At 38.0% G+C, this 288,358-nt stretch overlaps 1 protein-coding gene and 1 long non-coding RNA gene across 4 annotated transcripts; one reads left to right on the plus strand and one right to left on the minus strand.

Moving 5' to 3' along the window:
• Positions 1-8,331: 8,331 nt before the first annotated feature.
• LOC128588283 (uncharacterized) lies at positions 8,332-66,526 on the minus strand. Its single transcript, XR_008380744.1, has 5 exons — positions 66,465-66,526; positions 41,630-41,747; positions 21,336-21,483; positions 9,615-9,820; positions 8,332-8,747 (listed from the first exon to the last, which is right to left on the minus strand). It is a non-coding gene; the product is annotated as an uncharacterized LOC128588283 (long non-coding RNA).
• A 5,235-nt stretch (positions 66,527-71,761) lies between these two features.
• Positions 71,762-229,998, plus strand: SPRED1 (sprouty related EVH1 domain containing 1). 3 transcript variants are annotated; one of them, XM_053594525.1, is made up of 7 exons: positions 71,762-71,780; positions 169,715-169,889; positions 191,724-191,892; positions 193,352-193,398; positions 206,514-206,672; positions 222,329-222,430; positions 225,181-229,998. In XM_053594525.1, the coding sequence occupies exons 2-7, from the start codon at positions 169,746-169,748 to the stop codon at positions 225,829-225,831; spliced, it is 1,272 nt and encodes a 423-aa protein (XP_053450500.1). In that variant the 5' UTR covers positions 71,762-71,780; positions 169,715-169,745; the 3' UTR covers positions 225,832-229,998. The 3 variants fall into 3 exon arrangements, with proteins under 3 accessions (XP_053450500.1, XP_053450499.1, XP_053450501.1); XM_053594524.1 differs by lacking the exon at positions 71,762-71,780 and adding an exon at positions 101,899-102,615; XM_053594526.1 differs by lacking the exon at positions 71,762-71,780 and adding an exon at positions 150,535-150,553.
• The last annotated feature ends 58,360 nt before the right edge of the window (positions 229,999-288,358 follow it).

Here is a 288,358-nt window from a genome sequence, read left to right on the forward strand (position 1 = left end):
CTGAGAGCAGGAGGATCGCTTGAACCCAAGAAGTTGAGGTTGCTGTGAGCTAAGCTGAGGCCATGGCACTCTAGCCTGGGCAACAGAGTAAGACCCTAACAAAAACAAACAATAAAATCTCAGATGCCAAATTCTCTGATCCTAATTAGTAAAATTAAATCTGCCAGATATCTGTTGTAATTCTTTATGAACAGACATTTGTTTGCAAAGTTGGTTTATAGAATATTGAGGAAACCCCAGGAATCTTCCAGTAGTTTCCCAACCGAATCTTTTTGACATATTCTATTTTGATCCAAACCAAAATGGTGTTCTTCCCTATGTTGATCAGAAGTAGGATTCTGAAGGCTGGTGGCCCACGCACAAAAGGGAAACGCGGTGTGGGACGGATGGCACGCCAATGCCTACATGTGCAGAAGGCCCAGCTGCTGTCTCAACGGTTCCTCCAGCCCCATTTGCTCCTCGCCTCTTCCATGGTGGTTCTCAAGGGCCCAGAATTATTCACCAGCGCGTCTAAGTAATTCAGAAAAGCAGCCTTTAGACAGCCATGCACCCAAAGCTGCTGATTTGTGTGGGAGTCATGTTTTTCCAAGAGACCCCATCTGCCTTGCCATCTTCACAACTCTCCTACCGGTTTCTTTTTCCTCTGAGATATTTGTACCTTGTGCCTGTGTTCTTTTTTAAATTCCCCTAATTGCAGTGACTCAGTTTGTTTTTCTAATGCCCACATCCTTTCCTCACAAATGCAGAGCGTTGAAAACAAGTATAGTGGAAAGGAAACTGAGCTTCTACTCCCGGCTCTGCCATTCAGCGTCCTGTGTGTCCTTGGGGAACTCATGTCATTCTTCCAGACCTCGCTTTTCTCATCTTAAAATTAGAGGGTTACATTAGTTTTTTCCAAAATGTATAGACTTACCATTGGTGGGATAGCAGACAATTTTAGATTGTTCATAATATATGCATATATATGTCTATGTTTATTGTAATGGATATTAGAAAAAATCAAACCAGCTTAAAATTGGTATTTATAGTTTTTAAGTAAATTTATTTAAAGTAAAATGTTAATGAAATTGAGGGAGTGACTGGATATGGCAAAAATTGAAGAGCTAGTACATAGCAGTGCTTCAGACCATATTATATATCACCTTCCTGATCTTTCGCCTCAGTGTTTCAGAGAAAATTGCATTTCTCAGATCCCTTCATATTGTGTTAGAGCTGTTATGCCCAGAGTTCGAGGTACCCATTGACTACTCGAGAGAGCCAGGATCTGATGCAACAACACGAGGGCATTTATTCAAGCTCAAGCCTGGGTTGTGGGCACCCCAGACACAGCTGGGACTGAAAGCCCTGTGCTCACAGTGCACAGGGTTTTTATAGGATAGGGGAGGAGGAGGGAGGCAGGATGCAGCTGCCGGACTGGTTGCCTCTAGTAGCTATGGAGGTGCTTAAAGTTGATTGGGCCCTACCACCTGGCCATCAGTTGGGAGCAGTTTACCTGCCATCTGGCTGACAGTTGGAGCGGTTTATTCCTGGGAGTGGGGTGTGGAGGGGTTTTACCAGAAATGAAGCAGGGGACCTTCCAAATACCTGGTCTCCAAATGGAGGCAAGGTGCCTAAAATGGCATTGCTTTGGTCCTTCAGAGCGATGTGCCCAACCTCTGGCCAGTGAATGTGAACACAAGTCACACGTTGCCCCTGGAGGAAGACATCAAGGGCCCCCCATCTGTCTCTCTTCTCTTGCTGTGGCTGATGGGAGGCTGTGGCATGATCATTATATATGGAGAGACTTGGAACCTTGAATCATCGGATGGATAAAAGCATCCACTATCCCAAATTGGACATGTATGACTAAGAAACTTTTGTCATGTTAAGCCACAGAGATTTCTTAGTTTATTATTACGGCATAGCTTATCTTACCCTGACTCCTACACAGCATGATGAGCTAATCAGCTCTATCTACCTCTAAAATTGTATATTCTGTTCTTCCGTCTGTTCTCGTCCAATTCAGTTTTAACCTATGCTTTCTTCTGCGCCTCTAACTTCAAAGGAGTCCCTTCATATTTGGGTATGTTTCACCCTCCCGACCGCCTCTCTTTTTAGAAGTGGCATTTATCTTAATGATGGCTGTCGTGCTGGATAACCACAGAGAACCCTCCTCACATCCAAAGAGGACATGGCAATTAGTGCTGCTGCCTGTTTGTGGTGCCTTTCTGAATAGCTTGGGGACCATCGGGTCTTTCAACCCACTCCTGCATAAAGATAACACTTTCTCAGAGCTTCATGGCGCTGTTGGCACAGTGAAACTTCCAGCGGTTTATGAACCTGTTCCCTTGGCTTGAGAAAGCCACACTGACTGCCCTGGGCTAGTCTACCCAGCCTCTCTCTGTCGGCTCCCAAAGTCTACAAGCCAGATACAATGTTTGAAGTTGTGCTAGAGGAAGCTCATCTATCAGCTCTTGTTTGTAATCTGAGCCCCTTTTACGCCCCAAGCCGCTAGAGGAGCCTGCCTTCTTCTACCCTTCCCATATGCCAGAAGAGTCAAGCTGGGTAATGAAAGTTATCATTTTACTAGTTGGAAACTGGTAACATTTCGAAACTTTATGTTGGCTTGTATTGTCTGATTTTATCATTTAATAACCATAGAATTTTTTAAAAACTGATTTTTTTTATTAGAACTTGGAGTGAGTTGTGGTCAAGTCCTAGCCTCTCGGTTCTAATGATGAGCATTGTTGTATAAATCTTCGATTTATTCAGATGGCCTGCAGGCTCTTGTCTGCCTCTTCCCCAGAGGATTCAATGTGTTTCTCCAGTGCTTGCCTGGTATATTAAATGTGCTGCTCACACAGTGGAAACAAGAGAGAGTTTTTAACAATATTTCTTATCTGAGGGAAAGCTTTTGATTATACATAGTGTTTTCTTTACTCAAGATAGTGTAGAAACCTAGTTCTCTTAAGGCAGTGCTTCTTACCTTCCTAATGCTGCAGCCCTTTAATACAGTTCCTGTGGGTCGCAACCCACTGAACCACTGTCTTAAGGCTTCATTGATACACCAGTGGTAACTTTAACTCTTCGCAAGGTCCAGGAAACAATTGCTTTGACTCTGTTGTCTTATAAAGGGAATGATTATTATGTTATTTATACTCTAGACACTCCAAAATAATTTAAGAATTATCTTACAACTATTAAAAATCATCAGCCATTAAAAACAACATGTGTGTGACAATATTGAAGTCTACCAAGAACCACAAAAAATATGGAATTATAGAATAGTGGAAATGGAAGAAAACTAACCATACAACTCAACTCCTTTTTTAGCAGATAATGATGAGAAAACTGGGACCCAAAGGGTAATATGCAATTTTATTTTTTAATAACAACTTTATTAAGATATGACTTAGATATCCTACAATTCACTAATGTTAAGTATACAAGTCAATGGTTTGAAGGGTATTTAAAAAGGTGTATAGTCATTACAATATGTTTTGAAACATCTACATCACTCCAAAAAGAAACCCATCCACATTAGCAATCACTCCTCATTTTCCCCCAGCTGCCCTACCCCTGGGCAACCACTGATCTAGCAGCTGTGTCTCATGATTTGCCCACTCTGAACATTTCAGTAAATGCAATCATACAATATACAATCTTTTGTGACTGATTTATTTCACTTAGCAAGTGTTTGGGGGTTCACCCACGTTGTACCATGTATAAATACTTCATTCCTTTTTACTTGTTGACTAATACTCCATCGCGTTGCTATATCACATTTTGTTCATCCATTTATTTATCAGTGGACATGTGGACTGTTTTTATCTTTTGCTATCATGAGCAATGCTGCTATGGACATGAATATGTAAGTTTTTGTGTGAGTGTAAGTTTTTATTTCTCTTGAGCAGATACCTGGAAATGGAACTTCTGATCATGTGGTGACTCCACCTTATGAGGAACTGCTAGGCTGATTTCCAAAGCAGCGACACCATTTTACATTCCCACCAGCAGTAAGAGGGTTCCAATTTCTCCATATTTTCACCAATATATTTTATTATCTACTTTTTTGATTATAGCCATTTTAGGGGGAGTAAAGTGGTATTTCACTATGGCTTTTATCTTTTCATGATTAATGACGTTGAGCACATTTTATGTGTTGCTTGACCATTTGTGTATCTTCTTCAAAGAAATATCTGTTCAGATCCTTTGTCATTTTTAAATTGGATTTTTCTTCTTTTTATTAATGAGTTGAAGGTGTTATGTATTTCAGATAAATAACCCTTATCATATATGATTTACAGATAGTACCTCCCATTCAGTGAGTTATCTTTTGATTTTCTTGATGATGTCCTGTGAAGTACAAAGATTTTTAATTTTGCTAAAGTCTCACTTTTTTTTTTTTTATGGCTTATACTTTTGGTTTCAGATCTAAGAAACCATTACCTAACCCAAGGTCATGTTGATTTATGCCTATGTTTTCTTCTAGGCATTTTATACTTTAATTTTTACATGTAGGTCTTTGTTTTATTTCTTACATTTAATCTTTGATCTATGTGGAGTTGACTTTTATACATTGCATGAAGTAAAAGCCAACATCATTCTTCTGCATGTGATATCTGGTTGTCCCATCATTATTTGTTGAATGTGTGACACAAGCATGGGACAGTGATTTGCAGAAACCCTTGGTCCACTTTATAATGAAAGAGAGCAGCTGTGGGAAGGGCTGATAATTTTTCCTAGGAGGCCAAAAGAGGTGCAAGTACACATGAAGGGGGTTATTTGAACTAACTGCAGCCTCGCCTTGACTAAAAGTAATGGCTGTAGAGATTTTAGACACAAACAAGCTATTTGTCCCAGAACTTCAAACATCTTTGTAATCATTTTGTGTTATGTATGTCTTCCCACAAATATTTGTGAGGCATATTGTTTACATTTCATAAGTTCAGAGCCCTTTCATTCCACCACGATACTGGGTTTCACTAGATTGATACACCTGTTTCTCCAAAACTCATGTTCTGTACCCACCATTCCAACATAACCTCAGCATTCAGTAAACAGAAGCTTTTGGGCCATTAGATTCTTCTGTGACTCAGACCTAATTTTCTTGCTGACTTTACAGTGTAATTCAGTAGCTATAACATTTTCAGCCTACATCATATTCTCTACATACCAATTAGATTTTTACAAAAAAGAGGTGACTCTAAACTTACAGTTAAAGCAACCCATAAGGCCTCTAAACAAGTCTTGCATGGAAGAAAAACATTTTTAAAATTATAACAAAGTGGGAAAAAAAGGAAATTTCCTAAAATTCACAAAGAACATCTACCCCGTTTCCCCAAAAATAAGACAGTGTCTTATTTTAAGGTGTGCTCCCAAAGATGTGCCAGGTCTTATTTTCAGGGGACATCTTATCTTTCCTGTAAGTAGGTCTTATTTTTGGAGGATGTCTTATTTCCGGGGAAACAGGATATTTAGAAGACAAGAAAGTTAATCATTAATGGCAAAACAATAGAAATTTCTTATCTACTCAGAAACAAGATGAGGATGCCTGCTATTCCTGGCTTTGGTCAACATTTTACTTGACTACTTGTACAGTACAATGAAATAAGAAAATAAAGTAGAAATGAAAGGATATGAAAGGAAAAAAAATCATCGTAATTAACAAAGCAGGTTTCTAATGAATACATAATCTAAAAAATAAGCAACGTCTCCATATACTAGTAGCAATGATCTATTAGAAAACATAAGGTCTCTATTTCCAAAGATCTCATCCACCATAGGAACAAAGATCCCAAGTATACATCTGATCAAATATCTTCAAAACATATATATGGAAATTTTTAGTAATATTACGAAGGTAAAAAGAGAAGGCCCAAATAAATGAAAAAATGCATCGTATTTGTGTATAAAATTCAGTATCATAAAAGTGGCTATTCTCCCCATGTTAACCTACAACCTCAATGCAATTCCAATCAAAATTTCAATAGCATCATTGTAAAGTTGATTTAAAATTCATATAGAAAAATAAAAGGTTAAGACAACTAAGATAATTTTGAGTGAAAGAAGAGAGGGAGGAGTACTAGATGTCCCATCAGTTATCAACTTATTACAAATCTATAGTGAACAAAGTGTGTGGTATTTGTAGGAATAAATAAACAGACTAATGGAATGGAATAGAGCCTAGGAAAATATCCAAGTCTATGGGGTACTATGGTGTGGTTCACCAAAGTTCATGTATTGAAACTTAATCCCCAGTGCAACAGTGATGAGAGGTGGGGACTTCTAAGACGTAATCAGATATGTAGTCTCTGCCCTCATGAATGGATTCATGTCATTATCATGGGAGAGGATTCTTTATTGTGGGAGTGAGTTTGCTAGAAAAGTGAGACAGTTTTTCTCTCTTCTACCTTTCATCTTCCACCATGAAATGGCTCAGCCAGAAAGCCCTCACCACATGCCACCCCTACAACCTTGGACATATCAGTGTCCAGAACTATAAGAAATAAATCTCCATTATAAGTCGCCGAGCCTCAGGTATTCTGTTATAGCAGCACAAAACAGACTAAGATGTCAGGAAACTTGGTAATTGCCAGATGGATGGAAATGATAGACTGTTAAATAACACAGTATAAGGACAATTATTTATCCATATGGAAAAATGTAAAACATGCTCGGAATTACGTTCCAGATGGATTAAAGACTTAAATAAGAAAAGCAAAGTTCTAACTCTTTTAAAAGAAAATATTGGAGAATATAAGAAAGGCGTTTGTAAATAAAACAAAATAAGAACAAGCCTTTAAAAAAGGACATAAATCTGACTTCATTAAAATTTTAAATTTGTATTTCCAGAAAATATCATAACAACAAAAAAACCCCACAAATGATACACTCCGAAAAGACACTGTAACATACATGACAGATAAAGAATAGGTGCCCAGAATGTATAAAACTGTTAACAAATCAAGTAAGAATATTTAAATCTCAGTAGAAAACCAAGCAAGGCTATGACCTGGTGATTCAGAGAGAAGCAAAATGTGATTAAATGTCATCTACAACAGTGACAAAAGAAATGCAAGTTAAAACCATGAGATACCATTACAACCCCATAAAACTAATATCTTAACATGTGATAATTTTTATTTATTTTTTTTTTGCAGTTTTTGGCCAGGCCTGGGTTTGAACCCACCACCTCCAGCATATGGGGCTGGCGCCCTACTCCTTTGAGCCACAGGCACCACCCTTAACATGTGATAATTTGAAGGATATATATGGATAAGGGAGGCAGGAGCTCTTGTATGTGCCAGTGGGAGGAAATATTGATGTGACTATCATGAAAGGCAATATCTGGTAAAACTGTAGAAACAATTTGGAGCTAACTCTTCCACTTCTAGTTACATATTCTAGAAAAACTTCCCGTGAGTATACTCAGAACGGCATGCAAATAGGGTAATTACATACTGCTTCCCAAAGCAAAAACAAATTAGAAAAAGATCTATGCATTATCTTTTGGGAATAGAAAAGTAATTTAAACAATTGAACACTACATAGTACTTTTTTAAAAAAATGAACCTAATTTTCATGTATTAGTATGGATAAAACTAAAAGCTGTAAGTTTGAATGAAATACTGTATTTAATGTAGCAATGGGAACATAAACCTTTACCGGATTTTTTTTGTTGTTGCCTGTTTGTTTGTTTGTTTGTTTAAGACAAATTCTCACTATGTCACCCTTGGTAGAGCGCTATGGTGTCACAGCTCACAGTCCAACTCTTGAGCTTACACAATTTTCTTGCCTTACCCTCCCAAGTAGCTGGAACTCCAGGCGCCCTCCACAACGCTTGAGTATTTTGTTGTTGTTGTTGTAGTTGTCATTGTTGTTTAGCAGGCCTGGCTGGGTTTGAACCCACCAGCCTCGGTGTATGTGGCTGGTGTGTGCTACGAGTATCGAGCCAACATTTACTAGATTTTTATCTAACCTTTTCATGTGCATGAAATGTTCTTTAATTTAAAAATAACCACAAATGCCTAAAACAGTGGCTCACGCCTGTAATTCCAGCACTCTGGGAGGCCAAGGCAGGTGGATCACTTGAAGTAAGGAGTTCAAGATCAGCCTGAGCAAGAGGGAGTCTCCTTCTTTACTATAAATAGAAAAACTAGCTGGGCATCACGGCAGTTGCCTGTAGTCCCAGCTACTCAGGAGGCTGAGTCAAGGGAATCTCTGGAGCCCAAGAGTTTGAGGTTGCTGTGAGCTGTGATACCACAGAACTCTATCAAGTGTGACACAGTAAGACTGTCTCAAAAAAGAAAAAAAAAAATAGGTCTATTCTTCTTAAAGTTAGCATAGTGAAAATAAAATAAAAATAACAAATTAATATTTTATACAACATTAATCAGAACAAGCTAAATCTGAAAATTTCCTAAATGAGTTTCCTCTTGTGAATTAGCCAGCAGACAGGAGCCACAACATTTAACAATAAACCGGTCAATAAATTGCTCCACTGAATTTCTACTAATACTTTTTTTGTTTTAACATTTGGAAGTGTCACCTGTGAAAGAGTCACCTTCCTTTGTACATCTTATAGTGAACTCTAAATGAAGACAGCCCACAAATTTTCTGGGTTTCAGGCCAAACCTCTTTGCCACTAATGAGTCCTGAGAATTTGGAAAAATTCCATTTCCTCTTTAACCCTCAGCATCATCTTCCATGTAATGGAGGTTTGAACTTGGGAATTTTAAGAATACCAATGCTGATAACTTAGTGACCTGCAATTTGACCAGAGGGGGAAAAAGTTAACTGAAGCTTTTCCCCTTGCAAGCTCAAGGGGAAAAAATAAAGCAAAACTGACGTACCAAAAAAAGCTACTAATTAAATCAACAAAATGAAGAATTAGATTGGGAATTTAAACCTCATCACCAACACAAGGCATAATCAATTGATTGCTTGCATTTTGAAGGTCTAAGTAGCTATTTAGCAACTGAATTTAGAATATTTACAAACATACAGCTTTCAAGAATCTAGGCTCTTTTTGAAGTCAGATTCTGCTACAGGCAAACTAAACATAGCTTCAACCTAACTTCAAGATGTGTTTGTAACAATTGATTAACCCAAATCCTTCCTTTTTTCTTTCCCAATGGCAAAATGCAAAAGTTTTAAACACCTCTATAATTATGGTAAACACAGACAAAGATTACTAGAACTGCAGCATTCTGTGCTCTCAACCCATGGGCTGACTATAGAGAGATAGATTAAAGGAGTCCAGCTGGGAAATGGAATCAAATTCCAGATCCCATGTGTCTGAAAGGCAGGGCAAAGGTTTTTTATTTCCTCTTTTTAGTAGTAAATGAAAATATCTTTTAGATAAGCTTTTTTAGCTTATATATGGAAATCTTGGAAATCGCTCTTTGACTACATTATAAATAATACTAAAGGAAGAAAGTTTCAAATTTGAAAAATTGGATAGGAGAGTAAACCAGCGTTCATAGTCCTGGTGTCCTGAATGGTTTCTACCCCTTTGCTGCCCTTTCCCACCCTCCAAAGAAGAGAACATCTAGAATAATCCAAAGCCCATAACATACAACTATGCTTTAAATTATGTTCAGCAATCATTATTCCGTTGCATTTAGACTTACTTCATCCATCTTTTTTGTTTTTCTTTAGTGGTTCTCTCTTTTTTTTTCCCCACGTCCTTCCCTGTCTTGGGTTAGATGACATGGTTTTCTGTGTTGGTGTGGAAGGTAGCAGTCTTATTCGATTCTTCTAGTGGTTTCCTTGAACGTATGTACTTAAGCCATCTGTTGCCCCAACAAATTCTAAATTGCTCAGCGTATCTCTTCTCCTAAAAATACGACAATAACTCAGAATGTTTTCTCCTCCTGTAAAGTTGTTGCCATCTCACTTTTGTTTCTTATTTTTAAACACAAGATGGTATTATTATTAAAGTCAAATGGCTTTTGTGTGTGTGTGTGTGGTTTTTTTTTTGTTTTTTTGTCCGGGGCTGGGTTTGAACCCGCCACCTCCGGCATATGGGACTGGCGCCCTACTCACTGAGCCACAGGCGCCGCCCTCAAATGGCTCTTTTAAATTGACCAACACCTTTTAACCTCTGTCTTGTGTTGTAGTATCCCGCCCCTCCCTCCCCCCTGGGGAGATTTACCTCCCTGGCATAGCTGCTCCTTTGGAATGGGTTTCTATTTAGAATGTATGCCTTAGAACATCTTTGGTTTACCCTCATCTTTGAATAACCATTTACCAGAGAATAGCATAATAGGTTGGCAGTTGTTTTCCCCTTAAGATTTTCATTGTCTTCTAGAATCCATGATTAAATGAGAAGTCTACGGGCTTTCTAATTTTCTCAGTAGATAATCTTTCTTTGGAACCAGGTAGCCTTTGAGATTTTCTTTTTATTCTTGACATTCTGCACCTCAAGGTAGATTTATGTAAAAGATCCATAGCAAGGTATGTCATAGTAAAATTATGAAGCAATGGAGATAAAGAGAAGTCTCAAAAAAATGTCTTTATAGTAAAACTGGAAACATAGGAACCAAAAAATGTTTAATTTAAAGGAAACACCATTTTTCAAAAGTAAAGGTGAGACCCAGAGAAATTAAGGATAATTTTACTTCAAGCTGTTTGTCAGATTAAGGGACTAAACCCACAATTTCTTGAATTTCAGTCTAGTATTCTTAATGCTATTTCATATTGCCCTCCAGAAACATTGCAAATACCTTAACCATAGCACTGAAAACCATGCTCAAATCATTTTCTGATCGAAGAATGGAGGGTCTTGAATAACAGAGGGCTGTGGGGACCTATGGAATACCACTGGAAGGATGAACTGATTCACCCAGCAATGTGGAGGAATTAGCACTCCAACATGGAGCTGTGCCCAAGTGGCCAAACAAGAGCAATCACTAAAAAAAAGAAAAAACCCTACAGGAAATATTGTAAAATTGTGAGGCCTATTCAGTTGAGGAACTGAGTGTTGCTCACTACATAAGCAAACCATACTGATTTTCTGTGGATGGCTACAAAAATGAAATTTCCACCAGCCGTAGTGACTCGCATCTGCATTCATAGCCATCTGGGAGGCTGAGGCAGCAGAAGCTCTAGAGCTCAGAAGTTTGAGAACAGCCTAAGCAATAATAAGACCCCTATCTAAAAATAAAAAATTATCCAGGAACAGTGGCTCATGCCTATAGTCCCAGCTACTCAGGAGGCTAAGGCAGGAGGATCACTTGAGCCCAGGAGTTTGAGGTTGCTATGAGCTACAATGATGCCACTGCTCTCTAGCAGGGTGACAAAGGGAAGGGGGTGTGTGTGACAAAGTTTCTACCAATTGCTTGAGAACTGCATTTAAGAGCTAATTGGTGGAAACTGATTTAACCAGAAGAGCCCTTCTGTGTGATAAAGGGTTTCTAGTCCTAAGTACCAGAGTAAAACTAATGACTGATCAGGAAGAAAAAAGAAAAATGGTAAAATAGGAATGGAGGTAATGAACCAGACCAGATGAACTATGCAAAGAAAATGGTTGTTCTTTGAAAGGAAGAGACAAACAGCTGAACAAGAGCCATATGCTACTTTAATCTGTCAACGGATAGCTAATTTCAGTATTCCAGTTTATACTATATGCCCCGTCCTAGACTAGTGGTATCATGGGGAAAGAGGTTTAAAAAATTTTAGCAGCTAAGCTAATAAATATGGTAAATGTGTTTTCTTTCTTCCTTCTCAGCAAAATGAAAAGGAGGGTTTACATAAAAGAAAAGATCCCATCTTGTCAGCTCTAGGTGAGGCAAAGCAGAATGTAGCTGGACTTTGCCCACAATTATATAAAGAAGTGATTCTAAGTCAAACAAATACCAATCTTCAACCTGGTTAGGGAGCCCAGCAAGAACAATTCATAAGCAAGAGAAGAAAAGGGGGCATTTCTTAGCTGGGCCTAGAAGGAGGAATTAAATGTAGACCAAGAAACCTGGATATGTTTAGATGCAGTGGAAAAATAGCCTTAGTCTTGCTAAAGGAGAGATTGTTGGTGTTTCTGCAGTGCTAAAGAAAGCTTGGGGGTTTAGAGAGAAAGGAGTATATTTGAAACACCATTAGGGGATGGAATTAAGCCGATAATAGAGGAAGAAAAAGTAACTGAGTGGATGTACAGTAACCAAGGAGGAAACATAAGCTGTTTGTGGGCCATTTGGGTTTAATTATGAGTTTTTCTTTAGCAGCTTTCTGCAGTTAGGCGCAGTAGACAAAAGAGGTGCCTCTGAGAACTGGAGGATCTGATTAACAGGACCAGAAAAGCCAAGCAGGCTAAAAAGATCATCTTGAACTTAGTGAACATTAACTCCTCGCCAGGGCAGGAGTCGAATGTGTGTGGGCCCAGGGGAAACGAACTGTCAAGACTGACAATTGTAACTGACAATTGTCAAGAAAATGGTAAGAGGTCAGAAGTGATGGTTCGGGGGCAAGAGAAATTAGGCAAAAAGTTGAGCTAACACCAAAGGAAGGTGGCCAGTGCTGCCAATTATATTATCTCAAGAGATCTGGAAAAAAATCACAAACCTGAGGCAGCGTCAAAATGCATGGATCTATTTGGGGTCACAGAACCCCAGTAGGAGTCATTAGGCAGCGGTGACACAGAGTCAAACAGGTTGTATAGTCTGAGGCTCCAGGAGGCAGGTACCTCTGGATTCAAATAGCAACTTGGGCAACAACGCCTTCACATCACTGTCAGATGCTAAGTAGAGTGCAACCCACAGGGAAAAAGCTGGCAAGGGATCTGCTCCTCAGGGAAAGGATTGGGGATTCAATGCTTGAATCCACCAATCAGAAACAGGAGCCAGCCATGAAGCCGGGATACCCACAGTGAGGCCTGGGAGAAAATGCTGAACTAGGAAGGGTACTCAGAGTCATTTGAGGCACTTTAAACACAGACCATTCCTCAACTCCATCATGAATCCCAGGGAATGTTCTTCTCACTCTTACTATATATTCAGGTTTGGTCTTCATCAGCTCAAGTTGAATGAATAGAGCTGGTGTCAAGTTGCAGGGCTCCATTTCCTATAGCTCAGTAGTTCTCAAAACAGGGACAATTTTGTCCCCCAGATGACATTTGGGAATAACTGGAGACATTTTTGGTCATCACGGCAGGTGTAGAATGTAAGGGAGCAGAGTGGCTACTACCGGCACTTAGTGAGTAGGAGGCCAGAGACCCTGCTACAGGTCCTACAATGCACAGGACAGCCCCCACAACAAAGAATGATCCAGGGCAAAATGCAAATAGCGTGGCAGTTGAGAAACGCCTCTTTCTGTGCAGGGATGGGTCTGGCAAGGGCAGGCACCAACAATCCAGTGAGAAAATTGCTACTACATCGTGAGTGTTCATTCATTCACTCAGTCTCCCCTTCAGCCAACATTTAGCATTTATTTTCTGCCAGAGGTTGTAGTGGGCACTAGGATGAAATGATGGTTAAGAAATGGTGCCTGACCTCAACAAGCTATAAATCTAAAAGGAAACCCTCAACGTCACAGCCTTCATTCACTTTTATCAAAAAATGCCAGAAACCAGCTCGGTTTAAAAGATCTTAAATATGGAGGTAATACACACTTTGTGGCCACATGAATTTACAAAAACTCTTGACCTGGGGCATTTACACTATCTTTCCCAGAATTATCTCCTTCACCTTTCCCACAGTTAACTAGTGCCTACTTGGCCTAATCAGCTAGTAGTAGGTGGAGCGCCCTGGCCTTCTACTGGGCCCCACGGAGCACCAGAACCTTCTGGCGTCTACTTATTGAGCTTTGCTAGAGAACAAATAGACAGCAGAAGGAGGCTGCAGGCAGCCAGGGCTGTGGCCAGTCTCACCTAACCAGGACCTACCTTCCTTCCCCCATGAGATCTTTTAAGATGTGCAGCTGCTGGCAGGGCTCCTGACACATGGGTTATGTATCAGGAGTTCCTAGTACGGATTCGGTCAGCTCTCGAGAGCTCCTGTCTTCCCTTTAGACGCTCTTTCATCCACCCTTCAATCCTTCACTCAGTACACACTGACACCTGGCACCCTCTATTACAGCGGACTGCTACTTACTCTGCCGTGAGGGAGGAAAGAAATTGCTGATAATGCTGAGAAAAGGAAAGAGAAATGTTCTTCAATGGCTCTTTCTCCTAAGAATCATTTTGTTTATATTCTGTAGTTTCTAAATCAGTAAAGCTGGAGAGAACTTAAGAAATAATATCTCAGCTTGGCGTCTATAGCTCAGCAGCTAGGGCACCAGCCATATACACGGGAGCTGGCAGGTTCGAACCCAGCCCAGGCCCGCCAAACAACAATGACAACTACAATCAAAAAATAGCTGGGCGTTGTGGCAGGCACCTGTGGTCCCAGCTAGTTGGGAGGCTGAGGCAACAGAATCGCTTAAGCCCAAGAGTTTGAGGTTGCTGTGAGCTGTGATGTCACAGCACTCTACCGAGGGTGACATAGTGAGACTCTGTCTCAAAAAAAAAAGCCAGACACCAAAAATAAATTGTTGTTTTTATCTGTTCTATCATTTTACAGAATAATTTAAATTATTCCCAAAGGCAAACTTGGTTTGGGCTTAAAATCATTGCAGAATGCCTTCAAAAGATGTGGAATATGTCTAACATATACATATTAGAGCTCTAGCTTCAGTGTGCTCTGGGAAGAAAAGGCCAAGAGGGAGAAAATGGGTAGGAGAAGAGACACACGGGGCCAGCTTCATAAATAAGCCTCTTGAATAGCCTCCCCAGTTGGTCACCAACTAGAAAGAGTCATTTTTTTTAAATGCAGCTGAGGAGTATTTTGGAAAGAATGCACTGCTTGTTATAACTCGCTTAACATACATCAAACTGTAATACAGATTGAGCTGCACATGAAAAGAAAATACTTGCATAGAAATGTGAAAAGTAAGAATAGAGCAATATTAATGGTGCAGACTATCTAGTAGGTTCACTACAAAAATCGTTTCTTTTTTTGTGCTTGAAAATTTTTGTAATGAAATGTTGAAGAAACACAGCTTACCTCCCAGCTTCTTGTTTAACAATAATAACAAAATTTGAGATTAAACCATTCGTACCTAAATAGACTATAAACATGTTTCTGGCAAAGCTTGGTTACCTTTTGCTTCACGTCCACAACTGTAGTAGGGAGCTTAAGATGAGGTCCACGGACCTGACTTGTTGATATCAACTAAGATATTTACAAAAACACTGTATCTCAGAACCAAAGACATTCTCAATCAAAATTGGCATTTTAAAAATCTCCAGGTGATCTGTATGCACATTAAAATTTGAGAAGCATGGGAGTAATAAAAAAATCAATGACTTAGAGACCCACATTCTATTTCTGTCTGGCATCGTGGCAGATACCTGTAGTCTTAGCTACCCAGGAGGCTGAAGCAAGAGGATTGTTTGAGCCCATGAGTTTGAGGTTGCTGTGAGCTGTGATGCCACTGCACCCCAGCCTGAGCAATAGAGTGAGATTCAGTCTCAAAGGAAAAGAAAAGGAAAGAATCCTTGTTTAAATTCTAGTGAAAGAGACAGTCACTAAACAAGAAAATAAAATATTTTAGAAAATATATGTAGAAAGCAGAAAATAAAAACAGGTAAGGTAATTAAAAGAATTTGTTCAGAAGCTATCTCAGAATTGAATAATTATTGAGTAAAGTTCTTAATGATGGCGTGACAAGCGAAGCAAAGGTGGAGAGAATATTCCTGACAGAGGGAACGGCAGGTGTAAGAGCTCTGCGGCTGCAAACCAGATGCACCCCCTCACATTTCTTCATCTGTAAAATAAAAGTATTGGACCAAATAATGTCTAACATTCTTTTCAGTTCTCTGATTTCATGGCTGCTTTTAAGATGATCATTTGTTAACACTCTCTAGAAGAATACCAAACTATATTTTCAATGAAAACAAGCACATAGTTGTATTTTTAAGGTGGTAAGTATTAAAATAGCCTCACCTCCAGTGATTCTGATGATCATTTGCGTTAACTCATCACTTGTGGATCTATTCTTCTGGTATTTTCTTGCCTTCTCATGTCTTTGACGTATGAAGACAAGTCAAAGGTAATTGATAGTTACGCTCAATGGCTAAGTACTCAGGAAGCCCTTGTACCTAGGACCCACTCCCTCATAATCTCCTTCATCTTCCATTTATTAGTTAATACATCAAATAGTGGATTTCACCTGCCAATATCCCTGTTGTTAAACTTGAAATGAGATTGTGATGTTAAGTGGCCAAGGAACATCTAAATCTAGTTTCATCAAACATCTCTTGAGTTTCCTTTGGAAGCTATTCACACATGAAACAAAAGCAAATTGGGAAATGGAGAACCACGTTACACATCTCTCTGGCAAGATTCCATTTGCACACATGGCTTGGGCCCAAAATTTACAAGGAGCCTCTACCTCCCCCTCAATCTTAAATCCACATTTTACTAACACCAAACTGCTGAAAGGAAGATAATGGGTATCTTGTCATTCTCATCTCCAGCCATTCCACTGGTTAAATTTGTAATCCAGACGTAATAATGTGAGTTTAGTTCCTCAAATACACTGCACTCTTATTTCTAAGCCTTAAGATATATTGTTCCTTCTGCCTAGAACACTCTCCACCCACAACTGTGCATCTGGCTAAATTCTGCTCATCCTTTGGGTCTCTGAGTCCTCTTTATACAACCTTGGAGGTTCACCATCAGGGCCTTTAATACATTGTATTGGAAGGACATGTTTACTTGTCTGCAACTCTCCCCCAGACACCTTCGTTTACCCAGAATTATACCTAGAGACTCTGCTACAAAATAGGTGCCTAACTATTAATTGAACAAAGTAACGTAATTGCCCTTTGTCACTTTATTAATTTGTTTAACTTGCTTACCTCAACCATTTTTAGATCTATATTCTTCTCAACAAACCTTTGTGATCTTTTTGAACAAGGAATGTTTTCAGAATTGAGACTAGCTCCCCTGTTAATATAATATTTAAAACCAAATTTCTTTTCAGGAGTACCTAGGAAGAAAACCGCAGTATTTTCAAAAATATAGAAGGAGAATTTTTTTAAAAATCCAGGAATTCATGATTCCTGTGACAGCTGAATTAAATATACTGACTGTCTTAGTCATCACTATTCTCTTAAACCAGTTTTAGGAAACATGTTTTGCTTTTTGTTTTAAACAGGAACAGATTGCTCAGGGTTTGGGGAGCCAGACACGAATCAGAAAGCTCTTCCTCTTTCATCTTACAAGTCCTTGCTCTCTGCCCAGCCCTGAGATATTTACTGCCTCGCAGATTAAACCACCTTCATTCTCTTCTCCAGGAGGCCTTGTGTGGAGAGAAGTCGTGAGGTTCCTCCCAGCAGCAGCCTCGGGCGGTTAGCACAGAAGGAGGAGGGCAGCAAATTCTGCTCACCTTGAACACAGAAAGCTCTGCACTCAAGTAGCCTGATTCTAAACTGGGAGAGAATTGAGGTTGAAAATTAACAATTCAGTTCCTTCGGACAAGCTCAGCAAGTTGTGGAATGATACTGTGATAGTGCTCTCCAGATCAAAGGAGCAAGCTGCTGATATCTACTCCAAAATTCCTTCTGGCATTTTCTCTCTGGCCTTGGGCCAACCTGTTCTTCTTCTTCTTTTTTTTTTTTTTTAATTTTTGGAGGTGTGTAGTACCAAAATGTACTGAGTCCTTTTTATGTGCCAAGCACTGTGCCAAATGCTGTACGTGCATTATCTAATTTAATCACCCCTACAACCACATGAGTTATCTATTTTTGATCCTCACTTGACAAAGAAATTAAAACTCAGAGGGAGGCACCTGTGGCTTAGTGAGTAGGGCGCCGGCCCCATATGCCGAGGGTGGTGGGTTCAAACCCAGCCCCAGCCAAACCCGGCCAAACTGCAACAACAACAACAGAAAAATAGCCGGGCGTTGTGGCTGGTGCCTGTAGTCCCAGCTGCTCAGGAGGCTGAGGCAAGAGAATCGCGTAAGCCCAAGAGTTAGAGGTTGCTGTGAGCCGTGTGATGTCACAGCACTCTACCTGAGGGCCGTACAGTGAGACTCTGTCTCTACAAAAAAAAAAAAAAAGAAAAGAAATTAAAACTCAGAGAAAGCAAGTAACTTTGCCACTGAATTAATAAATAATAGAGACTAAGTTTCAACCTAAGTCTAATGGACTCAAAACCTATTTTTTTTCCCTCTACACCTTGAAATTTGTGCTTTGAAATAATCACTGGAATGTGTAGTCTTTTATAAATAACACAAAATTGAAAAGGGTTTTGCATAGCTTATAATATAACAAGAATCACCATTCTCTAAGAAGCCAAGAGTTAACCTTAGCCAGAATATTATCTCCAACTGCATTAATATATTAAGAAAGTATTTTGCGGAAGGTTAGCTGTTTGCCCAAATAGTCCAGCTTCCTGTAACAATTGAGGATGATTCCAGCATCCAGGAATTAAGTTTGTCCATCTTAAACAACAGCCTTTTCTTTCCACACAGTATTTCCCTGAAAAGTGTCATGAATTTCCCCGCTTCAGTTACCTTTGCATATGCTATCCCCCAGCCTAGATACTCTTCCTGTAATTCTTCAACTATGGAATTTATTTTTTTAAGTTTAAAAAATACTCTGTCACCCAGGATGGATGGGGTACAATGGCATGACCTCACCTTCTAGGCTCAAGCAATTCTCCCACCTCAGCCTCCTAAGGAGCCGGGCCCACAGGCACCATGCCCAGATCATTTTTTTATTTGTTGTAGAGACGGGGTCTTGCTATGTTGCCTAAGCTGGTCTCAAACTCCTGGCCTCAAGCCCCTCAGCCTCCCAAAGTGCTGAGATTACAGAGGAGAGCCACTCCACTTGGCCCCAACTATGGAATTCAAAACTCTTTTCAAATTTTTCATCTGTTCAGTCCTAATTTTATGAAGCCTTCTGTAATACAACTACGTACTTAGAATTTCCCCTAGCACTTTATATTTTGCAACATCTTTCCAGGGATAATGTAATGATTTGTTTATCTTCCCCACTACAATGTGAGCTCCTAGAGGGCAAAGAAAATATGATTCATTTTTATGTTGCTTAGCCCAAGGCCTGGCACTTGTGGCCACTCATTACATGTTTGTCGAATAGACCTGTGCAGAATTTTGAAAGCAACAGTTCACAAGTTGGAGACTACAGCTGTGAAAATAGCTACCTACCATGCAATTTGACAAAAGATGCCATTACAACGGGTTCAAGATGCTGTGTAAGCATCTTGTAAAAACAATCCATTCATTCTATTTAGAGGAAGGGCTGTTGGAGAGAGCTACACAACAAGATGATAGAGGATCTAAATTTTAAGAATGAGTAAAACTTTACCAAGTAGAAAGGGAAAGAGAAGAAAAGTGTTTCCAAGATGGGAAAGAAGGCAGGAACCAATTTATCATCTTAAGCTTTTGAGGAAAGCGGAGGAAACAGAGCAAGAGTTAAGAATTTTTATCAACAATATCAAAGTGCACCTACTTATTTCCTTACATTGTGTGCTTCGGGTGTTACTTTACAGGGGAGATATAGTCCAGAGGCCACAAGCCTGGAGTGCACTGAGGAGCAGGCCGTCCTCTAAGACAGGTCACTCTCGATGGCACTTGTAGGACCTCAGTGAGACGTGAGGTTGAGTGAACCCTGAAGGCAAAGATTTTCAATATTGGGGAAAACTTTCTGGAGAACAGACTCATGTCTCCTCCTGCTAAGAGTGAGAAATGAAGTATTTCCCACAGTATTTGTGCATTAACTGCAGTAGAACCTCTGTAAAGTGACCACCCTAAGGGACTGTAACAAACTGATCAACATATGGAGGTGGTCAACATAAGGAACTACGCCTACTATACTGATACATTCATGTGGTGCACATCTGGTCTATGAAAATTAGGTCAACTTAAGGAGGTGGTCAGTGTAGGGTAGTGGCCAACACTGAAAGTTCAGCTGTATTTCTTTCAGGGAGCCCCAGGACTTAAGATAAGGCGGGGAAGTTGACATTGAAATAATCAGACTTTCCTTCTAAAGTTGAAGGAGTCCCAGAGCAGTGGTTCTTAACGCTGTATACATATTAGGATCACTTAGGGAGCCTTCAAATACCCTGGCCACATCACAGACCAGTCTACCCAGACTCTCTGGAGATGGATCCAGGTATGATTACATTTTCAAGTTCTTTAGGTGATTCCAAGGTGCTGTCAAGTTAGAGAATTGCTGCCCCCAAAAGTAGAGAAACTGGCAGGTAGCTGTGACAGTGAGATTGTGTTTCAGGAAATCTAGAGTGAAGTCTATAAATCTGTTTTTAAAAGTCTCTTTTTAAAGATAATGTCTCTGTCACCCCAGAGGGAGTACAATGTTGCCTGATCATAGCTCACTGCAGCCTCGAACCCCTGGAGTCAAATGATCCTCCTGCCCTAGCTTCCTGAGTAGCTGAGTTTACAGGTGCATGCCACCACACCTAGCTAATTTTTTATTATTATTTTCTATAGAGATGGGGTCTCACTTTGTTACATGGCTGGTCTTGAACACTTGGTCTCAAGTGTTCCTCCTGCCTTGGGCTCCCAAATCACTACAGGCTTGACCCACCACATTCAGTTCAAGTTTGCACCCAAAGCGATTCTCAGACAGGCTGGCCATGGATCATAGTGGAGAAAACCTTGGTGTAACAAATTGGCTTCTGTGGCTACACAGTAAGACACGCTGAGAGAAAGTCCACTTGGAGCCTGATAATCACCCATGAAAGCCACTATCTAATAACAGATCATTGTCACATAACAGGAAATTCTACCCTATTCTTATTCCCAAGGATAGTAGTGAAAATTTACTTCCAAGAAGAATAATAGCATTATGTGAGACCCTAGAGCATGAAATGTGTCATAATATACAACTGCAATGTCACAGATTCCTTGTCCATTAAACTGTATTCTGTCTCCATTATCATCCACTCTACTGAGGTTTTAATGAACAACAGCACATTTTGGCCAAAATAAAAATAAGGCTGGGGGAGACCTCATTGATTTAAAAAAAAAAAAAGTACCCCTAGGGCAAAAGGCAAATGCTTTTAAATAAATAGGTGTGGGCAAGTATGCTTACAACAGCCAAATATAAAATACAAGGAGTTTCTTTTCTCCCAATCAGAAGAGGAAAAACTTTTTCCAGGGCAGAATCAAAATGTTTCTTTAGTAGTGCTTATACAATAAAGAATCGTCTAGGATATTTACAGAATTCTACAGATCTATCACTTAGAAAAGCAGCATTAGGTTTTAACTAATTAAAAGAAACATGTTTGTCATTTTTAATAAATAATAAAGATGTTGTTCTTCTATATATTTACCTTCTTGAAGGGCAGTGGGCTTTGTGAATATATTCATGAACTGGTAAGTATTTTGTACTTGAGCCACAAATCTTCATTGAAGATAATTGTCTCAAGAACTTCCGTCTGGGATCAAAAGTGGTATGTGAACCCTTCAGGTGTCTTCTCCCTGAGTAAAGAAAAAGAAGTCCAGAATGACAAAAAGGAAATTTGTCAGCAGTGCATAGTGTGACCTAGAAGCACTTTACCCTACACACAAAAGTATTGAGCTATGTTAGGCCTTCAATATTCTCTTTTTATCATGCAACTGCTCCCAGGAGGAGCCACACCAGATGTCACCAGTTCCCTCCTTCCCCTCATAACTCACTGAGCTACAGCACAGATAACTCCCTCTGAAGACAGCAAGTGCCTATCACTGCAGGGCCTCTGTTAGTCATCACACTCTTCTGCCAAGACCCTTGGTGGGTTTGAGGAAGAAACTTAGGAACTATAGATAGTTGGATAGAATCTAATTTGTGCAACTGGGTAGACCCAGCGGGCATCTCTCTTACAAAGCTATTACTATGCTTTAAAAAAATAATTTTGTAACCCTTAAGTTTCTTGAAATACAAAAACGTAAGAAACTGTGTTCTCTTCAATGTGAAATGTATTTGTTAAGGAAAAAAAGTGGGCCACAACTACAAAAATGCAAACCTTATAACCTAATTGTTTATATCCTCACATTAATCTGAAATTAAAAAAAAAAAAAGAAAGAAAGCAAAAAATAAAGGAATGTTAGAAGAAAAGCCATGAACAAATGAGGTAAATGACTCATGAGCATTTTTTTGATGCTCTGAATGTGACTGATGTAAGCACTCACTACTCAGCCCCAGCTAGTCACTCCCGGCTTCTGACCACCCCTTCTTGCCAGCTGGCTCCGCCTGGAGCTACCGCTGCCCTCATCTGTTTCTTCTCCTTCTACTCCCAGCCCAGTAAGTTACTTCCCTTAAAGCTCTCTGTCCAGACGAAGGCAAAACCTTTTCCTACCTATGCTCTGCATACACAGACTCCTTGGTTTTAGGTCTTCCCAGTCACCAGATCCTCATGTCAGGGTCCCTGAGCTCCAGCCACTGAGTTACACTGCAGCTGGTCATGGGCTGTGCTCCTTCCACCTCCATCATTTAAGCCTCTGAATTCTAATGATTTTCTCTTGGACTAATTATGCTAACTGCTCCTATCACCTTCAGATCATCAGAGGTTCCTGTCCCGAAATTTTTTATGTTTTCCTCTATATTTTATTCAAAGCCTTTTTATAATTAAATTAATTTTTATTTTAGGGTTTCCAAGGAAAAGAAACTCACGAACACTTGTCAAACATAAAAGAGATTTTTTTATTGGAAAGATCTAGTAGAATGGGATCCAATCGGTAGACGGGGATCAGGACTATGAAATGGAGAGAAGTAGAAATCTTTTCTCTCGGGGGCTATTTAAGACCTTTTTACCTCTGTTTTGCTTCTTTCCTCTTGTCTTTTCACAAATGTCAAAAGGCAGCCAGGCCACAGCTTCCTAGTACATAACAATCCATTTCAAATTCCGGAATCTAGGACCTAAGAACTCAAATTCAAAATAGCCAAACTTCACCAAACAATGGCCTGATCAAGCCTTAGTCCTGTGGGTGTAGGTGAAAGAGGATCAGTTTTCAAAGAAAGAGAGATCATATAGTTATCTCACACTATAAGAGCCTCTTACCTTTTTCTGGAAACTTCGTTGATTCTGCCAGAATTTAACTTTTTTAATTTTTATTTATTTATTTATTTGATATAGAGCCTCATTTTGTCACCCTCAGTAGAGTGCCACAGCTCTATGGCATCACAGCTCACAGCAACCTCAAACTCTTGGACTCAAACAACCCTCTTGCCTCAGCCTCCCAAGTAGCTGGGACTATAGGTGCCTGCCACAACGCTCTGCTAGTTTTTCTATTTTTAGTAGAGACAGGGTCTCAAACTCCTGAGCTCAGGCTATCCTCCTGACTCCACCTCTCAGAGTGCTAGGATTATGGGCATGAGCCACTTCACTGGGGCTAAGAATTTAAATTTTTAATCCAGATCATGTTAACAGATTCATCTTGCCCTAGGATAATAGTTTCCAAACATTGTAAAGCAATGTAATATTTTTTTCCAGCAAAATGTTTCACTATAACTCAAGATGTAAAACATATAAAAAGCACAGTGGCTCTGGTTGGAGGGGAGAAGGGAAGGAGCAGAGCCTACCTCCTCAGAGCCTTTTGCTCCACAGTGCCCTAAAGCACCTGCCTCAGCTCTCCAGGGAAGCCACTGTTATTAAGTTTATAAGCAAAGATAGTCACTCCCAACTATCAAAAACACACTCTGTTTCTTGTCTTGTCAAGTTTACACAGTATCTTCTGACTGCCCACCACAAAATATAAAGCACTTCCATTCAATTCTGCTTCCTCTTCCTGCCTTCCTAATTTTGAAAATTAACTTATTTTTTAGTTCTTTTCTTCCCTACTGTGAGAACCTTAAATATTATGCTTAAGACTATTTTATTGCCCTTTTGATTTTAAAAACATCTGTTTCCATCAACTAAAACGGCTCCCTTGTCCTGCCATCCACTCCACCCCCTTTCCAATATATATAAATACGTCACTTTCAATGTCTGAACACGGAAAATTAACGCGTTTTCTAGCCATCCTTTCCATTTCTCAATCCACTCTTTTACATCATGATGTAGTTTGGATATTTGTCTTCTCCAAATCTCGTGTAAAAATTTGACCCCCAGTGCTGGAGGTGGAGCCTGGTGGGAGGTGTTTGGGTCATGGGGGCAGAGTCCTCATGAATGGCTCGGTGCTGTCCTCATGGTAATGAGTGGGTTCTTGCAAGATTAGTTCCCTCAAGAACTGACTGTTGAGAGGGCCTGCCACCTCTTCCTCTCTCTTTCTCACTCTTCTTTTTCATGGCATGTGAGATATCAGCTTTGCTTTCTTCTCTTTCTGCCGTAAGTGAAGCAGCCTGAAGTCCTCAAGGGAAGGTGATGCTGATTTCATGCTTCTGGTACAGACTGCAGAACCATGAGCCAAATCAACCTCTTTCCTTTATAAACCAGCCAGCCCCAGGCATTCCACGCAAAAAGGGCCAAGACACATCTTGTACTTACTCTCTCGGTGGTCCATGAATGCCAAGTTCCTGGCAGAGCATAAGCTTGTGTGAAACCATGAGATAGGCAGTTTATATTCTTTTAAATGGCACCACTCACAGGTGATAAAGCAGACAGCTCTGGTGTGGAAGTACATGTGATAGAAACCATTGTCACTGATTTCAAGAAGCTTATGATCTAAACTTAAGTTTTGAATGAGGAAAGAGGGATGGCTTCAAGCAGTCCCTAGATTTGGGGGTCCATTTTCCTTCACAAGTCCCTGTGTTGTTCATCTATACCGTATGACAGAACATTGCCTCATTGGAGCACCGCTAGAACCATTATTGGAGGCAGTCTACTTTCCCAGGACTTTGTCAGGTCGGTCCCACACCGTAACCACACGCGTTGTTGGTGAGATGTTGTCTGTGAGACGGTCATATTATACTCCTTGTTGTTGACCAAATAAAAACTTGTCCTCCAGGCTCCCATGCTTTCTTCTGCATTCTCAGCCCTTCTATCAGACAAATAAAGACACCTTTTCAATCAACCTTCTCTATCAATGTTACTTCTTCCTGTAAATGATCTTCTTAATAATTGGCTGACTCTCTTGGGTTCATTTCAGTGTCGAGGCAACTGGCCAGTCATTCAACATGCACGATGGAGAAGGTACTGAAAAAATGATGCCAAGAAGAAAACTTTCATGAGTGCTAAGTTGTCAGTGGCTTTCCTAAGTGGTGATAAAGCATTTAGAATACTCAGGCAGAAGCATCTCTAATTTATAATTGAGAGTATCCAAGTACCTGCAATAATCAGAAATTCAAACCTGATTTAAAATAAAAGCATCACCCTCTCCTTCCCCTAGGACTTTTGATAGGTAGGTGGGAAGGTAACACCCTTTCTCCATTTCACTAATCTGGTCCTAGTATTTTCCTTACAGTTCAAAGGGTGTTGACAGGAGAGAGGTGAGCTGGGGTAGTACACCAAAGATCTCACCCAGATAGTACCACCTTAAAATGGTCCTCCTATCTCTTACAACACTGACTCTCAGGGGCTGCTTTATGGATTCTTAGAAAAGCTGCAGCTGAGATTCCCTTGACATGAGTCATGCAGACTCTTCTAGCTCATCCATCTAAAGTGAACCAGCCTGTCTCGTGCCTTTAGATTTCTTGAAGAGGAGGCAAACACTGGTGTGCACTGTGTCCTAATTTCATACCAAGTCCAGGGAGGGCTCCTAAGGTTGGATGGGGAAAGGTGCCTCATTCTTCCCTTTTGGGGAAATTTAGAAACCCAGCAAAGCTACCTCCAATAAATCTCCTTAAAATCCTTCCCCCATCCTATGTTCTCAGAGCCTGCATATAAGTAAGATGTGTAAGACTCATGTAATTGGTTTTGAAACTTAACTTTTGAGACTTCACATTTTGGTCTTTAACCTTTCCAGGAAATGTACCTCTTAACTCTAAGTGCCTCGGTCAAAATGTTCGATGTTACATCGCTTGAGTAGAAAACATGATCCCTACTCCTTAAGTTTCCTTTCTCACTGGGAAGGCAACCAACATATGAAACTACATCAGGATAAAAACAGCGCTGACTGCAGGTGCTGCTGATGCTCAGGAAGGAGAGAATCACTGTGGACTAGAATCGCACATCCCATCTGCCTTACACAAAGCAAGTGAAAAACTAGAACCAGGGGGCCACTCTACAGACGAGAATTACCATGGGGAAAAAGCAGAAGATAAAATGATTATATTTTATTTATTTTTGTGCATTTAATAAAAGTTTATTTTTGTATATTTTAAAAATAGCAATTTTCAGGAATATAAAAATATTTTTCTAATACTGAAATATGCACCTCTTTGGTATAGAAATGACAACATATGTGTGATCTTTAAAAAAAAATTAATTAAGAACTATGATCTAGAAGGCTGAACAAAACTATTCTTTACCCATCCATCTGTCCCCTTCCATAGCCCCATTGTGAGGCTTAAGAATCTAGTTCTGTACACATCTCTGTATTTACGCATACACTGAGGAAAAGAATCCCAAGATGCATATCAAAGATGTTCAAAAGTTCTATACAGTAGAGAATTAGTTAGCTTACAAGTTGACACATGACACAAAACAAACCACCAAAAAGCAACGTAAGATACCAGACAAACAAAAATAGAACGTTGTCACGAAGATCAAATAATATGAAAACAAGCATTTAAATTTGATACATTGAATAGTAAATTCTTTAGAATTACTATATAAAACAGCTCACAAAGTTCCAAAAGTAATAGCACAAAGCCATACATTTGATAAGACACTTTAAAGATGGCAATCAAAGATATAAAAAATAAGATACAAAAAAAAAATATTAACGGGCGGCGCCTGTGGCTCAGTGAGTAGGGCGCCGGCCCCATATGCCGAGGGTGGCGGGTTCAAACCCAGCCCCGGCCAAACTGCAACAAAAAAATAGCTGGGCATTGTGGTGGGCGCCTGTAGTCCCAGCTGCTCGGGAGGCTGAGGCAAGAGAATCGCTTAAGCCCAAGAGTTGGAGGTTGCTGTGAGTTGTGATGCCATAGCACTCTACCGACGGCGGTACAGTGAGACTGTCTCCACAAAAAAAAAAAAAAAAAAAATTAACTATCAAAACAGTTAACCACAGGAATAAACAGGGAAAAATGTGCATTCTTTCCTCACAGTCTTTCATTTTCTGCACTTCAGCATACAGTGTCCAGTTTCATGGGAATTGGGTGACAGAGTTTTGGCAGCAGCAGCTTCCTGATCCCAGTTTCCCAACCTTTGGATCCCAATTACAGCACCATGATTTTGACGTTAACAGGTGCAGTGAGCCTCTTGCTACCCATTCCTGCATATGACAAGATAGTGACTCCCACAATAGGCGGCATTCTGTGACTCATTCCTTAATGCTCAGGCTGGGGCCCATTCTTCTAGCCCTTCCAAAAATTGTATAAGCACATAAATCCACATATTTAATCCCTTTCTGCTTAAAATACTTAGAATGCCCTCATTTTCCAAATATGTGTTTGGTTTGCCTGTCTAATGCCAAGTCATTGTAAAGGCCCCAATTCAAATGCCCGTTCATCTAGGAAATCTGAGTCATCCACAAAATAACCAAAAACAAGCAGGAGAATATTCTAGGTGGAAGTTTAAATTTTCTCCTACCTACTTTCAAAGTCCCTGTACATATTGCTGTCACGGTATATATCAAAGGATATAAGATTTTCCTAATTATCTTTCTTTTTCACTCAGCTTCTCTACTTCTCTTCCAGAAGGACAGACTTTCTCAGACTCATTTTTGTATCCTCAGCTTCTATTCCATGATAAAACTCCAGTCTATGTTAAATGAATAAATGACTAGACAGAAGAATGAATGAAGAGAGTGTGACTAGACTCTCAAACGGAAGCAAATGATGACAATCTTTAATGAACCACTTCTTTTCTATTTATATATAATTTATAACTGAGAGTTTTCTTTTGTTGTTGTTCTTCATGCTATGAAAGTTTTGAGATTATCTCCTATAATTCATGAAGTCAGATACAGGAACTTTCCCAATTTTCTTCTCTAAGACAATGTTACAGAGAAGGAAGTATACAATTGCATGAATATTTTCTCCAGATTTAGTTATATAACGGGGGACCAGAAACACAAACAAAAGTAGAGAGGTGTTTTTCCCTTTTATTATATACACTTACCATATAATAAGGACCACACTGCAATGTTATTTAATTGAAATAAAGGTGAAAAAAGTAAAATTGTATATTAAAAAATAGGTTGCACATCTATTACATAACAATAATTAATAACAGTTACTTTGTAGTGTGTGTATGTATACATTAAATGATATACATATAGTATAATTATATATAGCATATGTATAATTGCCTCCCTTTTGCAGTCAAGAAAATTGAGCGTTAGCTAATAAGAGGTAGAAGAACTGGGATTCATATGTGACTCTGACAAAAGACATACCTTAAATATGAAGACAAAGAAAGGTTGACGGTAAAACGATGGGGAAAGATTCCAACTTCACCCGGAAGAAAATTGGTATAACTACAACAATGTCAGATTAAGAGGACCGTAAGGCAAAAAGCATGACTGTAGATAAAGAGGGATATTTTATAATAATAAAAGAGTTGATTCAACAGAAAACAGCATAAGTTTCTACATATTGGACAACAGAGCTTCAAAACATATAAAACAAAATAGTCAAATTTACAATAACTATATTTCACATATCTCTCAGTAATTGATAGATAAGCAACAGAAAATTGTGAGGATACAAAAGATTTTAATAATAAGATGACAGTTTGACATAATCGATACATATAAAACACTACATCTAACGATTTTGGAATATACATTCTTCATAATGCACATAGATCATTTACTAAAATTCTTCTACTAGGCCATAAAGAAAGTCTCAACAAATTTCAAAGGATGTCGTCACACTGAGAAAATTCCTCGACCACTATGGCATTAACCTAAAAAATCAATAAGGAAAAGGTAACTAGACTATCTCAAAATATTTATAAAATAAGCAATATATATATTTATTTTTATTTTGGCCATACACCTCCGGTATAGGGGGCTGGTGCCCCACTCCTTTGAGCCACAGGTGCCACCCAGGAATATATTTTTAAATAACCTATGGATTGAAGAAGAAATCACAACAGGAATTAGAAAATATTTTGAAATGAATGATAAAAATATGACCTATGCTATGACAATGACCTCAAAGGCACAGCAACAAAAGCTAAAATAGACAAATGGGATGATGTCAAATTTAAAAAGCTTCTGCAGAGCAAAGGCAACAATCATCAGCATAAAGAGACGGTCTGTGGAATGGGAGAAAGTATTTTCAACCAAGACATCTGATAAGGGGTTAATATACAAAATGTATTAAAACAACTCAAAAGCAAGAAAACAAATAACCTGATTTTAAAATGGGAAAAGCACCAGAATAGACTTTAAAAATAAAAAAGATTTACAAAAGGCCAACAGACATATAAATATGTATGTATAGATCTCTAATCATCAGAGAAATGCAAATGAAAACCACAAAGAGAGAGCACCTCACGCTTGTAGGAATGGCTTTCATCAAAAGAGAAAAAAGAATAATTGTTAGTGAGGATATATGGAGAAAAGGGAACCCTCATGCACTCTTGGTGAGAATGTAAATTAGCACAGACATTATGGAAAACAGTATTGAAAATAGAACTACCATATGATCCAGCAATTTCATTTCTGGGTATATATCCAAAGGAAATGAAATCAGTATGTTGAAGAGGTATCTACACTCCTGGGTTCACTGCAGCCTTATTCACAATAGCCAAGATATGGAATCAACGTAAGTGTCCAACAACGCATGAGTAGATAAAGTGTGGTATACGTATATAATGAAATACTATTCAACCTCCAAAACAGAAACCCTGTCACTGACAGCAACATAAGTGAACCTAGATGACATTACAGTAAGTAAAATAAGTCAGGCACAGAAATAAAAATACTGTAAGCTCTCACTTACATGTGAAATCCTAAAACACCAAACTCACAGAAGCAGAAAGTAGATTAGTGGCCGCCAGGGGCTGGGGAGTGGAAAGGAGAAGAACCGAGGAATGGTGAGATGTCGGTTAAAAGGTACAAAGTTTCAGTTAAATAGGAAGAATACGTTCCAGAGATCTATTGTACCACATGGTGACTAGAGTAAAAAAAATTTTAATAAGGCACATGACTTGTACTATGCAGCTAATGCAGTGCTTAGAGGAAAATATGTACCTTTAATATCTTTTTTAGAAAGAAAGGAAGATTAAATATCAAAGATATAACTTCCATCTCTAGAGAAGAGGGTGGGGGGAGAGGGAACTCAATAAATTAAACACAGAAGAAAAGGAGAAAATAAAGACAAGGGTAGAAATCAATAAATAGAAAGCAAAAATATACAAGAGAAAATTAACAAAGACAAAAATGGTTCTTTGAAAACGTGTGAAAATTGTTAAACCTTGAGAAAGATTAATCAAATAAAAAAGAAAAAATGAGAATTTTTAATATTATATGTAGAAAAGGGGACTTTACTACACATTCCACAGACATTAGAAAGATGATGAACAGGTAATAAATGCACTTGATTTTAGATGAAATAGACACATGCCTGGAAAACCACAACTTACCAAAAATGACTAAAAAATAATTGATGAAATTGTTGTACATGTTTATGTTGTAAAACATAATGTTTTGAAATAGATATACATAATGAAATGGATAATTGAGCTAAATAACATATGTGTAACCTCATATACTTATCGCTTTGTGGTAAGAACACTTAAACTCTGTAATCTACTTTGTTAGTGATTTTCAAGGGTGCAACATACTATTATTAACTACAGTCACCATGGTGTGTTATAGATCTCTTGAACTATTCTATCTAACCAAAATTTTGTATCCTTTGACCAACATCTCTCCCCTACTCCAATAGAAAATCTTAATCATACATTACCCATTAAAGAAATGGAATCCACAATTAAAACAATAAAAACTCCACGCCTAAATAGGTTTACCAGTAAATTCTTCTAAGTAGTTAAAGAAATAAAAACAATCCTAAGCAAAGTCTTTCTGATAATGGAAAAAGAAAACTTGCTTTTGAAATCATATTATAGAGCCAGCATAACCTTGATACCAACTTGACACTAACATTACTACAAGAAAGGAAAATTAAAGACCAATAGTTCTCATGAACCTAATACAAAAATTTCCAACAAAATATTAGCAAATTGAATCCACTGCTACACAAAAGAAAGATGATACACTCCAATCAAGTAAGGTTTATTACAAGAATACAAGCGTGGTTGAGATTTGAAAATCAATAATAGCTAATAGAATAAAGGAGAAAAATCCACTTGATTATTTCAAGAGAAAAGTAAATCTGAGCCAGTCTCATTTAAAATTACAGGCTTTAGACAAGTAATTGAACAGCATTGTGTGAATAAAAAATGCATTCAGCTTAAAAATAACAGAAAATATTAAAACAACTTAGTAAAAGTAGCTGAAGAGAAAGAAGCTTGTGATGTCCAGAAGTGGGCAGTGAAAGCTGTCGCAGTGTTTAAGGATGCCATCCGGGATTCGGATTCTTTCTATCCTTCTGTTCTGCTGATTTTTACAGAATCCTTAATAGTGCCTGGCACAATAGCAGGTATTTGATAAACATTTGTCGAATGAAAGAATCAATGTGTTGCTCTTGACACTGAAGATCATTATCTAGTGGCCATAAGACTGGACTTGGCTCTATGTTCCAGGCACAAAGAACAAAGCAGAAAGGAGCATGGCGCCTATATCTAGAAAGTCAGAAACCCTCAGCTTTCTTCGCCTTGTATAGAACTGACTCATTTGGCCACCTGACTACAAGGGAGCTTGGAGAGTAAGTATTTTTAGCTGGGCACATTATCATTTTGAAAAAAACAGGAGTTCTGTTACTAAAGACAAAGAGAGAATGGATACTGGGTCCCTTTATATAGAAGACACCACAACAAAGACGGTTAAATCTGCAATATGAGTGAGAAGAGGCACCATCTCTAAGGAGACTGAAATTGAACAAGTGGATGAGAGAAATATAAAATGACCATTATACAGGGAAGAATAAGATAATAACCATGCAAGGAATTCAAACAAAGTACTCCCGGAAATCAAAGAAGGAAAACCAACATCTAGTTAGAGAGACCCGAACTGACTGATGGAATAAAACCTTTGAGAATTTTAAAAATGGCTAGCATTTCAACAAGTAGCCATGGGCACATTCTATATTCCATGGAATAAAACGTTCTAGCCGTAAAAATACAAGCCAAAGCAATTAGGCAATATATCTGGCATCTGGGGAACAGTACACGTGTGCTGTCGTGTATCAGATACTCGTAGGAGTCTACTTGGAGACAGAATTGGAAACACAAATGTGGACATATTGCAGAGGCACTGGATGAGGGGTAAAGAACTGAGACTTAATCCAATTGACAAAGAAGAAACAGTGAAGGATACGGGATGGGAGGAAACAAAAGGTAGACGTGGTACTTTTGAAAGCTTATATAAGTGTGTATAAAACTAGTTTGCAACAGGGAGACGGGTTTTTTGGATACTGTCATTATTTAGGGGAGAAATCCATGTTCCAGGCATGAAGAAAAACAAAAACTATAAAGGTTAGGGGGTGTCCAACCTTTTTTCTTCTCGGCTGCACATTGGAAGAAGAAGAATCACCTGGGCCCTACATTAAATACGTAAACACCAATGAAAGCTGACAAGAAGGGGGGGGAAGGCCCTTGCATAATTTTTGCAATATGTGACACCCCAGATAAGCAAAACAGTCCTCACATCATCTACATGGTGCCCTTTGGGCCACAGTTTGGACACCCCTGGAAGAAAGAGAAAGGCTGAGTAAGAGAAACCCTGGAGAGGAAGAACCATTTGGAAAATGCAGTTGAGTTGAGCGGGGGGCTGGTCTTGAGCATGACTGAAGGAGAACGGTGCTGTTAACGGAGGTGACATGAGAAGAGGACGTCCAGCTGAAGGTTTTCAGCCAGCCATCATAAACATCAGTCTGCAGATGGATCTAGACACTGGGGCCAGAGATGCAAGGACGCTGTTCATCCACGCAGACCTGACAAACTTCTCTGGGGGAAGAGACCTAGGACAAAGTCATGGCCAGAGCCTCGTGGATGGAAAATTCACCAGAAGCCAGGGAACAAAAGAGAGAAAAGAGAGGGAGGAGGGATTAGAACATCAACAAGAACGGGGTCAGGGCCTTTGTGACACCAAAACCAGAAGAAACCAGTTTCTGGGAAGTACTTATTTTTTCACTTGGTTCTGTGCCTCACCCAAACCTCCCTTCCTTAAAAATAGGAGGCGTGTCATTCATTCTTGTTTCTCCAATGCGCAGGCTGTCTCTGAATAACCAAATAATATGGAAGGAAAGGTGGAGGTTGGAAGGGAAAAAAGGAAGTCGGGGGGGAAGAGGAAGAAACCAGAAACAGTTAAGCTAGAGATTAGGAGAGAGTGTTCTCGATAGAATGGTGGAATCAAAAGCCAGATTACCTGTGGTTAAAGAGTTGTCTAAAACAGAATGAAGGCAATGGATAGTGATTACTTTTTCAGAAGGGTTGATGGTGAAGAGAATTGGGGCAAGCATAAAAAAATTAGGGACTGTTTTTGTTTGCTTGCTTTTGTTGTGTTTACTGTGATGGGAATTCATTTGAGATATTATTCTGAGTCTTTCATGCTGGTATCAAAAGCATTCATTCGGTCAGCTTTGTCCTTGCTCAGAGGACTTTTTGGCTTTTTCTCATGTTCCCTAGACTTTGAAGCACTAGGAAGCAATGAGGGCAAGAACCCTATTCAGAGTTTGACTAATTCAGCCAAAGAACTGGTTTCTCAAAGTAAAATGAAGGGAGGCAGATTCCCCCCAGACTAGAGATTTCCGTAGCCTAAGAAGGAAGAAGTAGAAAGAAGCCAAGAGCAGAGAAGGGGAACTCTGCTTCTCCCCAGCCCCGTGGAAGGAGGTGAGACCTGAGAGGCACAGGGCTGTGTGGTCTCTCCGGGGATCCAGGACCTGCGGGAAGGCTCAGGAAAGATGCCTGCATGCTAAGGCTAAGAAGTGCTGAACAGACTTCTCAGGGCTAAGCTGTGCAGACCAACCACCAAGAGAACAAGTGTGGCCCTTCCTCATTCTCTCCCCATTCTCAGTCCTTCCTACTACATAATGTCCATTGATGGGGGGGGAATGAAAACCCTAAGAAGGATAGAAGTTCATTTTTTTAATCAGGTCAACAGAATACGACTTTTGAGTCAGAACCTGTTACATTATAGAAAAGGAAGAGAGGTAAGCTGTTGGCTGAGTCAATGGCTGAGATTCACTGGAAGGGTTTGTAGGCAGAAAAGGAACAAAAAGACCGCACTCAGTACAGAGCAGGAGGCCCCATGCTCACCCACCATGTCATGTGCAGGACCCACCTGGAAACAAATGGCTCTGAAAGAGGAGAGGTAAAAAAGAAGTTAAGGGAAATTTCCTCAGATGGCCCCTATTTTTAAAAGAAGTTTGAGGCCAAGTCGCTGCAAGAGAGAACAGAAAATGTTTAGAACAGCAACCTTGGGAGTTGCATAATGAGACAAACCAGCGTATACACAGGTGAGCAGCAAAGAGCACTCAGCAGCCTTTTGAGAGCAGGGAGCCTGTAACAATAGAAATCAGCGTGTGTTTATACCCTGATGCACTGATGTACGTATGTGTTTGTATTCTGCCTTGTTCAACAAAAGATAGAGGTTGCTTACAAGGCATACCTAAGAACAGTAAAATTAAAAAAAAAAAATAAGAGGCAGAGAAAATATTTAAGTATATGTTAGAATAGAGTTCACGAGCAGGACAATCCAGGCAACACAATTCTGTTTCTCCAGCTAACAATTCTCCACCTATACAAAGGATCAGAAAATGTTAACAGCTGGGGTATTCTATGGGAAGAGAGCAAAGCAAAAGGGAGAGTGTGGTGGTGAAGCTATTAGCTGCTCATGGCACTGAGCTTTGTTAGATGAGTGAAATCAAAGCGGGATGGATAGATTGAAAGAATGTGGGGGTGGGGGCCAAAGAACACATTACCGCAAAGAACGAGAAGCAGTAGAAGAAAGCACATGAGTTTGTGGTCAGGGATCGCATAGGACAGACCACACGTTTAGATGCCGGCTAAGGGCAACGTCAGCAACCACTGTGGATTAGTGACCTATGGCACAAGCCTGAAATCCAAATATTCTGAGCTGGATAATGTCAGAATACCCATTTGGTCCTTCAGCCAGTCAATAAATATTTATTGATCATCAGCTATGTAATAAGCTAAGAACCGAGGACAAAATAAGACAAGGTTCTTGAGGTACTTTAACTTGGCGGGGACCACAAGGTAGGCAGATAACTGCAGTGCTAAACTGATCAGTGGTGTAGCATGCTGGTGGGCAAGGTGCTGGGGGCACGGAGCTCAGTGCTGGGCACAGCTGCCCCACTCAGAGGAGTCAGGGAAGATCCCCAGAGGGGACCTCTGCCCTGTGTGTGGGATGAACTGGAAGTCCAGGGAGGAAACATGACGGAGAGGAAGCATGTGAAGGCCTGAGGGTATGTATGGGAGATGTATGTTTCATAAAAAAAGAAGATATTCTGTGCAGGTTAGTCCAAGTCCTGAGGGGTGAGTGGCCAACCAGGCTGAAAACAGAGGCGGGGCCCTGGGTGCTGCATGCAACACGTGGGGACTGAGGAGCCCTCCGAGGCTTCCACCAGAGAAGTCATGAGGTCAGTGGTGTGGACCCCTACCTGGGCACAGCACGGAGAGTATCCCAGTGTCAGGAAAGACAGCAGTCCAGGGAGCCCTTGGGAGGCTAACAGAATAATTCATTTGAGAACCAACCTGAAGTAATCACAGGGAAAGTGTACAACAGGTGCTAGACAGATTGATGGAATTCTCAACGGGGCAGCACAATAGATGACCTTGTTCCCATCCGGGAGACTACCACGTAAGCATGATCTGTCAGCAAAGCAGCTGCAACATGTACATGCGACTTTAAGGAAGGTTTATACCTTATCACCCCATAATTGCATTTCTAGGAATCTACTGTAAGAAAATAATCACCCTAGTATTTTTTCAGATGTAAAAACATCCTAAGTGTACAATAATGAGAAAATTGCTAACTACAGTACTTCATACAGTAGACTACTTTATAGGCATTAAAAATTAAATTTTTAGGGCGGTGCCTGTGGCTCAGTGAGTAGGGTGCCAGCCCCGTATACCAAGGGTGGCAGGTTTGAACCTGGCCCCGGCCAAAACTGCACTGAGTGTTAAGGTAGGTGCTTGGAGTCCCTGCTACTCAGGAGGCTGAGGCAGGACAATTGCCTAAACCCAAGAGCTGGAGGTTGCTCTGAGCTGTGATGCCACCGCACTCTACTGAGGGCGACAAAGTAACACTCTGTCTCTAAAAAAAAAATTTACATTTTCAAAGAATACGTAACGGGCCAAGTGCAGTGGCTCACACCTCAATCCTAGCACTCTGGGAGGCTGAGGCAGGTGGATTGCTTGAGCTCAGGAGTTCAAGAGCAGCCTGAGCAAGAGTGAGACTCCGTCTCTACTTAAAAAAATATAAAAACTAGCTGAGCATCATGGCAGACACTTACAGTACCAGTTACTCAGGAGGCTGAGGATCACTTGCCTCATCAAGTGATCACTTGAGCCCAAGAGTTTGAGGTTGCTATGAGCTAAAAACATATGAGCACTCTAACCAGGGCAATAGAGTAAGACTTTGTCTCAAAAAAAAAAAAAAAAAGAATATGTAATGATAGGTGGATGCGATGGGGCACACTTGTAGTTAAAGCAAGAGGATGATTTGAGACCAGGAATTCATGTGCACACTGGGTAATCTTTTTGTAAGAGACTTCTCTATAGTATGCATATGTAAGAATTAAAATATTAGATTGAAATCCCCCCAAACGTAAATTGTGTTCATCTTTGTGTGATGAGATTATAACTTTTATTTTCTTCTCTCTACCTTTCCATGTTTTCCAGATTATATTCAGTGAACATGTATTGCTTATATAATCAGTTATTTTTAAAAATAAATGAATAATGCAAAGCAGATTCGCAAGTATAAAAAGTACTACAAGACTCACGCAGCAGAGAGAGAAAGAAGTCTGTCTTGTGGCAATCAAAGATGGAGCAAGTCTAGATAATCACACCCTCACTGACCTGGGCAGTGGCAATGGCATTGTCAAAGATGAAGAGCCTGCAACATGTACATGCGACTTTAAAGAAGGTTTATACCATATCACCCCATAATTGCATTTCTAGGAATCTACTGTAAGAAAATAATCACCCTAGTATTATTGCTACTTCACGATCCAGTATGAAGGCAGCTGAGAGGGGAAAATCTGTTTCTCCAGTGCTTCAAAGGCACAACCAAGACACAATACATGAGTTTCTACAAAGATATTTTTCATACGTTTAGTGACATCCATTTTTAATTGTATATCTTTTGAAAAATTCTCCATACATTCAGATTCAAAACTGTCATAATATTCAAATATGCCAGATTTTCCCCTGGTATGTATAGTGATCATTACTTTTCGTAACAATGGCACTGGGGCAATATCAGGTATTTAGATATTGTTATCCCAAAACTCTCATAGGACGTTCAGAGTAGTTTTTTGTCATCTAATTCTATTAAGAATATTAGTTCATGTATGATATAATGGACTTAATTATCTAAAATATTCAATTAGCCAGAAACTTCCCCATTACCCCCACAATGATAAATGAAGTCAATTTTATCACAGACTCATCATTTCTTAATGATTTTCACTGCTGGTTGTTAGAAGTGAGCAAGCAACTCTATTAATCCCACTTTGCAGAAATGTTACTTTTTAACCTAAACCCAGGCAGCAAAATGGAGCTAGAAGAAGCAGCTATTCATCCGTGGTGGCCAGTCTCCCTTTAAATTCACCACATTTGTGAGTTTTAACTTCAAGTGTGCTCTTCCTGCTGCCAGCACTCAATGCATTTCCCGAGTTCATGTACTATTCTCCTCTCCTAGACAACAGCTCCCTATTTTCTCCTCTCTCCTAAAACTTGCAGCACTTCCTCCCCCATCCTCATGCTCTGCTCCTGACCTTGGTTGCTATTTCCCCGAGAAAATAGAAACAATCAGAAGAGAACTTCCACAAGTTCCCACCAACACCTCCACCCGCCCACAAGCATCTGGGCTCAGATACGCTGCCTTCTCCCCATTGCCAGGGATGAACTTTCCATGTTCCTACCTAAGGCTGAACTCTTTTCTTGCTCACTGGTTCCCAGTCCTTTTAAATAATCAGGAACATTGCTCCAGAAATTCCTCCCCGTTCTCTCTACTGCATCATTCCATCGGCATGCACACACGCTGTTATTTCTCTCGTCCTTGTTGCCCTCCAGCAAGAAGTTCATATTTCCACTCTTCTTCACAGCAATTCCCCTGAAGAGTTATCTACACTCATATCTCTAAAACCTGTTCTCCCAGGCTCTCCAGAACCCTCTTTAATCAAGCTTTTGCCTCTCCCGCATACCAAAACTGCTCTCTACCGAAGGCGTCCACGTGGCTAAATGCAATGGTCAAGTCCCTCATTTGACTCCTCAGCAGTGTTTAACAGCATGGTTCACTCTCTCCTTCTGGAAATACTTTATTAACTGGTCTTCCAGGAAGCCACACTCTTGGTTTCCCCCCTACTTCCCAACCTCTTAACACCAGCACCCTAGGACTTGATATTCCCTCCTATTTTTCACAGCTGTTTCCGTGACTCACTCCCTTGCCTCCTTCAGACCTTTGCACAGATGTCACCTGCTCAGTGAGGCCTTTCCTGACCATTCTTAGATTGCAATCCAGTCCCTCCTCCAGAACCCCATTCATTTTCTTCTCAGCACTTACCACAACCTACCATATTACATATTTTGTTATCTGGCTAAGGGTTAGGCTGTGTTCACTGATGCAGCCATAGGTAAAGAAACTAAACTTTCCACTGGGGTCCCTGTTTTTGTCCCCCCAGTTGCCTCTGGGTCTCCCTAGGGATTTATTACAAATCTGAGATGCACAGTTCTTTTCTGTTCTTATTAGACAGGAGCCCCATCCATGTGGTGGTGAGGTATGTGGGGAGGAGCAGCCTTATATAGTTGGAGGATTTGACCTCAGCTTTAGTGAGCCTGTGCCCCCGCCTGAGACCTTCAGGGACATTTACAGTTTGGCTTGGCTTTGCCTTGTTTTGGCTTGTTTGGGTTGGGTTGGTTATTTTCCCCCTTTAGAAGAGACAGGAAAACTAGTGGAGACTACAGTGAGTATTCCCCCTCTCCAGATCAGTTGGTCTTTTCTAAGACCCCTATCTCTGGCTCTGGTAAAATAGTTTTTCTTGAGGGCACTCTTATTAAGAAAAACAAAATGCTCTGGGCACATTTCAAAGTGGTTAATTGTCCTCCCCCCTGCCAAAAGAACAAGTGAATTTTTTTTTCCTAATCTTCACTGTGAGAACCTCATAGGTCTTTTGGTAGTAAAATTCATGGAAGTGTAGGGACCTCCCCTGAGACTGGGCCCGTCTGAAGTTTTTAACTCTCAAAATTGTCCATGTTGAACCTCCAGCAATTTGTCATTTACAGATTAGGTTTTCCTACCCTGATACTGGTTCCCAGGAATTTTTTTGCTGCTAGGTTTCTTCTCTGGTACGTTGTGATTCTCTGTATCTGCCTGTGTGCCTTGCCAATTTGAGGAGCAAAGTTCATTCTGTAACATCTTATCTCTGATGGATCTTAAAAAAGTTGATTAGCTGGGCGTGGTGGCACATGCCTGTAGTCCCAGCTACTGTGGAGGCTAAAGCAAGAGGATCCCTCGAGTCCAGGAGTTTGAGGCTTCAGTGAGCTATGATGATGCTACTGCACTCCAACTCAGGCAACAGAACAAGACCCTGTCTCCAAAAACAAAAATAAAAATAAAATTTATTTTTTTTTTATTTTTTCATTTGTTCAGCTTTTTTCTTGTATGGACAAGAGAGATATCTTCCAAGGTCCTTGCATGCTGAACTAGAGACCAGACGTTCACTCTAGAAATTTTATTCATTTATTTTTGTTCATTGTCCTTATAACACATTAAAACACAAATTCTAGAAGAGCAGGCATTTTTTTTTTTCTGTTTTATTTGGCAGCATTCTCCCCAGTGCCTCAAACACTGCCTGACACATAGTAGACACTCAGATACTGTCTCTTTGAAGAAATTGAGTGAATGAATAAACCATCCCTCAGTAGATTCTAGTAGAGAGATTTCTTAGCTGGGGCCACTGAACAAAGGCCTTCGTGTCTACTGACCCTCTCTCTGGAAACCTCTTCCCTGATCCCTACCTTCCTCTTTCAATATTCAGGGAAACCTTTCCTGACCTGTGGACTGAGGATTGTAAGCACCCATAACCCGATGACCTCTCACACCTACTGCAATTAACTAATTATCCAATCATGTATTTAATGTGCATATCCATCATAAGATTGAAAGTTCTTTAAAGGCAAGGACTGTGTTTCCTCTGTGCATTTTAGTAGACCCACACCTAACAGACTGCTTGACACACTTCAGTCACCTCTTCAAAGTTTCATTCTCAAGTCACCACTTCAAATTTTTCTTCATCCCCTTAACTATTATTTGTTAATCAGTTATGGATATACTCATTTTAATGGTTTTAATATATGTCCATAAATTCTTTGACAAGAATCCTTTTGAAGGTGGGATCTAATTCCCTGCCACTCGGATGTGTGTTAGATAGAGGGACTGACTTTTCACACATAGAATCGCCCTCTTTGGGGGAGGCCAGCTGCCATATTGTGAGAATACAACAGCCTGGGGGATACCCACATGGCTAGTAGCTGAGACAGCCTGTGTGTGACAGATTCACCATTGAAGTGCATCCTCCAGCTCTACTCAAACCTTCAGGTGTCTGGGCCCCTTGCTGGTACCTTGACGGTAACCTCACAAGAGGTCCCAGCCAGAACCACCGAGCTGTACCACTTCTAAATTCCTGGCTCATAGAATCCACAAGAGATAATGTGTGATTATGGTTGTTTTAAGGCACTAAGTTTTGGGGGACTGCGGTAAGTGGCAATAACAGAGTTATCTTGTCAAGATAAGGTGTTGCTTTTGTTCACACAACAAATATTTACTGAGCATCTACTATGTGGTAAAAAGTCTGCTAGGTACTGGGTATACTAAAATGAACAGAGGAAATATAGTCCTTGCCTTTAACAAACTTATAATCTTGAGATGGATATGAGCATATCCATAATTGTTTAACTAATGAATGGTTAAGGGGGTGAGGAAAAATTGGAAGTCGTGACTCAAAATCAATTTTCTCAATTTTAGAAAAGAGAATAGAAAATAACTCTGCAATAGTTTATGAGTAATTACAAAATAGATTAACATCTGGAGTTACGTCTTTACTTTAATACCAACGTGGTTGCAGAAGGATAGTGTTCGTAAATACTTCTATACCTAAGACTATTCTAGGGAAAGAAATACCAAATCCTGAGAGGTCAAAGTGTAATAACAAGCACAATTCTGCAAAAAACATCATCAGAGAGCAAGGTAAGCAATGAAACATTTGCAAAATCATAGCACCTACTGTTTTTGCAGGTACGACAGTTTGTCCATTTCTTGAGGAGTTTGGAGGAGCATACAGAGTCTCCTTCCATGACGACTCATGTCAGCTACACATCTGACCTTAGGACTGGAGAACTGAGCTGATGAAGTACAAGGAAAAAATTTGGAAAAGGTGTAAATGACATAAGCTGTTATACCATACTACCATGTATGCATATTGCCAGGCAGAAATTCAGCATAAGCCAAGATGCCTAAACCACTTTTTGTGAAGAAGAGGTTAGTGTCAGTGCTTTGGCCGTCTTCCAATTAGGGTATATAATATCTGCCTGCTAAAAATATCTCTGTAGTTTTAATTGACTGCTGCTGTCTCCTTCCCTTCCTTTCCTGGGCATTTTTGAGCACGGAAGAATGGTCTGTAGACCACTTAAATAATAAATAGCCCACACCACACAACATTCACATAAGAAATGGTGATGACTCACACAGGAAAAAAGTCCAGTTTGCAAAATGTGTCTCTCTGTGTGTATATATCTATTCCTTTGTCATCTGAATTCCTACTATGTGAAGATTTTTCATATGTAATTTTTTTCTAAAACAAAAACTTAATCCTTCGGGTAATCAAATATTGTTATTTGGGGCTGGGCATAGTGGTTCATGCCTATAGTCCTAGCACTCAAGAGGCCAAAGTGAATGGATTGCTTGAGCTCAGGAATTCAAAACCAGCCTGAGCAAGAAAGGAGACCCCATTTCTACTAAAAATAGAAAAGCTAGCCAGGTGCAGCTGAGTAACCTCAGCTACTCAGGGGGCTAAAGCAAGAGAATTGCTCAAGCCCAAAAGTTTGAGGTTGCTGTGAGCTATGATGCCACAGCACTCTACCAGGGCAACAGAGTGAGACTCTTTCTCAAAAAAAAAAAAAAAAATTGATTAATTTAACCACTATTGATGGAAATAATTGTAAAAATGCAATAGATTATTCTACATTTTTAAACTTACTCTGCTAAACGTTAAACCTTTCTTGATGATTCCAAATTACCCTTATGATTATCAAAATTGTTCTGTGTTACAAGGCAACATAGTATAACAGATTACTAAATTAGAAATCAGAATGACTTCATTAAGTTCTTTAACCATCCCGATACAGTATCCTTATCTGTAAAATGGGAATATTATATGCTTTATATTTCTCATGGTTTATGTTAAAATACTAAATTGTATTGTATGTGTAAATGTACTCAGTTAACCGTTGAATATAAGAATGTAGATACTAAAACAAAGGACCATTTTAGACCAAGAAGGGTTGTACAGCTACATTCAGGTGTTCTTGTGTTTATTGTGTGTGCCTCATGACTTCCCAGAGCAGGTAGATTATGTTTAAAGTTACACTAAATAGGTTCTGAGTAAATGGATTCTCTTTGGGAGGAAAAAAAAGTTCACTTTTAATTACATGGGTTTTATGACATATATGGAGCTCTTTTTTTATTTTGAATTTTTTGGCCTTTCTTTGCTGTATTTGACTTACTGAGCTTGTTAGATGAGAAATTTCTGAGTAATTGAAATTTTATGATCTATGTATCCTTCCTTACTATATTGTTAATATATTTCCTGTGTTGACTGTCTCTGAAAATAGATATAGGTGTATAAAAATAACGACCAACACGGACCATATTTTTGTCAATGTCAGGACAGCCACTAAGATCAGGATGGCCACACACCATGGCCAACATAGTTAAGTTTTTCAAGCACTTGGGGAAAGTAATATGTTAACATATTTCTAATATTGTCATCAGACTTTACAACACTGATATCTAAGAACCAAAGACTCAGCCAGCTACATTACTGTACAGGATGGATGGTATTTAAAGCATTATCCCTCCAGAGTTGTATAAATCTACATTTCTCCTCCAGAGAAAATCTTCTATGTCACCTTCACAGTCTCGTTACAGGACAAAACAAATAACCTTCCCACAGAGGTTACAAACTCTCCATTTGGCAGTGCTTCTGAAAGTCATTTCAGACAATGTCCAAAGCCATAGTCAATAAACACCTGTGAGTGAGAACATCAGAACAGCTAGCACTGACCTCACACTGCTGAATCCAAGTCTTTTGGGAATGAAGGGTAGGTATTTATATGTTCAACAAAACATCTAAGCTATGACCAGGAGCAGGTCGTATTTGAGACTTAGTGGTCAAATCAGATAAGCAAGGCTGTTCTCACTATTAAATCTCACAGGATTCTGCCTTTCTCCACCCCAATAGATATACACCAAAAACTAGTACTCTGATTTCCATTCCTTCACTGACTATTTACTAAGCTCCTACCATAGGCCAGGTTTATATCAGTGAATAAAGCAGATATGAGCTCATCTATCACTGAGCCCAAAATCCAGTGCTTGGAAGAAGAGCAGGATGTATATTAATCAAATAATCACTCAAATTTGTAGATTTCATGGTGCTATAAAGATAACAGTAGGCTTGGTGTCTGTAGCTCAAGCAGCTAAAGCGCCAGCCACATACACCACAGCTGGCAGGTTCAAATCTAGCCCAGGCCCACCAAACAACAATGACAACTACAACCAAAAAATAGCTGGGCGTTATGGCAGGCGCCTGTAGTCCCAGCTACTTAGGAGGGTGAGGCAAGAGAATCACTTAAGACCAAGAGTTGGAGGTTGCTGTGAGCTGTGATGCCATGGCACTCAACCCAGGGTGACAGCTTGAGACTCTGTCTAAAAAAAAAAAAGAAAAAGAAAACAGTAAAGTGTTTAAGAAAATATAACTAGTGCTTCAAATATTGACAGAATATGGAAGTTGTTCTGACTCCTGTCAAGAAATAATATCCAATTTGAGATTTGAATATTGGGTACAGGAAATCTAAGAGTAACAGTGGGTACCCGAATTCTACAGGAGGAAGGAATTTCTCTTCTTGCACATGCTTGCTCTCAAACTGTAGTTTGCAGTCTTAAAGCAGCTTAGGAAAAGAGCAGTCAGAATCAGAAGGGAGTCCATAGGTTTCCCCACCATTAAGAGGCCTGGATATTTGTTTATTGTGTTTCCAAGCTAGGGTTATCTTGATCAGATTTTATGTAGTTTGATCTAAAACAGTGCTTCTTAATCTTGGCTGTACATTGCAATCTCCTAGGAAGCTTCAAAAAAATACTGATGCCTTGGCGCCACTCCTAGAAATTCTGATTTAATTGGCCTATGGTGTAATCTGGTCGTGAGGATTTTCTAAAGCTCCCTAGATGATTTCAACATGTATATGATTTTGAGAACCACTACTTAAAATAGGGAAAATTATATCTGAATGGATCAACAAGGAAAGTTAACGGAGTGCTAACATAATCTGCATGTTTTGTATGTCTCTGTTGGAAAGTAAAGATTAGCTGGTAAAATTGAACCTTAAATCACTACCACACCAGCCACTAAAGATGGCCTCACTAGCTCTCTCCCTCATGTGTAGATGGCTTTCTTTGGCACGCTATCTGCTTAGACGAGGCAATTCTTGATGCCTAGGGCTCTGTGTGCTGTGCCGAGGAAAAAGATGTACATGCAGGTTAGGAAAATATATTTTCCCTCGGAAAATTTGAAGTACATTTGGAAAGACAGAACTAATATCCAAAAAATAATAAAGTTAATATAATTTAAAGTATTAGCTAAAATGACTACAGTTCAAGAGATGGGGGAAAAAAGCTTCACTGACAATTGGGTTGATCAAAAGAAAAAAGAGGGTATGGGATTTAAGCGATGTGAGAACAGAAGAAAAACCCAAGTAAAGTAACAGGAATCACCATGGTGGGAAAAAAGACCAGAGACGAGATCTGCCAATCACCACAGTGGGAGCTAAGAACAAGAAAAGATCAGCAGTCTTCCTGCCCAAGCGGCTCAACAACCAGCAGCCCTTATCACGGCTTGTTATTCTTTTTTGAGACGTATAGTCTCACTTTGTCACCCTGGGTAGAGCACCATGGCGCCATAACTCACAGCAACCTCAAACTCTTGGGCTCAAGTGATGCTCTTGCCTCAGCCTCCCAAGTAGCTGGGACTACAGGTGCCCAGCATGACGCCCAGCTATTTTTAAAGAAAAGGTCTTGCTCTGGCTCAGTCTGGTCTCCAATCTGTGAGCTCAGTCAGTCCACCCGCCTGGGCCTCCAGAGTGCTGGGATTACAGGCGTGAGCCACTGCACCTGACTGCCACATCTTATTTCTCAAAGAGCCCTTCTTCTTAGGCATCTCCCTTCACAGTGAAGAAGGCCAGTACCATTTCTCTATTTCCTTCTGTCAGAGAAATGACCATTGATCTGCAGGCAATTTGACATCAACAGCCAGGTTTTACAATTTTTACTTTCTTGTAGATCCTCCTGTCCTGGCATAGATAGCTCTATCTAACACAGGTAGATAGAATAGTCTCTCCTATTTAATCTCTCAAGTACATACCTATAGAGAGGCACTGTGGGAACATCAGATAACATATATTGTCTCAATCTTAACAGCATTCCATGATAGAACTATGATCCTCATTTTTCAGATGAAAACTGTGAGGCTCACAAAAGGTAAGAGATTTGTCCAAGTTCATTCAATAAGTAGTAGAGGCCAGGTTTTCACCTTACCCCAAACAGATACTTAAGATCTCAATGATCACTGTGCAGAAGAACCATCTATAACAGTCTTTTAAACTATAGAAGCTAGGACTCCCCTCAGAAATACTGACAGAGAATCTCCAGGACAGGGCCTAGAAATCTGTAATACTTTTTAAATCCCACAGGTGATTATAATGTGCACCCTGGATGGAGAACAAGGAGAACAACGGTCCTATTCAGTGGCAAAGGCTGGGAAACACTTGTATAGCTTAAATGGCACTTCTTGTGCTTTTATGCAAGTCTGCATAAGGCTCCTCATTTTGAAATATGCATAGTATTTTTATATTTAAACTGCTGGAAACGACCATAATAAAGAAAACATGAGGCAGGAGGATTGCTGAAGTCCAGGAGTTTTAGGCTGCAGTGAGCTATGATGCCACTGCAACAGAGCGAGAGACTCTGTCTCAAACAAAGGAAATAAATAAGAAAGGAAAACAGTAATGATGATAACTAATAGAAGCAAGTTTGAAAAGACACTCAACCTTGGAGAAACTCAATAAATCCCAAGTGCAGGAAACTTGTAAAATGTCACCATTTCTTGACGGTAATGGCCTACAGGATTGTTGCACTTTCCAGGAAGTATTAAAACATAATACACAGGCTCCATACCTGTAGCTCAAGTGGCTAAGGTGCCAGCCACATACAACCAGAGCTGGCAGGTTCAAATCCAGCCTGGGCCTGCCAAACAACAATGACAACTACAACCAAAAAATAGCCAGGCATTGTGGTGGGTGCCTGTAGTCCCAGCTACTTGGGACTACAAGAGGCAAGAGGCAAGAGAATCGCTTAAGCCCAAGAGTTGGAAGTTGCTGTGAGCTGTGACACCACAGCACTCTGCCCAGGGTGACAGCTTGGGTAGACTCTGTCTCAAAAAAAAAAACCCAAAAAACATAATACACCAACCTTGTTGTTTCTTGTTTGCAAATGTGCTTCTGGAGCTGAAGCCTGCTTACGATTAACCCAGTTGTAGGCTTCAAGCTTTTCAGCATATGTACTGCACTCTTAACAATTATTTTCTTTAAGTAAGTACTAATATAGGTCACATGCTCACCACTATGACAGAAAATGTGCTTTGAGGCAGATTTGGGCATCATCAAATAAGGATATTTGAATGGTTTTACAACTAGCCTGTGATTGTTGTAGTTTAAGGGGTTTGGGTAATCATCATGGGCTGGGGGAACCAAAAGTGGACCTTTAGAATATTTGGAAATAAAGTGAAATAGGTAAATTTGGGCCAATCCTTTATTTCTGAGAAGATCATCCTGAAACGACTGTACTTAAAGCTAAATTTTCTTTCATTTGGGGCAAAGGACTATGACCAAGGGCCATCTGTGTGCAATGAGACCTATAAAGGTAACTCAGCATTCTATTTTTCTTAAAGACTGAACCAATAAGTAGAAGACAAAAATGAAATAAAGTTTCATAAGCATTATGAAGCATCTATCAGTCTTTTGTTCAACATGTCTTACTTAAAGCTTTGTGTTAATACATTGTTCCATAAGAAATTGAAAATTCCCAGGAAATAGATTGGTGGCAAGTTGTTTGATATTCCCTAAGTTTTAATGCAAGAGAACATAAACATTGTCAACTTCTAGAGATAAGAGTTTAGCTGTCATTAAATCTTATGTAACAGCTTATAACTGCCCAAGCTTTCAGCAACAGACAAGGACACAGTAATTAAAGAACAGTTTTGGAACACATCAATCCAAGCAATAAAATTAAGCCTATAAATTTATTTGCCTACCAGCTCCTGCATATTCATTTGTTAGAAATGGTTTAATATAGACAAGGAGGGCAATCTACCTAACATCTCCATATTCTGTGGCTCCCTGGGAAGTGGCAATTATCGGTGGCAATTAACACAGAGAGAAAGTGGAAGAGAACAATTAATGTCTCTTTATGTAAGTCCAAGATGCCACAGATTGTTTAGTGGTTAGGTCTATACAATTAGAACCTTCTGCCATTTGATGAGAACAAATCATTGGAACTTATTCTCAGAGTAATCTTACTTACCTAGTAGAAACAGCCCAGCAGCATCTGCCAAGCAATGGGTATGTACTTAGCAGAGGAAAATTTAGGACAGTAAAAAATTTAGGATAGTAACACGTAGAGCAGTGTGTTACATAAATAAATTTGAAATTGTAGGCTTATAGTGATCTATCAAATATGGGTGGTGAAAACACCATCACTAGGTAGTAAATCTAGTAGACAGTGGTGCTTCAGAGAATCACACTAAGCCCCACTCTTCTGGGTGATGACCCTTTGCTCAGAGCAATTGGGCACAGATTCACTTGTAAAGGTGAAGAAGACAAAAGGCTGAAGGATGCAAAAAAAATTTTTTTGAAGTTACTTCTCCATTTTACATCTTAGTTCTAGATTTATAGAATCATAAAACATTACATCTGGAAGGGACTTCGAAGATCATCCAGCAATACTTTCATTTTACCGGTGAGGAAATGCAAACCCAGAGCACTTTAAGTGGCTAGTTCAAGGTCATATTCTTAGTTTGTTGCTAAATTATTAAGTATAGCAACAGTGCTGCAGAATATTAGAGAGAGGATTTCTCTCTCACATTCCATCAACTGGAAATCCTTTGATGTTAACAACTAATTTGGGGGGGGGTGGGAATTTTTGTTTGTTTAGTCCTACTTTGTTGCCCTCAGTAGAGTGCTGTGTCATCATAGCTCACAGCAACCTCAAACTCTTGGCCTCAGCGATTCTTTTGTCTCAGTCTCCCAAGTAGCTGGGACTACAGGCACCCACCACAGCACTGGCTATTTTTAGAGACGAGGTCTCACTCTGGTTTAGGCTAGTCTCAAACCAGTAAGCTCAGGCAATCCACCTGCCTTGGCCTCCCAAGTGCTAGGATTACAGGTGTGAGCCACCTTGCCTGGCCTTTTTTTTTTCTGAAGGTGCTAAACCTGTTGGCCATTCCCATATTAATGCCTTGAATGCTTTAGACAGGCAACATCAAGATGTTGCTGTGAAAGTGTGAAAAGAGGTTTGTTTGAATCTATGTGGAGGGGAGCAGAGCTATTCTATCCAACAGGATTGCAGGCACACTGGATTTGGTATCACATCTGAAAACATGGTCCTATCTTACTATTTGTATCACATGGTCCTATCTTACTATTTGTATCACCTTCCACAAGTTATTGGATATCTCTGAGCCTCAATTTCCTCATGTTTATAATTAAGATAATAACAAATATTTCCAGGGTTGTTGTAAAATTAAATTTCAGGTTGTTAAATAAATTATGAAAATACTAGAGCAAAATACCTGGCATTTGGTGAGTGCTCAGGAAATATCAGTTCTTTTTGTTTGCCTTTTCATTCATCACTCCCCTACCAGAAACTTCTACTAAAACCACCATGGTTTTTAGACCAGTGGGCCTAAATTTCTTCATCTTTAAACAGAGATGAGATAACTTATTTTATAGCATCATTGTGAAGATGAAATGTCCAGTGTCTGTGGAAGTTCATGCCATTATGCACAAAAGGGGTGAATACATACTGTTATTGTTATTAACCACATCCCAATATTTCTGACCCAACATTTTGCAGATTAGGTTTGAAGTATCTTCATCTTTCTTTTCCAAGTAGCTGACACTCTCCAATCAACAACTTGTACTTTTTCTCCAGCAAAATTAAGAAACAATTCCCAAGTATTTTCTGTTCCCTGAGATGCTGCATTGCCACATAATCAAGCCCCGTCTCTCTGTGCCACCCAGGTGATCTCCTCCTCCATCCAATTCCTTTACACCATGTGTTTATTATCTCATTTGCTAAGCATCGTCTTGCACTTACATGTTTGGTTTCCTCTAATAGGTACACATGTACTTCATTACTGGACTCTTCAGGGACAAACAATATATTTTTTGTTTTGTTTTGTTCTTGTAAACCCCACAAATCTAGCAGAGTACTTTGACCAGAGTGGGCTCGCAATACCTATCTTTTGAATAATCAACTGAATATAGTATTGAATTTGGCTAATAATTTTATTTTAGTTTCTCTGCTTACATTAAAAATAACCAGAAAACTTAGTAGCGTAAAATAACCATTTACTGTGCTCACAGATGTGTAGGTCAGGAAATTGGACAGAGCACAGAGGAAGTGGCTTATATCTGTTCCAAGATGTCTGATGCTGGAAGAATTGAAGGCTGGAGGCTGTAATCATCTGAAGACTCCCTCACACACAGTCTATGCTAGTTGTCTCCTGGGAACTTAACAGGAGCTATTGGCCAGAACATCTATAGGTGGCCTTTCTATGTGACCTGGGCTTCTTCACAATATTGTGGTTGCTTCCAGGAGGAAGCTGCATCCTTTTTATGACCTGTCCTCAGAAGTCACACAGCATCACTTCTATTATACTCTACTGGTTGGAGAAGTCACAAGTCCAGCTAGATACAGAAAGGGGGGGGTGGGGAAATAAACTCCATCTCTTGATGCAAAGTAGCCTGGTTGGGAAAGAGCATGTAAGAGTCCAAATACTGTTTTGGCCATTTTTGGAAAATATGATTTGCCACAAGATTTTATTGTTCTAATGAGATAACACCAACTTCTTCTGTATTTTAAATATAGGGAAATATCTTACTCTTAAGTCTCTAAATAGATGACCAGAAATCTAAAGGTCATCTGTTTCAAAGGCTGAGAAAGAGAGGCATGAAAAAGACCTGGGCATAGTAAGCATGGGTCTAAGCTCCCCTCTCCAGAGTGGTCAACTGGATATTTGGGATGACTGAGCTATACGCTTCTATTACTGATAAACCATCAGTTACCACATAAGTAATACATGATTAGTTCCATATTCAGTATTTAGCAGGAGCTTCTTTTGCTCCCCCAAAGTGCCTTATCCTTCTTAACACTATTCCTTGCCTAAAAGTTGGCCTTTTCCTTAGCTCAAATAACATCTATTTAAGATCCTGTCATATGCAACAACTTACTGATGATTACTCAGGTTAAGGCTAAGGGCGTATATTAGTCTGAATTCTCCAGTGAAACAGAAACAATAGGATATATACCTGTATCTATACAGAGAGAAAGATTGACTGTAAGGATTTGGCTCATGTGATCATGGAAGATAAGAAATCCCAGATCTATAGTCAGGAAGTGGGAAACCCAGGAGAGCCAATGGTATAGTTCCAACCTAGGTCCAAAGGCCTAAAAATCAAGAAAGGCCAGGCGCAGGGGCTCACGCCTATACTCCCAGCACTTGGAAGGACAAGGCAGGTGGATTGCCTGAGCTCACAGGTTCAAGACCAGCCTGAGCAAGAACGAGTCCCTGTCTCTAAAAAATAGCCAGGAGTTGTGGCAGGCACCTTTAGTCCCAGCTACTTGGGAGGCTGAGGCAAGAGAACTGCTTGAGCCCAAGAGTTTGAGGTTGCTGTGAGCTATGATGCCGGGACACTTTACCAGGGGTGACAAAGTGAGACTCTTTCTCAAACAAACAAACAAACAAAACAATAGTAAATCTAAGTAAAGTGTTTATCGACATTCTCTGTTATAGTCTTGCTCCTTCAACTTTTCTGTAAGCTGGAAATTATTTCCAAATAAAAAGTGGAAAAAAGAAGGAAGGAAGGAAGGAAGGAAGGAAGGAAGGAAGGAAGGAAGAAAAGAAAAGAAAAAAGTCTAGAGAGGGGGAAAGCAACCACTGGGTTAAATAAGTGAAATAGTTTTCCTCACTAAAGACTTCTTGGAGCCTTTCTATGGAGTTTATATACTGTTTGCCAATATGTGTCTGAACACAAAAAGCATCTTTGTGTGGTAACTCTTGAGGGTCAAGAGTCCCAAAGAACCCCCTAGAACAAGGGTCAGTGAGCCAAACTGAGGTATGAGGTGAAGAATTCAAATCCCACTCTTATAACAACACCAGCACTGCTGTTTTCCAAAGGAAAGTAGTATTTCCTTCTGTATTACCTTCCCATTTGCAGTAATAGTGTGAAATACAAGAAAAGAATTTGTGATTATAGCACATTTTCAAGGGTTCAACAACAGACAAGGACACAGCTCTGTAACTAGGAACAACATAATTTGTTGTTACATTATCAACAAATAACAAGTTACAAGGCCATAACTTCATAACAAAAGAGGTAACTTTACATAGTCAACAACACTGTCTAACTCTGAAAAAGAAGGGAAAACACTGGGGAATAAAACCTGCCTTCTCCAGGTTCTTCTTGCTCCAGAAAGCCAATTTTTTCCTCATTGTCTAATCAAATTGTTTATTTGTCAAGAGCTATAGTCCTCTCTTTTACAATAGAATGTTATTTGAAATATTATGCCGTTTGGAAGATCATGGATTCTAATAATATGTAAAATTAACAAAGGAATAGCTTACTAGTTATTAGTAAATTAAAAACTTCACCTTACCTAGAAAAGCGTCACTATACGTAAACGTAAGGATAAATATAACAGACTCCCCTTCTTGTTAGTTTTTAAAATCATCATTTAAGCAAAAAGTATAATACCATCTGATGTGGTACTCAATGTATGCAGAGGAAATATTCCAGATAATTGTATATTTAAGTGAAGAAAACAGAGGACCTAAATGGAAACAATGGTTTCCATACTTCCCTAGAAGTTGTAGAACATCAATACTAGTGGACTGGTAAGTTACACATGCGTATTGCAATACCTAGAACAAACACTGAGAAAACTACATGAAGCAATAAACCTTAGAACTCTATAAATAAATCAGGTTGGTTTATTTAAAAAACTACATGAAGCAATATCCTTATAATACTATAAATAAATAAGGTTGGAATCCTTTAATCATTCAAGTGATGTGCAGGAAGGCAAGAAAAAAATAGAAAAGTAAGAAACAAAGGAAGGAAACAGAAAGGTTGAAATAGCAAAAACTCAGAAACATGAACGTCCTTCAGTGGAGGTGTGATTAAACTAACTGGTTCATCCGTACCGTGGAAGACTACTCAGCTCTAAAAAGGACCAAACCAACAAAGCATACAGCTTGGATGGCTTTCAAAGGAATTATGCTGAGTGAAAAAAGGCAATCTCAGATGGTTCCATACTGTTGATTCCATGTCTATAACATTCTTCAAATGACAAAATTATAGAAACAGAGAACAGATTAGTGAGACTTGTGATGAGTTTTGCATCTCACATATTCTGTTATCTTCACTATGGTGGGGGCTGTACCTATCTACTCATGTGATAAGATTGCACAGAACTAAATACACACACACACACACACACACAGAAGTACATGTAAAACTGGGGACATGAGATAAGTTCTATAGACTGTATCAATGTCAACTTCGTGGCTGTGATACTGTACTATGGTTGTGCAAGATGAGGAAACAAGGTGAAAGGTATATAGGATCTCTCTGCATTATTTCTTCTAATTGCACATGAATCTACAATTATTTCAAAATTAAAAGTTCACACACACACACACACTTTAACCTTTTTAATACATTAACATTTGCCTTTCCTAAGGAATAGGTATGCATTTTAATGGCACCAAATGGAGAAAAATGTCTTTATCCCGAAGAACAGTGCTAATGGCTGGCTGCCATTCAGGATCTACGAAAGACCCAGGGGAAAGATATTTCTGTGCAGGCAAATCTTTTGGTAATGCTCAAATCTCACGACATCGGCAGCTGCCTACTCCACCTACTCCCTTCAGTGGATTGAAAATAAAAGTTTGTTCTTATTCATGAAGAACTGTGCATAGCCTGGTCTAATCTGGTAACTGACTTTTGTACTTCCCTGTGTTACAGGGAAATGCACAGAACCGACTGCGTTACTGTTTTATTCTAATTTTTCTATTTGGAAGAGAAACAGAAAGGTTGATTCTTAAAATACACGTCCAAGGCCTCAAAGCATGAGAAATGAAAAAGCTAAATTAAATGGGTATGTAAAATCACCCTTCCTCCCCTCCTCCCAGCCATGGTGGAGGAATAAAAGCCTTTTTCTCTGTTGACAATCAATCAGCAAATGTTTACAACCTTTTCAACAAGCTTTTTCTACCATTACTAGACCATTAGAGAGGACTCTGAACTCCCTGGCCCTATAAAGGCATTAGGAATTTAGCTGCAGAAAGATGAAACCACACGCAGTTAATAAAATTCCCACTTGGCTCCCGGACTACAACCACAGGTGGCTTTTAAGAATCAATTTGTGGTTCTGGAAAAATGGTCTAGACTAGAATGGAAACCCAGAACAAAAGCAACTAGACAAGGAGATAGGCAACTAGAAAATTCTACTTATTTGTAGAATACTACTCAATTATAGTAGACTTCTTTTATAATTTAAAAAAAGGATGTTAATTGAGGTACTCAGATTAAAAAAATTCAAAAAATAAGAATAAAAAATAAAACTGTAAAATAAAGTCTTCACTGTTTGTGCTTCCTTTCTGAATGATAAAAAACTGCTTTGTAATTAGAACATCTATTAATTGGCTTTACAAATTACTTGGGAGCCAAGATGACAAACAATTTACTGAGAACGCTGATTTTGTTAATTTCCCCGATCTTCTCGGTGGTTCTGCAGGTTAGAAATATTGAGTTTATTTGCGAGATTGCATTTATTTTTCCAGCAGCTCATGAATCTCAAACCTGAGTACTTTAAGAGGAGAGGATGTGCACAGGTACTATCTGTACTGTCAACTCAATTTTCTATAAATCTAAAACTTTTCTTAAAAATAAAGCCTATTAACGTAAAAACAAACCAAACAAAAAAGCTTGTAGGGAGCTGGAGCTAAGGCTACAAATAGATTTGAATAACTTTCTTATTTTACGTGCTGATATATTATCCTCTCACCACTCAAGCAAGTGTAACAAAAGCCATCCCCAACCTCCCACCCCACTCCTTCACCCCCTCACCAAAAAAAAAAAACAACACAGAAAAAACCCTGCTGGTTCTATTTTGGAAGTAATCTACTGATGGAAGTGGGAAAAAATTGCTGGAGGAGGAGATCCAGAGACCGTCAGGAAGGAAAGAAAAGAAGATAAACCAGACTGATTCTTAGGGACCTAGCTCCTTCAAGAAGAGAAAAAGGTGGGACTGGCCGCCTCAGGCTGCTTCAAGAAGAGAATCATCTGAGAGGGATCCTTGGGTGTAGGGCAATCATCCTCCTTGCCTTCTGTAGTAGACAAAGGCCACATGCCCTGGAAATAAAGGAAGAATAAAAGCATTCTGCACGGTCACGTGTAATATTTGGGCATCAGAGACAGGGCAGGCAAGACTGGAAGATGTTTCTGTGGCCTGTGGCTGGGTCAGGAAACACTGGCGTTGCCAGACACAGAGATGAAATGTGTGGGAAAGACTGCAGTTCCTAAGATGCCCACCACCCCCTCAGGGATTCCCCTCCCCTGTCTGAGCAGAGGAAAGGACTGGATTGAGATAGAAGTTCCCACAAGTCATGGGCAAGGGGAGCAGAAAAATCAATTTGCTCCAGTAGGATATCCCAGCTCTGTCCCATGACTAGCATGGCCTGAGGGAAATACCTGTTATGTAAGTGATCAGTGAAGTGATTCACCAAATCATGCAGTGTTGCTAAAACGCTGCATCCTTTTTAATAAAAATCCCCACTCTTTTTTTTTTTTTTTTAAATAAACTTACTTTCAGAGAGTCAGATGATGCAACCCATTTCAGAGGGTCGAAAGAGGAAGACTGCTGCATTCCAGCTTCCTCACTTTCCAATTCTGAAAAGACCTTTCAGGGACATCAAACCAATTGTACCTAAAATCCCATGACTTCTGTTTCTGCTATATACTTATTTCATGGCCTTGGGCAAGAAGCTTCATTTCAAGGTCTTCTTTTTAACTGTCTGTAAATAAGGATAATGTCTCCACAGGAACAGCCACCGCATCTGTGTGCCACTGGCGACACAGTATCGGCTGTATCAATACACATAGAGAGCTCTAAACTGTGCTTATGACATGAAACGCCAATATCTAATCTGAAATCTCAGACTTTTAGAGTGATTCACGTGGACTTCTCAGAAATGTCAGATAATTCCATTTCCTCAGGCCTAAAAATCCTAGAAGCATATAGCCAGGGTAACTTCCTATCACGGATCAGCATGGGGGAAGCAATATCTGGGGGTTTCCACAGTTCTTCACAGTTCAAGGGTGTGTGTGGAGGTAATAACTGGCATTGCCGGAAACAATTTTAGCAGTAGTGTTCCAGGATTATATATGTTGTGTGTGCATGATTGCCAGTGAAACTTCAGTGTGCAAGAAATGATTCTGCAGATCAAGTCATAATGGCTGATCACTGGTCTCTACTCTGCTTTCCCAGGTAAAATTAAGATAACTAATGTCGAAGTCCTAGACAAAACTACACAGCCTAGTCTTCTCCAGATGCTGTACCCAAGAGATGCCTTACGGCTTTCATTCAGTCCCTTCTATGGCCTTTAAATGAACCTAGCTTGCCTACGCAAATGCTGGGGACACATGAAACCCCTGCCAGGCATAGCCATTCACCTCTGGAATTCGTCTAGACTATTTCCCTTAGAGAGATTGAGAAATCTGCCCAAGGTCACACAGCCAGGAACTGGCAAAACTGGGATTCAAATCTCAGTGTGCCTGACTGCAGAGCCTGCGCGAGGTTGATGTAAAGAGAAAACAATGCTGCCAATTTGATTTGGCAAGTTCCCTGGTCCAGGCAAAGGGCGTCAGTGTTCAAGAGGCTAATAATAAAACACCCCACGATCATACTCATGTACACAGCTATGGTTTAATAAAAATAAATAAATATAAAAAAAATAGAACTAGAGAAAAAAAAAAAAAAACACCAAGACTCTCAGACCCAGGTGGCTCTCAAAATTTCAAGAGTTGTCATGATTTTGTCGGCCAGAACATACTTCCGCCACCTCTCTTCCATACAGTAGAATCTCTGGTTACTAAATAGTATTGAAGTTAGTTAATGGGATAATGCATTTGCTCTGTTCATTTCACTTTCCTGAGTACTATCCGAGATTAAAAGAATAATAAAACATATTTTCTGTCCTCTGGCAAGTCAAGTGTAAGGAGCTGGGTGGGCGGGGGGAGTGCAGATACAGAAAGTAGAACGAAAAGGCAAAGTCTGCTATTCAGCCCAGGGGAAGATCAATGTGGTTTGGAAAAAAAAAAAATCCTATGGAAGAGTAGATACTACCAGAATAGTTTTTCCTAAATTGCCTTTAGCTTTTTGCCATGAAGTTAACCCTAGGTTCATCTAATAATAACTTGTATATCAGTTGCTTTACCTCAGTAGAAGTTGCCTGGAAAAAGTCTTGACTTGCTGTTCCCATAAGCCCCTCTTTCTTCTATTTTTATAACAGAGAAGCAAAATTCTCCACTGTTGGGTTTTTTTCCCCTGAGCATTCTTAACATGTTAAGACTTAGTTCAGATCTTTTCGAGAACAACATAATTGGTAGGAATGTGATCAAGGGCCCTATTTGTAAGGAATGTACACACGATTTACAGGGCCCACGTACATTGGTTTCAGTGGCATAGTCTCAAGTCACGTAGAAGCAGCTTGAAGATTAACACACACACAAAAAAAATTTTTTTTTCATTTTTTTCTCGGATTGTTACAGCAATATAGTGAGACCATTCTGTCCGCTGGGCTTGTGTCAGCACTTCCAGTCTAACCCTGTTTTGTCAAGTCTTTCAGACTTAGCTGTGAAACTGCCCTGTGGGTCTAATATTCAGGAGACAGCCCTGTAAGACCATTTTGATTCGATTTTTTGCAAGCTTTTCTGTCTCTAAGCTGCCTGCTTATTACGTGATACTTGACAAAGGTTGCACAATTCTTAAGCTGTTGTGTTTCTAAAATGAAGTGAAATTATCTACTTGACAACTCGGACGGGTTTTAGTATTACTATTTAGGAATCAATTAAAAATCAATTAGAATGTTCTCTAAAATTGTATCTAAAATATCTTCAAGTTACATAAAAGTAGAAGACTAGAGATTTAAATCTCTATTTATGATAAAATTTGAAAGTGGTGAATGGTTTTGTCTGATTCTCCCCTTCATGCCATCAGGCATTGAAATACCCTCTAAAATCTGAGGCTAAAGAAAATTCTGTACACACTATTGTCACCCTCAAGTGATACACTTTACTCTGATGCTCAATTATTTGCAAGCAACAGGTACCATGGTTTCTAGACAATTGCTGTAAGATTTGTTCCAATCTAAAGTATGGAGATAGCTATCTCTTTTCTCTTATTAATGTCAAGATTGGATGTGCTTTATGGATGAGGCAATAAGAGAAGTCCACAGACAGAAGTGTTGCCTTTGGTGTCAGCAGACTGCAGAGAAAGGCAGATTTCTGCAGTGAAAACTGCACAGGCTCTGAGTCAACAGACTTAGGGTTGAATATCAGTTTTGCAGCTATGTGACCAGGAGCATACTATATCAACCTTGCTTTCCTCAACTATCAACCAGTGAAAATAACACTTCATTTATAAAGGGTGTAGGTATTTAGAATTCATCCATTTATTTACTCAATAATTATTTAGGGAGCATTCACAATGTGCCAAGCACACAGGCATTGGAATCATAGATACAAGCCCTGCCCTGGTAGAGTTCACGTCAGTCAGGGAGACAAACTTGAATCAAATAATATAACCCAAACAAAAATAAAAAGGTAGGCTCACAACATGGAAAGTGTTACAAAGGAAAGGTGTATGCTCTTTTGAGAGCATATCAGCCCCACTCAGGAAACCAAGGAGACTTTCTTAAGCAAGTGATATTTAAGCTAAATCTAAAAATGAAGAAAGATAAGCCAGGTAGAGTTGTGGGTGGTTCCCAGTGGGGGTGTTAGGGGATATTCCAGGCAGAGATCAGCATGTTCAAAGGCCCAGCAGCAGGGGGAGGCATGGCACCCAAGCAAGGTGAGGAGAGAGGAATATGGAGCTAGAAGGTGAGGTGTCAAGGTGTCCCATTTGGATAATTGTGTGTATTTGTTGTTGTTGTTGTTGTTTTTGGAGACAGGGTCTTATTTTGATCACAGCATGTGATCATAGCTCACTTCAACCTCAAACTCCTAGGCGCAAGCAACTCTTCCACCTCAGCCTCCTAAGTAACTGAGACTACAGGCATGTACCACCATGCCTGGATAATTTTTTCTATCTTTTGCTTAGGCTGGTCTCAAACTCCTGGCCTCAAGTCATTCTCCCGCCTCAGCCTCCCAGAGTGCTAGGTTTATAGACGTGAGCCACTGTACCTGGCTTTTGAAATCTTTGACCCCTTTTTTGAAACCAGTAAAGAATTTTAAGCACAGAAATAATAAGATCATGGATTGTAGAAAGCCAAGGTGTTGGGAGGCACTTGTGGCCCAGTGAGTAGGGCACCGGCCCCATATACCAAGGGTGGTGAGTTCAAACACGGCCCCAGCCAAACTGCAACAACAACAACGACAAAAATAGATGGGTATTGTGGTGGGCGCCTGTAGTCCCAGCTACTCGGGAGTCTAAGGCAAGAAAATTGCCTAAGCCCAAGAGCTGGAAGTTGCTGTGAGCTGTGACACCATGGCACTCTACCTAGGGTGACAAAGTGAGTCTCTGTCTCTGAAAAATAAAAAAAAGAAAGAAATCCAAGGTGTAGAGAAGAAATCATTACACCTGAGTTTTCTCCTATGACTGTGTATTTCTTATCAGTTTCATGTGGAATAGCCTGAAAAGCACAATCCTGTCAATATATCCAGTATAATGCAAATGACTACCTCCCATGAGTAGGCTTCTAAATAAGTTTTAAGAACCAGTTTTAAGGCTTGTTCAATGCTTTTTTAGCCAAGGTTCTCCAGGGAAACAGATGCCATTGGATGCATGTATAAACAGAGGGTGTGGGGGACAGAAGAGGGAAGAAAGATTGATTGATTTTAAGGAATTGGCTCCCATGATCGTGAAGTTGAGGAGGCTGGCAAATCCAAACTCTGTAGGCTACCTAGAGAGTTTTGGTTTGGTCTGAAGGGGTCTGCTGAGGTCTGCTGGCAGAATTCTCTTGTTGAGAGAGATCAGTCTTTTTTCTAAGAGCTTCCGCTGATCGAATGAGACCCACTCACATCATGGACGGGAGGTAATCTGCTTTACTCAATCTCCACAGACTTAAATGTTGATCTTATCTAAAAAATAGCTTCACAGAAACATCTGGAATAATGTTTAACCAAATATCCAAGTACCATGGCTTAGCCAAGTTTACACATAAAATTGACCATTACAGGTGCAGGTGAATGAATGAGGTTTTGACCCTTCCAGTTGGGAGAGAGCACTTTGCCTAACACCAAGGATAGAGAGAACAGCTGCTTCCATAGCTTCTCATGGCATCTCTATGCTGGGGCACAGCTCAATCGTAACAGCTTCTGAACAGACAACACAAAGCTTTAGAAAAGGCACAGCTGGGCTTTGAGTTCCTCAGGAGTCCCACTTCCCACAGACCACCTTAGGGCCCACATTCTAGAGTAGATGTTCTAGGAAGAGGTATGAGAGACCTCCCTCCCTGAATGTTTCCCACCTTGGAAGAATAAGGCAAGAACTCTTTGCTTGTCAAGGAAATTCCCTGAAGCAAACATTAACTTTGAAACCTCACAATTTCAATAAGGAAGTTATGAAGGCCAACATCCAAAAGCTGAAACTCTTTCCCACAATCACTAAAAAGAAAGAGAGAGAGAGACAGAAAAAAAAAGACTTCTCACATAAGTAACTTCCCTATGATACTTCTGTGCTGGTGTGAAGAGACAGGAGTTATGTATTATATCAAATGTGGTAGAGTAGGCTGTACAAAGGCCGAATGCATTTGTGATGCCACGTCATAATTGCTCCAGGGCATTAATCATTGGCGTTTCTAATTCACACAACCCCTCCTTTCTGCTCATGAAGAAAAAAAAAATGAGAGATTATTGTCTATATATCTGAAAAAAGGTAAGCAGGAGGGAAAAATCAGGGAATCCAGAGGGTATAAAGTAACTTTCTAAAGGCATTTGATCTAATGTCTCACCCTTTTTGTTGTTTTATATTTTTCCTTTTATAACTCAAACAAGGGCAGAATTTTTGGTAAAAAGAAAGAAAGTTTTCAAGGACAAAAATCATTATGCAGACTAGCTGCCTTTTAGCTTTACCATAGAGACAATGGGTTTAGACTTAGCCTAAGTGATTGGAGTTAATTGTAGAAAATTAGCTGATATGAAAGATCTGTAAACTATAAGAGTTCCTGAGAGAGGCCATGGGCTTTGCTTCTTGAAAAGGTAACAGTAATAACAGAGGCGGATTTTCTACACCACAAGCATTAAGACATATTGGAGTACTAAACCTTCCATCAGTGTGTCTCAACAAGGTGTTCCATCTCACGCATCCCAGAAGCCTGTAACTTGCCCCACACCTAGAACTGTCCAGAGACCTCATATGTTTTCTTTCTTTCTAGTAGTGTCTCAGACGAAACACAAAACCAAGACTTTGAAGAGACATGAATGGCTTGGACTGATTCTCCGAGGTACATCTCCACCCCAACAGCCCGTACCACTAATTCTGGCAGATTCCCTTTCTATAGTGTACACTGTAACAAAACAACACACACCATATCACCAGACACAATGGCAAATCATTCCAAATAACGTTCTCTAGCTTTTTCTCTATGTGTATAAAAGTACTAATTTTCCTTTTTCCAAATGAAGTGTTGCTCTTCTGGAAAACTATGGTACTTCCACCAGATTAGCCAGATATTTAGAAGTTGAGACAACATGAAATTTGAAGATTCTTTATTATCAAGGGCTAACTTCTTCAGGAGCTAGCTAACTCCAATCAAGTCCAAAGTGGATAGCAAATCTATCTTCTTCTCTAGAGGTAAGACTGAGCTGAAACAGATAAACTGATTAGATTTAAGGGAATGGAAAAAGAATGGAGTTAAGAAAAGGGAGATAAACTGCTTATGTGACCACCTTTTTTATCCTATCATCTATCAAAGAAAATATGTTTATCAATGGACAAAACATTTCATCCATCCCATCTCTCTACCCTCATAGCTTTCCTCTTTCTTTCCTTTAATTAAGTACTTCTGATCATTTTTTTATCCCTAACTGGTAGCTCTCCTCTCCATGCTGTTCTCATGCTGTAGAAATAAACCCTGACCCCTTCAGAAATGTACAAGTTCAACACAGAATGTTAACTATAACATAGACCATATCTTCCTAGGATGATGATGCTATGTTGTTTTGCCTGAAGTAAGGATAGGATGCTTTAAATATTTGACCAAGGTCCTCATGTGTGTATAGTGTAAACTGAATGTAAGTGATATTTCCCAATGCTGGAATTGCTTTTTAAGATTTTAAACTCATTTATAAGCATTTGGGGAGATTCCTTGTAGGTATAAGGAAGAGAGGATTTTTTTTTTCATGTCATAAAGGATCTGATTTTTGTTTTTGACCATGATGGATCGGGAATCAAAGTTAAATCCAGATTCCTAAAGAGAGAGTTTGTTACGGTTTGCACTGTGTTCTCTTGATGTTCATGTGTTGAAGTTCTAACCCCCAATGTGTCTGTGTTTGGAGATAGGGCTTACAAGTAGGTAATAAAGGTTAAGTGAGATCACAGAGGTAGGGCCCTAATCTGATAGAGAACTGGTATCCAGAAGAGAAACAGATTAAGGGAATGGAAAGAGCCTCTTATGTGCACAAAAAGAGGTCATGTGTACACACAGAGAGATGGCGGCTACTTACAAGCCAAGAGAAAAGGCCTCAAAATAAAACCTACCTTGCCAGGACCTTGGTCGTGGACTTTTAGCCTCCACAACTGTGAGCAATAAATTCCATTGTTTAAACCAGGCGTCCTCAAACTTTTTAAACAGGGGGCCAATTCACTGTCCCTTAGACCGTTGGAAACTATGAACAAATTTCTATGCACACTGCACATATCTTATTTTGAAGTAAAAAACAAAACGGGAACAAATACAATTCACACCACTACATGTGGCCCGCAGGCCTCAGTTTGAGGACACCTGGTTTAAACCATCCAGGGAGCCTTTTGTTATGGCAGTTCTAGCAAATTAAGACAGAAATCACCTGACTGAGGTAGTTCACACCTGTAATCTAGCCCTCTGGGAGGCCAAGGCAGGAGGATCACTTGTAATCAGAAGCTGAGACCAGCCTGAGCAAAAGCAAGACCGTGTCTCTACTAAAAATAGCAAAACTAGCTAGGCATGGTGGCAGGTACCCGATAGTCCCAGCTACTCAGGACGTTGAAGCAGGAGAATCGCTTGAGCCTAGGAGTTCGAGGTTGCAGTCAGCTATGATGACACCACTGTACTGTAGTCTGGGTGACAGAGTGAGACTCTGTCTCAAAATAAAATAAAATAAAACCAAACTCGAGACAGGGCGGAGTGGGAGATGGGCCAGGACCAGAGGCCCAGTGAGTAGTTTGAAAAGCTAAGATGCCCTTGGGTTTAGAAAACACAAAAAAAGCCCCAATGTCTAGAGAAATGTGGCACACAATTATAGTTAGTTCTGAGATCTAAGCCAGAGGATCAGCTACTTCAGAGCTTAGTGGTTTAGAGCAGAACAGGATTTGAATCCCTGCTCTCCCCAGCTGTGTAACTGTCAGCAACTATTCGGAGAGTCTTTTTCACCTTTGTGAAATACGGATAAAGATAGTAACTATTTACTGTGAAGATTTAATAATATATATAGGCAAAAAGCTCAGCATCATACCTGACTCACAGAAAGCACTTACTTAAATTATCAAAAGCAAAGGTCAGACCAGAGAGGCCAAATTCACCACTTAACAGCTAACATAGCCAGAGGACAGAGGTAAAACCCAGCACAAAGTGCCAGTTTATAATGAAGACCTGGGAACAACATCTCTAAAGGTAAAAGAACTACAAGAAACCCAGAACGCTCTACAGTATGCCTGTTGGATCCAGGCAGCCTTGCTGACATGGATAGAGGTACCTGTCATTATTGTAGCAGAAAACGATGGCTCACTTGAAGAGTGTCAAAGATAGAGTAAGAGTGGTTAAGGAAAGCCAAGGAGACACGGTGAAGCATCCCTGGGATGGCAAAAGAAGGAAGTCGCCAGTGATCCTAGTCCTGAATGGCAGGGGAAGGGTGCGGTTGCTGGATGCTGGTGAGACCTGCGGTGCTGGCAAGGGCTCCAACAGGAGCTGTGGCCTTTTCTAGAGGAACACAGCCACTAACAACCTGAAGCCTGGCAGCAAGGGCAACAAGGAAAAAGCTGATCCACCTCCCTTTCCTGCTGCCGTCGGACTTCTCGCCAATCCCCAACATTAGCCAAACCCAAAAAGAAGCCAGAGGCAAGGCAGCCCATTGATTCAGTCCATAGACATCAGCCACATGGGGTCAGAGTAGAGAAGGGTGGGGTATAGAGCTGCAGAAGTGCCCAGAATAGACGGCACATCTTACAAAGGTTAGCAGCCGTGTACTGCCACAGATTAGGAGGGGTCTGGGATGTTGATTTCTGAATTGAGGCTAGGTCTTCCTTGGAGCCCTGGAGCCCTCCTCAATCTACCTACAGACCCATTAAAGGCAGAAACAAGCCAAGAATTCTCTCTGTTTCTTCAGGACATGAAGGCCCCTCCTTAGCTCCTTTGTCCAACACCCACCTCCTCTTCAGAATATACCCTCTCCTGTGTGTTTCAGAATCTTTAGCACCTGATTCCTGCTTCCATGGCTGCTGCTCTTTTCCCTTTTAGCTTTCTGGAAATTTAAATTACTTTTTAGAAATTCCAAGTGCACACCAATAACCCTACTCTACTATACCTAGGGACAAGTTTGACGTAAAATGTTTTAGGATCTGCGTATATGAACATAGTTTAGGAAAAAAATGAAACTTTCTATTTCATTTGTAACCTGTGTCCTAAATGCCCTACTTTGTTTTCTGCTGGAGTCATTGAAGAGTAATGGGACTTTTCATCTTGGAATGTATTGCAAAGATGTTGACTTTGGGATCTAGTCCCCTTGCCTCCACCCCACCGGATATGCACTCATAAGTCTTGTTGACATTCATGAGTAGTTGCGTGTGCACAGCATGAGGATAAAGGAGACAATCAAGGGGTCAGAGCAGCAATTTCTTTGCTAGAAGCAAAAGCAATAAACTTTGTCCAACAAAGGAACCAGTGGAGTAGCAATGCAGGCTGTTATTTTTTTCTTCATTCTATAGAGAGACATTGTAACGTCTCTTAATTAATAGAATCTTTTGTGCATCACATTCAGAAGAGTTTTTTCCTTTCAAGAAGAAATCTAACAGCACAGCAAACATGCATTTTTGGCTGCATTTCAAGCCATATTTATTGACTAAGTACTAGGGTGGAGGATGGTTTTCTTGCCAACAGGATTCATAGGACACAGCACTTGAAAGCACATCAAGGAATGAGCCATTTCTATGACAAGCACAATCACTGCCTGTAACTCCAACTTAGCTGGTGCTGTCAGCCCTAACCGCATAAACCACAGACTAACTGAAGAACTTCAGGCACCTAAGATTAAACACAATCTCCCAGTATGACGAGGTGCTGGGGCCAATCCCAGAACCACTTGAGTTTAGAGAAAATAGCATCTGGTCAGACAGAGATCGTTTCCGACTTCTCCCCACCATTTTGGGCACAGGTATCCTCCTGGAGCTGAACTCGCCCATATCCTGTTGTTAGGACGCAGTATCCTATTCACCAGCAGGCCAGCTTTACTCCACACATCCTTTGCAAAACAACATTTCTGGAAGAAATCCAATAACCTATGAAACCCAAGCAGGGAATAAGCCAAGTAATTAAGATACAGGCAGGTTTTCTTTGTTGCCTCCCCATCCTCTGCCCACACTCCCTCCCATTTCTCCTTGCTTCCAAAGTCAGAAATCCTCTTCCCTGGGAGGCAGCAGCCCCCACCCCTATCCCCTGCACCCCACTGCTCTTGGTAGCCTGTGAAGATGAAGTTGGAATAAAAGGTAGTTACAGAGTTCATGTAAGGTGACAAAGCTGGCACACACTAAACACTTAGCATTATACAGCCACCCCTTAAGAGTGCTCCATATCCATCAGTCATCATGGAGAAATTAGAAGCTTTACTGGATTCCTGCCTCTCCAAACAGATCTTCTGAACTCCTTAATGGACTCCATAATTTAGCATTTGAGAGCAGAGCCTCAGACCAGCAAGACTGTCTCTGTAATACACTGTCAGGCAACTTGGAACAGGCAGAGAGGAACAAGTCAAAACAATCAGCAATTTCATTAAGAGGATAAGATTAATCTTGACTGATGCCCAAGTCTGACTCACATTGTCAATTATTATATATGATCTCCATGAGTAGGCCATTTTCCCAATTTGCTGAAACAGCTGCACATTTCAACGGACTAAGCTTTACCCTGTCCACTGCCCTCTGGCTGTTTTTGTTGTGGATTATGTAATTTAGTGAGTGATGCAATAAGAAGAATGCTCTCTACCTGTGTATGAGATATTATCCAATGATTAGTGCAACAGGCCAGATGGCTCCGAACTTTGGATTTCAACACCCTAATTTGCTCTGTGACCTTGGGCCTATTACTTCCTCTCTTCTGGCACCTACTATAAAGATGGGGAGGAGCAAATATTCTTGCCTATTTCATCACCTGATCTGAAAAAGCATCGCAATTGCCATGAAAATAACCACTGGTCCAATACACCAATGACCAGAAAATTCAGGCTAAAATTCCTGGAAAGTGGGCAGTGGGCATTATTTAACACATGTACACAATTTGCCTTTGTTGTTTGCTTTTGCCTCTAACTATGTAGAAATCTGTGGTTAAAGAGGGACGTCGATTTTCATCCAGTGTATGAAGAAGATAAAGAGGAGTTGGAGAAATCCAGAAGGTATAAAGTCCGCTTCGTTAGATGAAAATGAGTTCATGTTTTACCATAAAATATATTCCACAAGGATCAGTAACTTAGATGTAAAAAATTTATGTCATAAAAACATTAGAAAAATGGGTGAATATTTTCATAATCTAAGAATGTCATAAAATCTAGATCTCAGAAAGGAAAAACTGATGAACTTACCACATAAAAATGTAAAACTTCTTTTTTTTTTTTTTTTTTGTAGAGACAGAGTCTCACTTTATGGCCCTCGGTAGAGTGCCGTGGCCTCACACAGCTCACAGCAACCTCCAACTCCTGGGCTTAAGCAATTCTCTTGCCTCAGCCTCCCGAGCAACTGGGACTACAGGCGCCCGCCACAACGCCCGGCTATTTTTTTTTGGTTGCAGTTTGGCCGGGGCTGGGTTTGAACCTGCCACCCTCGGCATATGGGGCCGGCGCCCTGCTCACTGAGCCACAGGCACCGTCCCAAAATGTAAAACTTCTTTATGTGAAAAAAATAAAAGATACACAGAAGGCCAACCTACAAAGAAGAACTGGACACGATGTCTTGTATTTGCATTGCCTTGAAAAAGGCAAAAGTCTTTAACATATGACATACTCTTTAAAAATCAATATGAAAGTCGTGAATACAAAAATGAGCGGAGAATATAAACCGGCAACTCAGAGAAAAAAAAAGATGTAAAAGGCTAGTCAACATTTGGAAAGAAGTTCAGCCGTGTTCATTGTTGAATACAAACTAAAATAACATAAATATACCAGTTTTTTACCTGTCAGATTGACAAACATTTAAATGCTTCTTCAACTAGTGATTGGCAGAGGTGTGGAGAATGGACACTCCACATCCTAAGGGTTAGAACGCATACTGATAAAAAAAAAATCGACAAATTGGCAAGATAAGCTAAAATCCTACTTATGAATTCAGAATGACTCTCTTTCTAGAAATATAGCCTGCAAATGTACTTCCAGATGTGTACACAGACTATTTATTTTAGCACTGCTTTGCAATAACAGAAATCTGGTGATGGCTGTACAGTACATTCCTCTAAACCTGCTATCCCCAACACCCACAGACTGGGTCGCACAGCAGGAATTGAACAGCAGGCAAGCAAGCAACGCTTCGTCTGTATTTACCCCCGTTCCCTGTCCCTGGCATCCCCCCCTGCTCCCCGTCCCTGGCATCACCACTGGAGCTCCACCTCCTGTCAGATCAGGGGCAACATTAGGTTTTCATGAGAGCACAAACCCTACTGTAAACGGCATGTTCTAGGGATCTAGGTCCTGCGCTCCTTATGAAAATCGAATGCCTAATTATCCAAGGTGAAGCTGTAATGTGCTTGAATCATCCCAAACCATCTCCACCCCACACTCCCAATCTATGTAAAAATTGTCTTCCATGAAACCAGTCCCTGGTGCCAAAAAGTTTGGGGACCGCTGCTCTAAACCATTAAAAAGATATAATAATCCATATGTACTGACAACGCAATGTGTCCGATCTGTGTTCTTAAGTGAACAAGTTCCAAAGCAATAAGCATAGTATAGTCCCATCTGAGGTTAAGAAAAGGATTTATGACATTCAGAAGTGTGTGTGTCTAGTGTGTTGCTAAATGCACTTGCCCCGTTGTCTCAGATCTGGGCTGAGGTTTCAACATTGATAACCATAACATGTTCCAAATAGAGGTGCTATCTTACCCATTCAGGACTAGCTGAAAGGTTAACAAAACTTCACATTATGACTTTTACCATCACCCACCTTCCGACTCTCTGAGAGGACTTTAGAGGTTGTTCAGAGTGAGGAAGGAGAGCTTGAATAGGCGTTGCTGGGCTGACAGTGTTAGAGCTCCAGGGATTTGCCCTCCTTGTGAGAGAGACTGCACAGGGTGCCAAATGAGAGAGGAAGAAGGAGAAAAACCTCAGAGAGAATGTGGGATTCAGTGGAGGGGTAAAAGCATTCCACCTCCTGCTCAAAACTTGCTAGTCTTTAAAACCTCAGAAAGCTCGCTCCAGGCTGCTCTTGGAACAGTGTGGTGAGAAAGCGTTAGGACAAGCTTGACCTGTGTTCTCTAGAACCAGGGGACACAGAATGAGGTGCCCATTTCTTGCTGGAAAACGCAGAAGGGTGGCTAGAATAACTTGTTAGGATGGAGCAAAAAAAAACACAACCGTGGTGGACATAGGCTATTTTTCCAGGCTTCCCCAGGGGCAACAATGACATTCACTCCCATGGGCTAAGTCAGTGGTTCTCAACCTTCCTAATGCCACGGCCCTTTAATACAGTTCCTGTGGGTCACGACCCACAGGTTGAGAACCACTGCACTAAGTGATCACTCTGGGAGGCAGCCAGCCAAGGGCCATCTTTATAGGACCTTGCCCAGAGTGGCAACTGCCTGGCAATAACATTCGGGAAGAGGAGAGGTGTTTCTCTGTTAGGCTGAGAGAGCATCTGCCACAATAAACAGTTCAGGGGACAGAGAGCAGAAGTCCTGAACTAGGCAGAGGGAATCTGGAGAACCTACAGAGCCATCCTCCACAAGAAGAAGCCAACAGGTGGTAAGCACCATCCACAGGGTATGGATACCTGATCACACCTGCTCCTGAGCAAGACCTTGTCCTATTACTGCTTCCTGCCCCTCAGCCCAGTCCTTGTGGACCAGGGTTCAGTGGGGCAAAGTGGAGGAGAGGGAAAAGCCAAATCCCATCCCATACCCCTGTTACCCGTTCCTTTTTTTTTTTGACGCAGCCTCCTGAGTAGCTGGGATTACAGGCGCCTGCCACAATGCCCAGCTAAGTTTGTGTGTGTGTGTGTGTGTGTGCGTTTTCTTTCTATTTTTAGTAGAGACAGGGTCTCACTCTTGCTTGGGCTATCTCCGCCTCTTGAGCTCAAGCAATCTACCTGCCTCGGCCTCCCAGAGTAGTAGGAGTACAGGCATGAGCCCTGTATCCGGCCTTCACCCCCATTCTTACTGCAGGTTTCTGACCAGGACTAGGCCTAAGTCGAGGGAGAGAAGCTTTATTTTTTTTTTCTTTTTAATTAATTTATTTTTTGAGACAGAGTCCCACTTTGTCGCCCTCGGTAGAGTGCTGGGGGCATCATAGCTCACAGTAACCTCAAATTCTTGGGCTTAAGTGATTCTCTTGCCTCAGCCTCCCAAGTAGCTGGGATTACAGGTGCCCATCACAATGTCCAGCTATTTTTAGAGCCGAGGGATCTCAGGCTGGTCTCAAACTCGTGAGCTCAGGCAACCCTCCTGTCTCAGCCTCCCAGAGTGCTGGGATTACAAGTGTGAGCCACCACACCCAGCTGGGAGAGAAGCTTTAAATGAGATGTGAGAAGGAAATTTTGATTTTGATCAGCCTGACCTTTTAAATACATTTTAAAATAAAAGTGTGTTACATCCAGGCACATTTGGAAATGCTGCAGAATCTACCCGAAACACCTTCTAAGGTCTATGCAAAAAGACAAGCAGAGTGGGTTGGCAGGGGTTGGTTTAGAGAAAAATTGAGGCTACTTTTCTGATTTCACCCTCCCCATTTTAACCCATTTCTTATACCAGTTACATATGCATTAAACACTCCTAATAAGGTAAACAAAGAACTGTTAGCTGTGCTTACACAAGGTGAGGGATTAGGGTGACACAACGGTAGGGAATTTTTTACTTTATATTCAAACATTTTTTTTACAATAAACATAGTTACTCTTCAAAATTAAAACATCTTAAATATGGAGGTAATACACACTTTGTGGCCCAACGAATTTACAAAAACTCTTGACCTGGGGCATTTACACTATCTTTCCCAGAATTATCTCCTTCACCTTTCCCACAGTTATCTAGTGCCTACTTGGCCTAATCAGCTAGTAGTAGGTGGAGCGCCCTGGCCTTCTACTGCGCCCCACGGAGCACCAGAACCTTCTGGCGTCTATTTATTGAGCTTTGCTAGAGAACAAATAGACAGCAGAAGGAGGCTGCAGGCAGCCAGGGCTGTGGCCAGTCTCACCTAACCAGGACCTACCTTCCTTCCCCCATGAGATCTTTTAAGATGTGCAGCTGCTGGCCGGGCTCCTGACACATGGGTTATGTATCAGGAGTTCCTGGTACGGATTCGGTCAGCTCTCAGAGCTCCTTGTCTTCCCTTTAGACGCTCTTTCATCCACCCTTCAATCCTTCACTCAGTACACACTGACACCTGGCACCCTGTATTACAGCGGACTGCTACTTACTCTGCCGTGAGGGAGGAAAGAAATTGCTGATAATGCTGAGAAAAGGAAAGAGAAATGTTCTTCAATGGCTCTTTCTCCTAAGAATTATTTTGTTTATATTCTGTAGTCCTTTCATGTCAAGCCAATGGCACATGTGGTCTATGTCCTTGTAAACACCTATGGCTGTGGCAAGGTACTTTCTTCCCTTCAGAGTAAATGGCCTGAGAGCGAGCTGCTCACCTGATGGCTCTGTCAAAGCGATAAAAGAAATCCAGGAAAGGCCCAGCTCTAGGACCTCATGCCTTTGAGTGACAGTAGCCAAAAAGCCCACCTCAGTTTGCAAATCTCTGTCCTTCCTTTCCACAGAGAGAAAGTTGACATAGTTTACTGTATTTACTCTTCCAAAAAGCCGTGTTTAGCGAGCTATATACTCCAGGCTCAGGGAGAAATAACCGAGGACGACCTATCTCCGCTCCATGGAATGCTGAGGAGACTTGTGAACATAAGAAGCAGAAGTAAACGCCTTGCCCAGGCCCCAGCAGGTGGGACAGACATCTTTTCGGGTCTGGCCTCAGAGGTTGCCTGGGTCTCCTTACGTGCAAGCACTGCTCTGGGTTGGCACTTCTCAGCAGCTGTTATCTAGTTCTGTAAGTTGCAGGGTAAGAACCTCAGAAATCCAAGACAGGGTGAGAACCAAGGACAAGAAGGGCCAGACAGAGGGAACTCTTGGAGGGGAGAAGTGTAGGGAGAGAAAAGCAAAAGACAGGCAGCAATTTCTGTGCCTGAATTCAGAAGTCAGGAGACAGGATAGTTCTCCGAGGCCCGGGCAAGGCAGCAGAGATAAAGGGTAAGAAGGGGGAATATAGGGGAAGGTATAGAAAAGAGTAGGTCAAGAATTCGATTTTTTTTAAGTAGAGGCAAAAAAGAAACTTGAAGCAGAGGCAACTTCCATTTAGGCCTGGAAGCTTTCTTCCTCTTTCAGTAGAGGCCCCATACTTAAGGAACATGACCTGTGGGTCATGACACTGGCCATCCCTCCCCACTACTGGAGGTAGCTATGCTAGAGAAACGACTAATAGGATAATTGACCTGGATTTTGGAATGTGCATATGATGATAAAGGTAGATCCTAACATTGCTCTCTCTGGTTAGTTAAGACTCACCACAAAACTGCTGGGAAGGGAAGTTGCGCAAGGCTGAAATGTAACAATTAATTAACAAGGCACAAGAACATACTCTGGGCTCAGTGCGTGTAGCTCAAGCAGCTAAGGCGCCAGCCACATACAACCAGAGCTGGCAGTTCGAATGCAGCCCAGGCCTGCCAAACAACAATGACAACTACAACCAAAAAATAGCCGGATGTTTTGTGGCGAGTGCCTGTGGTCCCAGCTACCTGGGAGGCTGAAACAAGAGAATCACTTAAGCCCAGGAGTTGGAGATTGCTGTGAGCTGTGATGCGATGGCACTCTACCCAAGGCGACAGCTTGAGGTTCTGTCTCAAAAAAAAAAGAAAAGAACAGACTCTGAATGACAAGAACAGGAAGCACTCCATAATCCTATAAATTATTCCTGCTTAGTGAGTGCTAAAAGCACAAGTTCCAGACATATATAAATAATGTATTTGTATAAATAATTGAAAACACAAGGAAAATTACATAAGCAGGAACCAAATCTAAATTTAGCAAGGCCCCTGGCTTTTAGAACCCCTACGTATTATGCTTCTTACCACGCCCCAACCAGCTTATCCAGGAGAAAATCAAGATGAGAAATATTTCACTGTACTACACACACAGGTCACAGCATTTCCTTTCTCTGGTCTTCAGTTTCTACACCTGAAAAAAAAAAGGAGTTCTAAAATAAATGAGTTCTAAAATCCCTTCTAGCTTTCTCTGACCTATTATCTTAAAAATGACTAGAATATTCATTACTTAGGATTATGTTTAAACTTTATTCTTTAGGATAATAACTGGTAGGCCTGATTTCCTATTTTTTTTTTTGCAAAATTCCCCTATGTAAATCTCTGAATGTTTATGATTATCCCAGATGTCTCTGAATTTCAACTTTGTAATTTCTGGCTTGACCTGTCCATATGCAGCACTCCTTTTAGTGACATTGGTAATAAGTGATTTAATATTATTTAAGCTAACAAATGATTACCTTTGGCCAAAAGAGTACGCTGTAACTATAACCTTAGTTCATGAATTAGCTAATTGTTTCTCTCTCCCTGGGAAATTAGCTTGTTGCCTGTTTCCTCCAGCGGAAGACTTTACACAGTGCCAAAAGCTCTGGTGCAAATTAAATAAATGTGCTTCGTTTTCTAAGTTGTGCAAGATACAGGAGTGTGCAGGCCATGGTCTTCTTTCCTGCAGCAAGGGTTATCTTTGATTCTAGGGACAAATTATCAAGGAGCCACCAGTAGCCCTGGTTAATTAGAAAAGGAAAAGTTAGGAGCACTCAAAAGTTGACATTGCTGCTTTTCTCTATAACTGTTTAGACTCAGAGATAACAGTTAAATCACAATTAGCACTTTGAATATGGATCGTGTGGCAGGCACATATATTATCTCTAATCTTATGACAATTTGGCAAAGTAGATATTATCAGAAATCTGAGTCTCAAAGGTTAAAGTTAAGTAACTTGCCTGTGACCACATTAAAAAAACAAGATTTAATCTGGATTTCATCGACTCCAAACCTAATACTTTTTCTTGTATTCTCAGACTAATACTGAGACTGCCCATCCTTCTCAAAAAATATACTGCAGTGTTTAAGCCCACAGGCCCTACAGACAATAGACTGGCGTTCCTATCCTTAATCTAGAGTTTTCTAGATCTGAGGTCTGGCATAAGTTCCTTACCTTTTGAACCTTTGTTTTGTTGTTGTTGATAGTAACAGTCCTTACTACATAAGGTTAAATGATGCAATGTTGTAACAATACAATAATGCAAGTACATGCGCTTGGCACACAATAAGCCCTCGGTGCATGATGATTATCATCGCTATTGTTTTTTTATTGTGCTCCCCCTAAAAGAAGAATTTATTCAAGTTCTGCAATGGAACACAGGCCCTTGCCATGGTACGTACCAACAGTAGGTGCCTAATAGATGTTTATTAATGATCTTTATCATTTGCCCACTAACGCATTCTCTGTCTGGCAAAGTGTATGTGTACTTTTTACTTTGGGGGCATTTGCTAGATTGCAATGAATCCATTTTTCCCTCTTATACTTATGTGTGTACATGTACGCATATGCATGTATATTCAAATATATATAGTCACAATTTCTCATTATTCATTCATATCAGTGATGCCACAGGCCACATACATGCTTTATTTGAGATTAATGGCATTTCTATATCTGAAATTGCTTATTAAGCACTTGGTATCATACATGTATTCTGAAGAAATTAATGTATATATTTTGGAGAAAAATGTCACGTAGAAAAAAATGAGAATATCCATCTTATAGTTAATAAACACGTAAGGTAAACAAACCATGATTATCCCTTCCCCTTCCCAAACTGTTTAGTCTAGCAAAAAAAAAAAAAAATCAATATCACATAATCAGGTTGGTTCTCTATGCTATGTATGTTCAAGGAGGCAAGCTGAATCCATAAAATATGGCCAGGGATGGGCACAGTCACTTTCAGAGGCATATAAATCAAGGATGTTTGGGGTATTGGGAGTTACAAAGTCTGAGCAGAAAGTTGGGAAGAGATGTATCTCTCTCTAAATCCCATCAAGTGGAATACAGTAACTTCCCCACGAGTAGCATGCCATAATGTTTGGATGAAGAAGGCAGTGAGCCATGTGGAAATAATGACTAGAGGACCTTTGCATTGCCTGTTTTCTCTTTCAAGGAATGCTCTTCCGGCTCAGCGCTTATAGCTCAGTGACTAGGGCATCAGCCACATACACCAGAGCTGGCGGGTTCGAATCTAGCCCAGGCCTGCCAAACAACAATGACAACGACAACAAAAAAATAGCCAGGTGTTGTGGTGGACACCTGTAGTCTCAGCTTCTTGGGAGGCTGAGGCAAGAGAATCATTTAAGCCTAAGAGTTTGAGGTTGCTGTGAGCTGTGACACCATGACACTCTACCGAGGGTAACATAGTGAAACTCTGTCTCAAAAAAAAAAAAGGAAAGGAAAAAAAGAAATGCTCTTCCTATAGATAGCCACATGGCTAACTCTCTTACTTCAAGTTTTTGTTCTTATGTTGCCTTCTCAATGAGGCCTACTTTAATCACTCTAAAATTGCAACACTTTCCCCTCAACCTTCCCTTTCCCCTGTTCTGTTTTATTTTCCTTTACTAATTAATTTGCTCATTTATTACCTTTAGTTTTTATTTTCCATCACTCCACATGGAAATAAAAATTCTATGAGGGCAATCATCCTCGTTTACTTTATTCACCACGGTCTCCCAAGACCCTGGGAAATAACTGAAAGTATAAGAGGTGTTCAATAAATACTTGTTGAATGATGCTCCTGCACATGGTATGGATAACAACTATGACCGCAAAGAAGAAATGTTGCTCAATGCACTCAAGTACATCCTGATAAAATACAAAATTTTCAGCTCCAAGCAATTAACTATTAAAAACAAAAAATTCCTGTGGGAGGAAGAGAGTATGAAAACTAAAATCTATTATTGGATACATTCCTTGAGGTAGGAGATCCTGGCATAGTGATCCAATTATACAAGTCTTTTCATTGAAATACCTAGCCAACCAAATGACATGCCATGGTTACTCCAACTCTTTCCCCAAGCGATATCTCTTCACTTTGGGGTGATGTGGTGTGATCCTCACAATTACTCTTTCTCAAATTGCATCACAATTCTCCATCACATTTTCAATAGTATTTGCAATATGCTTCATATAATACCTCAGGATTCTGTAATAAAGAACATTTCTCAAATACAAAAGTAAGAGCATTTCCCAAGTACAGTGTGAAATAGTTGCTCCCCACCCCTAGTATTTAATGTTAGGATACTATTTCAGAATCTAGTGCCTTTCTCTGTTATTGTCTCAAGATTATACTCATCCTTACTCAGTGCTGTAGCTTGAATGTTTATGTCCTTCCAAAATTTATGCTGAAGCTTAGTCTCCAGTGCAACAATATGAAGAGGTAAGTCCTTCAGGATATGATTAGCTTATGAGGGCTCCTTCCTCCTGACTGGGTTGAAGGCTCTTATAAAAGAGGCCTAGTGTTCAGTCCTTTCTGCCCTCTGCCTTCTGCCATGAGAGAATGGAGTTCAAGGTGCCATCTTGGAATTACAGACGAGGCTCTCACTAGACACTGAGCCTATGACACCTTGATCTTGAATCTTCTATAGCCTCCAAAACTGTGAAAAATAAATTTCCATTATTTATAAATCACCCAGGCTTTCATATTTTGTTATAGCAACATAAATGGACTAAGACACCTGATAGTGTAGCAGTTCTATTCAACCACAGTTAAGGATGATCCCTTTTAGTGTTACCAAAGTATTGCTACCTTGTATGACTACATAGCTAACATCATCAAAAGAGAAGACATAAATTGAATCGTAACTACCACAATTTCACACCCTTATTTGTCTTTCACTAATTTTTTACATATACCTTCCCCTCAAAGTTGATCAATAGTTACAAATCAATATAAGCATGTATTATCATTTGCCATGTGCATTTCAATTATTGATAACTAGATTGATGAGTACAAAAATTAAGTGTGTTTTTTTTTAAACAAAATACACTTATCGTGAACTTCATAACAATTGAAAACTTCTGCTTTAAGATTTCTCTTCAAATCAATTCTGTTATCTTAACTAGAAAGTATCGAATCTAGCCTGGGGGTTGTGGAGTATGTTAACATCAAAGTAATTTCAAAAAATGGATTTAATTCAAGTGAGAGTAGGTACATATGCCCTAAACTTAGCAAGCATGCACGGTTCTAAAATCACAGGAAATGCTGAATGGTGGTTATAATATGTGGAGCTTGCCCTTAGTACAGAATTACTTATGGTGTTGAACAGAGTATTACTTAAGACAAAAAACTATTTAAACCTCATACAAAAGTTCACAGGCTTAAATGTGTCTTTGATGAATGATATTTAAAGAAAAAAAAATCTTAAAAAAAAAAATCCCACTCATAAAAAGCCATCCAATCCCAATTGGCCGTCGTCACTGTGATTTCCTGATCTATGACTTCTTTGTCTCCAGTTCCATGCTCTGATTGCAACTGTCACTGAGTCACACAGCCTGCTCTAGGCAGGAAGCCAATTTGATTACAACAACTGCTTGTGTGACAGAGAAAGGTAGTTTTCAGGGCCTTAGCAAATGGCTCACCCAAGCTTTTGACACTGGGGCAAAAAATTTTAACTGTCATTCACGAGATGGAAAATATCCAGCTAACCTAATAAACCAATAACTTGGAAAATACATATGAACATAGAGTTCTTTAACGAGGACACAGAAGAAATGATGAGAGTGATCACAGCCCAGACTTACACCAAGCAAACCAGGAAGGAGCAAAATCACATTCCTCAAAAGCACGATTTTCATGTTCTCAGCACATGGGCAATATTATTTTTATTTTCCAGGTTTAAAATTTTGGCTGGATCATTTTTGAATCCCTGGTGTCTAGTACATGGTATATACATAAAAATATGTATTTAACCGAGGTGAAATGAAAACAACTAAGTCACCTAGAGGCAGAAAGGTACCTGCTAGAGAGTGTCTTCCACCTCCCAAAGCTACTAATGCCAGGGTGCAGTGGTGATAAAAGAGGAATATAGCTAATCTTTCCATCTTTAAAATCCAACTGAATTCTTCAGTTTTTGATTAGTTATTTTACTTTTAAGGAAACTGAACCCTGTTTTTTTTTTTTTTATTTGTAAAATAATATGAAGCCAGGCATGGTGGCTCACACTGGTAATTCTTTGGGAGGCCAACGTGGGAGGATTGCTTGGGCCCAGGAATTTAAGACTGGCCTGGGCAACATAGTGAGACCCTATCTCTACAAAAAATAGGAAAATTAGTTGGGCGTGGTGATGCATGCCTATAGTCTCAGCTTCTTGGGAGGCTGAAATAGGTGTATCATTGAGCCCAGGAGTTTGAGTTTGCAGGGAGCTATGATCATGTCATTGCACTTTATCCCAAGCAACAGACAGAGACTCTGTCTCCAAATAATAATAATAATATAATATTCTAGCAAATAATTAAGATAATCAAAAAAGATGCATGTAAATAGGATGCCCTAATCACTATGACAACTGTTCAGGCTATCATGCTGTATTTATTTTCATGTTTGTATATTGAGCTATATGGTTTGATCTAAAATATAACCTAGAACATTACTAAAATTATTAAAACCCCCAGAATAAGTAAACCTTTTACTATAACTGTTTCCCTGTCTGGAAGTATACCTTTGTTTCATTCCTGTAGTTTGTCCAACAAACCTGTATCAAACTGAGTAAACAGCCACCTACGGGAGAGAAAAAAAATAGACTGAAAAACAATAATAGTAGCTACCATATAGTGCTTTTAAGTCTCCACTTCCACGCTAGTGTTTTGCTTGCATTATCTCATTTAATGGTCACAGTAAACCTATGCGTGTGTTACTGGCCTCACTTCCCCTTCACACAAGAGGAAAGTTAAAGAGGTTAAGTAATTTGCCTAAGGCCACCTGTCTAATCAATTGCACAGCTAATGCTCAAACCTGGACTCCAAAGCCCACTTTTTTCCTGTTTGCACACAGAGATAGGACCAAAGGAGATGGACTGTCTATTCTAGCCAGCAATTTGGCTGGCCAATGAGACACCTGCCTGAAACAACTTGAATGATTCTAAGGGAACATAAAAGAAAGCATAAAATGGCCCAGGGACAAAGGGTCACTCTCTCGTAAAGTAAATCAACTATATAAGCAAAGTAGAACTTTGTAAATCCCAGGCCAAAAGGAATTTGCAATTTTTAGTCATCCCTACACTTCCGGGCTCAGCCAGCTTTCTTGTGTTTTTGTTTTGCAGCTGGGTTGTCCCCGAGGGCATTCAGCTTTCCATAGATTTCTTGGCCTCAATAGAAACTTAGTCTTCCTTCTTAGCTGAATCTAAACTGGAATTTTTCAAAAAATATCCTGCCTAAGAGATGAAGGGGAAAACGGACGAAGAGGAGGAAAAAAAGTTAAGAAAGCTGCAAGAAAGAACATTCGAAGTTGTGGAAATGGATGTTTACAAATGCCAGCGTTTTTTAGGTTTTGGTTTTTGTTTTGTTACTTTGTTCTTGTTTGTTTTCTAGTCCTAACAACAGCTAACTCAGAGATCTGCCCATTCAATTTAGTAAATTCAAAGATTTCAAACTTTTTCTCTGCCTTTGTTGGGAGTGAACGTGAGTAATAGCTAAGACTTATGCATACCTATTGTGCATACATTATTTAATTATGATGACATAATGAAAGAGGTATTATCACCAGCTTTTTATGGACTAGGAAACAGGTTTGGAAAAAATGAAATACCTTTACTATGGCCGCTTAGCTTATCAGAGGCAGAGATGAGCAGAGTCTCCGCCTGGTTCAGGCTTCTTTTCTCATAGTTTCACTTTGCAACCTTTAGAACCCTCCCTCTTTTCTGTCCTAAGGTACTTCCTTCTACCATTAAGTTTTCTGCATTCTTTTCTGTACCCATACCTTCTCTAGCAATTGAAGTGAAAGTCTCTGCCCTAAGGCAGTATTCCTAAAATTGAGGCTTAGACGTGAAGACGTGAAGACTCAGAATTCTTGGGTTCAAATCCTCATGGATTGTGCACGTATGTAATTGTGTGACCTTGAGCATATGCATTCACCATTGTGGGAAGAGGTCTCCTCATCTGCAAAATGGGGATGAATAATGGTATTACCACCTTACAGGGTGAGATCCAAATATTGAGGTGAAGTGATTAGAGCAGGGCCTGCCGCAGATTAGCATTATATAATTGTAAATTGCTGTTATTAGGGAAGTTGTGTGAGAACGAACAAGAAATTAGCATTCTTTCTAAAACACACTATGTAAGTATTCACTTAGTAACTCTGCTGCTGATGGGTCAACTCCATGGCTTGAGATAATGATGGTGAACCCCAAGCAATGCCCAAAAAAAAGGAATATCTTAGAATTTCCAATGTCAATATCGCCTAGTATATTGCTCTTTGAAGTAATGTGTCATCTGAAAGAAAGCAAATACTGCGTTGACCATTCTCTGGATGTGTATATTTCTTTGAGCAAAACAAGAACTATAGATAAATTGTCATGTCTCTTAGGGCTACAACAACCCGCAGAGAGTAGATAAGTAAATGCTTTTATTATATATAACTATAGCCTTTCAAGTACATTTTTTTTTTCTTTTTTTGAGACTCTTTGGTTGCCTGGCTAGAGTACAGTGGCATCATCATACCTCACTGCAAGCTTAAACTCCTGGGCTCGAGTGATCCTCCTACCTCAGCTTCCCAAGTAGCTGGAACTATAAGTGCATGCCATCACGCCTAGCTAACTTTTCTGTTTATCATAAATACAGGGTCTCACTCTTGCTCAGACTGGCCTCAAGCAATCCCCACAAGAGTGTAGTATTACAGGCATGAGCCATCACCCCTGGTCCCAACTACCTTTCAATCCAATACAAATGTTATAAGAATACTACCAGAGAAGGCAGATTGAAAAATAGCTCCAAATGTGAATTTTTACCTTAAATGAACTCTCCCTCTTAGAAGAAAATGTTCTTTTATTAAAGAGATATCTGTAGAGTGATAATACATAGATAAACGACAGACAGATAATAAAACTATATGTGTATGTATGTATGAATGGGTGTGTATATATGTATACACACACATATATCTATGTGTAATATACACACATATATATCTATACACACACACCCATTCATACATACACACACATATACACATATATTATGTGTGGTGAGAGAGAGAAAAGGAGAGAGAGATTCATTTGTCTATCTTTCCAAAGAAAAAGAGGCTGACCTTAGAGGGTGGGGTAGAAGACTCTTTAAGAACAAAGCAAAACAAACCTCATCATGTGAGATACAGTTTCATGTTAGGCCTATTTTCAATGACCTGAAGAATTTAAATGTTTTTTTGTTTGTTTGTTTGTTTTTCATACATAGACTGATTATTTGGGACATAGGTTGGTTAAGAAAAGTCAGCAAGTCTTTGACTTAAATAATATTTTAAGCATAATTCATATTCTTGCTATACTAAACACTGAGTTCACATAAAGCCTGACTTCTTACCTACAGAACATTCCAGTAATTCTTAGAATATTTTAGATGGGGCCTGAGCAATTTCATTCTTAAATTCCTCAGTCAACATTTGAAATCCAGAAACTATTGATATCGTTTTTAGTGGCTGCCTAGAAATATATTCTATAGACATAATACTATTTATTTAATCATCTCCTGTTCCTGGACATTGAGGCTTAGTCTAAATTTTCATTATTACAAATCCTGCTGTAATGATCATCTTTCCTCTGTGTCAAGCACGATGCCACATATTTATTTCCTCAGAACAAATTCTTCAAAGGTGGAATTACTGAGATAAATGTTGTGGTTTTTTGAGGTTTTTGATGCCCATTATCAAGTTGCCATGCCAGGTTTGCTGTGGGCCATTTTTGAGATATTGAGATAGTTCCACACTTATGTGATGGGAAAACTTAGTACAACTTATATGTACATGAAGACTAGCCTTCAGCTATCAGCGCAGTAGGCACCGCAGACAGTGGCTCATTCAGGAGACTTAGAAAAGACACAACACAATGCCCTGCCTCCTGCCTCATATCTTAGCTGCTGTTGTTGCTAAAAGTAGCACTCCTGAGTGGCTGCTTCCAGGAATGTCCGTCCAGAATCAACCCACAAGGACTGAATGCTGCTTCTGGGAACTGACACATTTCATATACTGTCCCCTCTAGGGCCCACCAAAGTATAGCTGTGTCCAGTAGTCAAGGGCAGTGTGGAAATGCTTGGTCCAAGATAATTTTTATAGAATTCAATATGAAAATGTTCTGGTATCAGGCAAAAAAAAAAAAAAGTACTGACCTATGTGCCTGCCCTAAATTAAAGCAGCCCTAAAAAAAAAAAAAAATTAGGGTGGCGCCTGTGGCTCAAAGAGTAGGGCGCCCGCCCCATATACTGGGGTGGCGGGTTCAAACCCAGCCCTGGCCAAAACCGCAAAAAAAAAAAAAAAAAATCACAGGAGCATACTGGAGTCATCTAGTGAGCAAAAAAGAAATGCCTTTTCTTCTCTCCCTGTTTGCTGGGATATCCATGGAACAAAATATGTAGAGAACTCTGAATAATAGGCATTACACATTCATAATATATGGTAGGGACAGAAGAAATGGTTTGGAAGGGCGGGATTTTTGCATGTAAGACCAGTGTGAGATGCTTTTTGGTTACCTAAATATTTCTTATAAAAACCCCCTTGTTTTCAAAGAAATCAGGTAGGCTTAGAGAACATCACTAGATCATCTAGGACAGTGGTTCTCAACCTTCCTAATGCCGCGATCCTTTAATACAATTCCTCATGTTGTGGCGACCCCCAACCATAAAATTATTTTCATTGCTACTTTATAACTGTAATTTTACTACTGTTATGAATTGTAATGTAAATATCTGATATGCAAGAGACCCCCAAAGGGGTTGTGACCCACAGGTTGAGAACCGCTGATCTAGGATCTGTATAACAGATAGCAAAGTGCAGGGTTGTTGCCTGTGAATAAAGCAGAACAAAACCACTTGTTATCATGAACGTGTAGAATTTTGAAATTGGGATGGATTTTATATTTAATTGGCTTCCCCAATCCTTTTAAGAACATAGTAATAAAGGGGATAATAAATATATTCAATAGAGATTTAGTTTCTGCTCTTATTTTATGAATAAGAAAACTAAGTCACAGAGAAGTTAAGACTTTCTGGAAGTCACTAGCTAACTAATGGAAAATGTGATGTCTGACTATAAAATAAAACTAAATGTAGTGTTTATCCTTTTATTTTCTTTCCCTCTTGGCCTTCCCAATCAACTCCAAGGTATTTGCAATTTCTACATATAAATGTTCTTCTCTTGTACACAGCAAATGGTTATAATTAGCAGTAAATTATTAAAGTATAATTAATAAAGATTTTTTTTTCCTATCTACTTACAGTGTGCCTCTCATATGGTGCAAATATCCTTGTCCCTTCAAAAGCCTTGAGTATGTTAAATGTGTGTCTCATGACTGTCTAACAAATCAATCACTCTTCATTTGGATTTCAGAAAAGCTGATGTCAAAATCAATTGGCAGGTTGAGAAAGTAAAGAAGAGGTAGAAGGAACCAGAACTTTCCTGAAGTTTTCGACAACTTAGACTAGTGGCTGGGCGCAGTGGCCCACGCCTATAAATCCTAGCGCTCTGGGTGGCTGAGGTCGATGGATTGTTTGAGCTTAGGAGTTCAAGACCAGCCTGAGCAAGAGCAAGACTCCAACTCTAAAAATAGCCATATTTTGTGGCAGGCACCTATAGTCTTACCTACTTGAGAGGCTGAGGCAAGAGAATCAATTGAAGCCCACGATTTTTAGGTTGCTGTGAACTATGACGCCTCAGCACTCTACAAGGGAGACAAAGAAAGACTCAGTGATAGAAAAGGAAGCTCTTTAGTAGAAGAGAAATCAGAAAACAGTCTCTTTGATCTGAGAAGCAGAATAATCATATAGACAGGATAAGAACTTCTACTTCTGATAGTTTACCGTGGTAACTGACCTGAGCACCTGAAACTGAGTTTGGCACAAACTGAGAGCCTAGTTACTGTCTGGGAATAAAAGTGCACTGTCTGGAATTCCGATGACCTTGGGATATAGTTCCGAATTTCTCACTAGTCTTGGTCAATCTACTTTTCTGAGCCTCAGTTCCATCATTTATTACATGAAAGGCTCAAACTCAATTATTTCTGTGATAGAGATATTTTTTTTCTACCAGACTCTAGCTTAATGGGGGACCTGCCCCGACCAACTCTTCCCTCTGCATAGTTACAATAGTACCATAATAACCACCAAACTGGTAAAATCTGACCCTGCCCATGGTCAGTGTTGATGGGGCCAAACATAGGCTTTCCCAAATTGGGTGAATTTGAGTCTTTTCCAAGCAATTTCAGAACTGGAGCTTAAGAAAATATCAGCTTCTTTCTAGTGGCTGCAACTGAGGATATACAAACCTGTAACTGGTTGGTGACCACCTTCCCCCAATTCTATCTGTGGGGTAGAAACAACCAGTAGACAGTGAGAGAGAAGAGAGAAGCAGACATCGGAGCAGAACAGACAGACACAAACATCTTAATTCCATCATCCTGGTTGGATCTGAGCCCAGTGTATGCCTGTTCTTTAAGTATACGACACTTAACATGAAAGTCCCCACTTAAAAAATCCAATTAGCCACACCTGCGGAGCATCTTACAAGGATACATATGAAACTTAGTAAATGTAGAATATAAACGTCTTAACACAATAACTAAGAAAATGCCAGGAAGGCTATGTTAACCAGTGTGATGAAAATGTGTCAAATGGTCTATAAAACCAGTGTATGGTGCCCCATGATTGTATTAATGTACACAGCTATGATTTAATAATAAAACAATAAAAAAGTCCAATTAGCCACTTGGCCAACAAATTATTTATTGAGATGAAAATAGTTACATGTAGTATATTTTCATATCTCTTTAATTTATAAAAGTTGACTATTTCAAGGATTGTGAAGACTGAGGGGTAGCCAGATAGGAACATTGTAATTTCATAGGAAGCAATTTTATTGGAACAGGCTTGAAATCAGAAGATGTTCTGCTAAAGAGAGATTTCCTACAGTGGGGATCAAAGGCATATTTTCACCCAGAACATCAGGGAATTAAACAAAATATCATCTTATCTAAAGATGAAGGTGAGTTATGGAGAATCTAGATAGAATAGATACTATTTCCACAATCCCAAGAAAACTAAAGACAGACAAATTCCCATTGAAAGAATAATTCCCGTTATTATTTAAAATTTTGGCATTTTGCTCATCACAGATTTTTACACATTACTTTGATTTATAGAAACATGACGTTAAAATATTATTTATCCCCATTATCAAGTTTTCTGTTATCCTTTGTAATTTTGAGCTTGAGGTAAATACTTCACCTCATCTTAGTCCTAGGCCTGAGACAGAGGATTCCATCTGCACAAAGGGTCAAAGCAAAGTTGGCAAAAAGTGAAACAGAAAATTATAGACACTTTAGTAAAATGTTAAGCAAATTAATGAAATGGTATAGCCGAGCGTTGTGGCGGGCGCCTGTAGTCCCAGCTACTTGGGAGGCTGAGGCAAGAGAATCGCTTAAGCCCAGGAGTTGGAGGTTGCTGTGAGCTGTGTGAGGCCACGGCACTCTACGGAGGGCCATAAAGTGAGACTCTGTCTCTACCAAAAAAAAAAAAAAAGTAATGAAATGGTATATTTATAGGTCTGCTGCAGTGGCTCAAATCTATAATCCCAACAACTTTGGGAGGTTGAAGGGGGAGGATCACTTAAGCCCAGGGGTTTTCGAGACTAGCCCGGGCAACATAATGAGACCCATCTCTACAAAAAATTTTTAAAAATTAGGTGGGTATGGTGGTATGCTCCTGTAATCGCATCTGCTTGGGAGTTGGAGTTGGGAGGATAACTTGAGCCCAGGAGTTTGTGCTTACAGTAAGCTATAATCATACCATTGCACTCCAGCCTGGACTACAGAGTGAGACCCTGTCTCTAATTTTTTTTAAGTTATATTTATAATTTGCCTTCTTGTACAAGATTCATGTCCCCAAGATTTCTTCACTCTGTGGTAGAGTAGTTTTGCATTCTCAGTGAGTGACCTCAGTATGTATTTTGATGATTACTATGAAAGAAGTACTGGAAAGGAATTAGAAGAATATCCTTAGGACTCTGAGATAAAGGCTTTTCTGATGAAATGCTGGAAAACTTTCAGTCTTGTGCTGTGGATCTGCCTTGTCATGCAATTATTTTTACCCTAATGGATAAGAATGGGGCAGAAGATCCCTCCTGCCATATTGCACTTACCATGAATGAGAGTAACTTTTTCCTATTACTATTGTGTCATTTGGTTTTACATGTGGGTCTGAATTGGGATTGACACCTAATACTGATCTGACAAGAAGCCATTTCTAATGGAGTCTCTGAGGAAGTACAGATAGGCCAGGTCTCCTAGCTAGATGCATACAGCAAAAGAGAACTGACCCCATGACTCCAGAAGTCCCTGAAGGGGGTGGAAGAACCTCAGGAGGTAAGCAAGATGGAGAGCCACTGAAGCATAGAGAGATAATATTAGAACTTTTTTTTTTTGAGACAGTCTCACTTTGTCACCCTCAGTAGAGTGATGTCACTTCACAGCTCACAGCAACCTCAAACTCTTGGGCTCAAGCAATTCTCATGCCTCAGCTTCCCAAATAGCTGGGACTACAGGCGCCCACCACAACACCCAGCTGACTTTCTGTTGGCGTTGTCATTGTTGTTTACCTGGCCCTGGCCAGGTTCGAACCCACCACCCCTGGTGCATGTGGCTGGTGCCCTAACCACTGAGCTACGGACGCCGAACAAATATTAGGACTTTTATTTTCACTTGTTCTTTATTGCATATTGAAATTTTATTTTGGACTGTTTTATAATTAACATAATGCATTAATAATATAGTAATATTTTATATAATTTAACTTTGATTTTATTTAGAGGTTCATTAAAAAAATTACCAGTAGGGATATATTTCATTCTTTAAACGCACTTAGGAAAGGATAATGAGATTGACAGAATTATATTGTATAAATAATGCCAGATTTGCTTGGCGTTAGAAAACATGAATTTTTATTATAGTCTGACTCTTACTAGTTATGTAAACTTGGACAAGTAACTTGAAACTTAACCCTCTGCTAAATGGGTATATGATGCTTAAAGGAAATATGTACACAGGATTTAGCAAAGTATATGGTACATAAAATTTCAAATAGCATATCAATTTCAGATATTAACATTAAATACTTTTATTTTCTTAGAATCTCTATATACCACATATTATTACTAATAGACCACAAAAAGGCAATATTCCAATCTTTAAATTCAGTTTTCTTAAAATAAAAATATATTTCCCAGCTGCTCGGGAGGCTGAGGCAAGAGAATCGCTTAAGCCCAGGAGTTGGAGGTTGCTGTGAGCTGTGTGAGGCCACGGTACTCTACAGAGGGCCATAAAGTGAGACTCTGTCTCTACAAAAAAAAATAAATAAAAAAAAATAAAAATATATTCATCCAACTATCCTAGTCTAATTATTAGACAATAATTATTCCGGAAGCAGTTTCAACAGAATAACGGTTTTCCTTTCTTTTTCTATTATTATGCCACCTGCTCAGTTTCATTTTAATCCATAGCTTTACAAAGAGACATTCCAATAATATCATTCACAAAATCCATCTGCAAAATATGTCAATGACCAGAGGTAGAAAACTCTTGCAAGAAATTGAAACCAAATCTTGGCTTCACTTAGACCATTATACTACTTAAAAAAAAAAAAATGAGTGGCTTGGCCTTAGGACAGACAGAAAGAAGTTAGAAAGAAAAGTAGAATTTGGCTGAAGAGAAAAGTTGTACTTATCCTTGTGTTTTTGTTAGGGAGCAAATTCCCATGCCACAGAAATGAATGTAACTGGAGCCTTGGCAGCACTGCCTGGTGGAACAGGGGTTCTCAGCCTTAGAGCTATCAATATTTTGACCAGGTGATTTGTTGTGAAGAGCTGTCTTTAGTGTATCCCTGGTTTTTATCCACTAGTTGCTAATGGCATTTCCTCCCATACCCACCTGTGACAACTAAAAATGTTTGCAGACAGCCCCAAATACCTTCTGGGGTAAAATAGCCCCCGAGAACCACTGTCATGAACCCATCTTCATTATGTGCTCAGGAGGGAGTGAACAAATGAATTAGGAAGAACTTGAAAACCAAATGCAAATTTTACAATATTTCTGCCATAACTTTTTAAGGGTACACTTTGTGAATATTTGGCAACTACCTTGTATTATATCTAAAAGCACAAATCAGAGGGTGAGTATGGAGTTGATCCATCTTTCTTTATAAGAATTCACATCTTTTATAATTTTTGTGGCAAGGGCTGATACCAAGACAATGTTCCCAAATTGGAAGAAGTATGTGGGTGTGAAGGAATTGGCTAGGCCAAAGACGAAGGAGGATGAGGAAGATGAAGTTCAAAATTCAGTGCTAATACGAGCAAGCTCACTTTGGTTGGCCTTGTTTTGGTGGCACAAGAAAGTAGGAGGGTAATTTTCCCATTTCTCTTTGTATCTCCTTCCTTTTCTTTTCCATCTTTTTGTTTTCTTCACTTCTTCTTTTCTCCCCTTTTCTGTGTCCTTCTTCCAGTTCCTTTCCCTTCTCTTACTATTTTCATCAAGCACTGGTCACGAAACCCAGCGCTGTGGCTGTGAGTGGGCATTGGAACCACGTGGTTTAAATCAGAGCTCTGCTATCTTCTTGCTGTTAGCCCTACCCAACCATGTGTTTTCATTTCCTTCCCACTGTCACCTATCTCCTGATGAGAATAGCATCAATCTAAGTAAAGCAACAAGGAAGGGAGCCTGGGGCATGCAGTAAGCACTTAATAAATGTTAGACATCATGATTATCTTCACATCTTCCTCCAGGGAAGAATGCCTATTACCTTTTTATATCAAAGAGTCTAGCAACATTGCCCATTTATATTTATGGGGAGAGTCAGTCTACATTACTGGTGTGGCAGAGGCAAAAGTTAGGTATCTGTTTAATAACAGTTTTAGGAATAAGGCTGGCTAGATACTTTTGTGTAGGGGAAGCTCTGCTGAGGGAATACTGTGGACAAATGTATCCTTTGTGGTAATAAAACAGAAGTAGTTCTATCGAATTTCTCCCTGAAGTAATATCTATTGTTATTGCTAGTCTTAATACAATGTCATGCTATTTCTGTGTGACTGAAGAAAAAGCAAATTTTAAAATTACATAAATAAAAATAGAATACTAAACATAAGAAAGAAAATGTTGAAAAGCCTTCCTAAACAATACTTCTAATTTTACCTACGTAAAATTAAAAATTTACATGATCCACTGATAATAGTGTTTAATAAATGAATATTTTCATTACAGTTACTTTACATCAACAGCTAAGGGTACAGCTAAGGAAAATGAGGCAAAGAAAACTTAATGAGAAACAGGAAAACTATGGAACAATTGAAAAAGGAATGTGAATGAAATTAAACCTAGTGATTAGAGAAATAAAAAATAAGACAACAATAAGATACCACATTGGTGGGGCATCACACTGGCAAAAATTAAGAGATTGTTAATATCCACTTTGGGTATAGGTATAAAGAAAAAGGTAGTCATATACTACTGGTAAAAAAAAAAAAAAAAAAACCAAAAAGACCAAAAAAAGAAGCAATGTCTTCGAAGGATGATTTGGCATTATCTTTCATTATTTAAAATTCTCATTCTTTTTTTGATCAAGCATTTCATTTTTATAAATCTTCCTGAGAAACATCTTTGCCTTTAAGCCCAAAGGTAAGTGTACAAGGATGTTCATTGAAGTGCTATTTCTAATGGAAAAAACAAAACCTAGAAACAAAAAAAGACTGATGCCCATTTATAGACAGAAATAAATAGCAACATAATTAACTTATACAATTTTATAATAACATACTATGCAACCACTTAAAACAATGAATGCTAATATAAAAATGTGCCTGGCATGTTAAAAAGTAGCAGAATAATGCATAAATATTGTGTTTATTATGTGTGTATGATAAAAATTAACATGGAGAAAATGATCTGAAATTGTTACTTATATTCTAAACTGCTAATAGTGGTCACCTTTGAGAAAAGTGGGATTGGAGTTCTCATTTTTTCTCTGTACTACTCTCTTTTTAGAGTCCTAAGTTTTTATAAGAAGCACTTGGTTTAATTTAAAAATGAACAAAGCAGGTAGTTGAACATTTTTCCCTTTGCACTTGGGGATTACTAAGATGATGTGTGGAACTTTCAACTCCATTTCAACTCTAATTTGAGGTAGCTGATTAACTCTTAGGATTTCTTCATTTTGAATTAATTACTTGGGGCCTTTTAGAATTATCATTTTGAATTTCACATGATAATATAGGTACATATGAGCTTTTTTCCAATTTCTGGGAGACAACAGGCATTTCTATCTATCAGTATTATTGAGGGTACAACACTAGACATTTGGAGAAGATAGAAAATATCTTAGAAATTAAGGCTACTGTTTTCTTAATCTGATCTTCAGAACATTCATTAAGAACCTAAGGACATTTTTTGGAATAAAATAAACACAACAAAAATACGTTCAAAATAGATTTTTACGTGAATTCGGAAAAGGCAAGAGAGACAACAGATCTAATGAGAAGTACTTTGGGACGGATGAGAATCAGGACAGGTGGCCTTGGGTATTTAGAATTAATACAAAAGGCAACCACCGCCAGTTCTTGAGCTGAGAATCAAAATAAAGTGCATTATATAAAAGGTTATTTTCTCAGAGTACTTAGGCACCAAATTAGGAGATTGCGGAAATAAACCAAAAAAGGACCCATATAATAAATAACTGCCAGAAAATACAATTGAAAACAAACAAGTCAGCTACACAAACATCTACTAGGTCACTGTGTAGTACCAAACAGTTATTTTCCCAGGGAAAATGAAGATAGGTGCTGCCGAAAGAGGAAAGACATTTAAATAGCCTGAAGGTTGGGGAATGAGAGTTTCATCCTGATGAGGTTTCATCTTCAGCATTCTGGTTTTGTTGTTATATAAAAGTGTATCCAAAAATTCAAGCGTTTACCAAAAATTTCTTAGCTCCAATTGGCCCTTTGGAAGTTGAAATTATACCGATAAACAACCATTAGAATTTTTTTTCTATTCACATTCTCCTTGACTACTTAGGTGAAGTCAATTTCAAGCATGATTTTTTCACTTCATTGTCTTTGTTTATGATTCACAATAATGCTTTATGGGAACTTACCTACTATGAATCCTCCATTTTATTTGAGGCAGAATTTGTTGCTCCCAAAGCACTTTATTCATAACTCTTATAGAATTTAACATAGTAATTTACCAGTTCATACTTTCACTAGATGATAAGCTTCTTGAAGTCAAGGACAACTTTTATTTCATCTCTAGTACTGAGCCTGGCAAATAAAATACTCAATAAACTAATTTTCCTGTTATAGATAGATTCTATGAGTTTATCAAAGATAAAAATCAGACCTAAACACTATTTTCTACTGAATTATGGATGTATTTGATAGTTTTCTAAAGGTTCCCTTTATCGTTTATTGATTGAGTACTGTTGGCTTTATAAAATACTATAAATATCAGAAGTGAAGATGATGAAGAGTAAAACCAAGAAATAATAATTGTTACGATTAAACAAGTCACATTTCAAGTGATTTTCAAAAAGAGTTGATATTTTAGGTATGTAAAAAGTAAAAAGAAACCAGAATCATACACAAATATAGTTTATACATTTGGATAAAAGCAAATCAAAATTTCAAAAGTCATTTATACATTTCAATGGATAGGAGCTCTAGACATATAAATTCAAAATACAAACTAAAAGTCATACTGGATTAATAAATTACTATTACTATAATAAAATAACATTTAAAACCCCTGACATCTCACTTTACAAGTCATTACACAAAATTAATTCGATAATACGAATATTGAGATTTTATAAACATTTAGAATGGATGGTTAACAAAATATAAACATTAAACAAATACATAGTGAAGAATAATGTCATGGAACAAACCAAGAATAACTACATTTCTAAGATGTAGTCTGGACCACATAACTTAAAATTGCAGGAAGTCATTATCTAACATGTTTTACGAAAAATGCCGGGAGATACAGAGTCACACATCACTTAAAGATAAGGAAGTGTTCTGAGAAAACCATCATTAGGCAATTTTGTTGTTGTGTGACCATGAACCTAGATGGTAACAGCCTACTACTACTCACCAAAGCTGCATGGTCTAGCCTAAGGCTCCCGGGCTATAAGCCAATGTTGTATGGAAAAGCAGGGTCTTTTATGCTTTGCTCGCTCTCTTTTTTTTTTTTTTTAACTTATTTTATTTAATTATTACTTTTTTATTGTTCAAAAGCTTTGTGCGAAGCAATTAAAGAAGAAAAAGAAAATACAGGCATACAAATTGGAAAGGAGGTAAAATTATAATTGTAAACAGATTTTGCTTTTATCTCTCTAGAATCAAAGAAAATCTGACTAGAATATGTTACATGTTTTGCTTTGCTCTTTAAATAGTAGACTATACCAAATTGGCAACAAAATGCAGAGTTTAATCCATATTACTAGATTGAGTATCGTAGTGTGGGCCATCATAACGCAAGGGTGTTTGTGTATCTGAACATGTCTAAGCAAAGGAGAGGTTAGTAAAAACACAGTATTATAATCTTATGGGACCACCATCGTGTATGTGGTCTGTTGTTGACTGAAATGTCATTCTGTGGCACATGACTGTACTTGAACAGTCAAGAACAATACAAAAGGTAAAGAGAGATTGTTCAAAATGCATGGCAGCTTGGCAGGGACCCAGAAGGAAGTCTGGGATGATCCAACAAAGGAAGGAAACTTGAATAAATAAAGACTGGCTAAAACCCAAGAGGCAACAGGGGTGTGAAGGGTTTTAGGGCCTTCTGATAAAGAGCTTTAGAGTTGAAGGTGCAGTCTCTTGGATGAAAGCAAGCCAATGTCTTCTTAGGATTCTAAATTTTAGGGAGAGTGAAGGCATCTCTTTCTAGTGAGGCCAGGACTGGCCAGGGTCACTGGAACTGAAATTTTTACCATTTTTAAGCACAGAATTTTTCTTTTGGTATTTTTTTTTTTTTTAATTGAGACAGAGTGTCACTTTGTTGCTCTCTGTAGAGTGCTGCAGCGTCATAGCTCACAGCAACCTCAAACTCTTGGGATCCAGCGATTCTCTTGCTTCAGTCTCCCTAGTAGTTGGGACTACAGGAGCCTGCCACAATACTCAGCTTTTTGTTGTTGTTGTTATTGAGCAGACCCAGGCCAGGTTCGAACCCACCAGCCCTGGATCACATGGCAGGTGTCCTAACCACTGAGCTACAGGAGTCCAGCCTGGTATATATATTTTTATACAAAAGTATTAAAGATAATACCATAGGATTCCAAAATGGACACATTCGGGGATGCTGATAAGACTGGTGTCATCAGAGGAAAACAAAAGCAGTTAATTGTATTACTTGTTATGGCGTTTAGGCATATTATGCCTAATATTATCTAAATGTTACCTTTTGGTACCATGTCTCCCTGGCTTGACTGTACGTTTCTGGAAAGCAGGCCTCTTCCCTGTATCTAAAGTAGTCTGTGGACTCTCCCACCTGCATATATTTGTAGTTATCTTCTTCTCGCTAGCCCATGAGTAATGCCCTTTTTTTCCTCTTATATAGATTATTATAACAACCTTTTTACTGGTCTCTAAAATCTTACAATATAGCTAGAGAGACATGGAAAACTAAATGTAAACATTTAAATAATGCACAATGTTACACAAAACATAAAGATATATAAAAATAACTGCTATCTTTTCCTATGAATTTTCCCATGACATTTCCTTCATAGCTCTCCTCCCACTTCTACCACCTATGTTCTGACTTTGAATTATAACTATTAAACCACACACACAGCTAATAAAGAGGACTGGAGAGGCCACTGTTGTATGGAAATAAAGGGTCTTTTTTGTTTTGCTTTGCTCTGTAAAGTTGTAGTAGACTACACCAAATTTACAACAAAATGCAGTGTTTTAAGAAGGCCTGAGTGGGTTGTGTCCCTGCGCCAGGCTTTACACATGCCTAATGAAGTGTGATAAAATCCTATCAAAGTGTGATATTGTAGTGGGAAGAGGGAAACTTCAGATAAGCCAGGAAGAGAAAGCTAGGAAAAAAGAAGAAACATTTGTTAGAAAAGTAGAAAGATTTGAAAGAAAAGAGGCAAGGGGTGGGGAGACAGCCCTTAGGGGGCCAGTCCCCCACCAGAGTCCCAGGACTGCAGGAACGAAGGGTGGTCAGTAAGCATAATCGAGGGATAGGCAGAGACAAGGTGCTGAGTGGTCTAAGTTATAGGTCAGAGAAAAAGAGGCTAAAAGGAATCAGATACAAAAATCCCGTTGTGGGGTGATGTCAAAAAATGCTGGAAATGGTAAGGGGAATACCTTACTTTTATATACTTGGAGGCTGAACAAGCTTGAAGAACAATAATCCCAATCAAGGTTTATTTACAACAGACATCTTAAGCTTTAATGCTCAGAGGAATCACATGGGGATGTGTTGTCAAAATACAGATTCTAGTTCAGTGAGGCTGGGATGGAGTCCCAGAGCTTGCATTTCTAACAAGCTTCCAGGTAAAACTTTGCAACTTTGAGTAGCAAGGATTAACAATATGAAACATGAACACTTAAAGCATTTTTTATAAAATAAATCAATGAATTTGTACTTCCCAATATAGATACCTTCTGTGGGGTTACCCAAGACTTTAATTATGAAATTATTCTCCCTTTTACCCTCAGTTGATGGTAATGAAGAAATAATCCAAGATCAAATTAGGAAATACAGTGCCCCAGTTCTGACCAATAATAACATACATATTCAAAAGCATAATCACTCTGACATGTCTATATTAAAAAGATAACTACCCATGTTATTTATAGCAACACTTTTGCACATTAAACTTTCCCAGAGAACTTCCTGTGGCTACACAAATGTTTTTTATCTGGACTGCCCAATATGGTAGGCACCTAACCACTTGTGATGATTGAGCCCTTGAGATCTGGCTAGTACAACTGAGGAATACATAGCCACACATGGCTGGTGGCTACCATGACCATCAGTATCTGTTAGCATAGCCCAAAGATAACCAGCTGTTATTTGCCTCCTTGTTGGAGTTTTTTCCCAGGAAAGCTCTAGATTTGGGTACCAATTTACAAAAAGAGACTCCAGGTGTCTTCTCCAGCCCCTACTCTGAGAACTGATGGCATAAGGGAACTTACATGCTTGAGGCCCCAGAAGGTAACTGACAATAACCAAGGTATGTGATTTTCCCTTTATCTAAAAAGTGGGGGTCTCCTATCAGATTATTATCCAAAGTAATGATGTCTTAGTGGCAGCACCTGTGGCTCAGTGGGTAGGGCGCAGACCCCATATACCGAGGGTGGAAGATTCGAATCTGGCCCTAGCCAAAATGCAAACAAAAAAATAGCCGGGTGTTCTGGCAGGTGCCTGTAGTCCCAGCTACTGGGGAGGCTAAGGCAAGAGAATCGCCTAAGCCCAGGTGTGGGAGGTTGCTGTGAGCTGTGACGTAACAGCACTCTACTGAGGGTGATAAAGTGAGACTCTGTCTCTAAAAAACAAAACAAAAAACATAAAACAAAGTAAAGGGGTGGCGCCTATAGCTCAAAGGAGTAGGGCAGGTTCAAACCCGCCCCGGCCAAAAACTGCAAAAAAAAAAAAAAAAACCCCAAAACAAACCAACAAACCCAAAGTAATGATGTCTTGAAATAGTGTATACCACCAAAGATTCCATATTTGAGAAATTATACCTAATACTGAAACACACACACGGGACTTTGAAGATGATTTGAGTATGAACTCTAACCATGTCCTTACTACTGTGTAACTTCTGGCAAGCACCTAATCTCTCTAATCTTCAGTCCTCAAGTCTCTTTGTAAATTGGTGTTGATAATAATACCTACTGGACAAGGGTTTGGGGAAATTCCTGAAAAACATCATACATTTTAAAGTCCTATGTAATGGTTTTTAAATCCTCACTAAAAGGGAAGTCAAGGCCATATTTAAAGCAGAATCCAAGGAACTGCCTGGAATCTTTTGTTGTACTAAATTTGTGTTGCACATGGCCTTGGATTCCTTTGTAGATATTTCAGTCCTTCGTATTTTTTGGAGTGGGACATAACCTTCAAAGAATGAGCATGCGAAAGCCATTTGGGAGAATGATGGTAAAGGAAGAGAGCTTTATTTAGTAGTGCAGGGTCTGGTAAGCATCCTCCCTGCTAAGATTATACAGAAAATAAAGGAAATCACAGACTGCTCATTTCCCTTGTACTGCTCCTAATCTTGTGGAAACTTCCTGTAAAAGGCAGTTATAGCATTAAAAGTAAACTGATTTCACACTCACCGGATACTACCAGACCAACAATTGCAGTCCTTGGGGAGAAAAAGCAAACAGCATACTTATCCTTTATACTTTGTATTAGTTTGGAAGAACATGGAAACTCTAATGATGGAGAAACAGATTCCTGCCAGAGGGGAGGAAACTATTTAGAAACATGGTTACCATTTAGTAATTCCACTAAGAGGCAGAATTCATTAGCCAAGAGACTGGTTACACTAAAAAGAAAAAAAAATTCATTAAACAGGTACAACCTGAAAACAGAGTTTCTGTTGATGTAGGCACACTTTAACTGTAGTTTTAAAATACAACATTTTAATAACATCTGCTAAGGACTAATATTAAGGGTAATTTTTAAAATGAAAATGTGCACTGGTGTTTTCTGTGCTATTAGAACATCAAATGTTAGCACGGCTGTTTCCTCTTTTGGCTTCTCAAGTGTATAAATATCGGCTGAGAGCTTACAGTATAAAGGACAGTATACATGAAATGCTGAGCTGTAGTCATGTTCAAATCATAATAGGAAGCCAGAGGGGCCTCCTGATTACCACGGCAGTATCCGTGAATACAGCTTCATTTTTATACAGTAGACAAAGCTTTGGCATCTACTACTTACAAGTACCTGCTACTTAACCTGAAAAGCATCTACCACTTAAAACCACTGCTAAAGAGAACACCAAAAATTGTAAAGTGCAGCCTCTACCTGCATGCCACTTAAAATTTAATTGGGAAAACCAAACACAAACTCATAAAAAGTTAAAAAAAATTATCAACCCAAGTGTAAACTACAAAGGCAAAAATGAAAGAATCTGAGAAGACCAATTCTGAGTTCACATGGAAGGTGTTCACTTATAGGTTGAGTAGTCTAGAAAAAGGGAAGAAGCTTTGATTTGGAGAAGTATATGCCATTTGCCAGTGTCTTGGTGAGGATAGTGAGGATAGCCCACCTTTTGCTAAGGTTGTGAACCTGGTCTGAACTCAAGAATTCACTTGTACCTTCTTAACTTAGGTGATATCTTGTACTGGCAAATTCTCTGCAATTGAATTGTGCTGTTGGTCTTCCCTTTCTGGACCCATGGATGCTATTGATAATTAATCACCTCTAACAGTGGCTGTGGCTAATTCATGAAACTGAGGACAACAGGAAAGCAACCTGTGGGAACCAGCTATTGTGATCAGCTTTCTTCCCATAGGCCTACCTAAGAAAACACAACTAAGCAAATACAAGTATCCCTTTTCTTGCTGTACCCTGACATACCATAGAATCCTTCTTGATTAGTATCAACTGGATGCAGTGGATACTCAAGGTGACATTGTGATTTATATTTAGCTTCTCACATAGATTTTTAAGACTGGCTGGATCCACCTTCCCTAGCTGACCTGTCCCTCTGGCCTTGAACCGTAGCTACCTAAGCATATGATATATTTTGGGCCATCTTTGCTGTGTTTGGCTGGAATACAGGTTTCAATTAGGGATACACTGGAAGAGAGAATGACAGGAGTAGCTGAGAGGAAAGAAGATAGTGAGGGACTAAAACAGCTAAGTATCTAGCATATTTCTGAAAAGGCAGACTTCTTAGCTCCATTAGAAACCGACTGATTACCTTTTCTAGGCTGCGGTATAGGAATCATGCATTTTTAAAGAAGTACTTGCAGTGTACTGAAAAAAACTTTATTATGGCCCAGTGCCCAGTGGTTAGGGCACCAGCCACATGCACTGGGGCTAGTGGGTTCGAACCTGGCCAGGGCCTGCTAAACAGCAATGATAACAATAACGAAAGAATAGCCGGGCGTTGTGGTGGGCGCCTGTAGTCCCAGCACTAGGGAGGCTGAGGCAGGAGCATCACTTGAACCCAAGAGTTTGAGGCTGCTGTGAGCTGTGATACTATGGCACTCTACTGAGGGTGACATAGTGAGACTGTCTCAAAAAACAAAACAAAACAAAACAAAATAAAACTTTATTATGGAAAATTTATAATATGTAAAATAGTAAAGAGAGTGTGCTCATCATCAATAAACCAATCTTGGCTTATCCATATCCCTACTGACTTCTTCCTATTTCTTAACCCCACTGGATTATTTTGAAAGCAAATCTCAAAGATCATGTAACTTCATCTGTAAATATTTCAGTATGTATCTTTAAAGGGTAAAGACTTAAAAAAAAATCACCACGAACTAATACTTCAAAAAAAAAAAAATCTTGTTCAACCTCCAGTGAGTGCTCTCTCACTTTGGGTAGAGTTTGGTGGCATCAGAGCTCACAGCAACCTCAAACTCCTGAGCACAAGAGAGCCTCTTGCCTCAGCTTCCCAAGTAGTTGGGACTATAGGTGCCCACCACTACACCTGGCTAGTTTTTTCTATTTTTTAGTAGAGACAGGGTCTCACTCTTGCTCAGGCTGGTCTTGAACTCCTATGCTCAATTAATCCACCAGTGTCAGATTGCCAGAGTGCTAGGATTATAGGCATGAGCCATCACACCCACCACCCTTGTACCTCTTAAGGTCCAGACACCAGGATAGAACAGGGGAGCCTTCTGAGTTTAGGATAGCTGCTGACTGAACATCAGAGTTTAAGACCCCTGGGCTCTACCCCTCACTGTAGTATCATTTCTGACTGTTTCAGAGTAGAAGACTCAGAGTCCTGCTCTGACCAAAGCAATTTTTTTATGAAGTTGGTAAGATTCCCAAAAACTGGGTGAGAGGAGAGAACTACAAATGCACTGTTAAAAAAACATCCTATAAGTGGCCTGGAACCACCAAAGGCAATGTACAGTTTGGTGATTGCATCTTGGTCATGGGGTTAGGACGGATCTGAAAAGCATTAATTTGAGTTTCTGATCACATCTTGCTCTTTTAGGTAAGTCATGTGTGTGAAAGTGGCAAGCACATGGCCTGGCACATGATAACCAAGACAGTTTTCCTATCTTCTCACAAAGTCTGTACTGACAATTTCCCTGCCACACCAAACAGATGCTAATCTTTAAAAGAGAAAGAGGCCTTTGCAAGTGACCAACTTACCTCATACTTAATCATAATAACTGTGATATTATTTTATATCAAGGACTTACTAAGAACAAGGCCACCTGTCTAGCATGGGTGGTATACAGAAGATAACTGATAGTTATTTGTTGAACAAGAATATTGAATGTTTCATACTTAATCTTCAGGGCAACTGGCACCAGTATGGCATGGGGTTATTATCCGTTTTACAAACAGTAAGAGCTAGGACTTACTGAGCTTACACTATGAATCCTCAATCTGTTCTAAGTACCTTATTTATATCACTACCTCATTATTCAGTACAACAGCTCTATGAGGTTGGTACTATTATCACCATTTTATGCAGGCACAGAGTTTCAGTAACTTGCCTAGGAGCATAGATTATAACTGATGGTACTTGATTCAAACCTGAGTAGCCAAAGTGGTTAGCAGTACTACTGGAAGGAGAAAAGGCAAGTACCAACCACCAACAGGTTCTGCCCAAGTACAAGTTCAAAAAGGTAGGTTTAGAGGTTAGGCCTGACTATCACAGACCACTTACTGTTTTCCATCACTAACAATGCCCCTTCCTGCTCCAGGTAAGGACAATGCTGCCACTGAAGCAAGAAATAAGTTACAAAAAGAAACCTCAGACAAAAACGGAATGGTTTTTTGGGTGCACTCACTGGTTTATCTCCTTCCTGCATTTATCAAACATTTATTAAGCACCTACTATATGCAAAACACTGTTAGCAGGCTAGTGCACACTCGTTTTCAGAACAGCAATCCTAAAGCTTGCTGGAGACAGACGGTAGAAAAGGACAGCTGGCTTATTTGGTAGTTCTCCCACTTTTTCCTTCCTCAGGAACTGTTCTCCTCAATGTGCAAGAGCAGCAACCTTCATTCTCAGGTCGCACAAATCTGAGAATGAAAAGAAGAGCTTTGCGCGCAGGGCCAGACTGATACTTGGGGAGATGCGTCAGGAACTTGGGAGCACTTGGGATTCGGTCTCCCGGGCCAGATCATGTAGAGGATGGCTTTCTAGGTAGAGAAGAAATAATAAAATCTGCAAAGCCAGGAGCTGAGTCTTCTGGTTAGGCAGACCCTAAGCTCCAGCCCGCAACTCTAGCAGATTTCCATGCAAAAAATCTTTTGAGATAAATTACATACATTGTCCTCTAACAATGCAAACGTGACAGCTGTCTAACCGATAATCCTCCCGCCTCCGTTTGGAGGTTCTTGCCACAGAGGCATCTCCTGCGCTATAGTTATGCAACCTCACTCGCAGCGGGAGTTATTTCCTCTGCTTTTGGCTGCGCCAGATTCATGTAACACGCCTATCCCGGGCTTCAATGGAAGTCATTCTCCATTAACAATACTCCAGCATTCGGAGACGAATGCTCGGCACAGCACACATCTTGCGCAGTAAGAATCTAGACAGCGAGGTATTAAAACTATCTCTCTCTCTCTCTCTCTCACACACACACACTTACGCTCCTGTGCATGCAGCTAGGGGACTGCAGCAATGCAACCAGAGGGACAGCAGGCGGAGCTCTCTTTGCACAGTCCCTGCCTCTAACCCCCACTAACTAAAGATGAACTCATGCCAGTTCCATTCTTTGCTCTTCAAGGAAAACACACACAGACACAGCAGAACACAGAAGCCTCCAGATTTCCCGTCCGAGCACACAGTCTCTCTAGCTTCTTAGTTCCTGCAACTCGGATATTCCAATCCGAGTAACGGGGAGTAACACGCCACAACAATGCAACCTCCCAAGCAGCTCCCCTAGCAGCTCCCACTCCCGCCGCCTTTCGCAGCGTGCCAAGAGTTTGGAGCGCGCGCACGCACACCGAGCACCGTGCAGTGTGCATATCCCTCCGCCTCCCTCCTCCTTTCCCTGCTCAAGTGGCTCCACAACGATTTGGGAAATGAAGGGAGGGGGGAACTACTTTCCCGAAACTTGCTATGCTGCACACGACTTCCAGTGGCAGTGATTCGCCCGGAGGCCGCAGCTTTCAGTCCTGCCCACACACCCTCACGGCCCGGGCACCCGGCTCGGCAGCCCCACCCCGCGCCTGTTCTGGCCTCGGGGGAAAGCAAGCGGCCGGGCGAAGTCGCGAGGGACTACTTCGCCTCCTCTCGCGGGCGCCCCCGGTTCGGGCAGCGGCAGCGGCAGCGGCGGAAGGAGCGGGCGGCGTGAGCGCTTCCGCCGCCCCCCTCGCGGTTCCCCTCTCTCGGGCGTGAGGAGCTGGCCCGCCGAGCTGCTTGTGGGCGCGGGCCGGCGGGGCACCTGCGGACGCTCTCGTCTTCTCGGCGCGCTTCTGGGGACCCTGCCCACCCCCCGCTCTTCTCCGGCCCTGAGGGGAGCTGTCGGCTCGGCGTCCCTTCCCCTCACACGCTCCCCGCCGCCCCCTCCTCCCCGTTCAGGAGTCGTCCCGGCTGGAGCGTGTCTGGAGGAATCCGCCGCCGCGGGGCCCCTCGCCCGGTTCTGCTGGTCCTGAGGACCGACCCGGGCGCCGCCGGGCGTTGAGCAGGGAGCCGGCGGCGAGGCGGGAGATGGTGGGGTGGGCTCCGGCAGGACCGCGCCGCCGCTGCCCGGAGCCTGGGCTCGGCACCCCCCCGCCGGCCCCCACCGAGCGCAGCCCTGCTTCCTCCTCGCCGCATCCCTGAGGGAAGCGCCGCCTCTGCTCCCGGTTCTCCGCCCGCCGGCTCCTTCCTGGCCGGACCCCGCCGCGCTCCACCCCAGTGTCCAGAGGAGCCGCTCTCCGCTCAGCCTTTGCAGCCCCCTTCTTTTTCTCCCTTTTCCACCCGCCGCCTCGGAGGATCCCTCGGCCGGGCGCTGAGGTGGGGGAAGAGGCTGGGGTCGCCACGGCGGAGGTTGCTGCCGCCACCCCCCTGCGGGGGTGGCCGGGGTTCCCGGCTGGGGGGGCACCGTTCAGGGTGAGGCGTCCACCATGGTGAGGCCCCTGAGCCGCTGCCCCCGCGCCCCCCCGGCCGCCGCTGCCTCCTGCCCCTCGGTGCTGCTGCTGCTGCTCCCCCGCCTGCTGTTGCTCCTCCATCTCCAGATCGGATCACGGTGAGGGAAAGATGAGCGAGGAGACGGCGACTTCTGACAACGAGTAAGCGCCTCATTGATCTTGATTACCACCCCCCTCCCCCAGTCCTTCCCAGCACTCCCCTAGACCCCTCCGAGACTCGGGTGCCGGGAAGCTTGCAACCCTGGGAGAGTTCGGGGTATCTTGTTCTGGAGATAACTGATTTCTTGAGCCATTTTTAGTGGCAGCCCCCCTCCCAAGCCTCCCGCATTTAGTTGCTTTCTGTTGAGGAAGGGTATATGTTGGGATGGGATGGCGATTTTTTGTCCAGAAGGTGGAGTTTTATGGATGGGTGGAAGTGGAGTAGAAAGTACCCCTTTACCTGGAAGACCCCTGGCTTGTCCATTTTCACTAGCATACCCCCCAGCACACCTTGAATATCCATCCTGCTTCCTTTATAGCTGTTTCACTTGGAAACTGATGTGTGGGAGCACCTCCTGCAGAAAACTGCCCTTGAATTTTATTTAATTCGATGAGTCAGTGACTCTTAAATACTGATTAAGCCTTCACCCTTTCTTCTCCTGCCCCCCCCCTTTTAAACTTATGACCTATAAGATTCTTGTGAAAAATAGGGTTAGGGAAACATTTTTAGAATGCAATAGGATTACGGACACCTGGAGTGTGGGAGATACCGAGCTAGCGTTTATTTTTGCGAGAATTGGCCGGTATTTTCCTCGGGAACCTAGAATAATTTTGAATGCTACTTTTTACCCTTTGGTTGTATTACAAGACATCATTTACGTTAATTTAACCGAATTTACATTGCTGAAATGTTAGTGGCTTCATCGACTTCTAGAGCATTCTGGTTTAAGTTTTTGCTTATTTGGGCTGTCCTGTGATTTCCAAATAAAATATTTGACCTTTTAAATATTTTGTTTTAACCTAACAGCTTCCTGCGGGAATAATTGTGCGGTAACAGTTTTCTGTTGAGAAAGGATTTAATTCACGCGGAATATTAGCATCCGTTTTCTTGTAATTCAAGTTTTGTTTCTCATTGGAGGGTTAGAAAGAGTTAAGTGAGTTAAGAGAAGTCCCTAGGATGCATTCCTTTAAATACAGTGCATTCCTCAAGTCACATCTTTTTGGGAAAACTTTAAAGTCTAAAGCGAAGGCTGTTAACATAAAATAGCTTGAGAAAGGCCAAGCTATGTTTCCTCCCCCCCACCCAACCCCCTTCCCCCCAGCACCCGCTTCTGTTGAGCGGGTGTAGAAGGAGGTAGATTGCTGCAGTGTCAGTGCAGCCTGAAGCAGAAGTGGCCGCCATGTTCTCCTTCTTTTTGTGAATCGCCCTCATTTGCATAGCACACCCTTCATTCATAAAAAAAATAATTAAACATTCATCACCTTGGACATCTTGAAAGGATTTCCCAGGAAAAAATTCGAAGCTTGTTTGTCTGTCTTCACGTGGGTTTTTGAGTTCAGGAAGTAAGAAGAATTTGACATTTTGGGTTAAATTTAAAAACCTACGCACACACAAACAACTACCCCTGTTCTCAGACTGTTGACACAGTTATGTGGGAAATATCAGTTCGGGGAGGTGCTGGGATCACGTGATCGCCTCCATTCATAAAATACCTGGCTGTCCATTCACAGTGCTGTACAGTGTCCGCTGCTTTCCGCAGATTAGACCTACTTTCAGGGAAATCAGGCAGTAACTCAGATAGTGGTTGGTTAGCAGAAAAACTGCTAAAAGTGCTAAACGGAGTGACGATAACTTTTATTGATATCTTTCAAGCAAGTAGCTTGAATTAAAGATACTAAGTTTTGTTTTAGAGATGGGAAAAGACTTAGCAGTTTAATGTTTTTAAAGTAGTGAATATCTCCTTGTAGCTGCAGCTAACAGAAAAGCAAATGAAGGAATGTCAATTGACATAAATGTAATATATATTGTTTCTAAATGGGCCTTTCTTTGTTCTTGCAAGGGACAAATAGAGAAGGGTATGTGTCCGTGTGTGTGAAACAGAGAGGGATGATACCAGCTGATGATACTGCTATTACACTAAAGTGGGAAAATATTCCCAGTGGTTTAATCCCCAAGATCCTGAACTGAAACACTGAACGTCAGTCTTTACTGGGAGTATTGCTTTTTTTAATTTTTGAAAATCTAAATACTTACCATAGACAGCTTGGAAATTACCTCATCATTCAGACTTTTAAAATTATGTTTTCACAAATTTACTGTTACATTAATAAAAGTTATTCCCTAGGAGGTTTGTCATACTGTTAATTTTGGTAGAACATTAGGTTATTATAATATGTTTTAGCATGTAATATTTTGATATGAGATGTTAACTTTTCATCTGAACAAATATAAGGGGTGTTTTACTTTTAAAAACTATATTAAAAAGTAATGTGTTCATCTGGTAATCAATTTTGATAGAGCTGACTTTGTCCATTAGCTAAACCATAAAAAGTAGAATGTAGCTTTTAATATGATAATTTATGTCTCATCTTTAATATACAAGGTAATGTTTTGAAATGGAAATTTCTTATTTGTAATCATATATTAGGAAGAAACAAAGATACTTTATGGCAAAAGCCATTGAGGCCCTTGTAATGTGGATTTTATTTGTGCCTCACATATACATTTTTTTTTCCTTTTTCTCTTCTCTTTTTTAAGCCAAAGTTCATAGGATTTAATTACAGTAAAACTGTTGACACTCTTTAGTTTCTTTTTCATCTGATTCCACCCTTTAAAAAAAAAAATGAAACCAGTTTCCTGGGAAACCATTAAGCTTTTCTAGGGTAGCCATTGTGGTAAAATCTAGTTAGGCCTTTAGAGGCCTCATTCTGAAATCCCCTAGTACATGCTCTGTTATTATATTTGACATGAGAGTTCTATGTGGAGAAAAGGATAATCCTAGAGGTTGTCAGTATATATTTAATAAATAATCTGTGGAGGATCACCGAATGAGGAGGAAAGGAATTAGAATAGTATAAAACATTTGTCTTATATTATTTCAAGTTCATGTTTAAGAATCTTACTTTTCAAAACATGATAAATAAATGTACTCTAGAGCAAAGTGCTTTGTATCATAAGTAATAGAGAAACTACACATTTTTTGTAGATAATTTTTCATTTCACAGAAATTGTTTAGTACTCTAGTCAAATGTGTCCGGGAGATGCAACCATCCCTCTTTATACATGTTGAATTAGCTTTTTTAATAGAGTCTAAAGCATTTAAAGGCATAATATGTAATTCTTAGGGGTTTTTGTCCTTTGATATTAAGCACATATAGCACTACACGTCTTTGTGCCAATTTGTCCAAAGCACATGGAGACACGTAATGGCTGAAATGTAAGCATTTTGCTTATTAGGCTTACATTAGCCAGAAACACTTGCCATGTTAGTACTAGGCTTTCTGATAGTAAATTGGGATTATATTAGATTTGGGAATTAGATTAACTAGAATTAGGTCACTTAAGATAAAGTTAGTATGTTGTAATCTGGGTTTGAGCCATTTTTGCATAATTAACAAATTTTTGTGGCTATATCATTGCCTCATAAAAAGTGTACCTAGTGGTGAGTTATTCTGAGGGTGTGTTTAAATAAGTATATATTCACTCCATACATCTTACATTTGTATATGTTTGTGTGCTTATGTTATACCTATGTATAATTGGAAAACATTTTAGAAATAAATAGAATCATTGAGAAGTTATGTAATATTAACATATTACATATATTACATAATACATATTACAATATTATGTAATATTATGTAATATTAAGTCAGCTAATGTTTATATAGATGTGGTATATACCTAATATAAACCTATGCTTGAAATTCAGTTATATAACTATGAGCTAAATGACCACCCGCTTGCTTCAACTTCATTTCCCTCTGCTTTCCCACTTAAAACTATGTGATACTAAATTGCATTTTTAATTTTATTTTTATTTATTTTTTGAGACAGTGTCTCACTCAATTGCTCCAGGCTAAAGTGCCTTGGGGTGTTGTAGTTCTTGGCAACCTCAAACTCCTGGGCTTAAGCGATCCTCTTATCTCTGTCTCTGAGTAGTTGCAACTACAGGTGCCTGCCACAGTGCCCCAGGTGTGTGTGTGTGTGTGTGTGTGTATGTGTGTTTTAAAGTAGTAGAGTGGAGTCTCTCTCTCTCTACACTCAGGCTGGTCTTGAACTCCTAAGCTCAAACAATCCATCTACCTCGGCCACCCAGAGTACTAGGATTACAGGCATGACCTACCTTCCTTGGCTGGAATTACATTTTTTTAACACAGTATGTTACACTGCTCACAATAATCTCCCCTCACAAAACTTTCATAAATCCTTCATATTCCCCCAAAAGACCGTCTCACTTTACTCCTCCCCCAGCATTCTCTTTCTCTACATTGCCTCTGTACTTGTTACATGTTTATGTTAATTTAAAAAACATACTGTGATTATTTACTTTTCTATGTTCTCTGTGTTACAGTCCTCACGTAGCATTTTTATTCCTAGCATGATGGTTGGTGATAGATGTTCTGTAAATATAGTTATATTAATGAAGTCATATTACCTCATGTTTGTATTTTCTGTGAATTTATGCACTTGAGATCATTAGACAAATAAAAAAGTATGGGAAAAGTAAATTATTATGTTTACCCTTTTAAGGGCTTACCTTATTTTTTTTAAATGGGCCAAAATTGGCTTCATTTTTGACATGTTTTGTTTTTGCAAATTTGGGAAGTAACTTAGTTCAGGCTTAAAACTGTTCTACATGCTGTGGCAATATTTGGATGTGCTTTGGCTTCTGAGCTGCGTGGTATAGCTGAAGATCCATGTCATCAACAAGGATGTAGACATTTTGTCTCTTTGTCTTTTTTTGGCATAGGAACCTCAAAATTTAGGAATTTATAGTTCTGGACATTTATCATTTTTCCACCCCTCACACCGGTTCCTCCACAGTATAAACTCTGAGGAACCAACTAGGGGATAAAGAAGGTAAAATTCATCAGGAAAGGATAAAAGGCAACAGATTCTATAATTTTATGCTGCAGCTATTGGTGACTGAGAAGCACCTAAAGGGAAAGGGTAACAATCCAGCCTCTTCTATGGGATTGTTTAATTTGAGCTTGATTAGTTGTTTCCAAGTTTGGAGGAACAGTTGGTAAAGAAAAGTTTTCTTTTCTTCTTCAACCTTTAGTAGGAACCAGAACTGCATTAAAAGTGCCAGTTTAGAACATACTTCACCCATTCAAGAGTAGTAGTTTATTTCAGATAATTTACAAAATGATCTCCAAAATGAATAATAATTTGCAATTCTACCATTAGATAACAGGTGTTAAATTTTGGTGTATGTGCAAATCTTTCTTTTCGTATATTGTAATGATGAGTTGTTTTCTTTTATTGGTTTTTTTACTATGTGTAAAGCACTGTGATAAATGCTTTGTACATTTATGGAATTACACTATTAGTGTAATAGTGTAACTATGGATACTATTATAGTTTAATATATTGTGAGTATCTTTATGTCATTAAATATTCTAGAGCATAACTTTTAGTGGCTACATTATTTTCAGTGTATGATATACATTAGTTTCAGTCTGCCATTTTTGGATATTTTTCTTCTTGAACATTGCTCCATTTGATCCTGAGTTGTCTTCATCCACATAAAGAATAGTCTTGAGATAGTCTAGGGAAGGAGTAAAAAAGAGATACAAATATTTAATTTCATTCTTTCTCCTAAATTGTCCTGTAGAAAAGAATTCAGTAGATGAGAGTACTTACACGTTGAAATGTCTAATTCCCTGAAAAATATTTTTTTAATTTTGAAGGTAGAAAATGGAGTCTTGCCCCTATTTTTAAAACATGCTAGCTGGTAAAATGAAATTGATTTATTTTGTTTTATTTTCAAATTTATTAGGTTGTTTTGGAGTTACTAGAATGTTTTTTCTATTATTTATACTCCATTTACATTATAAGTGTAATTAAAGTGATCATGTAAAAACTGCAGATCATTTATTTAACTGTTAACCATCTTTTATGCAGTATAGTATAATGTAAAGAACACTGGACTTGAAATTGGGAGATGCATTTCTTTTCTAGCTGTTCTTAATTTATTCTGTGATCCTGAGCAAATGGCAGTCTCTACAGGCCTCAGCTGGCCCATTTCTTTTCCTCATAAGCTAAGGAATTTGGACCAAATGTCATTATGGGCTCTTCTTGCACTAATGGTATAAGATCTATCCTATAGTAATACAGTAATGGACACATTATAATCACTAGACTTTGTTAATTTTATTATATTATTACTGCTGACATATTTAAGCAAATGAAAGTTTCTTTTCAAGTGGGATGGTAGAATGATGAAACAAAAATTGGAGTTTTGAACAACCAAGACACAAAATTTGGAAACAATTGGTACATTCATAATCCTTTGAAAATGTCTTAATGTTGGACTTCATAACCATGTGTCTTTGATGTTACATTATATATCACAGATGAAGAATTTTGTACTGTTCTTTTTTATTCCTAAGTATGACCTCCATTTGTGGGTGACTAAGTGAACTAAAGGCTTTGGACTTAAGCACCAACTTGGGAGTAGTTCTATGAGGAACATACTAACAAGATACAGTCTTCTTTGACTAAGTAGTACCAAAAATAAGTCTTGTTAACTTGGTCATCCATACAAATTGTATTCATCTAACACTAAGGGATAATTGCATATTTAGTTTTAGCAGCTAACCTAGGTAATGAATTTTGTTCCTTAATATTTAGATTTTTGCTATTTGTGACAAGTTTTGTGTCATAGCTGCATCTGGGAGTCCAGAACCAAAATCATTACAAATCTGTGAGATTTTTGTTTTTATGACAGTAATAATGAAAAAAAAAAGTGTTGGATTTTTGTTAAAAGAGTTTATTAATAATAGACTTAGGCCAAGGTGTTACATTGTTATAGATAAAAGGTTCTTAAAATTCAGAGTGATTATGGGCTTGAATGAGAGAAAAGGTTATTTACTATCCTCTAAAGTGAAATTTGTTTATATTCATAAGTGAAAAAATGCTAATAGCATATTAGAGATACTTGTGACAAAAACTAGTTTTTCAGGGCTGTTATAACAAAGTACCACAAATTAGGTGGCTTGAAACAACAGTAATTGTCTTATAATTCTGGAGACTAGAAGTAAAAAAAATCAAGCTGTTAGCAGGACCACACTCTACACTCCTTTTGAAACCAGTAAGGGAAAACCCTCCTTGCCTCTTCCTAGCTTCTGGTGATTTCCTGGGAATTTCTGACATCCCTGCATTTGTAACTACAGAACTCCAGTCTTTCCCTTCATCATTATATGTAGTTCTCTCTGTATCTTTGTTTGACCTTCTTAAATGGACCCCAGTCATTGGGTTAGGATCCCACTCTACTCCTGTATGACCTCATCTTAACAAATTATATCTGCAGCAGACCTATCTCCAAATAAGGTAGCATTCTGAGTTACTGAGGGTTAGGACTTCAACATATATTTTGGGAGGACACAGTTCAACCCCATAAGACCAGTAGTAATTATAGATTTTTTTCCTTGTACCTCAATTGCTGTTATAGTTGTCTTAAAATATTTGTGGTCATCACTAGTTTGAAATTATAGAATTAAACCCATTGCTAGAAGTTATATTTTAATGTGTTAATAAAGAACTACATGTAGTTTAGTTAGTATAACTAATTTCTTTTGTAATCTTGTCTATTTTATTTTAGGCCTTTAATATTGTTCTGAGAAAGGGGGCCATAGCCTTTAAAAAGGTCCATGGTACAAAAGGTTAAAATCTCCAGACTGAAGCCCAGAGGCTGAACTCAGAGACATAAAATGGGAGGAATAAGAAACATGAAGCATAAGATGAGTAACTTCAACATACAGCTAATGGTTCCAAAATAATAGAATGGAGATAATGGAGGAGAGGAAATATTAAGTAGCAAATCAAACCCAATTCAGTGGGCTGAAAACAAAGCCTCACAGTCAGTGGGGTTTATCTCGAGAATGCAAGACTGGATCAACATGAGCAAATCAATGTAGTTTATAGCATTTGAAGATTAAGAGGGAGAAATGATACAGTCTCAATAAATGCCAGAAATATAAATTTCTGCTCACAATAATGAAAGTAAATATTCATAAATATAGACATGATATTTTTTCCTGCTCCCTAGATTTTTAGATTTTAATTCTCTGATTAAAAATGAGAGTATTGGATTTGATTAACTTTGGAGTTTACTTTATTTCAAGAGTTCTAGAATCCTAAGTGATTTTCTTTGTACTTCAGAAATTCACATTTAACATTTCTATTACTTGTGGAAATTGTCTTCTATCTGAAATGTCTAAAGTATCTTTTTTTTTTTTTTTGTAGAGACAGAGTCGTGCTTTATGGCCCTCGGTAGAGTGCCATGGCCTCACACAGCTCACAGCAACCTCCAACTCCTGGGCTTAAGCGATTCTCTTGCCTCAGCCTCCTGAGTAGCTGGGACTACAGGCGCCCGCCACAACGCCCGGCTATTTTTTTTTTTTGGTTGCAGTTTGGCTGGGGCCGGGTTTGAACCCGCCACCCTCGGTATATGGGGCCGGCGCCCCACCTACTGAGCCACAGGCGCTGCCCTTGTCTAAAGTATCTTATAAGGCATTTCTTTCTGCATTTAGAGAGCAAAGACTAAGCTTTAGTAAATTCTAGAGTAATTGGGAAGTAAATTTTAATCTAATTTCAGTTGAATAATTTTATTTCTACATTTTATCTGTATACAGAACTACAGTTTTTGACTTGGGATGGGGGATGTGGTTGTTTTCCTAGTAGTATTTAGATAACAGCTTCATTGTATTGGCATCCTGTAGTAGGATTACCAAAAATTTAGATGAAATTTAGTGACTTTTCTGATAAGTTGTCGCAACTTTTACAGTAACTTTAGGATGTTTTATTAACCTGAGCACAAGATCAACAAATGTTTTTGTTGTTGTTGTTATCATACTGTGAGATTGGAATTAGAATTCTGTGGTTTCCTCCTTACCTTGTAAAAAGCATTATTAAACATTTCAGAATTGTAGTTGCTGGATTATATGTATGTATCTATTACACTTTTAGGACAGATTAGAACAGGCACCATTAGATACTTTCTCCTGAAGGATTTTGTTTCACTGACATTTGAGTGGGTGCCTACTAGGCAGTTTTTCCTTAGTGCTGAGATAAAAAGATAAGCAAAACTTGATAGCTACTTTCACAGTCCAACAAGGGAAATAGATTCTTCTGAATGAAATGTGATGAGTGCCCTGCTTATGAAGTTCTTCAAAGTGCAGTGAGAAAGTGATTCCACTTGGGGATGGATTGTGTGTGAAGGAAGGCTTGAGAAAAGGCGTGGCATTTTAGGAGTCAGCCATGGATAAGGGTATGGAAAGGGGAAAAGGCATTCTAAGAGGATGGGGGAGGGGGTGGGGCAGAAAAGAAACATAGGAGAAAAGGAAAAACTTGTAATAAAGAAATAACTTTTTACATACACTTACTTGGAGGAATAGTGAGGGAATAAGAAAAGTGTTGGGCAACCGGGTTCTGATTAGTCTAGATTTGTGTTTACCAACCTCAGGGCAAAGGGTGGTGGCTAAGCCTAGAATATGAGACCCAAGATGAACACAGCAGAAGCTCCTGGAAATCAGTTTTTCTTGAAAAGTTGAGGAAAATCTAACTAGTCAGTAATGACATCAATTTAGAACAGAGTTCCCATTAATTTTATAGATGAAACACTCAAGAATTAAAAAAAAATTTGTTTTTATGAGCTACCCTCCCTCTTCACCACAACTCTCTTCAATGACCGAGGATACTTGTCGAGAAGCACCAGATGAAGCCTTTATTATGTAGGCCATGGTTAACCAGTAATTTTGTTTTAGGGTTTTTTTTTTTTTTTTTTTTTTTTGCGGTTTTTGGCCGGGGCTGGGTTTGAACCCGCCACCTCCAGCATATGGGGCTGGTGCCCTACTCCTTTGAGCCCCAGGCGCCACCGTTTTAGTTTTTTAATTCAACTGGAGTTTTTATTTGTGGTGTATTTCCCCCAGTTATTAGAAAATATTTACTAAATGGGAACCAGTATTTTTAAGCGGAGGAGGAGTGATGTCCAACTTTTGTAGAAAGCAGACCATTAGGGCTCATTAGGACAGTTGATTGCCGAAGAAAATGACCTTCAGTTGAGGCAAGAAGGCATAATAAGCCAAAAAGTAAAAATAAAAAACAGCTGAAAGAGCATTTGGAAATATTGAGTATATGTTTAAGAGGGAATTCGCATGTCTAAGAGGTAACTGAGAACAAAGGAATAGGAAGTGTGTAGGATGATTTGAACATTTTATAATATATTCGGGCTGCTGTGATCTTTTAAAACAAGTGGGAATAGAGGCAGAGCAGATTGTTGATGGAAAAATAACCCAGTTTTGACTTTTTTTTTGAGTCTAGTGTTTACTAGGTATCAGGTAGACCATATCCCATAAGATGTTTTAAACAGGCTTAGTTCCTAAAGGGAAAGATGAGAGGGTAGGGTTATAACATATATATTAGCATATATGATATTTGAAGCCAGTGGAAAATTGCCTGTGGAGAATATTATTAATGGAGAGATGAATAGTGAAAACAGCATGTTTTGACAGGAATGTAGAAGAAAGATACCAAAAGACAGAAGAGTCTTGAGAGGAAAGAGTTTTAGTACTTAGGGGGAAAGGAGTGTAAAGAAAGGAGGTGCGTGCAGCACCTGTAGCTCAGTGGGTAGGGTGCCAGCCACATACATGGAGCCTGGTGATTTCGAACCCGGCCCAGGCTTGCTAAACAACAATGACAACTGCAACAAAAAAGTAGCTGGGTGTTGTGGCAGGCGCCTGTAGTCCCAGCTACTTGAGAGGCTGAGGCAAGAGGATCACTTGGGCTCAGGAGTTTGAAGTTGCTGTGAGCTGTGACACCACGGCAGTCCACCAAAGGTGACATAGTGAGACTGTCTCAAAAATAAATAAAAAAAAATTTTTAAATTAATAAAAAAGAAAAGAAAAGAGGTGCCTATCAGTGCTAGATATCTCAGAAAGGTGACATTGGTAAGATCTAAGAAAAGGATTTAACTTATGAGGCCATCAACTTTAGTGGGAGCAGTATTGGACAGAAATTAGATTTTACTGTAGATTAAAGAGGAAATAAGAAAAGAAGTGATGAAGTGAAGTCAAAGAGTAGATGCTAGTTATTTTAGGGGAAATTAGAATTGAGATTATTTGTTGGCTGTTCAGTAGTGGAAAGGAGGAGCAAAAAATACATTTAAGGAAAGGTGGATATTGATGGCGCAAGACCCAAGAGAAGCAGACACAGCTTTCGTGGCCAGGTGCCCACACCTGACTGAAATTCCAGCACTTCAGGAGGTTAAGGCAGGAGGATCATGTGAGCCCAGGAGTTAAAGGTTGTAGTGAGATATACTGACGCCGGTGTCTCGGTGTGCACTCTATTGAGCTTGGGCAATAGAGTAAGACCCTATCTCAAAACAAACAAGGAAACTGCTTTACTGTTTTATGCTGCTAGATTTAATTATTTCAAGGATGACAGAAGCTAAATATTATCTATAGTGTACAGGTGAGAATAAGTGGTAGAGCTGAGATCCAAATTGTGCACTATTTTATACCACATTGTACCTCCTTCACTTAATGGACAGACTAGATTTTAAAGACAGCTGTTTTGAGGAATTGAAATTTCTGGTAAAGTTAAAGAACATGGAGTGTAACTGGGAGAAATTGAAAGACAAAAAGATTTTGGCGGAAAACAAGAGCTCCAGGATGATGACATGTGAAAGAAGATTAAAGTAAAAACTGAAATGAAGGTTGCTGGCCTAGAGAAGCCAGGATCTGCAAAGATGTTTTTTTAAAAAGTCAACAATATGGATGTTCAAATTGCTACGATAGTATCTGGAGTTGAGGGGAGGAATCCTGAGCCAGTGCCAGCATATTTAATGTGAAGGTGGGATGAATGGCTTAGAGTAGGAGTATGAACATTGCCACCTGCCTCTACAATTTAAAGGGCAGGAGTAAGGATTTTGGAATTGGTGGTTGAAGAGAAGGGTGTTAGGGGCAGAGGATAACAAAAAAAAAGAACTTAACCTGTGAAGGATTTCAAAGCATTGAAAATAATAGGATCCTATCTAATAGTGATTCTAATAAGAATGAGAAATGCTGAGAATTAGAAACTAGAGAGGAAGTTACACATATAGATAAATTATCCATATTTTGGTTTTATTAAGAATTTTTAAGAGTTTATTAGAAGCAAACCAAGATGTTGGCTGATGTTGCAGGGTTTTATCCAAGTAAATTATATTGTTGACAAAGGATTTTGTAGTCTTTGGGTACTTCGTTCTTAATGTGGTCAGAGAGGGCCTTTCAAAACAAAATTTACTAATTAAATTTCTACATTTAACCTGGTATTCCACAATTAACATCCTGGAGTTACTGCTGACTGTAGCATTAAGACTTGTGCAAATAACGTAATCTGTCTTTGTGCTTGATTCTCCATCTGTGAAACCAGGATAATATGTCCCTACTTCAGAGGATGTTAAAATAACCTCTCTCCCCACAATAACATTTTTTGATTAGAGGTAAGAAAATATTAAAAAGAACTTTTAGTTCTTCAAAAGAAAGGTACTATGTTCATGAAATAATCAGTTCTCAATTTCATTTAGCCTGAAGGTGGGGTTACTTTTCTAAAAAAGAATTATTAACCTGCTAGAAAGATTGTATTTCAGTTTAAATGTTAGAAGCTTTTCAGAAAAACTTAAAACCCAACAACCAGAAAAAATTCTAATAAGCAGGAAAATAATGTAAATTTATATTGTGTTTTTTTCCCCCCAGTTCTGGACAAAGACAGTGAAGAGGTAGAAATAACTGCGTTGAGCAGGACAGTAGGACAGAGAACTAGCTCTGCCTTGTTTTCTTTTTGATTTTTTTTTTCCAGTTTTTTTTTTTTTTTTTTTTTATTAAATCATAGCTGTGTACATTGATATCATCATGGGGCATCATTCACTAGCTTCACAGACCGTTTGACACACTTTCATCACACTGGTTAACATAGCCTTCCTGGCATTCTCTCAGTTACTGTGCCAACATTCCACATTTACCAAGTTTCACATATACCCTTGTACCCTCAATGAATCCCCAACAATAAAAAAAAAAAAGATGTACCGCTGGTGTAATCTCACCAATCCCCTTCCCTCTACCCACCTCCCCTCTCCTTCCCCAAAGTTACAACTAGTTATAAAAGTTCTAGCACTTGTTCTTAGAAAATTTTTAATACTTGAGCCCATTTTGGAATTATAAGTAGATTTGACATCATTTTTTATAGAAAAGCATCTTTCTTACAGTTAAATGCAGAAACTTTCAAATATCATTATGTGGAGAGCAGAAATCTACTTCCATGGAGAGAAGGGGAAAGGGAGATTTTTAGTTTAGGGAAATTAAATTTTTTTCTTTTTTCTTTTTCAGACAGTTTACTCTGTCCACTTTGCCAGGCTAGAATGCAGTGGTGGCATCATGACAGCTCACTGCAACCTCGGACTTCCTAGGCTCAAGTCAGTCTCCTGTCTCAGCTACTTGAGTAGCTGGGACTACAGGCAAGTAGCTAGTACCATAGGCATGCACCATCACACCCACCTAATCTTTCTAATTTTTTTAATTTTTGTTGAGATAGGGTCTTTCTCTTTCTTAGGATAGACTCCAACTCCTGACCTTGAGTGATCCTCCTACCTCTCAGCCTCCCAGATTACTAGGATTACAGGCATGAGCCACCAGGCTGGGCCAGAAGTTTAAATTATTAAATATTTAGACATTTACTTTTTTTCTACTACTAATCAAACTAAGATCCTTATTAGATGGTTAGGCTTTAGTCTTGACCCTTTGGACAGGGTCTGTAAGCTCATGTTGAGTTCATTTTATGATCATTAACAACTGAAGCAAAAAACTGTTTACATTTTGATTTAGCTTGAGGTTTAGTCCTACTATTCAGAAAAAGTATATAATTTGTTAATTCAAAAATAATTGCCTCAGATACATAATCACAGACTTGATTTAGGAATGAATTGAAGTTATCTGTGAATCATGATTTTGAATGAGCATAAATCAGGAATGTAAAAATATTAACGGTGAGAAATGTACATATTTTTTCTCTTGAGGGTTATTTTAACTAAAAATACAAACTTAGTAAAATTAAAAATCTTTAATATATCAAATTAGGATGTTCTTCAACTTTGTATTACTATTTTTAAAAGAAGTGGAGTGATGAGAGATGAATGAATGTGACAAGCTAGCCTCCAACGACATTAGTTTCCCTAGCAATTTTTCTCATTTTGATGCTTTGGGAGGGGAACAAATTCATGAGCCAAAGAGAAAAGGAATATATCTAATGTTAAATATACCCTTTTTCTTTTGTGTGTGAACTTGTGTAATGTATACTAGGTCCTAGTACACATTAAATAAAGAATAAATTGACTTAAAATCACTGTTTAACATATTAATCATCCAATTTTGCATTTACCCCATCTCAAATTTAGCTAGGTAGTATAGGGAATACAATGACACTAATCTGAGTTCTTTTAACTGACTTTGGGGGAGGACAAAGAGCAATAATGACAAAAAAATGAAAGAAATCAACTAAAAACCCAACACAACTACCTTTGCATTTAGTTTCTTTCTTTTTTCATTTTGTAGAGACGTCTCAACTATCTTTGCATTTAGTTTCTTTCTTTTTTTTTTTTGTAAAGACAACTATCTTTGCATTTAGTTTGTTTATTTTATTTTTTTTTTTTGTAGAGATGTCTCACTTTATTGTTCTTGGTAAAGTACTGTGGCTCACACAAGCTCACAGCAACCTCCAACTCCTGGGCTTAGGAGATTCTCTTGCCTCAGCCTCCCAAGTAGCTGGGACTATAGGAGCCCACCACAACACCTGGCTATTTTTTGTTGCAGTTGTCAGTTGTTTAGCTGGCCCAGGCTACGTTCGAACCTGCCAGCCTGGGTGTATGTGGCCGGTGCCCTACCTACTGTGCTACAGGTGCTGAGCCCATACGTCTGTATTTTTTGCTCTTTTCGTAGTGTACATACAAATAATTTATTATTTATTTTCATCTGATATACTTAATGTACTTAACATAAAGGCTTCATACAGTTGTAAAAATAATTTTAATACCTATGATATTTCATTAACTTGTACCAAAAGTTTACATAGCCATTAATTCTTAAATGGACACTAGTTTTCTAGCTCTTTGCTATTATACATAACGTAGTGAGCATCTTTTTTGCATACAGCTTTTGGTTTCTCATATTCAATTAAAGTGTGTGTGTGTGTGTGTGTGTGTGTGTGTGTGTGTGTGTGTGAGAGAGAGAGAGAGAGAGAGAGAGAGAGAGAGAGAGACAGACAGACAGAATCTCACTGTTTCCCAGGCTAGAGTGCCCTGGCATTAGCCTAGCTCACAGCAACCTCAAACTCCTGGGTTCAAGTGTGTGTGTGTGTGTGTGTGTGTGTGAGAGAGAGAGACAGACAGACAGACAGAATCTCACTGTTTCCCAGGCTAGAGTGCCCTGGCATTAGCCTAGCTCACAGCAACCTCAAACTCCTGGGTTCAAGTGATTCTCCTGACTTAGCCTCTCAGTAGCTGGGACTATAGGTGGTAGCCATAGTGCCTGGCTAAATTTTTTTTTTTTCCTTTAATTACCAGGATTACAGGCATGAGGTAAAAAGAAGCTTTCCATTTTTACTAATACAAATAATTAACAATTATTTTGTGGAAACAATTGTATTACTGATTAGAATTCAGTGCTCACATAATCTTTAAGATAGTTTACTGGATTTTAAAATAATTACATTCCTTTTCAAGATTACTTTGGGATACATTCTCTTATCATTTGGGGGCACTTCAGTAAACAAATATGAGAAAAGCAATGATGTAACATTTGTTATCTGTAGTTTAGCCACAGAAATTCATATATGACTTCTCCAACAGTCCTTCACAACTTGACTTTGAAATCTATTCCTGTAAGGATTCTGTAACTTTTAGTATATTTTCTCTTATTTTTTTGAAATAATAAGTTGAACATAGATGCACAAGTAAATCTTCAGTACCAAGAAGGAGATACAGCTTTAGAGAAGAAAAATATTCCAAATACTGCATGACAGTTTAAAGCAGAGGATTTTCAACTACAATAAGTGACCAGCTTTATATTCTTGTATGGAATAGAACAGAATATAAAAGTTAACCTGTGCATCATCACAGTAAGTCTTTAAGTTGTTTTATGAAAGGTTGTGTAGGTATGTGTAACACAGTTTCCCTACTAACTTCCAGTCATCTCCAGACAGATTCACAAGGATGTGTAGATCATGCAGGAGGAGAAAGCAGATCTCAACATTTTAAAGTGGTGCGGGTATAGTAAATGAGAAATCATTAGACAGGACCCATTATTAAAAAAAGATAAAAATACGTGTGTGTGTGTGTGTGTATATATATATATATATATATGTACTGTATATATATATATATATATACAGTTGATACTCAGTTCATTATTTGAGGATGCCTTCCTTCTTTAACAAAGGTAAAGTAATTAACAGTTTTTGTAGATTGTTAAAAGTGTTTATAAGCAACAATTAAATGTTAGTCATTACACATTCAGATACAGCCTCAATCTTTTAACCTTTTTATTTTCTTATTTTTAACAATCTGCTCTTCATTTACAGTAGTAACCATGTCATCTTAGTTCAGGGGTCCTCAAACTTTTTTTTTGTTTTTGCATGTTTTTTTTTGTTTTTTGTTTTGTTTTTATTAAATAATAATTGTGTACATTAATGCGATCATGGGGCATCATACACTGGTTTTATAGACCATTTGACACATTTTCATCACCCTGGTTAAAATAGCCTTCCTGGCATTTTCTTACTACATTTACTAAATTTCACATATACCCTTGTAAGGTGCACCACAGGTGTAATCCCACCAATCACCCTCCCTCCGCCCACCTCCCCCCTCCCGCCCTTCCCTTTCCCCCACCCCCTATTCTTGGGTTATAACTGGGTTATACCTTTCATGTGAAAGCCATAAATTAGTTTCATAGTAAGGCTGAGTACATTGAATACTTTTTCTTCCATTCTTGACATACCTTACTAAGAAGAATATGTTCCAGCTCCATCCATGTAAACATGAAAGAGGTAAAGTCTCCATCTTTCTTTAAGACTGCATAGTATTCCATGGTATACATGTACCACAATTTGCTAGTCCATTCGTGGGTCAATGGGCACTTGGGCTTCTTCCATGACTTAGCAATTGTGAATTGGGCTGCAATAAACATTTTGGTACAAATATCTTTGTTATAATGTTATTTTTGGTCTTTTGGGTATATTCCTTGTAGAGGAATTATAGGATTGAATGCCAGATCTATTTTTAGATCTCTAAGTGTTCTCCAAACATCTTTCCAAAAGGAATGTATTAATTTGCATTCCCACCAGCAGTGTAAGAAGTGTTCCCTTTTCTCCACATCCACACCAACATCTGTAGTCGTGGGATTTTGTGATATGGGCTAATCTTACTGGAGTTAGATGATATCTCAAAGTAGTTTTGATTTCCATTTCTCTGATGATTGAGAAGATGATGAGCATTTTTTCATATGTCTGTAGCATTTTTTCATATGTCTGTGCGCTTGTCTTCTTCAGAGAAGTTTCTCTTCAAGTCCCTTGCCCAGCCTGCGATGGGATCACTTGTTCTTTTCTTGCTTATACGTTGAGTTCTCTGTGGATTCTGGTTATTAAACCTTTGTCAGAGACATAACCTGCAAATATCTTCTCCCATTCTGAGTGCTGTCTGCTTGCTTTACTTACTGTGTTCTTGGCTGTGCAGAAGCTTTTTAGTTTGCTCAGGTCCCAGTAATGCATTTTTGGTGTTGCTTCAATTGCCCAGGGGTGGTCCTCATAAAATACTTGCCCAGGCCTATTTCCTCAAGTGGTTTCCCTGCACTCTCTTCTAGTATTTTTATAGTTTCATGCCTTAAATCTTTAATCTAGTGAGAGTCTATCTTAGTTAATGGTGAAAGGTGTGGGTCCAGTTTCAGTCTTCTACAGGTCGCCAGCCAGCTCACTCAGCACCATTTGTTAAATAGGGAATCTTTTCTCCACTGAGTGTTTTTAATTGGCTTGTCAAAGATCAAGTAACAGTAAGTAGCTGGATTCATCTCTTGGTTCTCTATTCTGTTCCAGACATTGACTTCTCTGTTTTTGTGCCAGTACCATGCTGTTTTGATCACTGTCAATTTGTAGTATAGTCTGAGGTCTGGTAGCATGATTCCTCCTGCTTTGTTTTTATTTCTGAGTCTTGGCTATTCGAGGTTTTTTCTGATTCCATATAAACTGAAGTATTGTTTTTTCAAGATCTTTAAAGTATGATAGTGGAGCTTTAATAGGGATTGCATTAAAATGCTTTGGGTAGTATGGACATTTTAACAATGTTGATTCTTCCCAGCCATGAGCATGGTATGTTTTTCCATTTGTTAACAATTTCAGCTATTTCTTTTCTTAGAGTTTCATAGTTCTCTTTATAGAGATCTTGCACATCCTTTGTTAGATAAACTCCCAGATATTTCATCTTCTTTGGCACTACTGTGAATGGAATAGAGTCCTTAACTGTTTTTTCAGCTTGACTATTGTTGGTATATATAAAGGCTACCGATTTATAAATGTTGGTGTTGTAACCTGAGACACTGCTGTATTCCTTGATCACTTCTACGAGTTTTGTAGTGGAATCCCTGGTGTTTTCCAGATACACAATCCTGTCATCTGTGAAGAGTGAAAGTTTGATCTCTTCTGACTATATATAGATACCCTTGATCACCTTTTCTTCCCTAATTGCAGTGGCTAAAACTTCCATTACAATGTTAAAGAGCAGTGGAGACAATGGGCAGCCTTGTCTGGTTCCTGATCTGAGTGGAAGTGATTTCAATTTAACTCCATTCAATACGATATTGGCTGTGGGTTTGCTGTAGATGGCCTCTATCAGTTTAAGAAGTGTCCCTTCTATACCAATTTTCTTAAGCGTTCTGATCATGAAATGATGCTGTATATTATCAAAAGCTTTTTCTGCATCAACTGAGAGAATCGTATGGTTTTTGTTTTTTAATTTGTTTATGTGCTGAATTATAGATTTATGGATATTGAACCAGCCTTGAGACCCTGGGATAAAACTGACTTGGTCATGATTTATAATTTGTTTGCTGTGTTGCTGGATTCTGTTTGTTAGGATCTTGTTGAATATTTTTGCACCTATATTCAATAGTGATACTAGTCTATAATTTTCTTTTCTTGTAGGGTCTTTTCCTGGTTTTGGGATCAGGGTGATGTTTGCTTCATAGAATGTGTTGGGTAGTTAGTCTTCCTTCTTTTTCTACATTTTGGAACAGGTTGAGTAATACAGGTACTAATTCCTCTTTAAAGGTTTGGTAGAACTCTAACATGAAGCCATCTGGTCCCAGGCTTTTCTTTTTAGGGAGGTTTTGTATGGTCGATGCTATTTCAGAACTTGATATGGGCCTGTTCAACATTTCCACTTGATTCTGGCTGAGTCTTGGAAGGTGACATGCTTCCGAGTATTGGTCAATTTCCTTCAGATTTTCATATTTCTGAGAATAAAGTTTCTTGTAATATTCATTAAGGATTTTTTGAATTTCCGAGGAGTCTGTTGTTATTTTGTCTTTGTCATTTCTGATTGATGAGATTAGAGATTTTACTCTTTTTTTTTTCCTGATTAGGTTAGCCAAAGTTTTATCTATTGACCTTTTCTAAAAACCAACTTTTTGATTTATTGATCTGTTGTATAATTCTTTTGTTTTCAGTTTCATTTAATTCTGCTCTAATTCGGTTATTTCTTTTCTTCTACTGGGTTTGGGGTTGGAACGGTCTTCCTTTTCCAGTTGCTTGAGATGTCCCATTGAGTTATTAACTTCCTCTCTTTCCATTCTCTTGAGGAAGGCTTGCAGTGCTATAAATTTCCCTCTTAGGACTGCCTTTACGGTATCCCAGAGGTTCTGATAATTCATGTCTTCATTGTCATTTTGTTCCAAAAATTTGGCAATTTCCTTCTTAATCTCATCTCTGATCCACCTATCATTCAGCATAAGGTTATTTAACTTGCAGGTTTTTGTATGAGTATGCAGATTCCTGTTGTTACTGAGCTCAACTTTTATTCCATGGTGATTTGAGAAGATGCAAGGAATAATTTCTATTCCTTTAAATTTACTGAGGTTAGACTTGTGACCTAAGATGTGATCAGTTTTGGAATATGTTCCGTGGGCTGATGAGAAGTATGTGTGTTCAGTTTTGTTGGGATGAAATGTTCTGTAGATGTCTGCTAAATCCAAATGTTGGATGGTTAGGTTTAAATCTAAAATTTCTTTGCTCAGCTTCTTATTGGAGGATCTATCCAACACTGCCAAAGGAGTGTTGAAATCTCCAACTATTATGGAGCTGGAGGAAATCAAGTTGCTCATGTCTGTTAGAGTTTCTTTTATGAATTGAGGTGCATTCTGGTTGGGTGCATAGATATTAATAATTGAAATCTCATCATATTGAGTATTACCCTTAACAAATATGAAGTGACCATTCTTATCCTTCCTTATTTTATTGGTTTAAAGCCTGTTGTATCTGGAAATAAAATTGCAACACCTGCTTTTTTCTGATTACCATTTGTCTGAAATATGGAAGACCATCCTTTCACCCTGAGTCTATATGTGTCTTTTTAAGGTAAGATGTGACTCTTGTATGCAGCAAATATCTGGCCTGAGTTTTTCTATCCAGTCAGCTAACCTATGCCTCTTTAGAGGACAGTTTAAGCCGTTCACATTAATGGACAATATTGGTAAGTCTGGTAAAATTTTGGGTATCGAGTTTTTCGAAAGTCCGGTGGACATTTTTAATCCTTTTGCCACTGTGGAAGTTTGAGTTTGATCAAAAGTTTCTGAGTGAATTTGCTTTTGTGGTATAGGATTGGGCTGGTCATTATGGAGGATAGGTCTGAGAATATCCTGAAGAGCTGGTTTGGTTATGGCAAATTTCTTCAACATATGAATGTCATTAAAGTATTAATTTCTCCATCATAAATGAAACTCAGTTTAACTGGATACAGGATCCGGGGTTGAAAGTTATTTTGCTTTAGGAGATTAGAAGTCGATGACCACCCTCTCCTGGCTTGAAAAGTTTCAGCAGAGAGATCTACAGTCATTCTAATATTCTTCCCTTTGTAGGTAATGGATTTCTTATGTCTGGCTGCTTTCAGAATTTTCTGGGGGATGTCTTACTGGGATTGAGTCATGCTGGGGTTCTGCAACTGTCTGCTGTCTGAATTTCTGAATCTCTTGGCATGTCTGGAAAATTCTCTTTGATAATTTCATGGAGAAGGGCTTCTGTGCCCAACGAGGCCACTTCATCGCTTTCAGGGATTCCTGTGAGGCAGATATTAGCCTTTTTCGAATTATCCCAGAGCGCTCTGAGTGAATGATTCGTTTTTGCTCTCCATTTCTATTCCTCTTTGAGAGTTTGGGAGCATTCAAAGGCTTTGTCTTCAGTGTTAGAAATCCTTTCTTCTGCTTGGTCCACTCTGTTACCGAGGGATTCTACTGTATTTTTCAGATCTTTGAGAGCTGCAAATTCTTGCTTCAGTGTGTCAGAATCTTTGGTGGTTTTGTCTTTAAATTCGTTAAATTCTTGAGACAACTTTTGAATTTTTCCTTGAATTTCTAATTCTGATTTTTGAATTGCTTCTCGAGTTTCTAATTCCAAATGTTCGTCCATTTTATTAATCTGGTTTGCAATCCAAATTCTGAATTCAATTTCTGACATCTCGGCCAGCTGTTTATGAGTGGGATCTTCAGTTACATCTGCCATATCTTTCCTTGGGGGCATTGATCTATTCTGGTTATTCATGTTACCAGAGTTTTTCCACCGATTCCGCCCCATGATTGTTTTACACCGTTTGATTTTTTTCCCTGGAGCTTTGCCAAGGACCCGTACAGTGCTATGGCCTGAGAAACTGGGACCCTGTTTGGCATGGTGGGGCTAAGTGGTTCAGTCTTGTTTTCAGCTGGTTTCTGTTTGACCCTAGTGAAACAGGTACTCTGGGTTGAAGTCTCAGCTGTGGAGAAATACCAGCAATTAAGTCACCCCACTTCCCACAGGCAACAATTGGAAAAGAAAAATCAAACCTTCCTACAACCACACACCTAGGGCACTGCCTGAATAGTTCTCGGTCGATTGGCTCAGTTCAAAAGGTCCAAATCAAGAGTTTAAAAGGTCTCTGGCAACTGGATCACAGGGGTCTGGTGACTACTCTGATATAGCTTGCTCCAGTGCTCCGTGGAGTCAGGAGGAGCCACCCAGCAAATAGATCAGTCTGGGAAGGTTGATGCCTCCTTCCCCACCTTGCACCTCTGTCACACCCAGTCACTGATTGACCCGCAGTTTGCTGACCCAGTTGCCTGTAGTGAACAGATATTCCAGGGGTTTGCACCTGCCTGAATCACAAGGAAATCTGTTTCTGCTCAGCCAGGCGGCTGTGCTCTGCCTCTATCTAGCAGGGGGAGGTGAGGCCTGACAACCTCAGGTGCTTGATGGAGCCTGGGGTGTGTTCACTGAGTTCCAGCCCCGCCCCGATTGATGTTACTGACAAAACAGAACAACTTTGCTGGAATTTGTTTTTGTCCCTGCTAAATTCCCCCTGCAGAAGAGAAGCTCTGAGTTCCCAGAGCCTGCGCCTCAGGCCCTGTCTTTGCTCTTGCAGGTTTGTATTCGGTTACCTGTCAGTTCTAGCCTCCTGTGTTCCTTTGTCTATATGCTGACGATCCCCTGAGGGCCAGGTGCGTCTTAGGCTCAGTAAAGTTGTCCTCTGGGTCAACCCCGCCCTGGGAACTTCCTGGGTCTTTGAGTGCATTTCTAGTACCTGCGCTCCACCTACATTGGTACCACCTCAGGCAAATCCTTTACTCATGGGTCCTGCGTTTCTGTCCCAGATCTGTTCCGTGGTGGTTGCCACCTGAGTAGATGCCCAGCCTCCTCTGGTTGCCTAGGGAGACGGGGTGTGGCTTCAGAATATCCGGGAGTGAACCCTGTGGTTCCTAAAAGAGGCTGCTGCTCTGCGCCTCAGGGCACTGCTGCTCCGGCGTGGTTCCCTCTCAGCCGACTGTCCTCTCCTCACTCCTTGCCCCAGAGTCAGCACCAACCAGCTGCAGTTCAGGCACTGTCCACACCCCTCGAGAAATCACCCAAGAATCTGGACTCCTGGGGGACAGGCCTTCAGACCTCAGAGTGAGAGTGGAGGGGAGTGCTAGGAGCTCAGAGTTGCATGTAGAGAATATATACAGTTTTATACAGTTTTATGCCTGTCAGGAGAATGGCGTGGTACCCTAGTAGAAGAGGTAGGACCAGTTTTTAGAGGGTCTCTCCTATGGAGTGTGGTGGGAGGACCTTTGAACTCTGCTCATTTGTTTGTGGGGCACTCTTAGGCATTCTCATGGGGGAGGGTCTCCTATCCGCTTGGTGATGGATTTTATACCTTTTGTTTGTATCCTTGGGGTCGCAGCTCACCTCAGCGGGGTTGATGTGTGTTCTTCAACCTTCTCTCTTGGTGCAGCTCAAATCCACCAGGTTACTTGCTAAATTTCTGTCCTTTAACTGTCCTTCTGGATGGGAGCCTCTGTGGAAAGCTGGCTTCAGTCAGCCATCTTGTCTCCCTACAATCCTCAAACATTTTAAACAGGGGGCCAGTTCATTGTCCCTCAGACCATTGGAGGGCCTGACTATAGTTTAAAAAAAAAAAAACAAACAACTATGAACAGATTTCTATGCACATTGCACATATCTTATTTTGAATAAAAAAAAAGGGAACAAATACAATATTTAAAATGAAGAACAACTAAAGTTAAATCAACAAACTTACTAGTATTTCAATGGGAACTATGGGCCTGCTTTTGGCTAATGAGATGGTCAATGTCTGGTTTCATATTTGTCACTGCTAGTCTTAACAAGTGATGCAAGTGTGCATCAGTTAGTCCCGAGACTGAAAGGAGGAGTCGAGACAGAGTGGAGGGGAGTTGGAGAGTGCCGCACACATTCCACACATGCACACTGGAGCAGGACAGGCCATGGTGGCAAAAACACCCTGAGGGCCGGATCAGTGTCCTCAGCTAGTTTGAGGACCCCTGTCTTAGTTGAAAAGGGGATCTGTCTACCTTAGTGTACTCCAACTTTTGACATCATCTGATTATAAAGGAATTAGAGAAAAAGAAAATTATTTTTACTACTAACTTTTAGTTCATTATTTCTCAGTTCTTTATGTATTTCTCAATTCTTTACGAATGTTTCTTATTACTTCACTAAAGGATATACTACCCTTTTTCCTGCTAAAATTTTCCTTAGTTTCATTTGTTTGCCCATTGATTCTTATTAGACTAGCCTTTGAGAATCTAAAAGCATTGAGTCCAAGAACTTTCTGTGATGATGGAAATGTTCTATTTGTGATATCTAATATGGTAGTTACTGTTTGGCTATTTAGTACTTGAAGTGTGCTTTGGTTGAGGAACTAAATTTTTATTTTATTTATTAATAATTTAAATAGTCACAATTGGCTGACTATTGTATTTGATGGCATAAATCTAAAGCATTTCTATTCCTTCAATCCCAACACATTTTTTGAAAACTTATGTAACATTTCTCTCTTCGATCTGTTGACGAAAGTTAATTTTTTTAGTACAGAGATAGCTTGAGGTAGTAAGTCTTTTTCCAAAATGTGGAATTTGCCACTGGTATGTTAAGATAATTTTAGTTGTTTCGTTGACATGGCATTAAATTAAATTGAGAAGTTTTTTTTTTTTTCTCAGTACTTTTTGAAGTATTGAATATATATATATGTGTGTGTATTTTAAAGGAAAAGTATGAACTTCAATCTCTGGTACTCAATACTATTTCACTTTTACGGTATTAAATTTTTTGTTATCTATTTGTAGTTTGTGATAGTTTTTGTTTATTGTTTAGTGATTAAAACATGTTTCTTTTAAAGAACAACATGTTTTGTATAATATAGGTGGTACCTACAAGATGAAAACTTTATGAACATAGTAAAAGTCAGACATATGGACTAGTGGAAAGAGATTTAGGTTGGTAGAGAATCTGGAGCCTAGCGGTGACACTTGTTTGCCTGGGGCAGTCTTTTTATGAAATATGGTTTCTGCTTTGGAAATATGGGAAAACGATTGGTGTTTAGCATGAGAAGAGATTTTAATTTTTAACGTGTGTTTTATTCTGTAATAATTTTTAGTACATCATACCATTTTGGGTAGTAACTGGTCTGTATTATAAGCATTTTATTCTATCAGATATACATTATTTCATTTAATCCTGCATACTAAAGCAGATTACACTTTAATACTTTTTCAGGTGTGCAAAATTGGATTACTCATTTCTTGTTTCACGTTGTCATTGTTCTGTGTATGGATATCTATAGTTTTATTATTTTAATTCAAATTTTTTTTTTTTTTTTTTTTGTAGAGACAGAGTCTCGTTTTATGGCCCTCGGTAGAGTGCCGTGGCATCACACAGCTCACAACAACCTCCAGCTCCTGGGCTCAAGTGATTCTCTTGCCTCAGCCTCCCGAGTAGCTGGGACTACAGGCGCCCGCCACAGTACCCAGCTATTTTTTTGTTGTTGTTGCAGTTTGGCCGGGGCTGGGTTTGAACCCGCCACCCTTGGCATATGGGGCCGGTGCCCTACTCACTGAGCCACATTATTTACTTGGCAAGTAATCACCTAGGGTAATCCAAGAATTAAAGACATTAGTGATAAATAACATCCAACTGATGTGCTTCTGTCTTACTCCCTTGTCTTTTTTCAGAAGTAATTCCATCCTGAATTATTTGTTTACTATTGCCTTCCTTTAGAAATAGAATTTTATCATATATACAGGATCGGACAATTAAGTTCACTAACACATTCTAGAAAAAGTGCTACATACCTCATTGCTGAATATCACTTCGCTCACTCATGAAATATCCCTGTTGGCCACCTGGTGACCACAGTGATATCCAACAATGAGGTATGTAGCACTTTTTCTAGGATGAGTTTGTGAACTTAATTGTCCAATCTCATGTATGCGCAAAGCGTGTTACATTGTTTTTGAACTTTATAATATGAATATATTCACTTGTTGATTCTTAGAACTTGATTTTTTTTTTTACTCAGTAATACAATTTTCTATTCATCTATACAAGCACAACATTCAAATTGTGCCAGATTATCACAATTCAGATTTATTCACTTGTCTAAGTGTGTTTGAGTTATTTCCAAGTATTTGCTGTCATGAACATGATTGCCATGAACAGTTTGCTTACATTCCTGTTACGTGCTGAATATTCTCTTGAGTATATATTTAGGAGTAAAATAGTTAGGTTACAATATATGTTCTGAATTTTCAAGTCTGCAAGGCCCCAGTTGTGTCCTACAATAACTTCCAATTTTTACTTCCCCTTGGTAACAGGGGAATCAGTGTAAACTTATACCTTATGTAATAGCCTCCATTTGTAAGTGCAAGTTGTATGTAAGTCAAATGTTTGTTAACTCTGGGTCTGTCAGTATTGTGGTCTTCACTTACATTTTTTATAGCACACACAGTGATTTTTGTGAATTTTTTTAAACTTTCATATGTGTCATTTATTAGTGAATTAGTTAATTTGTATTAACTAATAAAGTCATTTAATCTCACAACAACCCTACTGAGTAGATATAGTTATACCTGTTTTATAGATGAGGAAATTGAGGCCTGGTGAGCTAGTAAATGACAGAGTTGGGATTCACACTTGGTCAAGTTAGGCTGAAGAATCCAGCTTCTTACTGGATATGATATTTTACTTCTCTCTAAATACTCAGATTTATGCATTTATGGTTTTTCTTTTCTTCTGCCCCATCAGTCTCTTGGCTTTTATATGCTTGTGATTGTGAGTTGAGTGTTGGTTATTCAGAATGTTATTGTGTGTTAAGCATTGCTCAGTGTGTAATCTTTCTTTAAAAAATAATTACTTGAAAAACCTTAGTCTCCTCATTGCTAGAATGAGTAAGATGGCTCAGATGATTTCCAGCACTTTGTAATTTGACTTAGTCTCCTATACAGCTTTGTATTATCTTTTTTAGTATTAAAATGTGAGGCAGTTTTAATACTGATAAACATTTTATGTGATAAATATTTATATAACTATAAATACATAAATGTAATGAATAATTAAAATAAAGTTTAAATTTATTGTTAGAAGTTAATTTTTTTTTTTTTTGAGACAGAGTCTCACTGTACCGCCCTCCAGTAGAGAGCTGTGGCGTCAAGAAGTTAATTATTTTTAATAGAATAGTTTAATGGATTAAGTAGTTGAAATTCTGGAGTGGCAGGAAGCTAAGGTAGGGAGGATTAGCTCAGCCAAGGAGTTTGAGGCTGCGGTGAACTATGATCATGTGAAGCTGTACTGTGTAGCCTCAGTGAAAGAACCAGACTCTCTTAAAATTCTTTTTTTTTTTTTTTGGAGTAGACTTGAAGGTGTAGTGATTTTCATATAACTTTTGGACATATATTTCTTTTCATTGAGTGAAATATTTCCTTTAACATTTCTTGGTGATACATGTATCTTTGAGGTACCCTGTTTCCCCGAAAAAAGTGTGCTCCCAAAGATGAGCTAGGTCTTATTTTCAGGGGACATCTTATCTTTCCTGTAAGTAGGTCTTATTTTCAGAGGATGTCTTCTTTTCGGGAAAACAGGGTGGTTCCTTATTAAGCCAATCATTTTTATGATCTGCTAGATGATCAAAAGGTGTTTTAGTTTTACCTTTCAGGTATTGAATTTTGAAAGATAAATATTATTTTTAAATGATAATTCTACTGATATGAGAATTTACTTAGTAATTACTGAGTGACAAAATATTGGACCTGATAATAAACACCTAATTATATAGCATGCCAAAGTAGGGTAATATCTAAACATAGGTATTAAAAGTGTTTAGATCCTATAAAAGGAGTGTTTAAGGCTGTTTCCATAAGGAAATACTTTTTAAATTCAAAGTCATTATGTGTATGCTACATATTTGAGTTGTATTAAATGTTTCAGTGCAGCAGACCCAAAAGGATCAGTCACACATGTGTGTTGGAATTGTAGGCAGTGAGAAGCAGCCAAACAGATGGAGATAAGGATGTTGCAGCATTTCTTATTACTCAAATTTACTCCATCTCTTGAATTTTACATTGGTGTTAGATTTGGCACAGCCATTAATTAATGTTAATAATGAATGAAATAGCTACAACAAACATTTAATGAACATTTATTATAAACCAAAGAAAGTACTATATACAGGGACTAACATTTTTGAGGTTTACTGTGTTCAGGTGGTAGGGCTGTTGTAAGCTTTGGGGACATAGAATAATAAAATCTGGATCTTTCCCTTAAGCAATTCTCAGACTGTTACTAGACATAAATGATTGGTTCCTTAGTAATAAAGGACTTGGAGATACTGAATCACTGCTAGGGGAAATACAGTTCTACCGTAAGAGTGAGAAAACCTGTTGAAAGTAAAAATGACTTCCCATTTTGCTGAGGCATCTTTATGTCTTATGCTTAACTTTATAGTTCAGTAGTCTTGTAAGCTAAATAGTTAAAGTCTTTAGCTTTAACTATTTTTGATTCACTGTGAAGTTTGTATGGCCTGACAGATTGTATAATAAGAGTTAAAGATTTAATGACTGTTCATGACAGAGCTAAGGATGGACTGAAATTGTGAACTTAAGTATTTTATAACTTTAGCTTTAATTTATATTTTAGAAATTAGAAATAAAATTTTATTTATATATGAAGATTACTTTATGAGATATGTAGGGCTTTAATCTTTTTCAAAAATTATTTTCATCACTTGCAAAAGCTTGGGAACAGGTACTTTATAACTATGATATTTAGCCCAACTGGGTCATGCTTTACTGTAAATGCATGTGGTGTGTTACTCTAAGTCATATAAATGTTCAGCCACCATTTGTCTTATGCATATGTCTTATGCTTAACCTGATAGTTCACTAGTCTTGTGAGCTACTTTTTTTTTTTCTCTGCTGCACATTGGAAAAATAAGAGTTGTCTTGGGGCACACATTAAAAAGACAAACCTTAAGGAAAGCTAATTAAAAAAAAAATCTGTGCATACTTTTCATGATATTGGACACCACAGATAAGCAAAGAAAAATCCTCCCCAAGTCAGCATGCTACCTCAGTTTGGATACCCCTAGAAACAGTGAAAATTTCTGATTGGAAGACTGAGGGGTATTACAGATGAAGAACATGGTCGTTGTTCCAGATTACTCAAATAACTTGTCATAAACCTACCAAACTATCCTTCTCCCTTTCCATTCAATTGTTTATACTAAAGCTGAAGGTTTTATGGTGAGAGATAAAGGTAGGAGAAGTTGGGAAGGGATTATGTAAACATGCTTGTCTGTCATTGCCTCTCTTGGTAACCTAGGTAATCTTGAGAATACTTACACTATTATATGCTAAAGAGTTATTCAAAGATGTGGCAGTTATTGGTAATTACAAGCTAGTCATATTGCTAGCAATATGCACCCTTATATTGCTGTGTTGCTTCAGATTTTTTTTTTTTTTTCGAGACAGACTAACTCTGTTGCTTTGGACTGAGCGCTGTGGCATCATCAACAACCTCAAACTCCTGGGCTGGAGAAACCTTCAGCCTCCTGTGTAGCTGGGACTATAGGTGCCTGCCATGATGCCTAGCTAACCTTCAGAAAATTCTTAGCTTTCAAGTCTACTTTAAGGTCTACAATGACAGGGAGAGGAGAGTCAGTTTTAAATGGTGAGACTGCATTTTTAGAATTTTTTCCCTTTAGAGTGAAAGTTTAAGCACCGTAGTCAGGACCAAAATTCTGCATGTAGTTTCAGTTAACCATTCCGGTTCTTTCCATAGATTTAAAAGGATCTTTGGGGACCTCAAAGAGGAAGCAAGTGTCAGGTTAGAAATGATAATGAAGGGCGGCGCCTGTGGCTCAAGGAGTAGGGCGCTGGTCCCATATGCCGGAGGTGGCGGGTTCAAACCCAGCCCTGGCAAAAAAAAAAAAAAAAAATGATAATGAAAGCTGCTAACATTTGTGTATTGCTTTAGAATTTACAGAGCATGTTTACATGCATTTTCTCAATTGATTTTCAAAGCAGTTCTGTGAGGTTGGTAGAGCTACATACACACACACACACACACACACATATATGTATCCATTCTTGCTATGAAATAATTTTAGACCTACATAAAATACTAAGAATATGTATATCTCCTTTAGGCGACTTTCTAAAATGTTAACATCTTACATAGCCAAATCAGAAAATTAACATCTGTACAATATTATTACCAACTGATAATATCTGGTGATATTCAAGTTTGTTATTCCACAGATGTCCTTTTTTCCAGTTTAGGATACACCCATGATCACATCACATTAAGTTGTCAGATCTCCTTAATCTCCTTAATTCTGAAGCAGCTCTTGAGGTTTTCTTTTATAACTTTGACAGGTATTTTATAGACTGTTCCTAAATTCCACTTAGGCATTTTTGGCAGAAGTACATAGAGTAATGGTGTCCTCATGCATCAACTCAGGCGGTCAGTGATATTGATGACTGGTTAACTTTGGTAGGTTAACTTGGTGTTTGCCAGGTTTCTCAACTGTTAAGTTCTCTTGATAATACACATCTTCTGGGGAGATTACTTTGGGACAAAGTAAACATCCAATGTGTATTTTATACTTCTTTACTCTTTTTAACATTTAGTGCTGATTCTTGCCTACACGATTGTGATGCTTGCCAAATGGTGCTTTTTTCTTCTTTTTTTGACCATACCATCATTCTTTCTACATTTCTACAGAAGAGCTTTCACTTCTCACATTTATTTAAGTTCTTCTGTTAATATTGTATAACTAAAGTATGACTCATTGCTGTCATAATTTTTAAGCTCTGCTGTCTCAATTTGGCCACTGGGAAAACCACTAAGTTGCTTGTTATGTCTTTACGAAGTGCTGTTTCTATTGCATATGTATTTTGTTTAGGCTTTCTGAATATCCCTTAATTCAAATGCTGAGGATTTGCATTCCCTTCATTTTTTTGCGTACTTCTTTTCTGGCATCACAAGATGTTCCAATTTCATATCTTTCTTTCCTGTCCCAGGTTTGAAATCATCTTGTTTCTTAAAGGAGCTCTGTTTCCATTTTTTTTGAGATTTGTATTTAGAAACTATTACATGGGTGCTAGTTGTGCTCATTGGCCTTGGGATGAGGTTGGTGGTATTACTAACCACATTTACAGTTGGATAACATTAAGCTGAAGTCAAAAGTCTTGTTTGTAACACCCAGATAAAGTGATAGAATTTGGATGTAGACTCGGGCCTTCTCATTCCACAGTCTGGGTTCTTTTTACTCACTCTACTATGTTACCATAGCATTCTTTCCTTATATTTGCTTTTCCTTTAATTGTGTTATGCCTTTCCTGACAAAGATAGAGTACAGTCTACTTAAAATATATTCAGAATTATTTTCTAATAATAAGTACAGCTGTTTCAAAACAGAAAATGGTCATTGCAATGCCAAAAATATTTATTATGTACTTGCAATGTGTAAGACATTGTGCCAGACATTGCTGGTATTTGAGTATATGCATACGTATTGGGGGACATTGTCCAAGAATGTTTGTTTGCTCACTGTGGCTTTTTCCCCCTCTACATATTAAAGGACTAGAGGCAGGTAGTATGATGCTTGTAAACTATTTTTATTATCCATTAATTAAAAAGACTAATAATAAGTCTAATATTTAGTTAATAATTGTAATTATGCACACATTAAATTATATTTTATAATTGTAATATTATAGGCTCATTACATTATACCTATTAGCTAAATACATTAAGTACTTTATGATTTTTGTTACATTTAATTCTCATGATAGTTTCATGAGTTGGTATTATTTTTCCCATGTTTCAGGTGGGCAAACAGACCTGACTTGCTTAAGGTCAAGGCTTAATAAATATTATAAGGTGGATTTAAATCCAGTTTTTATAGTGCCTACTATGTGAAGTGCTAGTTCTATTGCATATGTGTTTTGTTTAGGCTTTCAGAATATCTCTTAGTTCTAATACTGAAGATTTGCTAAGTTGATTCCATTTAAACATTTTTTTTTTTTTTTTTTTTTTTGTAGAGACAGAGTCTCACTTTATGGCCCTTGGTAGAGTGCCATGGCCTCACACAGCTCACAGCAACCTCCAACTCCTGGGCTTAAGCGATTCTCTTGCCTCAGCCTCCCAAGCAGCTGGGACTACAGGCGCCCGCCACAACGCCCAGCTATTTTTTGGTTGCAGTTTGGCCGGGGCCGGGTTTGAACCCGCCACCCTCGGTATATGGGGCCGGCGCCTTACCGACTGAGCCATAGGCGCCACCTGCATTTAAACATTTTTTAACTCGCATGTTTTGATCTTGTCCTTCATCAGCTTGCTTGCTTATTTATTTATTTATTTTTGAGACAGTCTTACTATGTTCCCCTCGGTAGAGTGCTGTGGCGTTACAGCTCACAGCAACCTCACACTGTTGGACTTAAGCGATTCTCTTGCCTCAGCCTCCCAGTAGTTACAGGAATCTACCACAACACCAGACTGTTTTTTTGTTATTGTTATTGTTATTGTTGTGTAGCAGGCCTGGCCAGTTAGAACCACCAGCCCTGGTGCATGTGGCCAGCACCCTAACTTCTGAGCTATGGGCACCAAGCCTGTTCATCAGCTTATAATTAACAATAAAACATAATGTAGTTTTTTCTTAAATAATCTTATCTCAGAATCATTTAACTCTTATGGAATATTCTTCTGATTTATAAAGTTTTGTTGGAATAGTTATCAGTATCCACAGTACATAGAGGTATAATTGTGCTAGTTCTTAGTATCAGGCTAATACTTGTTTCCTGGGCATTTCTTTTCTGGGTTGCTATTGCAACTTACATAGAGTGGTAATATTCATAAAGCTCATCTTTGTGCTTCTACATTAAGAGAAAGAAACATGTTCATAGTTTCTGGTGCTGGTATAAGGAAATGTCAACAACAGTGGCAAATAATATAGAATTATACCTTAGATGTTTCATAGTAAATTTAAAAAATGAAAACAGGTATGAAATAGAAAATAAAACTCTGTGTGTTTATTCCCTAGTAGTAAAAATAGAAAAATTTCAAGATAAAAATTCATGTCATCTGTAGTCCCAGCTACTCAGGAGGCTGAGTCAAGAGAATCACCTAAGCCCAAGGTTGCTGTGAGCTGTGATGTCACAGCACTCTACCGAGGGCGACAAAGTTAGACTCTGTCTCTAAAAAAAAAATACATAAAATAAAAATTCATGTCATTATTACTCCTTGTATATAACAAAGTTAAATTAACGTATAAATGTACAGTGCAGTCTTCCTTAGTATCCATACAACATTGTTTCCAGGACTCCTGCCCAAGTACCAGAATCTTTAGATGCTCGAGTCCCTTGTATGAAATGGCATATTCACATACAACTTATGCACATCCTCTACATTACTTACCATATGCAATAAATGCTATGTAAATAGTAGTTGTACTGTATTTTAAAAAAGCATAGCAATAAGAAAAAAGTCTGTACATGTTCAATATATTGTAAATCATTATAGTCTAACTACATTACTAATCCAAGTTTGGTTGAATCTCTTGATGTGGAACCTACAAATATGACACCCATAGATGTGACTATAGTATATCATGATGCAGTTCTTTGAGTGTTTGCTAGTGATCTACAAGAATTCTACCACTTTTTCTTTTTTCTTTTTTTTTTCCTACCACTTTTTCTTGTTCTTGTATTTTAAATATGGATTGATTTCTATTGGCTGTAACTCTGTAATTCAGATTAGGTTAAGTAGAATTTAGTCTTAAGAGTAGATGCAGAATATTGTTTCTTGTTTTCTTAATCTTACTAGATTTTAATTTAGCATCTTGTTCAAAAGAGTGTATATGTGGGGCGGCACCTATGGCTCAAAGGGATAGGGCTCCAGCCCCATATGCCAGAGGTGGCGGATTCAAACCCAGCCTTGGCCAAAAACTGCAAAAAAAAAGAAAAAGAGTGTATATGTGGTTTTATGTCAAACAGTGCTACTTTATTCTAACACAGCCTCTGAAGTACATTTTCATTGGTACTTTTGAGTTCCTTCTGCCTAGGTCATGGTGCAGCTCTTTCAATTACCAGTCATGTAGTGTTGGACTTATATAAGCCTTAGTTTCCTTATGTGTAAAATGAGTGTAATCATCATCATACCTGTTTTGAAAGGTTACTGTGAGGATTAAATATAATCCATGTAAAGCGTTGAACTGTGTCTGCATAGAGCAAATATTAAAGCGTTGAATGCCTATTATTATTTTAAAATTAATTTGTTGCAGAGAAACATTAAAAGTTCTTACTGTAGGCTGGGCTCCTATGCTCAGTGGTTAGGGTGCTGGCCTGATGCTCCAGGGCTGATGGTTGCATCCCGACCTGGACTTGCTAAACAAACAAACAAAAAAAAATAGTCGGGTGTTGTGGCCAGTGTCTGAAGTCCCGCTACTCTGGAGGCTGAGGCAAGAGAATTGTTTGAGCCCAAGAGTTTGAGGTTGCTGTGAGCTGTGATGCTACAGTACTCTACTGAGGGTGACAAAGTGAAACTCTGCCTTAATAAAAAAAAAAGTTCTTACTGTAGAATAATCACTAAGTAATATATGACAAATTTTGGGGAGACTAGGATAATTTTACAAGTCTTAGGTATTTCTTGGAACCAAAGAAATTTGAAATGGGAAAGAATTTTGATTAAATGCCATCTTTTGTTTCTTATTTTTATAGATGAGTGTACTAAATCCTAGGATGATGACATAATTTGCCCCATATCTTACAGTTGCCTTGTGTTAGTGAAAACTTCGTCTTCATTTGCCAGTTAAGTATTGTTTCCACTAAACAGTGTTGCCTCTGTTGATACATTTCTTGTAATATGTACCTTGCAACTGTAATCTCTCTCTCTCTATTAAGGGAGGTAATTTTATTATTTTTTAAGTTTTAGGAAGCACTGATACCAATAATTAGCACTGATTCTTAAAGTATAGGCAGTATCAGTTGGAAGCAAAATACCTAATTTATCTCTTTAAAGGAATGTCACAAGACATAGTAATGGTTTTATAAAAATCTCTTCATTAATATCTGCAGCAAGTTAATGAAGAAGACTTCCCCCAAAGCACTGTTCTGATTCTCATGGTCTGGTGAAAAATAGGTTAATTGTTTAGGGTTTAGGGTGAGTTGTTTATTTTTTAGAAATTAAAAAAAAAACAAAACACGGAAATGTAGAAAGAAGGTCATCTATATCCCTATCAAAAATCAGCCATGTCGCAGGTTTTTTTTAAAACCATTATTGTTGTGGATGTGATTACAATTGAGTTAGGGTAAATCTGTCTTCTTTAAAGACAGAGATGAAAAGAATATGATTTTAGTCTGGGGCTATTTAGGACATTTGGTTAGGCAGTGTACTAAATGAAGTTAGTGAGTCTGTATGTGGACCAGTGAACTACATTTTCTTTCATAATCAAATTTGTTTGCAACACCAAATGATTTAGAATGTATCAGTACAGATTTAGTATCTTTTAGAACTTAAAAAAACTTAGGTTGTGAACTCCGTTGATTTTCATTCAGGAGTATAATAATTCTGAAAGGTAAGACACCATGAAAGGGAAAGCGGTGAATCACTTTGCTGATGAATGAGCCTACCTTGTCACCTAGTATAAGTACCTCAAAGGTTATTTTTTTCCCACTATACATGTAATCACTGTGATAAATTCATAATCCACCAGTATGATGAAGTATTTAGAAACTAGATTAGATGGGGACAAATTGTAGGACTGGTCAGGTTGCACTGGTAAAAGAGTTGATCAATGAAAAATATCTTCAAATAATAGAAAACCTTATTAAATAATGGTAGTCAACTTCCTAATGATGTGATTTGTCTGATAATGGAATGAATGGTCTGTCCTATGCAAAAAGGATTGAGCATCTTTCCAAAAAGATTGCTGTGTTGTGTGTTACGTTAATTTAGATCTTTAAGATTCCAGCTGCTTAAGTTCCAAGCTTTTAATTTTTATATACTTAATATACTATGTTTCTTATATTTCTACCCCCTAAAAAATGTTTTTGTATAAAGTAAATAAAATGCATAGCTTTAGAGAAATACTCTATGAGATGTATGATAAATTTTCAACCCCCATTAATCTTTGTTTTGTTTTAGTTTAGAGTTTTTTTAGAGATGAGGGTCTCACTCCTGTCACCCAGGCTAGAGTGCAGGGGCCTGATCATAGTAATCTCAGATTCCTTGGCTCAACAATCCTCCTGCCTCAGCCACTGAGTAGATAGGACTATAGGCATGTACCAACCCACTGAGCTAATTCGTTATTATTATTGTTGTTTCTGCTGGAAGGGTTTCACTATGTTGTCTAGGCTCATCTCGGCTTCCTCTAGCTTTGGCCTTCCAAAGTGATGAAATTACAGGCATGAGCCACCACACCTGGCCCCCATTAGTCTTTTCTTTTAAAGGAAAGCACACATAGTTCACGTTCACTTAGAGAAGTTCCTGAAAATTCTAAACGTAAAGTTGGTATTTAGTTCAGTATGAGCTCTTACAGGGTTAAGCTCGTTTTATTACTATTGAAAGTATGTTTTTGTGGCTCTTTGTGGAGTGAAAAAGTTCTTATTTTAAGAGATTAGCTTGATGTTTTCTGAATTGTCATAGTTAATATATGATCCTATTCCATTCACATTGCATAAATACATCTTTTAAGGAATTGGTATTGTTTTACATCAATTAAGCATTTCTTATGCTTTTTAGGAAGCTATGAATAGTAAGTTTGATTCACTTCATTTGTGTCTGATATAAAAGCTCCTGACCTAGAGGGATGAGTGGTATTAGGATGGTTTGAATTTTGGGATCTAGGAAGCACTTGGAAATTATCCCTATTTCCTAATGTCAATGGAAAATGTATTATGGCCATGCCAGTGGCTCATACCTGTAATTGTAGCACTCTGGGAGGCTGAAGCGGGTAGATTGTCTGAGCTCACAGGTTCAAGACCAGCCCGAGCAAGAGTGAGACCCCATATTCTTCTTAGCAAAGTATCTCAAGAATGGAAGAAAAAGTATCCAATTTACTGAGCCCTACTATGAAACTAATTTATGGCTTTCATGTGAAAGCTATAGCCCAGTTATAACCTAAAAATATGGGGAAGGGGGGGAGGATGGGCAGAGGGAGGGTAATTGGTGGGATTATACCTACGGTACGTCTTACAAGGCTACATGTGAAACTTAGTAAATGTAGAATATAAATGTCTTAATAACTAAGAAAATGCCAGGAAGGCTACGTTAACCAATGTGATGAAAATATGTCAAATGGTATATAAAACCAGTGAATGGTGCCCCCTGATCACATTAATGTACACAGCTATGATTTATAAAAAAAAAAAAAGAAAGAAAGAAAGAAAAAAAAAAGTAGCCAGGCATTGTGGCGAGTGCCTGCAGTTCCAGCTACTTGGGAGGCTAAGGCAAGAGCCCCAAAGTTTGAGGTTGCTGTGAGCTATGACATTATAGTACTCTACCAAGAGTGACAAAGTGAGACTGTCTCAAAAAAAAAAAAAAAAAAATTGAACATGTATTATGTATGCTTTTACTTTAGTCTTTTACTCATTATAACTTTAAAATGAAAAGTTTACAGTTATCTGATAATGGCTCTTTTTATTTTGATATTGCCTTTTTTCCCTCCATGTAAGGACTGTAGTTTATAGGTTTGCAAATGCCTCAGTGTTATGCTGTTTTTGTTTTAAACTGTTCTTGTGCTGCTTCATACAAGGACCATGGTACTAATTTAATCTAATATCGCTCATAGTTTAAAATCTTCTCATAAGTTCTAGCGTATTTCCATTAGGTACCAGATTCCTGAACATTTGGGGGTATGAGGGCTATGGGACATAATGTGAAAAGATATGTAGACAGGGTAGATATGTTTACTTTGTGAAATAGGATTACAGTTTTTGAGATTTGTTTTTTTTTGTGTGTGTGAGGGGGGAAGGGAGATGATTATAGAATCTTCTAAGAAAATTAAAAATGTAATTGGAGAGTATTTACCCCAAATAATATTTGTACTTTTGCATAAGTGAAGCTGAGGGTAAACAGCAACTGTTCTTCCTTTCTGTCTATAGCTATTAAAGTTGCAGAGTAGGACTTGAATAACAGGAATCTAAATCCTTCCTCAGTCACTTACTACTTACGTGATCCTTATGCCGATATTTACCTTCTTGAAGCTTTAGTTTCCTTATATGTAATATGTAAATAATACTCCTCTCCAGGGTTTTTGTCAGAATTAAAAATAATGTCTTTAGCCAAATATGCAAAATAGATTGAGCAGATACTAAGAGCTGGTTGAATGTTTGCCATTGGGTGTACTATTAAACTTTTCTTCTAGAGCTCAGATTGCTTTGTTTTGTTTTAAAGTAGTTTTATTGATTGAGTTTTATGTTTATAAAAGAGGAAATAAAAAAGGTAATCTCCACTTCTGTTAAGGGATAATCATGAATTATGTTTTACATTTTTTTCAGATTTTTCTTAAAGGCATATTTCATATAATTTTTTAAAATTTCTCTGAAATTGATGTCTTTTAAGGTTTATCTCTTTTGAAGTTTATACTTTTTTCTTTGTCTTTGCTTTTGAAGTTTATACTCTTTTTCCTTTTTCTTTGCTTTTTTCTTTTTTCTTCTTTGTGTCAGCCTATAAAAATTTACATCTTAATGACTAAAAATTTACTTTTAGTCTTTTACTGAGGGATCCTTAGCCACTGTCAAGTTTTTTTACTATGATATATAATACAGTTTGTGCATACATTCCTGAGTACACTTCTCGTTTATTTAGAATAATTTTCTAAATGTAAAATTCCTGAGTCTAAAGGTATGTACATTTTAAAAAAACATTTTAGCAATTTACAGTCCCATAGCAGTATGGAAGACCAGATTGTATTAATACTGACTATTAATAAACTTTACCAGTCTTTACCTGTTTGGTAGGTGAAAAATGTTATCTCACTATTATTGTAATCTGCATTTTATTGATTACCAGTAAGGTTGAACAACCTGTATTTCTTATTCTATAAATTGCCTTTTCATGTTTTCTTGTTTATTTTTCCATTGTTTTTCAAATTAATTTATAAGATGTTTTTTAATAATATGATGCTAATCCTTGCCATACATGATACATGTTTTTCCCCAGTTCATCGTCTAATTTTAAACCATATAGAGATTGTCCTCTTTTATGTGGTTGGATTTAGCAGTCTTTTTTCTCTTATAACTTCTGACTTTGGTAGAAGTTCAGAAAGGTATTGTCTACTCTAAAATTATAAGACTTATTGAAATATTTTATAATTACATAGTTTTAATTTTAGTATATATGGAAATTCAAGTTTTAAAATTTTTTCAGATGGCTAGACTTTGACTCTAATATTATTCATTGAATAAGCAGTTTTCTACTGATTTGCTGTGCCTTATTGTTATCATATACTAAATGTTAGTATGTATTTGGGTGTTTTTTAGACTTTTCCTGTGGTTTTCAAACTGTATATTGTACACAAGTGTCACATCATCTGGGTGGGTTTTTTTGTTTGTTTGGGGTTTGGGGGGAGCACATTTGTGAGCCTTGCCACCAGAAATTTTGATGCAAGCTTAGGTGAAATGAAAGAATCAATTCTGTAATAAACACATTATTATGATCCATGTGTTTTAGGAACCACAACATTGAGAAACTTACTGTCTTTCATCTGTACCACACTATTTTAAGTACTTTTTGTTTTGTTTTGTTTTGTAATTTTTTACTCGTAGCTACTCCTGCTGCCTGTTTGACAGGATTGGCCATCCCTCCTGCATGTTTCCCTTTTTTCCCTTATTATATTTTTATAATATATTCTGATAATGACTAGGAAAAGCACCTCCTCTCAATTAAAATGTTTATTTATTAATAGATATTTTCAATGCGTTTTCTGTGCTGGGCACCCTTCTAGTTTAAGAATGTATTTAGACAATAAAACAAAGATCTTTGATTTACAAGTGATCACAAAAAATAACAAAGAAATATACTAAGACTACATGGGATAGGGAATAGAGTAGAGGTGGTGACAGCAGGAGCACCTCACTGAGAAAGTGACATTTGAGCAAAGTAGGGAGGTAAGGCAATTGGGCATATATATAGATTATCTTTGAAGAGCTTTTGGTAGAAAGCACAGTCAAAATAAAGGCTCTAAAGCTACATGTTCTGGTATGTTTGAGGAAGAGAAAGAACATTATGGCTAGAACAGCGAGTGAGGGGGGAGAATGGTTAGAGATAAGGTCACAAAGATGATAAGAACAATTAGGGTGTTTAAAGTTTGAACTCTTTCATGAGTGAAAAATGTGGCTCTTGCAGGTTCATAAACAGGATTCAGATGACCTTACTCATATTTAAAAGATCACTCAAATGTTCTTGGCTTCAATTTATGCTTAAGACTCATTTTTTTCGAAGTTACTACCTTCTTTTGAAAAAAATCCATTGGTATTTCTAACTGGATTTCTGATAAATCAGGATGTCCAACCCATGGTCTGTGGACTGCATGTGGCCCAGGATGGCTATGAATGCAGCCCAACACAAAATTGTAAACTTACTTAAAACATTATGAGATTCTCCTGTATTTTTTCGGTGGATCTTGATTGCGAGTTTCTCAAGTGCAAACTTTGTAGACAATGTCATGTTGCAATGTCACATAAAATAAATATATGTACATGCTTGCTATTTGTTAACTATATGTGGTTTTGGTATTACAGTGGTGTGTAGCTTCCAATACGTTGTCTTCTAAATGCGGACAGTTGAATTGACACCATCAGACATTACATGTGCTCACGATGACTTGGCAGCAATTTTCAAAACTATTTCAACCTTTCAATGCAGTGTTAGTCATTTAATGTTATTTAGAAGTTAGGTAAGCATTTTTATTTGATTTTTAAGGGTACTTCCACACCTCCTCGGTGCTTCACACATCGCGTTTTACGGTTGGTCCTCTGCCTTGCTCTGCATTGGCAGCCAAGATGTGAAAGGGCTCAAACCTTGCTTTCTATTTCCCTGTCTACTAATTTTCATAGTAAGTATTATCCCTGAGCTATTATTTTTTAATCCCAGCATGGTTTCTACAACGTCTCAAAAGAAAACAGAACCCCCAGAAAGAAAAATTATAGGAAAACTGAAGGAAGATTGTTCAGTAGAAAGTAGATAGATGACTGTGTTTTATCGAGGCAAATAGTAAGGCATGCTGCTTAATTTGTAGGGAATTTGTGCAAGTTTTCAAACACTATAATTTGGAAATACATTGCATGTAAAAATATGCTGCCAATTTCAATCCATATGAAGGATTGTGTCACAAGGACAAAAGAACTGATAAAAAGTCTGTCATCTCAAAAAAATTTTTTTTAGAAAGTTACAGTGCAGGGCGGCGCCTGTGGCTCAAGGAGTAGGGTGCCGGTCCCATATGCCGGAGGTGGTGGGTTCAAACCTAGCCCCGGCCAAAAACCACAAAATAAATAAATAAATAAATAAAAGAAAGTTACAGTGCAGATATATTTTCATTGTAATGTAAAAGCTCCTTATGTGGTAGCATATAATAGCAAAAGTATCAAAACCATTTACTAATGGTGGGTTTATTAAGCAATATATGGAAAGTATAGAAGATATAATTTGCCTTGAAATAAAAGGAGGATATTTGTAAAATCAGTTTATCTCACCAGACTGTAGCCAGTCAAATTGAAGAAACTGGAAAATTTATAGAAATTTGGAGAGTAAAGCTGCTAATTTTAAATTTTATGCTTTGGCAATGGATGACAACAGTGATCCTACAAATACAGCTTAATTTGCCATTTTTATTTGAGGTATTGGTGATGAATATAAAGTCACTAAAGAAATAGCGTTTTAGTGCCATTAAAAGATACAGTTAGGCCAGGCACAATGGCTTATGCTTATAATCCTAGCACTTTGGAAGGCCAAGGCGGGTGGATTGCTTGAGCTTTAACTTTGAGACCAGCCTGAGCACAAGTGAGACCCCATGTCTACTAAAAAGAGAAAAATAAAATTAGTGCTTATTGTCTCAGCTATGTGGGAGGATGAGGCAAGAGGATCACTTGAACTCAAGAGTTTCAGGTTACTGTGAGCTAGGCTGATGCCACTGCATTCTCAACAGAGTAAGACTCTGTCTCAAGAAAAAAAAGACAATTAAATGAAGAGATTTAGACAAAGTCATAAAAAATATATTAAAATGAATTTTTTTATTCTTTATCAACATATCTGGTATAGTTACCGATGTCATCTGGTGATGGTAGGTAAAAGAGAGGGACTTGTAAAATTAATAGAAGACGATGGAATTGCTGCCCAAAACTCACATTTGATGAAGTATCATTGCATAGTACAGTGGTTTTCAACCTTCCTAATGCCGCAGTGTACTTTCATTGTTAGAAAGGGGTAGCGACCCACAGATTAAGAACTGCTGGCATTGTACATCAAGAAAATTTATGCACAAAAGCCTTACAAATGGGATAATGTTATGCAAATTGTCATCAAGACTGAATTTCATAAGAGCCAAGGGATTGAATCATTGCTAATTCCAGGAATTATGAAAATGTATTGATACTCCAGAAGACCAAAAATCAATAACAACAAAGATATTTGTACCATAACGTTTAGTGCAGCCCAATTCATAATTGCTAAATCATGGAAGAAGTTCAAGTGCCCATTGGCCCACGAATGGGTTGATAAATTGTGGTATATGTACACCATGGAATATTATGCAGCCTTAAAGAAAGATGGCGACTTTACCTCTTTCATGTTTACATGGATGGAGCTGGAACATATTCTTCTTAGCAGAGTATCTCAAGAATGGAAGAAAAAGTATCCAATGTACTCAGCCCTACTATGAAACCAATTTATAGCTTTCATATGAAAGCTATAACCTAATTATAGCCCAAGAATATGGGGAAAGGGGAGGAGGGAGGATCAGCGGAGGAAGGGTAATTGGTGGGACCACATCTATGGTGCATCTTACAAGGGTACATGTGAAATTTACTAAATGTAGAATATAAATGTCTTAACACAATAAGAAAATGCTGTGAAGGCTGTGTCAACCAGTGTGATGAAAATATTTCAAATTGTATATAAAAGCACATTGTACCCCTTGATTGCATGAATGTACACAGTTATGATTTAGTAAAAACGAGAAAAAAAAAGAATGCAGGCTCAATATTAAGGGAATAGTTTTATAATTTTTTTTAGAAAAGCTAGAAATTCTACCTATGTGAAACCTGATTTCTTTAATGTCAACTTATTTAAATGTGGACTGATTTCATCTCTAGTTTCCATTGCCTGTCTTAACTAATAAATAATGACTCTTTGCAGAAATATAAATTTTTTTCATTGTACCAGTGCATTTATTTTTTTACATTAGAAAACTATGCAATAAAAATCATACAAATAAACATGTTTGGTCATTCACTAAATAATGCAAACAACAAGAAAACAACTAGTATTCTATCCTTAAATGTCATTTTAATATATTTTTATTCAAAGTATTGAATACACTTTGCTCTTAAACATGAAGTATAAAACTTGTAAAACTTCAATAAATTCATTTAATAATGACCACACTGATAAACAGGAGTCATGGCAAAACTTGTTCTAATGAAAAACTTCATTTGTTCAGAGGTTCCTAAACTTGTGTCTAACGATCTAGAAAGACACATACTCCCAAGATCCACTGTCCAATTCCTAAGAGAAACTGTATCTTAAATTTCTGAAGCTGTTATGATGCGATATTTGCAAATAACAATTTATTCTGAGTATTAGTAAATTAGAAATTAGTAAAACTAATTTTATTTTGAATAAGCTAACTGAAAATTTGTCACTATAATATATATATATTTTTTAATATTTACTACATTTTTTTTTCTTTTTTGCAGTTTCTGGCTAGAGCTGGGTTAGAACCTGCCACCTCTGGCATATGGGGCTGGCGCCCTACTCCTTTGAGCCACAGGCGCCACTCCTGTCACTGTAATATTTTACTAACAATAATTTATTTCCTATTACTTCCAGTAACATAGCCGACACTTATTCTAGTCCTAGGCTTTAGATAACCTTAAAAATTAAGTTCCAAAGGAAAGCACAAATACAAGGACTCAATATTCAAAGCAAAAATACTGATTTAACACAGCCAGGCAATCTAAAATCTTTTACTAGCTCCTTACCATAATTTACAAGGCTACACCTCTCTGACCACGTATCTTACTCCTCACTCACTCACTGTATCATAACAATAGTAATTCTTTTCTTTTCTTTTCTTTTTTATTGTTGGGGATTCATTGAGGGTACAATAAGCCAGGTTACACTGATTACAATTGTTAGGTAAAGTCCCTCTTGCAATCATGTCTTGCCCCCATAAAGTGTGACACACACCAAGGCCCCACCCCCCATCCCTCTTTCTGCTTTCCCCCCCATAACCTTAATTGTCATTAATTGTCCTCATATCAAAATTGACTACATAGGATTCATGCTTCTCCATTCTTGTGATGCTTTACTAAGAATAATGTCTTCCACTTCCATCCAAGTTAATACGAAGAATGTAAAGTCTCCATTTTTTTAAATGGCTGAATAGTATTCCATGGTATACATATACCACAGCTTGTTAATCCATTCCTGGGTTGGTGGGCAATAGTGTTCTTTTCTATTCCTTAAAGAGTTATATTTCCGGCTCAGAATGGTGGCTCACGCCTATAATCCCAGCACTTGGGAGGCCGAGGCAGGTAGCCCATGGGGTTTGAGACCAGCCTGAGCCACTGAAAGACCCTGTCTCTAAAAAATAGCTGGACGTTGTGACAGGCACCTGCAGTCCCAGCCTTTTGGGAGGCTGAGACAAGAGGATCACTTGAACCTAAGAGTTTGAGGTTGCTGTGAGCGGAAGACACCATGACACTCTACCAAGGGTGACCAAGTGGCACTCTGTCTCACAAAGATAAAGTTATCTTTCCTTTACTTAGATACTCCTAAAATATTCTATTGACTACCCACCTCAAGTATCTGCTAACACAAATCCTCCATAAACCAGCACCAGCTTATTCCATTATACTTTTTCTTCTTCTGCTTTTATTTTCCTCATAATACTTACGACTACCTGAAGTTATTTTATTTACTTATGTAAGCTTGTATTGTCGGTCTCTTATTAACAAGTTTTATATTCCATGTGAGCAGGGACCTTGTTTTCCTTGCTCACCAATGTATCTAACAATGCTATTTGGACTATATATTAATAGTATTAAATATGTAATTATTTGTTAAGTAGAGGAATGGAAAAGCTTACAAACTTCCAGCCTTTCTCTGAACTTACTAACATGCCATATCCATGAATCTCTGAAGGCAATAAAATATTTTATGACATTTTAGTCATAAGCAAGACTGGAGTAGAAAATTTTTGGTATGGCAGTCTCCTCTATCTTCCTCTGCTAAGTTCCCTTTTTCTAGCAACAGTTACTCACTTTTTCCCCTTTTAGTCAGGTAATTTTAACTTTGGGTAGGTAAACGTGATTCCAGGAGCAACATAGAAGGGTACATTCTTATAATCCATGCACAAACCATAAAACATAGAGTTTTTCTCAATTATGCATCATTCAGAGAAGACTATCTCAGATGACAAAGTGATTCATGATTCACATCTTTCCAGACACCAAATGCCTCTGCATCCTGAGAGTGGAAGGATGAGTAGAGGTGAATTACAAAGAAGAAAAAGTAAAGGAAGGAGGAGAAAGGGCTTTTCTGACAAAAGACTGCAGCCATCTCTTGGCATCCTTAAGGGATTGGTTGTAGGACCTCCCTAGCACATGAAAAACCTCTGATACTAAAGTTCCTAATATAAAATGGTGTCACATTTACATATGCACGTCCTCCTGTATACTTTAAATCAGGGGTGTCCAAGCTTTATTTTTCTCTGCTGCACAATATAAGAGTTGTCTTGGGCCACATATTAATACAAAAACATTAAGGAAAGCTGATTAGAGAAAAAAAGTCCTTGCATACTTTTCTTGATATCCAATACCACAGATAAGCAAAAAAGTCCTCACAAAACCAGCATGTGGCAGGTTGCATGTTAGACATCTTATTTTAAATCATCTTTGGATTACTTACAATACCACATAAATGTAAGCACTATGTTAACTAGTTGCTATGCTGTATTGTTTAGGGAATAATGACAAAATGTCTGCATGTTCAGAACAGATGCAGAGTTTTTAAAAATATTTTCCATGACCAGCACTTAGTTGAATCTATAAATGCAGAACCATGGAGGGCCAATTGTATTTTATGCAAAGGCAACAAGGGAAGAAGAACATAAGAGAAAATGATATGCTATGAGAGTCAGATAGACATTTCTTTGGCAGGGGGAAGGAATAGTAATAGGATATATGACCAGCTCATGCAGAACCAATTAAAGATTCTGTTCTTGATCTTAGGAAAAAATACATTTTGAGCACAGAAATAATGTAAGATTTGTATTTTGTAAATAAAAATCGCACTGCCTTACAGATTAATAAAAAAAAAAAAATGTGTACAGGTAGAGGGAAACAATTCACAGAGAAGAAATTTTAGTAATCCAGGTGAGAAACACAGACTAGGATGATAACTAGACAAATGGATGAGATAACTGAATGAACTAATAAGATATCCTCTGGAGATAAAACAGTACTATCCAGCGTGGTTCTAAAGCTCTGACTTATCTGTTGTTCTTTTGAGTCGTTTCAATTGTTTCCAACCTCTAAAATAAAGGCTTTATTATATATTTAAACCAAGTACTAGAGGGATAATGCAATTCAACTTAATAGTGATGGCAACTGTATTATTACATAAAACGTGACAGAATACAAATCCAAAAGGCCCCATCCATCTAAATAAAATTATAGACATAATACAAGTATCCATATAAGAATGTGCAGTACAAATAAAAATGTATAGAAACAAGCAAAATCTCAAACATGAATTTGATAAAATGGGATAACAGTGTTGCCTTGAATATTGCTAAAAAAGTAAAAAATTTCAATATTCTTTAAAATATTCATGATAAAGTATTTCCTTAACAATGTAAATGCTCACTCAAAAAATGCAAATTACAATATAATAAAAACTCAATTAAGTGAAATACCTTGAAGAATTTCTATTAAAGTCAGAAATAGGACAACATGCAAAAGAAGTTTTTAAAAAAGTAAAGGAGTAAGTAACGATTAGAAGAGTGATAAGGAGGAAAAGATAAATGAAATATAAATATTGATTTTAAAATTATCCTTATTTGCAGATTACATTTTGCTTAGCTAGAAAATGTATGCAAATTTCCTATTAGGAGAATGTAGTATAGTGGTTGGATGCAAGAAACAGAATTAATTGGCTGTTGTACTTACCAATGAATTCAAATTTGCAACACATACAAAGAGTCAGTTCACAATAAATATAAAATTGGTAGGACAATGAAGTATAGGACCAATATGAAGAAATCTGCAAAATTTTAATAAATGCTTAAAGGGCTTGAATAAATAAAAAGTTACTGTATGTCTTCAGGAAGCAAAGTTCAGTATTTTAAGGATGACAATTATGTCTTCAATTTTCTGTTCATATACTTCAGGGGTGTCTACCCTTTTGGCTTCTCCAGGCCACGATAGAAGAAAAGCTATCTTGGGCCACCGTTAAACACATAAACACTTAACGAAAGCTGATGAGGAACCAAAAAAAAGGCAATTCAGTGCATAGTTTTTGTGATATCTGCCACCACAGGTAAGCAAAACAGTCTTCACACAACACCTCTAATTATGCAAGGGCCTGTTCAGAGACTTTTTTAAAATCATCAAGCAGGTCCCAAGTTTGTAATCCCTAATATAAAAAATGTGCATAGCTAAGTAATAAAATATCTTTGTCTTTCATTTTTTTTTATTATTAAAGAAAAAGAAATGTGGATAACAGAAAGCTAGTGGAATGGTTGACAATGTATTTGAGAAACTAAAGCATCAATATTTGGTTTGATGGAGATACTTTGGTTACTTTTAATGTGCTTCATTATGGAAAACACTTGCTGGCAAATGTAAGTGCTGCCAAAAAGTGATGACATGAGGAAGGCTTGACTGTGGAGTGAGGGATATTTGTTTCTGGGAAGACAGGACCTATAAAAGTCCAGTAAAGAGATATGATCACATTTTTAAGTTGAATGTCAGATTGCAGCTCTATTTATTCCATTTGAAAATTGTCAGGTAACAAATTTATGTAGACTGAACATAAATGGAGTCACAAATGCACCAAAATGTTATTTTCCCAGAAATTTTAAAATCTATTTTCAAAATTTTTTGACAAACGAAAAGCAGGGCTGCATATCTTCTACTGTTTTCACAGGACTGTCTTTAGCCAATGTGTCAACGTGTGTAAAATTATTTGACTTTTTAATTTTATTAAAAAATTAATACAAATAAAATTAATTTGAGGTTGCCATAATTTCAGTTTCATTTGCACAACTGTTACAGCTTGAAACATTGTATTAATAGTTTGGTTTTTACCTTGAAGACCCATGTTTAACTCATTTAAAAATGAGTGGTCATGGGCGGCGCCTGTGGCTCAGTGAGTAGGGCGCCAGCCCCATATGCCGAGGATGGTGGGTTCAAACCCAGCCCCGGCCAAACTGCAACCAAAAAATAGCCGGGCGTTGTGGCGGGCGCCTGTAGTCCCAGCTGCTCGGGAGGCTGAGGCAAGAGAATCGCGTAAGCCCAAGAGTTAAGAGGTTGCTGTGAGCCGTGTGACGCCACGGCACTCTACCCGAGGGCGGTACAGTGAGACTCTGTCTCTACAAAAAAAAAAATGAGTGGTCATAACCACTAAAAATGTTAAATCTGTAAAGCCAGTTTTCATTGTTCAGTTCTGGCAGAAATTTGGTTTTTGATACCATAAATGACATAATAATTATGTTCTAAATAATAAAATATTTTCAACACTGGCCTCTACTTAGCCATTTTACTTCCAAAAAAGTAAATGATCATTATAGTCAGCATCAATACTTTTTTTTTTATTATTAAATCATAGCTGTGTACATTAATGCAATCATGGGGTACAATGTGCTGGTCTTATGTACAGTTTGAAATATTTTCATCAAACTGGTTAACATAGCCTTCACAGCATTTTCTTAGTTATTGTGTTAAGACATTTATGTTACACTTAGTAAATTTCACGTGTACCCTTGTAAGATGCACCTTGGGTGTGGTCCCACCGATCACCCTCCCTCTACTGATCCAACCCCCTCCCCTCTTCTCCTGCTCCTCTTTCCCCATATACTTGGGCTATAATTAGGTTATAGCTTTCACATGAAAGCTATAAATTGGTTTCATAGTAGGGCTGAGTACATTGAATACTTTTTCTTCCATTCTTGAGATACTCTGCTATGAAGAATATGTTCCAGCTCCGTCCATGTAAACATGAAAGAGGTAAAGTCACCATCTTTCTTTAAGGCTGCATAATATTCCAGGGTGTACATATACCACAATTTATTAATCCATTCGTGGGCCAATGGGCACTTGAACTTCTTCCATGACTTAGCAATTACGAATTGGGCTGCAATAAACATTCTGGTACAAATATCTTTGTTGTTCTGTGATTTTTGGTCTTCTGAATATATACTTAGTAGAGCAATTGTAGGATTGAATGGCAGGTCCATTTCTAGATCCTTAAGTGTTCTCCAAACATCTTTCCGAGAGGAATATATTAGTTTGCATTCCCTTCAGCAGTGTAGAAGTGTTCCCTTTTCTCCACATCCATGCTAACATTTCTGGTTTTGGGATTTTGTGATGTGGGCCAGTCTTACTGGAGTTAGATGGTATCTCAAAGTAGTTTTGATTGCATTTCTCTGATGATTAAGGATGATGAACATTTTTTCATGTGTCTGTAAGGCCGTGCGCCTGTCTTCTTCAGAGAAGTTTCTCTTAAAGTCCCTTGCCCACCCTGAGATGGGATTACTTGTTCTTTTCTTGCTAATACGTTTGAGTTCTCTGTGGATTCTGGTTATTAAACCTTTGTCGGAGACATAACCTGCAAATATCTTCTCCCATTCTGAATGCTGTCTGCTTGCTTTACTTACTGTGTTCTTGGCTGTGCAGAAGCTTTTTAGTTTGCTCAGGTCCCAGTAATGCATTTTTGGTGTTGCTTCAATTGCCCAGGGGTGGTCCTCATAAAATACTTGCCCAGGCCTATTTCCTCAAGTGGTTTCCCTGCACTCTCTTCTAGTATTTTTATAGTTTCATGCCTTAAGTTTAAATCTTTAATCTAGTGAGAGTCTATCTTAGTTAATGGTGAAAGGTGTGGGTCCAGTTTCAGTCTTCTACAGGTTGCCAGCCAGTTCATTCAGCACTATTTGTTAAATAGGGAATCTTTTCTCCACTGAATGTTTTTAATTGGCTTGTCAAAGATCAAATAACAGTAAGTATCAGGGTTAATCTCTTGGTTCTCTATTCTGTTCCATAAATCTACCTTTCTGTTTTTGTGCCAGTACCATGCTGTTTTGATCACTATCGATTTGTAGTATAGTCTGAGGTCTGGTAGTGTGATTCCTCCTGCTTTGTTTTTATTTCTGAGTAATGTCTTGGCTATTTGAGGTTTTTTCTGATTCCATATAAAATGAAGTTTTATTTTTTTGAGATCTTCAAAGCATGACAGTGGAGCTTTAATAGGGATTGCATTAAAATTGTGTAGAGCCTGCATTATTATAAAGCAGCTGCTGGAGTGGAGTGTGGTCAAGTGTTTCCTTTAGATGTTCATAATCCCAACACAAGTATTATAAGCACTTAAGATAGATGGTTTTGCTAATTTATGTTTGTTTTTGACCTCTGCTTAAAAAAACCTGTGATGGAGGGCGGAGCAAGATGGCAGCCGAGTAACAGCTTCCTTGCATCTGGGCACCGTGAGTCTGGGGAGATAGGACTCCAGGCATCTCCGGCTGGTGGGAACTGCCTAGCATCACTCCTATGAGGATACAGGGAGTCAGCGAGAGACTTCTGGACCCCAAGAGAAGGACTAAAACAGTGGAAAACTGGCAAGTGGTCGCATGTGTTCAATCCGTCTAAACCCGCCCACAACTTCCACAGACACAAGAACTTAAAGAGCAAGAGGAAGTGAAAGGAAAATAAGGGCAAGGAAACAGATAAAAGAAATCACCCATGAGGAAGAATCAGCAGAAAACTCCAGGCAACATGAAGAACCAGTCCAAAACAACCCCGCCAAGGGACCATGAGGTAGCTACTGCAGAGGATTCCACCTATACAGAAATGTTAGGAATGACAGAAAGGGAATTTAGAATACACATGTTGAAAACAATGAAAGAAATGATGGAAACAATGAAGGAAACTGCTAATAAAGTGGAAAATAACTAAAAGGAAATCCAAAAACAGAATCAAATCAGAGATGAACGATATGAAGAATATAAAAAGGATATAGCAGAGCTGAAGGAAATGAAACAGTCAATCAGGGAACTTAAAGATGCAATGGAAAGTATCAGCAACAGGTTAGACCATGCAGAAGAAGGAATTTCAGAGGTAGAAGACAAAGTTCTTGAGATAACTCAGATAGTAAAAGAGGCAGAAAAGAAGAGAAAGAAAGCAGAACGTTCACTGTCAGAATTATGGGACTTTATGAAACGTTCCAACATACGAGTTATAGGAATTCCAGAAGGGGAAGAAGAATGCCCCAGAGGAATGGAAGCCGTACTAGAGAATATTATAAAAGAAAATTTCCCAAACATTACCAAAGATTCTGACACACTGCTTTCAGAGGGATATCGGACACCAGGTCGCCTCAACTCTAACCGAGCTTCTCCAAGACACATTGTGATGAACCTGTCCAAAATCAAGACAAAAGAAAAGATTCTGCAAGCTGCCAGGAGTAAGCGCCAGTTGACCTACAGGGGCAAATCCATCAGAGTGACCGCAGACTTCTCTAATGAAACTTTCCAAGCAAGAAGACAATGGTCATCTACCTTTAATCTACTTAAACAGAACAATTTCCAGCCCAGAATTCTGTACCCTGCTAAGCTAAGCTTCAAAATTGACGGAGAAATCAAATCATTTACAGATATACAAACATTGAGGAAATTCGCCACAACAAGACCATCTCTACAGGAAATACTTCAACCTGTTCTGCACACTGACCACCACAATGGATCAGCAGCAAAGTAAGAACTCAGAAATCAAAGGACAGAACCTAACCTCCACACTGATGCAAAAGATAAAACTAAGCAATGGACTCTCACCAAATAAGACGAATAGAATACTACCACACTTATCAATTATCTCAATAAATGTTAATGGCTTGAATTCCCCACTGAAGAGACATAGATTGGCTGACTGGATTAAAAAACACAAGCCATCCATTTGCTGTCTGCAAGAAACACACCTGGCTTCAAAAGACAAATTAAAGCTCCGAGTCAAGGGTTGGAAGACAATTTTTCAGGCAAATGGAATTCAGAAGAAAAGAGGAGTTGCAATCTTATTTTCAGATACATGTGGATTTAAAGCAACTAAAGTCAAAAAAGACAAAGATGGTCACTTTATATTGGTCAAGGGAAAACTACAACAAGAAGACATTTCAATTCTCAATATTTATGCACCCAATTTAAATGCTCCCAGATTCTTGAAGCAGACCTTACTCAGTCTGAGCAATATGATATCTGATAATACCATCATAACAGGGGACTTTAACACACCTCTTACAGAGCTGGACAGATCCTCTAAACAGAAATTAAACAAAGATATAAGAGATTTAAATGAGACCTTAGACCAACTATGCTTGATAGACGCATATAGAACACTCCACCCCAAAGACAAAGAATATACATTCTTCTCATCACCCCATGGAACATTCTCCAAAATTGATCATATCCTGGGACACAAAAGAAATATGAACAGAATCAAAAGAATTGAAATTTTACCTTGTATCTTTTCAGACCATAAGGCACTAAAGGTGGAACTCAACTCTAACAAAAATGCTCGACCCCACCCAAAGGCATGGAAATTAAACAATCTTCTGTTGAATAACAAATGGGTGCAGGAAGAAATAAAACAGGAAATCATTAACTTCCTTGAGCATATAACAATAATGAAGACACAAGCTACCAAAACCTGTGGGATACTGCAAAAGCAGTTTTGAGAGGAAAATTCATCGCTTTAGATGCCTACATTCGAAAAACAGAAAGAGAGCACATCAACAATCTCACAAGAGATCTTATGGAATTGGAAAAAGAAGAACAATCTAAGCCTAAACTCAGTAGAAGAAAAGAAATATCCAAAATCAAATCAGAGATCAATGAAATTGAAAACAAAAGAATCATTCAGAAAATTAATGAAACAAGGAGTTGGTTTTTTGAAAAAATAAATAAAATAGATAAACCATTGGCCAGACTAACTAGAAATAGAAAAGTAAAATCTCTAGTAACCTCAATCAGAAACGATAAAGGGGAAATAACAACTGATCCCACAGAGATACAAGAGATCATCTCTGAATACTACCAGAAACTGTATGCCCAGAAATTTGACAATGTGAAGGAAATGGATTAATATTTGGAATCACACCCTCTCCCTAGACTTAGCCAGGAAGAAATAGACCTCCTGAACAGACCAATTTCAAGCACTGAGATCAAAGAAACAATAAAAAAGCTTCCAACCAAAAAATGCCCTGGTCCAGATGGCTTCACTCCAGAATTCTATCAAACCTTCAAGGAAGAGCTTATTCCTGTACTGCAGAAACTATTCCACAAAACTGAGGAAGAAGGAATCTTCCCCAACACATTCTATGAAGCAAACATCACCCTGATACCAAAACCAGGAAAAGACCCAAACAAAAAGGAGAATTTCAGACCAATCTCACTCATGAATATAGATGGAAAAATTCTCAACAAAATCCTAGCCAATAGATTACAGCTTATCATCAAAAAAGTCATTCATCATGATCAAGTAGGCTTCATCCCAGGGATGCAAGGCTGGTTTAACATACGCAAGTCCATAAACGTTATCCACCATATTAACAGAGGCAAAAATAAAGATCACATGATCCTCTCAATAGATGCAGAAAAAGCATTTGATAAAATCCAGCATCCTTTTCTAATTAGAACACTGAAGAGTATAGGCATAGGTGGCACATTTCTAAAACTGATTGAAGCTATCTATGACAAACCCACAGCCAATATTTTACTGAATGGAGTAAAACTGAAAGCTTTTCCTCTTAGAACTGGAACCAGACAAGGTTGTCCTCTGTCACCTTTACTATTCAACATAGTGCTGGAAGTTCTAGCCAATACAATTAGGCAAGACAAGGAAATCAAGGGAATCCAAATGGGAGCAGAGGAGGTCAAACTCTCCCTCTTTGCTGACGACATGATCTTATACTTAGAGAACCCCAAAGACTCAACCACAAGACTCCTAGAAGTCATCAAAAAATACAGTAATGTTTCAGGATATAAAATCAATGTCCACAAGTCAGTAGCTTTTGTGTACACCAATAACAGTCAAGATGAGAAGCTAATTAAGGACACAACTCCCTTCACCATAGTCTCAAAGAAAATGAAATACCTAGGAATATACCTAACGAAGGAGGTGAAGGACCTCTATAAAGAAAACTATGAAATCCTCAGAAAGGAAATAGCAGAGGATATTTTTTTTTTTTTTTATTGTTGGGGATTCATTGAGGGTACAATAAGCCAGTTACACTGATTGCAATTGTTAGGTAAAGTCCCTCTTGAATAGCAGAGGATATTAACAAATGGAAGAACATACCATGCTCATGGATGGGAAGAATCAACATTGTTAAAATGTCTATACTTCCCAAAGCAATCTACCTATTCAATGCCATTCCTATCAAAGTACCTACATCGTACTTTCAAGATTTGGAAAAAATGATTCTGCGTTTTGTATGGAACCGGAAAAAACCCCGTATAGCTAAGGCAGTTCTTAGTAACAAAAATAAAGCTGGGGGCATCAGCATACCAGATTTTAGTCTGTACTACAAAGCCATAGTGCTCAAGACAGCATGGTACTGGCACAAAAACAGAGACATAGACACTTGGAATCGAATTGAACACCAAGAAATGAAACTAACATCTTACAACCACCTAATCTTCGATAAACCAAACAAGAACTTACCTTGGGGGAAAGACTCCCTATTCAATAAATGGTGTTGGGAGAACTGGATGTCTACATGTAAAAGACTGAAACTGGACCCACACCTTTCCCCACTCACAAAAATTGACTCAAGATGGATAAAGGACTTAAATTTAAGGCATGAAACAATAAAAATCCTCCAAGAAAGCATATTAAAAACACTGGAAGATATTGGCCTGGGGGAAGACTTCATGAAGAAGACTGCCATGGCAATTGCAACAACAACAAAAATCAACAAATGGGACTTCATTAAACTGAAAAGCTTCTGTACAGCTAAGGAGACAATAACCAAAGCAAAGAGACAACCCACACAGTGGGAAAGGATATTTGCATATTTCCAATCAGAGAAAAGCTTGATAACCAGGATCTATAGGGAACTCAAATTAATCCACATGAAAAAAGCCAACAATCCCTTATATCAATGGGCAAGAGACATGAATAGAACTTTCTCTAAAGACGACAGACGAATGGCTAACAAACACATGAAAAAATGTTCATCATCTCTATATATTAGAGAAATGCAAATCAAAACATCCCTGAGATATCATCTAACCCCAGTGAGAATGGCCCACATCACAAAATCTCAAAACTGCAGATGCTGGCGTGGATGTGGAGAGAAGGGAACACTTTTACACTGCTGGTGAGACTGCAAACTAGTACAACCCTTCTGGAAGGAAGTATGGAGGAACCTCAAAGCACTCAAGCTAGACCTCCCATTCGATCCTGCAATCCCATTACTGGGCATCTACCCAGAAGGAAAGAAATCCTTTTATCATAAGGACACTTGTACTAGACTGTTTATTGCAGCTCAATTTACAATCGCCAAAATGTGGAAAGAACCTAAATGCCCACCAACCCAGGAATGGATTAACAAGCTGTGGTATATGTATACCATGGAATACTATTCAGCTATTAAAAGAAATAGAGACTTTACATCCTTCGTATTAACCTGGATGGAAGTGGAAGACATTATTCTTAGTAAAGCATCACAAGAATGGAGAAGCATGAATCCTATGTACTCAATCTTGATATGAGGACAATTAATGACAATTAAGGTTATTGGGGGGGGGAGCTGAAAGAGGGATGGAGGGAGGGGGGTGGGTGGGGCCTTAGTGTGTGTCACACTTTATGGGGGCAAGACATGATTGCAAGAGGGACTTTACCTAACAGTTTTAATCAGTGTGACTGGCTTATTGTACCCTCAATGAATCCCCAACAATAAAAAAAACAAACAAACAAAAAAAAAACCTGTGATGCTATAATATTGTAGGTATCACTATAGACCAATTTGAGCTTTTTGTGAAATGAGAAGAAATAAATCCCAAATCTTTATTTCTAGCTGATAATTCTTTTTTATAAAACAGACTATATTAAAATGATTTGGCTTAACAAAAGGCTATTATTAGAACCTGAATTTTGTAACTGTATTAATTATTCTCTATTACCAGAGAAATCAGTAGTTTACATTTATCGTACCAATTCATAAATACTTTTGCATTCAAATTACACTCCCAGTAAATGTTTGCATAAGACAAAGCCATCAGCTTGGCTTTCCTTCCTCAGATTTTTCCACCTATCTAAAATACGCTGTCACTGATTTCACTCTTCCTTAAAACAAGGAATATTTGTCCTAAAACTCAATCTTCTATATTTATGTTCTATTTTTCTTTTACACAGACTTTTGATTTACTTTCATATCTATAGTTTACATTGCCAAAGTAATCATTTGTTCCTCTGAATTGCAATGGCAGTTTATACAAATTTTTACCCTTAATGTATTTTTTATTTAAGTTAGTTGTACTGTGAAAACTTTGAGAAAAGGAGTTGTGTCTTGTCTTTGTTATTGTTGTTGTTTGAGACAGAATCTTACTTTGTCCCCCTCAGTAGAGTGCTGTAGCTTTACAGCTCACAGCAACCTCAAACTCCTGGGCTCAAGCAATTCTCTTGCCTCAGCCTCCCCAGTAGCTGGGACTATAGGGATCTGCCACAACGCCCAGCTATTTTTACAGATGAGGTCTCATTCTGGCTGAGGCTGGTCTTGAATCCCAGTGAGCACAGGCCATCCACTCACCTCGGCCTCTCAAGTGCTAGGATTATAAGTGTATAATCATACACTGTGCCTGGTCCTTACTTATCTTCGGATACTTTCTGTTTAGTGCATTGCTTGGTTTGTAAAAGACGTCTAATAAATTCATTTATCTATTTTATTTTTTATCAAACATTTATTATATGCTAGGTGTAATTTAATTTAGGCTCTTCATGGCTTTTTAGTTCATTTGAATGTTCTTATGATATTTAATAATTGAACTCTTATTCTAGATTGAAAACTTTTTTCCTTTATCCTTTACACTATATGCAGTCCCACTGGTCTGAATCTGGTGGTTATCTTTGCCTCCTGTATTTTTTGCACTCCATTTTCCTTGTTCTTGTAATACTCTGTGTTAAGAGGAATAGATTAAGGATTCTACCTTCTATAGCTATATGTAAATACGCAGCTATATTCCTTTGCTGCATTATTCAAATTGCATCTCGATACATAAAATATCTTTCTAGCTGTGTTTCTTTCCCTGCTGGCTATTTTAGGCTTTCCTGATGTTATTTTTCAATATAATTACTTTTTAGATACCAATTTAATCATACCCTCCCCTCTTGCACAGAAGCCTAGAATAATTACCTTTTTAATATATGCAAGGCCTTCCACCAGTAGAATTCCTATTAAACTCATTTTTGTTGTTATTGAACTTGAGCAAATATGACATGTTATATCCTCTTGTGATCTTTCATGATTTGCCACCTACTTTGGTTTTTTTTTTTTGCCTTCTCATAAAAACATGCACATGTTACTTCCTTCATGTATTGTAACGGCCATTTATTGTTTAAGTCTATCAATCATACCTCAACTCTTTTGTTAAGACCTTCCTAGTTTTCTTTAGGGAATTATCCCTCCTTTACTTTCAGGCTTTTTTTGTGAGTGGGCTAGCCTTCCATGTGTGTAATATTAATAAAGTGATAATTCAGGGATTAGAAAAAAAATTTTAAACATTTTTTTTGCCTTCCAAATAAAACATAAATTGACTCAATTTTCACTGAAAATTTAATACTCTACAGCACTGCTGTCCGATAGAAATAAAATGCAAGTCACATTTATAATTTTAAATTTGGGGATAGTTTCGTTAAAACATTAAAACGAAAATGGCAATGAAAATACCTCCGAAGGCCTTTCTCTTAACAGAAACACTGAAAGGCTAAGTAAAATCTGTCAGAATTAAATTACCAGAACTCTAGAAAATGGTCAAAGATTTAAGGGACGAGCAAAGCCTGAAGGCAACTTGCCATCCTCCTAACTGCTCTCATCTCTCCTTAGCATTGAGCTTGAAATTGGTAGTCCACATATTCAACGTAGGTTCCTAGTCACTGGTTCTAATGGGAATGGAAGAAACCTTAGTCTCAAAGAATTGTATTCTGTCTGTTCTAACTAGTTGGGGAGGTATGATAAGGACTGTATTTGCCTTCCTCAAACACATTTTAAGAAAAATAAACAACCAGATGCCATGCAGAGAAGACAAGCTATTATACATACAGCCAACAACAGGTGCCCTAAAGAGTCTGGGCAAAAAGTTTTCTTAATGCAGCAGTTCTCAACCTGTGGGTTGCGATCCCTTTGTGACAATGAAAATACATCCTGCATATTAGATATTTACATTATGATTCATAACGGTAGCACCCATAGCACAGTGGTTATGGCGCCAGCCACATACACCAAGGGTGGCTGGTTCGAACCCGGCCTGGGACAGCTAAACAACTACAACAACAACAACAACAACAAAAATGGCTGGGCATTGTGGCAGGCTCCTGTAGACTCAGCTACTTGGGAGGCTGAGGCAGGTGAATTGCTTAAGCACGAGAGTTTGAAGTTGCTGTGAGCTGTGACACCATGGCAATCTACCCAGGATGACAGCTTGAGACCCTGTCTCAAAAATAAATAAATAAAATAAAATGAAGAAATTTTATATAGAGAGATTATCCTGGATTATCTGGATGGACCCAGTCCAGCCACATGAGTTCTTAAAAGTAGAGAACCTTTCCCAACTGTAGGACTGTGGTCAGAGAAGGATATGACTACAGAAGGCTGCTCAGAAGCAAAGTACCTTGTTTTGAAGGTAGAGAAAGAGGGTAGTGAGTCTAGGAATGTTCATAGCCTCTAGGAATTGGAAGGCAAGGAAACTTTTTCTCCTCTAGATCTCTTGAAAGGAATGCAGTGCTGCCAACATCTTGATTTTAGCCCAGTGAAAGAAACACTTAGGCTTTCAACTCAAAAGAAGTGTGTAAATTTCCATAGTTTTAAGCCATAACGTGTGGCAATTTGTTAAGACAGCAATACAAAATTAACACATATGTTATAAATTTTTTCATCTCAATTTGTTGCTTTTATCATTTGTCTTTATTGTCTGTGATGTTTTTCTATGTAGAGGATGTGTTCAATGTAGTTGAATTTATCCTTCTACGTTTTAATGGCCTCTGAATCTTGGGTCTTTCCCACTATAACATTATTTTTAAACTTCCCATATTTTATTCTAATGCTTTAATCTCGTCATGAACTCTAGTGTTAATATCGACTCCCTCTCATCTGTGTTTTGATCTCTTGTTGTGGTGAATACTTTTTATAGTTCAGTTCTTCTGACAGAGAACTAGAAAGCCTCAAAGTGAAATCACAGTTTCGTTGCTGCTATTTAGGGAGTAATGGAGAATGGACTGTAGTGGTGCCAGAAGTCAGGAAACATACAAAGTAGTTAGAGTTTGAACTACTTTGGTAGGTTGATAATACTGTCTAGCAGAACCTAGAATGGATGATGATTGGTTCTAAAGAGGTAGTATATGAAAACTTCTATTCAACACTCGTATTTTTTTTTTTATTTATTTCTCCTTGTGGACAGTTTACCTAAGAGTTGACTAGGTGTATGTGCTTCTGTCATCCAGCACTTTGTGGAAGTATTAGATAACTGATATTTGATATTTCACTGTGGTTAATAATCTCGTTTGATAGAGGACCATCTTCTTGGGTTATATATAAAACCATCATAAATACAGAGTGGGACAAACTTAAGACAATTTCAAAATTCAGGTACTGTAACATGAAGCTGACTTAGTATATCAAGTCATTCCCATAATTTTTATTGTATACCTATGAGCCAGGCACAATGCTAAGTTAGCACTTCATTCATATCCTCATTTACTGCTCATAACATTGCAATAAATACAATTATTATATCCATTTTATATACCAGGAAAATAGGGGTACAGAGAGTTAAGTACTTTGCCCAAGAATATAACTTCTAAGTGGTAACACTGCCTTTGAACCTGAGAGATCTAACTTGTTATTTAACAGAATGCCTTGCACTGCTTTGGATTGATGATTATTACACAGAAAATAATATTTGCTGCAGTTTTTAAAGTTGTCAGTGCTTAAAGAATAATCCAGACCTTCATCTTTGTAGTCAAACTCAGTTCTTTATTTCTTTAAGATGGAGAAAAGCCTATCTCATTAGGTCTAATGAAGTACTATTTTCTTTATGCTCTTGCTCTTAAATCTTTTAAAGTACAAATGAGAATATTTTATTCTCTTATTGTCATTCTGTGGTCTCTTTATTAAGAAAGTACTAACCTCGAGTTTAGTTTCGTCCTCTGTTTATGCCTACCATTGCCTTTTGAACTTAACATTGGTTCTTAAATATAGCATAGTTGTGTCATACTCCCTCCATGGGATATCATTTACCTTTTTTCGACCTGATATGCTATTATTCAAAACCCACATCAAATATGAATATCAACAATCTCCTATATTCCCACTTTGTAGTAATATATCTTTGCCTACTAGATTATGAGCTTCTATGGGGAAGGTACCATAAATTTGCATTTTTGTTTATGTAGCTTATAAATTCTCACTGGTTAAGTGAATAGACATGAATAGATCGTAAGTGGTTATCTTCTGATTGTCTACATTCTACATAGTTTAAAAAGTAAGTCCTTAAACTGTGAAGTGTTGTATCAGGCTAAGCTACTTCTATTAAATGCTTCACCTTTTCTTCTCTACTCAGTCTTTACAATAACGTTTAATAATTGGATGGTAAATGTTTACTTAAAATATACTGTGGAGAGCAGAAGGATGTTTTATTATTAACAACCCTCACTGGAAAAATGATTCTTGTGCTGTACAAATCTTAAAGAGAGCCTGAGAATTTTCTTTGTTAAAGGGTGCGTTTTATTTTGGTACTATTGTGGTCAGAAATGGAAAACATTTTATCTTTGTCTTCTGTGTACAGATTGCTTTTGTATCCTCAAGTTTCTCTTCACTTTTATATTAGATTCCTATTGCTTCTATAACAAATGACCATAAATTTAGCACCTTAAAATAGTGTATTATAGTCTGGAGTTGAGACACCCAGATGGATCTCAACTAGGCTAAAGTCAATGTGTTGATTGGGTATGTAACAGAAAAGAGAGAGGTATAGAGAGAAGAGAAAGGTAAAAGATAGAATTTGTTTTAGACATGTTAAGCTTGGGAACAGTCAGCCAAAATATTATAAGTGACCAACAGTCAATTAGAAATGCATTAAGAAACAGATCTGATCAAGAGCCAGAAGTGTACAAGTCATTTTGTTTGGTGTACCAATGATTTTTAAGTTGGCAGGCCTTGGGTAATCATTGATAGATTTGAAATTGTGGTTAAGCCGGGCGCGGTGGCTCATGCCTATAATCCCAGCACTGTGGGAGGCTGAGGAGGGAGAATCGCTTGAGCTCAGGAGTTCGAGACTCACCTGAGCGACAGTGAGACCCCAACTCGTGAAAAAAATGGAAAAACCCAGCCGGGCGCCGTGGCGAGCGCCTGTAATCCCAGCGGCTTCTGGAGGCTGAGGCAGCGGGGTGCCCGCAGCCCGAGTCTGAGGTTGTGGTGAGCTACCACGCCCACTGCACTCTGCTCAGGGGCATAGGGTGGGACCCTGTCTCAACAACAAAAAAAAAAAGTAAAGAAATAAAAAATAAGCAACGAAATAAAATAAAAAAGCCAAAAAAAAAGAAATTGTGGTTAAAGCTGGGTACTGTCTATCACCCATGAAGAAAATACTCATGGCTACAATTTTAGGGATTCACAGTCCCTTCCAAGAGGTCCATAAACTTAAGGTTAAGCATTTTTGGTCTAAAGGGTGAAGATCCTCTACTGTACATGTTTACGTCCTATGGTTTATAGATTAATTAAGGTACCATGTTGCAAATTAGTTACTTGAGTGCTAGTTTAGTGGAGTTATATAGCATCTTCTCTCAAGTGAACCATAAAATTATTACACTTAGAAGGGAACAAAAACACGTCAAGTAATACAGTCATGTGTTGCTTAACTATGGGTATATGTTTTGAAAAATACATTGGGTGATTTTATTGTTGTGTGTACATGTAGTGTGTATTTATACAAACCTAGATGCTATAGCCTACTACATGCCTGTTGCTTCATTTAACAAATGAAGCTAAAAAAAAATGAAGCTGTACAGGACATTATTGTACTGTAGGCACATGTAACACAGTGCAGCACAAGTGTAAGTGTATATCTAAACATCTAAACACACAATGTATGATAAAAATATAGTATTATAATCTTATGGAAACTCCATCATATTTGGGATCTATCGTTGACCTGAACGCAATGATGCAACGCGTGACTGTATTTTGGAAATAAAACCAGTATAAGAACAGCTAGAATTCCATAGTAGTAAATACTGTGCTACAGTGCCTAAGTCACTTTTTTTCCATTTACTTAGTTGAATGAAATACATGTTATGCTTAACATATGAATTAACAAATAGAATTTTGATTTAAAAACATCATGAACAAATATTATTTTACTTCATACTAACAAAATGAAACTAGTTAACATAAGTGCTGTAGGTTTGTGAAAATATTCAGTGTACTATAATGCGCATGTAAGTCTACAGTATCAAGAAATTATCTGGCTTCTTGGTATATTCTGGTCTCTCCCTAGAGTCTGTATGTTCTGTAAGGAGCATAACAATCAAATATCTTAAGTGTATTAAACCTGATTTTTCCTTATAATGGACACATAAAATAAGGAGAAAACATTTGATAAAATCTCCATACTGTTTTCCAGCCGTTCAGAGGGTATATGGTGGGCTTGGTAGTCACCAAAGCAAGACAGTTCTGCAAGAGAGAAAAGAAACTAAGAAATAAGGCTAAGAACACTTTGCATTTTAGATGAATAAAACTATTAGGACTTGTAAAATTTTTTATAAGTAGATCCTTAATTTGATAACTTTTACCAATATGCAAATTTTTACGCTACCTTAATATATATTTGTTGACAAAATGCAGTAAAGTATAACTTTAGAGTTATTTTGGTTCATGTATAATGCAGTACTGCTATTTCAAAGGAAACTACATGGATTAGTACAACTGAAGCAAAATTTGTTTTCATGTTTGTTTATATTCTTTTGCCTTTAAGTTTATTGAAATACCAGTTGAAAAATTAAAAAAAAAATGAAGGTAAAGATAGATATTATGTTTGTTTATCATAGAGGTATTTACTCTAGCCTATCCTGGAAGAAGAATTCCAGTTGTGATTTACAGTGACCCAGTCTTGCATACCCATTCCTCCTCTGAACAGATTTTTGAGTCAAAGATAGGCAAGAATTGGGCCCATGTAAGAATGAGCCTCTGGCTAACTAAATAATGAAAAACTGAGACAGAATAGTCATCTTTAAGTTAAAACCTTTTAGAGTTTCTATATAAAAGTTATTGTGACCCCAGTAATAAAGAATTATGGTTTACCATGTTGATTTTATTATTTTCCAGGACTGCCTGGCTTTGAATTACCAGGTTGGCACCTTCTTCAATTTCCAGTGCTTTGTTGTCATAATAATACTTATGTGGTATATATTGTGTGTCAAGCATTGTTCACATTTTTTAAATGTGAGTGCTGCCGTTTCACTGATGAGACTGAGACATAGAGGTTTAGTAACTTGCTCAAGGTCACATAGTAAGTTACTGAGTCAAGATTCAACTTATGAAGGTTTGACTCTAGAATACTCACTTTTAACTACAACAAACATAGTGCAGCTTTAAAAGCATAGTGTTCTCTGATAAAAGACTTGTATCAGAACGTATAATTTGTAAAAATCAATAAAAAGACAATGTAATATGGTCAAAAGACTGAAAAAATAAATAAATAAGTGGCCAGTAAGCACATGTAAAGATATTCAGTATCATGAATCATCAGGGAAATAACATTTAAACCACAACAGGATACCACTATATGTTGACTGCCATAAGTAAAATTTAAAAAAACTGAAACACCACTTTATTAGAAGGGATGTGGAAAACTGAAACTATTATATTATTGATGAGAATGTGTAACAGTACAACCACTTTGAAAAAAGAGTTTGAGTTCTTATATAGTTACACATGCATCTATCCTGTGACCTGTTAATTCCATTACAAGATAATTATAATATCTCAGAGAAATGAAAACATGTCTACAAAAAAACTTATCAAAGAAAGTTTTAACAGCTTTGTTCATAATAGCCAACAACTAGAAACAATACAAATGTCCATCAATGTGAGAAAGAATAAATAATGTTATATTTATTCCATTAGAGTAAAAAAAAAAACACCAAAAAACAAAAAGAATGAACTTCTGGTATAAGAAATAATAATAGAAAAGTCAGACAAAAAGGGGTACAAGTGTTTGATTCCATTTATATGAAGACCCCAAACAGGCAAAACTTATCTATATGTTCAGCATAAAGGAAATTTTCTGGAGTGAGGAAAAGGTTCTGTGTTTTGATTATCACATTGGTTATACATGTGTCTTTGTTCAATTTGGCTTCTATAGCAATATACCATAAACTGGTTAGTTTATAAACAACAAAAATGTATAAGTTGAAAAATTCAAGATTAAGGTGGCAGAATATTCAGTGTTTAGTGAGGGCCTATTTCCTGGCTCTTACATGGTGCCTTCTAGCTGTGTCTTCACATGGTAGAAAGGGTGAACTGGGTTTCTAGGGTGTTTTTATTTTATTTTTTTTTCTATGGATTCATCTGTTTAATATAGGGGAAATAATATTTTGTCAATACTAGGCACCATAAAATGTAAACACAATTACTGTCATAAACCTGGATATACCTTCAAGGATTCAAATTGGCCTTGTTTTAGTTACCCTGTGCGCATATAGTGCAGAAAAAGGTCTTTTCACATTAGCCCTACGTACATAAGAGGAGATCCAAATTAGGAGAGGCAGATAAAATTTGAATTACTCAAACATTCATTAAACTAAGTTTCGTTGTAACATCCAGGTTTATCTTCCTTTCACTAACCATGTTCCCTGTTAAGCACATCGTAACAGCACAGTGCCGTGAATGTTGAAATAAAAGAATTTTGATACACTAAAAAACAGTGCTCAGTGATACATTTACATTCTATTTATATGATTAAACATTTGATCATTCAGTATCTTCTTACAGGATTACTGGCTAATTTGGGGCGGGGTTTATACTGTTAGTTTAGGATGTTTTTATAAGACCACTAAGAATGACCTAATCGTTACCTAAAAATCCTGTCTTCTAATACCATCACCTTGAGGATTAGGATTTCGACTATGAGGTTTGGGTGGGGAGGTGGAGACAAACATTTGGACCATAGCAATAAGAGTATATGTTTGTCAGAGTTTGTTCAGTTCTGTATGTTTAAAATCAACGCATTATTTTATATAAAATTACAATGTATATAAAGTATACCTGAATAAACAGGTAAGCACAATGACAACAGAAATGGCAATGGGCAACCTAAAACATGCGTGCACACACACTAAGAAGCACAGAACTGTTACATAGAGAACCTCAGTTGTTATTCATAATAACCAAGACAAGGTTAAGTTATATATTCAGTATGATTTTCTAACAAGTTAGCAGGGTATACTAGTTTTAGAAAAGTGTTCATTAATACTTATTATATTAAATGTGTCAGAACTAAAATGCTTATAGGACAGTTGTATATAACATTTAGTACTTTAATCATATTTTACAGATTTTATGTAAAGAGTTGGTTATCTTTGAAAATGATCCAAAAATTGAACTGGAATATAATCTCTTACAGGAATAGGGTCTGTTAGAAAGAAGGTATGACAGACCAATTTGGCTTTCAATTAATTTAAACAGAACATTTGTCGAAGTGGTTTACATTCCTAGTTGGTAGAAAAAATAAAAAATGTGGTGTATAAACCAAGCATAGTTGTCTCGGCATGTTATCTTTAATATATTTCAGAACTATTAGAAACTTTGAGATGCCTCAATTAAATGTACTAAAATGTAGTAGTAATTTGTCCTGGGTATAACATTGCAGCAAAAGGACATACATAGACAAGTCTGATGGTAACCTATGTAGTTTGACATTATTTATCCTTCACAACTTGTTCCTAGTAGTCAAATGTTCTTGAACTACTGAAACAATGAGTTTAAATAAGAGGTCTGTAGTTTTTTATTTTGATGTTACCCTTCAAAATAAAGGATAATCTATAAAGATGGTAGTTTGTGGTTTTTTAACTCTTTCAAGTATGTTACTTTCTGTGGACTGTCATGGAAGTAGTAAATACTTCAGTCACCACACTGAAGTTACTAATGTTATCTTTGGTTTCTAGAATAAGACTGACAATTTTTGTTTATGAAAAAGCTAATTCCTGATCTTTGCATCTATTTTAGTAATAGTTATGCACGAGTGCGAGCTGTGGTGATGACCCGAGATGACTCAAGTGGTGGATGGTTACCACTTGGAGGGAGTGGACTAAGCAGCGTCACTGTCTTCAAAGTCCCTCATCAGGAAGAGAATGGCTGTGCTGACTTTTTTATCCGTGGAGAGCGACTCAGGGACAAAATGGTAATGAATAATGTATTCCTATAACATTAGGATATTTTGTACAAAATGAATTATCTATTTAAAATCATGATTAGTGTACTGTTATTTATGAGAATTATTTCTGCCTATGAATCAATGATTAAGTTTTTAGAGTTGTTTTTGTATTGAAGACACTGAAATATGGCAGTTTCCTATAAGCTGAGACTGACATTAAGGTACACTTGTTGGAGGTGAAGTGTTGCTTTTTCATGTAGGTTGAATGCAGGAGAATTCATAAATAGTCCGTTTGGTTATTAAACCAATTACATTCTGCCTTCCTTTCTCCCACATTCCCTAGTCTAGAGATTGGCAGATTTTAATCCGTAAGACAAATTCAGGCCTGCCATCTGTTTTTATATGGCCTGTGAACTAAGAAGGTTATCATATTCTTAAATGGTTGGAAAAGTTAAAGAATAATAATTATTTTGTGAAACAATAAGAATTATGTGAAGTTAACATTTCAGTCCTATAACTTCAGTTTTATTGGAACATAGCAAAGTCATCCTATCAATTTACTTATTGTAGGCTCATAAAACTACTTGGTGCCCAGCCTAATTTTTAATATCATCTTCTGTTCAGATGACTGTTTTCTTCCATGTATATATTTTAAAATTTCAGTCCAACCTTGAAAATGTTAGTTATTTGATCTTTTTAAATTAATATAGAAGGTTCTTTAACCTTGGTTTCATTTGTGAGTCAGAAATCATATCAGAAAAGGCTGAGTTATGTTAGTGTCATTTCTGTATCAATGAAAAAGAAAACATACACTTTGAAGCAAAATGAAAATAAAGTGCCAGAAATTTCTAAGACCCTTTAAAATGCCTAGAATTCCCTCTAAATATGTATTTGTGGAGCACTTTATCTTGCACCAGTGTGATTTCTTTTGGAAATGTGTTTTAAGTTTCAAATAATTCTTTCATACATGAACATTTTGAATATACCCTACCTTTACCTTGGAATCTTGGCTTGGTATTTTTTTACTACTACATTTCAGTAATTTAGAAAATTGCTTAACCTGACGGTACCCCAATTTCTTCCCCAGTTAAAGGGAGCAATCCTAAATCATCTTGAAAGCCTTTCAACTCTACTATTTTATGAGGTTATGATTATATTCGTGTTACACATTGTATAATGTATCTCAGTTATCCACAGTGTGTTTTGAGTATTGTAGAAACCCCGGTTGAAGTCAGAGTGAATATAATAAATTTGTCTCTATAAAAAAGTTTAAGTATTTAAAGGTGGTTCTGGCCTTGGGTAGAATGTGTCTGGCATATGCTAATGCTTTTTTTTTTGGTTTGAGACATGTAAGAAAGTGCCTGTGGTGGCCTATCCCAGAGTATAATGTTTCCAGTCTGAACTAAGGATAACTGGGAAATGTTGTTAGATAAGAAGTTGTAAAGTTTAGAAACTGAGTAAAAGAGTGAGAATCTAAGTTTTGTTGTCTTGTAGTGGAACTTGTTTTAAATAAGAATGGAAAAGTTGAAGAAAGGAGTTAAAGTATAGAGTAAGAGTTGGAGCGGAAAGCTTGCTAAAAGTATAACAAGGAGCAGATGGCCTAGATAGGAAATAACAACAACAAAAAAAATCGGTGAAACAGAATATTCGATGTAATGAAGACAGACAGTTTACTTTAGGATAATAAGGGACCAAATAATGTATAACTAGGAGTGAGGCTGATCAGAAATAGCTCAGTTTGATGGATTAGGTGATTGTTCAGAGCGTGACTTTAACATAAAGCCAGAGGAAATAAATGTGGAACTCAAACACAACACAAATTCATTACTTATAATAGGGCTTAAACTAGGCCTAGGGTGGAGAGTGATGGTAAACTAACAAGAAAGAAAATAGATTGTTCTGGTGGAAATACTGACCAGGAATCAGAACACCTGTTGTTTCACCTAACTCTTTCTCCTTGAGGAAGCTTGTTATCTGTGCAACAGGGATCATGCCTTAGGGTAGGCATGATGAAAAAAATCCTTTCAGTTGGAGAGTTGCCATCTTTTTTAGAGGAGTTAGCTATAGTAAAGCATTCTAGGTTATGGGGACTTGTATGATCAAAGGCAGAGGCAATTATTCATGGCTACAGATTAAAATAGCCAAGTCTTATGGAGTCCCAAAACAAATGTGACATCGAAATAAGCAAGTTAATTAGCCCCTTCTGTCTGAGACTGGTTCTGAAGAGCTCAGTAGTAGAATTGAAGTATACATCCTTTCTTTTTTCATTATTACTGCATTTGGAGGATTATTAATGTTCATTTCTATACGTGTATTTATTGATTGGTTTTATATTAATCAATTTTTTCTGGGTTCTAGTTACTTGATTTTTTTTTTTTAAAGAAGTACTCTCTGATGACTGAGTTTGTGAATCTATAAGGTCCCTGCTGAATTAATGATAGCTTACTTTTAAAAGCCTTCTCGTTGAATAAACAGTGAATTTTAATGGTTGTTTCTATGTAATGATTGTGTAAAAGATAATGAGCTAAAAACTGTTTTGTACTTGTTTTGCCTATCAGTCATGACTTTGAATCCACTACCCTACATGAATTCTAGAATTAAGATTCTTAACCCTCATACTCCATGAATAAAACCTGTACCCTTTAAGAATAAATACTAATAAGGATAGCATATGGCCACTTGTGGGGTAAATAAAGAAATATTAGATAATGTCCTGAAAAACGTTTAAAGTTAGAATACTGGTAACTATTGAAGAAGGACCATGTCTTTTTTCAATAATAATCTTCTTTGGCAGAAGATTTTCCAGTCTTTGATTTGTAATTACTTATACTTAAACTAGGTCTTGTTATACTTCCCAAAGGTTATAATAATTACCCTTATAGGAAAGAGGGCACAAATAAAAAGAAGACTGCCAGGGCCTTTTCAAGAAGACATCATTTTGTGTAATTGAATCAGTACTCATTCATTTCATTCATTCATTCACTCAAAGTGATTAAATAAGATTATTTCCTGTGATGCTTACTTATAACTTATTTTCCTTTATGTAATGCTTTAAAAAGCAGATTTTATTTTCTGTGTTGTTATTTTGATACTCAAGAGTTTTTCAACCTATGTACACAAATGGTTAAAGTAGCTGTAACCTCCAGACCTGCTGCCTTATAAATATTACTTTTCTTTGAGTGCCTAAGGAAAAAAGAGTTGGAAAGCACTGCTCTACCTAATTAGTTTTTGTGCTTTTTGATGATAGAAAAGAATTTGAAAGAAACAACCAGCTTTGATGTTATAGCCTAAGAAAATGAAAGTACTACCTTACTTGTAGACCTTTGGGGATGAAATTATCTTTATCAAGAACAGATTCTTCGAGCATCTTTATTGATATATATGAGCTGTAGTCTCCATTTTATTGTAAATTTTCATAGCCTTGATTCAGCAATTGATTTATGTAGGTAATTTTTACATAGAGCTCCACATTTCCCATAGTACAGTAACTTTCTCTTCTAAATGAGTTTTTATTAGATACAGTAGTTCTTCTCTGTATAAAGGACACTAATATTTTACAGCTGTTTTATCAAAATAGATTGTTATTTGACCAACTTTAGCTGAATTGTGTTACGTAAATTCAAAACACTGAATTATACACCTTTAGATTCTTCAGAAGTACCTGAACTGTTCTTACTCCCCTTAGAAGTTATTATTCTGTCACCACATATATAAGTCCCATTATTGATTCTGTGTCAGTAGAAACAAAATTTTTGCTGAAATATCTAACCACAATTTTAATTGCCATGGAGATCTAAAATTGCTCATTAAAAAGTTTATATAGCGGTGGCGCCCAAATCTCAGTGGGTGGGGTGCTGGCCATATACAGCCGGGGCCAGCTAAACAGCAATGATCACTGAAACAAAAAAATAGCTGGGCATTGTGGTGAGCACCGGTAGTCCCAGCTACTGGGGAGGCTGAGGCAAGAGAATCGCTTAAGCCCAAGAGTTTGAGGTTGCTGTGAGCTGTGATGGCACAGCACTCTACTGAGGGCAACATGTGAGACGGTGTTTCAAAAAAAAAAAAAAGTTTATATAGTGGACAAAAAATAGTGTAAATTTGCTAAAGTTATTATGCTTTTTAAAGCACATTATGTGCTAAGATGATAAAAGATGGAATAGGTTAAGTATTACATTTGAAAGATTTCTAAACACCTGAATTATTGAAGATGCTTGGTGGAAACAAGAAAATGCAAGGTCAAAAAAAACTACCTTTATAAACTTAAGAGCAACAAAGGTAATATTGAAATGGAGTAATTAAAAGCAGGAAGTAGTTCTAGGTTAGGAAGTTGCCAAAGAGATTAAGGAAGTATTTTTAGGATTAATAAGTCATTAGGTTATGGATAAAATTTTTCTATAGAAATTAAAGTGCCTTTAAGATAAGGAGTCTATTGTTTAAAAAGAACACATTCCTTTCCATGCCTTTCCAGTTGTTGGAGCCTAAACCAAAACTGGAATATTTGTTTTCTAGTAAGACAATAAAGTAGTTATAATGTTTCAGTAGCTTTATTTAAAATGAGACTTTTCTCCTTTCTATCAAGGGGAAATCTTAAAAGACCAAGGAAACATCTTTCTGTTATGGGTTCAACTTTATAAAAGTACAGAACAAGAATTTCCTGCTAAGCTTTTCTCTGTGACACTGTGAATTATTCCATTGTGAAACCTCAGTCTTTCTATAGAAATGCTCCTCCACTAAAAACTAAGTGCCTTAACTAGTTTTTACTTAGGAGCCAGCCTTCACAGCAGTTTTGTCTCTTGAAAGATACAAATTTCTTTAAAAGTACGTTTATTATGTTCTATCTACTATCATACCACAGAGTTAAGAGTAGAGATGATACAGCATTTTTATTGTTACTTACTGCCCTTACAAGTTATTACTCTGTCACCCATATATGTAAGTCCCATTGTTGATTCTATGTCCCATTCAGATCACCATCCTCTAGCTTTTATTTTCATCTGCTGACCTTAGCGTTCTACCTTCCCATAGCCAGCTTTTCAACATATGAGCCTCATCATCATTTTTGGCCACTTTTCTTTGCAGTCTTGACCTTGTGTTCTTCATTTCAGCAAGCTCCTTTCCTGGATCTGGTTGTTACCCAGAACTGTTCTATTTGAGGAATTTTACATTTCCTGTCATTTCTTTTTTATTCTCCTTGTACTGCTCTACAATTTCATGTCTTTACTTTGTGCCTCCAGTTTTTTCCTCATTTCTCTAGATTCCTCTGGCTTCAGTATCTTTATCATTTTCTTTTTTAATTCAATCTAAATTTTTCCCGTCAGTCTCTTAAAGCACTTTCATCCATATTTCAGTAGACAGGATGTCTACTGAACTTCGTTGAATCCTACATTCTCTTTTAGCACTTCCTTTTTAAAAATGAGGCTTACATTTGTTCATGCAACAAATATTGTTGAGCAGCTACTGTGTGCTAGAGACTGTTCTAGGCACTGGGATATATGAACAAAGAAATCTCAGTTCTTAAGGGAATGTATGTTGTAGCAAGGGATAAATAAATTAAGTAAAATAAATAATATACTAGATAGGGCTAAGAGTAAAAAACAAATCAGGGAAGAGGAGTAAAGGGAATTTTTTTTGGTGGGGGGGGAAGAGTTTGGTTGAAATATATATAGGGTGGCCCAGGCAGACCTTACCAAGAAGCACAGGTTACATTTATATAAAAATGCTTTATGTTATAAATAAGGCATTGTATTTTAGTTTATATATTCAGATCTTCACATCTGAGTATTCTTAAAGTAGAATGAATTTTTCTTCCTAGTTCAGTTCTTAATGCTACATTATGTAAGATCTTGGCCTTTTTGATTTGGTGAATTGTATCAAAATGTGCATTAATGATAGTCATAACCTCCAAATTATCAATGATTCCTTCATTTATTCAAAAAGGTCTTTATTTTCACTCGTCCCCAAAACCAAGTCCAGCTTTGACTTTACAGACCTTTGTTTTTTGTTTTGTTTTGTTTTGTTTCTGCAGTTTTTTTTTTTTTTTTTGGCTGGGTTCTTCACTGTCCTATATCTCTGGCCCTTATGTCCTCTGTATTTATCATTTTCTCAAGGACAGTCAGCTCTATCTGTTGACTTATTGAGTTCTTCCTGGTTCATCAGAAGCAACATGCATTGAACTTCACTAAATTCCCTCTTCTCTTCTACATTAATAAATATGGTACTGTAAAGAATTGTATATTAGGAGTTTATGTTGAGTAGAGAATTTTAGATAGACATCTCGTTAATTCTCAGGAAACAATGGCAGGAAGAATTTTATTGTCATAGGTCACAGAAAAATAGGAAAATTAGGTTAGAGAAAGTACTTTAGGCAAAGCATTTTAGAAAGAATTGGAATTAGGAGAAATGCCATTAATAACATCCACCATTTTGAAAATTACCTGGTTGTTCCAGAGTCAATCCATTGAGTAGGATTAATAACTTTATGTACAACGGTGAATTTTGTGGCTTTCACTCAATAGTTGGTTGCTTTGCAACAGTTAATTTTTTAACATTTCCATTATTTCTTGAAGAGGAAAATAAATCTGCCTGTTCGCATTTATTTCCCCTTGAGTCTTATGATAACTTGATTCTTTTTCTTGTCTTTTTTTTGAGACATAGTCTCACTTTGCTGCCCTTCATAGCGTGTCATGGCGTCACAGCTCACAGCAACCTCCAACTGTTGGGCTCAGGCAATTCTCTTGCCTCAGCCTTCCGAGTAACTAGGACTACACGCGCCAGCCACAACGCCCAGCTATTTTTAGAGATAGGGTCTCGCTCTTTCTTGCTCAGGCTGGTCTCGAACCTGTGAGCTGAGGCAATCCACTCATCTCCGCCTCCCAGCATGCTAGGATTATAGGCATGAGCCACTGCACCCAGCTGATAACTGATTCTTAAAAATTAAGATTTAGAATGTGTTCCAAATTACCCTCTTGGTTGCCTTTATTTTCTCTTTTCAGACTTCATTTTAACGCTTTCACCTATGCTTTTCTTCACACTCTTTATTGACTATTACATTTCTTCTTTTCTATGAAATTTTTTATTTTAAACTTCATTCCATTATTTAGTTATATATTTATTGATATATATTGGTTGATTTTGTCTGTCGGGCTCATCAGGATTATCTTGTCCTCATTTTTCTCTTTTGAAAAAAAATTTAAATTTTAAATTAGGGGTGGGTAATAGTTGCACATATTTATTATCTTTCTCTTTTCTACCCAATTGTGATAATATACCTCATATTTCACATCCTTTCTAGTCATAATTCAAATTGCCATTAAATTGTAATAGCCTCCCTAACGCTAACCTCAAATTATTGATTTTATTAGCTTTCCCAATGTTCTCTCACTACTTTTGTTTTATTAGACTCTAAATTATAATTTGTGCCATGCTCTTTAATTGATTGGTTAATTGTATTTCTTTATTTAATCAATCACTGAGTTCTTTGAATGTACTAATCTTTCTGTATTAGTCTGCTTAGAATGCCATAACAAAATATCATAGATTTTTTTGGTATAAACAACAGAAATTTATTTTTTTCACAGTTCTGGATGCTAGAAAGTCCAAGATCAAGTTGTTGCCAAGTTATTGTTTCTGGTGTGGATAGTCCCTGGCTCATGTGCTCTGATCTTCTCAAGGTGCCTTCACCCTCACAAGGCCAGAGAGGAAGAGCGCTCTGTTGTCTCTTCCTCTGATAAGGGCACCAGGCCTATCAGTTTAGGTACCTGTCTTTATGACCTCACAGTCCTTGTCTCCAAATATAGTCATGGTGGGTGTTAATACTTGTACACAGTTTGTTTAACCATTGACTCATTGAAGGACATAAAGGTTGTTTCCACTTTGGGGCTATTACAGATAATGTTGCTACAGACATTCATGTATAAGTGTTTCTGTGATTTTAAGTTTTCTCTGGAGTAAATCATGGAGTGCACAGTCGCTTAGCTGTATGGTAGTACATGTTTAGTTTTATGAGAAACTGCCAAACTTTTTTCCACAGTGGCCGTATCATGTTACTTTGTGACCAACAATGTGTGAGCAGTTCATTTCTGAAGCATCCTCACCAGCATTTCATGTAGTCACTATTTTTTGTTTTAGTCTTTCTGATAGGTATAAAGTGATAATAATTCATTGTAGTTTTAATTTGCATTTTTCTAATGGCCAATGATGTTGAATATCTTTTTTTTATTGTTGAGGATTCATTAAGGGTACAAAGAACTAGGTTATATTGATTGCATTTGTTAGATAGGGACTCTCTGAATATCTTTTCATGTTATTATTTATATCTTTTATGAAATGTTGTCTTCTATCCATTTTCTACTTGAATTGTTTTCTTTTTTACTGTTGAGTTTTGAGAAATTTTTATATATTGTAGCTGTTATTCCTTTTTTGGAATATGCAGTTTGAAAATGTTTTCTCTGTCTATAGCTTGTCTTTTCATCCTATTAAAATGGTCTTCTGCAGAGGAAAATCTAAAATTTTGATAAGGTTTATTTTATCAGATTTTTCTTTTCATGTTTCATGTTTTTGGTATCAAGTCCAAGAACTCTCTGCCTAGTCATAGGTCCTAAAGATTAATCTTACGTTTTTTTCCTAATACTTTCCATAAGTATTATAGTTATATATTTTATATTTAAGCCCATGGTCCATTTTAAGTTAATGTTTGTAAAAGGTGTAATATTTAGATCAGGGGCTTTTTGTTTTGGTGATTGTTTTCTTTTTGGGGTGGGGTTTGCCTATAAAAGTTCAATTTTTCCAGGTCCATTGTTGAATTACTATTGTACTATTAAAAAACAAGTTGAGCATATTTTTGTAGGTTCTGTGTTTCAGTCCACTGGTCTATTTGTCTGTTTACCAATACCACATATTATTAATGTAGCTATAGTGTAAGCCCTGAAAATAGGTACAGAGATTTCTCCCATTTCACTCTACCTTCTCAAGATTGTGTTATTCTAGGGTCTGTGCCTTTCTATCAAAAGGTTGGAATAAACTTGCCTGTCAATAAATAAAAACTTTACTGAGAATTTGGAATTTTTTTAAACCTGTGGATAAAGTTAGGAAGAATTACATCTTTACTTTGATGAGTTTTCTAATCCATAAACGTTGTATGTCACTGTGGACATGCTGTGTTTCTATTAGGTCTTTGAATTTTTCATTAGCATTTTATGATTCTTCAGCACAGATTTTTATGTTTTGTTAATTGTATACCGAAGAGTTATTTTCTTTAGAGCAATTGGAAATGCTATTGTGTTTTTAATTTTGGTTATTGCATATCTACTTTATGTATATGTATTTTCATGTGTTGATCTTGTATCTGTTATTTGGCTGAACTGTGAAGGTATTATGTTTTTGTAAATTACATGGGATTTTTAAATATTAGACAGCCATATCATCTGCAAATAGAAAGTTTTATTTCTTCCTTTTTGATAGGTATGCCTTGTCTTTGTCTTTCCTTATTACTGTGATTAGAACTTTCAGTTCTCTGTTAAATACAGCAGTAGTAATGATCATCCTTTCCTTGTTCGAGATCACATTGTTGACTGGCAATTTTATGCAGACATTATCCCATGTTACCAGCCATTTTTCTGGTGACACAATCAAGAAGGCTTTTACAATATTTTACGTTTCCCAGTGTTTTAAAAATTGCGATTACTGCAAGTGCAAACACAAGTTAACTTGTGACCAGTCAGCAATGTTTGAGCATGAAAACACAAGTTAGTTCATGACTCATCAACAGTGTGTTAACAGACACACATTCACTCTTTTATCCTTTAGTATATTATGTTAAGCTAGAGTGGTTTTGCAGAGATTCTTAATAAATTGAGACCATTCCCTTCTTTCCCTAACTTGCTGATAATTTTTATCATGACTGGGTGTTGGAGTTTATTAAATATTTTATTTATTCCTTTTTTGAGACACAGTCATATTATGTCACCCTTGGTAGAGTGCTGTGTCATCACAGCCCATAGCAATTTCCATGGAAATTCTCTTGCCTCAGCCTCCCAAGTAGCTGGGACTACAGGCACCCACCACAATGCCCAGCTATTTTTTGGTTGTAGTCGTCATTGTTGTTTGGCAGGCCTGGCCTGGGTTCGAACTCTCCAGCTCCAGTGTATGCCACTTGAGCTGCAGTTGCTGAGCCTATGAAATATTTTTGTGTCGAATGATATGACTGCATCTTCAGCCCATGATAGATTACATTGATTTTTTTGAACCAGCCTTGTATATCTGCAATAAATCCCAATTGGTTATGGTGTATAATTTTTTGTATATTATTGGATTTTGATTTGCTGATTGTTTTGTTGAATTTTGCATTTAAATTCATGAGAGATCCTGGTCTGTAGATTTTTATCTTTTTGTGCCATCTTTGTCTAATACTGGTATCAAGGTTATACTGGCTTCATTAAAATAAGTTGGGAAGTGTTTCTATTCTGTTTTCTGTAAGACATTTTGTAAAATTGGTGCAAGTTTCTCTTTATATGGTACAATTTTCCAGTGAAACTATTTCAGTGTGGAGATCTTTTCAGAAGATTTAAAATTACAAATTCAGTTTCTTTGTTATAGGACTGTTCAGGTTATTGATTTCATCTTGGTTCAGTTTTGATAATTTGTGATTTTGGATCCTTTTTTCCCCAAGTTGTCTAATTTATGAGCCTAAAGTTGTTCTTTAGTAACCCAGTTATTTTTAAAAGCTACAGGATCTTTAGAAATATTTTGTTTCCTTCCTGTAATTGGTGATTTATGTCTTTATACATTGAATTTGTCTTGGTAGAGATATGTTAATTATATATATATTTTTTAACAGATTTTTGTTTCACTAATTTTTCTCATTTCCTATTTTCATTGATTGCTGTTATTTGTTATTTTCTTTCTGCTCGCTTTGGGCTTATTTTTTCCTCTTTTTCTTGTTCCTTAAGGTAGGAACTTCACTTACTGATTTGAGACCTTATGTTGTCATTTCTAATGTCCAAAGACTTTTGAAAAGGTTTCATTTCACTGCAGTATAAAGTTTTGGCTTCATAAAGTTTAATCTTATTTACTGAATTATTCGTATCTTACATTTCTTTCTTTCTTTTTTTTTTTTTTTTTAACTTCAACTCTCAAGAGCTGAAGATCTCCAACTATCATGTTTTCGGATATTTTTGTGTTTCTAAATCAGTGGTTCTCAACCTTCCTAATGCTGCAACGACGTATTTTCGTTGTTACAAAGGGGTCACACCCACAGGTTGAGAACCGCTGTTCTAAACGTTTTTATGTTATTTAGGCATAGCAGTATAAATTGGTTTATAAAGATACGTGGCTGTTAAATCCTTACATTATTGAGATTGATTCATCAAAATTATGTGGGCCTCTCCAAATTATGGAGACGAGAGGGAGAAGAGAGTTGTTTTAAGGGTATTTGGTTTTATTCTGGAAGTTCACAGATCTAGCAGTCTGTGGGGACTTGGGAAAGAGCTGATTTGAGAAGCAGGGATTATTACTTTTGCCCAATTAAAAATTGTTCTTTAGTGTGCCTGCCAGCAGTTAGAACTGCGTCCTAAGAGGAGTTCCCTCCTCTTATTGCTGGTAGAAATCCCCTTCAGTCTCTCAAGAGGTGGTGACATGGTTGCTCTTTGGTCACTATTACTTAATGTATTTCCCAGAGGGAATGGTAGAATCCCAGGGTATCTTACCTCCCATTACTTCATCCCTTTCATTTCTTGCTTTTTACTTCTTAAATTTCTTTAATGTTATAGGTCTCTAGTGGTTTTCTTTTTTACTTCTCAGTTAGTTTTGATAAGTTTTAGTTTTTAAGGAAATTAGCTATTTGACATGTATTTGGGGTCATAAAACTTTTTGTTGCACTCGTTATTACTTTTTATATCTTTGCTATGCCTTCAGTTTTGTCCCCTTTTCATTCTTAACATAGTTTATTTGTACTTCTGCGTTTTTGTTATTGGTCTTTCCAAAGAATTTACTTTTGACAGATAGTCCCAAAAACTTTTGTGCACCTTTTACCCAATTTTTTAAAGTTTGTCTCATTGATTTTCTCCCTCCCCCAGTGGACACAGACTCTCCCACTCACACTGTGTTACTTTTTCAGAACTCTTAATACATCAGTATATTTTTCCACTGAACAAGGAAGGATATTCTTGTGAAATCACAGAGTTGTTACATTTAGGAAACAACATAAATACAATATTTTAACATATAGTCCATATGCCAGTCTTGACAACTGGCCTAATAAAGTATTAAAAGAATACTGGCCAGTAATTTTATGGAATGTTTCTCAATGTGGATTTGTCTAATGTGTCCCTGTGATTAGATTTATGTTACACATCCTTGCCCAGAACATACATAATATCGTGTGCCCAGGAAGTAAAAGAGTACTCAAATAAAAGGTAGAATCATGTTGAAAGTTCTAGGAGTCAGCATGAAGGAGATCCCTCTGGTTAATTAAATTAGGATAATTCTAATGAATTGACTAAAACAATAATCCATGTTATCCATATTCTAACCAACAAATAAAGGTAATTCATACAAATTATAGTAATTCATATGCTTTTATTTCTTAATCCTTTCTTTTGGTTTATTATACTCACTTTTAATTTTTTTTTTTTTTTTTTTTTTGAGACAGAATCTCACTTTATCACCCTCAGTAGAGTGCTATGGCATCATAGCTCACAGCAATCTCAAACACTTGGGCTCAAGCCATCCTCCTGCCTCGGCTTTGCCCACCACAATACCTGGCTGTTTTTTAGAGATGGGTCTCGCTGTTGCTCAGGCTGGTCTTGAACTCCTGAGATCAGGCAATCCACCCACCTCAGCCTCCCAGAGTGCTAGAATTACAGGCATGAGCTACCATGCCCAGCACACTTTTCATTTTTCAAGGTGGGCATTGAGTTTATTTTCAGAACTTTATTTCTACTCTAAGCATTTTAGACTATAGATTTCCTTTTTGAATTCTGGCTTGGTTATACCACATAAATTTTTATATGTAGCATTTCATTATCTTTTGATTCTCAGGGTTTTCTAATTCACATGTTGATTTTTTGATTCATTAGTCATTAGTCATTGAGCAGTTAAGTATAATTTTTTTCAATGAATAAATATTTAAAGCAGTTAAATTTTTATTTTATTGTATTTTTATTTAGGCTTATTAGAGAATATAGTATGCGTGTTAACAATTCTTATATATTTGTCAAGATATATTTTATGTTGTGGGTAAATGAATAATTTACTTAAATGTTCCGTGTATTTTTCAGGTATTTCATGCAGTTTTCTATATATGTATGTCCCATAGGTCAAACTTTTTAATACTGGTATATAAACCTGCTTATCCTTTACTAATTTTGTATCTATTTCATCTATCAATTATTAAGATTATAAATGTCTTATTGTGATGGTATATTTGTCACCTTTTTCTTGTGATTCTTTTATTTTTGCTTAATGAGAATCTGGATGTATTAAGTGAACTTTATTTTTTAGATGTTGTTGCTTAGAGTCTACTTTATCACTCTCAGCATCCTCTGCCTTTTAGTAATTTCAGGTTAATTTCTAGGTGCATACTTTTTCCTTTTCATGTAGTCATGTATCTTGGATTCCAGTTCAGTTTATCAATTTTTATTATTCTAAAAATTATTCTAATTTTTTATTATTTGCATATGTATATTTATACTTTCAACTCATATCTATTCATGTACTTATTTCAGGAGGAACAAAGTAGGAGTGGGGACTTACTAGAATTTGGAAACTGTAGATACTGGTATCCCAGTTACTGACCTATTATGAGTGAAAATAAAAGTGTGTGTGTTTGTACACATCTATCAAATATGTGATGCCTTTTGTAATAACTATTTAGTAACACAAAAATCACGTGTGTTAAAATAATGTGCTATAAATGGGGAAAAGTGATATGTTTTTCTCCTTTTCTTCCTCCTTTTCCCCTTTCCCTCTTCATTCTTGTGGTAGCTGGCTGAACTACTCTTCTGCAAGAATCACTGCCATTTTTACTACTGTTACTTTTATTAATTTCTAACGTCCCACTCAGCTCAGAACACCGCCAGACAAATTTTTAATAGACAATTATAAAAATGTGTATTTCATAACTATGTAATTCCTTATTTATAGAATGTCATAGTATCTTTCATAAAGGGTACTGGCTTTTATATCAACCAGAAAAAGGAAGTTCATAATATAAGGCAACTATTTGAGATGCCAGTTATTGACTTTGGTTATTAGCAAGTAATTTAATTTGAATTTAGAGTTTTTATTTTAAAAGCAAAATGATTTTTTAGTGGATGCAAAGGTATTTTAAGAAGTTAATTAGTAAAAATTTTATGTCTAGTTACCATCCGTAGTAGTTAGATAACACTATTTATAAACATAATTATCTACTTGTAAGGTAGCAACTATAATAAAATGCATAGCAGTTTAAAAGTATATATTTACTTTTGCTTTCCTCTTCCAAATTATTAACTGTTATTAGTGAAACAAAAATGTACTTATACCCATTTTTGGCCTAGTCTATTTTAAATGTTTCTGGCAAACAGTACAGTAATTTTATCATGGGAGTTTAGCTGTATATTTCCCAAAATAACTTAGAATATATCTTCAGAAGTTGTACTTATTTAGTAACCACAGCCCCTCCACCCCTTTTTTTCCTCTATAAATTGTTGCCCTAGAACTTTTTCAGATGATTTAAAAATGTTGGGAGATTGAAGCATTTGTACTGCTTTTAGAATCCATTAACTTATACAATACACTCTTAAGAATCTATTCACATAAGCTCTTTGAAGTGTTGAATACCTGTAATTGTAATTCAGACTTCTCCATCTCCCATGCTCCAAAAGGGTTTCCCCTCATAAATGACTTAGCCTTTTATAGCAGCTTACCTATGATAGGCCAATGGCATCACTTTGTGACCAATATTACCATCACTACTAATATTTACTGAAGGTTTGTGATGTGTCAGACACTATTTTGAGTACTTTATGTATTACCTCATTTAATTCTCAAAAGTCATCTGGGTAGTAAGTAGTGGAGATTGGATGAAACCCAGCTGATCTTGGCTATAAAGCCCACAAGCTTATCTAATGACTATAGTAAATTTCTCTTACATAGTAGTAAGATTTTTCTTCTTCCTAGGAAAGTGTATGTATCATGTCTCTGCCCCTTTTATTTTTTTATAGTTCAATCATTTATTTTGGGCAGTTTTCACTCGCGCAAAAGTCCATTAACCATTTTTCTTCTTTTGCTCCAATTCTTAGCCTGGTAGTGTGAAGAAACCACTTGTCTTCCATCCCTCTCTTCATCTATATCAGATTTGAATAAATTGATGCCAAGAGTATTTTTATTTTTTTAAACTTCAGAATTTACTTGTTCATCTGTTTTTTGTTTATAATTAACATCTATTTAACCTTAACAGAAGAAAGAATAAAAACAATTTTTTTTAAATTTGTTCTTTTTATCACTAGATTGGAAGACTTAAAGATCTTCTTAAAATATTCTTGGCTCTAAAAGTATTTATCTAGCTAGAAAAGAATTTAAATGTGTGTGTCTTAATTAACAGATCTATTTACATCTGTGTTGGAATGTAAGGCTGTTCTATTAAATATACCTACATAATTATGTTTTCCTCTTTTGTTGTTATAGTGACTTTCCTAAAGCTGGCTCCAGCCAGTCTGTTTGCAACGATTATATTCTATTCAACTCTGGTTAGATCTATTGGTATATCAAAGTGTGATTTTTTTTTTTTAATATAGTCAATATAAACATTTACGTGTTTTGAATTTGTTGTAGATTTTACTAATTTGAATTTTTTCATTATTCTCTTTTTCTTAGTTGATAATCTTCATTTCTAATCCCAACATATTTGTAGATGATCAGAAGTTTCTCTAATTTGTTCTATTAATTAGCCACATTCTTAATGAATCAACTAAAAGTTATAGATGTCAGTCAAATTACTTTAACAGCAAGCATTGTATTCTTGTTGATAACAGCAAGCATTGTATTCTTGTTGATTCAGTCTTATACTTAATATTTCCTTTATACTAGCTGTTTATACTCTTGAAATCTTTTCTGTTTATTAATTTGATATGAACTATCCTTCAGGTAAAACTCAGCATAGGCCACTGATCTGCTTTTAAATTCTCTATACTCTTTAATATATAAATGGTATTCAAGATTACCATGGAGCCTAATGAAATTCAAGTATTTCCAGAATTGCTTAATCCCAGCAAGAAGTTTATTCACCCATTAATTAGAATTAGGGATGTATTTCTAGTTTAAAAACTATAGACTGGCTCCGGGCCCTTAGCACAGTGGTTACGGCACCTGCCACATACACCAAGGCTGGCGGGTTCAAACTTGGCCTGGGCCAGCTAAACAACAATGACAACTGCAACAAAAAATAGCCCTGCATTGTGGCGGGTGCCTGTAGTCCCAGTAAGTGGGGAGGCTGAGGCAAGGGAATGGCTTAAGCCCGAGAGTTGGAGGTTGCTGTGAGCTATGATGTCACAGCACTCTACCAAGGGTGACCTAGTGAGACTCTGTCTAAATAAATAAAAACTATAGACTGGGCGGCGCCTGTGGCTCAGTTGGTAGGATGCCGGCCCCATGTACCGAGGGTGGCGGGTTCAGGCCCGGCCCCGGCTGAACTGCAACCAAGAAATGGCCGGGCGTTGTGGCGGGCGCCTGTGGTCCCAGCTGCTCGGGAGGCTGAGGCAAGAGAATCGCTTAAGCCCAGGAGTTGGAGGTTGCTGTGAGCTGTGTGAGGCCACGGCACTCTACCGAGGACCATAGGGTGAGACTCTGTCTCTACAAAAAAAAAAAAAAAAACTAGAGACTGAATATTTGTAAGATAATATTGATAGCTTCTAGAAGTTGCCTTTAGGATAGCCTTAAGAATTCAGAGTTATTTATTTCTTTATTTCACAGCTTCTCTTACAAAAAAGCTCTGAGAGTAAGAGTTGTATTCTGGGAGAATGCAATAACCATTTTAAGCCTATAGGGTGTGAGTACCTTTTAGTTTACCTTTTAGTAATAAACAGGTACAAATCCCTGTTAGCTGTAAACAATTTATCCCTTTAATTCTCCTACAGAGTGAATATTCACTTGGTAATATTGATTGGGTTGGTTGCTTGTAACTTCTTGGCAAAGATGTAATTGCTATTTTCTACAATTTTTTGGTTAATTATGCCAAACAAGATATGGTAAGCATTGAATTCTGCTGCTTATATTAACATTACTGTTACCTTAAGATACAGAATTAATGTAGTGAAAACTGTGATGGATTAAAGTCAGAACACATTATTCTGACACAGTCGAAGAATGGCAGTGAAAAGAATGCAGCAGAACTCAGTAGTTTTTAAGAATCCTTCTAGTCATTAAAATTATTTTTGCTTCTCTGGCCTGTATATTTAGTATTGACTGCATGATTGGTAAAAGTCTTTTGAGACTTTCTTCCTGCTTTTTTTGTGGTACAACTTTCAATTCCATTGATTATTATTATTTTTTAATTTGACAATTTATTTCTTGCTTAATTAGGTATGTTATATATTGTCTTAATGTATGAATGTGCATCTTTTTAATGCTGTTTAAAGTCAAAAGCAGAAGACCTTTCTAATACATTATGTGTCTTAAATGGATAAGAAATTGTTATACTTTGGACATAGAGGCTGTGAGAATTGCATGAATGCTGAGTGATACAGAGTCTTCTAGGAGGCTGATTCTAAAAATTATCTACAAAGATGTTGAGTGATTATGCCAACAAATTAACTGCCTTTCTTCTGTTCTACTATCTGTTCCTAAATCCATGATAACTACTGCCATAGAAGCCTTTTCTTAAAGGATAGGTTAATGTTACATTAAATGTATAATATCAACAGCAAAATATTTTGTTTTCTTTCTTTCTCTTTTTTTGAGAGTGCAGCGGGAGGAGAGCCTTACTCTCTCACCCTGTCTAAAGTACAATGGTTTCATTGTAGCTCATTACAATCTCAAACTCTTGGGCTCAAGTGATCCTTCTTCCTTAGCACCCCCAAGAAGCGGGGTACAGGCATACACCGCCATGCCTGGCTGATTTTTTTCCATTTTTTTGTAGAGATGGGTTTTCACTCTTTCTCAGGCTGGTCTTGAACTTCTGACCTCAAGTGATCCTCCTGCCACAGCCTTCCAGAATGCTAAGGTTATAGGCATGTACCATCACATTTGGCCTATATTCTGATACTTTGTAAATAAAAGTAAATAACAAAAAGTTGGTGTGAGATTTAAACTCAGTATTTTTAAGACTTTGGGGTGGAACATAGATAATTGTAAGAATCAGAGATGTAGTTCATCATCTTTTCCATTTCCTTTCAGGGGTCCTCAAACTACGGCCCGCGGGCCACATGAGGTGGTGTGATTGTATTTGTTCCCGTTTTGTTTTTTTACTTCAAAATAAGATATGTGCAGTGTGCATAGGAATTTGTTCATAGTTTTTTTTTGTTTTTTTAACTATAGTCCGACCCTCCAACAGTCTGAGGGACAGTGAACTGGCCCCCGGTTTAAAAAGTTGGAGGACCCCTGCATGCATTTGAAAGCTAATTTTTAAAACTTTTTTTTTGTTTTGTTTTTTTGAGACTGAGTCTAACTCTGTCATCCTGGGTAGAGTGCTGAGGCATGACAGCTCACAGTAGCCTCACACTCTTGGGCTTGAGCAATCCTCTTGCCTCACAATCTCCTAAGTAACTGGGACTACAGGCCTGTGACACTGCCCGGCTAGATTTTCTATTTTTAGTGGAGATGGCGGTCTCATTCTTGCTCAGGCTGGTCTCAAACTCCTGTGTTCAAGAAATCTACATACCTCAGCGTCTCAGAGTGCTGAGATTACAGCTGTAAGCCCCTGGCTTTATAAAACAGATAACATTTGAAAAGAAGAGGTGGAAATGAGTGTAGATTATGTTGAAATTTTGTTTATCTAAGAGTAAACAATCCCAGTATTAATTTTGGAAAATTGAAGAGAAGGGCTAATTCAGTAATATTTGCATGTATTAAAAATTAAGTCATCAAATTATAGGAAGCAAAACGCTGACAATTTTATTACATTGCCTACAAACAGGCAAGACTGAATCTTAGTTTCTTGGTTATTTATTCATGAATTAAAGTCTTAACTACTAAGAATTATTGTATTCAGTGTATAATGGCAAATTTTCAACAGTTGGCTTTCAATAGGGGACAGAAGGCAGTGATTTGTAGTGTTTGCACACTCCTATCTTGGCTGCTTTCATTCCTTGTGATGTCATTACATATGGCCCTGGGAAGAAATGAGCAGTAGTATATAGCCTTGTATAGTATTTTCACCATACAGATATGGTAGACATAAACTTCCCCAAGAACACAGGTAATTGTAAAATACGGTAAAATAATTAGTATGTGGCAAGTTTTGAGAGTTTATTACTTTGTTTTGAATGTAATTAATTTCATTGTAACGTTATATAATTTCACTTTTAATAATGACTTGTAAAATATTTGAAAATTTAATACTGGCTATTAGGGGCCAGTACTAACAGGCTCTAGCAAACCAGTGCTTGTGGTGAAACTGAATCACTCTTAAAGTATAAATCAGATGCCCAATCCATGATCTCTGGGTGAGTTTCTAGAGGTGTGCTGCATAAAGTCTATAAGTTTGTACAAAAAATGTATACTTGATGAATTTTTCAGAGAAATATTTGTTGAGTACCTAATATATATCTGCTACTGTACTTAAAAGTTTGGGCATACAATGATGGTCAAATGTGGCATAGTCTCTGCCCTCATGCAGTTTATGTATTAATGGGGGAGATAGGCATTAATCAAACAATGACTCAAATTTAAAATTACAGATACATTTAATAATGTGTATTAGAGACCTTATCCAGTCTAAGAGTCAAGAAGGGCCTTCCTCAGGAAGTTATATATGTATGAGCTGAAAGCTTTTTTGTTGTTGTTCTTATATTCTTGAGTTGAGATCTTAAAGATAAGTAGGAGGTATTAATAAGGTAAAGATGAAGGAAGGGACTCTACAATACTGCAAAAGCACTGAAGGGTGTGAAGAAAGATCAGTGCAATTTGAGCATAGAGAGTCGGGAACAATGGGAAGTGAGAATGGAACTAAGGTATACAAAGACCAACTCATGCAGGGCCTCATAGGTTTTGAAAACATTGAGAATACCTTGAAGATATTGAAGAAAGGGAATGGTCTAATAAGATTTATATTTTTTATAAAGAGTACCACTCTACCTTTAGAGTAGTGAAATTATATGAGGTGATTATGAACATCTTATAAGGAGATGAATTATCATCCAAGCAATAATGGCGATTGGAATAGGGTGGAAGTTGTGTAAAGATATTTAATCTTTCACTAATTTTAGTTTTTGATCAATTAGATTAATTACAAGAATATTTAATAGATCCATTTTCTTTTATAAGTAATAACAATTAATATTTATTTAAAATATACCATGAACGTTACAAAAGACAAAGGCTGAGGAGCTGTTGAAAGAGACTTCATAGCTAAATATAATGCATGATCCTGTGATGGATCCTCACTGGAAATTTTTTAGAATGTTAATAGAAGATGTTACTAGCACAATGGAGAAAATTGGAATATGGACTGTAGGTTAGATAAGTGTTTTAGTTTTAAATTTCTGAATTACTGCACTGTGATTACATAAGAATAGCATTGCTTCTAGGAAATATACTCAAGTATATATTAACAAGGAATGAGCATAATATATGCAACCTTTGAGGGTTCAGAATAAAATGTATGGATATAAACAGAATGTTAAAATTTAGTGTGGCAAATGTGGTTATAGGACACAGGAATTTTCTATATTATTCTTGTTACTTTCGTATAAATTTGAAGTGATTTCAAAATAAAAATAAAAAATAAACAAGGGAATATTGTCTCTTACGTGACACGGAACTTTTTATATGAATGCATATACAGCCATAAACAATGAGATATTCAGTATTGCTATTCCTGTTTTAGAGATGAGGAAGCATTAAAATGTTAGGTAACTCACTTAAAATGCACAGTCTGAGAGGAGGGGAAAGTGAGTATTTTATCTCCTGCTACTGTGTATAACCATTAACTCTTCAAATAAAGTATTAATAATCTTTTAAGAAATATGTAATATAAGAAAATGACTTTAAAAAGTTAATTTCTACTATCATCACCTTCTTGCCTCTTTTCCAGAAGTAATTCCTGATATATTCTTCTGGAAATTTTGTATGAATAAGAGTGAATGAGTGTGTGTATTCTTTAAAATGGGAGTATAATAAACATACTATTTAAAATATACATGGCTCTTCTTTTTTTTTTTTTTTTTTTTTTTTTTTTAGGGGAAAGGGTCTTGCTCAGTTGTTGTCCAGACTAGAGTGTGGTGGCTTGTTCATAGCTACCTGCAACCTTGAACTCCTGGTCTGATGTGATCCTTCTGCCTCAGCCTCCAGGAGCTAGGACTACAGATACCCACCACCACATCCACCTCGTTTTTTGTAGAGGTGTGGTCTCACTATGTTGCCCAGACTGATCTTGTCTCCTGACCTCAAGTGATCCTCTGCTTCAGCCTCCCAAAGTATTGGGATTACAGGCGTGAACCACTATGCCTGGCCTACATGACCTTTTAAAATCTCATCTTAATCTCTTTATCGAGCGATGTTATGAAATTGATTAAGTAGCAAAGTGTTTTTATTAATTTACTAAAAATATTTATTAAATTATTTGATAATGTGTTAAAAACAGCTTTTCTCACTTCAGTTTGTATCTTAGAACTACATTAGATGAATTTGATGCATGTATATTAATTTTTGGCATTTGGCTATTGGCAGGTGGTTTTGGAATGTATGCTTAAAAAAGACCTCATTTATAATAAGGTCACTCCAACATTTCACCACTGGAAGATTGATGACAAGAAGTTTGGCCTTACCTTTCAAAGTCCTGCTGATGCTAGGGCTTTTGATAGAGGCATTCGAAGAGCTATAGAGGATATTTCTCAAGGTAGGTATTCTTGACTATTTTCTTAACTTATTTATTAGTTATATATAGTAGAGGTTATTGATCTTATAGTTGACCCAAAGTAGCTCTTGAACTTTAAGCAAATCATCTTTTGTGATACATGAGCAAGATTTGAGAGTTTACAATAGGTGAAGATAAAAATAGTCTCTGTAGCCTGATTTATATTTGTCATATCACAGTCTATCATTGTATGCATTCTCTTGAGCCTGTCAACGGGCTCAAGAGAACTAGCCTTCAGATAATTCAAATGTTGTAAAGTAAGAGCTTGGAGAAGAGGGGAACTGTAAGGTAGAGTGTCAAAATGCCAAGTAGGTGTAGTATATGTGTTATTATGCCAGTTACACCCCTTCTGTGGTAATTAGATAAAGAGAGAACTTGTAATACTGAAATATATGTAGGCTCTAGTTATTCTATAACAAAATACTTGATTGAGTTAATTATTGAGGATCAGCAGAGACCACAACTCCATCTATTCTACCCCTTTCTATATTTTACCAGTCTACTGAGGTGATTAACTCTAAAGCATACAGGTTTTGAATGGAAGAAGAATGTTTTTCATGTAAGATTGGCTTTTTGTTTAAACAAAAATCACGTTAAAACCTATTTCTCAGAAAGGAAGAAATAACTAAGACTTGTTTTTTCCACTTAAATTAGGAAAATTGTCTCAATTAATAACTTTCATTATATAGTAACTGAATTAAAATGTGTTAGACTACATTTATGACTTCCAACAATCCCATTTTCTTTAATTTAGCCTTCCATGACAGTAAGAATAAGCTATGCTACTCTTTCCAAAGGGCCAGTGTCTTACCTTATGCCTACTCCATGCTGGCTTTGTCTTCTTGACAAAGCGTAAACTCAGAATACTTCGCTAGGACAAATCCTTTTTGACTAATTTGTTGGTACTAACGGTACTCTTGAGTGCTATAAAAACCTGTACAGACACATTGATACACAGAAGCCAATAGCAACAATTGGCCATTGAGTATCAATAGTAGATTAGGATTTGTTTATTTCTTAACTAAAGCATCTAAAATACTGGTTTGGTGTGCTAAATGTGTTTCCTGGTCAGAGCATTTAGAAAAATTGCATACCTCATCTAAACAACCAGAGCAGTATGTGATGCCTATAATTTGCCTAGCCGTTTGAGTTGTGGAGAGAAGGCTAGGGTGGAGATTGTTGGAAATAGTGTACTTTCAGAGAAGATGTCTCTTAAGTAAGTAACTGGAAATGTACCTGCAGAAGGGGGAAATAACCGCATTGTTCTCTGTTAATTCTAACAAAGGGGCAAGTACAAGTGGCCAGTATCTCATTGGTTGTCAGGCAGTCCAGAATGGTCTCTGACAAATCTTAGAAACTGTTGTAATGACATAATCAGTCATTAATACTGAAATGTAAGACCAAAATTCTATGTTTAATTATCTTTTATCTATTTTCCTAGGATGCCCTGAAGCAAAAAATGAAGCTGAGGGATCAGATGACTTACAAGTAAGTGGTTTGGCTTCAAAGGAATTTCTAAACATAAAGGATGTGGAGGAAATCACTAGCCTTAATAAACTCACAAATTATTAAGAAAATTTTGAAGACACTGTATTTGTCATGGTACTCCCAAAAGGACCAATGCAGCATCTTCAATCTGAAAAGCTCCAAAATTTGAAACTTTGAATGCTGACATGACACCACAGGTAGAAAATTCCATACCTGGCCTTTGTGTGATGAAATGTAGTCAAAACTTTGTTTCACAAAAATATTAAAAATATTACATAAAATTACTTTCGATCTGTGTTTACAAAGTTAATATGAAACTTAAATAAATTCAGTATTTCAACGTAGTTACCATTCTTAAGATATCTTGTTATATATATGCAAATATTCAAAAATCTAAAATTTGAAGCAGTTGTGTTCCTGGTATTTTGGATAAGGGATACTTAACCTGTATATAGAAAGAAAAGTTCTTGTTAGTTTATTTTGTTTATTTTTTAAAAGAATTGGCTCACAAGATTGTGGGATTGGTGGGGTGGGCAGATATGTTTGAAATTGTTACTGGTTGATGTTGCAGTCTTGCAAAAAAAGGAAATCTCTAGCCAAAAATCCATTCTCTTGGGAGGACCTCAGTCTGTTCTCTATGGCTTCACAACTGATTGGATGAGGCTACCCATATTATGGAGGAGAAATCTCCTTAGTGTCTGTTAATTTAAATGTTAGTCATATCTAAATATTGCCTTCACAGCAACATCTACACTAGTGTTTAACAACTGAGTTCAATTAGCCAGATTGACATATAAAATTAATCATTCAAGACATTTCATTTCCCAGAAAAGAAAATAAAAAGACAAGGTATTTATATTAAAAATTCACAGAAAAGGAATTACAAATTGCTAATAAAGCTTATGGATACTGTTACATTTTAGCTTACTGGTAATCAGCAGGTACTATAAATTAAATTAACATTTTGAGTTATACCAGATGGCCAAAGTTTAAAACAACGATAATGCCCCATCCTGGATCTGTAAGATTGACTGATATCCTGCTGAAGAAATTACAGATTGGTACATTTTTTCCTAGAAAGCAGTTTTGCAATATATATTAAAGGCTTAAAAGTAGAAATACTCATGCCTATTGACCTAATAATTCAATTTCCACTAATGTATACCAAGGAAATAGAGATGCACAAAAAATTTTTACACACAAATTTTGTTGTACATAAATATAAATTTAAAAAATATTATTGGTATGACTAAGAAACTAGCTAACAATAAGATAATGGGAATGGTTTAAAAGTTTAAGGTACATCTGTCATGTAACCACTAAAAATTACATTGTTTGTGAATTTGCCTGCAATGTATTGAGTAACAGAAACACAAAAATTTATACAGTGTTAATCCTCATTACTCAGCTAAAATGATAAATGTTTTTGATTGTTACCTTTAGATTGCAGAAATCTGAGCTTTAGTGTTTTCTTTTTAATGTTTTTCTGTGTTTTTAAGTCTGTTGTGAAACAGTAAAAGAACCTGAATATGTGTACATGTTATATTAACATTCTAGCAATTCTATTGTTTTAAAAATAGTTGTGACTTAAAGACATGGCAAAATTTATGTACATAATTATTTTAATACTTTAAAAATCAGAAAATAGAAATTTAGTTATTTTAGAAAATTTCAGATACATAGCAAAAATTCAAGGGGAAAAACATAAATTGTTCCATTCATGATATCTTCCATTTATATTTTAAAATGTTTTTTTTTTAATTTTTTTTGTGTTTGTGTGTTTTCTTTTTTGTAGAGACAGAGTCTCACTTTATGGCCCTTGGTAGAGTGCCGTGGCATCACACAGCTCACAGCAACCTCCAGCTCCTGGGCTTAAGCGATTCTCTTGCCTCAGCCTCCCGAGTAGCTAAAATGTTTTTTTAATTTTTTATGCATACATGCATAAACATGTAATAGGATAGTGTCATTATACCATAGTCTTCTTTTTTCACTTAAATACATAATAATATTTTCTGTGTCCTTAAATACTTTTCAAGTTTACGGTTTTTCACTTATGTTTTTTAAAATGCATACATTCTAAATACCCATCCTCTTTTATGTTTGAGAGTTCTTAGATATGTGTATAATATGTTTATTCTCTTGAAGGTTAACTATTATTTTATAAATACAGTGATTTAAAGTTAATAGATATAAGAAATGTGTAAAATGATACAAAAATAAATATGTTTTTAGTTAAGTGTTTCCCAAAGTTCCGTTTCTTCTGATATCAATCAAAATAGGGGACTGGAAATAGTGCATACATTTTTATAATAGTTCCTTTGTGGTGAAAGTAATTTGTTTAGAATTCGGTTTATTAAAAAAAGGAGTTTTCACATATTAACGTTATGTGCCTTAATAATTATTCTTTTTTTTTTTTTTTTTTTTCTTTTTTTGGTTTTTGGCCGGGGCTAGGTTTGAACTCAACCACCACCTCTGGCATATGGGACCGGCGCCCTACTCCTTGAGCCACAGGCGCCGCCCAGTAATTATTCATTTTTATGTTCCGATTTAGTTTCACTTAATATGTACATATAGCATTGTATTTTTTAAAACAAACTGCTATAGGACATGATTGTTTGAAAGACTGTGCATATATCAATCAGTGGGTTTTGTAAAAACTATTATCTATTTTCATAATCATGTTCACTACTAGTACATTGTATATTATGACTTTGGTACAGAGTAAACAGTGAAAGGATGTGAATGAGAAATGATTGGTTCATCACAGAGGCAGGCAAAATTGTAAAAAGTTAGAAACAAGGAGAAGAAACCTGGTAGAGAAGATTACTGTATAGCAAAAGCAGCAAGAGAACTGTTCTGTTGCTAGCTGCTTGGGGTCCCTACTTCATGTTTAAGGTGTCTCTAATGCCCTCAATCCAACAGTTTATACTCACACATACACACCCAACCCCTGGCCCTACACACACAGGAGTTGTTTATATCTTAGCTTTATTATACACTAAAGTAATTGCTTAGTTTTTATTTTCATAATGAAATAGAAAATATGCAGTGTCACTAGAGACCCTACTAATAGGCTTCTATTTAAATATAATTTTAATAAGAGTAATTTTAATTCTTATTTTTTTTTTTTTTTTTTTTTTTTTTTTTTTTTTGGTTTTTTTTTTTGTCCGGGGCTGGGTTTGAACCCACCACCTCCGGCATATGGGACCGGCGCCCTACCCCTTGAGCCACAGGCGCCACTCTTAATTCTTATTTTGTATGATGCGACTTTTAAAAGTAGATTCACAGATTTGTATATATTTTTTTCTTTTAGTGGAATGTAATCCCCCACCCCCTTAATTGTACACTATACTTAGTGAGTTGTTAACAGAGAGAATGTGGTAGAAATGACCGTATGTCTTCCAAGGGCATGTCATAAAAATACATTGCAGCCTTTATCTGACACTGTCTTATGGATCACTGCTTCTAAAGGATGTACATCTGTCATATTATGAAGATGCTCAGGCAGCACTATGTAGATGTCCATGTGGTGAAGAACTGAAGCCCTCAGACAATTGCAATATTAGTCATCCACCTTGAAAGCAAGCTATTCAGCTTCCAGCAAGCCCTTCAGATGACTGTAGCCATGGCCGATACCTTGATTACAACTTTATGAGGGATACTGAGCCAGAATCACCTCATCAGGTGGTTCCTGAGTTCCTGAAGAAGCTGTGAAATAAATGTTTGCCACTATTGGGAATAATTAATTACTAATGCAAATTGTGGTTTCATAAATGAGATGCTGCCATAATAAATACTTTAAAATATGAGAGCAACTTTGATCTTGGATGGCAAATGGGAACTGGAAGATCTTTGAGGATAGTTTTAGTGAAGTCCTGAAGAGACTGTTACTGAAAGCTTAAAGGCTTTTTTGGGCAAACTGCTAGAAAGGGCTTAAACAAAAATGAAGAAAACCATGTTGGAAGATGGAAGAGACAGAATCCTTGTTGGCTAGTGGCAGAAAGTTGAACAACAGCATCCCTGCAGTAATGTCGGAAGCACAAAATATTCCTAATGAACTAGGTGATTCAGCTAAGGAGATTTCAAGTAAAATATTAAAGCTATTGCCTAATTTCTTCGACTGCTTATGGTAAACATGAGAGGAGAGAAACTAAGGGAGGGCTCCTAAACAAAAAGAAAATTTCCATGTTTCTCAATATGTCAATTTGCTAAAACTAAGAAATGGCTTCCCCACGAAGATCAGATCCAGGGCCCACTCAAAAACAGTATCTAAGAAGACCCCAGAAAGATCTAAGGTGGTGCCTCAGAGAACCTTTCAATCAAAGTAATTGGGCTTTATGAGAAGCTTTTAAGTGTATGTCCCTTAGCAGAAGTTTTAAGAAAATCTCTCAGATTTGCAATTGTGCTTTTTATCCATTGGCGTGAACTTTAGTAAGAGAGCAACTATGTGAAGTGAACCGTCTTGGAAGCAATTTCTCCAGCCCTAGATAAGTCTTCAGATAACTGTAGCTGTAGCCCTGGCTAATACCTTGACTGCAGCTTCGCAAGGGACTGTGAACCAAAATCACCCAGCTAAGTTACTCCTAAATTTCACATTTCTTGGCTTCCCAGAAACCAAGAGAAAATAAATGCTTATTATTTGAAGTACTAAGTTTTGTGGTGCTTTTTTAGGCAGCAGTAGATAACTAATCCACAAGCACATGGGGAAGTTTAAGTCTTTCTTAAGATGATTAGAATGATAGTTAAAATTTTCAGTCAGTGTACAAGAAAGAGAGAAAACTCTTAAATTTGCCTTATTACTATTATTTCATGGTATGGTAAAGTTTTAAAGGGTCATAATTCTTTTGGAATATATTGGAAGTTTTGGCCATTCAGTAAGAAATCAAATACATCATTTTGAAGTTTTGAATACAAGATGACTGTGATTTAAGATAGTGGCTATATCAGTTTTCCTTTTTGGTGATCATTTGCAAAAACAACTAATATAGTTTAAAGGAATCCATTATCTAACTTTTTTTTTTTAACCCAGAGGAAGTAATAACTACATTTAGATCATAAAAGTCTTTGAAGGTACTAAATGTCAGAGTGAAATCCTTTCTGTTTAAATACCCATTAATTCATTCAACAAATATTTGAGTACCTATTCTATTCCAAATGCCTAGGCATTTGACTATTTGTTAGTGGGCAGATTTCTGCTTTCAGTGATTCGAATTCATTGTTTTCATCATTTATCATAAGTCAGCAGAAAGAAGTTTACCTTTCTATTTTATACTTGAAGGGTTTCCATAAAAGGTCATCATTTTGAATTCAAAATCTGATCTTGGTCATCCTTATCCCGGGATTTATAGCTCTGATCAAGTGCTCAAGAAAGGTTTTCAAGGAAAAATCTTAATAATTAGGATTTTTTAAAAAAATCATAGCCGATTTTAAGGTATGAATATTCTTTTCATTTGGTTTCTTTTTTTTTTTTTTTTGTAGAGACAGTCTCACTGAGGCAAGGCTTTGTGGGTTTTTTTAAATGTTAGTCTATGCTTATTGTAAGATCATTTTTAGTGTTTACAGCCAGAGTTGTCGATTATAGCATTTACAGCTTTTATTGTTCAAATATGCTGAATTAATAACAAAACTCCCCTTTCAACAGGAGTTTGATTACAAGGAGAAAAGATCTTCCATATGCTTTGGGGCTGAAGAAAGGTGAAGCACAACTGATCTAAAGTGAAAAGTTGTCATATTCTCTCTCTCAGCCATTGAGAGTAGTTGAGTCATTTAATATTTTTTAGAAGTGGATAATGTCATTTCTGAGCTAAAATAATTCAGAGCCTGATTTTATTATCTAAAGTAATTTTGCTTTTAGGCAGGGGAACTATGAGTAGTTCAAGTACTGATTTTCAAAGGTGGTTAATATTTTAACAAGGCTGTATATCTGAAAACTAAGTTAATAGATTGGCTTTATTTAGCTAGCAAAAAGTATCTTATAATACTGCACCGTGTCACAGTTCTCTTTAGTCCTATCCTACAATTAAGTTCCAAAAGCCCTGAAATAAATTAATTAATAAATAATAAATGTGTGTATATATTTAGAGACAGGGTATCTTTCCAACCTAAAATATATTTTAGGTTGAGTTTTATTTATTATCTAATAAGGGAACAACAAACTCTCTTTATAGCTTTCTGTATAATGTTTCGTGTATTATTTAAATTTTTTCTTCACTTTCAGGCTAATATATCTTTATGTAAAATATTTGAATGTTTAGGAAATTATAAAGAAGAAATCAGGAATCATTCATCTCTACCAAAGATAACTGCTATTAATACTTTGGGGGTGCTTCTGCCCAGTGGTTTTTCTCTTGTATACTGTATACAAATACATACTTCTAAAGGCACCATTGGAATCATACTTTTAAAATACAGTCAGTGTAAAATCTCTTGACCATTTTGTTTGTACTTTTGATAAGTTGGTAAGTTTGATAAGTTTTTTGTTTAGATTGGTTGTGGTGGTGGTGGTAATGATGTTCTTAGTTGGATTTTAAATAATATAAATCATAAAATTTGGACCCTTTATAGTATACCTTTGGATTCTTTGATCTTAGCCATTATATGGTGTAGCTATACTAAAGTTTATTCAACCATTCACGTGTAATTGAACATATACTTAATTTTCCACAGCCTTTTATGTAAATTTTTGTTTGCATCTTTCAGTATGTCCTTAAGATAAAAATCCTAGAACGAGAATTACCATTTAAAGGGTTGTTTGGAGACTTACACAGTCAACATAACAATGTAACTACTACTCCTTAACTCAAAAATATATATGTAGGCAATAAACAATTGCTGAAAATGTAATATTGCACTGAGCCAAACTAACTCTTCGTTAGAAAGGCAGTTTTGTTCTGTTGAATAAGCCAAGGTAGAGGACTTGTTTTCCTTTACTATTGTTGCCAGACATGGTGTTTGGTAATTTTTCCATATTCCTTGTATATTGCTTTAAAAAGCTAAGCTATGGGCAGTTTCAGACAAAGCTCATAGACAAATATAAAATTAAAAACTCAAAGGTTAGTTTATTGTTACCATTAATCTAATTAAAAGTAACTAGGGAAATCTAATGAACAAAATAGGACACAGTCATGCCCAAAAACTAAAATGAATTGCTACTTGAAGCAATAAGTTCATGAGAAAAATATAAATCAAAGAATACTTGAGGGCGGCACCTGTGGATCAGTGAGTAGAGCACTGGCCCCATATACCAAGGGTGGTGGATTTGAACCCAGCCCCGGCCAAACAGCAACAAAAAATAGCTGGGCATTGTGGCAGGCACCTATAGTCCCAGCTACTCTGGAGGCTGAGGCAAGAGAATCACCTAAGCCCAAGAGCTGGAGGTTGCTGTGAGCTGTGACGTCACAGTACTCTACCGAAGGCAACAAAATGAGACTCTTATCTCTTAAAAAAAAAAAAAAAGAAAAAAGAATACTTGAAATATAGGGAGATAGGTCTGTGTATTTTTAAAGAAATTCAAAGGAGGGAGCAATCAACTTGGGAGCAGATCGACAAAAGTCTTTTGAGGAGTTTGTGGCTGAGGTTAAGGGTAAAGCAGATTTTTTCTGTTTTTTGTTTTTTAGATTTTGTGGGGCTTGAGGAGTGACTTTTTGTTATTTTCTGTGCTTCCTAAATTGGCACAATTTAAGCCTATAATTTTAAATACCAAAAGAATAGCTGCTTCGGTAGCATTTTTAATATATATAATGCCAAAATATAAGGCTTCTTTACCAAAGAACATTTCAAAGTACTTCTTATCATTAAATAAAGCAATAATCTAATTATTTAAAGCTTCTCACTTGGATATAATCCAGCCACACCTTTTTTTTTTTTTGAGACAGAGTTTCACTCTGTTGCCCTGGTTAGAGTGCTATGGTGTCACAGATCACAGCAACCTCAAACTCTTGGGCTTAAGCGATTCTCTTGCCTCAACCTCCCAAGTAGCTGGGACTACAGGTGCCTGCCACAACGCCCAGCTATTTTTTTGTTGTTTTTGTTGTTGCTGCCATTGTTGTTTAGCCAGGCCCAGGCTGGGTTCGAACCCCCTAGCCTCAGTGTATGTGGCCGGCGCCCTACCCACAGAGCTACAGTGCCGCTCCAGCCACACATTTTTCAAACCTGTAATTTGTGATATACAACTATAAGAATGAAGTACTAGGGAATTATGTCAACTGCAATGTCCCTTTTTTCCACACTTGATTTATTTATTAGTTATTACAGCATTTAAAAAAGATGGCAGAAAAACATTAAATTTTCTCTGAGAATTAATAGTAAGAGAAGGGGCAGAGAGAGGAGAGAAGCAAAGTCTGTTTTTATTTTCTCTAGAGCTGTCCTCCGGCTTCAAGAGCTGATCAAGAGCTACAGCTGAAATTTTTTATTGCTTTGCCCTGTATCCTTTTGCCTCCACACACAAAATTGCTGTAGTATTCTCTGAAAAAGAAAAAGCTAAGTAATCTCTTAGCAACCGTAAGATAGTAATTATTACAACAGTAGCTGAGAGTAAAAGAGAGTTATATTGTGTGTTAATTTTTGGCATGGGTTACTTCATAGGTAAATACAGATAAGCCTGTGCTAGCAAATAATTTTTTTAAAGCTAGAGACTATGCAATTTAGGGGCAATAATTGTGTATTTCCTATATTAAACTTTCTGCTCTTGGCATTTCCCATCTCCTAACTTTATATCCACGTTTCCATAGTAATTGTTACTTTTCAGGAATTATAATCCCACTAGAAATCACAAAAATGTAATATTTTTTACTAAATCATATACAAATTAAAAAAGTGTTTTGGTTATTATTATAGGTTGAGCACACTTAATTTGAAATGCTCCAAAAATCTGAAACTTTTTGAGGACCAACATGTCACTCAAATAATGCTCAGATTTTGGATTTCAGATTTTGGATTAGGGATGTTGAACCTAATTATAAGTAAATATTTCAAAATCAAAAAATGTCTGAAACATTTGTAGCCCTAGGCATTTCGGGTAGAGTATACTGAACCTATAATTTTAATTATAGAAATGGTGCAGATAATTTTTTTTTGGAAAACAACAAAACATTTTTTATACTAGATTGGCAAAGAGTGGTAAGTGATAAGACCCAGTGTAAGGAAATGGTCACTCTGTCATAAACTATTAAGGGGTTTTTTAGTTTATACATAAGTTTGCTAGAGGGTAGCTTGGTGATATAATTGAGTATATGTATGTCATTATGTATCCTTTGTTCAAAAACTCCATTTATGAGAATCCTAAAGAAGGAATATTACAAGTGTACCATGATTTATGTATAAAGAGGCGCATTGCAATGTATGTAATAAAAATTTACAAATAATCTAAATACCCATAATTAAGAGTATTGGCTAAGTAATACACGTGTATTATATGTATATGTACATATACAAAGACTAGACTTCTTTGCAGCCATTTCAAAAGTAAATCCTTATATAATGACATGGGGAAAGGTTCATGGAATGTTATGAAATGGAAAAAGAACACTATATGGATGGACTGTTTATAATATAAATGGGGTCAGATTACACATGGTATGTAAACATGCATGCATTAGGAAGCTTGGAATCATATTTGTCAAATAGCAATAGGGGATTCCAGGAGTGTGGGATTTAGAAGAATTTTTGTTTTTGTGTAATCTGAATTTTGAATAGTTATTAAAAGATAATTTTGTGTGAAGAGTTGTTGAAGGAACTCTCTTCATATTTTACTATTATGCCACATTTACTCCTTAGGTGTGAAGTAATACAGTGTGATCTGATTTGTGGATATTTGCATATCACGGATTATTTATAGGAGCCTCAGTGGGGTCCAGGCATAGTTAGTTGAGGGGGCACAAACATTCAGATCCTGGCACTGAATGGAAAAAATATAAATAAAAGAATACTTAGAATATAGGGAGATAGATACATGTATTTTTAAGGAAGTTCAAAGGAGGGAGTGATTAACTTGAGAGTAGAGCAACAAAAGCTTTTGTTGTTTGTTTATGGCATGGCCAAGGTTAAGCATAAAGGAAATGACATGTACCAAAAAAATCACCCGTATGAAATATCAGATGGTAACAAAGAGAAAGAAGCCTAGCAATATTTTTGAAATAAGATGAGAATGAAAGAGTAGAGTGAGCCATAGTAACAAAGTGTGTTACCTTTTTTATTTTTTAAGTAAGACTATATTTTCATTTTTTAGTTCTTCTTTCTCCACCTTTCTTGTTCACCTAAGGAAAGCTATGTAATTTTTTGTAAGATTTATCTATTATCATAGAAATTAATAGCATATACACATAAAAGAGTGAATATTGTGAAAGTGGCTACTATTGGTAAGAGTATGAGTTACTGTTCATGGGCATGTGACTTGTTAATATCACCTTGGAAAATAATTCTTCCTACGTAAACTGGAACACATATATATCCTATAACCCAGCATTTCCACTCTTGGATGTATACCAGAGAAACTCTTGTACCTGTGTACCATGACCTGTACAGTTTTGTTCATAACATTTTTTGAAATGACAGAAAGTTAAACCGACCCAGTCATCCATAAACAGAGACTAGATGGATAAATTGTAGTTTTCTTATTCTGACTTTACCACTGAGTAACATTTATTTTAGGCAAGTTACTTAATTTCTCTGACCTTTAGTTTTTTCTTAAGGAGTGGGAAAGTAATAACACCATCTACCAGAAAGGATTATTATGGGGATTAAACAAGTTAACCCATGTAAAGTATTTGGGGCAATATTTGTTAAATAGAAAACTTTCAATATTTTTTAGCTATCAGTGCTACTCAGAGGTGAAAATGACTGAAATTTTGCTATACATGTCAATGTGAATGAATGTTAATGAAAAATACTAAGCAAAAGTTGGGGCAGCACCTGTGGTTCAAAGGAGGAGGGCGTTGGCCTCATATACCGGAGAGTGGTGGGTTCAAACCCAGCCCTGGCCAAAAAACTGCAAAAAAATGAATATATATATATTGTTTTAATTTTTTTTTTAAAGCAAAAGTCTGTCCCATTTGACTAATATCCCATGATAGCTTAAAGCTTAAAAACATCTGTTACTAGAACAGCACCTGTGGCTCATTGGGTGGGGCACTGGCCCCATATACTGAGAGTGACGGGTTTGAACCCGGCTCTGGCCAAACTGCAACAACAACAACAAAAAAAGAGCCGGGCATTGTTGTGGGCACTTGTAGTCCCAGCTACTCCAGAGGCTGAGGCATGAGAATCGCCTAAGCCCAGGAGTTGGAGATTGCTGTGAGCCTTGTGATGCCATGGCACTCTACCAAGGGCGATAAAGTGAGACTCTGTCTCTACAAAAAAAAAAAAAAAATCTGTTGCTAAATATTGTTTAGGGATGATACTGTGTGGTGAAACTAAAGATGACTAAGAAAATGGGGAAAAAAGAATGACTTCAAGGTAGTGTTTACCTCCTGGGTATCTACATGTTATTGGATGTTAATATGGAGAACACAGAGGAGTTATTAGTTGTATTGGTTATACTTTTATAAGTTAGGTGACAAGTGCATGTGTTTTTTTGTTGTTGTTGTTGTTGTTTTTGTATCATTACAGCCTTTACATATAAAATATTCCCTTAATAACCCACACATCCTCTGGTTCTAGCCCCAACTGCTCAGAACTGTATCAATGGTTTGTGTATATACTTCCTGACATTTTAAAAATATAAATCTATCTATTCTTCTATCAGACTATTGGGATTATGCCATACTGACTGTTGTGTACATACCTATTTTCACTTAACAGTACTTTATGAGTTCTTCGAACACCTTTTTTTTTTTTTTTTCCAGTTTTTGGCCAGGGCTGGGCTTGAACCTGCCACCTCCAGCATATGGGGGCCAGCACCCTACTGTTTTGAGCCACGGGCGCTGCCCCTTCAAACATCTTTTTAATAGCTGCATAGAATTCTACCATAGATATGTCATAATTTTTAAACCGATCTATTGTTGTAATGATACTTTCTTTTTTGTTTTTCTTAAAAATAGTGCTATTGTGACTGTGTGTGAGTAGCTATGTATCTGTACTTTTAGTTTGTCAAAGTAGAACTGCTAGATGAAAGCATGAATTTTTTTTTCAAAGGTGTTATCAAATTACATTCTTACCAACAGCACAAAAAAGTATTCCTTCTTCACATCCTTGCCAACATTTATTATTATTATCTATTTCTTACATGTTTCCTAGTTAGTATATAATGATGGCATTATATTTTATATGTCTTTGATGAAGTTCAGCATGTTTTCATGTATGTATTGTCCACTGCTTTTTCTTATAAGTCTGTATTTCCAGGGGAGAAAGGGCCCATTCCTGTGGGGTATGTAAATTATATGTCTGATGAAAGGGTTCCTCAGGCAGTACTGATTGTCTTGCCTATTCTGTCCAGTATGTGCCCAATCTCCCAACAAAGCTTTGGGTTTTAAGTATAAAACCCTTGCTTGAGAAATGATGGTACAAAGACTGGAAGCAAGGAGATCAGTAGAGACTTACTGAAATTAAGACAGGCAAAAAAAAAAAAAGGTAATGAGGGCTTGCATTGAGGCAGTGAATAGTGAGTATTGGGAAGAAATGAATTTGAAAAATTTAGAAATTAGAAATTGTTTAGAAAATTATTTTAGTGATATAAAGATATACTCTGCATGAGTTCAGAGGGGTTTGGACAAGGCTGTAATATGTCTCCTTTCAATTATCTTCCTTTTTTTTTTTTTTCTTTTTGGTCGGGGCTGGGTTTGAACCCGCCACCCTCAGCATATGGGGCCAGCACCCTACTCCTTGAGCCACAGGCACTGCCCTATCTTCCTTCTTTCAATTCACTATGTCAACAACATGGTTCTTGGTACATACTTTTTCTTTTAGCTTGCAAAGTTAGACTTAACTCATTTGTATTTTCCTCCTACTAATTTCTTCCTTTTCTATTTATGTATATCATTTTTATTACAATTTAAAGTGTTCTAGGTATCTCTTTGATATGGCATGATTAGCCTTTCAATTTCTTCCTACGTTATTTTTCAGTAAGAAAGCGCATTATTTTTATTCTGGCAACTAATGAGTTGATGGGTTGTTCCCATTAGGCAACTGAAGAGGATACTTCCAATTCTCTAGTAAAGGATCACCTTTTCCAGCAAGAGACGGTTGTTACAAGTGAGCCTTACAGAAGCACAAATGTGAGACCTTCTCCCTTTGAAGATCTGAATGCCAGAAGGGTCTACATGCAAAGCCAAGCCAATCAGGTAATAAGAAGTATTTTTCATCATGTTATTTGTATGTTTAGAAATTGGATGATGTGTTAAACAAGGACATTAAAACCATCTGCTCTTTACCAGGCAAAGTAAACAACAAAAAAAGCAAGAAAACCAGGAGAGTAGAATTTATAATGAGTCCAATCCTGAGTGAGACAATATACATAAATACTAGGCATGGGGAACCTTTTTCATGTTGGAAGGCCACATTAATTTAGCTGTAATCAAATAAGGCCACATTCAAGAAATTTCAATCAGACATACTTAGAAAAGTACATAATTTTATAAAATCCTAACTGCTATGTACTTAATATCAAAAAATGAAAACTATTTCTTAATTTTAAATTAATTAACAACTTCATTTTGCCTGCTTTTTGTTGGGGAAGCATTTGAATATTTATTTGGTTGCAGCATGGAAGTCCACAGTTTCAGTTCGTCCTCCAGATGCGTATCAGTTATTTGTGACCTTAAGGGCATTTTGTTTGGGCTAGGTAAGTAGATTTGTGCCATAAATGGAGAAGAAGCAAAAAAGCATTTTTCACACATATTGCCAAAGGTGTGGGCATTCTGCATTTTTTCATATTTCAGTTGGATCTTTCTTTGCATCAAGTAGTGACTTTTAAATGTCATCTACTGGCTTGGCACTTGTAGCTCAAGTGGGTAAGGTGCCAGCCACATACACCAAAGCTGGCGGGTTCGAATCCAGCGCAGGCCTGCCAAACAACAGTGACAAGTACAACCAAAAAACACCCGGGCATTGTGGTGGGTGTCTGTAGTCCCAGCTACTTGGGAGGCCGAGGCAAGATAATCACTTACGCCCATGAGTTGGAGGTTGCTGTGAGCTGTGATGCCATAGCACTCTACCCAGAGCAACAGCTGGAGGCTCTGTCTCAAAAAATAAAATAAAATAAATGTCATCTACTAAGAGCGCAATCAATTCCATTTGTAGTTCTTTAGATGCCTTGATAATACCAAGTAGGTGAGGCTGACATACTAATTTGAGTGTGATATTATGATTCTCAAAGTCAGTGAACCTTTCATTGTATTCTTCAATAATAGGTCTATAACAGCTGAGTATTTTTCAAATCATTCACATATGTCTTCCTGCGCATCAGTGACCTTTGCTAACTGGGGAAAATGTTCATCAAGAATTTCCTTTTGAATAAGTGTTCCATAAAAGATAACTTTTGGAGGAATGCTTAGATCTTTCTTTCTTTCCTTCCTTTCTTTCTTTCCCACAGATCATATATAGGTGTAGTTTTACCTTGCAAAGAAATATTTAAGGCGTTTTGATTTGACATAATATCACATAGAAAAGCTGCATTTCTATAGAAGTCATTTAATAATTCACATTGCTGATTCTGTTCTTCATAACATTGAACTATCTGTTCTTACAGAGGTAAAATTTCGACTGACACCTATTGGTACTTTAGCCAACACACTTCGGAATGATACAGCAAATCCATACTGAATACCTAATTGTTCATAACTGTAGCATGTTATGAAACTGACTATACCATATTTCATTTGCAGGAATATAGACAACAGTACTTACAACTTGTCACAAGGTGTCACTTAAAATAGTAACATTAACATGGAGATTTTTTTGATACAAGATACAATGAAAAGAAATGAGGACATCTGGATCTGTTGATACTTTTTTAAAATCTGCAATAAACCCTTCATGTTTTTCTGTCATGGAAGGTACACCATCTATACATATACTCACTAAATTTACCAAGTTTAAGATCTGCAATAAACCCTTCATGTTTTCCTGTCATGGAAGGTACACCATCTATACATATACTCACTAATTTACCAAATTTAGTGAGTATATGTTATTTATTACATGATAGTAATTTGCCATTTACTATCATGAAGTTGCTGCAACTTCATGACATTTATTATTAAATTATTGAAAATTATCTATTCTCTATGTTCAGTTTGCAAGAGTGTCCAAAGTGAGCAACTCTGAGCAGCAAAGAAAATCTTTTGTTAAAACTCGAATGAAGTATAAATCTGCACCAAGTCAGTAGTATCAGTCAATTCATTCAAAGCAATTAAATAATATATATTTTCCTTTTGAAGTATTGCATGAAATTGAAGTCTTAATTCATGCTGCTAATCAGTTGTGGTTCTCCTTGAAAGAGGACATTGTACTTTGAAATGCTAATGGAGTTTAAGCACCCTACAAATTCAACAACACATTCTACAATACTGAATGGCTTCCCTCTCCTCCTACCCCCTAGTTGCTTCAGTGGTATTATTTCAAGGTCTGATCGCTCTGATTGCTGCTTGAAAGAATTGTCTTAGCTTCTGCTTTTTATCTTTTAATTTCTTTTTAGGCAGAGTCTCACTTTTTTTGCCCTCCCTATGGTGCTGTGTCGTCATAGCTCACAGCAACCTCAAATTCTTGGGCTCAAGCTATTCTCTTGATTCAGCCTCCCTAGTAGCTGGGACTGCAGGGCCCACCACAACACCTGGCTATTTTTAGAAATAGTGTTTTACTCTGGCTAAATCTTTTAATCTCTGCAATATAACCTTTCACACCTCTCCCTCTAATTTAAGATATTTGTGGTCCTTGTGAGTATTATAATGCTAATGAGAATTCAATTTCTTTAAAGTTAACATTATAGTAGCACAACGCAAGCAAATCATCTTATCTTTAGCAGAAATAAGATAATATTGTAATTCCCAATCCTCATTTAAAAATCTGTTTTCTTCAGTATTTGTTTTAGTCATTTTTGACATGATGGGCTATTAAGCAGACAGAATTTAAAAATGCTGTTGAGCTCTGCATCTATTCACAGATTCCACTTCAAACAGAAATAATACAACATTGTCAAAAACTGATGACACCCTAACATACTTGACCCTGATAAACTCTCAACAACTGGCCTTATGTGGTAGTGGTGCCAGTCAGGTGGGGGTAGTTGGAACAGTAGTCAGTTGAACCTTTATGGCTTATTAATGTTCTGATTGTGCTAATCAATCTGGAGGATTAACCAGAAACTTATTTTATTCTTTGGCATTTTAAATATATTCATTATAAAAATAAAAAGATAAATGACAAATAAAAATGTATTAATAAAATAAAAGGATTTGTTCTGGAAAATTTGGATTGAATCCAAAGGCTGCACTTAAGGACTTAGGAGCCCCCAGATTTCCTGAGCTTGGTAGAGACCATAAAGTCCTATATAAGTGGAGTAATTGAGCCAAAAATTTGACTTCAAAAATTTTGGTGGCAAAGATGGCAAGAGTAAATGTCAATCCAGAAAAAAAAGCATTCCAGCCTCTTAGGAGATAAGTTTCCCTAGTCTTAATCTACCAGAAACTTCTCATGTCAAAGATACTATTTTTAAAAAGTCATTAGCAAACACATCTGCGGCGTATACACTGACAAATTTCCTAAGGTTTCTTCTTATATCTTACCTCAAAAACTGAGAAAATATTCCTAAATCAAGTCATTGAAAGCATTTCCATCAGGCACCACATATACAACTTTCTAATGGTTCCAGCCAGAATGATCTAAAAATGAAAACTTGGTTATACGTGTATGTCATAACCCTATTTTGTACCATTCACGGGTGCTCTCAGACCTATCAGAAGACTGTTCTTGACCCTAACTCTCTTAGTGTTGTAAATAAATGCTTTTGCTTTTAAATAAGCATTTGTAACTGTTAACTCTGTGAACTCATGTAGGTTAAACCATACTTGTCAGTATATATGCCGCAGATAAGTTTGCTAATGATTTTTAAAAATAGTATCTTTTTTTTTTTTTAATTGAGACAGTCTCACTTTGTCGCCTTCTGTAGTGCTATGATGTCAAAGCTCACAGCAACCTCAAACTCTTGGGCTCAAGCTATTTTCTTGCCTCAGCCTCTCTAGTAAGCTGGGACTACATTAAAAATAGTATCTTTGATGTGAGAAGTTTCTGGTGGATTAAAGCTAGGAAATTTGCCTCCCAAGAGGCTGGAATATTTGTTCACTAACTCAAAGGCAAAATGTTGTCTGTAAGATGTAGTAGTGTCTGTTGGCATAGTGGCTGTGCCTGAAGCGCACCTAATTCTCATTTAAAGATTCTCATTTTCACATGGGGAACTCAGAATGCACTTTGTTAGGGAAAATATTTACGTATATTCTCTGAGATAGACAAATCAAAAGAACAAGGTGAAAAGCAGTCAGTTCAAATTGTTACCATTAGGTATGTCATACCGTCTGTGTATAGCATATGTCAGTTCCCGTGCTTTAAAATTGAGCAATACAAAGGAAAAAAAAATCATAGTTCCTGTCCTAAAGGAGTTTCTGCTGAGGTAATATTCTTAGTGCTGTGGGGGTACAAGACACAGGGACATGGAACTCATACTGGAAGGTGACAGATTTTTTTTCTAGATCTGGCTAAACTTTTCAAGGATGAGATACCAATTGAAGTAGGTTGAGCTAGAGATGAAAGTGGAGGAAAGGGCACAGGAAGTGAGGGAGATGAATGTGTGTTAACCTGCCGTGCCATACCAAAATATTATAAACTAAGTGGCTTAAAGAGTAAACATTTACTTTCCTATAGTTCTGGGCATCTAGAAGTCCAAGATAAAGGCACCAGCATGACTGTGTTCCTATGAGGGCCCTTTTCCTGACTTGTGTCTTGATTGCTGCTTTTTCACAGTATCTTCATGTGGCAGAGAGAAAGAAAGTGCTCTGGGGTATCTTTTTTAATAGCATCAGACCAGGCCTCTGATCTCATCACCTGTCTCCTGAAGGCCCTGTCTTCCAAAGTTCTCATCTCCAAATACCAGTACTTTGGGGGCTGAGATTTCAACATTAATTTCCCAGAGACAGAAACTTTCAATCCTTAACAGAGCAGCTTGCGGTAAACAACATGGAGCATAAAACAGAGAAGGAAGAGAGGACACAGAAGCATTGTTGAGTTTTTAGGTCGTGCAAAACACCTTGGATTTTTTTCTTCTTTGTTATTTTACAGATGTTAGGTACAGAGTTATAAGCCAGAAGATGTGAGAAACCACAGGCTAAAAACACTGTACATTTATATGGAACATCATTTTTACTTAAAAAAATAATTCCAAACTTATCTTCCAGTTTTCATTCCCACCAGTGGTAGAAATTTTCCTGAGTACTTGATATTGTCCTTCATGTTTTCTGATTTAGTTGTTAGGTAGCAGTAAAATAATACTTTAACTTTTATATTTTCCTGATTATTAATGATGTTGAGTAACCCCTTTCCTATATTTACTTACTTTTTAGAGATTCCTTTTTGTGAGATATCTGTTAAGTATTTTGCGTATCCAAAATTGAGTTTTGTGACTTTTTCTTAATGATTTGTAGGCATTCTTTGCCTTATTTTGGAAATAAGTCTTTTGTTGGATATATGTATCACAGATACCTTTTCCTACCAGTTTACCTTCTCCATCTCTTAGTTAAGTCTTTTGCTCAACAAAAGTTCTTAATTTAGGCTGGGCACAGTGGCTGACACCTCTAATCCTGGCAGTCTGGGAGGACAAAGCAGGTGGATTGCCTGACATCACGAGTTCGAGACCAGCCAGAGCAAGACCTAGACAAGAGACACTAAAGACCTTTTAGAGACACTAAAAATAGCAAGAAGTTCTTAATTTTAATTAGAAAGCAGTTTAAAATTCTTTTCCTTTATGCTTAGTGCTTTTTATTTTCTTTTAGATCTTTTAAGTACCCACCAAATCATGGAGGTACTCCTTTACTTTATCTTTCAGAAGCCTTACTATTCATACTCATAGCTGTGTACATTAGTGCAATCAAGGGGTACAATGTGCTGGTTTCATATACAATCTGAAATATTCTCATCAAACTGTTCAACGTAGCCTTCAGGGCATTTTCTTAGTTATTGTATGTAGACATCTGTATTCTGCCTTTAGTAAGTTTCGCCTGTACCCATTCATTCTAAGATGCACTGTAGGTGTGGCCCCACCCATTGCCCTCCCTCCACCCTAACCTCCCCCCTCCCTTCCCTTTCCTTGGCCCTTTCCTCATAGTCTTGTGCTATAGTTGGGTTATAGCCTTCATGTGAAAGGTATAATTTAGCTTCATAGTAGGGCTGAGTACATTGGATACTTTTTCTTCCATTCCTGAGATACTTTGCTAAGAAGAGTATGTTCCAGCTCCATCCATGTAAACATGAAAGAGGTAAAGTCTCCATCTTTCTTTAAGGCTGCATAATATTCCATGGTATACATGTACCACAATTTGCTAGTCCATTTGTGGGTCGATGGGCACTTGGGCTTCTTCCATGACTTAGCAATTATGAATTGGGATGCAATAACATTCTGGTACAGATGTCTTTGTTATGTTGTGATTTGGGGTCTTCTGGGTATATACTTAGTAAAGGAATATAGGATCGAATGGCAGGTCTATTTTTAGGTCTCTAAGTATTCTCCAAACATCCTTCCAGAAGGAACGTATTAATGTGCATTCCCACCAGCAGTGTAGAAGTGTGCCCTTTTCTCCACATCCACGCCAACGTCTCTGGTTTTGGGATTTTGTTATGTGGGCTACTCTTACTGGGGTTAGGTGATATCTCAAAGTAGTTTTGATTTGCTTTTCTCTGATGATTAAGGATGATGAGCTTTTTTTCATGTGTTTGTAGATCATGCGTCTGTCTTCTTTAGAGAAGTTTCTCTTCAAGTCCCTTGCCCACCCTGAGATGGGATCACGTGTTCTTTTCTTGCTAATACGTTTGAGTTCTGTGTAGATTCTGGTTATTAGACCTTTATCGGAGGTATAACCTGCAAATATTTTCTCCCATTCTGAGGGCTGTCTATTCTAATGTTTTCACATTTGATTTGTACAAATGGTGTGAGATCAGGAAGTCAGGTTTACTTCTTTTCACTGTCTGGGTATATTTTGCATATTGACTTTGTATCCAGAGACACTGTTAAGTTTATTAAAGAATCTATAGATGCTTTGGATCTTGCTTTCTTGGCTTGTTGTACTGGTTAGGACTTCTGTTCCAAGGGGTCATCATAAGCATTTCTATTTTGTCCCTGATCTCACAGGATAGCTTTCAGTATTTATTGTTAAGTGTGGTATTTACTTACCATGTATAAATAGCATAGTGATTTTATAGATCTGTTAAACAGGGTAAGGATATCTTTCTATTCCTACATGACTAAATTTTTATCATGTGTTTTCTGCAGTAATTGATATCATTCTGTTTTTTTCCTCTTTTATTTCGTTGTTCGGTAAATTGCAGTAGTTGGTTTACAACCTTATAGTCCTGGAATAAACCCGTCTTGGTTGCCATGTAATAATACTGTCTGCACATACTCATATATGCATATATGTACACACATACATAAAATTGGATTAGATTTATTTTATCTAAGATTTTTGTATCTATGTTCATGAAAGAGATTGCTATGTAATTTTTCTTCTGATATTCTCATCGAATGTTGCTAGCAAGGTATAAAATATGTTGGATCATGGTTCTTTTCTAAAACATGTAGAAGATTTTAAGATTTGTTGTTATTTCTTTCTTCTTCTTTTTTTTTTTTTTTTTTTGTAGAGACAGAGTCTCACTTTATGGCCCTCCGTAGAGTGCCGTGGCCTCACACAGCTCACAGCAACCTCCAACTCCTGGGCTTAAACGATTCTCTTGCCTCAGCCTCCCGAGTAGCTGGGACTACAGGCACCCGCCACAATGCCCGGCTATTTTTTGGTTGCAGTTTTTGGCCAGGGCTGGGTTTGAACCCGCCACCCTCAGCATATGGGGCCGGCGCCCTACCGACTGAACCACAGGCGCCGCCCCTGTTATTTCTTTCTTAAATGTTTGGTGGATTTCTCTGGTGAAGCCATCTGAGCCTAGATTTTTACTTATAGTTGATTATCAATTACAGATTTAATTTCTTTATCAGACACAGGACTATTCAGATTTTCTAATTCTTTTTTGTGTCATTTCATCAAAATTTTCAAGGTTGGTAACATAAATATAACCTATTTTATTGCTGATAATGGAAATATGTGCCTTCTCTTCTTTTTGATTACTCTTAGGGGCTTATCAATTTTATTAGCTGGTTCAAAGATTTAACTTTTGGGTTTTGTTTTGTGTTCATTTTTATGTTTGTTCTTTATTTCATTGATTTCTGCTCCTATTTCTGTTTTTCTACTTAGGAGGTTTTAGTTTTGCTATTCTGTTTTAGCTTCTTACGAAAGCTTTAGCAGCTTGATTTTTTTTTTTTTTAAGCACCCTCCCCCATTTCTAACATATATATTTAAGTCTATAAATTTCCATTTAAGCACTGGTCTGTCCACATTTTATAAGATTTTATATTTATCCATTTTTAATGTAAAATTTGACTTTGGTGTATTTTGTTTTTTTATTCTAAAGACTTAAAAGTGGAGAGAGCATGGAGAGAATAAAAAAATCTTCTAGCAACATCTGGGAGCTTTTCTTCCAGCAACTTTGAACATAGCCATACCATAGGAAATAAGTATAGTTTTAAATGTTCAAGCTGGACACAGATTGTGAAAGGCTCTTTTCCTTGCATCTTTATATTTCACTAAATCTGATCATTATATTGTAGCAGATGCCTACTATGTTGCTGGGTATTGTTCTAAGTGCTTTACTTGTATAACTTATTTTGGTGCTCACAGCAACTACTATGATAAATGATCTCATTTTCATGATAGAAATTATCCATAGCTTATGCATGTTTTCCAAATTTATTATGAAATTTTATAAGAAATAAAAAAGAATCACATTAAAATATTGATACTAAAAGGAAAAATTACTTATAAGCTAGTTTTACTTTGAGCAATATAATAGCAAGAATGACAATGGGAAGTAATTTGCATACTTTCTTCCAGAGTTTTGGGGATATCAGAATAACCTATTAATAGTCCAGGCATATGTTCCAACATTGTGAATGGTAGGCAGAAAAACTCATTCCAGAGGAGATGTGCATATCTTGAACTAAGTTGCTGATTCATAGTGTCAAGCAGGGAAAGAAAACATAGTGAATATAATGCGAAATTATATAGACCAGTATTTCTCATCCCAGCCTTCCAAGTATTGGTCAGTTTCCTTCAGATTTTCATATTTCTAAGAATAAAGTTTCTTGTAATATTCATTAAGGATTTTTTGCATTTCTGAGGAGTCTGTTGTTATTTCATCTTTGTCATTTCTGATTGATGAAATTAGAGATTTTACTCTTTTTTTTCCTGGTTAGGTTAGCCAAAGGTTTATCTATTTTATTGACCTTTTCAAAAAACCAACTTTTGGATTTATTGATCTGTTGTATAATTCTTTGGTTTTGAATTTCATTTAATTCTGCTCTAATTTTGGTTATTTCTTTTCTTCTACTGGGTTTGGGGTTGGAATGTTCTTCCTTTTCCAGTTGCTTGAGATATCCCATTAAGTTTTTGACTTTCTCTCTTTCCATTGTCTTGAGGAAAGCTTGCAGTGCTATAAATTTCCCTCTTCCGACTGCCTTTGCGTTATCCCAGAGGCTCTGATATTTCATGTCTTCAGTGTCGTTTTGTTCCAAAAATTTGGCAGTTTCCTTCTTAATCTCATCTATGACCCAGCTATCATTCAGCATAAGGTTATTTAACTTCCATGTTTTTGTATGAGTATGCAGATTTCCTGTTGTTACTGAGTTCAACTTTTATTCTCTGGTGGTCCGAGAAGATGGAAGGAATAATTTCTATACCTTTAAATTTACTGAGGTTAGACTTGTGACCTAAGATGTGATCATTTTTGGAGTATGTTCCGTGGGCTGATGAGAAGTATGTGTGTTCAGTTTTGTTGGGATGAAATGTTCTGTAGATGTCTGCTAAATCCAAATGTTGTATTGTTAGGTTTAAATCTAAAATTTCTTTGCTTAGCTTCTTATCAAAGGATCTATCCAACACTCCCAAAGGAGTGTTGAAATCTCTGCTATTATGGAGCTGGAGGAAATCAAGTTGCTCATGTCTGTTAGAGTTTCTCTTATAAATTGAGGCGCATTCTGGTTGGGTGCATAAATATTCATAATTGAAATCTCATCATATTGAGTATTACCCTTAACCAAATATGAAGTGACCGGGCGGCGCCTGTGGCTCAGTGAGTAGGGCACCGGCTCCATATGCTGAGGGTGGCGGTTTCGGACCCAGCCCCTGCCAAACTGCAACAGAAAAATAGCTGAGCGTTGTGGCGGGCGCCTGTAGTCCCAGCTGCTCAGGAGGCTGAGGCAAGAGAATCGCGTAAGCCCAAGACTTAGAGGTTGCTGTGGAGCCGTGTGACGCCACGGCACTCTCCCCGAGGGCGGTACGGTGAGACTCTGTCTCTACAAAAAAAAAAAAAAAATATGAAGTGACCATTCTTGTGTCTGCAGATAAAATTGCAACACCTGCTTTTTTCTGATTTCCATTTGCCTAAAATATAGACGACCATCCTTTCACCCTAAGTCTATATTTATCTTTTACCATAAGATGTGACTCTTGTATGCAGCAAATATCTGGCCTGAGTTTTTGTATCCAGTCAGCCAACCTGTGCCTCTTTAGAGGACAGTTTAAGCCGTTCACATTAATGGAGAGTATTGATATGTCTGGTAAAATTTTGAGTATCAAGTTTTTTGAAAGTCCAGTGGACATTTTTAATCCTTTCACCACTGTGGAAGTTGGAGTTTGATCAAAAGTTTCTGAGTGAGTTTACTTTTGTGGTAGAGGATTGGGCTGGTCATTATGGAGGACAGGTCTGAGAATATTTTGAAGAGCTGGTTTGATTATGGCAAATTTCTTCAACATGCGAATGTCATTAAAGTGTTAATTTCTCCATCATAAATGAAACTCAGTTTAGCTGGATAGAGGATCCGGGTTGAAAGTTATTGTGTTTTAGGAGATTAAAAGTCAATAACTACTCTCTTCTGGCTTGAAAATTTTCAGCAGAGAGATATGCAGTCATTCGAATATTTTCCCCCTTGTAGGAAATGGTTTTCTTATGTCTGGCTATTCTCAGAATTTTCTCCTTCATATTAACTTTAGTGAAGTTAATTATGATATGGCTGGGGGATGTCTTATTCGGGTTGATTCGTTCTGGTGTTCTAAAACTATCTGCTATCTGAATTTCAGACTCTCTTGGCATGTCTGCAAAATTCTCTTTCATAATTTCATGGAGAAGAGCCTCTGTGCCTTGTGAATCCACATCATCGCTTTCAGGCATTCCAATAAGGTGGATAGTAGCCTTCTTTGAATTATCCCAGAGCTCTCTGAGAGAATGATCCGTTTTTTGCTCTCCATTTCTCTTCCTCTTTGAGAGTTTGGGAGCGTTCAAAAGCTTTGTCTTCAATGTCAGAAATCCTTTGGTCCTCCACTCTGTTACTGAGGGATTCTACTGTATTTTTCAGATCTTTGAGGGCTGCAAATTCTTGCTTCATTGTGTCAAAATCTTTGTTGATTTTGTCTTCAAATTCGTTGAATTCTTGAGACAACTTTTGAATTGTTCCTCAAATTTCTAATTCTAACTTTTGAATTGCTCCTTGAATTTCTAATTCCACCTTTTCCTCCATTCTATTGATCTTGTTTGCAATCCAAATTCTCAATTTGATTTCTGATATCTTGGCTGTCTGTGTATGAATGGGATCTTCAGTTACATCTACCATATCTTTCCTTGGGGGCGTTGATCTACTCTGGTTATTCATGTTAGCAGAGTTTTGGGGGACCTGCTTGGTGTGGTGGGGCTAAGTGGTTCTGTCTTGTTTTCAGCTGGTCTCTGTCTGACCCTAGTGAAACAATTACTCTGGGTTGAAGTCTCAGCTGTGGTGAAATACCAGCAATTAAGTCACCCCACCACCCACAGGCAACAATTGGGAAAGGAAAATCAAACCTTCCTACAACCACACACCCAGAGCACTCGGGCAATTGACTCAGTTCAAAAGGTCCAAATCAACTGTCTCAGTCAGTACCCGTCTCAGGTGGGAGAGTTTAAAAGGTCTTTGGCAACTAGATCGCAGGGGTCGGCTGATAACTCAAATATGACTTGCTCAGGTGCTTCATGAGGTCAGGAGGGCCCACCCAGCAAGTAGATTACTCTGGAAAGGTTGATGCCTCCTTCTCACCTTGCACCTCTGTCACACCCAGTCACTGATAACCCCGCAGGGCTGTGACCCAGTTGCCTCCACTGAGCAGATACTCCAGGGGTTTGCACCTGCCTGAATCACAAGGAAATCTACGTTTCCTCAGCCAGACCGCTGCTCTCTTCCACTATCCAGCAGGGGGAGGTGAGGCCTGACAACCTCAGGTGCTTGATGGAGGCTGGGCTGTTCACTCAGTTCCAGCCCCACCCCTGATTGATGTTACTGACAGAACAGAACAACTTTGCGGAATTTGTTTCTGTCCCAGCTAAATTCCCCTGCAGAAGAGAAGCTGTTTTGAATTCACAGAACCTGTGCCTCAGGCTCTGTCTTTGCTGCTGCAGGTTTGTATTCGCAGCCTGGTTAGCTGTCAGTTCTAGCCTCCTGCCCTCCTTTGTCTAGGCTCATGATCACTTGAGGGCCGGGTGCGTCTTAGGCTCAGTAAAGTGGTTCTCTGGGTCAGCCCCACCCTAGGAATCAGCCAGCACTGTGTGCATTTTCTAGTCCCTGCGCTCCACACAGGTCGGTACCGCCTCAGGCAAACTCTTTACTCGTGGGGTCTGCGTTTTTGTCCCAGATCTGTTCCACCAGTGGTTGCCACCTGAAAAGATGCCCAGCTCCTCTGTTTGCCCAGAGAGACGGGGTGTGACTCTGTAATATCCAGGGGTGAGCCCTATTGTTGCCAAAAACAGCTGCTGCTCTGCGCCTTGGGGCACCGCTGCTCCGGTGTGGTTCCCTCTCAGCTGACTATCCTCTCCTCACTCCCATGCCACAGAATCAGCACACCTCTCAGGAAAACACCCAAGAATCTGGACTCCTGGGGGACAGTCCTCCAGACCTCAGAGAGAGAGTGGAGGGGAGTGCTGGGAGCTCAAATTGCAGGTAGACAATATATACAGTTTTATGCCTGGCAGGAGAGCACCATGGCACCCTAGTAGGGGAAGTAGGTCCAATTTTTAGTGGGTCTCTCCCGTGGAGTATAATGGGAGGGAGGACTTTTGAACTCTGCTCATTTGTTTGTGGGGTACTCCAAGCCGTTCTCATGAGGGAAGGGACTCCCATCCTCTTGGTGATGGATTTTGTACCTTTTGTTTGTATCCTTGGGCTCGCAGTTCGCCTTAGCAGGGTTGATGTGCGTTCTTCAAACTTCTCTCTTGGCGCAGCTCTGATCCTCCAGGTTACTTGCTAAATTTCTGTACTTTAAGTCTCCTTCTGGACGGGAGCCTCTGTGGAAAGCTGGCTTCAGTCCGAAATAGCTTTTCAACTGATAAATTCTTGAAAAGATTAAAGCAATAGCATCAAATTTCCAAGATGTTAAGAAGCTATAATTAATTTGGATGTATCTTGTAACATCTGTATTTAATAACAGGGAAAAGGTCAACACTGTGTATTTGTCGTTTTGCTTAGGCATTGTGTGAGAAAACCAATATTTATAGACTCTGTTGACTCAGGTAGTTTTCCGAAGTGTGTATATGTCTTTGTGGTGTGTGCCTTTTACCTGAGACGATAAAATTAAGATAATAACTGAAAAAGTAGGCATTTTTGCTCTTTAAAATAGATCTCAGGGCGGACACCCAAATACGTATTTAATATGTAACTTGAGGTTATTGTATTCTATCAGGAAAAAGTTTTTATCTCTCTACTTCTTTTCTATAATGCTGTTCTGGGTTTGTTTGGAGGTTTTTTTTGTTTGTTTTTTATTGTTTTGTGTTGTTTTTTTTTTTAACTTACTCGAGTAAATATTTAGCTCTCATTTTGTATGTACTTGAAGTCCCATTTCACACCTTTTAATCCATAGGGATTTATTCTCCTATCAATTTCCTAATTATTATATTCTACCTACAAACATCAAAAAGTATCCATAATGTATTGATAAATGCAGAAAACAAGAGACAGTACAAAGCATCCCATTTTAAAGATCCACAATTTGGGGCTGGGCATGGTGGCTCACACTTGTAATCCTAGCACTCCAGGAGGCCAAGGCAAGTAGATTGCCTGAGTCCATGGTTGGAGACCAACCCGAGCCAGTGTGAGACCCTGTCTCTAAATATAGCCTAGTGTGGTGGTGGGGTCTATAGTCCCAGTCCTAAGTCTACTTGGGAGACTGAGGCAAGAGGATCGTTTGAGCCCAGGATTTTGAAGTGTGTCACCACCATACTCTACCAAGGGCAACAAAGTAAGACTGTGTCTCAAAAAGAGAAAAGGGAAAAAAAAAAAAAAAAAAAAAAACGAAAGAAAGTAATGGAAGTCTCACTCTGTCACCTAGGTCAGAGTGTAGTGGTGTGATCATAGCTTACTGGTAACCTCAGACAGGATGAAGTGATCATTCGGCCTCAGCCTCTCAAGCAGCTGAGACTACAGGTGCATGTTACCATGCCTGGCTCATTACTAATATTTTGTAGAAAGGGCATCTCCTGTGTTGCCCATGCTGATTATAAACTCCTATCCTCAAGCGATCCTCCTACCTCATCCTGTGAAAGTCTGGAGCCTACAGTCACATGGCACTACACCAGGCTAATTTCTTCTAATTTTTGTAGAGACAGGGTCTCTTCCCTTTTGCTCAAGCTGGTCTTGAACTCTTGACTTTGAGCAGTCCTGTCTTGGCCTCCCAGAGTGCTAGGATTACAGGGGTGAGCCACCACACCTAGCCTAAAATTTTTTAATGATTGTTAATTTGTAGGACTGGAACCGAAGTTCCAAGATGGAAGATTTTACTTTGTGTACTTTTGTACAGTTTGAAAATTTTGCCATGTACATACATTATTTTTTTGTACAGGTTGACAGTTTTATTTTAGTTGTAACATTGTACATATGTTTGAATTTTTTATTATAAAAGCTACACCAATAAATTTTTAACTATGACTTACCTTTGAAATTGGTTTTACAGTAGAATAAAAAGGGTAATAAGTATATCAGCACACCAAATATCTCTAATTTTTAAAATTGAGATATAATTCACATTTCGTAAAAGGGTTATAGAATTCATTGGTTTTTAGTATATACACAAGTTGTGCGACTATCACCAGTATTGAAACATTTCCAAAACATTGTTCTCAATACACTCCCCCCCACCCCCAAATTAAACCCGTACCAGTTAGCAGTCATTGCTCCTATTCCTCTGTTCCCCCAGCCCCTGGCAACTACTATTGTGACATGTATAAGCACTTCATTTATTTTTTTTAATTTTCAGATTAATATAAGGGTACATATAATTAGATTACATTGTTTGCATCTGTTTGGTAAAGTCCAAATTGTAGTTGAGCTCTTTACCCAGGTACTTTATTTCTTATTGTGTGTTTGAGTTATATTCTACCCTGTGGCTTTTTCTCCATTCATTAGTTGATATTTGGGTTGTTTTTACTTTTTTGGCTATATACCACTTGTTAACATTTAAGTGTGTAAGAAAAAACCTGAATTTTTTTAAGGAGGGGGAGTGATTCAATGCTTTTTATCAAAACCATTTTGTAAAACTTCATTAACAAGAGGTTATGAAGTTTTGAAATGTCCACTGTATATGGTTTCATTAAAAGTACAAAAATGTTTGTATTTTAGATAACGTTCAGTCAGCCAGGCCTAGATATTCAGACCAGAAGTATGGAATATGTACAGCGGCAAATGTCCAAGGAATGTGGAAGCCTCAAGTCCCAAAATAGGGTGAGTAATTTAGTTTATCTTCTGATATGTATATTACTAATTGGTATATAACATGTAGGGGAAATTTTTTAGTCCTTCTAAAGCTCCATATATTTTAATTATACTAGAACATTTTTATTCACAAATTTTTGTAAAAATGCTTATAAACCCCACTACTGAAACTCCATCCAAAGTTGTCATTTCAATCTGAGGGATTACACAGCTTTCTCAGCACATAGAAACTAAAGAAAATATATACTACATTGTTACTTTAAAGGACTGCATTCATCATTCCGCCTTTAGCCCAGACCCAGAATGCTTTTATATCCAATTTCAAATGTTCGGGGGTTTGGGACATCGGAAGAAGTTTGCCCCCAACTTGGGTGCTTACTTACAGTCTAGTCACTATGTCTAGTGACTCGATCTAGGAGATACAAATAGGTCTACTAGGAGCTCACCTTTACGGTAATGGAAAGTTTTTAAAGAATTTTATTCTTTGGCCTCACAGAAGGGTTAAAGAGAAAGGGATAAGGGAAGTGAGAGGTAGGTCATTTTTCAGAGACTTTCTGTATAGCCAAATCTGTATTAATTTGCTAGGGTCACCATAACAAAGTACCACAGATTGGATGGCTAGAACAAATTTATTTTTCTCACAGTTCTGGAGGCTGGAAGTGCAAGATCCAAGGTATTGGCAGATTGAGTTTCTTCTAGGGCCTCTCTCCTTGGCATAGAGATAGCCAGCTTCTCACTGAGTCTTCACATTGTTTTTCCTTTGCATGTACTTCCCTGATATCTCTCCATGTCCACATTTCTTCCTATAAGGACACAAGTCATACTGGATGAAAGTCTACCCTAAGGGCCACATTTTAACTTAGTTACTCTGTTAGGGCCCTATTTCCAAATACAGTCCACTTTCTGAGGTGTACTGGGAGTAAGGGCCTCAACATGTGAATATGAAGAGGACATGATTTAGCCCATAACATTCTGCCTTCTGGCCCCCAAATTCTGCCTTTTTCCCATGCAGAATACATTCACTTTCTTTCTTTCTTTTTTTTTGAGACAGTCTTACTATGTCACCCTAGGTAGAGTGCCATGGTGTCATAGCTCACAACAAGCTCAAACTCTTGGACTTAAGTGATTCTGTTGCCTCAGCCTCCCAAGTAGCTGTGACTACAGGTGCCCACCACAACTCCCAGCTATAATACATTCACTTTCATCCCAGCAGCCCCCAAGTCTTACCCTACTCCATCATTGACTAATTCCCAAAACTCACCTAAATATTATCTCTCAAAATCAGGTGTGGGTGGGACTTGAGGTATGGTTCAACTTAAAACAAAATTTCCTCTACAGCTGTGAACCTCTGGGAGCAGACAAGTTATTGGTTACAAAATGCAATGTTAGGAAATGCATCCGAAAGTGAGAAGTTGAAATGAAGAAAGGTGTCAAGGGGTGCTAAGCAATCTTAAAACCTACCGAAGAAAATTCCATTAGATTTTTTTTAAAGGCTTTCTAAAAAGTGGTTAGGACTTTTTAAGATTTTAGGATTACAAATAATCCTCTTCGGCTTAATGCTCTAGCCCACTGAAATTGAAGAGTTGGTTCCACCCTTTGAACTGAGGGGGAGACAACCTACCTTCAGGTCATTCTTCCCTTTTTCTGCAGAATAACGTGGTTCATACCACATAGTTCCCGTATCCCATCCTGTAGAATTCGAGAAGTCTGATTGCCTTCCTTGATTTTGTCCTACCCCTGACTCTTTCAGTCCAAGTGGCAGCATTTCACTTGATCCTATAAACAAACACTTTGGCTATACCCAAAGTGTTCTCTCTAGAACATGCTTTCTCATTATTTTTGCAGTATGTATATACTCAGAATTTTCCACATCTTCAAGTCTATTTCCTTTTTGCTTAACAATATCTTCACTTTTCTCTCTCTTAATGTTTACTGTAGGCAGTAAGAAAAAGTAGGCTCCACTTTCAATACTTTACTTGAAAATCTCTGCTAAATGTCCAACTGAGTTCATCACTCACAATTTCTACCTTTCAAAAAACACTAGAACACAGCTCTACCATGTTCTTTGTAGTTACTTAATAACAAGGGTCACCTTTTTTCAAGTGTCAATAAATGTTCCTTATTTCTGTCTGAGACATAAGCACCTTTAGAGTCCATATATCTACCAACAGTCTCATCAAGGCTCATTCCTACATGTTTATCACAACACTCTCAGCCTCTACTCATTACCCAGTTCTTAAGCCACTTCCACATTTTTAGACATTTGTTATGGTGGTACCTCATTTCTTGGCAACAAAAATCTGTATTTGTCAAGGTTCTCCAGAGAAACAGAACCAACAGCATGTATAGATAGATAAGATAGATTAGATAGATAGGGTTTTATTTTAAGGAATTGGCTCTTGGTGATAGTAGAGCTACAAATCCCAGATCTGCAGCAGTGTGGAATGTCATGTCAGGCTGGAGACCTAGGAAAGAGTTATAGTAAGAGTCCAAATACAGCCTGTCAGCAGAACTCCTTACTAGGGGAAGACCATTCTTTACTCATATTTGGATGAGGTCCACTCATAACCACAGAAGGTACTGTGCTTCGCCCATAGTCCGCCAATTAAAATGTTGAGCTCATGCAAAAAAACGCATCACAGAAACATCCAAAATAACGTTTGAACAAATCTCTGGGTACTGCGGCCCAGCCCACCAAAGTGACGCATAAAATTAACCATTATTGTCTTTACTGCAGTTTTCATTTCTTTTCTTTTTAGGTCCCTTTGAAATCAATCAGACATGTCAGCTTTCAAGATGAGGATGAGATTGTCAGAATAAACCCTCGAGATATCTTAATACGTCGTTATGCAGACTACAGACATCCTGACATGTGGAAGAATGAGTTGGAGAGAGATGATTCTGACTCTAATATTCACTTTCCTAAGCCAGACAGTAAAAAATCAGACTATCTGTACTCTTGTGGGGATGAGACTAAGTTAAGCTCACTCAAAGACTCTGTGGTATTTAAGGCACAGCCTTCTTCATTAAAATTTAAGAAGTCAAAACGAAGAAAAGAGGATGGTGAACGTTCTCGCTGCGTATACTGCCAGGAGAGGTTTAATCATGAAGAAAATGGCAGGGGAAAATGTCAAGATGCTCCAGACCCTATTAAAAGATGCATATATCAAGTTAGTTGCATGCTCTGTGCAGAGAGTATGTTGTATCATTGTATGTCAGACTCAGAGGGAGATTTTTCTGACCCCTGTTCATGTGACACTAGCGATGACAAGTTCTGCTTACGATGGTTAGCCCTGGTAGCTTTGTCTTTCATTGTACCATGTATGTGCTGCTACGTCCCTTTGAGAATGTGCCATCGCTGTGGTGAGGCGTGTGGTTGCTGTGGTGGGAAACATAAAGCTGCTGGATGAAGTGATCCAGTGCCAAAATGAGCTTAAAATCTTTGTTTCCAGGAATTAGCTAACTTGGATTTGGCAAGCAATATGGAATCTTGCCTGATATCATTGGGGCCACACGTGGAGGAAGCAGAATTCGTCAGTTCTTGGCATTTCACAAATGCTAGCCATGCCTAGCTTTTTCCCTTGAGTGCATGGCATGTTTTGTTACAGGTTGTAGTATTTGCAGAAGGAAACCGTTTCTGGTTATTGGCTATTAAAAGTCAGCATAAAATATCCAACTAAAAGGGATTAATTTTTGACATTTTTGTATATTTATGCATTAGGTGATGGGACTTTTAAAGGTTTGAATTTATTAGAACATGAACTAAAAAGTGCACTAGGGAACAGTTGATTTCAATCTAAGAAAAGTTAACACTTGGGAATTATAAGTAAAACAAGTGCAACTAATCATTTATTAGTTGTTTTTTGAAAGCAGTTTTATGTATAAATAACAAATGTTTATATTTAACTAAATGTAAGGTACGAATTATTACATATTAAACTTTTCTTCCCCTTCCTAGTTATGTATCTACTGTCACATTCCATATATTTTGAATATTTAACTCATCTTGTTAACGTTTTTATTCTATGTGAATGATTTGATATTTTCATCCTCATTTCTCTTTGGCTACAATTTATATTGAGTTATATCTGTACATTCTGGTAATCTAAAATCTTTAAAAATATTCTAATAGCCTTGAGTGACCAACTTTTTTTAAAGCACAGTTGTAATTGTCTAATGTTCTGATGGGAACGTATCACTTATTTTTATATAAAAAGAGACTGAGTAAACATAGAAAAAAAGTGAGGTTTTTTTTAGTTGTTTTGTTTTTTTGTGGTATTCCACCAGCAAGTTGTTTTCTTTCAGAGTTTCCTCCTTTAAAAAATAATACTGCATTTACAAATGTTTTACAAGGCAAAAAAGTGTAACTGGATCGTTATTGTAAAAGTTTCTTCATGAGATCTCCATTTATCATTCTGCTAAGCCAGAATATGTTCAGCTGTGTTACTAATTTTTTAGCTCAATCCTCAGTGCTTATTATTTACATAACAATGATAACTTCTCAGTTGCATTTTATTTTTATTTAAAATGGCCAAAAGCAAAATTATGTTATGTTAAAATGTGTGCTAAACTATCCCAAGAAAGTATTTAATCCAACATTGTGAATGAAATATCTTGTACATATAAATTTATTTCTTTTGCAGAGCATTATATTACTGGATGTGTTTCACAAAGAAGCTGAGAAAATGTTCCAACAAACTGTTCAAGTATCTTGAGGTCACATTTTTTTAAATGTTATATTAAAACTCTAACCAAGGAAAGGGTTCTTTAAGAACATTCTCTCAGAGGGATAAAGTTGAGAAGTGTGCCTTTTTTTTTAAATGGCTTGAAGTTGAAGTTTCACAGGTGATAAAAATTAAAATCACACTACCATTCGAAGCTCATTTTCTATGCAGGTTTTTAAATGTCATTTATGTATCATTCTTTTTATATATCACACTTAAGCTTGTGTTACCTTTCTTCTTTTGCCCAGATCAAACTGAACAATGTATATAACACTATCTGTCTGTAAAATACTTTTTTTTTTTTAAAGAAAACATTTATATTTATATGACAGCTTGAACTGACAACATTGTATATATAGGTCATCTTGAAGTATTATTTCACATTGAAAAGAAGAAAAATATATTGATAACTATAGATGTTATGAAGAGGAGGGCATTTCTAGTTTTGTACTAAAAATCAATTGGATGAACTAAATCCAAAACATGACACTGTAGCAGCAATTTGAAGTCTTATTTTTACTGTTTGTATATTTGAATGCTGCTACTCCAGATGATCTTCATCCCTGAAGTTTTCAGCTAAACTTGGTTTCCTAGAATAGACTGTTAACTTTCAAAATTACTTTCTATTGGTGAAATGGAAATACTCGTTTCCTTGTGAATGAATTTTCATATTTGTAAGTGCTGAGTTTATAATTCAGGTTTGAGCAAGGTGTGAATAACTGAAGAAAATAACTTGCTGGCTAAATAGGAAAATGCTGTGGAAGTGAACTGTGTATATACTTCTGGGAAGAACAAATTTAATCATTTCTTCTGTTAAGCACTAATCAGTTTAGTGCAACTCCTGGTTCTGTACTGTATTTTATATGCAACATATGCTTTAATATTTTAATGTTTGTGCATTAATATTTTCAATTTGTTTAACCACTTTGCTGCTAAGATTTTGCCGTCCCATTCCCATTTTTTCCTTTATGATTTTAAATAAGTTTCTTCATTAAAAACTATGGTGATGAAATGGTTTTTATTTCACCTTGGATCTTTATAGTTAAAACAACCACTTTCCAAATCAGTCTAGAAGACTAACTAATGATATACTGTTTTCTGAATTCCTGTGTGGAAATTTTCTCTTGAATGAATTAGAATTCCTATGTGAAAATAAATGGGTAGTTTAAATCTCTGATTTTTAAACCTGTACAGGTACATTCAGGAACATTTTCTCATTCTCTTTACAAATTGGGGGCTGCCTGCCCAATTGGCTTTTCCTCCAAAACTTTTGTTTTTAATCAACAAAACTGCTTAAGTAACAGTAAATGTTGAAGGTGAAATCTTCTAGATAGCGTAACAACAAAAACTTTGGTCTGATGAGCTTGTTTTGTTCAGAGTTGATAATTATTCAATGGTATTTTGTCCTGGCTGGAAAAGGGGAATTATTTGGTTTCTGAAGAAATATGCGATGTGGAGCTTCAGCACCACCTACTGGATGCTTTCCAGACCGGAGACTGAGTTGGCAATAGAGATCTGACAGGGATCTTCACTACCACTAAAGGGCTCTTTGGTGGCCTCCTCCTACCAGGGAAACCAGGAGTAAGGAGATATCTCAAAGGGTAAAGTGATTCTTTTCTTTAATGTGCCTTGTTGGCTCACTGAAATATTTTAAGCACTTTTTTCTTACATATCCTGTTTTAAAATATTTATTGATATTTGGGACTGGTAGTCAAATTTAATGGCTGTGCTGAGACATTTATAGAACCAATTCCTTTAACTCTCAAAAGCCATTACCAAAACGATACTCTTATTTTTTCCTCCCATTGCCAGTCTGGAGAATTTTTTTAAAACATCCCATAAATACCTGTATTTCATTTTGAATTTTACAAAGTATGTGTGAATGTTTGAGATAAAGATGGGGCAGGGGGTAAAATTTAAAGGAAAGACTCGAAACTACCTATTTTCATTGGCTATTCTACAGTGCCTAAGATGAGCTTTTGAAGTAATACAAATGCACTTTGAATTCATGTGTATAATGCCATCTGATATCTTGGGTAAGTCTGGCTTTTTCTTTTTCCTCTCCCTTTCTCTCTTAATTGAATGGCACAAGATGTTTCTTAATTAATATCCACGTAGGTCTCCAGAGTACAGGAAACATGCACTACTAGATGGACAATGTAAAGAATTTTAAGGATATTTCTTTTGTTGAAATTTACTTGCGTTTTTGTGATTACACCTGGAAATGTGTATTTAAGATTGGGGTTTTCTTGTTGCCGTTTGGGGCTGGGTTTGAACCCACCACCCTTGGTATATGGGGCCAGCGCCCTACTCACTGAGCCACAGGCACCGCCCTAAGATTGGGCTTTTAATGGTAGCCCAAAGGTGCATTAAGCAAATGTAGCATTTTTCTACATAAAACTTAGAAAAACTTTAATTACCTGAGAACACAGGTTCTTCACTAAATATTACACTAATTCTTGATTTGACCTCTATGATCACATTTCTAAGTATAAAAGAAAGCACTAGAAACTTGGATTATTCTTGCACTAAAAAATTAGGTTACAAATCATGATAATAATAGCACTATAAGGTGTTTCACAAACATTTAAAAAAAGAATTTTTTATGAAAAGAAATAACAACCTGAGGTGATTAATATAAACCAAACCAAAAAGGGCTTTACGGTAGTAAGGTACTGTTTGCCTAGCAGCCAGGTGGTTATAAAACTTTCATATGCTTTGGTACACTGATAAATGTTAGCCATTGTTCCTGAAAGCTTCTTGAATTGCATAAATTGTTAGTTTGCAGTTTTTCAAGGATAATCTAGTTGAAAAGCTTTGTATTAAAAATACACAGAGATTTTTGTGAACATTTCCAGTGTGTAGTGTCATTCGCTTTCTATTCTTGATCTCAAAAGTGCCTCACTTGTATATTACTTCCATTAAAAGCTTGACTGCATTCTTTCTAATAAGCAATGAAAAATTGTTTAACTCATGTCATAATGTATCTCCTCAGATATAGTTAAGTAGCTTGATAGTTTTGAGTATATCATGTAAATATGCATATATAAATTTGTAACCATTTTTGTTACATCATACCCATGTAATTGGACTTAACATGATATTATAAGAATTTGTTTTAATGGTTCTTCCCCATGGAATTACTGATTAAACCAATCATGAAATATAAAAGGACTTCTTCTTACTCTTCTAGAGCATATCAAGTTATTACGTAAGAAATACTGAAGGATATAGTAAAATACTGATGCTTTTGATCATACTTTTTCCATTCTTTGAAAGTATATTTTTAACTGCAAGTTTATATATAGTTCGTCTTAATGACTTATTCCTCCTTTATTGTATTCAGGGTTTTTTTAGTCTGTTACTTAATACATTGTATTTATTGGTTTAGTAACATGTTGCCACTAAGTTTGGATTAAACACTTTAATCTGTGGCAAATGCTTAACCCAACACTAGTACTGATTTTTTTTCTATTCTAGTCAGTTTTAAAATTTCACTTAACTTGGAATATCAACAGAAGTAATCTAAAGGGAAAATATTAGGACAGTATTCTAATAAAAATTCAGAGTGTATCTCAATCTCAAGTAACTTGGATTATTACTACATTATAGTTGTGTATACTTGAAAAACTAAGGCATAACTATACCTTTACCATGAATTATGAAATATGTGGTTATTTATGGATTTTCAGAAATTCACTTTATATTCTTCCTATCAAGTTAATACCTACAAGTTATATAGTATAGTCTTTACATCAAAGAAACTAGGGCCCATGCTTGGCCATCAATATAACGTCATACACACTAGTGCTTCTTAAAGAAGGAAAAAATCAGCTGGGCGCAGTGGCTCACACCTGTAATCCCAACTCTGGGAGACCGAGGCAGATGGATAGATTGAGCTCAGGTGTTGGAGACCAGCCTGAGCAAAAGCTAGACCCTGTCTCTAAACCTATCCTGATGCTCTCGCAGGCACCTGTAGTCCCAGCTACTTGGGAGGCTGAGGCAAGAGGATCACTTGAGCCCAAAGAGTCTGAGGTTGCTGTGAGCTGTGACGCCACAGCACTCTACCAGGGGCAACTGAGTTAGACTATCTCAATTAAAAATATGTATATTTTTTAATATATATTTTTAAATATATATTATATGTATATAATATGAAAACTATAGCCAGTTCCTTTAAAATTAGCTGCTTTAAATTTTGCAATTTTGGTCAGATCTGAAATGCTTCAAAAAAAATACATTCATAATAAAAGTAACAATCATAGTTGAACTGGTGTTTTATCACCTTTTGTTATGTAATGTATTTTATACGTGACCACTTTTAATTTTCAACCCTGTAATATAAGTATTGCCTTCATTTTACTTGCAAAGAGATTTAGGCTTCAAGAAGTTTAAAACTTTCAAAGATCGCATAAGAGTACCAGGATCTGAACCAAATTCTGTCTGACTCCAAAGCTCCTGCTTTTGTTCCTAAAAGCAGTTTTGCCTTTCTGTTGCAAGGGTTATAGATGTACTTCATAGAATAATCATATTCTCTTGAAGTGAAATTATATTCATTATTTTAAGCTAGAGTAAATTTTACAAAGGAATGATGCCCTTTTCCTACTCACTTTTGATTTATCTCTGAGTCCTTGATATATTTTACTAAGTTGTGGTGTGCTATCCTCAATATGGCATGGGAAATCTTTAAAACTGGGAGAATAAAATAGTGATAATGCTTCAAGAAACATCAAATGAGAGGTGATCTGATGTGAAGCACTAAAAACATAGTCAAGTCTGTGGGGTATTTATTTTGTTCAATTAGTGGCTTTTCGTTGGTGAGTTTCTTCACCAAAGCAATACTTCCCCTGAAGGCAGTAGAAAGCAGTGCTCTCAGATAAGCCTTGTGTATACAGTACTTTTTTGTTTTTTCAGTGGTGAAACAGTCATGTCAGTTATTCCCTAAACCCTATCTTGGAACCAAAATTACATGTATTGGAAGGACTGCTTCTTAAACGTATCAGAATGATGAAGTTAGTTTTCCTTTTTTTCCCTCAAACTTAAAATTATGGATTTTGCTAATCTAGACACAATTTATAATAACCAAGATGTTACATGCGATTAGGACGGAAGGAGAACAGGAAGAACTCCAGAATACTCAATATTGAAATGGTCGATATAATTACATTAGGATAGTAAAATTTAAGTAGACTTATTTAACTTTCAGGTGAGCCTATATTCAAAAGATTTTCTTTGCTTTTCCCAATTCACATTTTGCTCGAGCAAGATGAAAAGCGGCCTACCTGATACAGATTTTTTCATCTTTCATAGGTCACATCTCCAAGCAAGGCTGACCACTTAAAGAATATTAGGGGAGTACGGTTTTATTTACAGGAGTCAGTGAAGGCTGCGTAATAAGTGGGGGGAGGCCCATGGAGAGGCACTGAGTAGAGGGGCTTGGCAAAATCTACCCTGGCTGCTGGGTGAGGCAGCTCTTGAAAGAAAATAAGACAAGTGCCAGGTCATGTGGGAACTTACGGTCATGGTAAGGAGTTCAGGTTTTATTCTGGGAGTGATATAAGTCCCCTGGAAAGTAGGAACTGGAAAATTTTGTGATCTGGCTATTACATGGCCTTCTATTAATAATAGAAACCCCGATACTGCTTTCAAGTTTTGTTGGGCTGGTTTTATATTACTTGAGGCTTGGTCCCAAGGCACTCCACTGAAAGGATCTTAACAAGGTCCCCCACTATCTCCACATTTCTAACTCTGGTGGATGTTTTTCAGACCTCACCTCCCTGAGCAACTCTTGACTGATTCTTCACTTGGCTTCCTTGGCACTACACTATCCTGGTTTCCTCCTGTCTCACTGGTCCCTCTCTTCTCTTTCCAATCTTTGCAAGCTGGAATTCCTCAGGATACAGTAATAGTCATGGCAATATTTCTCAATCTTAAGGGATTGCATCCATTCTGATTGTTAAATGTCACATCGGTGCTGTGTCCTCTTAAGGCCAGAACAAAACTCTTAATTTCACTCATCAACCTGCTTCACCTCCAGTCTGCCTCATTTTACAAAAATCATCCTCATTACCCAATTGTCCGAATAATTAATCTTTTTTGCCTCATATTTCAGCAAGAGCCTGGAGTTAAATATAGATTTCAATACTAGTTTTCACTGTGTGTCCCATTGTCACAGGCCAAAGTTCAGTTATCTTTTGCCTGCCTTTTTGTAACAGCTTCCTGCTTCTACTTTTTCATCTCATTCTTTTATTTTTGAATGATTCGTTCCCTATGTTCACTGAACATTTGTTTTTTTTTCCACTATCATAGTTGCAGGGTTAATTGTTACATTTTCCCTTTAATTTGACGGTCATTTCTTTCCTTCCCACTTGTACTTTTTACACAGGTAATGAGGCATTCACTGTGTACCTATTAGGTGCCAGGTACTTACATACACTTGATTTAATTACTTAATCAACTTTGTGAAGTAGCCATGGTTACTGTCATTTCACAGATAAGAAAACTGAGGGTGTACAAAAATTATGGAATTTAACTGCATTCTTAATTGTGTGAGCTAAAATTCAAACTCTGGCCTTTCTAACTCCCACTCTTTCCCAGCTTCCATTCTGCCTCCATTTGTCCCTTCCCTAAAACCCTAGTCTCTCCTCTGCCTTTATTTCTATTCCTTTATTGCTTTTGTTCAAATCTGTATTGTCTCCTTTCCCCCACCCTTCAAATTCTGCCTTAGTGTTTTCTTTCATTCTGCATTTTCTCTTATACTCACTGACCTGTCTTACAGATGACACTACAATAATATAAATTTTTAAAGACCAGTCTGTGGGATTTGCTTCGTGACTCATCAGTTTTAATGCCACCTAAAGATGTGAAGTCTATGCTTTGAAATTTTTTGAAAGAAAATGACCGACTAGAAGGTCAGGGTGAGCTTCTATAGCACGTTTCTGCAGTGCCTTATGTTCTACAAAAAGGCTTCCATATGCTTCCTGGTAATAGAGCAGGAATACTTCTGCTGTGCTTAGCAACTGCTGGCCCCGGATCCTTACTTTCCGTAGTTTGATCTGCAATTGACTAACGTCATCTCTACTTCTTATTATCAAATATAGATTTAAACTGTGTATATCTTAATAAAGAATATCTGCTCTAAACCACTTAAAAATCATTTTCTTATATATGAAAGATGCTTTTCTCAGGCTTTTAATTTTCCTTAATTTTAACAGAAGCAAACAACGAATATTGTTTTTAACAAGAAATAGATTATTATTGGCAATAATTTCATGTAATTTTCTTTCTTTTCTTTTCTTTTTTTTTTTTTTGAGACAGAATCTCACTTTGTCACCCTAGGTACAATGCCATGGTGTCACAGCTCACAGCCACCTCAAACTCTTGGGCTTAAGTGATTCTCTTGCCTCAGACTCCCAAGTAGCTGGGACTACAGGTGCCCGCCACAATGCCCCACTATTTTTAAAGAAGAGGTCTTGCTCTGGCTCAGGCTGGTCTTGAACATGTGAGCTCAGGCAGTCCACCTGCCTCGGCCTCCCAGAGTGCTAGGATTACCAGGCATGAGCCACCACACCCAGCTAGTTTTATGTAATATTCAAACTCACCTTTTTGTATCTCAAGAAGCCATCTGATTCACAAAATTACAAAAGAAGACAGAATCAAGAATTAGAACTCTGGAAGAATGACATGCAGGGTATAAGACCTTGGGCCACTAACCTTCCTCCAACAAGAAGCAGACTAAGAAAGTTGTGCAGCCTCGGATGGTTCACTTCAGATATATTTACTAAGATGATGAAAAAGGAATAACTTCCTGTAGTTGGCTGAATAATGGCCCCCAAATATAACACCTTCTAATACTTGAAACCTGTAAATGTTACCTTAGGAAAATAGCCTTTACAGGTATAAACAAAGGAATTTGAGAAATTATCTTGGATTATTGGATTATTCAGATGGACCCTAAATATAATCACATGTATCCTTAGGGAGGGAGGGAGAAAGGCAGAGACAGAGGTGTGATACACAGGAGAAGGCAATGTAAAACAGTATAGAGAGATTTGAAGATGCTGGCCTTGAAGATTGGAGGGATGTAGTCACAAGATAAGGAATGCTGTCAGGTGCCAGAAGCTGGAAGAAGCAAAGAACAGATTTCTCCTTACCTGGAGCCACCAGAAGGAGCACAGCCCTGTTGACACCTCGATTTCAGCCCTGTGATTCTAATTTCAAACTTTAGGCCTCTAGAATTGTGGTAATTTGTTACAACAGCCACTAAAAACTGAAACACTTCTAAGAAGGCAGAGAATTGGGCCACAAAGAGCAATGAACAAGGAAATTTTGTCTCAGCAGAATACCAGGGGCTAATCAAGGACTCTGCATTTTTAGTGTTGGAGACTTTCCTGGTATCTACTGAGTGTGATTTTAGAATTGGTGTAGACTATTGATTCCTTTATACCTTCTACTGTTTCTCTTTTTGATGAGAATTTTTATGGCATTTATTCTATTGTTTCAGCATTGTATTTTTGGATGTGTTGGAGAAACAAGCATGTTAAGTTGACTCTTGGTCCATAGATCTATGAAGAAGAACCATGTCTCAAGAGAAATGCACAGATCCAGGACATAAAGCTGGGTGCAAAAAGATGGTACTTTAGGTTGTCTCCCTGGGGGGTGGATTGAGTGTGTTAAAAGATTATTCAGGCTGGGTGCCTGTAATCCTAGCACTCTGGAAGGCCAAGTGGCTGTATTGCTTGAGCTTAGGCGTTCAAGACCACCCTAAGCAAGAGCAAGACCCGGTCTGTACTAAAAATAGAAAAACTAGCCAGATTTCGTAGTGAGTGCCTTTAATCCTAGCTACTCATCAGGGTGAAGCGAGAGGATGGCTTAACCCCAGGAGTTTTAAGGTTGCTGTGAGCTATGATGCCTGGCACTCTACCCCAGGGTGACAGAGTGAGACTCTGTCTCAAAAAAAAAAAAGGTTATGCAGATGCTCGTTAAAATGGTAAGGCAGACTTTACTTAGGACTATTGTGATAAGTGTGGAGACGATAACAATGGGTTTGCAGTAGGGAAGAGAGATGGGACTCAACTCTGAACACAAAGACAAGTAGGTATTCATTGGTTGGGTAAAGGAGTACGGTGGGTGGGAAATTACTAAAAAGAAACATCAGAGGTGAGGGGGATTCTGACTAAACCAACTTGACAGGATTCTTGCTGAAGGCAGGCCAGAGATAAGGTATCAAGAGTAGGAAATTGATAAGATATCAAGAATGAAGGATTTTTGCTAAAAAGTCACAGCAGGTTTCTTGCTGAAACTGGACAAAGGTTAAGAGAGCCTAAGGTTGGGACCTAGACCAGTAGAGTCTTTACGAGTGAACAGAAAGAATCCAAGGAATAACTGGTGACCTGATTAAGGCAGGGATTGCTAGTGCTTTTCCAATATCCATGTGATTCTCCACATCTCCAAGCTTCCCCTAGGGACAGGTGGAGGACACGTGACAACTACTCACCAATGTAGTTTAAGGCATGGTTATGTGTCACATTTGGGGCAAGGCAGCCAAAAACCAGTGTGCCTATTTCTCTTTTGCCCTATTGCAGAGATGTTGGAGATTATGTATAAGTGGTATAGTGATAAGATGGAGGAGGGTAACTTGAATTTCACTGAACTTTGCCTGAATAAGAAATAAACCCTTGTTATATTAATCTCATCGTACTTTGTTTTTTTGTTTGTTTTTATTTCAACAACTTGACCTAGCACTATTCTAATAAAAGTGATCAGCATTTTCCTGAATTATACTGATTCTGCTTTAGCCAGAGAAAGCAAATTAGAAAGTGAATTCTTTCTTTGTATAGTTTGTATTAGCAGACCATTAGTCTACCCCCTTTCTTGCTAAATAAATCCTGAACTTTAAAGAGGATCTGTCTGAAGAAGTAGGAATTTGTTGGCCGCCTTGTGTTGGGTTGTTTATATGACGTCGTCTATCCCTAAGTGCCAAAAAGAGAAGGGCAAGATATGAAGTTGGAGATTCTACGTTTAATACCATCTCCCCAGTGCCAGCCTCTGGAGATGAATGAGAGGTAATCAGATACTCTCTTATGCAGATTCCTGTGCCATGCCACAAAGTTTACACTTTTTTCCGGAGATGATAAAAATCCACGATGCTGGGTGTATGTATGTGTCTATCTGATCATATTTGTATTTTTGAGTAATTATTCTACAAATATTTACTGAGAACCAGGGGTTTCCAGAGTAGGCAAGATAGACAAATTGCGTGCTTTTATGGGGCTTCCATTCTAGATGAGTGAGAAGGTGTTCAATAAATTAAACTAAATCAGAGTTGAAAATTAATATTTAATTGAAACACTGGGTGGGCAATGATAGCCATAGAAAGTATAAGATGACACCTGGTTCTCAATAGGAAGCCAGGCACATGATAATTAGAGGAAAGTGCATTCCAGGACTAGGAAACCATTCTGTGGTGGAGACTTATGGTACTCACTCTTGTCTGCCTTGCCTCTCATTTTGTGGCATGCAGAAGAATTGCACTTTCCCACCTGTGGGATTATGGAGATGTAAGTTCTGGAAAGTGGTATATAAGAGGAAGCAATGTAAATGATTTCCAGGCTGATGTAAGACCCACTTGTATTTTCTTCTTCTACCAAAACAATCATAGATGAAGCTTCATACTGAAATGGTGAAATCTTAAGACTGAAGTAGCCTGAATTACTGACTCCCCTCATGGAAAACAGTTGCCCTGGAGAGCTGCCTGGCCCTGCTGGATACTTCGTGGGACTTGGGATTGTGTATTACAGCAGCATGCATAATCTGCCCTATTCTGCCTAATGTAGATCCTCAAGTGGAAAAGAGCTTTATATGCTCCAAGAAGAGATAGAAATTGGGAAGGAAGCACAGTGACATGTGAGAGAATGTCCGAAGTCGGATTATGTAGGCCCTCTAAATCAAGGTCAGGAGTTTGGGGGGTTTTTTTTAACTATGAGAAGAAATAATTGAGTTTTATCTGGGCAATGTCAATTTAAAAGATTACTCTGGCAACTATGTGGAGAGTTAGTTGTGGAGGAGAGAGACAAAACAAAAGAGCCGAAGGCCAGTTTGGAGGCTATTACCATAGTCTCAGTGAGTTGTTTTTGTCTGGATCAGGGTAGTAGTAGTGAAGATGAAAAGTGGACAGATTCCACATATGTTTTGGAGGAGGCATCAACACTACTTCCTAGTGGATTAAATGGGGTGAGAGGAGGGAATCAGTGAAAGTGAATAATCTTTAATCTTAAGTCTGGAGAGCTATTGATGTGGCAAGCCTGGGAGGGAGCAGGTCTTGGTGGGGACAGGAATGGGGAGGTGACATTAGCTATCCATGTGGAGATGTTGAATAAAAACTTACATGTATGGATAGAAAATCTTAAAGAGCAATCACATTTAGAGATGTAAAACGGGTCAGGGAATGATTTTGCCTTGATCATCAGTTTTCATTGTGTGGGCTTATGAGATTATTAATTATTTTTTTAAATAAGTTAATAATTACATATTATACTTCTGAATTACAGAACATATTTTATTTTTAAACACGCTTAGAAAATTTACAAAAATTGAGTATTTGGGGCCATGAAATAAATCTCAATAAATTTTAAAAGATTGATCATAGACACATCTATGATCTCAATGAAGTTAGGGAACAGAAATATAATTATTTTATTTTTATTGATTGACTTATTTTTGAGACAGAGTCTTCCTTTGTTGCCCTGGAATTGAGTGCCATGTGTCGTCATAGCTCACAGCAACCTCAAACTCCTGAGCTCAAGTGATCCTTGTGCCTCAGCCTCTCAAGGAGCTGGGCCTACAGATGCCCGCCACAACACTCAGCTCATTTTTCTATTTTAGTAGAGATGGGGTCTCACTCTTGCTCAGGCTGGTCCCTGAACTCAAGCAATCCACCTGCCTCTGCCTCCCAGAGTATTAGGATTACAGGCATGAGCCACCACACCTGGCCTCAGAAAGATAATTAGTAAAAAAATACATAGGGAACTTTAGAAACACACTGTTAAATAACTTGTGATTCAAAGGGGGGCTCATAATAAAAATGGAAGGTTATTGAGACTGGAAAGATAATAAAAATGACAGGCATCGGATGGCAAAATATGTTAAGATGCAGCTAAGATGGTACTTAAAGAAAAATATGTAGCTTTAAATTTTAGTCCTTTTTTTTTTTTTTTTTTTGCTGTCACCCTGGGTAGAGTGCTATGGCATCACAGCTCACAGCAACCTCAAACTCTTGGACTGAAGTGATTCTCTTGCCTCAGCCTCCCAAGTAGCTGGGACCACAGGTGCCCACCACAACAGCCAGCTATTTTTTTTGTTGTTGTTGTTGCTGTTGCAGTTGTCATTGTTTTAGCTGGCTCAAGCAGGGTTTGAACCCACCACCCTTGGTGTATGTGGCCGGTGCCCTGCCAACTGAGCTACGTGCGCCACTAGCTTTAAATTTTAATATTAAAAAAGAAGAAAGTCTTAAAATTAACAAGGTACTAAAGAGCCAACATGATAAGTTAGAAAAAGAATAGCATAATAAAGTCAAAGAAAGTAAAGGAAGGAAAATGATTAAAATTTAATGAACTAGAAAATAAAAAATATAATCTAGAAGAGCAAGAGAGAGCCAAAAGGTGGTTTTGAAAAGACTAATTCAAGTCACAAACCTCTGCCAAGATTAATCAAATAAAAACGAGAGACAAAAAAAATCAGGGTTCCATACCAAGCAAAGATATATTCAGAAACAAAGATGAAGTAAAGACTTGTTCAGATATACAAAAGCTAAAAGAATCCATTACCATGAGACCCACCCCACAGTAAATGCGAAAAGAAGTCCATTTAGCCAGAATGAAGTGATACCAGAGGGAAATCTGGATCCAGATAAAGGAATGAAGAGCACCAGAGGTAGTAACTACATGATTGAATAAATACTACATTCATATTTATTTTAAAAAGAATATTGACCATTTAACCAAAAATTAAAACAACATAATATGTAGTTTATGACATATGTAGAAATAAAATTTATGATAATAGCTCAATGACTGAAAGGGGAGAAATAGAATTATAAGGTTCTTAGGCTATGTGTGAAGGTTAACAATAGCAAGGGAAGATAGAGTGATGAATATTTACACTATAAACTCTAACCACGAAAATAGCAAAATAGAATTATGCAAAGATTTTTCTCCATCTATAAAAGACATAGCCTTTGCTTTATGAGACTGAACTCACTGAACTCCATTACAAAAAAAAACTTATTAAAATGTTTTCTTTTCTTTTCTTTTTTTTTTTTTTTTTGAGACAGAGTCTCACTATGTCACCCTTGGTAGAGTGCTATGGTGTCACAGCTCACAGCAACCTCAAACTCTTGGGCTTAAGTGATTCTCTTGCCTCAGCCTCCCAAGTGGCTGGGAATACAGATGCCTACCACATGCCCAGCTATTTTTGTTGTTGTTGTTGTTGTTGTTGTTGTAGTTGTCATTGTTTTTTGGCAGGCCTGGGCCGGGTTTGAACCCCGCTGCTCTGGTGTATGTGGCTGATGCTCTAGCCGCTGAGCTATAGCGCTGAGCCTTAATATGTTTTCTTTTTTCTTTCTTTTTTTTTTTTTTTTTGTAGTTTTTGGCCAGGGCTGGGCTTGAACTCACCAACTCCAGCATATGGGGCTGGCACCCTACACCTTTGAGCCACAGGCACCGCCCCAAGATGTTTTCTTAAAGATACTAACTTCTCGATCCTTGGCTGTCATCACTATAAGCAAATCCGGGTTGGAACCAACAGTTTTCTTAGGTAGGGCTCCTACCCCCACCAACCTCCGTAAAACGAAGGAGGTCAATAGAAAAGTGTCTGGTCCCAGTCCAGAGCAACACTTTCATATACATATCAAATCTTTCCTAAACAACATAATTTGCCTTTGAGCAAGAGACTGAATGTTATTTAAATGTTGTTTATACTACAGCCCCACAAGAGTCCTCCTCATTTTGGTTTGTATCTCTGCTTCAAAGCTCACTAAATATTTGCTGAATAAATAGATGATTTGCTACATGGCATTTAAAGACAAGTGGAAACAGTACACACAAACCAGAAGTGGAGGGTCCCCCTAATCCCACCACATTCACACCAGCCCCAGTTACAAGTCTGCTCATCATCATGTGATTGGGTGCTTTTGCTTTGCTTCTTTTGAGCTATGTCATGACACTCTGCTACTTCGTTTTTCTGTCATTTCATCTTGGCTTCAATTTACAAAATCACCTGTACTCTCTTCAAATTACCTTGCTCATCAAATATTATTGCTGTTCTGCACAAACCTTTCATGTGCCAAGAGAACTACTATTTCCTACTCCCAACATTGGATAAAAAGTATTATTTACCCATAGTTAGGGTTCTTCCTCTGAAAATGTTCTGAGAAGATTTTTGAGGGATTAAAGAGGTACAGAAAATCTAGTTAAGCAACTTTCTGTCTTGAAGTCTTCTATTGAATGTTTTTTCTAGAGAAATTTATTTTTCTTCTCAGGTATCAATAATAATATTTTCAAATACAAATTCATATGGTTAAATGTGTTGGTTTGTTTCTCTATTTAATGAATAATTATGACATAGGTATCTATTATGCCAACACTCTAATGTGTGCTCATGCCAGCTAGTATTTCAATAACATGATTTTACAAATAAAGTTGTAGTTTTGTAGGGATGAATGGGATAAAGGAGTGTGAAGAATATCTCCTCCACATGTCTTACTCTCGACCTTACTCTCTTACCCATAACTTTGGAAATGGCAGCCGAAGGTGGAAGGTTTGGGTTGGGGAACAGAGAAGAGAAGCAGAGACAAGAAGATTGAGAGTTAGGGAGCAGAGAGGAGATGGGAGAGACTGGCCTGTGGTCCTCCCTGACCTTTCCTCGTTGGTTTGTCATCTAGCTGCCCCTGGAATGCTGGAGTCCCTAAGATTCCATCCCACGATATCTTTGCTTCCTACTCAATGCATAATTCTGGGGTAATTTCACAGACTTTGGGGGCCTCAACCACCACCCAAATGTAGGTGATACTCATCTCTATAATTCTGGCCCAGATATCATTCATGAGTGTAGAACCTATGTTTTCAATTGCCCAGTGCACATACCCAGCAGGATAGCTCTCCAGTAGAGCAGGGCTTGGCAAACTACAGCCACTTCTTACACAGCCTTCTAGCTAAGAAAGCCTTTTACATTTTCAGTGATTGAAAAAAAAAAAATCAAAAGAATATTTCATGACATGAAATGCGAATTCCATTGTCCACTAATTCAGGCTTTTTGGAACACAGCTATGCTTGTTTGTAGTGACTGTGGCTGCTTTCATGCTGCAATGGCAGAGTTGAGTAGTTTCAAGTAGTTATAGCTGAGTCTGAATGGCTTGCAAAGCTTGAAGCATTTACTATCTGGATTTTTACAGAAAAAGTGTGTCTATCCCTGCTCTAGAATATAACCAAAATGATGCTGTATAATTTCTGAGGCTCAGTCATGAAGGGTAGTGTTGCAGCTTCTGACCTGTTAACTGGAATCCTCAATTTTGAGGACTTCAGCCACCATAGAAGCAATCTGAGTGCCATGTATCACCAAGTTCTAAGAATGCTCCCCCCAGCTGATCTGGAGGGTACCTGAGACCACCTGAGAGAGTGCTGCTCCAGCCCCACCAAACCCTCACTGCAAGTGTATTATAGATATTCAAGCCAGAACTTCCCAGCTAAGACCTTCCTGAATTCTAGACCTACAGAAACCATGAGCAGCAATAAAATGATTGTTGTTGCTTGAAGTTGCTACATTTGGGGGCAATTCATTATGCACCAGTAGGTAACTAGAGCAGCACCACTGACTACTATGACAGCCTCTTCCTTCCCCCAACCCAGTTATCACTTTTAATCATCTAGCCCTCCTCTGAAAGGACCTTTTGCATTCCCATCTTTGTTAGGCCTTTCCGTGCATGCAGTGTACTTCCTTACTCCTTTGCCCGTCCCAGCTATGTGGCAGACATGGACCAGTGGAAATAAGTGGTTGTGCATCTAAGCAGTCCCTTCTACAAATGTAGGACATTTCTTTACGCCCTCTACTGTGAGAACGGCACATCCATCAGCCTGGGGCCCAGCATGGGGGGATGTGTGGAGCTGGAGCATAGCCCCCTACAACCTAGAGCAGAATCTCTGCTGATCCCCTGCTGACCTATAATACCAATGACAAACAACCTTTGTTGGAAACCACAGAGATTTGAGGTCACTTGTTCTTTAGCACGGCTGTAGCAAAATGAGCTTCTGCTCTGTGCCGAGACCTTGAGCATTTACAGAACCCACTGCAGTGGACTGCTTCCATGCTTTAGCAGGACTGAGAAGCCCTTCGTGATCTGGTATCTCATCTCCTGCCATCACCTGATGGTCTTTTCCCAGCAATTCTGTATTTCTGTACCCTTTGCACACACTATTCCCTCAGCCCGGAATGCTTTGGCTGCCTGTCAGATTATATGTACTCTAGTCACATACCAATGTTTTGTTTTTGTAGGTTCTCTTTTCCCATATAAACGAATCTACAAAAAAAAAAAAAAAAAATCGTCAGTGTGGTCCATCCCTGACCTCTGCCTCTTTGGGATATGACTGTTTAAAACATCACTGAAACACCATCTCTTTTGTGAAGGCTTCCCCAATTTCCTGCAATGGTCTCACCTAGTACATTCTTTAACACTTATTCACATGCCAGTGAATACCTGTCTTTACCTTTACACAGTGATATTTGTTTACCAGTCTGAGTCCCCTGCTCAACTGTAATCCTTTTGAGGACAAGGAGAGTGTCTTTTTCATGTTTGTCTCATATCTCCAAACTCTAGCATAAACCCTAGCTCTGATGAGTACTCCAAGAATGTTTGCTGAATGAGTGAGTGAGGCAGAGGAAATTATGAAGGTAAGCAATAGGATTTAAGTCTGGGGCAAATTCTGTTTAGAACCTCTCTTATTTCTTACCTCCATCATTTTTTCTTTAGAACAAATCAGATTAAAATAAGCACTAAGGGAAAGATTGAAGGGTAAAGGAGTCACCAAAGTTCATCCTGAAGACTATTGTGGTCTCAGGGGGGTTGAGGCTTTTTATGTATATAAAACTCAGTTGGTTGGTTGATCAGTTGGTTATTTATTTATTTAAGCACCAGCATAACATCCATTATCTCTTCCTCGCTTTTTAGCAGTTTTCCTGTCCTCAAATTCTATAAAAATAAATTTCTAGGCAAGCACTTAATTTGCAATACCATACCATACCTTATGTTTATTTATTTATTTTTTTTTGAGACAGAGTCTTACTATGTCACCCTTGGTAGAGTGATGTAGCATCATAGCTCACAGCAACCTCAAACTCTTGGGCTTAAGCAATTCTCTTGCCTCAGCCTCCCAAATAGCTGGGACTACAGGCACCCACCACAATGCCTGGCTATTTTTTGTTGTAGTTGTCATTGCTGTTTAGCAGGCCCTGGCTGAATTTGAACCCACCAGCCCTGGCATATGTGGCCAGCGCCCTAATCACTGAGCTACGGGCGCCGAACCCTTGGCATACCTTCAAAGAACTGCCATGGGTCCCTTCCAGAACAGGCATTTCTGATTCACCTACTCATTTAAACCCTCTGGTTGTCTATTTCAGAGTTCTGGGTGTGGCTTTCTGAGAAGGGCAGTTGAGGAGACTGCCTAGTGAGGATCTATCCCTGCCCAGGAAGGGCAGAGGTGAGGAGACTGAGCCTTTTCCATCTTCTAGTGCCTAGATCATTGCGTTGAGCCACACACCATCTGCTGACTAATGAGGACTGCTTCTTAGCAGAGCTGAACTGTCATGTTAGCACAGTGGAGACATGCTGAGCAACCGTGGGTGAATCTCACATTTTCCATTTATGTCTTAAGAACCCAATATAAGAGTAGTAGAGTAACCATCAGAGATTGTGAGCATTAATTTGATATGTACTTCTTTTATTTGACTGTAATCCTGGCTCTGCCTCTAGCTAGCTTTTTAGGCTTCAGCAAAATAAGTGGTTTGGAAGTAACTGAGAGCTAATGTTCCCTTAAACCTCTGAGAGTCTAAGATTTCATAATGGATTTAGCAGCTGCAGGATTTTGATGATGCGCCCAGAAATACACATCACAATTGGATCAAGATTGTGAATGCACCAATCTTTAAATAAGGATGGGTAGGGGAACTGATGAAATTTTGGCAAGGATAAAATAAAACGCTAGATGCCAACATGCTTTGAAAATGTTTATGCATTTTATGCGAAGTTCCACCGATATTGAAGAGTAAAGCACCATATTCAGTAACTTCCTTAACAAGATTGATGATTTTTTTTTGTACCAATGGTAACCCAAAGAAGAGAAAAATATCTGAAAACAGGTTCTATTGAGAGGCACATGAGCAATCAAATGTTTTCACATTACTCATGGCCTCCTTCCTTGCTCTGTGAATCAGTGATGGTCTTCACCATCTGACCAGTCTACAAGCTAGAAATCCAGAGTCCCTCTGAAGTCCACACCCTCTCCTGCGTTCCATTCCTGGGCCACTACTCAGCACCGCCCCCAGGTCCAAGCTGCCATCTGCGCTTGCCTGGACTTCTGCATCAGTCTGTTCCACCTATACCATCAGTGCCCCAGTCTGCCATTTAACATCTTCCTTACTCTTCAAACCTGCTGCAATCCCTGCTGGGCCAGCTCTTAATATGCTGGGTGGGCCCCATGCCCCTTAGGCTTAGGGCTCCAGGAACTCTGGCCTTCTTTAAGTCTTTCAGTCCCCACTTCTTCCCTACACAGGGCCTCAGCCAACACCCAAGTTATAAGATCTGCTCCACTCAATGGCGTTGACTGCCTAGAGGAACGGTTAATTGTTTGATACCTGGTATTGCAGGTAAGTCAGAATGCAGAGTGAACACGGAGGGGAAATGAGAAGTGCTGGTAACTAGTAAGGCACATCTGCTTCTGATGTCTAGGACTGGATCAGTATGTTGGTTCATCAGATCAGAGACATTGCCTGGAAAAGGGGATCCTTCTACTGGTCCCTAAGCTCCCAGGGTGCTTCCAGTCCTGAAAACTACAAGGAAGAAGATTCAACTAGCCATAGAATAATTAAAATAATGATCTCAGAGGGACCAGAAAAATCATGGGCTTGGGTTAAATTTCATCCATGTGAGTGAGGCAAAATTAGCCCACTAAAACTGTGAGAAAGGAATTAAAGTTGTTTTTGGTTTCACTTGAATAAGTCTTTCTCTTTTTTTTTTGAGATAGAGTCTCACTTTGTAGCTCTCAGTATGGCGTTATAGCTCACAGCAACTTCAAACTGTTGGGCTTAAGTGATTCTCTTGCCCCAGCCTCCCAAGTAGCTGGGACTACAGGCGCCCACTACAATGCCCGTCTATCTTTTTAGAGACAAGGTCTCACTCTGGCTTGAACTCATGAGCTCAGGTAATCCACCTGCCTTGACCTCCCAGAGCGCTAAGATTACAGGTTTGAGCCACCATGCTGAGTAAGTTTTTGTTATTCAATGAAATGGTTATATTTGTGTGTAGTACTTCTTATATTCTTACTCAAAAGATACCCCAATTCAATCTCAGTTTCCTTCACGACAATGGACCACTCCCACCTTCTTTCCTGAAATACTCTTCTTTTAGCTCTAGAGATGGCACTTTCTGGTTTTCCTTTAGACTCACTAGCTGCTCCTTTTCATACACCTCTGCTAGCTCTTCCTCTTCCCATAAACTGCTAAATTATGCCCCAGGGCTCAGGCCTCAGACCTTTTATCTTCTCATGGTGATTTTATCCAGAAACATGGCTTTAGTTATCATTTATTAACTGAAGATCTCTCCAATTTATATCTCTAGTTTTGACCTTTCCCCTGACTCACAGAATTGTGTAACCAAAAAATCCCTCTTCACAACTCCCCTCAGGTATGGTACTGAATATTTTCCTTTTTCCCCTCCAGAGCTACTCTCCAGCCTCCGTCTTCCTGTTCTGCACCCTGAGAGGCTGGCCTGCATGTGCTGCATCACCAGGCTTCCTAGTCTCCTGGCTCCCAGTTGGGTCTGCCCAGGGGAGGCATTGGCAATGGGAGGTGAGGTCCGGGTGGGATGCATCCCCTGTCTTCCTCTTTGCCTGCTCACTGTAGTTAGCTGCTTCCTTCTATTGGGGTCAGCCCTCCTCAACAGCTACAGCTTCTCTCTCTGGCTCCTGTCTGCCCACCCTTCCTTCCATTGCCCCTAAAGGCCAGAGGTGGTGACCATCCTGTGCTGTGGCTTGACTCAGGGTGCTGCTTCACCCCTTGTTGGGGTTTTTTGTCCGTGCCCTTATAGTTCCTTCGTTAAAGTCCCATCTGTTATCCAGTTTGTCCATCTGCTGTCTCATCCTGACTGATGTAGCCATTTACTGAGGATCTCAAACCTAACATAGTTAAAAACAGACTCATATCCTTCCTGAACTTCCCGATCCTCCCCATCATAGGACGCGGCACCAGCAGTCACCCCTTTGTTCATGCCAACAAAGATGCCTAAGATTCAATTCTATGATAATATACCAGCATTTTTCTGGGTTCTTTTGGTTTTTATACAGAGGTTGTTCATCTGTGACTCTCCATCTATGATAATGACAATGTTAATATAATTAGAAGATTGGGCTTGTCTTGAATGCTGTTTAGGCCATCTGCAATGAGAATTTCCCAGCATTTCACATTACACTTTGAACCCTCCCGTGTCAAAACCCTATTATCTTTATATCATTTCATAGCTTAGTATTAGTAATAGATGCCCCCAAAACGTGTGTTGGATTTATGAGCTAATTAGGGTTTGTTAAGTATTTGTCTTGTTAATGGGACTCTTCTCGTTCTTGTGTATCTACGTCTTTAACAAAAGTTAACACTTGGATTTGATAGTGCTGTACACTTACTATAATCTTATTTAGAGGTAATTCTTTCTCAATCTTAGTATTCTACAGCATTAAGTTTGATTTTTTCTAAAGTGCAAGGGCTGAAAAATTAAGTAGGAATGTTTTTGGCTTTTGAATTGTTTTTGAGCCGAATGAAGTTTACAAAACTACTTTGAGACTTTTATATGAACAGCTGTTATGTGACCCTGGAGAAGAAAATGTGCATTTTTTTTTAAAAAAAGGCAAAGTATAAACAATAAACACGCTGGGAGGTCAAACTGAGAAGAGGAAGAGGAAGACTGGGAATAGAAGAACTGACACCAGGGAATATTTCACACTAGATCTGAAGGAGCTAAGCATTTTTCCTGATGTCTTTAAAAGAAGTTTTAGCCATTTTTGGAGAAGAGATGATTGTGGCTATTTATGAACATCACGTTGCTAGGTGACACCCTGGGATGAGCACCATCCTAACCTGTCACTCACTGATTCCCAGAACTTGTAATGAGGGGATGTATGGGGGTGGAAACAGAATCCAGGAAGGAATACAGAGGCACTGGGACCAGAAGCGCCTGGGGTGAATGAATCAGCTTTAGAGAAACCTTTATTTATTCAATTTTTTCTCTCTCCATTCCTGTAAAATGATCTGTTCAAGATCTTAGGTCCAACCTTTCCCCTGTTTCGGCCCCTTTGTTGCCAGCAGCCTTTTTCTCTATTATGACATTTGGCCTCCTCTGGGAGAAAAGCAGATCTGCTTCCTGTAGAAGCCAAGTCGGGAAGTCACCAGGGAGGAAGCCGAGGAGTCAGGCTCCCTATACAGCCAGTCTGAGAACAGGCATTTTCTTCAAAGTCTGTCCGCACACAGCGTGGGAATGTGTGGGAGGCCTGGCGTCTGTGCTTGAGTGTAAGTTGGGGTGTTGAGAATGATGCTGTGTGTGATAAGGCTGACTTCCAATCAGCTGGCCACCTGCCAGACACCAGTTGTCTTAGCAACTATTTAAATACATTTTTAGACATTCAGAAAGAATAATAACTTGAGACAAAGTCAGTCACCATTTTGAAATGCATCTATTGAAAGCCAGGCTCCTAAGGTCTGTTTGCCTATGAAGCACGGAGTTAGCTTTGGAATACACAGGTCCACACAACTGGCTAGAATCAATGAATGGCCACTTCGAGGATATATTAACCATCATCCTGGGGGCATAAGAATTTATGAATGCTGTGGGGCAGGAAGGTGTGTGGGAGCGTGTTAGCAGGCACATTTCCTGAGGCAACTCCCACTTTAGGAGACGAGAGCTTGGATGTAATTGTAAGGTAGATTAAACGTTTTTGAGCCTCGCCAAACGCTTACTGGAAGTGGAACGCCTTTTAGCTCCACCTATCTCTGAGGCAGTGCTGAATTTAATGCACCTCCTAGTGGCCGTGACTTTGTGCAGACCAGGTTCCTTCCTCTTGCTGCTGCTGCTGCTGCTGCTGCTGCTGCTCCTGGAAGAACTCAGCCGGTGCTGTTCTCTGCTCTCCTCTGCTCTCACCTGGTGTCTCCTCTGCTGTGACAACTCTACTGCAGTCCTCCAAATCAGAGAAGAGGTTGTCCTCAGAGGTGCTAGTTCTTGAATGCCAACCCAAGAAGTCACCTTCATGCAAAATTTAAAAAGTATGTACTTCTAACCACAAATAGCAAGCAGACAACCCCTCTGAATGGAAAGACGTATCCGTTCTTCCTGCTGACACCACCTCCCACCGAGGCAAATACCTGGCAGAGAAGACAGGGCTGGGCTCCGGACTCCACTTGTCTTTCACCAATTGCCTGGTTAGTGCCCTGTGCAAATCATATGTGATGGTTTGTGTTTAACTGAGTTCAGATACTAATTTTAAATGTTTTATTATGGAAAATTTCAAACCTATACAAAGTAAATGGAATAAGAAGAATTAGATGAAGTATTCACGGTGAAAATCACCCATCTTCAACAATTAGCAGCTCTTGGTAACCTTATTTAATCTTAATGACACCCCCACACCCACACCAAATAGTCTAAAGAAAATTTTTAAAAGATTGCGTTGTTGATTAGTAGGAAGTAAGCACTCCAATTTGTACAAATAATCAACATATCAAATCCCATAATGGCATAAATGTATTTATGATCTATGTACAAATGACTTAATAAAAAATCAATCAATTAATTAATTTTAAAAAAAGATTGCATTGAATCCGTATCATTTCACCTGCAAATATTTCAGTATGTGTTTCTAAGTGATAAAAATCCCTATAAAATTATAAACAATTCCATCATCATACTTAAAGACAAACAGTAATTGCTTAATATAAACAAACATGGGTGTTCCAAATCATGTTACCTTTTTGCTTCATACTTTATAAAAAATAATCTGCTTGTTTGAATCAGGACCACATAAGCCATACATTGTGATTAGTTAATATCTCTCTTAAGTCTCTTTTAATTTATTTTTCTGCCTTAAAAACTTTTGTTGAAGAGGCAAGTTGGTTGTGTGGTTTCCCATAGTCAGGATTTTACTGATTGCATCTCTGTGCTGATTTAATGTGCTCTTGTATGTACATTTTTAAATTGGAAATTGGATCTACGGTCTTGCTCAGATGCAAGTTTGTGTTCTCAGGACAAGCTGACTTCACAGGTGGTGAAGTGCACCTCTATCACAGATACGGAGTGTGGACAGGCTGACTTCCTGAGTGGTGAGGTGCACCTCCATCACAGATACATAGTGTGAGCAGCTGACTTCCTGGATGGTGAGATGCACCTCCATCACCGATACATAGTGCGGACAGGCTGACTTCACGGGTGGTGAGGTGCACCTCCATCACAGATACATAGTGTGAGCAGCTGACTTCCTGGATGGTGAGGTGCACCTCCATCACAGATACATAGTGTGAGCAGCTGACTTCCTGGATGGTGAGATGCACCTCCATCATGGATACATAGTGGGACAGGCTGACTTCACGGGTGATGAGGTGCACCTCCATCACGGATACATAGTGTGGGCAGGCTGACTTCACGGGTGGTGAGGTGCACCTCCATCACGGATACATAGTGTGGACAGGCTGACTTCACGGGTGGTGAGGTGCACCTCCATCACGGATACATAGTGTGGGCAGGCTGACTTCACGGGTGGTGAGGTGCACCTCCATCACGGATACATAGTGTGGACAGGCTGACTTCACGGGTGGTGAGGTGCACCTCCATCACAGATACATAGTGTGAGCAGCTGACTTCCTGGATGGTGAGATGCACCTCCATCATGGATACATAGTGGGACAGGCTGACTTCACGGGTGGTGAGGTGCACCTCCATCACGGATACATAGTGTGGGCAGGCTGACTTCACGGGTGGTGAGGTGCACCTCCATCACGGATACATAGTGTGGACAGGCTGACTTCACGGGTGGTGAGGTGCACCTCCATCACGGATACATAGTGTGGACAGGCTGACTTCACGGGTGGTGAGGTGCACCTCCATCAAGGATACATAGTGTGGACAGGCTGACTTCACGGGTGGTGAGGTGCACCTCCATCACGGATACATAGTGTGGACAGGCTGACTTCACGGGTGGTGAGGTGCACCTCCATCACGGATACATAGTGTGGACAGGCTGACTTCACGGGTGGTGAGGTGCACCTCCATCACGGATACATAGTGTGAGCTCGTTTGTCTTTTCATCGCATTGTCACCATCAGTGTTCCCTGCATTAATTCTTTTCTAATTCCTTCATTCTTTATAAACTGGGGTATTTCTATAAAGGGAAACTTCTGTCAGTGATTATTTGGTTACCTTGAGATTTAGCACATCAGGAAAGGCAGATTATATTCTTCATGTTTTCTATTCCTTTACAAGTTTTCAAAATAGTGAGGTGGTTTTCTATACTCCTTTAAAAGGATCCTGAGTTTTGAGGTGTTTTTAAAATTCATAGACTCATGGATTTAATCATATTGGACGTGTTTCCAACCATTATCAGTTTATTTTTACTGAATTTGACATTATTGATTTTTGTTTACTAGAAATTCACTCAATTTGGCTTCCTCAATATAGTCTTTCTGTTGTTGTTGTTGTTGTTACACTTTCACGGATTTATTCACTCATCAAAGTCATCAAACCTACCCAGCTGGCTTTAATGTTCTTATCTACGTTTGTTGTCATCATGCTGTAAGGTGGAATGCGTTCTCTTTTCTGCCTTTACTTATTTCATTACATAAGCTGGACTCAGCTTCTGAAAAGGGGCTAATGCATTATCATCAGTCAATTGTCCCAGAATTGACCAGTGTGAGCAACGAGCTTCTGTGCCTCTTGACATGTGCCACCACAAGCTTTGGGTACTTCCTTACTTTCTGGCACATCCGATGTTCCAGGTTTGTTTTGAACATTCCCAGTCCTAGTCCTGAAACCAGTCATATCTCCAGTGTGTTCTAGTACCTAATAGTGGAAAATGGTGTTTAGAAATTAAGATCTAGTCTAGATGTCTCACTGTCATTGAGGTGGTGTTGCTGCCAGGCCTTCTCAGTGGACAGATCCTGGATACACATAGGTATAAATAACACATTTCACATTTATATTTGCTTCTGTATCTGTCCATCTGTGTATGTGTGTGTATATATGTATATATTTTAAAAACAAGATTTCAGGGTGGCGCCTGTGGCTCAGTGAGTAGGGCGCTGGCCCCATATACCAAGGGTGGTGGGTTCAAACCCAGCCCTGGCCAAACTGCAACAAAAAAAAATAGCCGGGCATTGTGGTGGGCACCTGTAGTCCCAGCTGCTCAGGAGGCTGAGGCAAGAGAATCACATAAGCCCAAGAGCTGGAGGTTGCTGTGAGCCGTGTGACGCCACTGCACTCTACCGAGGGCGGTACAGTGAGACTCTGTCTCTACAAAAAAAAATTAAATAAAAATAATAAATAAAAAAAAAATAAAATAAAAAAACAACAAGATTTCAGCTCAGTGCCTGTAGCTTAGTGGTTAGGGCTCCAATCACATACACGGAGGCTGGTGGGTTCAATCCTAGCCCGGGCCTACTAACCACCAATGACAACTGCAACAAAAAAATAGGTGGGTGTTGTGGCGGGCGCCTATAGTCCCAGTTACTAGGGAGGTAAAAATGAAGTTCTTTTTGATAAGGTGAACCACTTTGCAAAAGAAATCTGTGCTATGGAGACAGAATTTTGAAAAGGAGCATTTATAAATATTTCTGTCATTTTAAGATTTTGTTGTTGCATGTGATAATAGGTCGGTACTTGTAAAGTCTCTTATATGCAAAATGGTTAAAAATTAGGAATCACAGTTTTCAAACCTATTTGAATTTTTCTTGCTGAAAAAATTTTAAAACTTAAAGCCATTTGTTAAAAATACAAAAATGCAACTTCTAATTGTTTGCTCAATAGCCACAGAAATGGAAATTTACTAAATTTTCTCCCCTCTTCCCAATAACTCATTGCATAATTGGTAGATAGCATTTTAAAAATAAAAACTGTTGTTTAATAAAAATAGCCAATGGTGGACCTTTTTCATTTGGATTTACGTATCTTTGTCAATTTTTTCTAATTATAGCATCCATTAACATCATAATGTCATAACAATTATAGCAGCCATAATATCAATATAAAAATAAGCTGAATTTAGGACCAGACATTTGAAGCATATTCAGTAACTTGCTCATATTACTATTAATAATTCCTTTTTTTTTTTTTTTGAGACAGAGTCTCACTATATCACCCTTGGTAGAGTGCTGTGGCATCATAGCCCATAGCAACCTCAAACTCTTAGGCTTAAGTGATTCTCTTGCCTCAGCCTCCCAAATAGCTAGGACTACAGGTGCCTGCCACAGTGCCCGGCTATTTTTATTTATTTTTGTTGTTGTTGCAGTTGTCATTGTTGTTTAGCTGGCCTAGGCAGGGTTCGAACCCACCAGCTTGGGTGTATGTGGCCAGAGCCATACCCACTGAGCTATGGGTGCCGCCCCCACTGTTAATAATTTCTTAATAACATAAAATTTTGTTATTTTGTACTATTTTAATAAATGTTATTTAGATATATTATTTCATCATTTTTTTCTTTTTAAGGTGTTTGACTACACACAATTTATAAGTATTATAGTATATATGTAATTTATAAATAAATTTACACATATTATGAGTAATGCTCAAAAATATTTGTTGATGGGTTGTAATTAAAAAGATTTGGATACTATTTCTCTAGGCAATATATTAGAGCCAGCATATACTAAAAAATAAAAAAATCAATGTTTATATTTCAAAGACAAAACAAAGTCAAACTGGTAAAAAAAAAAAAAAATCTGGGTTAACATTGCCTTCGATTGCAGAGCCAGGTGGAAGTTGGAGTTGCTGCTTCAAATTACTTCTATTCTTTGTGTTCAGACAGGCACTATGGTTTCCACAAAGCTCTCTTGAGGCAAGAGACATTTCCAACTGTCCTGTAGTATTCAGGAGCACAAGTTTTGAGTCCTGGTGAAGTTGTGCGAACTTAAGAGGTTATAGAAATTTTACACACTTTAGTCTTCTCAGTTGTAAGAGGAGCTAATAACAGTATTTTATTTATTAATTTTTTCCAGCTGACATCTGAGTGCCCTTCCTGTTTACAGTTGTCTTCCTGGCCATTCTGGAAATCTCTATGAAAGCCAAAAATGTCCAGACAGTCCCTGTTTCCTAGCAGACAGCACACAAGTGGCTGAGTTGGAACTGGATGCCCAGTATTAATAAGGCCAATGAGGGGGTATCCAGAGCATTACTGCAGTATCACCTTCCTGACACTAGTTCTCCCTCCTGAGTCCTCGTTTGTGACCCCAAGTCAAGTAGTATGGAGATTTCCAGAGTTTTTGTTTTGTTTTGTTTGTAGCTTAGCCCAATGAAAAGAGAACCGTCGTGAGAATCTAGAGAATTCAATTCTTTTAGACCAGGGGTTGGCAAACCAATAGCTCATGACTCAAATAAATCTGACCCACCCACCACCAGAAATACACAGATATGTACATATATACATAAAGTAATAGTGTAGCAAATGATGTAATTAGTAAAAAAAATTTTATTGGAACACAAGCATCTTCATTTCTTTACATATTGTCTGTGGTTATGTTCTTGTGATAGCAACCAAGTTTTGTAGATGAAATAGAAACTGGCTAGCAAAACCTTAAATATTTATTATGCGGCTCTTTACAGAAAAGGTTTTTTTTTTTTTTTTTTTTTTTTTTGTAGAGACAGAGTCTCACTTTATGGCCCTCGGTAGAGTGCCATGGCATCACACAACTCACAGCAACCTCCAACTCCTGGGCTTAAGCGATTCTCTTGCCTCAGCCTCCTGAGTAGCTGGGACTACAGGCACCTGCCACAACGCCCAGCTATTTTTTGGTTGCAGTTCAGCCGGGGCCGGGTTTGAACCCGCCACCCTCGGTATATGGGGCCGGCACCTTACTGACTGAGCCACAGGCGCGGCCCTACAGAAAAGGTTTATGTAGAAAATCCAAAAGAATAGACGAAAATCCTCCTAGAACTAATAAGTGATTATAGTTAAGATTGGAAGGTATACAAAAGACAATCTTTTTCCTATACGTGTATACACATACCAGCAATGAATAAGTGAAATTTAAAATTTAAAACACAATACCACTTATAGTAACATTCCCCCAAATACTTAGATATAAGTCTTTAAAAAGGTCCATGGCCTATTAGGAACTGGGCCGCACAGCTGGTGAGTGGTGGGTGAAGGAACAAAGCTTCATCTGTATTTATAGCCACCCCCATTGCTTGCATCACCGCCTGAGCTTCACCTTCTGTCAGGTCAGTGGCAGCATTAGATTCTCGTAGGAGAACCCTATTGTAAACTGTGCAAGTGAGGAATCTAGGTTGCACACTCCTTGTGAGAATCTAAAGCCAATGGACTGAGGTGGAGCTGACTCCGGGATGTTACTGCTGGGACTGTCTAGTTGGATGGAAGAAAAGCTCAGGGCTCCCCGTGATTCTGTATTATGGTGAGTTGTATAAGTATTTCATTGTATATTACATGTAATAATAGAAAAAAAGTGCACAATAAATGTGATGCATTTGAGTCATCCTGAAACCATCCTCCCTCACCTCCAGCCTTTGGAGAAATTGACTCCCACGAAATTGGTCCATGGTGTCAAAAGGTTGGGAACTGCTATTAAAGGTTTGTTATTCAAAATATACAAAGAACTCTTAAAAGTCAAAAATGAGAGTGAAAACAACCCCATTAAAAAAATGGGCTAAAGGGCGGCGCCTGTGGCTCAGTCAGTAGGGCGCCGGCCCCATATGCCGAGGGTGGCGGGTTCAAACCCAGCCCCGGCCAAACTGCAACCAAAAAATAGCTGGGCGTTGTGGCGGGCACCTGTAGTCCCAGCTGCTCGGGAGGCTGAGGCAAGAGAATTGCTTAAGCCCAGGAGTTGGAGGTTGCTGTGAGCTGTGTGAGGCCACAGCACTCTACTGAGGGCCATAGGATGAGACTCTGTCTCTACAAAAAAAAAAAAAAATGGGCTAAAGATCTTAGCAGACATCTCACCAAAGAAGATATACAGATGGCAGATAAGCATATGAAAAGATGCTTCCCATCATATATCATCAGGAAAATGCAAATTAAAACAAGAATGAGATAATACCACAGAAGTATTAGAATGACTAAAATCCAGAGCACTGACAACACCAAATGCTTATGAGATTTTGGAGCAACAGGAACTCTCATTCACTGATGGTTGAAATGCAAAATGGTATAGCCACTTTGGAAGACTGGTGGTTTCTTATAAAATTAAACATAAATGTACCCTTACCATCCAGCACTCACACTCTTTCGTATTTACCCCAAAAAGGTAAAAACTTGGGTCCACACCAAAATTTGCACGTGGATGTTTATAATGGTTTTATTCAGAATTGTCAAAACTTGGAAACATCAAGATGTCCCTCAGTAGATGAATGGATAAACTGTGGTATATCCAGACAATGTAATATTCTTAACAGCTAAGAAGAAATGAGCTATCAAGTCATAAAGAGACAGAGTAAACTTAAATGCATATTATTAAGTGAAGGAAGTTTGAAAAGGCTACATACAATCCCCAAAATATGACATCCTAGAAAAGGCAAAACTATGGAGACAGTAATTAGATCAGGCTTGTCAGAGGTTAAGGGTAAAAAAGATAAATAGGCAGAGCACAGAGGAATTTTTTTTAAATTGCTCTTAATTTTTAAGAGCAATTTTCTGTTCACAGTAAAACTGAAAATATAGTAGAGATATTCCATATGTCCCATCCCCCTACACATGCATAGTCAATAGAATTTAGAGGATTTTTAGGGCAGTGAAAATACTCTGTGTGATACTATAATAATGAACGTATGTCATTATACATTTGTCCAAACTCATAGAATGTACAACACCAAGAATGCATCCTGATGTAAACTATGGACTTCTGGTGATGATATATCAATCTATGTTCATCAATAATAAAAAATGTATCACTCTGATGGAGGATATTGATGATGGTGGAAGCTATAGATGTGTGGGTAAGGAGGGTAAGATAGCTCTGTACCTTCCTCTCAGTTTTACTATGAACCTAAAACTGGTCTAAAAACATTATTTAAGGCCAAGCACGGTGGCTTATGCTTGTAATCCTAGCACTTTGGGAAGCCGAGGAGGTAGATTGCCTGAGCTCACAAGTTCAAGACCAGCCTGAGCAAAAGCAAGACCCCATCTTTAAAAAATACCCAGGCATTGTGGTGGGCAACCTTTAGTCCCAGACACTCGGGAGGCCGAGGCAAGAGGATTACTTGAGTCTAAGAGTTTGAGGTTGCTATGAGCTATGATGCCACAGCACTCTACCAAGGGTGTCTATCTTAGAACAAAAACAAAAACAAAAAACATTATTTAAAAACAAAGCTTGCAGATCCCTATTCTAGGGATGTGACTGGTCATTTGGTCAAATAATTTTTTTTCCTAGGCATGTTAATTTTCACATATATATAAAAAGAAAGAGCTGAATTAGGTGATCTGTAAGATCCCACCTGTGCCTCACATGCTGTAACTCTATCATTAAAGGCTAACTCACCTGGGACCTGACAGCTACGGGTCAGGTCCCAACGGGTTTATTTTTCTTTCTATCTATCTATCTATCTATCTATCTAACAAACATGTATCCCAGAAATGTACCAACTGGTTGATTTTAAACATTTACTTATAGAAAATTTCAAACACATACTAAAGTAGAGAGAATAGTATAACAAACCCGTATGTGTTGATCACCCAAATTAAAAAATGTGAACTTGTGGCCAATTTTGTGTCATTCATACCCTCTTAGTTCCCTATCACTACTTCCTACCACCACCCTACTAAATTTTAAAAAAGCAAATTCTAGAAATTATTTCATCCATAAAACATGGTAGATTATCTCTGAGTGGTAAGTACGCTTTTTAAAACATTTCAATACTATTTAAAACTTTTTTTTTTTTTTTGAGACAGAGCCTCAAGCTGTCGCCCTGGGTAGAGTGCCGTGGCATCACAGCTCACAGAACCTCCAACTCCTGGGCTCAAGCGATTCTCCTGTCTCCACCTCCCAAGTAGCTGGGACTACAGGTGCCCGCCATAACGCCCAGCTATTTTTTGGTTGCAGCCGTCACTGTTGTTTGGCGGGCCCTGGGCTGGATTTGAACCCGCCAGCTCAGGTGTATGTGGCTGGCACCTTAGCCGCTTGAGCCACAGGCGCAGAGCCTTAAAACATTTTTTACTAAGATAAAATTTATGTTACATAAAATTCATCACTTTTAACCATTTTAAAATAGTTAAATAAGTTAATAGTTTTTAGTATATTCAGAATGTTGTCTTTCAGCACTGGTGACACTGTCCTTCACCATGGAGCATGAAAAATAGAAAATTCTACTACATTTCTATCACCCTCCAAAAGAAATCCAATTCCTTACTTCCAATTCCTTCCTTCCCCTCATCCTCGCAACCACTGGTGTATTTTTTTTCTCCATTGATTTGCCTACTCTGAACATTTCATATAAATGGAATCACACAATATGTGGCTTCTTCTACTGAGCCTAATGTTTTTAAGATTCATCGATGTTGTAACAGGTATCATTATTCCATTCCTTATTATGGCTGAATAATGTTTCATTGAATGAAAATACCACATTTTGTTTATCTATCCATCAGTTGAAGGATATTTGGATTGTTTCCTCTAATTAATGCTATTATGAAGATTTTTGTTGTTGTTGTTGTTGCAGTTTTTGGCCGGGGCTGGGTTTGAACCTACCACCTCTGGCATATGGGGCTGGTGCCTTACTCCTTGAGCCACAAGCACCACCCTATTATGAAGATTTATGTGTACTTTCTTGTGAAAGATTATGTTTTTATTTCTCTTAGTACATATATCCTCAACCCTGTCAGATACATAATTTGAAAATTTCTCTCCCATTCTGTTGCTTTTGTTTTTCACTTTTACGATGATGTTCTTTGATGCACCAGATTTTTAAATGTTGATAAAGTTTCATTTATTTTTTTCTTCTATTGCTTGTGTTTTGGTGTTATATATAAGAAACTGTTGCCTTATCCAGAGTCACAATACTATTATTATGTATAGTAATACCATCAAATTTGTAGTCAATATTCACATTTTCTTAATAGACTCATAAATCCCTTCTTACGATTGGTCCGATTTTTTGGTTTGATTGGTTGATTAGGAAACCCAAACAGGGATCACAAATTTCATCTCATGATAGGTCTCTTAAAAATCTTTTAAACCCTTTGAGATATCATCTAACTCCAGTGAGACTAGCCTATATCACAAAATCCCAAGACCAGAGATGTTGGCGTGGATGTGGAGAAAAGGGAACACTTCTGCACTGCTGGTGGGAATGCAAATTAATACATTCCTTTTGGAAAGAGATATGGAGAACACTCAGAGATCTAAAAATAGATCTGCCATTCAATCCTGTAATCCCCCTACTGGGCATATACCCAGAAGACCAAAAATCACACCATAACAAAGATATTTGTATCAGAATATTTATTGCAGCCCTATTCATAATTGCTAAGTCATGGAAAAAGCCCAAGTGCCCATCAATCCATGAATGGATTAATAAATTGTGGTATATGTACACCATGGAATATTATGCAGCCTTAAAGAAAGATGGAGACTTTACCTCTTTCATGTTTACATGGATGGAGCTGGAACATATTCTTCTTAGTAAAGTGTCTCAAGAATGGAAGAAAAAGTACCCAATGTACTCACCCTTATTATGAAACTAATGTAGGACCTTCACATGAAAGCTATAACCCAGTTACAACCTAAGAATAGGGAGAAAGGGGAAAGGGAGGGGAGGGAGGGGGGAGGGAGGGGGATTAATGGGATTACACCTGCGGTGCATCTTACAAGGGTATATGTGAATCCTAGTAAATGTGGAATGTAAAGGTCTTAGCAAAATAACTAAGAAAATGCTACAAAAGCTATGTTAACTAATGTGATGAAAATGTGTCAAACGATCTATGAACCAAGTGTATGGTGCCCCACAATCATACTAATGTACACAGCTATGGTTTAATAAAAATAAATTAAAATAAATAAATAAATAAATAAATCTTTTAAACCAGTTCCCCTTCTCACTATCTTTTAGCCTTGCCATTCATTTGTCCATATAATTCCCCACATTCTGGATTTTGCTGATAGCATCCCCAAGATAGCATTCAGCATGTTTTCTCATTTCCTTGGTTTCCCAGTGGATGAATAGTTAGAGACAAAAGCTTGATCATAATGAAATTCCGTATTTTGGCAAGGTAATTTCATAGGTGGTGCTACATGGTTCGTACTGCTCCTTCAGGAGGCGTCTACTGTCTGGTTGTCTCCATCAAGGTGCCTGGCATCCCCAGCTGGATCTGCCATTCCTAAGGAAGCCGTGGACCTTACTGTCCACTGCTGAGGACCAAGATCAGGGCCCTGCCTATTCCTGTGAGCCCTTAAAAGATCTCAAACTTGTATTCAAATGACAACCAGATAAGTCATTGTAATACTTCTCTTCTTACACATTTTCCCTTTGACTTCTGGCTTACATCACCCTTTGGCACCCACTGTTGAGCAAGAGGCCAGTTTAACCAATTATACCTCTTGCTGGATATGTCCTAAAGGTGGTCAAACAAGTGAAGAGCTCTTTTTATTCCTTTCCCACCAAGCATAGAAGATCTTATATGGGTCAGACTCCATTATCACAGATATAAACTCAGTCAATATAGTACATGCCCTAGTTATAAGCAGATGAGATATATCTGGCTGAAACAATTATGGGCTGGAACGCTGACAGCCTAACCTAAAGAGATGAAACTGGTCTCTCCTTTTCTATAGGATACACTGGTTCTTTAAGAGGACTATCTTATGTCTGCATCAAACACCTTCAGGGGGTCAGCCAATCTTTGTTTCTGGGCACGCTTAGTCAATCTTTATGTAATCTCATATTCCAACGCCCCAAAATAAGACATTCTATTTTCAGAGGCCTCTTTTGGTTTGCTGGCATCCTTTATTAGAAAAGTCTGTTCTTAATACCCCAATCATTATGCAAGCCAGTGTTAATGCTATTGCGGCCCAGCAACGGTCTGTAAATAGCCTCCCAGATGTGGTATTCCAAAACAGAAGAGCACCTGACTTGTTAACAGCCAAAATGGGAGACACTTGCACATCCCTCAGTGAGTCTTGTTGTTTTGGGATTAACACCACTGGTCAGGTGGTAAAAAATTGGATATCCTTAAGAGGAATATTAGGATAATTCAGGATCTTCAAGAATGAAGCTGTGCATCACTATGGTTAAGCTCCTTCGTAGGATATTTTAAGAATCCTTTTCTATTATGGCTTACTTGTCTTTTAACCCCTATCGCTATATGTACACTCATTCTAATTGTTGGCCTCTGTACTTTCAACTGCATATTAAGATTTATTTCTTCCTGCTTAGAGGCTTTCCGTTTGCAGATGCTGGCCATCACGAGATGTCAGCATTTACAATAACAAAACGCACACACATATGAAAACAACCAGGTGTATGAACAACTGCACCTCATTTATCTCAGCTCTTTGGACAGATATCCACTCTGGCCCTGCCTGAGAACTGGTTACGGGGCCCAATACTCATGCTGCCTGCTTTCCAGCAGGAAGCATTCTTTCCAGCAGGAAGCATTCAGAGCAGTTGTCTGTCCATTTCCCAAAGAATTGGGCTCTGCAAATCAGAGGCGGGAATGTAAGTAGAAACAAGCAAGGCAAGATGACAGATATGATTAGGCTATTTTGGATTGGTTTGGATCAGGCTGAGTTGGGCTATTACAGAAATGAGGCTGATTAAGACCTTGCTGGGGGGTTGTTTATAAGACTTTGCAGGTGAGTTGTTTTGAATACAGAATTAGTTAAGACCCTGGGAAACTTCAAGAAACAGTTGATAATCCTCAAAGTTGTGTATAAAACCCCAAACAGCACTTTCCATGGAGCCTGCAGTTAGTAGGATGGGCCCCCGCTTGTTGTACAGGTCGTTAATAAACTTTCTTTTTTTTTATTTTAATTTTTTTGAGACAAAGTTTCATTTTGTCCCCCTAGGTAGAGTGCGATGGCATCATTGCTCATAGCAACCTCAAACTCTGGGACTCAAGCAATTCTCTTGCCTCAGCCTCCCAAATAGCTGGGACCACAGCTATTTTTAGAGATGGAGTCTTGCTTTTGCTCAGACTGGTCTGGAACTTGTGAGTTCAGGCAATCCCACCTGCCTCAGCCTCTCAGAGTGCTAGTATTACAGGATGTGAGCTACCATGCCCGGCTAAAACTTACTTAAACTTTGTTCTTGCTAAAACTTTACTTGCTCTTTTCAATTATTTTGGTGAACTTCCTCGAGCCACCTTGTTGCTCTAATGTGACCACACCTAGTTTCAAGGGAGAACATACAATATTTTTATTCCAAGCAGTCACAGGAACAGTTGAAAATCACAGATTTTATAACTATGGAAAAAGAAAATGGATCAGTGGGTAACTAATAATATCAGCTATAAATAAACGTCATAATAGTAAACAAGAGACAATGTGATATGTAGTGCCTCCACCCCAAATTAAAAACGAGGTACTTTTAGACAGTTTACTCACTAACTCTACACTATTAATTATTTTGGATGGGGCTGACCTTACTTCCTGGCATTACATCAAACAGGTGTTCTCCTAGAAAACCAAAACAAAATAAATTAAATCAAGAAACCCATTCCTGGGTTGGTGGGCATTTAGGCTGTTTCCACATTTTGGCGATTGTAAATTGAGCTGCAATAAACAGTCTAGTACAAGTGTCCTTATGATAAAAGGATTTTTTTCCTTCTGGGTAGATGCCCAGTAATGGGAGTACAGGATCAAATGGGAGGTCTAGCTTGAGTGCTTTGAGGTTTCTCCATACTTCCTTCCAGAAAGGTTGTACTAGTTTGCAGTCCCACCAGCAGTGTAAAAGTGTTCCCTTCTCTCCACATCCACGCCAGCATCTGCAGTTTTGAGATTTTGTGATGTGGGCCATTCTCACTGGGGTTAGATGATATCTCAGGGTTGTTTTGATTTGCATTTCTCTAATATATAGAGATGATGAACATTTTTTCATGTGTTTGTTAGCCATTCGTCTGTCATTTTTAGAGAAAGTTCTATTCATGTCTCTTGCCCATTGATATATGGGATTGTTGGCTTTTTTCATGTGGATTAATTTGAGTTCTCTATAGATCCTAGTTATCAAGCTTTTGTCTGATTGAAAATATGCAAATATCCTTTCCCATTGTGTAGGTTGTCTCTTTCTTTGGTTATTGTCTCCTTAGCTGTGGTATATGTATACCATGGAATACTATTCAGCTATTAAAAAAAATGGAGACTTCACAGCCTTCGTATTAACCTGGATGGAAGTAGAAGACATTATTCTTGGGCAGTGCCTGTGGCTCAGTGGGTAGGGCGCCGGTCCCATATGCCGGAGGTGGCGGGTTCAAACCCAGCCCTGGCCAAATTAAAAAAAAAAAAAAAGAAGACATTATTCTTAGTAAAGCATCACAAGAATGGAGAAGCATGAATCCTATGTACTCAATTTTGATATGAGGACAATTAATGACAATTAAGGTTACGGGGGGTGCAGGAAGAGCAGAAAGAGGGACGGAGGGAGGCGGGTGGGGCCTTGGTGTGTGTCACACTTTATGGGGGCAAGACATGATTGCAAGAGGGACTTTACCTAACGATTGCAATCAGTGTAACCTGGCTTATTGTACCCTCAATGAATCCCCAACAATAAAAAAAAAAATAGAAGAGGAAAAAAAAAAAGAAACCCACAAAATGCTAACTCCTCCTTTTGGTGCCTTTTTGATGCAATTTGAAAGACTCCCTTGATAAAAACCAAATTATTGTGGCCATTTTTCTCTATTTCAGTGACTTCCATTTTTAGGAGAAAAAACTTCTAAAATAGTTTCATGTGTATTATATTTTTAAGTTTGGAGTAAATGAGTGTTCATTGAATCCATTTAGTACTTGGGTTTATTTGTTTGGGTTTTTGAATTAGTCATGTGGAAGAGGAATTCCTTGAAATCTTTTATTTATTTTCTGCTTCATATAAAGCACATCATGTTCTCAGGCTCAAATGTTGTAAAAGAAATCTTCGCTTCCAAAACAACATATTGTCCAAAGTGGTTGCCCTAACTCATTCCTCTGGGTGAGGCGGCTGACTCGTGGTGTGCTGGCCAGCATTGCACCTTCCACAAACAGTTTGAATTCTGTGGACATCAGGATAAGTTTCCTCTTTGGTCAGGAAGAGCTAAGAATCAAAAGAAGTTTGTGGTTTATCTCTCTGCCTATGGTACTTAAGATGGAACTCAGTATAGGACAGTTTAGAATTTATGACAGAGAATGAGCTATACCCCTTGAATAGCTCCAATGGCAAAAATCTAAATTCTCATATTTTCACTCTTGTTCATACCTTGAGTTTCCAAACAGAGTATTGCAAGATAGGCATAACAATTCATGTGGTTGGCCCCCTAAATTTAATCTGTTATCAAAGCTTCCTCCCACATTTTCTCTAAGCCTCTTCTTTCCCTTTCAACAGTCTCTAGATCCCTTCCTATTTCCCATACATTTTCCCACTAAATTCTCTCCACCTTTCATCTGTATCTTTTTTGTTATTGTCATCATTGTAAATTTGATTTTCCCCCACCTGTGATGGAAAGAACAATGACTCTTGTTTTGTATTTGCTTTGTTCTGAAATGATCTAGTGATCTACCTCTACACAATCTCTCTTCCCCATTTCCACAAGGGCTGTGTAAATTCTTACCTCATTCAACATGTCATGGATGAAGGTCCAAAGTCCAAGTTAAAACAAATCAAGGTTTTGATTACCATTCTTTGCCACATAACCATATTTAAACAATAATGCACATAAAATTAAAATTAAAATACAACCTACCCCTAGGAGTATTGAATCTGCTTCTGAATTTCTCTCTCTCTTTTTTTGTGGGGTTTTTTTTGCCACCACTTTCTAAAGATTATAGCATGCATCTATGCCACTATATTTCTCATTTAATGTTACTTATTTTCAGATTATTTTTCTTAGGTTTTGAGAGATAGAATTTAATCTCTTGCTTCATTCTCCCACTTTGTTCTGAAAAGATTTATTATTCCCAGAGTTTTGGGGGGGGAGGGCAGGGGGATAATTAGTTAACTGATTACTTCTCAAGAACCAATTCTCCTACTACTATTAAGGCTAAGAAATAGTGATAATAACAATAAAAACAGAATAAAAGATTTTGGAATTAGTGTTCTTATCCACTCAAAAAATTTTTTTCCCATGACTTAGAACAAAAGGAGATTTAATTCTCCAAAGTAGGTAACTGATCAGTTGCAAAACAGCAGCAAGTCTAGTCATTCTGCACCTACTCAGGCTCCACCTATTCCTTTTTTTTTTTTTTCAGTTATAGTAAAATACACATAACATAAAATTCACCATTTTATTCATTTCTAAGTGTACAGTTCAGCAACATGGACTACATTCATATTGTTGTGCAACCATCACCACCAGTCATCTCTAGAACTCTTCATCTTGCCAACTAAACTCCTGTACCTATTAAAGACTAGGTCCCCATTCTCCCTCCCCCTAGCCCCAGGCATTCAGCATTCTACCTTCTGTCTCTGTAAATTGGACTTCATCTAAATGGATTCATACACCATTTGTCCTTTTGTGACTGGCTTATTCCACTTAGCATTATGCTTTCAAGGTTCATCCATGTTGTAGGATGGGTCAGGTTTTTTTTTCTTTTCTAAGGCTGATATATACATGTATAGATACATAAGTATGTATGTTCGTATATTATACACACACACAGAGCATGTCCTCAAATAATATTTTGTTCAATGTCATTTCATTTTAACATTAAAAGAAAGTGATGCCTGGCTAGGGCCACTGTCTGTGTGGATTTTGCATGTTCTCCCTGTGTCTAAGGGGGTTTTCTTCAAAGTCCCAAAGATGGGCTGGTTATGTGACTTGGCATGTCTAAGTTGTCCAGTCTGAGTGAATTTGAGCGTGTGTGAATGCATCTGCAGTGGCATGGTCTCCTGTGGAGGGTAGGTGCCCACCTTGTAACCTGATCTGATCTGCTTGCTGGGAGAGGATCTGCCATCCAGAACTCTTAACTGGAATGAGCAGTTAAGTAATTATCTTGTTGTTATTAACCTTTCTTAAATGTATGTATAACTCATATTTATGTCATTGTTTAACATTAAAAGTGTTTTGGCTTTATTTAGAAGTGTGGTGATATTTTGTGACCAGAAATACGCTGTAGAAATTTAATTCTTGTTATATCAATTAGCCTATGGTAAAACTGGTTTTATTTTATGCTGTTTCACTTAAAGTTGCAGTTTCCAAGAACATATCAACCATGTGAAGTGAGCACTTACCATACCATAAATGTCTATTCATTGATTTGTCAGTGGACAACGGAGTTGCTTCCACCTTTTGGCTATTGTGAATCATGCTGCTCTGAATATTGGTGTTAATACTGCTATGAATATTGGTGTACAGATATCTCCAAGACCCTTCAATTATTTGGGGATATATATCCAGAAGTGGAATGGCTGGATCCTATGGTAATTCTATTTTTAATTTCTTAAGGAATTTCATATTGTTTTCTATTACTTACTCCTTTTAACTTAGATAATCTCATGTGAGGGAGTAGTTTACCCTGGATTTGGGTTTACTTTGGAAGGACTGTTGAAAACAGGGTCTAATAATGATAGTAATTTGATAATAGTCTCAAGTTGGAGAAACTGTGTGGAAATTAAAACCAGCTTAATTAACAAAAGGAGAATAGAGCATATGAAATAAGTCACAAACAATGGGTTTGGATATGTGTCCTCTTCCCCTACTTGGAACTGTGCTGTGGGTAATGTCTACCTCTCCCCTTCTGGTTTAGGTGTCTTTGAAGGCTTGGGTGACTAGCCTTTGGCAGAGCCTTGGATGCTCTTCCCAGAGAAACACTTCCACAGGAGTGAGACAGAAAACAGTTTGCAGTCTATTCATCGTGGTTTGGTATCCTGTGGATTTCACTGGAATGAATCACTACGTTGGGCCTTCAGAACACTGCCCTGAGAAAAGTGGGCAGAGCTCTCTTTGAATTAAAAAATAAAAAACAAAGATCTGGAACACATCTGTGTTCCCCTGCCAGGCAAGGCTGTCTGTGGAGGAGGCTGAATCTGCAGCCTGGTGGGCTTCCTTCCCACAACTGCTGGTGGACTTTTCTGGGAAATGAAAGAACATATTTGTCCAGACTTCAAACTTGTCACTTTCATAGGCTTATAGGTTTGGCCTGAGGTTGTTGGTTTTCAGGTTCTAGGATTAGTTTTTATTGACAAAATAGAACTTTCAGCTTCAGAAACCGGGGGTGGGGTGGAAAAGAGTGTGCTTACAGAAGCATATGCTTAATAGTAAATAAAAACTCACATTAAGATTCTCAGACATCAAGTGGTTCATCTAAAACTGCATGTTGATGGGTTAAGTGTAAATGATCTTGAAACATGTGGATTACATTTTCCAAGAAGTACACATGGATTTAGAAACCAGGAGAACGGAGACCTTGGCAGTCCTCCTTTTGGGCTTTCCCAGACTCCAAACGCTTGGCTGTCCCTGTGCCTGACGAGTTACCATAACCGTGCTCGGTTTTTTGTGATGGTGACACAGAGGATGCTTGACTCAATAGTTGTCTCAGAAATGAGGCTTTGTCAGCAGCCAAATTGAGCAGTCGACTGAAAACTCAACTTGCGCTCTAATTATTCAGGTTATCTCTCCATATCACCAGGCTTACCCATGACTCAGCCATTCTTCTCCCCTTTGTCATTTGCCACGTCAACATAATGATCGCTGAGAACTCTGCCAGCATCTCTGCTCCACCACCGCTCAAAGGGCAGTACACGGATGGGTGCGCGCTCATCCGTATCCTGCGTCATTGGGGTAAGACGGTGAGGGCAGTGTCCTGGAACAGAAAAAATGCCTAGGCATTGGGGTCAAGCACAGGTTCAAATTTCAGTAAACTCTGCCGCCTCGTTTGTATCACAGTATTGTGCGGCCAAAGGCAGTAATATATATGAAGTACCTAAAAGAGCGAAGGGTTCCCAGGAAGTGCTTTTTTTTTTTTTTTTTTTGAGAATATGAAGTTCCAATTTATTTCTGCTTTGACTTGGAAGTTGTGGTTTGTACTGTTTATGACTGTGAACATTCTTAGTGACCTTACAAATGCCCTAACTCAGAGAAGGTAAATTATTATGTTTTTGATAAATCTTTTGTACATAGATCATAAATACATTTATGCCAATTTCAGTGTGTTGATTATTTGTACAAATTGGAGTGTTTACATCATACTAAGCAACGTAGCTTTCACCTCATTTACCCAATTATAGCATTAGTAGGGGATAGTAGGGGGACCACAATTATGGAGCACATTGCAAGTACAAGTTGGATCTATTCATGTGTAGAACACAGATGTCCAGGAGGTGCTTATACATGGTAATTTGTGGTGGTCGGAGCTGCTTCTTTCAGTTTCCTTCTTCCTCTTTGGGTGCTACTCCCTACTTCCAGAGGCTTCCTTAATAATCCACCGCCTTTCCCCCTAGTGGTCTTCTGGTCCTGCTCTATTCCCCAGGCCAGAGTTATAAAATGCAGAGGTATGTAAAAAGTACCTTAGGAGCATTTTTAAAATGCAAATCCCTGGGTCCCTGTTCAGGAGCTCCAGATTCTTAGGGTAGAGTGGGGCTCTGTATCTCAAACTGATGCTGCTGCAGGTTCGAGGCCTGCACTTGGTGAAGTTGTCCTCCAGACCTTCCCCTTTGCAACCGTCAGAAACTGTGTCCTGTGAACCATGTGTGTGTGGTCACAGATAATAATGGATCAAATTTGTGCTTTTCCAGTAACACAGCACTTGGTTATACAACAGGGTTGTGTTTTCAGGAAATAAATGAGGGACACTCCCTGCCTGGATATCAATTTTGAAAGTGCTGTCTATGTGGAAAGGGGGTTGACTGGCAGTCACAGTAGAGGAATTCATGAGTGGGTTGTATCACATAAGTGACTGCTCTTATCCAAGATTCTTCTCTTTATTAAATACACTTGAATGGGGCCATTACTCTGAGACTTTGAAATAGAGCAGTGCTTTTCAAAGTGTGGCCTCAGACCAGCAGGATCAGCAACAAACACCAAGGAACTTTGTAAAATTGCAAATTTTCAGGTTTCTCTTCCTACCTACTGAATTAGAAACTCTGCTTTGGGGGTTCAGCAGACTGTGTTTTAATAAACCTCAAGGTGATTCAGATGCCTATTAAAGTTTGAGAGTCATTAATATAGAAGAACAAAAATATTATCCTTGCAACAAGTGTGCTATTAATAACAATTTTGAATACATATATAGTGTTTTGAACTGTGTCTGTTTCAACATGTGCTAAAATAATATACAGAGGGTGCCAAAAAATGTATACATATTTTAAGAAACAAAAAAACTATATTAAAATTGTAATACTTGATATATACCAATAACAAAAGATGAATACAAGTCACATTGAGCAGCACCTCTTGTAATTGCAGAAGTCAAAAGTGACTTGACTATTACAATATTAATGCAATTGTTTCCTTTCTTAAACCGTCTATGCATTTTTTGGCACCTCTGTATGTTCTATGTCGCACATACATGTACACACACACACCACACACATGCATGCTAGTCCATGCATAAATATAACCTGGACATACACAGAAGAACTCATTCTAGGAATTCTGAGACGTGAAAGTGGGAGACAGGATGAAAAGAGAGGATTTTACTGTTCATATTGTACTTTTCTGAACTGGTTGGTGTATTTTCTTTTAAATATGTGCATATGTTATTTTTATGTAAAAATTGTAATTTAGGAACAACTACCAAAGAAATAAAAAACAACTAAAAGAAAATGCAAATTAATATATATTAGATTTTGAGAGGGAAAAATGCACAAAGTAATCACAAAGAAGAAAAAATATATTTGCCTAACAATATACAAATTTTATAAATCAACATGCCACCAACACAGATAAACACATGTAAAAGCAAAGTGACTTAAAAAATGGATAGTTCCTTAAGACTAATCCAGGGAAAAAACAGAACGTCACAAACTACTAACAATAGGAGTGAAGAGGGTACATTGTTTTATATTTTATAAATTTAAAACACAAAAAGAGGATACATTTTTCTGGCCAGTAACTTGAAATTTTAGGTGACATCCACAAATTATTAAAATAACATAATTTACCAAAACTGATTTTAAAAAGAGTTAAGAAATTTGAAAAAATCTCATACCTACTGAAGAAATTGAATCCATAGTTTAAAAGAATACTACAAGTCAATATAGCACTACTGGTGAAAAAATTTACAAAAACAAAAGAAAGACAGCAAAAATCTTCCTAGGAAGAGAAGAAAAGAGAATACAGGCACTTCTCAGTTAGTTTAATGAAGTCTGAATAATCTTGACATTAAAACCTGTCCTGGAAAAACCTGAACCTGGAAGAATCCGGAAGATTCTGGAAGAATTTTATAATAGTACAGCCCATGACGCTGACTTGGAAAACACAACTGGTACTCCATTCTGTGCTGTGCCTACTACTGGAACAAGGATGGGATAACCCAACTTTTTGTCTGTCATTCAGAAATGAAAGCTCAGTATGGAATGAAAAAAATGGGCCATCTTCCCTCAATCTTGTGATACCGCTTTCTCTCGAAGCAGTTGGTGTTGTTTCTATCTCCCATCTGTACCTCTTTTTTTGTATTCAGCAGAATAAAACACTTTCCAGAAACAACTGGGCAGGAAGTAGGGGAGGACTGCCTTTCATCCTGGGAGGTTTGCTTCCCACAAGCAAAGTGCTGTGTTAGAAGCAGTGGGGAAGCAGTGGCTGTGCATGGGGACCGTCGTGCTTTATGGACGCCATCTGTTCCGAGCATCCTGCAGTCATGCGTGGGGCAGGGCAAGACTCCAGTTCATTCCTGCATATTCCTGTTAGATGAAATCCTGCCAGAAACTGGAAACCAGCTAAAAACTGTGTGCATCAACCCTTCATATGCAGACTTCAGACATGGATCTGAGAAGGTGACTCAGTGCACCAAAATAGATCAAACCACTACGTGTGGAGGGGGGCCAACGCGGAAAGCATGTTCTATTGGAAGAATGCACATTCTTTTGGGAGAAAGCATTATTCTCAAGACTGAGAGTAAAGACAGACTTCTGAAAAAATGGTTTATCTTAAGAACCAGAAGAAAGTTGTTTGATGTACCCCTGGAATGCCAAAAAACATGGCTCTACAAAATAAATACAAAAAAAAAAAAGAGTGTAGCTGAGATGAAAAAACGATGGCATTAAATGAAAAGATGTAGATGAGGGAAGAAAAGCGTGCAGAAAAACTAAAACTCCCATAGTAATCATTCATTTGCTGTTTATCCAGGAAACATTTATTAAATAACTATGAAATGCCAAGCACAAAAATAGAAGTAGCAAGGAGCAAAGTTAATTAACATGGTAAAAATTGAACCAGAGATCTGGAAGACAAAACTGAGAAGGATTCTCAAAAATGCAGGGAGAAAAACTAGAGGGAAAAAGGAGAGATGAGGTGATGAGTGTGGAGGGCAGAAATCAGAGATTTAAGCCAATAGTAATAAATGCTTCTAGAGATAAAAACAAGGATGATTGGAGTGCAAACCATAATCAAAGATAAGGAAATTTGCCTAAGTTTAAAAAGTAAAAACAAAATTTATACACGGCATAACTGTGTATAAAAATGCAAAAGCAATTTAAAATATGTTACAGTTTGGTATTGGCACAAAAATAGAGAGATAGATGTATGGAACAGAATTGAGAACCAAGAGATAAACCCAGACACTTATCATCATTTGATCTTTGATAAGCCCATCAAAAATATAAATTGGGGGAAAGATTCCCTTGTTTAACAAATGGTGCTGGGAGAATTGGCTGGGGACCGGTAGAAGACTGAACCTGGACCTACACCTTTCACCATTAACAAAAATTGACTCTCACTGGATAAAAGATTTAAACTTAAGACATGAAACTATAAAGATTCTTGGAGAGAGTGCAGGAGAAACACTTGAAGAAATTGGCCTGGGAGAATACTTTATGTACTTTATGAGGAGGACCCCTCAGGCAATTGAAGCAACACCAAAAATACATTACTGGGATCTGATCAAACTAAAAAGCTTCTGCACAGCCAAGAACACAGTAAGTAAAGCAAACAGACAGTCCTCAGAATGGGAGAGGATATTTGCAGGTTACGCTTCTGACAAAGGTTTGATAACCAGAATCCAGAGAGAACTCAAACTTACTAATAATAAAAGAACAAGTAATCCCGTTTCATTGTGGTCAAGGGACTTGAACACAATGGACTTCTATGAAGAAGATAGGCGCATGAAAAATTCTCATTATTTTAATCACCAGAGAAATGCAAATGAAAACCACTTTGAGATATCATCTAACTCCAGTAAGAGTGGCTCACATAACAAAATCCCCAAACTATAGATGTTGGCGTGGATGTGGAGAAAAGAGAACACTTCTGCACTGCTGGTGGGAGTGCAAGCTAAGGGAGTAAAAGTCCCTTTTGTAAAGAAGTATGGAGAATACTCAGGGATCTAAAAGTAGACCTGCTGTTTGATCCTGCAATTCCTCTACTAGGTGTATATCCAAAAGACCAAAAATCACTTGATAACAAAGATATTTGCATCAGATTGTTCACTGAAGCTCAATTCATAATAGCCAAGTCATGGAAGAAGGCCAAGTGCCCATCAACCCATGAATGGATTAATAAATTGTGATATATGGATGCCATGGAATATTATGCAGCCTTAAAAAAGATGGAGACTTTACCTCTTTTACATTTACATGGATGGAGCTGGAAAATATCCTATTTAGTAAGGTATCTCAAGAATGAAAGAAAAATATCCAATGTACTCAGTACTATTATGAAACCAATTTATAAGCACTCACACTTTCATATGAAGAAAAGATCACAACCATGGCCCAGGATGATGGAAGGAGGAGGGGGGAAAGGGAGGCTGAATGGTGGAATCACACTTATGATGCATAATGCAAGGGATCTATTAAGTATAGAGTATAAATGTCTTAACACAATAATTAAGTAAATAAGATGAGATATATATCAACCAGTGTGATGTAAGCATTCCTAATTCTATATGAAATCAGCACATTGTATTCCATAAATGAATTAATGTATACAAATCTATGTATTTATTATTTAATTTTTTTTAAAAAGAATATGACCAACAGAAAGAAAAGATACAAAAAAATATGTTACAGTTTGGAAAATAAAATGAAATACTATAGAATGAAATACTATAATAAATATTACAGCCACGTGAGTGTCTGGTCTGATAAACATTCAGCATTGAGGGGTGAGCAGAACAAATGCTTCCTGAAGGCAGGCTTGGTTCAGAAAGGAAGGTGCACTTCCACACATGTATGGGTGTTAGCCCAATTTTCTAGTCAGATTAGTCACAGCTTCACTCCCATTCCTGCCGGGGAAAAGTGAAGGAGGGTATGAAAAGGGAGGGTATGGTCTTTCCCTGGTGCCACTGGGAGAGAGAAAACACATCCCCTTCTCTCCATTACATCCATCCATATGTTCCCTCCCTGCCCCCCCCACCAGAAAAAACTTGCCTGAGAAATGAAAGAAAATGAAAAATTGAAGATTGGAGAAGTTGTGATATAAAAGGGCTGGCATTTATGCTCCCTGTTGGAATCTATGCTAAGAAAAAGAAATCTGAACCAAAGATAAAATTTACATTATTCATTACAGCATTATAAATTATTTAAAAATAGCTAAGTACTATTTATAATGGCAAAATACTTAATGCAAACGATTTAAATGCTCATCTTTAGGAAATGGAAAAATCATTCTGCCTTAAAAGGTTTTCTTTCTTTTTTTTTTTAAAGAGGGTTTTTAGCAACGTGGGGAAGTGCAGGAATCATAATGATATATAGTACAGAGATCAGGTAGGTTTTATCTCATATGTCAACTGGAATTGACTGTGACGTTTTTTTTTTTTTTCCCCAGATGGATTTTGAGACCACATCTGGGCCTCAAAGAATGGACTAGAAAGAAATGGTGTGGATAAGTGTCAGGGTCCATGGGCTGTGGTTGTTTGGGGTAGTGCGGTCAGGGCAGCGAGTGGTGTGATACTGCCAAGTATTTGCCATCTGCCTTATAGCGTAGTTTCATCCGGGTAGGGAGAAGAATGAAAATGGAAACAATATGAAGGAAGGAATATCAAACCGTAAAATAGACCTGGTCTCGGGGTGTCAGGGGCATTTATTGTGATTTCCTGCTTCCCCTAAGTGTTGTCATGGTGAATCCATATAGCTTTCTGGGGTTGAGTCCCAGCACTGCCACTTACTAGCACAAGTTTAGTCTCTCTGTGCCTCAGTTTCCTCTTCCAAAGAAAGTTTGACAATAAATCACACCCACTTCATAAGGTCAGTACCCAGGTAGATGGGCTAAAATTAAATATAGATTGTACAAGTTTTAGGAATTATTATTATTAATTCTAGTACAGTAGGCAAATACTATTTTTATGATGTGATAAAAAAGAAAAAAGCAGATAAGACAATGCAGATGTATGAACAAATCCTTGATAAAGTGGTAGGTAGAAAAGGCCTTAATATATACAAGATTTTATGTTTAGTTCGAATGCAATTATATGAAACTATAGAGTTAAAACAATGTGTAGGGAAATATTTGAAAGGAGTATTAAAAATGAAAGACTTTTAAGAGATTGAAATTATGAGTTTTGAAAAACATTTGCTTTAAGTCTTTATTATTTAAAAATATGCATGAGATTTTTAACTCTGCCTCCACGCACAGTGGCCTTAGAATCAACTATATTTATCTGTAATAGATATGTATGATTTTGTTTGCTCAGCATCTCTTTGCCCTTATTATGAGAAGAACAGCCATCTTTGCTGGGCTTCATACTCCTTGTTAACCATGTTTTTTTTTTTCCCTTGTTTAGCAGGCCCTGGCCGAATTTGAGCCTGCCACCACCAGTGAACAGAGTTGGCATTCTAACCATTGAGCTACAGGCACCCAGTCCAACCATGGGGTTTCTACAAAGCCTGTTATGCCTGATTGGACCAAAGGTGGGCACTTGACCCAAACCCTTCCCTGGGGAATTTTGAACTTGAGACTACAGAGACTTTGATTCAGTATACCTCTCTGGTGTGAGGAATCATGGTTTGAGAGCCCTGGCAGCCAGACAGATTGAGTCTTTTCTAGTGAGAAAGGGTAACACTACACACACAAGAAAGAAGAGATGAGGGTGGCGCCTGTGGCTCAAGGTGTAGGGCGCGGGTCCCATATGCCAGAGGTGGTGGGTTCAAACCTCAGCCCTGGCCAAAAACCACAAAAAAAAAAAAAAAAAAGAAAGAAAGAAGAGATGAGATAGTGTTTTGATATGTATGTATGTAAGAGTGTGTTCGTTTATAGCCTTGGTCTCAATTTTTCCTCTATACCTACCTTTTGTGCATTTTCATTGTTTAATATATTTCCTTTATAGAGAAATCCCAATGTCATTCCAATAAATTCCCCTTTTTCCTGAGATAGTTTGTGTTGGTTGCAACTAAGAACCATAACTAATTTATTATGATAGCTTTATTAATAACAGTAAAAAAACAGAGTGATATTGGAATTTCGTCGTCAGTAGGTTCTTGGTCTTGGTGATTTGAAGAATGAATCCATGGACCACAAATCAGTGGTAAGACAGGATTTATTTACAGAAAAGAATACAGAAGCACCAGAGTTCCCACAGAGAGAGAAAACCCAAGTCCGGAGAGAAAAGCTCTCTCCCTGTCTGTCTCACTCCCGCTCTTTGTCTAAGGGTACCCATAGTCCCATGGGGCCCTCTGTAGTTACTTTTCGCTGTCTGGGTCCTGCATGAATGGCTACAATCCCTTTCATTCCCAGGCTTAGGAAACTTACATGAAATTAACCAGGCCTGGGAAATGGGGGGTTTCCTGTTTAGCTGTAAGTGCAAGGGGAGGGAAATCCAAGGTGCTGGTGTCTCCCCAGGCCTCTCCGGCTAGTGGAGCCTCCTGCGGGGTGGCCCTGCCCCTGCCTATCCTTTCAGCCACCAGTTCCTCTGCTCACTGCCACCGCACCGACACCGCCAAGGCGTGGCAGCCGATCTGCCCCCCACCCCCAGCTCCACCAAGCTGGCTGAGGTGCCACGTGCCTTGTATCAAGAGGGTAGTCCAAATGCACAATATTAGGGAATGGTTAAATGAATGATGGCATATTGTGAAGGGAAATCATGCATTCATTCAGTAATTCCTTAAAGAGTATTTGAGAAATCATTTGGAATATAACTAACCGAAAAAAAGAAGACCAGATGATATTGGTAGAAGAACAGCTCTTAAGTGATGCTGATCTGGGAACCACACTTTGAGAACTGTTGCTGTAGATGTATATTGATTACGAAACCTATTCAGATTCTCCGTGTACCAGCTTAAGTCCAGTTTCCAGCATGCTTTTGGCTTTTCCGGTAGGTTTCTGATCTTCCTCTTTCACATTTGTAATGTATCTCTATTTCATAACATTCAGGCATTCATGAACCACCTTACCCAGATGAGTGGGGAGCACGACTCAGCAGCCTTCTCTGATCAGGAACGCCGTGGCCACTTTTTGTCTATTGCACTTTGTTCTTCAATTACACTTGGCTTGGTTTTTCTGATGGTGATGACTTTAAAACTTTCACTTCTAAATTATTCCTAACCCCATTTCCACTACCCATTTTTAATAATTCTGCAGTTTTCCTGCACTGGCCAGGTGTTGACTAAGCTCACCTTGGGGTCTTTGTAACTTCTTGAAACTGAACTTTTTCTTTAGCCATAGTACCAGAGGGCTTGGACCCTCTCATACCTCAGGAACCTTACCCTGTAATCTGCAAGGCTACAAACCTGGTGACTTCTTTGTTCCTGTCTTCTTGTAAATATCTGTGGGCCACTTGAATGCTCAGAGCACAGGACACCACTGACTGCAGTAGGTAAACCGCCTGTCCATTTCTTCTCTCCAGCGTACTTTTTCTCTGCTTTGTTTCAAAGTTCTCTGCTGACTTCGGGTCCCAGGAAATCTCTGGATTCATCACTCATCAATACCAATAAGCCCACGAAGGAAGGCATTACTTCTGAGAACAGTGTTGCCAAGGAGACTTTAGCCTAGAAATAGCAGCCGCTTTTCTCAATAGTCTTTTCCTGTTCCCTCTTTCAAAATCTTTCCCCTTTTTCACAGCTTCAGGGTAAGAGACAAAACAGCTGTGCTTTATGTTTGAAAACTGCAACTCACATTCAAAATGCTACGATCCCAGCAGAAAGCCTGTTTTCAGCACTTTTTTTTGGAGAAGTAGGCAAAGCTCATTTTTTAAAATGTATAATAACTTTGTGTTTTAATTACACGAGTAATACTTTCTTTTCATTGTTGAAAATTTGCAAGATCCAGAAAGTAAAAATCAAAAAATCACCGTGGATGATCCAAAAAATAAAAACCACCCAGAGATAACCTTTTCAGCACTTTCAATCTTCTAATTTATATTTTTTAGCAGCAAAAACGTTCCTTCAACTAAAATTATACTGAGAAGCCTAGTATGAAAGCCGATGAAGCTGGGTTGAGTTGGAGGTGGGGAACTTGGGTCAGCTGCTCAATTTGACCTTCACTGCCCACTTTGGGCCCCCAGGTCCCCCTACTGGGTGCTCGGCATTCCACTGCTACTCTAAGTCATTCCCATGCAAGGCTTAACTCTACAGTTGCATTGCCAAAGACATTCTGGGCTTGGCACTCTGATTGCCTGGGGGCTGGAGCAGAGGCTATTTTTACACTGATGAGCCTTTCAACTTTCACATATTTCATCTTTTCTTAGAGCTTAGGTTGCTCCAAGTCTAGATCTAAGGTAATTAATGTGGGGCTCAAACACTCTTCAAAAATATATATCCATAGCTTTAGTTAGGATAGAGTCATGCGAATCATTTTTTCTTGATAATTAATTTTTCTTGACCATCTCAGCAATTTCCAGTTCAGCAATATAGTTGGAAACTTTAAATTTAGATAGTTAAATAATTAAAGGGTTAAATATTTAGAAACAGTGGATAAAATAACAAGTATATTTTCCCCCATGGCTTTTTAAATTTGACCTCAATATGACCATCATATATTTTTTTTACAATTCACTGTTATTTGGTTCCCCCAACACCCCAATTTAAATTCAAATGTTGTAATACACCTAATATTTTAACATGACTGTTAGGAGATACATAAAACATGACACATAAAACTAGCCTTGAAATAAAAATTAATGGTAATGGATCGGATGTGGTGGCTCAGCCTATAATCCTAGCACCTTGGGACGCCAAGGTCAGAAGATCCCGTGAGCTCCAGAGTTAAGACCAGTCTGAGCAAGAGTGAGCCCCTGCCTCTACTAGAAAAAATAAATAGCTGGGCATAGTGGCGGATGCCTGTAGTCCAGCTACTTGGGAGGCTGAGGCAAGAGGATAGCTTGAGCCTAAGTGTTTGAGGTTGTTGTGAGCTATGACACACCATGGCACTCTACCAGAGCAACAAAGTGAGACTGTCTCAATAAAAAAACTAATAATAATGGCACTGATTTGGTGCAAAGATTATTCTTTTTACCCCTGTCGTTGCTATGTATAATTCAGTAGACCGTATTCCTGAACAGCTATGTTTTAAAAGTTTTGGTAATTTCACCTATTTTAAATGTACTAGAAATAAAGTCTTATAAATAAGTGCATCTTTTTAAAAAACTGATAGTGCTTTTGCAATGGTAGCACTTTGTGATGTGAACAAAGCTCTGTATTTTGCTGCTTAGGTTCTCATATATTTTGAATGTTCTGAAAGTTGGGCTTGTTGCTTTGGCTGTTCTTGGCTAAGTATTTGTTCTGTACTAAAGCTAAGCCTTATTCCTAGACACACAGTCATACTACTAATCTAATTTCCTCTCACTTCTTAGACCTTCCTTATCCTAGCCAATAGCATATAGTTTGCTACATTCAAAACTTTTGGTTGTGGTGAAGAAGTGCTGGGCTGTGATCCGGCCTTTATTCCATAGTTGATCTTACAATCTATGCCCCCTAAGGACATACAGGCCATTCTATGCCCCCATTTATCCCTTGTTTTGTGTCCATGATAAAATTTATTACAGATTTAAAAGGACAAATTGAGATTTGTCTGTGTAAATTTTCTAAATTTCCACCCCTTCATGAAGACCTCACTTAGTTTCATTTCATATATCTTTGTTTTTAATGCTCGTTCTTAATGTATAATCAATGGACTGGTGCTCTCCTTTCAGTGAGTGTTTAGGAGAAGAGGCGAAATTCCATGGTTAATGGTTTTAAAGAACAAAGTTAACGAGACAGGAAGCATCCCTGTGGCTTTCTTGAATGTGTGCTGGAGGTCCTCTCTGCTTCCTGGAGCTGTGGTCCCCCTAGCGGCTCTGCAGAGATTTCTCCTCCCACTGCCTCCTGTTCAGTAGGGCTGCACTGCCCACCAGCTGGTAGCTCCAGTATATTTGTCACAGCAAGTTCTGCGTCTCTTTGAAATCAGTTAAATTTGGGGCTTTTTTGTTCCATATCGTATGGCTTTAAACGAGGGCAGGGGGGTTCCTGAAACATGGGAACAAGAGGTAATTAAAATTCTTCATTTTTCCTTGTTAGATGCCTGCTCTCATCTGATGAATCCTTTCTGTGTTTTAGCTGAGAGAACCCAGGTGACATCAGGTGTACAGAGACGTGGACAAATGATTGTTTTGGGCACAGCACCTCTAGTGGTCCACACTCTGAGGCCACCTCTGTGCATCTGCTTCAAAGCGGTTATGCTGCAATTTTAACCTCAGGACAAAAACTGGAAATACCTTAGAGGTCCTGGGGCCCGAGAAATTTCTTCTATTTAATTGTAGACTAGCTCATTGAGTGTTGGACCCCTTTGTCTTTGTAACTTTGGCTCTGAGCAGAAAGTTGGCCCTAAATTTGCCATACATGGGTAAAATGTGAAATTGTAACTAAATGTACCTTTATTTACAAAGTATTTGTTATGAAATTTTGCAAAGAGGTGGCCAACATGCAGAGATTATTTTGTACATTTTTTAAATTTTGTAATGAGTATTTTGTAAATTAAGGTGCATTTAGCTACAATTTCCCATTTTCCCTGTGTATGGTGATTTGACGGGTGACTTTGGGACACCCTGTAGTTTGTCCTTAATAAACACTGATTGAATATATTAATGAATAGGTCCTAGTGAATATAAAATATACCTTTCAACTCAGATTTCATGGGAGAAATTCATTATTTCCTTTGGTATACTCGTTTCCCAGAATCATTGACTATCTGGGAGTAGTTTTGGAAGAGATAAACCCCATATTTAACAACAAAGCATTTTTATTTTTTGCCTCTTCTTGAGGGACAAAATGAAACTACGGACATTGACCATGTCCACTCATGGGCTGTAACATTGTTTTGATCTAGGATGTAGACTTGCTAGCAGTAGTTATATGGTGACACTGAACCCATTAATTTTGGGCTCTTATAGAGAGCTTAACAATCTCACCTACACACACGTGAATGTGGTGCCATTTCAGCAATGATGTCGAAAGAGAGGCTAGAAGAGCATCTGTCAAGGATGGTGTAAAGAAAAATTCAGCACAGAGTAATGCAGAACTAGATAAGCTCAAAGGTCCCTGCCAACGCTAATGTTATACAGAAGTCTATGATTCCTATGCTAAATTTTAAAATATTCTAGTCTTTAAATGGAGGGCTATAGGTCAATACAACTAAAGGTATCTCTGGCTCAGTCTCCATCAAGGAGATTATTCTTTTCCTGGGCCAGAACTCTTCATGCAAGACCCCAAAAGTCCAGCCTTCTCTTCCTACCCACTTAATGTCCTTTCCTTTTCTATCCTGTCATATTGATTGCAGATCATTGCCAGGTGCTGCTTTTCCTAAAGATACGCTCCACCTGTGGGTTGGCACGATTCCCCTCTGCCAACCCCTCTCCTGCATCCCCTACCTGTGCCTCTGACATTGTCTTGCACTTCAACTTCACTTTCAAAATGACTAGGACTCAAATTGGGACCAGGGTCAGTGAGAATAGAAAAAATCCCCCCCCCCAAATTAGCAAACTCTGTCACTAGGCTATAACACAGTTCTCCCTGTGTCTTCTAATATCATTTTTTATTTGGTCAGATATCTCAGGTCGTTGTTGCTGAAAAGGAGTCTGAACCAGAAGGAAAGTAAAAGATACTGCCTTGTTGTTTCCTCAAAAATGCCAAAAAAGCTTTTGTGTGTCCTGACATCTTTTGTTCACAAAATGAGTTTTTCCCCATCTTCCTTGAAGAAGAATGGTGGATGGGTGGCCATTGTCCCTAGGCCATGTGGCGAGTCTAAGTCCTTGAGATCAAATATTAGTCCCAACTGAGCCAATTGGTAGGTCTCTTCTTCATTAGGAGGGGTCATTAGACCTTCATTGTAAACAGAACCCTTAAGGGGCAGGCTCAATAGCTAGACCAATGCACCTGTTTGCAGTGAGTCCATATGTAGGTAAGAATATGCACGTGCATATGATAGATAATCACGTAAGTAGCTGCACTGAGATATATGTGTGTATAAAGTGAAGAAGTGATTGGAGTTTCTTGAGAACTTAGTAGGTGTGCATCTTGTGTGTTGGGGGGTGAGTGGGAGATGAGTTAGGAACTGCTGATGTTTTGCTTCCTGTGTTAAGCACTGACATTGCATCTCTTAGGTTAGAGAGGCAGCATAGTGACTCAAGGCCACATTGGCCACATTCTGGGTTCTACCACCAATTCATCTGTGAACTCACCCAGACTTATTTATCCCCCTTGAGCCTCACAGAACTGTTAGCAGAATTAAATGCAAAGTGCTTAGTCCAGTGACCGGCTACTCTGTAAGTGCTTACAGTAAATGCTCACTGCATTAGAGATGGACACTGCTGGTTGCAGTAATTAGCTATAGACTATGGGGGTACTTTAAGCACTTTTTATTCATGTAGTTTAAATTTTGTGATGTGGAGTGAAGAATGACGTTTTCATGTAGTAGGATACTCTATCAAAAATTTCACTCTTTTCAGGGAAAAACTCTTTTTTTCACTCTTTTTAGACTGTTCCAGTTGTTACCCAGTATTAAAATAAACAATCCATCAACTTGGAACAAATTCTCCTGTTATTTGAATGGTCTTGATTTGTGATGAATATCGAAGGCCAAAAAGTTTCAACTGTGAGTAGAACTCTTGTTCTTTTTAAGTGGATCAGCAGAAGCTGTGTCACTGCCTGGACACACAGAGCAAGCAGGGAGGGGAAGGAGGATCAATGGGCACACGGAAGCCAGGTCTACTGGGACAGAAGGGGCTAAGGAGTCTTGAAATAAAATTGCCCTAAAGCAACAAGGAGATGGGATTAATGGATAAACCCGTTTCTGGCTCTTGGAAGGTGGTCTGGCTCTTTGAGATGGTTCTGGCCCTCCTGAGAGTAGTCATGTTATAGTCTGAAAGGACCGGTCTCAAAGAAACCTATGAAATTCTGCAGCTCCCTCTAATGTTGAGAGGATTGTTTTCTTTCAGCAAGCTGTTATAACATGATCAATACCATGGCATGTACCACTGCAACCTGAATTCTATAACCTAGCACAGGCGTCCTCAAACTGCGGCCCGCGGGCCACATGAAGCGGTGTGAATTGTATTTGTTCCCGTTTTGTTTTTTACTTCAAAATAAGATATGCGCAGTGTGAATGGGAATTTGTTCATAGTTTTTTTTTTTTTTAAACTATAGTCCAGCCCTCCAACAGTCTGAGGGACTGTTTAAAAAGTTTGAGTTCCCCTGTTTAAAAAGTTTGAGGACGCCTGACCTAGCACATAATGGTGCTAGGACTAAAACAGAAGGTTTTTTCTGCTGTGCCAAATTCCCAAACCACCACAAATTCCAGAGCTGCATGGTGTTGTGTTTTAATGATTGACACAATGTCAAACCAAAGAACTGATCCTGGATGTCTCGTGAAATTCCAGAAATCAGTAAGTGGCTGCAGATGATTTGGGGGGTTGGGATAATGGAGTGTTCCTTGTGCTTCCAAAATCTAGATGGGTAGTCAGCAATTTGATATTTTCTACTTGTAGAAAATGGAGCTTGGTAGACTCTGTGTGTAATAAGACTCAAAAATTTCTTAAAAATTCTTCTGAGGGGTGGTGCCTGTGGCTCAAGGAGTAGGGCGCCGTCCCATATGCTGTAGGTGGTGGGTTCAAACCCAGCCCCGGCCAAAAAAAAAACAAAAACACACAAACACAAAAAAAATTCTTCTGAGATTCTACATTCAGGGTGTTCTTTCAGTGCTTCTCTATTTATTTCCGCCTCCAGATTTGCAGCAAACAACGCTGTATGACCTTATCACTCTCAGGAATGGGACCAACATCTATCTCAGAGTTTTAAGAAAACAATCTCTGAAAGTGATCACAAAGTATACATAAGGAATAAACAAAACAGCCATGATATGCTTATGCTTTTGCTCACTTCAGTTATAAAGATACTAATTCTGTTTTGAGAGATTACTTTATTTCCAACAGTGCTAAATCTTACCTAATAACCATAAATTTTTTTAGCATGCACTTTAGAATGACATGAAAATTACTTAGCTTTTAAAAAATAACTTTAAACGATGGTTTATTGGAGCAAGGAATAATTTGGTACTATGTATTTCTTTGGGGAAAGAAAAAAAGTATTTTAAAGATATCAGATTCTGGGTAAAATTAATGTATCTTTAAAAAATTTGGGCGGCGCCTGTGGCTCAGTGAGTAGGGCGCCGGTCCCATATGCCGGAGGTGGCGGGTTCAAACCCAGCCCCGGCCAAAAAAAAAAAAAAAAAAAAAAATTTAATCATGCTCTCTTCTAGCTTTCTAGCTTAATAATCATTAATTTTGTCTTGCAATCAATTTGAAATAAATTACAAAACAATAATGAATGAAACTGGCTATAATTTAGGGAAAACTTGGCATACCAAGTTAATAATAACAAGATTTATAAAAATGAGATGAAAAATGAGTCCTGATGTCAATATTATATTGACATAGGACTTGAACTGGAGGATATTTTGAAGTTACAGGTTGGAGATAAAGAACTCCAGATAAAAACTTTCTTTTCTTTTAAATGCATCTATATGTTATTTTGTAGCATATACTCTAAGCTGGTTGCAAGCAACAGAAACTAACTTAAGTTAAAAATAAATTATTGGAAAATTGGAAGTAGCTCATAGAATTGAAGCAAAAGCCAAAAGGATTAGTAGATAAATTCTTCCTCTCCAGAGTTTGGGAGCTGGTGAGAGGCATACATAGAGTTTATAAAAATAAAAATTAAAAACATCATCTTTATTACCTATAAAGCTAATTGGACAGAACAGCATTAAATTTGTGGCCAAGTGGACTTATTACTATATCACTCATGAATTAGGCCTGTGGATGTTGGTACAGCTTGATAACGCAGGCCTCCCTCACAAAGGTAAGTCTTTCTTTCCACCACATGGCATAGAGCAAATAGAATGCATTCTCTCCACAAGCCAGCAGAGCCAAAAAGACAAAGGAAAGTGGCTAACTGAGGCACATCCGCCTGCTTCTAATCTCACTGATTAAATAACTATCCCCTGCAGAGATGTGAGTAAATCAGACCCCAGAAACCAGTGGAACTTCTTTGACACGGAAGCATATAGCCAGGGAATCACAGCATGACTGTTGTGTTGTGTGGTTTGTACAGTGTAAGGTGTGATCTTGTAAGTTCTCCTAACAAACCAGACTAACATAAGATCATTGTCCCAAGGTGCCTTTATTTTCCTCTGCCTTTTCAAGAGAGTGCTGGTTTTGATTACTCATTGTCTACTCCAGCCAGCCCTTTGCAAAGGGTTCTGTCATTTTTAGATGGGTTCTTATCAATTATTTTAAATTGACAAGTAATAAATTGTGCATGTTTATAGGGTATAGTGTAATGTTTTGATATATGTATATACCATAGAAAGATTGAATAAAGCTGGCTGGGCACAGTGACTCACATCTGTAATCCTACCACTTTGCAAGGTTGAGACAGGAGGATTGCCTAAGTCCAGGAGTTTGAGACCAGCCAGGGCAACACAAACCCCTGATTTTACAAAAAATAATGATAGTAAAATTAGCTGAATATAATAGTGCATACCTGTAGTAGTAGACCTAGCTACTCGGGAGGCTGAGTTGGGAGGATCACTTGAGCCGAGGAGTTTGAGCTGCATCGAGCTATGATGATGCCACTGCACTCCAGTCTGGGCAACAGAGCGAGACACCCCCCCTCAAAAATGAGAAAGAAAGGAAGAAAAGAAAAAAAAATGAAGGAAGGAAGAAAGGAAAGAAAGAAGCTAATAAATGTATTCATTTCATTTCCTAAGATTTTAAAATGGGTACTTGGAAGTAAAGAGGGAACAAGTGGTACGAGGCCAAGAGAATGAAGAGAAATTTGGGGGGAGATTGGGGAAAGTGGTTGCTGGAGAAACTGAGAGACGTGAAAGTAACAAAACAGGGAATTTCTAAGATGATTTTTAGCCCTGTTTTTGCTTTGGGGGATTCACATTCAACATGACTCACCATGTTGGTGGAGGGGCAGTTAACAGCTTTATTAAGATATGTACCACACCTGCCATATAATTCATTCAGATCTTCACAGAGTAGTGCAAGCATCACCACAACCAATTTTAGAATATTCTCATCACCCCTGAAATAAACTCTGTATGCTTTTGCTATCATTCCCCAACCCCCCACAGCTCCCAGTTTTAAGAAACCACTTATATAATTTTTCTCTCTCTAGATTTCCCTCTTCTGAACATTTCACAGAAGTGGAATCATCCACGTGGTCCTTATGACAAGCTTTCTTCACTTAGCATGTTTTCAAGGTGGTTTATCTGTATCGTAGCATGTGTCACTATTTTATTTTTTGTGGCCATATGTTATTCCGCTATATGGGTATAGCAGATCTTGTCTATTTGTTTATAAGGTCTATACTGCATCTTCTAAGTGTTATCATTAAGGAAATACAGTACTGTAGAATTTTTATTAATAATTATGACTTATCCATTAGACTTTTTTTTAAAATGGTCATCTTCCCTGAAGAGGAGACAACAACCTTTATTTGGTTTTTTAGACACTGTCTCACTTTGTCACCCTCGGTAGAGTGCTATGGCATCACAGCTCACAGTAACCTCCAGCTCTTGGGCTTAGGCGATTCTCTTGCCTCAGCCTCCCGAGTAGCTGAGACTACAGGCGCCCGCCACAACGCCCAGCTATATCCATTAGACTTAAATATGATTTATGTTTTAGTTCTAGTATATATCTTTATAACTTATACTAAATTCTATCAGACTTTTTCTGTTACTAGCACAAGCTTAAGATTTTTCTAATCTAGCATAAAATGAACGAAATAAATCTTTGCACTTTTTCTCCTCGTCCTGGATGCAAGGCTGTGTCAGTTAAAGGGAATCAATATATTTACTGCTAAAGTCGACTTTTGCTTTCACATTCTAGAAATTGAAAAAGAAATGTTTACTTAGACATGTTAAGCCCCCAAGAAAATAAAAATCCAATTAATGATGTCTTTCCAATTATGAATTTTACTTTACTCTAGAACAGCAGTTCTCAACCTGGGGGTTGTGACCCACAGGAACTATATTAAAAGGCTGCGGCATTAGGGAAGGTTGAGAACCACTGCTCTAGAAAGTGTGAAACAGTCCTTTTTTTTCCAAAAGATATTCTCAGAATTTACTATTGGATGGGCATAATTTAAGTCAGTACGTGACATTTATTTGGTTTTGTTTATGTTCTTTTATTTTTTTTCTTTTATTGTATCATGATTGTTTCCTAATTAGGTAAAAATCCTCCTCGAAGCTATTCCATAGTATAGCTTATTGCTAAATGAAGAGGGCCACCAGGTGACAGGGTCTTTCCAAAACCAATAAATACTTTTATTTGCTATATATATAATTTAAAATTAAAAGCACCCCCCAAATTCTACATTCAGTAACTTCAGCATATGGAGTTTTCTCCTGTAATAAAAAAGGTTATGACTAGTTTTTCTTTCATTAGTCCTTATCTTCTAAGGCACTAGAAATGTTAAAAAGGAGATTGTCCGGTGGCACCTGTGGCTCAGTGAGTAGGGCGCTGCCCCGATATACCGAGGGTGGCAGGTTCGAAGCTGACCCTGGCCAAACTGCAACAACAACAACAACAACAAATAGCCGGGCGTTGTGTCAGGCACCTGTAGTCCCAGCTACTTGGGAGGCTGAGAAGAGAATAGCCTAAGCCCAAGATCTAGAGGTTGCTGTGAGCTGTGACACTACAGCACTCTACCAAGGGCGACTAAATGAGACTCTGTCTCTTAAAAAAAATAAAGGAAAAAGGAGATTGCCTTTTTGAGTCCCTTTACCTTCTCTCTCCTCATCCTCTGTGAGCATGGGCCATGCAAGGGTAAGCATTTGCCATTTTGTTCCTAATTCCTTCAATTACATCTTCATGACCAAGAATGGAAAGCAAGGACCATATGAGAAGGACAAAAAAATACATGTTTTTTTTTTTTTTTTTCTCAACAGCATCATACCTTATGGTTTCAGTCGAGAGCTATCTTAGAAATTAGCAGTGGTAAGTAGTACAG

This window comes from Nycticebus coucang, chromosome 6 (genome assembly GCF_027406575.1).
Source record: "Nycticebus coucang isolate mNycCou1 chromosome 6, mNycCou1.pri, whole genome shotgun sequence".
In the NCBI taxonomy this organism is placed as follows: domain Eukaryota; kingdom Metazoa; phylum Chordata; class Mammalia; order Primates; family Lorisidae; genus Nycticebus; species Nycticebus coucang.

Bases quoted from the DNA above. Each gene is read 5' to 3' on its own strand.
- SPRED1 (XM_053594524.1), top strand. From the start codon at position 102,584: ATGAGCGAGGAGACGGCGACTTCTGACAACGA. The intron at 193,399-206,513 runs GTAAGTGGTTTG...TGTTCCCATTAG, and splicing joins AGGGATCAGATGACTTACAA to GCAACTGAAGAGGATACTTC. The intron at 222,431-225,180 runs GTGAGTAATTTA...TTTTCTTTTTAG, and splicing joins GCCTCAAGTCCCAAAATAGG to GTCCCTTTGAAATCAATCAG.